The sequence below is a fragment of the Macaca fascicularis genome, chromosome 16 (assembly GCF_037993035.2).
Source record: "Macaca fascicularis isolate 582-1 chromosome 16, T2T-MFA8v1.1".
Lineage (NCBI taxonomy): Eukaryota > Metazoa > Chordata > Mammalia > Primates > Cercopithecidae > Macaca > Macaca fascicularis.
Window position 1 is genome coordinate 60760245 of NC_088390.1, and position 254061 is coordinate 61014305.

General features: G+C 46.0%; 8 protein-coding genes and 2 long non-coding RNA genes across 38 annotated transcripts; 5 read left to right on the top strand and 5 right to left on the bottom strand.

Annotated features, from left to right (window-relative positions):
- The first annotated feature begins 1718 nt into the window (after positions 1–1718).
- Positions 1719–31436, top strand: ERBB2 (erb-b2 receptor tyrosine kinase 2). Of its 4 annotated transcripts, XM_015437900.4 has the most exons (28): positions 1719–1966; positions 7459–7643; positions 8615–8766; positions 9945–10158; positions 10916–11050; positions 11408–11476; positions 11687–11802; positions 11940–12081; positions 13862–13981; positions 14260–14386; positions 17576–17649; positions 17736–17826; positions 18043–18242; positions 18604–18736; positions 18819–18909; positions 19631–19791; positions 22647–22694; positions 26124–26262; positions 26343–26465; positions 26720–26818; positions 27601–27786; positions 27933–28088; positions 28204–28279; positions 28556–28702; positions 29415–29512; positions 29688–29876; positions 30163–30415; positions 30557–31436. In XM_015437900.4, the coding sequence occupies exons 3-28, from the start codon at positions 8632–8634 to the stop codon at positions 30910–30912; spliced, it is 3678 nt and encodes a 1225-aa protein (XP_015293386.2). In that variant the 5' UTR covers positions 1719–1966; positions 7459–7643; positions 8615–8631; the 3' UTR covers positions 30913–31436. The 4 variants fall into 4 exon arrangements, with proteins under 4 accessions (XP_015293386.2, XP_073875606.1, XP_005584091.4 ...); XM_074019505.1 differs by lacking the exon at positions 7459–7643 and having other exon boundaries at positions 8615–8829; XM_005584034.4 differs by lacking the exon at positions 7459–7643.
- On the bottom strand, positions 25921–33379 carry MIEN1 (migration and invasion enhancer 1). Of its 2 annotated transcripts, XR_006693228.3 has the most exons (5): positions 33254–33379; positions 33043–33140; positions 32548–32624; positions 31572–31704; positions 25921–26732 (listed from the first exon to the last, which is right to left on the bottom strand). XR_006693228.3 is itself a non-coding variant. In XM_045375992.1 (4 exons), exons 1-4 carry the CDS (start codon positions 33340–33342, stop codon positions 32378–32380), a joined length of 348 nt encoding a protein of 115 aa, XP_045231927.1. In that variant the 5' UTR covers positions 33343–33379; the 3' UTR covers positions 32011–32377. The 2 variants fall into 2 exon arrangements, 1 of the variants encoding a protein (XP_045231927.1); XM_045375992.1 differs by lacking the exons at positions 25921–26732; positions 31572–31704 and adding an exon at positions 32011–32461.
- Positions 33380–35399: 2020 nt separating this feature from the next.
- Positions 35400–49922, top strand: GRB7 (growth factor receptor bound protein 7). 14 transcript variants are annotated; one of them, XM_065531501.2, is made up of 16 exons: positions 35400–35419; positions 37285–37464; positions 44961–45120; positions 45230–45380; positions 45561–45717; positions 45843–45964; positions 46055–46132; positions 46706–46843; positions 47189–47299; positions 47523–47621; positions 47879–47959; positions 48058–48174; positions 48360–48420; positions 48545–48632; positions 48739–48832; positions 49389–49922. In XM_065531501.2, exons 3-16 carry the CDS (start codon positions 44966–44968, stop codon positions 49533–49535), a joined length of 1599 nt encoding a protein of 532 aa, XP_065387573.1. In that variant the 5' UTR covers positions 35400–35419; positions 37285–37464; positions 44961–44965; the 3' UTR covers positions 49536–49922. The 14 variants fall into 14 exon arrangements, with proteins under 14 accessions (XP_065387573.1, XP_005584096.2, XP_005584095.2 ...); XM_005584039.4 differs by lacking the exons at positions 35400–35419; positions 37285–37464 and adding exons at positions 40625–40818; positions 41257–41607; XM_005584038.5 differs by lacking the exons at positions 35400–35419; positions 37285–37464 and adding an exon at positions 40625–41077.
- Positions 37425–40910, bottom strand: LOC141408812 (uncharacterized). The gene is made up of 3 exons (XR_012425795.1): positions 40709–40910; positions 40138–40503; positions 37425–37613 (listed from the first exon to the last, which is right to left on the bottom strand). It is a non-coding gene; the product is annotated as an uncharacterized lncRNA (long non-coding RNA).
- Positions 49923–66825: 16903 nt separating the features above from the next.
- IKZF3 (IKAROS family zinc finger 3) lies at positions 66826–163302 on the bottom strand. Of its 2 annotated transcripts, XM_005584044.5 has the most exons (8): positions 163060–163302; positions 135032–135085; positions 132322–132423; positions 96047–96307; positions 94800–94967; positions 91831–91947; positions 80889–81005; positions 66826–69721 (listed from the first exon to the last, which is right to left on the bottom strand). In XM_005584044.5, exons 1-8 carry the CDS (start codon positions 163064–163066, stop codon positions 69018–69020), a joined length of 1530 nt encoding a protein of 509 aa, XP_005584101.1. In that variant the 5' UTR covers positions 163067–163302; the 3' UTR covers positions 66826–69017. The 2 variants fall into 2 exon arrangements, with proteins under 2 accessions (XP_005584101.1, XP_065387576.1); XM_065531504.2 differs by lacking the exons at positions 91831–91947; positions 94800–94967; positions 96047–96307; ... (1 more) ...; positions 135032–135085; positions 163060–163302 and adding an exon at positions 81123–81360.
- On the top strand, positions 71978–72495 carry LOC135967697 (uncharacterized). Its single transcript, XR_010581867.2, has 2 exons — positions 71978–72168; positions 72284–72495. It is a non-coding gene; the product is annotated as an uncharacterized lncRNA (long non-coding RNA).
- Positions 163303–166984: 3682 nt separating the features above from the next.
- ZPBP2 (zona pellucida binding protein 2) lies at positions 166985–176303 on the top strand. The gene is made up of 8 exons (XM_045374871.2): positions 166985–167361; positions 167514–167579; positions 169482–169607; positions 170252–170413; positions 171064–171282; positions 171840–171922; positions 174405–174585; positions 175843–176303. The coding sequence occupies exons 1-8, from the start codon at positions 167313–167315 to the stop codon at positions 175935–175937; spliced, it is 981 nt and encodes a 326-aa protein (XP_045230806.2). The 5' UTR covers positions 166985–167312; the 3' UTR covers positions 175938–176303.
- Positions 176304–204111: 27808 nt separating this feature from the next.
- On the bottom strand, positions 204112–220769 carry GSDMB (gasdermin B). Its single transcript, XM_065531507.1, is given in 10 exon segments — positions 204112–206265; positions 206727–206797; positions 207154–207292; positions 207418–207578; positions 208259–208283; positions 210219–210314; positions 211026–211194; positions 213899–214070; positions 218602–218676; positions 218679–220769. Coding segments are annotated over 10 exon segments (1218 nt in total). The 5' UTR covers positions 218836–220769; the 3' UTR covers positions 204112–206112.
- A 2400-nt stretch (positions 220770–223169) lies between these two features.
- ORMDL3 (ORMDL sphingolipid biosynthesis regulator 3) lies at positions 223170–229680 on the bottom strand. Of its 7 annotated transcripts, none has more exons than XM_005584054.4 (4): positions 229563–229680; positions 226126–226316; positions 225236–225387; positions 223170–224809 (listed from the first exon to the last, which is right to left on the bottom strand). In XM_005584054.4, exons 2-4 carry the CDS (start codon positions 226297–226299, stop codon positions 224674–224676), a joined length of 462 nt encoding a protein of 153 aa, XP_005584111.1. In that variant the 5' UTR covers positions 226300–226316; positions 229563–229680; the 3' UTR covers positions 223170–224673. The 7 variants fall into 7 exon arrangements, with proteins under 7 accessions (XP_005584111.1, XP_005584110.1, XP_045230805.1 ...); XM_005584053.4 differs by having other exon boundaries at positions 226126–226321; XM_045374870.2 differs by having other exon boundaries at positions 229508–229680.
- A 143-nt stretch (positions 229681–229823) lies between these two features.
- On the top strand, positions 229824–248568 carry LRRC3C (leucine rich repeat containing 3C). Of its 5 annotated transcripts, none has more exons than XR_010581872.2 (3): positions 229824–229977; positions 230886–230956; positions 231174–232420. XR_010581872.2 is itself a non-coding variant. In XM_065531505.2 (3 exons), the coding sequence occupies exon 3, from the start codon at positions 247352–247354 to the stop codon at positions 248120–248122; it is 771 nt and encodes a 256-aa protein (XP_065387577.1). In that variant the 5' UTR covers positions 229824–229890; positions 238112–238204; positions 247321–247351; the 3' UTR covers positions 248123–248568. The 5 variants fall into 5 exon arrangements, 1 of the variants encoding a protein (XP_065387577.1); XR_006693020.3 differs by having other exon boundaries at positions 229824–229890; XM_065531505.2 differs by lacking the exons at positions 230886–230956; positions 231174–232420 and adding exons at positions 238112–238204; positions 247321–248568 and having other exon boundaries at positions 229824–229890.
- Positions 248569–254061: the final 5493 nt, after the last annotated feature.

The following is a 254061-nucleotide window of genomic DNA, read 5'->3' on the forward strand; positions in this document are numbered from 1 at the left end:
CACGCCATTCTCCTGCCTCGGCCTCCCAAGTAGCTGGGACTACAGGCGCCCGCCACCACGCCCGGCTAATTTTTTGTATTTTTAGTTGAGACGGGGTTTCACCGTGTTAGCCAGGATGGTCACGATCTCCTGACCTTGTTATCCACCCACCTCGGCCTCCCGAAGTGCTGGGATTACAGGCATGAGTCACCGTGCCCGGCCAGATTCAAGATTTGAACCCAGGTCCTCTTGGTCCCAGAGGCCCCTGTTTCTCAACCCCCTAGGATGGCATAGCAACCTGTCCCACAAGAGGTGCCTGCCTATAAGTGTGCTCAGCTCATGGAAGCAAGTTTAGAAATGCAAGTATATACCTTTAAAGAGGTGTGGGGGATAGGGGGGAGGGAAGAGAGAAAGAGATGCTACTGTCCTTCATTCTCCAGTCCCTGATAGGTGCCTTTGATCCCTTCTTGACCAGTATAGCTGCATTCTTGGCTGGGGCATTCCAACTAGAACTGCCAGATTTAGCACATAAAAATAAGGAGGCCCAGTTAAATTTGAATTTCAGATAAACAATGAATAATTTGTTAGTATAAATATGTCCCATGCAATATCTTTGTTGAAATTTAAAAAAAAAAGTCTTCCTTCCATCCCCACCCCTACCACTAGGCCTAAGGAATAGGGCCAGGGACTCCAAGTAGAATGTGGTTGGGAAGTGGAATTAAGCAGGCTAATAGAAGGCAAGGGGCAAAGAAGAAACCTTGAATGCATTGGGTGCTGGGTGCCTCTTTAAATAAGCAAGAAGGATGCACTTTGAAGGATTGAGATAGAAGTCCTTTCAGGCTGGGTGCAGTGGCTCATGCCTGTAAGCCTGTAATCCCAGCACTTTGGGAGGCTGAGGTGGGAGGATTACCTGAGGTCAGGAGTTCGAGACCAGCCTGACGAATGTGGAGAAACCCCGTGTCCACTAAAAATACCAAAAATTAGCTGGTCGTGGTGGCACATGCCTGTAATCCCAGCTGCTCGGGAGGCTGAGGCAGGAGAATCGCTTGAACCAGGGAGGCAGAGGTTGCGGTGAGCAGAGATTGTGCCATTGCTCTCCAGCCTGGGCAACAACAGCAAAACTTCATCTCAAAAAAAAAAAAAAAAAAAAAAAGTCCTTTCGATGTGACCATCTCCTCCCAAATTTGTAGACCCTTAAGATCATGCTTTCAGATACTTAAAAGATTCCAGAAGATATGCCCTGGGGTCCTGGAAGCCACAAGGCAAACACAACACATCCCCCTCCTTGACTATCAATTTTACTAGAGGATGTGGTGGGAAAACCATTATTTGATATTAAATCAAATAGGCTTGGGATGGAGTAGGATGCAAGCTCCCCAGAAAAGTTTAAGATAAAACCTGAGACTTAAAAAAGTGTTAAGAGTGGCAGCCTAGGGAATTTGTCCCGGACTCCGGGGGGAGATGGCAGAATCACCAGCCTCTGCATTTAGGGATTCTCTGAGGAAAAGTGTGAGAACGGCTGCAGGCAACCCAGGCGTCCCGGAGCTGGGAGGGACGCACCCAGGCCTGCGCGAAGAGAGGGAGAAAGTGAAGCTGGGAGTTGCCACTCCCAGACTTGTTGGAATGCAGTTGGAGGGGGCGAGCTGGGAGCGCGCTTGCTCCCAATCACAGGAGGAGGAGGAGGTGGAGGAGGAGGGCTGCTTGAGGAAGTATAAGAATGAAGTTGTGGAACTGAGATTCCCCTCCATTGGGACCGGAGAAACCAGGGGAGCCCCCTGGGCAGCTGTGCGCCCCTTCCCACGGGGCTCTTTCCGGCGCCGCGCGCCCGGCCCCCACCCCTCGCCGCACCCCGCGCCCCACGCCCTCCCAGCCGGGTCCAGCCGGAGCCATGGGGCCGGAGCCGCAGTGAGCACCATGGAGCTGGCGGCCTGGTACCGCTGGGGGCTCCTCCTCGCCCTCTTGCCCCCCGGAGCTACGGGCACCCAAGGTGGGTCTGGTGTTGGGAGGGGACGGAGCAGCGGCGGGACCCTGCCCCCTGGATCCCCCGCCGAGGTCCCCCGGCCGGCGGGGCCAGAAGGGCCTGGACGAGCTCTCCCATCCCGAAGTTGCGGACAGTCCAGACGCTCAGGGCAGCCGGGCCCTCAGGCCGGAGGGGCAGTTACACAGCAGCGGCTCGAGATGGCCCGTCCAAGAGACTGGCGCTTTCCAGGCTCCGAGGGGCTCCGGAAACTTGTCAAAGAAGTTCTCTGAAACTGTTCAGAAAGTTTTCCCGCAAAGGGTATATTGCGTAGAGCGCGCGCGCGCGCGTTTCCCCCCTTCTTGAGCCCCCTCAAGCTTTCTCAAAGCCTTTCCAGTTGGCAGCCTCCGCCTCCGGACTGGCCTGGGCTGGATTCCTTGGGGGGGGTCCTCTGCCCTGCCCCTCCTCCAGCCCCTCCCTGCTCCCCTTCAGACGATTTTGGTTTGGTTGCTCCTGCTTCTGGCGGGGTCGGGTGTGTGTGTGTGGTGGGGTGGAGGGTGGCATGGCAACCTGTCCCAACCAGAGCCGGGGAGGAAAGGGTGGCCCAGAGGGTGGCCTCTTGCCGGGGTCTGGGTTGGGGGCGGGGGAGATGTTTGCTTTGAACAGATTCTTGGGGCCAGCTTAGGGACTGTACTCTGTGACTTTTAGAGCGCGTGGACCATGGAGGGGTGGTGGTGGGTTTCTTGGGGTGTAAAGTGGGAGAGTTCCCAGGGAAGGAAGTTAAGAAATAAGGCCAGATGGGGGCCTAGGGAAGGCTGCGTTGTTCTGCTGCCTTTTCCTTGGTGCTGTGCGTGGGGAAGGGTGAGTGGGGGCAGTGTGTATCCTGACCCATCTGTCCACCTGTGTGTATTAATCATAAAAGCTAACATATAGCCTGGGCCAGGTATACTCTGCCAGGAACTGTTTGTAGTGTTTTGCATGCATTCTCCTTTAATCCTAGAACACCCCTATAGTGGAAGTTCTGCCAGCATTCTGGACTCAAAGAGATTGAGTAGCAGCTAGTAAGTGGTAGGGGCAAGATGGGACCCCAGGCAGTGCGACCCCCAACCATGCGTTCGAAATTGCTGTATGAATGAGTAATGAGGGGGAGCAATGAGGGACGCTGCTCCCTGAGTCACTGGGCTGTAGGGGAGACAAAATGAAAGTGTTCTGGGAGTTGTGGGTGGTCTCCATAGGTCAGGGGGTCTGGGGAGGGGGTGGGTGTCATCCTGTCGGTGTGTTGCCCGAGGGGCCCTCTGTGAGTGAGTGCATGGCCATGTTATCTCTGCATGTCTATGCCAGGGTGTTCCTCAGTTGTGTGGTCTTTGTGTTTGTGTGTCTGGGCTTTGTGTTGCCAAACAGCAGTCTCTCTGCTGACTCGGGGACACAGGCTGAACTCTGTCCCCTCCAGGAACTCCCTCAAGGTGCTGGGCCAGATCTGCCATAAACAGAGGGAGGTAGCCTTCTGTGGCCACGCCTTCTTGCTGAGGAAGAAGGTTCCTCTCTTCCAGGGAGTACATCGTTGCCCTCCCTGTTTCCCAGGCAGGCATCTTCACCTCTCACCTTCTGATGAGAAGGGTGAGGCCATACTGAGCTGTCAGGCTGAGCTGCTGCCCTTCCTCACCTTGGCTGGGAGTTGATCAGGGAATGGCAGAGCTGGATTTGAGGGCTGGGTTCTCTGGATGGGGCCTCCTTATGTCCTCACCCCTTCAACCTGCACTATTGATTGTGTTGTGCAGGAGTTGGTTAAAAAGTCATTGCACAGCCTGGGCAACAAGGCAAAACTCTGTCTGTACAAAAAATACAAAAATTAGTTGGATGTGGTGACACGTGCCTGTAGTCCCAGCTACTCCGGAGGCTGAGGCAGGAGGATCACCTGAGCCCAGGAAGTTGAGGCTGCAGTGAGCCGTGATCGCAAATGCTCTCCAGCCTGGGTGACAGAATGAGACCCCGTTTCAGAAAAATAGTGCACCACCCAGCTGCCTCCAGCACCCAGATTTTACCCAAGGGCTGAGGGCTGGGGCAGGAATGTGGGGGAAGGGGAAGCCTAGGGGGAGCCCCAGAGGGGTCAGGATTTTGCTGAGATCCTTTCTTAGAGGTATGGGTTTTACAAATTGCAGCAAATACATTCTTTTAATCTTGCAGAACTCCTTCATATTTTAATTCCAGGATGATTCTTCCAACAGCCTCCTGTCTTTACTATACTTGGGGAAAGTACTCATTTTGTTTGTCAAGAAAAAACAATTGAAAAGATAGGGATCAAACGTAAAAAGAAAAAAAGGGCTTTCCAAAGTCAAACACAAAGCATGTTTAATTTTCTTGTGGTTTGGGATTACCCATATTCCTGCTGTATGAACCTGTCTTGTCTTAACTTTTAAGAAACGTACGGTGTACTTCCTATATGCTAGGTTTTTATCCATGGTTTCATTTAATCTCTGCAACAGTCCTGTGAAGTAGGTGCACAGATGAGAAAATGGAAGTTCAGAGAAATGAAACACCTTATCCAAGGCTCCCAGCTACCCAGTAATGTCCAGGGCATTTTTGGACTCTGATGAGGAGGCATTAAGAGGTGGTTAGAGTCTTATTCCAGCCAACAGTAATGGGTTGAACAAAACCTTAGGGGCAGGCAGATGGCCAGTTGGGAGGAGAAGCGCTCCTCTTGTTCAGGCGAATGGCCTTTCCATCCACTTCTCTAGGCTGTAGAAAGTGGGGCTGAGCTGGGGGGCCCTGAGGTCCCCTCCTGACTTCAGAGTCCTCTGCCTTCCTGTCCAGCCAATGCCTGTCTTCCTTATGGGCCCTGCCAGCATGACAGAGGGCTGCGGGCAGGAGGGGACAGAGGCCACGTTGACACACAGGGCTGTGGGCGAGAGAGACAGCTGAAGTGTCAGTGTGAGGGGCCAGTGTGGGGCTGTGGTTGGGAGGGCTGGGGTGGGGCTCGGGGTAGTTGTGCCTGTCCTTGGGTGATGGAATGATCTGGAAAGAGATTCCCTTCCCTACCCTCCACCTGTGAGAAGCCCCTCTAGAGTGGCACTTCCATCTTTTGTTTGGCCACCCATCCTCCCACTGGGAAGAGAGCCGAGGTGGGGTAAGGGATGTGTATTCTTTCAAGGAGTGGGAGAATTTTCTAGCGAATGTTTGTGTTGTCCCAGTTCTGTTTACAAAGCCTCGTCATGTTTACAGATGGCTGCGCAATTCATTACCTCATTGAACTCTCATATACCTCCTCTGAGGGAGTAAGAGCTGTTACAGCCAAGTTTAGGTCAGTAAATATGCACTGAGTTGCAGGTACTGCAGGGCATAGAGATGAATCCAATTTAGCTTCTGCCCTGGAGGTCTGGGGACTTGCTCAAGATCACTCAGTGAGTAGCCGAGCTAGGGTTCTCATCTAAAGACTCTGGGCCCAGGCCCTGGTCTGATGTCAGGCCTTATACACCAGGTGTTTGTGGTTGGGGAATCCCAGTGTCACTTGAATGGTCTGTGACATTGTGGGTCTGGGAGAGCTGAGCTTTGGGGACACAGGTCATTTTACTGTAGTGTTCATGGAAACCAAGGGAAGTGTTGGCTTTTCTGCTGTGAGCAAGAGGAGCAGCAGGGGCTGCAAGCTGGTGGGGAGGAGAGAATCCACCTGAGAGAAACCCCAGGGCTGGGGTCGAGTCCTGACCACCAGAGTCCGGAGAGACATGAAGGACTGTGACCAGCTCTGAGCAGAGAGATGGATACCATGACCTCAACCGGTCCCTTTTGTTTGGAGACTCTTCACTGGACTTCATTCACTCATTCATTCACTCAGCAGACACTCATCCAGCGGTGCCTGTGGCTGATCCTGCCTCATACTGTCTTTGCTCTGGGGAATTGGAAGTTGGGGTTCCTGAGGGGCAGGGTCCTGGAGACAAGGATGCTCCTGGGTAGAATTAGGACCTACCTCCCAGGAAATCAGTGGGGGCCGGGCGCCGTGGCTCACGCCTGTAATCCCAGCACTTTGGGAGGCTGAGACGGGTGGATCACAGGGTCAGCAGTTCGAGACCAGCCTGGCTAATATGGTGAAATCCCGTCTCAACTAAAAATACAAAAATTAGCCAGGTGTGGTGGCAAGTGCCTGTAATCCCAGCTACTCAGGAGGCTGAGGTAGGAGAATTGCTTGAACCTGGGAGGCAGAGGTTGCAGTGAGCCGAGATCGCACCACTGCACTCCAGCCTGAGCGACAGGGCGAGATTCTGTCTCAAAAAAAGAAAATCAATGGGACAGGGCAGATATGGGGACAGTGGTAAGGAGATGGGAGAGTGGGAGGGAGGTGTCAGGAAGGCCTTCTTGACTTCATGTAGGCTGGTGAGGGTGTCAGCCAGCAAGCCTGCAGTTCCCTGGGAGCCGTTCTCAGGGTACCAATTTTACCACCTGTCTGAAAACACTTTAAGATTCTTAATCAGGCTCAAATTGGCCACAAATCAGGTAAACAAACTTGCTAGTGGGGTGGGGCTACCACCGGTTCTGACCCTCCAGCCCAACCCAGCCCGGCTGCCCTGCCCTCCCTAGAGCCTGTGGTGTTTGTAGGTGGCATTGGGAGAATTAGCATGTGTTTACGTTGGCGTGGGGTGTGGGGTGGATTTGTGTGTGTGCAGTTAGGCCTAGTGGAAGGAATGCAGGATCTGAAGGCAGGCTGGCCTGAGTTCCAGTCCTGCCTGTTGCTCACAAGCTTTATGATGCGAGAGCTAACCCCTGCTAGCTGCAGTTGTCTTCTTTGCAAGATGGAGGTTGCAAACAGCCCTAGTTTCTGGAGTATGTTACGTGGATCCACCCAGAGTGCCTGCCAGGCACACAGTAGGTGCTCAGATCAGTTACTGTGGCAGCCCCCACTCCCACTTGTTGTTGTTTTCCTATTGCCTGGCAGCCACAGCTGGTGTCCCTTGAAAAGGGCTGCAGGGGGTGGAGTCGGCCCCTGCCCCAGCCCTGTGGGGACCCTGGGCTTGAGCCAGGGCCTGGGGTCTGGGCCTGCAGACAGCTGTGTCTGTAAAGCAGCTGAAGGGCTGAGGCCCGGGGAGGTCCTGGCAGCAGGGCGTTATTTTGGGCCTGGCCTGCCACCCCCAGCTCCTGTTTCTCTTGGGAGTCTGTGGGGAGAGGAGGAAGCGTGGGGAAGAGGAGGGGGTGCAAGTGGGTGAGGCATGGAGTGGGGAGGCCTCCCTCAGGGACATGGACCCTTGAGTTCTATTTCTGAGCCCTCCTGTTCCTCTCTCTTTGTGCATATATGCCTAGAGAGGTGGGAATAGAGGCCACTCTGGGTATCACTAGGAGACCACCAGTTTGTGGCCACTGGCCCGGGCAGGGAACCTGGGGACTCACCCTGCCAGCCTCTCCCAGCTCTCTGAAGGCAGGGGGTACCTCATATTACCCCCTAGGATTTGACCTTAGACTCCAACTTGCTGGGAGAGCAGTGCACCTGGTGTCAGACCCCAACCCAGCCCTTGTGTTGTCCCTGAATCTGCATGTAGCCTGCAGGAGGTGGAGCAGTGACCGGCAGGAATTCTGGGCAGCTCAGGCACCTGTGGGCCTGAGGGTGCCCTCTGCCCCCACCCTCCCGATCTCCTGGGCAAGACACGCCAGGTGATTCATCTCACCAGAGCAGAAAAACAAGTTCATCTGGGCACTTTCATCTCCCCCCGCTGGCAGGCCCGGGGTGAGCTGCTATCCCGGCGCCCCCTCACCAGGGTTGCTTTGCCCCCTCTAGTATTCCTGGCCTTAGTGGGCATTTCTGGTCTCAGGGATACCAGGCTGGGGTCCAGGTGGGCCAGGTATGGTAGTTCAGCTCCATGCCCCATGGCTGATGGCTGGCGCTGGGCAGGTATGCAGGGCTGACGTAGTGCCTTTGTGGCAGCAGTTTCGTGGCACAGATTCTGCCAGCTCTTTCTGGAGTCTTGCCCTGAGGAGGTGGCCAGGATGAGGGTGCTAGCACAGGAACCTTTGGCGCATGCTTCACCCTGGCCTGGGATTTGCAGCCTGGGTCCAGATGCCCACAACTGGAGTCTGATGCTCCTTTTCTCTTCATGGGAGACTCCCAGAGGTCTCTGCAATGACCAGGGCCCCGGTTGCCCGATGCCCCAGCTACAACTCCAGCTGACCCTCCTTCCCCACTCTCTGGGTGGCATTACGGGGGTGTGGATCCCTTGCCAAGAGGTTGGCACATGGGTGTGCTGGAATGGCATAGGGAGAATGCACCGAGTTTGTTTGCTTGGGAGAGGGGCAGGGGGCATCCAGAAGATTCAGGATTCGTCATCGCCTCTCTTGGGGGATTTTTACCCCTTGGCCCTGAGTTGTGCCTTTGGGACAAAGGAAGCCTTTCTTTGCCAGCCAACACCCTGTACTGGCGGGTGAGCTCCACAGGGCTGGCACGCTGGGGCAGCCTCTGGATGCACAGGGTGGGCCTAGTCAGAAGGCGCCTTTCCCCTGAAATCCCTCTACTTCCCAAGCACACAAGCTTTCTCCTGCTGTTAAACCTGCAGTGTGCAAGGGATGTCGGCGGAGGGGTCCTTCAGTCAGCCTTCTCCCTGTCTGAGATGAAATGACTCTGGGAGTGAGTTTGGGTGGGGAGGCCAGGTCCAAGAAGGTCCCCCGCCCGTGTCCTCTGACCCATCTGCTCCCTCCTGCCAGTGTGCACCGGCACAGACATGAAGCTGCGGCTCCCTGCCAGTCCCGAGACCCACCTGGACATGCTCCGCCACCTCTACCAGGGCTGCCAGGTGGTGCAGGGTAACCTGGAACTCACCTACCTGCCCACCAATGCCAGCCTCTCCTTCCTGCAGGTGAGGCCCGTGGGCAACCCAGCCAGGCCCTGCCTCCAGCTGGGCTGAGCCCTCTGTTTACAGGTGGGTGGCAGAAGAAGGTGCCCTGCCCTTTGTTTCCTCTTTTGTTGTGGTTTCTCAACCAGGAAGTCCTTTCTAACGTCTAACCCCCATTCATTTTACTGCAGAATCAGTTGACTCTCTCTCTAATGTGGCTGGCCGAGGTCATCTCTGGATGGGATGCGTCTGTGTTTCCGCTAAATCTTGTGCTCTCTTGCCAGCATGATCATGTCCCCCGTCCACCTGCCCCAGCCACTATCCTTCTCCCATCTACAGCAGCAGAAAGGGCTGGTGAGAAAGGTGGATTACAGGCCCAGTTCTGCCACTGATGAGCCCTATGAATGTGGCCTACACCCCCTTAGCTTCACGGGGTCTCAGTTTCCCTATCTGTATATTGGGAGCAATTGTGAAGCTCAAAAGAGAAATGTCTATGAAAAGATTATGAGCAGGAGAGAGTGGAAACCAACCTGCTGGGTTGTGTCCATGGACCCTGGAGTGGGGCCATGTGCTTGGTTTGTCAAATTGCAGACGCCGGCTGAGCATGGTGGCTCACGCCTGTAATCCCAGCACTTTGGGAGGCTGAGGTGGACAGATCACCTGAGGTCGGGAGTTCGAGACCAGCCTGACCAACATGGAGCAACCCCGTCTCTAATAAAAATATAAAATTAGCTGGGAGTGGTAGCACATGCCTATAATTCCAGCTACTTGGGAAGGCTGAGGCAGGAGAATCGCTTGAACCTGGGAGGCGGAGGTTGCAGTGAGCCGAGATCATGCCATTGTACTCCAGCCTGGGCAACAAGAGCGAAACTCCGTCTCAAAAAAAAAAAAAAAATTGCAGACGCCATCCCATCCAGGCCTTTGCTTTCACTGATGAAGAAACTGAGATGCAGAGAGGGCGGGGTACCTGTTCAGAGTTTACGAAGTGCCCCCCCACCATTATCTTTCTTGATCGTGTAAGAATCTGGTGAGGCAAGGTGGGGCGTGATCTTTATCTCCATTTTATCGTTTTATATAAGAGGGAACAGGACTGCTCAGTGGCTGGGGGCCTTGCCCAAGATCTCCAAGTACTGGGGAACCTCAGGGAGGCCCTGGGGGTGGCAGTGTCCCTGTTTCAGCCCCACCCTGCTTCCCCCTTCCAGGATATCCAGGAGGTGCAGGGCTACGTGCTCATCGCTCACAACCAAGTGAGGCAGGTCCCACTGCAGAGGCTGCGGATTGTGCGAGGCACCCAGCTCTTTGAGGACAACTATGCCCTGGCCGTGCTAGACAATGGAGACCCGCTGAACAATACCACCCCTGTCACAGGGGCCTCCCCAGGAGGCCTGCGGGAGCTGCAGCTTCGAAGCCTCACAGGTGGCCTTCGCCGTCATTGAAACCTTCTCTTGGTTATTCAGAGCTGACCAGGGCCACTGCTAACCATGGGGAGGCTTTGTGTGCATTAGAAATGGTGTCCCTTCTGGGCAGACGCAGGCAGAGCCTGGGAAGACACCCTGAGAAGACTGGAAAAAATTCCCCTTCTTCCTAGGAAGCTGCAGCTTACGTCAGCGCACAGAATTCAATCATGAGAATGCAGGCTGGGTTTTTGCCCCCACTTGGCTGAGTGAAGTGTACAGTGAACAGCCTATGTAACTGTTTGCTGGCCCTGGAGCTGACTCTGCCCCAGAGTCTGGGTGCCAGGTGCTTTGCCCGCATGGCCCATTTCAGTCACACTGCAGTCCTGTCAGGAAAGAATCAGTGTTATTCTCATTTTACGTATGAGAAAACTGAGGCTTGCAGAGATGTGAGTGATGGGGCTGGGTTTCAGACTCCACGGTCTCTTAACCACCAAGCAACATGTCCGGAGTAGAGGTGAGAGGGAAGGAGAAAGCTGCGGTCCACGTGAGCATCTGGACGTAGCATGGACAACTCACTCCTCCCTGGCTCTCGCTTTGTTCATGTTGCGGGGGTGGTGGTGGTGGGCTCAAAGACGGTGACGATATCTTTCTCTCCTCCCTGGGGAATCTGGGGTTGTATAAAAGGCCTGCTCCTCTTTTAGAAGGCAGGAGGGCCCCAAGGGAAGCAGAAGGTGACAGAAGGGGAAAGGGTCCCCTGATCATTGCTCACCCCACAGAGATCTTGAAAGGAGGGGTCTTGATCCAGCGGAACCCCCAGCTCTGCTACCAGGACACGATTTTGTGGAAGGACATCTTCCATAAGAACAACCAGCTGGCTCTCACACTGATCGACACCAACCGCTCTCGGGCCTGTAAGCCATGCCCCTCCCTGCTGCCTCTTCTCTCAGACAGCCTGACCCCAGCCCCAGACTCCCGACTTACAACCCAGTGCCTGCCCGCCACTGCCCCAGCCGCCTACACCCATTTCCTCCCTCTCTGTCCCTCCTGCCATCTCTCTGGGCCTCTTCATCTCTGGGGTTCTCTGTCCTGTCTTCCTCTGCTTCTAGGCTGTGCCTGTGGTTTGGGGGCCTCTCAGCCTGTCTGGGTCCCTCCTTCACTGTGCAGTTGGCCTCGTGGCCTCTGCTGCTGTTTGTGTCTCTCTCCGTTATTAACCCGTCCTCTCACTGTTAGACATCTCTCTCACTGCCTCTCCCTGGTTCTGTCCTCAGGCCACCCCTGTTCTCCAGTGTGTAAGGGCTCCCGCTGCTGGGGAGAGAGTTCTGAGGATTGTCAGAGCCGTGAGTCTCAGGGAGGCCTGGAGTCAGGGAAGGGGAGGGCCAGGACCGGGGCTGGGTGGAATGCAGGTGTCATACGGGTGACATGGGAGGGGTGGGATAACAGGCTTGGGATGTCTTCCCTGGGGCAGGTAGTCTCCCTAGAAGGTGATGCTGATGAGGGTCTGGTGCTCAGGGTGCCACTCAGCCTTCATCCTGCCCTTTGCCCAACAGTGACGCGCACTGTCTGTGCCGGTGGCTGTGCCCGCTGCAAGGGGCCACTGCCCACTGACTGCTGCCATGAGCAGTGTGCTGCCGGCTGCACGGGCCCCAAGCACTCTGACTGCCTGGTATGTGCCTCTGCTGTGTGCCCAATGTGCCCTATCCCCCAGGATGCAAGGGGTGGGCACCCTGCCTGGTACTGCCCTATTGCCCCAGCACAGCAGGGCAAAACAGAACAGTGACAACCAGCTACCTGTCCTCCCAGGCCTGCCTCCACTTCAACCACAGCGGCATCTGTGAACTGCACTGCCCAGCCCTGGTCACCTACAACACAGACACCTTTGAGTCCATGCCCAACCCCGAGGGCCGGTATACATTCGGCGCCAGCTGTGTGACCGCCTGTCCCTGTGAGTGCCAGGGAGAAACACAGTCTTCATCGTTTTGGTGGGGAGGTTTGTTTCTGTAAACGGGAGCATATGGGGAGCACTGTCTGCACCTTGCTTTGAGAGCCGGTCATGACAGTTCCTGCCGAACTGCCTCGTTCTTTCAACAGCTGTGGAGCAGGTGGCAGTAAGGAGAGGCAGCTAAGAGCCCAGACGTGGGAGCCAGCCTGCCTGGGTTTGAAACCCGGCTCTATCAGTTAGTAGGCACGTGACCCTCTTGCTGTGCCTCAGTTTCCTCATCAGTAAAATGGGGGAAAGAATAGTCCCAACTTCATAAGGTAGTTATAACATTTGAAAGAGTTATATTTGTAAAGCTCTTAGAACAGTGCCTGGTATGTACTAAGCGCTCCTAAATGTTAGCTTTTATTCTATAGTCTGGCTAGATCAGTTTTACCTTTTGTTTTGTCTTGTTTTTGAGACTGAGTTTAGCTCTATCACAGTGGCACAATCTCGGCTCACTACAACCTCCGCCTCCCAGGTTCATGCTATTCTTGTGTCTCAGCCTCTTGAGTACCTGGGATTACAGGTGCCCACCACCACGCCTGGCTAATTTTTGTATTTTTAGTAAGGACAGGGTTTCACCACATTGACCAGGGTGGTCTCGAACTCCTGACTTCAGGCGATCCACCTGCCTCGGCCTCCGGAAATGCTGGGATTACAGGCATGAGCCACCGCCCCCGGACTTTGTTTTTTTTTTTTTTTTTTTGGCAGAATCTCACTCTGTTGCCCAGGCTGGAGTGCAGTGGTGCAATCTCGGCTCACTGCAACCTCTGCCTCCCGCATTCAAACGATTCTTGTGCCTCAGACTCTTGAGTAGCTGGGACTACAGGCATGCACGACCATGGCTGGGTACTTTTTTTTTTTTTTTTTTTTTTTTTTTTTGAGACGGAGTCTCGCTCTGTCGCCCAGACTGGAGTGCAGTGGCCAGATCTCAGCTCACTGCAAGCTCCGCCTCCCGGGTTCCCGCCATTCTCCTGCCTCAGCCTCCCGAGTAGCTGGGACCACAGGCGCCGCCACCTCGCCCGGCTAATTTTTTGTGTTTTTAGTAGAGACGGGGTTTCGCCGTGTTAGCCAGGATGGTCTCGATCTCCTGACCTTGTGATCTGCCCGTCTCGGCCTCCCAAAGTGCTGGGATTACAGGCTTGAGCCACCGCGCCCGGCCCATGGCTGGGTACTTTTTGTATTTTTAGTAGAAACGGAGTTTCACCATGTTGGCCAAGTTGGTCTCAAACTCCTGACCTCAAGTGATCCGCCCACCTTGGTCTCCCAGAGTGCTGGGATTACAGGCGTGAGCCATCGTGCCTGGCCTAGATCAGTTTTATTTAACAGATCACCTATTTACTGATGGGCATTTATGGACTGGGCTCAGACCTGGGGAACCTCTCTCCTCTTTTCACAGGAACAGGAGTGGACCTTCAGATCCTGGCTGACTGTGTTAGGGAGAGGACAAAATGTAGAGCCAGACCATTTGGGTTCAAATCCTCGCTCCTCCACTCAGTAGCACAATGACCTTGAATAATTTACAGAACTCTCTGCTTTGGTCTCCCTTTTTGCAAAATGGGAATCTCACAGTGCTGATCCCATCCAGTTCTTGTGAGGAGTAAATGGATGTCAGGTGCTGACACATGGTAGGGCATTTAAGTATTGGTTGATACTGTTCTTCTTGTGCCTGGGCACGGTGACACTGTTCATGGTGGTGCACGAAGGGCCAGGGAATGTGGCAACATGTTCCTGCTCTCCTTAGACAACTACCTTTCTACGGACGTGGGATCCTGCACCCTCGTCTGCCCCCTGCACAACCAAGAGGTGACAGCGGAGGACGGAACACAGCGATGTGAGAAGTGCAGCAAGCCCTGTGCCCGAGGTACCCACTCACTGCCCCCAAGGCCAGCTGCAGTTCCTGTCCCTCTGTGCATGAACCCTGGCCCAGCCCTCCCTGTCCTATCCTTCCTCAGACCCTCTTGGGACCCAGTCCTTGCCTTCTACTGTCTACCCCTGGCCCTCCTCAGCCCTACAAGCGTCCCTATGTCCTCTGTCAGTGTGGGGAGGGGCCTGGACCCTGATGCCCGTGTAGCTGTTAACCTGTCCCGGTGTGAAGGCTGAGACAGCCCCTTCCCCACCCACCCACCTCCACCCCCTCAGTGTGCTATGGTCTGGGCATGGAGCACTTGCGAGAGGTGAGGGCGGTCACCAGTGCCAATATCCAGGAGTTTGCTGGCTGCAAGAAGATCTTTGGGAGTTTGGCATTTCTGCCAGAGAGCTTTGATGGGTAAGAGTGGGCACAATGGCCTGAGACAGTGTCAGGGCAGACAGAGTCCTGAGGATCCAGATGTGGCAGCATCTCTCGGGGATGGCAGGAGACAGAAGTTGATGGGGGGGGAGGGCAAGAATGCAAAGAAAGCAGATGGGAGACCAGAGGGAGCACGGTCTTTGGGGTGGGAGGGGTTATTTTTGTAAATGACATGCTATCCGTGAACAAGGACTTGTATGGAGGTCAGACCACCTAGATAAAGTAAAATTCCCTTTGAGGCCGGGCGCGGTGGCTCAAGCCTGTAATCCCAGCACTTTGGGAGGCCGAGACGGGCGGATCACGAGGCCAGGAGATCGAGAGACGATCCCGGCTAACACGGTGAAACCCCGTCTCTACTAAAAAATACAAAAAAACTAGCCGGGCGAGGTGGCGGGCGCCTGTAGTCCCAGCTACTCGGGAGGCTGAGGCAGGAGAATGGCGTAAACCCGGGAGGTGGAGCCTGCAGTGAGCTGAGATCCGGCCACTGCACTCCAGCCTGGGTGACAGAGCAAGACTCCGTCTAAAAAAAAAAAAAAAAAAAAATTCCCTTTGAGTTCATAGCACCTTTATTCAAAATATCCCCAAATTGGAAATAACTCAAATGTGCATCACTCGGTGAAGGAATAAACAAGTATGAAGGAAAAGCAGTATGTCCATTTGGTGAAGTTCTACTTAGCAACTAAAGGAAACGAACTACTGATACAACATGAATGAATCTCAGAAACATTACATTGAGCAAAGGAAGCCAGAGACAAGATTCCATACTGTCTGATCCCCTTTATGTGAGGCTCTGAACAGACAAGACCACTCTGGTGGGAGAGATCAGAATGGTGGTTGCCCTAGGGTGGGGGGCCTCAAACGGGAGGGACATGAGGACATTTCTGGGGTAATAGAAATGTTCTGTATATTGATTGGGGTATTGGATACATGAGTGAATCCATTTGTCAAAACTCATCAAACTGTATGCTAAGAGTCTACATTTTATTTATTTTAATTTTAATTTAATTTAATTTAATTTTTTGAGATGGAGTCTCGCTCTGTCGGCAGGCTGGAGTGCAGTCGTGCAATCTCGACTCACTGCAACCTCCGTCTCCTGGGTTCAAGCGATTCTCCTGCCTCAGCCTCCCGAGTAGCTGGTGCTACTGGTGTGTGCCACCACGCCCAGATAATTTTTGTATTTTTAGTAGAGATGGGGTTTCACCATGTTGGTCAGGATGGTTTCAATCTCTTGACCTCATGATCTGCCCGCCTCAGACTCCCAAACTGCTGGGATTACAGGCGTAAGCCACCATGCCCGGCGCATTTTATTGTATAAGTTATACTTCAATAAAAATATAAGTTATACTTCGATAAAAAATGAATTGGGGCCAGGCACGGTGGCTCACGCCTGTAATCCCAGCACTTTGGGAGGCTGAGGCAGGCAGATCACTTGAGGTCAGAAGTTCAAGATCATCCTGGCCAACATGGTGAAACCCCATCTCTACTAAAAATACAAAAAATTAGCCAGGCTTGGTGGCATGCGCCTGTAGTCCCAGCTACTTGGGAGGCTGAGGCAGAAGAATCGCATGAACTCGGGAGGTGGAGGTTGCAGTGAGCTGAGATAATTTTGCCACTGCACTCCAGTCTGGGCGACAGAGTGAGACCCTGTCTCAAAAAAAAAAAAAAAAAAAAGGGGGTCAGGTGTGGTGGTGCACACCTGTAATCCCAGCACTTTGGGAGGTTGAAGCAGGAAGATTGCCTGAGTCCAGGAGTTCAAGACCAGCATGGGCAACATAGTGAGATCCCATCTCTACAGAAAACACAAAAAATTTGCCAGGCATGGTGGTATGCACCTGTAGTCTCAGCTACCAGGGAGACTGAGGTGGGAGAATCACCTGAGCCTGGGAGGTGGAGGCTGCAGTGGGTTGAGATCATGCCACCATACTCCAGCCTGGGTGACAGAAAGATCCTGTCTCAAAAAAATAAAATAAAAATTATCTTTCACACTTCCTTTACCTCCACTCTCCTTTCCAGAGGTGACCATGGTTAGCAGTGCATGTGTTCACCTAGACTGTTTATGCATCTGTAGACACACACACAGTGAAGTGTGGTTTTCATCGTTTTGGTGGGGAGGTTTGTTTCTGTAAATGGGAGCATATGGGGAGCACTGTCTGAACCTTGCTTTGAGAGCCGGTCATGACAGTTCCTGCCGAACCGCCTCGTTCTTTCAACAGCTGCAGAGCAGACGGCAGCAAGGAGAGGCAGCTAAGAACCCAGACTTGGGAGCCAGACTGCCTGGGTTTGAAACCCGGCTCTACCACTTACTAGGCATGTGACTCTTGTGCTGTGCCTCAGTTTCTTCATCTGTAAAGTGGGGCAAAAACAGTCCCAACCTCGTAAGGTGGTTATACCACCACGCCTGGCCAGATGATTATAAAGTTTGAATGAGTTAGTATTTGTAAAGCTCTTAGAACAGTGCCTGGCAGATACTAAGTGCTCCTAAATGTTGGTTGTTATTATGTGGCTGGGTGGCTCAGGGTTTTATTTAACAGCTCCCCTATTTACTAACAGACATTTAGATCATGTTCCATTTTCATTCTTACAAACAGTTCCACCTTATATGTGGCTCTGGGCCAGTGTCTCCCTAGGCCACATTCCTAGAAATAAGATTTCTTTTTTTATTTTATTTTTTTGAGACGGAGTCTTGCTCCATCTCCAGGCTGGTGTGCAGTGGTGTGATCTCGGCTCACTGCAACCTCTGCCTCCCAGGTTCAAGCGATTCTCCTGCCTCAGCCTCTCGAGTAACTGGGACCATAGGCGAGCGGCAACACACCCAGCTAATTTTTGTATTTGTAGTAGAGATGGGGTTTCACCATGTTGGCCAGGATAGTCTCCATCTCTTGACCTGTGATCTGCCTGCCTCAGCCTCCCAAAGTGCTGGGATTATAGGTGTGAGCCACTGTGCCCGGGCAGAAATAAGATTTCTAGATCAAAGGATAGAAATACTGTTTTGATAGATGTTGCCAAACTAAGGCCTGGGCTTTGAAGCCCAGGATGGGAACAGCTGGGCTTGATGGGCAAAGGGTTTGAGTGAAGGCATTCACGGTGGGGAGTGGCTGGCACGGCCAGTGTTGGGAGTGATGTCCACTCTGTTCCTGGCCCTGCTGATTCCTCTCCTGATCCCTCCAGCGACCCAGCCTCCAACACCGCCCCGCTTCAGCCGGAGCAGCTCCGAGTGTTTGAGACTCTGGAAGAGATCACAGGTGGGCTCTGTCTCTGCATCCTGCTCTGCCGGGGCTGGGAGTCCGTGTCCTGTCCCCACTCCCCTAATCTCACCCTCTGCCTGCAGGTTACCTATACATCTCAGCATGGCCAGACAGCCTGCCTGACCTTAGCGTCCTCCAGAACCTGCAAGTAATCCGGGGACGAATTCTGCACAAGTGAGTACTGGGAAAGAAGGGGCCTGATGGAGAGGAGTCCCAGGGAGGAGTCCCTGTGGGAAGCTTTGGGCCTGAGGGAGTATTCCTGTTCCCCTGGGACATAGCAGTAACCTTTCCATGAAAGTCTGCAGAGTGTGCTGGGGATGGAGGAAGATGAGAGTAGCCTTTGCTGTCCGGGAAGGGGACCATGGTAAGGTGCCCTCCTTTCTCCCATAGTGGCGCCTACTCACTGACCCTGCAAGGGCTGGGCATCAGCTGGCTGGGGCTGCGCTCGCTGAGGGAACTGGGCAGTGGACTGGCCCTCATCCACCATAACACCCGCCTCTGCTTTGTGCACACGGTGCCCTGGGACCAGCTCTTCCGGAACCCGCACCAAGCCCTGCTCCACACTGCCAACCGGCCAGAGGACGAGTGTGGTAAGACAGGGAGCCCAGTGTGTGTGCTCCCCATCTGCCAGCACACAAGAGTGCCCACGGGGTCCTGGCACCAGCGTTCTTGGACTTGTGCAGACTGCCTGTCCCTGTGCACCCTTCTTGACTCAGTGCAGCTCTGGCTGGCTTGGCCTCTTGGCATGGCTTCTCTAGCTGGGTCCCACCTGCCTTGGCATCCTTCCCTCCCCCTCTGTTTCTGAAATCTCAGAACTCTTCCTCTCCCTACATCGGCCCCACCTGTTCCCACCCCTCCAGCCCAGAGCCATGCCCACAGCCAGTTCCCTGGTTCACTTGGACCTGGGGCCTCCCCTAAAAGTCCCCTGCGGTCCCTTCCTCCTCACTGCAGTGGGCGAGGGCCTGGCCTGCCACCAGCTGTGCGCCCGAGGGCACTGCTGGGGTCCAGGGCCCACCCAGTGTGTCAACTGCAGCCAGTTCCTTCGGGGCCAGGAGTGCGTGGAGGAATGCCGAGTACTGCAGGGGTATGAGGGGCAGAGGAGAGGGGTGGCTGGAGGGGTGCATGGGGCTCCTCTCAGACCCGCTCACCACTGTCCTTTCTCTCAGGCTCCCCAGGGAGTATGTGAATGCCAGACACTGTTTGCCGTGCCACCCTGAGTGTCAGCCCCAGAATGGCTCAGTGACATGTTTTGGACCGGTGAGCTGCTGGCGGGCTCAGAGCTGGGTGGAGGGGTGCAGCGAGGGGGATTGCCAGGGACTTGGCAGGATGGCGAGACGCGGCAGGGTGTGCCGTCTGGTAAAATATCCCTGGAGAGGGCTCAGCACTCAGACCCGAACAGCAGCAGAGTGGCAGGAAAGGGGGCCCGGGGGACCCTGGGGCCCTTCAGACTATGAAAAGGTTCTAAGGAGGTCTGCGTTTGCGGCTGTGGCTGTGGCTGTGGCTGTGCTAGGGTGGTTAGCCCTGCGGGCTCAGGTGTCAGACTACCTGGATTCAGACCCAGGTCCTGCTTCCAACCTTGGTGTTTTATTCCTAAAATGGGTATTGTAATAGTACCTACCTTGCTGGGGTGTGGCGAGAATGAAATTAAACAGGGCTTGGCACAGTGAAGCCCGGGAAAGGCTTTCTATGCAGCAGTGACTGTTGTTACTCGCTGTTACACCTTAGGTAATGCGTTTTCTTCTCTGGGTGCCTCCCATTCTCTGGCTCAAGTCCCCGCCCAGGATCAAGCTTGGAGGAGGGCCCCGAGGGAGGGTCCACAGAGATTGGGTGAAGAGCAGAGGTGTTTGTCCCAGGAGCATGGTGAAAATTGCTGCTGGGTGGCCTTGGGAAGCACAAAGGGGACCCAACTAAGGGCCTGATCCTACTGCCCTGGGGGTGTCAGTGCCAGCCCCCTACAAACCTTTTCTGCCCCTCCCAGGAGGCTGACCAGTGTGTGGCCTGTGCCCACTATAAGGACCCTCCCTTCTGCGTGGCCCGCTGCCCCAGCGGTGTGAAACCTGACCTCTCCTACATGCCCATCTGGAAGTTTCCAGATGAGGAGGGCACGTGCCAGTCTTGCCCCATCAACTGCACCCACTCGTGAGTCCGAGGGTCTTTTCTGCAGAAAGGAGGACTTTCCTTTCAGGGGTCTCTCTGGGGCTCTTACTATAAAAGGGGACCAACTCTCCCTTTATCATATCTTATTTCTGATGGCAAAAATAACACATTGTTGGGGCCGGGCACGGTGGCTCACGCCCATAATCCCAGCACTGTGGGAGGCCGAGGCGGACAGATGACCTGAGGTCAGGAGTTTGAGACCAGCCTGGCTAACACGGTGAAACCCCATCTCTACTAAATAATATAAAAAATTAGCCGGGTGTGGTGGTGGGCGCCTGTAATCCCAGCTACTCGGCAGGCTGAGGCAGGAGAATGGCATGAACTCAGGAAGCGGAGCTTGTAGGGAGCTGAGACTGCGCCACTGCACTCCAGCCTAGGCAACAGAACGAGACTCCATCTCAAAAAAAATAAAAATAAAAATAACACATTGTTAAAATGGTAAAATTAAAACATGAAATATAAATTAATGCCCTAGCAGTTCTATCCCCACTGTTAATAATTTGAAATATTTTTCCTCTAGTTATTTTTGTCTGTGCACATTCTAATATGTATATATAAGTTAACATACATTAATATTATTCTCCAGTTATTTTTATCTGTGCACGTTCTAACACACACACACACACACACACATATATATATATATATTTAGATGGAGTCTCACTCTGTCACCCAGGCTGGAGTGCAGTGGTGCAATCTTGGCTCACTGCAGCCTCTACCTCCTGGGTTCAAGCAATTCTCCTGCCTTGGCCTCCTGAGTAGCTGGGATTACAGGAACATGCTACCTTGCCTAGTTAATTTTTGTATTTTCAGTAGATGGGGTTTCACCATGTTGGCCAGGCTGGTCTTGAACCCCTGACCTCAGGTGATCTGCCAGCCTCGGCCTCCCAAAGTGTTGGGATTACAGGGGTGAGCCACCATGCCTAGTCATATATTTCTTTTTACCAAATAGAATCATAGTTCATACATATTGTTTGCAAATTGCTTTTTCTCACTTTCCAGGACCTTGAAATGTTTTTCCATGTTCTAACATGCTGATCTACCTTATTCTTTTAATTTTTCTTATTTAGTTGTCTTTACACATGAAACACATGAATACATCCTTGTGATAAACATTTTCAGTTACATAAAAGTATAAATGTTACAAAACCACTCAACTCCCTGTCCACCCAGTCTCTCCTGTGGGCTGGGAGAACCACCGCATTGACTTGTGTGTTCATCCTTCTGGGCTCTTTTCTGCACACTTATATAGACACACTACATTTATATTAGGTTGAGTCAAATAAGATTGCTGTTTGTGTAAACCAAAAATGGGCACGCGGTGACTCACACCTGTAATTCCAGCACTTTGGGAGTCTGAGGCAGGCGGATCACTTGAGATCAGGAGTTCGAGATCAATCTGGCCAACATAGCGACACCCTGTCTCTACTAAAAATACAAAAATTAGCCGGGTATGGTGATGCACACCTGAAATCCCAGCTACTCCGGAGGCTGAGGTAGGAGAAAACCCATGAGGCGGAGGTTTCAATGAGCCTAGATTGTGCCACTGCACTCCAGCCTGGATGACAGAACAAGACTCTTGTCTCAAAAAAAAAAAAAAAAGGTCAAGAAACAGCAATTTCATATAGTTCCACTTGTCATCAGATTTGTGTGCGTGTACATTTTGTAATGTAAATGGGATCATTCTCTTCATACTATTCTGCAGTTTACTTTCCCTCCGACTTGAGGTATCCTTTCTTGTGAGTACAGACAGATCTACCATCTTTATTCTTTTTAATTATTCAACCTATAACATGGATGTAATTTCACTTTGTTTTTGAGGGATATTGAGCTTGTTTCCCTGTTTTCGCAGTTTATTGCAATTGAGCTCCATACACAAGTGAGCATTCTTCTGTATGCCCCCTAGTGTCCACACATTGGCATTTTTAGGGTATATAGTGCTGGCAATGTTTATCACAAGGATGTATTCATGCGTTTCAATTTAAAGACAACTAAATGAGAAAAATTAAAAGAATATGGGTCCGGGCTGGGTGCAGTGGCTCACGCCTGTAATCCCAGCACTTTGGGAGGCCGAGGCAGGCAGATCACCAGAGGTCAGGAGTTCAAGACCAGCCTGGCCAACATGGCAAAACCCCGTCTCTACTAAAAATACAAAAATTAGCCGGGCGTGGTGGTGGGCACCTGTAATCCCAGCTATTTGAGAAGCTGAGACAGGAGAATTGCTTGAACCTGGGCGGCGGAGGTTGCGGTGAGCCGAGATTGTACCAGTGCACTCCAACCTGGGCAACAGAGCGAAACTCCATCTCGAGAAAAAAAAGAAAAGAAAAAAAAAAGAGAATATGGGTCCAGATCCATATGGATCCTAGATCCAGATCACGGTATTAGAACATGGAAAAACATTGCAAGATTCTGTTAAGTGACAAAAGCATTTGCAAGCAATATGTACGGTCTGTATTCAGAGGAGAATTTGCTGCATCATAGATAATATTTCGTAGGTGTTGCCAAACCGTTCTCTGGAGAAGTCGTATCAGTTTACCCTGAGATTCTTCTATGGAGGGAATAGTTGAGCTCCCTTACTTGCCTTTCTGGGTGCCCTCCCTGCTTCCTACCCACCACAAGGGGCTGCAGGGGAGAGGGGCATGCGGGTTCCTTGGCTGGAGAAGGAGTCTCCTTGTGGGGTGGTAGAAGGAGCACTGATGGCCTTGAGCCCAGTTTCTACCTTTGTCAAATGGGGATAATGACCCAGCCACACCCCTCCCAGGTTTGTTGTGAGACTGGAACGGTGGTTCCCAAGAGGGTGGTTCCCAGAATTGTTGATGAGACTCTTTCTCCTGCAGCTGTGTGGACCTGGATGACAAGGGCTGCCCCGCCGAGCAGAGAGCCAGGTTGGCTTGGACCCCAGGATGTACCCCTCGTTGCCCTTCACTCCCCCACTGGATGCTGGGTGGTCACTGCTGTAGGGAGGGGACCCCCTGACATATGTCCCTTCCCACTCACTCTTCCACTGTGGAACCTCCTGTCATTTTCCACTTCAACAAGTGACAGAGGACCTGCTCCGAAACTGAGGGGAGGGGACCGCAGGGAACGATGGCTAGAAAACCCAGTCCCTCCCCAGCCTGGAGTAACTTGATGTCCTGTGAGGGACACGGGCAAAGTGCAATTCCGTGGAAGTCAAGAGAGGCAGAGAAGAGTGCAGCCGCTGAAGGAGCGATGAATTCTTAACTGGGGATGGTGGGAGGCTTCAAGGAGGAGGTGGAATTTGAGCCAGGCTTTGAGAGAGGAGCAGGAATTGCACTTGCATTTAGGTAGAAAGCACTGGGGTGCAAGGTGACACTGGAGGGGGAGGCATCAGGAAATCCAGGATGTCTTCCAAGTTCTGGTGTCGGGGGCTGTTGAGTAAGCACAGGAGTAAGGGGGTCATTAGAGTCAGGGTGGGGTCTGACCTGGAGGCCAGAGGCCCTGAACCCAAGCCACAGGGTGGGACTTGACTGTCTGGGCAGTGGGGACCTTTGGGAAGGACTTTGGGTAGAAAAACAGACTGAAGTCTTTGTCTTAGGCAATCATCTGTCCGTGAAATAAGTATGTGTTACAGGCTTGGTATGGGCCAGACCCTGTGCTAAGCAAGGGGGTGCGGAGAGGACAGGATGACAAGAATATTGGATCAACATCCAGGAGCTCCATCTATCCCAGGATGCACTATCTTTTTTTTTTTTTTTTGAGATGGAGTCTCACTCTGTCGGCAGGCTGGAGTACAGTGGCGCCATCTCATTTCACTGCAACCTCTGCCTCCTGGCCTGAGGCTCCCGAGTAGCTGGGATTACAGGCATGCGCCACCACACCCAGCTAATTTTTGTATTTTTAGTAGAGACGGGGTTTCACCTTGTTGGCCAGGATTGTCTCCATCTCTTGACCTTGAGATCCGCCCACCTCGGCCTGCCAAAGTGCTGGGATTACAGATGTTAGCCACCGTACCCAGCCAGATACGCTATCTTTTTATTGAGTGATTGAGACAGGGTCTTGCTCTGTTGTCCAGTCTTGAATGTGGTGGTGCAATCACAGGCGCACTGCAGCCTTGGCCTCCTGGGCTCAAGTGACCCTGCTGCGGCAGCTGGGACTATGGGAGCATGCCACCACACCTGGCTAATTAAAAAATTTTTTTTGTATAGACAGGATCTCACTGGGTTGCCCAAGCTGGTCTCAAACTCGTGGGCTTAAGTGATCCTCCTGTTTTGGCCTCCCAAAGTGTTGGGATTACAGGCATGAGCCACCACTCCTGGCAATGAGCCAAGTCTCTTTTTTTTTTTTTTTTTAGATGGAGTCTTGCTCTGTTGCCCAGGCCCGAGTGCAATGGTACGATCTTGGCTCACTGCAACCTCTACCTCCCAGGTTCAAGCAATCCTCCTGTCTAAGCCCCTGTAGTAGCTGGGATTACAGGCATGTGCCATCATGCCCGGCTAATTTTTGTATTGTTAGTAGAGACAGGGTTTCGCCATGTTGGCCAGGCTGGTCTTGAACTGCTGACCTCAGGTGATCCACCTGCCTTGGCCTCCCAAAGTGCTGGGATTACAGGCATGAGCCACACCTGGCCAAGCCAAGTCTTAAAAGATGACCCTGTGGAGAAATGGTGGTCCAGGCTGAAGGGACAGCCTATGCAAACACCGGGAGGTGTGGAAAATCATTCAGTAAGAACTGTACCTTGAATACCCATACAGCCATTCTGTTTTTCACTTTTTTTTTTTTTTTTTTTTTTTTTTTTTTTGAGACGTTTCCCTGTTGTTGCCCAGGCTGGAATACAATGGCACAATCTTGGCTCACCGCAACCTCCACCTCCCAGGTTCAAGTGATTCTCCTCCTCAGCCTCCAGAGTAGCTGGGATTACAGGCATGCACCACCATGCCTGGCTAATTTTGTATTTTTAGTGGAGATGGGGTTTCTCCATGTTAGTCAGACTGGTCTCGAACTCTCGACCTCAGGTGATCCGCCCACCTCAACCTCAAGCCACTGTGCCCAGCCCTACTTTCAATATTCAATAAATTACATAGCCAGGCACAGTAGCTCACACCTGTAATCCCAGCACTTTAGGAGGCCAAGGTGGGAGGATCCTTTGAGGTTAGAAGCTCGAGACCGGCCTGGGCAACACAGTGAGACCCCATTTCTACAAAAAAATAAAAAAACTAGCCAAATGTGGTGTTGTGTGTCTGTAGTCCCAGCTACTTGGGCAGCTGAGGTGGAAGGATTGCTTGAGCCCGGAGGTCAAGGCTGCAGTGGGCCATGATCCCACCACTGCACTCAGCCTGGGCAACACAGGAAGGCCCTGTCTCAAAATTAAATAAATAAATAACACAAACTATTTAACAGTTTATTATAAAATAGGCTTTGTGTCAGATGATTCTGCCCAACTGTAAGCTGCTGGCAGTGTAAATGTTCTGAGCACGTGTGAGCCAGGCTAGGTGTCTTTTTTGTCTTTTTTTTTTTTTTTTCCTTTTTGTGGAGAACGGGGTCTCGCTATATTACCCAGGCAGGTCTCAAACTCCTGGGCTCAAGTTATCCTCCCGCCTCTGCCTCCCTGAGAGCTGGGATTACAGGCGTGAGCCACCGCACCCGGCCAGGCTAGGTGTCTTAAATGCATTTTCAGTTTCAACTTACAATTGGTTTATCAGGATGTGGCCCCATGGTGTTGAGGGACATGTGTATTAACAGTCTCCTTAGTGATTTTTTTTTTTTTTGAGATGGAGTCTCTTACTGTTGCCCAGGCTGTAGTGCAGTGGCGCAATCTCGGCTCACTGCAACCTCCGTCTCCTGGGTTCAAGTGATTCTCCTGCCTCAGTCTCCCAAGCAGCTGGGATTACAGGCACTCACACCATGCCCAGCTCATTTTTTTGTGTGTATTTTTAGTAGAGACGGGATTTCACTATGTTGGCCAGGCCGGTCTCGAACTCCTGACCTTGTGATCCACCCGCCTCAGCCTCCCAAAGTGCTGGGATTCCAGGCGTGAGCCACTGTGCCCAGCATCCTTAGTGATTTTTACACCATAAAGTGTTGGAGCTCTAAGGCAGAGCCAAGGCTAGAGAACCAAGTATAGAGAATCTGGAGATATGGAGAGGGCTCTGATTGCCTACAAGGAGTTTGGACTTTATTGTGGAGGCAGTGCGGAGCCAAGGCAGGTTTAGAGTAGGAGAGGGTCCAAGCCTGTGGGTCACCCTTCCGACTTCCCTTTCTGAATGCCAAACACCTTCTTCATGTCCCCCGTGGGCCCCCTTTGTCCCTCCTACCCCAAACTAGCCCTCAATCCCTGACCCTGGCTCCGCCCCCAGCCCTCTGACGTCCATCATCTCTGCTGTGGTGGGCATTCTGCTGGTCGTGGTCTTGGGGGTGGTCTTTGGAATCCTCATCAAGCGACGGCAGCAGAAGATCCGGAAGTACACGATGCGGAGGCTGCTGCAGGAAACGGAGGTAAGGCGGGGTGAAGGCCTGCCAGCCCGCGTGGGGTCTCCACTGGCTCCCGGCACTGACCCACCACCCCCTCACCCCAGCTGGTGGAGCCACTGACACCGAGTGGAGCGATGCCCAACCAGGCGCAGATGCGGATCCTGAAAGAGACGGAGCTGAGGAAGGTGAAGGTGCTTGGATCTGGAGCTTTTGGCACAGTCTACAAGGTCAGAGCCAGGTCCTGGGGTGGGCGGCCCCAGAAGGTGGGGGCGGTGCCTGGAGGGGTGTGGTCGGCAGTTCCGATGGGAGGGGCAAGAGCCGGAGGCAGTATTTGGGGGAGGGCAGTTACAGCGGAGCAGAAGGGAACGGGAGCAAGCCCCAGGGTGGGGAAGGATGTTTGGAGCACAAGTAATGATCTCCTGGAAGGCAGGTAGGATCCAGCCCACGCTCTTCTCACTCACATCCTCTTCTTTCTGCCCAGGGCATCTGGATCCCTGATGGGGAGAATGTGAAAATTCCAGTGGCCATCAAAGTGTTGAGGGAAAACACATCCCCCAAAGCCAACAAAGAAATCTTAGACGTAAGCCCCTCTACCCTCTTCTGCTGACAGGAAGGACCCCATGGCTGCAGGTCTGGGCTCTGGTCTCTTCATTGGGGTTTGGGGAGATATGACTCCCGCAAACCTAGACTATTTTTTTGGAGACGGAGCCTTGCTCTGTCACCCAGGCTGGAGTGCAGTGGCGTGATCTCAGCTCACTGCAACCTCCACCTCCTGGGCTCAAGCGATTTTCATGCCTTAGGCTCCTGAGTAGCTGGAATTACAAGCACCTGCCTGTTTTTTTTTTTTTTTTGAGACAGAGTCTCGCTCTGTCACCCAGGCTGGAGTGAAATGGCGTGGTCTTGGCTCGGCCTCCCAGGTTAAAGCAATTCTCCTCCCTCAGTCTCCTGAGTAACTGAGATTATAGGTGTGAGCCATCACGCCCGGCTAATTTTTGTATTTTTAGTAGAGATGGGGTTTCACCATGTTGGCCAAGCTGGTCTCAAACTCCTGACCTCGTGATCCGCCTGCCTCGGCCTCCCAAAGTGCTGGGATTACAGGCGTGAGCCACCGTGCCCGGCCTAATTTTTGTATTTTTAGTAGAGACGGGGTTTCACCATGTTGGCCAGGCTGGTACTTTGGGCATTCACAGGCCGTGAGCCGCGGCTGTGGTTTGTGATGGTCGGGAGGCTGTGTGGTGGTTGCGAGGCTGTGTGGTGTTTGGGGGTGTGTGGTGGTTGGGAGGCTGTGTGATGGTTGGGAGACTGTGTGGTGTTTGGGGGTGTGAGGTCTCCCATACCCTCTCAGTGTACCCTTGTCCCCAGGAAGCATACGTGATGGCTGGTGTGGGCTCCCCATATGTCTCCCGCCTCCTGGGCATCTGCCTGACATCCACGGTGCAGCTGGTGACACAGCTTATGCCCTATGGCTGCCTCTTAGACCATGTCCGAGAAAACCGTGGACGCCTGGGCTCCCAGGACCTGCTGAACTGGTGTATGCAGATTGCCAAGGTATGCACTTAGGGCACCTGGGCTCTTTGCGGGTCCCTTTGGAGCAAGCCCCTATGTCCACAAGGGGCTAGGATGGGGACTCTTCCTGGGCATATGACCAGGGCCAGGCCCTCCCAGAAGGTCTACCTGGGTGCTTCCCATTCCAGGGGATGAGCTACCTGGAGGATGTGCGGCTCGTACACAGGGACTTGGCTGCTCGGAACGTGCTGGTCAAGAGTCCCAACCATGTCAAAATTACAGACTTTGGGCTGGCTCGGCTGCTGGACATTGACGAGACAGAGTACCATGCAGATGGGGGCAAGGTTAGGTGAAGGAGCAGAGGAAGTCGGGTGGAGTGGGGTCTGGCCCCTGGGAGAACTCTGAGTGGCCACCTCCCCACCACACACAGTTGGAGGACTTCCTCTTCTGCCCTCCCAGGTGCCCATCAAGTGGATGGCGCTGGAGTCCATTCTCCGACGGCGGTTCACCCACCAGAGTGATGTGTGGAGTTATGGTGTGTGGTGGGGAGTGTTGGGAGGGGTGGGTGAGGAGTCATGGCTGGAGGGAGGATGAGAGCTGGGATGGGGAGAATTATGGGGCCACCTCAGCATGTGGAGGGAGGGAAGGGGCTGCCTGTGCCCCACCTTGCAGGGTCTGTGCACTTCCCAGGATTAGGGAAAGACTGGGTAGATTCTGTCTCCTGGCATCACATCTCCCCCCTGCTGCCATGATGCCAGACTCCTGGGCAGAACCTCTGGCCCTCCCACTCCTGACCCTGTCTCTGCCTTAGGTGTGACTGTGTGGGAGCTGATGACTTTTGGGGCCAAACCTTACGATGGGATCCCAGCCCGGGAGATCCCTGACCTGCTGGAAAAGGGGGAGCGGCTGCCCCAGCCCCCCATCTGCACCATTGATGTCTACATGATCATGGTCAAATGTGCGTGGCTGAGCTGTGCGGGCTGCCTGGAGGAGGGTGGGAGGTCCTGGGTCGAGAAGCCCACAAAGGGCATGAAAGGGGACCAGGATGTATGTAGACCCAGGAACCCTGGTATATTAGGAGCCTCAAAACCTTCTCATATCCCTTTTACAGTCAAAGTCCAAAGCCACTCTTGAGGAACAACTAGAGAACCTTATGTACAATATTAAGCTGGGCACAGTGGCTCATGCCTGTAATCCCAGTACTTTGGGAGGCTGAGGTGGGAAGATCCCTTGAAGCCAGGAGTTCAAGACCAGACTGGGCAACACAGTGAGACCCTATCTCTACAAAAAATAAAAAAATTCGCTGGGTGTGGTGGTGTGTGCCTGTAGTCCCAGCTACTCGGGAGAGGCTGAGGCAGGAAGATCACTTGAGCCCAGTTGAAGGTGGCAGTAAGCTATGATTGCGCCACTGAAATCCAGCCTGGGCGACAGAGTGAAACCTCATCTCAAAAAAACAAAAAAGCAAACAAAAAGAAAAAATATTAAAAGGGAAACTAGTAGAGATGCCCGAAGGTTCTGGCTGAAGCCCCCAGAGTCTGGTACTACTTCTCTACCACCAAGGGCTTTGGGCTGTCCCTTGGGACTGTCTAGACCAGACTGCAGTGGGAGTGGGAGGGGAGGCAGCAGGCACACAGGGCCGGGGCTAGATGCTGGCCTCCCTCCTGCCCCAGGTTGGATGATTGACTCTGAATGTCGGCCGAGATTCCGGGAGTTGGTGTCGGAATTCTCCCGCATGGCCAGGGACCCCCAGCGCTTTGTGGTCATCCAGGTACTGGGCCTCTGTGCCCCATCCCTGCCTGTGGCTAAGAGCACCCTCCTGCAGAGGGTGGGAAGGAGAGATGAGTCCGGTGTGTCAGGCCCCTCACCTGCTATGAGCCTTCTTCATGGAAGGCTGCATGCTGAGCTGGGGAGGGGCCACCATCCCACCTCTCCTTCCTCCGCAGAATGAGGACTTGGGCCCAGCCAGTCCCTTGGACAGCACCTTCTACCGCTCACTGCTGGAGGACGATGACATGGGGGACCTGGTGGATGCTGAGGAGTATCTGGTACCCCAGCAGGGCTTCTTCTGTCCAGACCCTGCCCCGGGCACTGGGGGCATGGTCCACCACAGGCACCGCAGCTCATCTACCAGGGTCAGTGCCTTCGGTCACACTGTGTGGCTGCTTACCTCCTCCATCCCTGGTGGACTAGGGTCCCTTTCTCTGATGTTCCCTCAACTGTCACCTCTCAAGGAGACCCCATTATCCCTACAAAAAATTCTTACTGCCTTCCAACCTCTGTGACCCCATTCTCTCCACGGTGATTGTGTCGTACCCCAAAGGTGACCTGTTTTTCTCCTGTGACCCTGTCACCTCCCATGGAGTCCCCATCCCAGATCCATTAAGTGACTCCCATCATGACTTACTTTCTTGTCCCCAGAGTGGCGGTGGGGACCTGACGCTAGGGCTGGAGCCCTCTGAAGAGGAGGCCCCCAGGTCTCCACGGGCACCCTCCGAAGGGACTGGCTCTGATGTATTTGATGGTGACCTAGGAATGGGGGCAGCCAAGGGGCTGCAAAGCCTCCCCGCACATGACCCCAGCCCTCTACAGCGGTACAGTGAGGACCCCACGGTACCCCTGCCCTCTGAGACTGACGGCTACGTTGCCCCCCTGACCTGCAGTCCCCAGCCCGGTATGGAGTCCAGTCTAAGCGGAGAGACTGATGGGCGGGGTAGGGGGGACCCTCAGCCCAGGGTCCACTGTGGGGGCAGAGGGAGTGGCAGCGACACCGGGGTTCCTTCCCCTAATAGGTCATCTTCTCTTGGCCTTTCAGAATATGTGAACCAGCCAGATGTTCGGCCACAGCCCCCTTTGCCCCAAGAGGGCCCTCTGTCTCCTGCCCGACCTACTGGTGCCACTCTGGAAAGGCCCAAGACTCTCTCCCCAGGGAAGAATGGGGTTGTCAAAGACGTTTTTGCCTTTGGGGGTGCTGTGGAGAACCCCGAGTACTTGGCACCCCGGGGAGGAGCTGCCCCTCAGCCCCACCTTCCTCCTGCCTTCAGCCCAGCCTTCGACAACCTCTATTACTGGGACCAGGACCCATCAGAGCGGGGGGCTCCACCTAGCACCTTCAAAGGGACACCTACGGCAGAGAACCCAGAGTACCTGGGTCTGGACGTGCCAGTGTGAACCAGAAGGCCAAGTCCGCAGAAGCCCCGATGTGTCCTCAGGGAGCAGGGAAGGCCTGACTTCCACTGGCATCAAGAGGCGGGCGGGCCCTCCGACCACTTCCAGAGGAATCTGCCATGCCCAGAACCTGTCCTAAGGAAACTTCCTGCTTGAGTTCCCAGATGGCTGGAAGGGGTCCAGCCTAGTTGGAAGAGGAACAGCACTGGGGAGTCTTGGTGGATTCTGGGGCCCTGCCCAATGAGACTCTAGGGTCCAGTGGATGCCACAGCCCAGCCTGGCCCTTTCCTTCCAGATCCTGCATACTGAAAGCCTTAGGGAAGCTGGCCTGAGAGGGGAAGTGGCCCTAAGGGAGTGTCTAAGAACAAGAGCGACCCATTCAGAGATTGTCCCTGAGACCTAGTACTACCCCCCATGAGGAAGGAGCAGCAATGGTGTCAGTATCCAGGCCTTGTACAGAGTGCTTTTCTGTTTAGTTTTTACTTTGTTTTGTTTTTTAAAGATGAAATAAAGACCCAGGGGGAGAATGGGTGTTGTATGGGGAGGCAGATCTGGGGGGTCCTTCTCCACACCCACTTTCTCCATTTGCAAATATATTTTGGAGAACAGTTAGGCACCGGCCTATGTCTGGGGGTAGCTCTGCACCATCCCTTCCTGCTCACCTTACACTCAACTCCTCTTTTCCTGGAGGGAGTGACCAGGAATCTTCAGAAAGCTTGGATGAGGAGCCTGACATCCAGTTCTCTAGCTTCAGGGTTGGGGGGGATCGGGAAGCTGGATTCGGATCCGAGAGCCCTTTAACAACCAGATCATTCTTTCTTAGAACGAATTCCTAAGGCCACTCACCAGAATGGGGTTATTTCCTCCTTGTGAGTCAGGAGAGTGGCGGTTGAGTGGGCGAAAGACGAGGCAGGGTCTACTGTGGGACTCATTTTCCTTGCCTTGGCTATGCCAGAGGAGCTCACTGACCTAAGGAGTAGCTGTCCAGAAAGCCCACCCAAGCCAGCACAGCCACCCTGGCGGTACAAAGGCTGGGCCGGCCGGACTTCTGTGCCCCCCACATTCCCAGATTGGACATATAAAAACACACACTAGTTAGCATTAGTGTTTGTAGTGCCACTTTACTGCCAATGGCTGACATTGCCCTGGGTTGGGGAAAATAAATAAAATCTACTGTGGCATCAGACAGGTATTACCGAGGTGAAGAGTGGACCAGGCTTTTGTGGGCACTTATCCTGGGAAGGGGGTATAAGGTGGCTGGGGAAGTGTCCGTGGAGAGTGTCTCTCTCCTGCCCCCAAGGCCATGGAATCTTATTCCTTCCTCGTACCCAAAAGGGCAAAGTGGAGGCCAGGGTCTCTTTGCTAAGGAGCTAAGTAAGGGAAAGAGGCAGGGGGAGCTCCCAGCAGGACCAAAGGGAGACCAAGGCTTGGACCCCAGAACAGAGCAGGAACCCAGAATCCTGTGCAGTCACAGGATGACGCAGGGAGGACGGCTGTTGGTGATCTTTTCTAGGGGTTCTCCTTTACTGGCTCTTCGGATGGCCTCAATGAGCTAGAGGACAGAGATGTGGAATGACAGGATGATGCACTGTTGGGGTAGGATGACCCAGAGGTCCTCCCAACACTGCAAATACTCACATCTTTCTCATAGGGAAAGCCCCCATTCTCCAGCTTGGAGAACACCAGCTGTCCATTTATCTCTATCTCAAAGGCACCTGGTAAGAAATCAACAGATAAATAAATGGTACACTGAGAACATAGGCAGAAATCAGGAGTTCCTTCAAAGGGGTCCCCCACCACTCCCACTGGAGACCCATTTGTAGCTCCTTAAGCCATTCCCCAACCCTGGGTCAACTCCAGGGAACCTGAGGGAGGCCCCGCCTGTGTGCCCCTGGCAACAATGAAAGACTCCCTCCCCTCCAACCCTACACGATTGCAGTCTAATAGGTTTTTTCCCCCGCAGGCCTCTGTGAACCCCCTGACATATGGAAGGGAACTCATGTTGGCTGGACATTTTACCATGTGCCAGGCACTGCAGGCACTTTACATAAAGCAGCCAATGTCAGAACTAGAAAGCGGGAGAGCTGGGATTTAGAGTACAGACTGACTCAGCAGGTGTTCCATGAGCCTCACCTGTGCCCCCCAAGCGCGACTCGATCTCGATGCCCGGATACTGCTCCTTCACAGCACTGGCCAGCTCCAGGTAGGTCGCCTCGAAGCCGCAGGGTTCACTGGGGAGAAGAAATGGGGCTGGGCTGGGGACTCGGGGGTGGGGCCTCCCGTGGACCCACCTCCGTCCGGCCCACGGGACCAGGGTAGGGGTCCTCCAGCCGGGACCGCTCACCAGTACTCCACCATGATGCGGACCCCACTCCCCGGCTCCACCTCCTCGGGAGGGGACGCTACGGACGTCTGCCCCGGCTCCCCGCTCATAGCTGCCTGCTCCGCTCGGGCCCCTGCTTCCGGGTGTGACGCGCTCAGCGGGCACGTGACGGGGCGGGGCCTCTGGAGCGTGGCGGGGCCGAGCGTGGCGTTGGGGCGGGGCCGAGCGTGGCGTCCGGGCGCCCCCTGTAGGCCTCCGCCATTGCTACGTTTTGACCTCGTACGGCAGCTCCGGAGCTCGCGCCCCGGGCAGAGTCTGGGAGAACCGGTACAGACCCTCCTTCCCCGGCCCGGTCTCCCGGAATGCCGGGCTTCCCCCACTCCCGATGTCCGCCGGACTTCACGGCTTCATTTACTCTAATGGACTATCTTAGACTGCAGAGCGCTTTTCAGTTTACAAAAGAAAGAGAAAGCGGTGGGGCAACCATCCTGGAGATGGGAGTGGGTGTGGCTGATGTATGAAATAGTTGACATTTTCTCGCTCACATGCTGATGGCATTTGTTGTTTTTTTTCACTCTTGTTGCCCAGGCTGGAGTGCAATGGCGCGATCTCGGCTCACTGCAACCTCCGCCTCCGGAGTTCAAACGATTCTTCTGCCTCAGCCTCCCAAGTAGTTGGGACTACAGGCGCGTGCCACCGCACCCGGCTAATTTTGTGTTCTTAGTAGAGACAGGGTTTCACCATGTTAGTCAGGCTGGTCTCGAACTCTTGACCTCAGGTGATCCACCCTCCTCGGCCTGCTTAAAGTGCTGGAATTACAGACATGAGTCACCGCGCCCGGCCCAGTTTTTTGTTCGTTTGTTTGTTTTAGGAGAGACAGGGTTTCACCATGTTGGCCAGGCTGGTCTCGAACTCCTGACCTCAAATGATCTGCCCGCCTTGGCCTCCCAAAGTGCTGGGATTACAGGCGTGAGGCACCACGCCCGGCGCTGATGCCATTTGGAACCGCCCTATAGTTACATACCCAAGTGTTTCTGATCCCAAAGCTCTAAACTGCTTTTTCCAGTCTTTTGTAACTGCCTCTTGCCTGCACTGGAGAACCGTAGACACTCTTCAGGCTGTGTGCCCCCAACAGTTCCTGCACATCCCCTTCTTATCCAGCCTCTCACTGGGGGACTGGTGTCATTATTCCCATTTTGCAACTCTGGAAATGGAGGCTGCTCAGGTCCTCGCTGCCTTTTCCCTGCCTGCAGTACCGCTATGGTATCCTAGCACGCCACTCACTCTAGTGTCTCTTTAGGCTATTTTTCTTTTTCTTTTTCTTTTTTTTTTTTTTTTTTGAGACGGAGTCCTGCTCTGTCACCCAAACTTGAGTGCAATGGTGCCATCTCGGCTCACTGCAACCTCCGCCTCCTGGGTTCAAGCGATTCTCCTGCCTCAGCCTCCCTAGTAGCTGAGATTACAGGTGCTAGCCACCACACCCAGCTAAGTTTTGTATTTTTTTTTTTTTTTTTTGAATCGGAGTCTTTCTCTGTTGCCCAGGTTGGAGTGCAATGGCGCGATCTCAGCTCACTGCAACCTCTACCTCCCGGCCTAAGTGAGTCTCCTGTCTCAGCCTCCTGAGCAGCTGGGATTACAGGCGCCAGCCACCCCGCTGGCTAATTTTTCTATTTTTAGTGGAGATGGGGTTTCACCATGTTGACCAGGCTGGTCTCAAACTCCTGACCTTGTGATCTGTCCACCTCGGCCTCTGAAAGTGCTGGGATTACCGCTGCACCTGGGCTTTTATATATATATATATAAACAGTCAGGGCATGGTGGCTCACACCTGTAATCCCAGCATTTTGGGAGGTCAAGGTGGGCGGATCACTTGAGGCCAGGAGTTCAAGACCAGCCTGGCCAACTCAGCAAAACCCTGTCTCTACTAAAAATACAAAAATTAGCTGGGTGTGGTGGCGCACACCTGTAATCCCAGCTACTCCAGAGGTTGAGGCAGGAGAATCGCTTGAACCTGGGAGGTGGAGGTTTCAGTGAGCTGAGATACCACTGCACTCCAGCCTGGACGACTGGACGACAGAGTGAGACTGTGTTAAAAAAAAAAAAAAAAGAAAAGAAAGAAAATGCTGTCATTTGTACAGTTGCCTAACCATCACCACAATCCAGTTACAGAATGTTTCCGTCAACCTGGTAAGTCCTTCCCACCTGTTTCTGGTCAATTCAGCTCCCAATTCCAGTCCTATGCAACCACTGATCTGCTTTCTGTCTCTAACTTTGCCTTTTCTGGATGTTTCATATAAACAGAATAATATGCTATGTGGTCTTTTGCTTACGGCTTCTTTCACTCAGTATGTTTTTTGAGATGCATTCATGCTGTAGCGTCTAGAGTAGTTTGTTCCTTTTCATTGCTGAGTCGTATTCCACGTGTGGTTTTGCCACATTTTGTTTCTTAATTCACCAGTTGATGGATATTTAAGGTTCCAGTGTTTTTTGTCTATTTTGAAGAATGCTGCCACAGATGTTTTGGTGTCTTTGCATAGGTGTGTGTTTTCATTTCTCTTGGGTAGATTCCTAAGAGTAGAACTGCTGGGTCATGTGTTAAGTTTATGATTAACTTTTTTTTTGAAACAGAGTCTCGCTCTGTTGCCCAGGCTGGAATACAGCAGTGCAAACACTGCTCACTGCAGCCTCAACCTGCTGAACTCAAGCTATTCTCTTGCCTCAGCCTCCTGAATAGCTGGGACGACAGACACGCACCAGCATGCCCAGCTAATTTTTTTGTATTTTTTGTAGAGACAAGGTTTTGCCATTTTGCCCAGGCTAGCGTTTAACTTTTTAAGAAACGGCTAGACTGTTTTTCAAAGTTTTCCCACCAGCAATATATGAGGATTCGTCGCTCCATATCCTCACCAATACTTGTTTTCTGTCTCTTTGATTATAACCATCCTAGTGGACATGACATGATATATAATTGTGGTTTTAATTTTCATTTATCTAATGACTGTTGTGTATCTTTCATGTAGTTATTAGTCATTCATATACATATTTGAAGAAATATCTATTCAAGTCTTTTGCCCATTTTTATTAGGATTGTTTGTCTCTTTATTATTGATTTGTAAAAATTCTTTATATATTTTGGATATCAACCAAAATATATACAACCATATATACAACCATATATAGTTGTATATGATTTGCAACTATTTTCTCCCAGTCTTTGGCTAATTTTTTTTCTTTTTTCTTTTTTTTTTTTCTTTCTTTCTTTTTTTGAGACAGGGTCTCACTGTGTCACCCAGGCTGGAGTGCAGTGGCACAATCTCGGCTCACTGCAACCTCCACTTCCCAGGTTCAAGCAATTCTTGTGCCTCAGCCTCCCAAGTAGCTGGGATTACAGGCATGTGCCACCATGGCCCAGATAATTTTCTGTATTTTTAGTAGCAATGGTCAGGCTGTTTTTGCTATATTGGCCAGGCTGGTCTGGATCTCTGGCCTCAAGTGATCTGCCTGCCTCTGCCTCCCAAAGTGCTGGGATCACAGGCATGAGCCACTTCACCTGGCTTCATTTTTTCTTTCTTTTTTTGAGACAGTGTCTTGCTCTGTGACCCAGACTGGAGCGCAGTAGCACAATCACAGCTCACTGCAGCCTCAACTTCTTAGGCTCAAGCGATTGTCACACCTCAGCCCCACCAAGTAGCCAGGACTATAGGCCCGCACCACCATGCCTGGATAAATTTTATATTTTTTGTAGAGATGAGGTCTTGCCAGGTTGTCTCGGCTGGTCTCAAACTCCTGGGCTCAAGCAATTAACCTGCCTCGGCCTCCCAGAGTGCTGGGATTACAGGTATGAGCCACCATGCCTGGCCTCTTCTTCTTTTTTTTTTTTTTTGAGATGGAATTTTGCTCTTCTTGCCCAGGCTGGAGTGCAATGGCACCATCTTGGCTCACCACAGCCTCTGCCTCCTTGGTTTAAGCGATTCCCCTGCCTCAGACTCCTCAGTAGCTGGGATTACAGGTATGCGCCACCATGCCTGGCTAATTTTTTTTTTTTTTTTTAGTAGAGATGGGGTTTCTCCATGTTGGCCAGGCTGGTCTTGAACTCCCGCTTCAGGTGATCCATCCACCTCGGCCTCCCAAAGTGCTGGGATTACAGATGTGAGCCACCGCGCCCGGCCTCCACGAAGACTATCTCCCATGGTTTCTTCTAGAAGTTTTATGGTTTTAGCTCTCACATTCAGGTATATGATCTATATCGAGTTTTTTTTTTTTTTAATGCATTCTGTGAGCAAAAGATCTAAATTCACCTTTTGGCATGTGGCTATTCAATTGATCACAGTACCATTTATTGAAAAGCCTATCCTTTCCTCCATCAAATTGTCTTGGCACCCTGTAAAATCAATTGAGAAATGTAAAAGGGTTTCTACTTGGACTCTGGATTCTGTTCCATTGACCTATAAACTCATTCTTATTTATTAGTATTACTATTTTTCCCCCGAGATGGAGTCTTGCTCTGTCGCCCCAGCTGGAGTGCAGTGGCACCATCTTGGCTCCTTGCAACCTCTGCCTCCCGGGTTCAAGCAATTCTCCTGCTTCAGCCTCCCGAGTAGCTGGAATTACAGGTGCACACCACCACGCCCAGCTAATTTTTATATTTTTAGCAGAGACGGGGTTTCACCATGTTGGCCAGGCTAGTCTCAAACTCCTGACCTCGTGATCCACCTGCCTCGGCCTCTCAAAGTGTTGGGATTACAGGCGTGAGCCACCATGCCCGGCCTTGTTGTTGTTGTTTTAAAATTCAGATACAACTTATACACAGTGAAATTCATCCTCTTGAGTGTACCTTTCTTTTTTTCTCTCTTTTTTTTGAGATAGTCTCACTCTTGTTGCCCAGCCTGGAGCGCAATGGCTCACACTCAGCACACTGCAACCTCTGTCTCCTGAGTTCAAGAGATTCTCCTGCCTCAGCCTCCTGAGTAGCTGGGATTTTAGGTGCATGCCACCACGCCTGGCTAATTTTTGTATTTTTAGTAGAGAAAGGGTTTTGCCATGTCGGGCAGGCTGGTCTTGAACTCCTGACCTCATGATCCGCCCACTTCATCCTCCCAAAGTCTTGGGATTACAGGTGTGAGCCACCGCGCCCGGCCTTGAGTGTACCTTTCTATGAGTCCTAAGAAACACACACAGCTGTGCATCCAACCCCACAACCAAGATACAGAATGGTCCCATCACCTCCCACAAGTCCCTGTGCCCCCTACTGTGGACCCCTCTCCCTCCTCCCCAACCCCAGACCTGCTTTTTGTTCACACAGTTCCACCCCCTCCAGAAAGCCATATAAGTTGATTCCTACAGCACTCAGCCCTCTGACCGTGGCTTCGTTTCCATCCCATCCTTCACCATCCAGGATGATCTTTCTAAAATGTAAATGTGCCCTCTCCTCTGTGCTTCTACTTAAGTCTAAATACAACTTGAAGGGTCTGGTCTTTGACCGCTACTCCTGCCCATCTGGACAAACAGGATGGATGGCTCTCAAACCTGGCTTGCGGAACAGCCACCTGAGGGCTTGTCAATACCACACCTTCCTGTGTCTTAGCCCCACAGACTGAGATTCAATTGCTGGAGAGGATCCCAAGGATCTGTTTTCCACACAAGGTTAGGGAGGTCTGGAGGCCACATTTGCAGAAGCATAGCCGCCTCTCTCCACACCTTCCACACCTGTCCAGGTTCACCCACGTGGCCTCTGCTTCCTCCTTTCTCCTCCAACCCCACTCTCTGTCTCCGCATGCTGCATCCCCTCCTCTCCAGAGCTCTGGCAGTGGTTTCCTCACTTGGGAAGGTGGCCTCCTTCCCCAGTTCCCATCCACTGATTCCAACCCCCTTCCCATGTCAGCCACCTTCTCCTCTGCTCAGCTGTCACCTCCACAGAGAAGTCTTTCCTGACTCCCTATGTGAGTCATTCTCCCAGCATAGTTGTCTCCTGTCATTTCTTATTTGTGTGATTCTTTGATTAACATCAATCTTCCTGATTGGCTGTGTGAGGATAGGGTGGGGTCTGTTTTTGTTGCTTACCCCAGTATCCCCAGCACCAAACATGGGGCTGGCATATGGTAGGTACTGAACAGAGAGTTGAATAAATTAATGAGTGAATTGTCTACTCTGCCTTTGCACAAGCTGCTCCATCACCCAAGAGACCTTGCCTCCTCCCCCACTTCTTTGCTGGGCACGTTCATACCGGTTTTCCTAGGAAAACTCTGGAGAAAATTGAGGCAGGAGTCACTCCTCTGTGCCCCCCCATGGTGGACCTCTTATCACCCTAAGGATTGTTTGTTTTCCTGTCACCCGCATCAAGCTGGGTGGTGGCCACAGCCTTTGATTTCTGCCTCCCAACCCTTCTCCCAAGTACCCTGTTTGCCCAGTGCTGAACTAGAGAGCTAAAGTGATCCCTGAGAGAACTAAATCGATCCCTCAGGCCGGGTGCGGTGGCACACACCTGTAATCCTAACACTTTGGGAGGCCGAGGTGGGCAGATTACACGAGGTCAGGAGTTCGAGACCAACGTGGCCAACGTGGAGAAACCCCGATTTACTAAAAATACAAAAATTAGCTGGGTGTGTGGCCTGTAATCCCAGCTACTCGGGAGGCCGAGGCAGGAGAATCTTTTGAACCCAGGAGGCGGAGTTTGCAGTAAGCCGAGATGGCGCCACTGCACTCCAGCTTGGGTGACAGAGCAGGACTCTGTCTCAAAAAAATAAAGTGATCCCTCTAAGAGGAATCTCCAGGGGCCCAGGCCAGAGCTTTCTCTGGGTCACCATGGCTTCTCCCACTGTGCCACCCAGCCTAAGCCCCTCGATTTTAAAGGGGAAGCCAAGACTCTAGACTTTGCTCAGAAGGTGGGGGGCGGGAGAGGGGCTTACCCTGGGTGCCTCTGAGGGGCCAGGGCACAGCCACCATGGTATGGGTGCCTGCAGATCGACGGGCAGGCCATGTTGCTGGACACCCCCGTGGCTGGCGTCCCTCCTTGGCAGGGTGCTCTTTGCTCCATGGGGTGGGATCCAGAGCTGCAGAAGTGCCCCCTGGCTTGGCCAATGAACAGACCAGGTTCAGGGAGGATGTTTGGGAGGAGTGGACCGGTGGTTCCCTTTACCTTGCAGCCCTCAGACCCTCCCCCCGCCCTCCCAGGTGGTCGGGACTCTTGATCTTCGCTGTTGGTGCTGTCTGTTCGGCTGTCTTCCCCGCCTCTTCCTAGGCACCTGCACCCTCTCTTGGCACCTGCTGCCAGGCTAGGAAGGGCAAAAACAATCCCAGTTGGCGTAGAGTGTCAGGGAGTCCCCACCCTCCTCCCAGGCTTCCTCCTCCCAGGCGCCTCCCCTGGACACGCCCCCATCTGCCCAAGATAATTTTAGTTTCCTTGGGCTTGGAATCTGGACACACAGGGCTCCCCCGGCCCTGACTTCTCTGTCCGAAGTCGGGACACCCTCCTACCACCTGTAGAGAAGCGGGAGTGGATCTGAAATAAAATCCAGGAATCTGGGGTTTCCTAGACGGAGCCAGACTTCGGAACGGGTGTCCTGCTACTCCTGCTGGGGCTCCTCCAGGTAAGGGGACAGAGATCGGTCTCAGACAACAGTCTGCCAGGCAACCCCCAGCCGCACCAGGGCCCCAGGCTGTGCCCGTCTCCGGCCGAACTGGCCGTCGGCCCAGGTGGGCGGATTGGAGCCACCTGGCTCTCCCCCTCCCCCGCTCGGTGATGTCAGGCCCGGGGCGGGGGCTGGAGGGGGACAGGTACTTAAGGGCCTGGCGTCTCCCTCCCTGAAGACGTGGTCCCAGCCGGGTGTCCTGATGTTCGGGGTTCAGGTAAGAACCCAAGCGGGCATTCATCCTTTGGGGGCAGGCACGGCCGGTCTGGGGGCCGGTAGGGAAAGGCTGGGTCTCCTGCTGGGTTGCTCGGCCTCCCACTTTTCTCTTTTCCTCCCATCTCCCACCCCGCCCCCTCCTCCCCACCCGCCCTCTTTCGTCCCCATCCTGGTTTCCAGCCCTCCTTGTTCCCTCCCGGTACACCTCCCCGAAGCCAGCAGCGAGAATGGGAAGGAAGACCTGATTCTCTCCTCCGACTTGGCTTTCCCGCTGAAACTGGCCCCTCCCCGCACACCCTGGGAGAGCCGCCCTCACTCCCTGGCTCGCCCAGTTTACCCCAGTTTGGGTTTCCCCAAGTCTCTAAGACAGACGTCTCCGCGGGCTGCGGGGAGATGTGGGGAGGGCCCCCTCCACTTTGGAGGACGGTGAAGGAGAGGGATCCTCTAAATTGTTGAGGCTCCATCTCTCCAGACTGTATGCCCTGCTCAGCAACATCGCCTCCGGCCCTCGGGTGGGAAAGTGGAGGCCGGGTGAGCCGGGGTCCCTCCTGGCTTCAGCATGAAGTGGCCAGGAAGGCTAGAGGGGTGGGTGAGTGGCTCTGCAGTGCGGTGGGGCCTGGGGAGAGTGGGGTAGGGGATGGCAGATGGTTTCCTCTGCTTGATGAGGCTAAGGAGAGACCCAGGTACCCGGTCTGGGTCTCCCTGGCAGATTGAGGACAGGGAATGCACCTGCCGGCAAGGTGGAACCCCCCCTCGCCGCCCCGCTCCAGCCTCACTGCCCACCAGGAATGCTCCCTTTTGGTCCGCCGGTCTTGGACTCTGCTCTCTCCTGATATCCTGCTGTGTGCGGGGTGGGGGGACCTCATGGAAGCAGGCAGCCTGTAATGATTAACCGCACAGACACTCCAGCATTCTTCCCGAATTAAACTTTAAAAGAGCTGCCCCGCCTTCTCTCATTGGGTATTTTTCCTGAGTGAGAGTGGGCGGGGCCTCAGAGTCCTGGGTCCTCCCTTCTACTAGGAGTCATCCAGGGGTTTCTCACCTTCTCACCTGGGCCCTGCACCCTAAAAGGTTATAAGCCTGTCCCGTGGGGGCGGGGCGTGGAGTACTGGGCGGACAGGGACGCTCCCGCCACATCCAGGCCCCTGGCCCAGGCCTCAGTCCCGCAAGCCCTTCCCCCTACTCTGGGAAGTAGAGTTGTTTTCTGTTGGCCCTGAACACCGGGCCCCGCCACCCGCCCTTAGGGCCAGCCAGGTGGGGCGTGATTCAGGAAGTAAACAAGGAGGTTGGGAGGACGGGAACGCGGGTGGGGCTGGAGCCACTGGGGGAGGAGGCAGCTGGGAAGACACCGCCGGAGTTACCTCGTTGAGGGGACAAACTGATTTTGGAGGTCGGTTTTTCCAACCGAAACTTTCCCGGTGCCTCAGTTTCAAAACTCCAGATCTCTAAGCTGCCAGGCCTACAGCCAGGAGCCCTTCCCCTCCCTGCTCGCCTCTTTGGTCTTGAGGATTCCACCCGCCTCCAGCCTTAGAAGGGGCTGAAGGGCCCGGGTGGGGGGATCTGAAGGCAAACCCCAGCCTTAGGCTGGCCCTCTCTGATCTCTGAGGCCAGGCTGTAATGTGATTCGAATCCACTTCTAACCCCTTCCAAGCGCTGCCCGCCTGAATTCTCTGCTCCTCTCCCCATCCCACTGTTGGCCCCCTGCAACCTGGAATGAAGTCACCAGGGCTGTTTGGAGACCGGGGCTGTTTGGAGGGTAGACTGGGGTGGGAGTGGGGGATCGTGTTCTGATATTGAGGTGCTGGTGTCTCTTGCTAGCGGGTGGCGGGTATATCTTGCCCCTCCTGGCCAGACCCTGGGCCCCCTCCCTGGCCCTTCATCCTGTCTGTCTTTTTGAGTGTTTTCCCTTTCTGCTCCTGCTCCTGTGGTACCCCTCTGGCCGGGACACCCAGGAGAATGTGTCGGGAGGAACCTCATCCACACGGGGCGGGGGCTCTGAGCGATGCTTTGGGTGGGGAGGGGCACCGCTGGGACGCTGGCTTCTCTCCAAATGGGCCTCTGAATCCAGGCCGGGCATTGCCTCTCTCTTTCCCAGGTGAGGGACTCCCTGGCAAGGCGGTGGTTTGGCACTGGGGGTGAGAGCAGATCACAGGTCCCACCTGGCCTGGAGCAAGGCCGAGGGTGGGGAGGAGGAGGTGATGTCAGAGGAGCCTCAGGCCCCACATGTTCCTCCCCCATCCTGTTCCCAGCCCCATGCCTCCCCCATTCGGCTGTGGCTACCATTGGATTGGGGAGTTGGGGGGAGGGTAGAGGCAGGGCTGTTTTTGTTTCTCCTAAGCCAGGAAGTTGTGTGGATGAGTCAAGGTTGAATGGAGAGCCCTAGGCAGTGTTGTCCCGCCTGCCCTGACTCACCTGTCCCCCAAATCCCCTGATGCCCTCACTGAGGGGTCAGGTGCCTGCGCCCTCCTGAGGGGTCAATCCCAGGTGCCCCAGGTGGCCTCATAGTACTGGCCCAGTGTTCGGAGAACAGGCTAGGGGCTGGGATTGCAGGTTCTCCCAGGTCTCAGTCCAGCCAAAGGGGTCTGCCTGGTTCCTGAGGAGGAGGGGCCAGCCCCACCTCCACCTCTAGTGCCGGCTCTCCTGTCTTTACTTGTCCTGAGTGTCTGTGCAGCCCCTGTAAGTGATAAGACATGGGTGAGATTGGCCTTGCCTGGGGGTACCGGGTGCCCTTGGACAAATGAGTGGATAGGACAGGTGCGCAGTAATGGATGATGTAGCCCCTGCACAGTGCTGAGAGGGAGTCGTTCACTCAGAATGTGGAAAGCCAGGAAGGCTTCTCAGAGGAAGTGGCTCTAGCATTGGAGCCTCAGGAAAGAGTTGGGCAGGAGGATGGCCTGGGGAGGGTACGCAAGGTTTAGGGGCTGCTGTGGCCAGGACGCCTACCCCAGGTCTCCTCTCCCCCTTGCACTGAAGCGGAGCCGGCTCTCCTGACTTTCTGGCTCCCATCCTTCCCCACCTCCTTCTCCCCCCTGCATCACTCATCACTTGGGCAGGCCAAACTTCACCAAGTACGAACAGGCTCTGGCAACTGGGTCTGGCAACACAGTGCTGGAAAAACCCGGGCAGTGCCTGGAGCAGTGAGTGCCCCACGCGTGGAGGCAAAGGAGTGGACCTTTGCCCTGACCCTGAGGGCTGAGCCTGAGAGTGTGTGGGTTGTGAAATCTGTTGTGACCACCAGGCTTGTGGTGGGTGGACCCTCAGCTCTTCCTGTGAGCAACTTTGTGCTAAAGAAAGAGCACTGGAGCTGGGCGCAGTGGCTCACGCCTGTAATCCCAGCACTTTGGGAGGCCAAGGCGGACGGATCAGGAGTTCGAGACCAGCCTGGCCAACGTGGTGAAACCCTATCTCTACTAAAAATACAAAAATTAGCTGGGCATGGTGGCATGCACCTATAATCCCAGTTACTCGGGAGGTTAAGGCAAGAGAATCGCTTGAACCCAGGAGGCAGAGGTTGCAGTGAAAAAAAAAAACAAAAAAAAAAAACCAGAAAGAGCACTGGACTTGGAGTCTAAACACCAGGTTCTACTCCTGACTCACCTGTGACTCAGGGCACCAGGTTCTACTCCCCGACTCACCTGTGACTGAGGGTAAGAATGCTTCCTTCTCAGAGACTCAGTGTCCCCTTTTATAAAATGAGGCTCATTCTGTCTTTCCCCAAGGGCTTCAGGGAAACTCCAGTTAGAGCAGTGAGGTGCTAGGTAAACTCTGAGGGGCACCCTAACCACCGTGTGAGGTCAGGAGGTCTGATTTCTCTAGTCCCCTCTCCCCAGGACAAGGGCACACAACTGACACAACTGGTTCCATTCTGCCCCTCTCTCCCTCAGATGCCATGGAGCTGGATCTGTCTCCACCTCATCTTGGCAGCTCTCCGGAAGACCTTTGCCCAGCCCCCGGGACCCCTCCTGGGACTCCCCGGCCCCCTGATACCTCTCTGCCTGAGGAGGTAAAGAGGTCCCAGCCTCTCCTCATCCCAACCACCGGCAGGTACGACGGGATGTGGGGCTTGGGGGAGGTCAGTGCTGGATAATACACAGCGGCTTGCAGGCCACTGCTCCTTTCCCCACACCTCTCTCCCTTTTTCTTCTTGCCACAGGAAACTTCGAGAGGAGGAGCGGCGTGCCACCTCCCTCCCCTCCATCCCCAACCCCTTCCCTGAGCTCTGCAGTCCTCCCTCACAGAGCCCCATTCTTGGGGGCCCCTCTAGTGCAAGAGGGCTGCTCCCCCGCGATGCCAGCCGCCCCCATGTGAGTTGTCCCTCAGAAGGGAAGGGAGGGATGCAGGGTTCTGGATCTGTGGGAGATACACAGCCATTTCCATGGAGGCGGGGGATCTTGGTTAGGAGTCCCTGAGGGTCTAGCAGGTGTGGAAAGGGAAGGAATCACCCTTTGCCTCCCCTCAAGTCATCTGCAATTCCTGGGGCACAGGTAGTAAAGGTGTACAGTGAGGACGGGGCCTGCAGGTCTGTGGAGGTGGCGGCAGGTGCCACAGCTCGCCATGTGTGTGAAATGCTGGTGCAGCGAGCTCACGCTTTGAGCGACGAGACCTGGGGGCTGGTGGAGTGCCACCCCCACCTAGCACTGGGTAAGTCGGGTGCATGGAACTACCCAGGCTGGGAGGTGATGTCTCGCATCTTGGGCTAGGCATGTGACTCATCTGGGAGATCTGGTTGATCTCCAATAACCCCTGCTTTTTGCCCTTGACCCCAGAGCGGGGTTTGGAGGACCACGAGTCCGTGGTGGAAGTGCAGGCTGCCTGGCCCGTGGGCGGAGATAGCCGCTTCGTCTTCCGGAAAAACTTCGCCAAGTACGAACTGTTCAAGAGCTCCCCAGTGAGTGTGTGAGGGCTGTCTGGGCGCTGGGATGCCCTGAGCCTGAACCGGACACTGGAGCCCTGACCCCTGACACTTTTCTACCCTCAGCACTCCCTGTTCCCAGAAAAAATGGTCTCCAGCTGTCTCGATGCACACACTGGTATATCCCATGAAGACCTCATCCAGGTGGGGAGACCCCCCCCATTTCACGACTCCCCAGAACTGACCAGTGCTTCTCTGCCCTTAGGTCCTGTGCCTCCCCTCTATGTGGTAGAAAGAGCCAAACCACAGTCCTGTGTGACTGGGGACAACTCACTTTCCCTACCTGAGCATCAGTTTCTTCTGTTAAATGGGGGCGAGAAATGCATGTGGAGCATTTCCTTGTAAAAACCTGAGGGTGGGCTGGGTGTGGTGGCTCATGCCTGTAATCCCAGCACTTTGGGAGGTTGAGGCAGGAGGATTACTTGAGCCCAGAAGTTTGAGACCACCCTGGGCAACATAGTGAGACCTTGTCTCTCCAAAAAAAAAAAAAAAAAAAAAAAGGAAAAGGCCAGGAATGGTGGCATGAGCCTGGTCTCAGGTGCTTGGGAGGCTGAGGTGGGAGGATCACTTGAGCTCGGGAGGTCGAGGTTGCAGTGAGCTGTGATCGTGCCACTGCACTAGCATAAGACCCCATCTCAAAAAGAAAAAGAAGACATCTGGTGGTAGAGGGGAAGGGAGGAGGCCAGACCTCCCACTCTCTTCTCTTCTCTGGCTCAGAACTTCCTGAATGCTGGCAGCTTCCCTGAGATCCAGGGCTTTCTGCAGCTGCGGGGTTCAGGACGGAAGCTTTGGAAACGCTTTTTCTGCTTCTTGCGCCGATCTGGCCTCTATTACTCCACCAAGGGCACCTCTAAGGTGAGGTCTTGAGAGTGCCAGCTCCAGCCTCTGCAGTCCCTGGTCCTTTTAGAAGTTGCCCCTTCTCTGCTGGAACCCCTGAGCCCTTCTCCCCCCGTGCCCCCCAGGCCAACCACCTCCAGTTTACCATCTCTCCCTACATCCTTGCCCAGCTCACCTGCCCAGGGAGGTAGCAGGAGAAAAGATGACCTGAGTTTAAGTCCTGGCTCTACTTCTATTTGCTCTGTGACCCTGGGCACTCCCCTGCCCCTCTCTGGTCCTGAAATCTCCCCACCTGGCTTGTGGGGGGAGGTAATAGCGGGTGGGGTCCACCTGTACCAAGTCCTGCTCACTCGTGCTGCTCAGGATCCGAGGCACCTGCAATACGTGGCAGATGTGAACGAGTCCAACGTGTACGTGGTGACGCAAGGCCGCAAGCTCTACGGGATGCCCACCGACTTTGGCTTCTGTGTCAAGGTGAAGACCTGGCCAGGCCTGGCCCCTGGCCTGCGGAAGCAGGAACTGCTCAGGCCCCTGGATCCTGCCTAGGGCTTCTGAGTCCCAATCCAGATGCCCAGGCTCCTCTCCCTGCACCCTGGCCTGCTGGAAACTCCCTGGATCCTGCTCTGCTCTGTGGAGCAGGGACAGACATGTAGTCCCAAAGGCAGATACGGGACCAGCCAGTTTCCTCTCTCCGCAGCCCAACAAGCTTCGAAATGGCCACAAGGGGCTTCGGATCTTCTGCAGTGAAGATGAGCAGAGCCGCACCTGCTGGCTGGCTGCCTTCCGCCTCTTCAAGGTGAGACCCTGGGAGTGGCATGGGGGGCTGATCTGGCCAGAGGGATTCCCAGCTCTGCCCCCAGGAAGTCTCAGGAATGAGGAGGGCATCACAGCCTTGCTCTCTGATAACGCTCAGTCCAAGCCTGAAGTTACAGGAAGCGCCCATTGAAGGCAGAAACACAGCCCTAGTCTGGGCAAGTCCTGGTTTGAAGGGGGGTCACAGCCACGCCCCCAGGACCTCTCGACCTCAAGCGCTCTTTCTCTCCCCACCCCCAGTACGGGGTGCAGCTGTACAGGAATTACCAGCAGGCACAGTCTCGCCATCTGCGTCCGCCTTGTTTGGGTTCCCCACCCTTGGTGAGTGCGCACAAGGGGATGGAAGGGTGGGCACGCAGGCCCTGTCTTAGGGGTACCTGGGCCCTGTTCTGACCTCTCCCCTCTCCTTCCATCTCCAGAGAAGTGTCTCAGATAATACCCTGGTGGCCATGGACTTCTCTGGCCATGCCGGGCGCGTCATTGAGAACCCCCGGGAGGCTCTGAGTGTGGCCCTGGAGGAGGCCCACGCCTGGAGGGTGAGGCCTGCTGCCTGTGTGTTGGTGCTGGGGACCCACTCTCTGGGTGGGATCCCTGAAATAGGAGGGAGGAAGAGGGGCAGGGGGAGGCCCCCTGGCTGGGGAGAAGTGCTCTACCTTCCTGAGGTGCTGGGTAATGCCCGCAAGCACACCCCGACTCTCCCATATCTCCCACTGCTCCACAGAAGAAGACAAACCACCGCCTCAGCCTGCCTACGCCGGCCTCCGGCACGAGCCTCAGTGCAGGTGTGTGATGGCCCTGAGTCCTGGGGCAGGGGCTGCCTCGACTTCTCTTTGCATTCTCAGTGGGGAGCAGATGGTATAGGGGTCCCCTCCCCAAAGTGACTGCCCATGTCCTTCCCCACCGCAGCCATCCACCGCACCCAACTCTGGTTCCACGGGCGCATTTCCCGTGAGGAGAGCCAGCGGCTTATTGGACAGCAGGGCTTGGTAGACGGGTAAGGGGCAGGGCCGGGCAACAGACCCAGGGATAAGAGAGACCGGGGTCCAGGTGGCAGCCATGGGTCCTCGGGTAATGCTGCCCTATCTCCTGTCTTCTGGCAGCCTGTTCCTGGTCCGGGAGAGTCAGCGGAACCCCCAGGGCTTTGTCCTCTCTTTGTGCCACCTGCAGAAAGTGAAGCATTATCTCATCCTGCCGGTGAGCTTCTCTGCGTCCCCGGAGTCCTGCAATGAGACACAGGACTCCCAGCAACCTGTCCTCCTCACCAGGCCCCTCCAGAGGCTCCCTGGCCCCTAGTGCGTCTCCCTTTTCCCTGCCCAAGAAGTGGGAGGCTGAGTGCGGTGGCTCACACCTGTAATCCCAGCACTTGGGAAGGCCAAGGTGGGAGAATGGTTTGAGCCCAGGAGTTCGAGACCAGCCTGGGCAACACAGGGAGACCCCATCTCTACAAATAATTTAAAAATGAGCCAGGCATGGTGGTGCACACCTGTAGTCCCAGCTACTCAGGAGGCTGAGGTGGGAGCATTGCTTGAGCCCAGAGGGTCAAGGCTGCAGTGAGCCATGGTGGCACCACCACACTCCAGCCTGGATGACAGAGTGAGAAAACCCTGTCTCCAAAAAAAAAAAAGAAAAAAGAAAAGAAAGAAAAGAAAAGAAAAAAGAAGAAAATGAAATGGGTGGGGCCCTGGCCCAGGAGGGAGCTCCCTAAGCCTCGGGCCCCTCCCTGACCTTCCCCCCCTCTACTGTACCCCAGAGCGAGGAGGAGGGCCGCCTGTACTTCAGCATGGATGATGGCCAGACCCGCTTCACTGACCTGCTGCAGCTCGTGGAGTTCCACCAGCTGAACCGCGGCATCCTGCCATGCTTGCTGCGCCACTGCTGCACGCGGGTGGCCCTCTGACCAGGCCATGGACTGGCTCATGCCTCAGCCCGCCTTCAGGCTGCCCACCGCCTCTCCACCCATCCAGTGGACTCTGGGACGTGGCAGCGGGGAACGGGATGAGGAGCGGAAGGGTTCCCCCACTCCAGTTTTCTCCTCTGCTTCTTTGCCTCCCTCAGGTAGAAACCAGCCCCTGCTCCAGTTCACTCCTGACCCCTCTCCTCAAGGGAAGGCCTGGGGTGGCCCCTCCCCTTCTCCTAGCTCCGGAGTTGCTGCTCTAGGGCAGGGCATTATGGGAGAATTGGGGGCAGCCCAGGCAGTCTCATGCCCCACACTCTGTACAGACTGAGAGGCCAGTTGATCTGCTCTGTTTTATACCAGTGACAATAAAGATTATTTTTTGATATACCTATGAGTTCTGTCTAGCAAGGCCTGGCTGGCTGAAGTCAAGAAGGGAACCAGAGCTGGGTGTGGTGGCTCACGCCTATAATCCCAGCACCTTGGGAGGCCAAGGTAGGAGGATCACTTGAGTCCAGGAATTTGAGACCAGCCTGGGCAACATGGCAAGACCCTATCCCAACAAAAAATAAAAAAATGAGCCGGGCGTGGTGGTGGGCACCTGTAGTCCCAGCTACTCAGGAGGCTGAGGTGGGAGGATCCCTTGTCCCTTGAGCCTGGGATATCAAGGCTGCAGTGAACTGAGATTGCACCACTGCACTCAGCCTGGGTGACAGAGTGAGACCCTGTCTGGAAAAAAAAAAAAAAAAAAGGCGTGGGGGGGAGACCCAGAGAGGTGGGCACCTGTGGAAGCCTTGGTGAAAGTGTCAAATGGATCGAGGCCATGTCCCTGCCTGCCTGGGTGTTCCTCAAGGGCAGGAGTGGTCATGGTTATCTGAGAGTCTCCAGTGCCCACCATGCAGCCTGACACATAGTGGGCGCCCAGTCATTGCTAAGTGAATGGACAAGAGACCATCATCCCAGAGAGATTTCCTGACAGTCTAAGCCTCGAGGGGTAACTAACAGGGCCTGGGAGTTGCAGATGAGTCCAACAGCATGCTTGTCCTCCGCTGGTCCTGGACTAGCTGGTGGGACAGTTGGCCCCAGCATGTACACAGTTATGCATCCAGCCCCACCACCAAGACACAGAACGGCCCCATTGCCCCCCACAAGTCCCTGTGTCCCCTACTACCAACCCTGCTCCCTCCTCCCCAACCTGAAACCTTTCTGTCCTAGTTCTGCCCCTTCCAGAAAGCCATATAAATGGAACCTGCTAGCATTCAGCCCTCTGCATCTGGCTTCGCTCTCCAACACATCCTTCAGCACCCAGAGCGATCTTTCCCAAATCTAAATCCACCACTCCTGGCCGGGCGCGGTGGCTCACAGCTGTGATCCCAGCACTTTGGGAGGCTGAGGCAGGCGGATCCCAGCACTTTGGGAGGCTGAGGTCAGGAATTCGAGACCAGCCTGGCCAACATGGCAAAACCCCATCTCTACTAAAAATACACAAATTAGCTGGGGCATGGTGGCGGGCGCCTGTAATCCCAGCTACTAGGGAGGCTGAGGCAGGAGAACCGCTTGAACCCAGGAGGCGGAGGTTGCAGTGAGCCGAGATCATGCCACTGCACTCCAGCCTGGACAACAAGAGCAAGACTCAGTCTCAAAAGTAAGTAAGTAAGTAAGTAAGTAAATAAATAAATAAATCCACCACTCTCCTGTGCCTCCAATTAAGCCTAGATAATATTCTATTGTTAGCCTCTCTGTCAATCAGCTCATTGGAGACTGTGAGACAGATCTCTGGCCTCTGCCCACTGCTCACACCAGTCTATGTTTTTGTCTAAGAGGTTTTTTTATTTTGTTTTTTGAGATGGAGTCTCACTTTACTGCACAAGCTAGAATGCAGTGGCACGGTCTCAGCTCACTACAACCTCCACCTCCTGGGTTCAAGCAATTCTCCTGCCTCATCCTCCCAAGTAACTGGGATTACAGGCGCTTGCCACCATGCCTGGCTAATTTTTTGTATTTGTGGTAGAGACGGGGTTTCACCATATTGGCCAGGCTGGCCTTGAACTCCTGACCTCAAGTGATCCACCCACCTTGTCCTCACAAAGTGCTGGGATTACAGACACAAGCCACCGTGCCCAGCCTTGTCTAAGAGTTTTTTAGTTTGAGCTTTTACCTGATGGGAGCTCGTTAATAAATGTATCAGATTCACTGCACCTGAACTTGCTGCTCAACTCAGGAGACAGACCCTCCTGCAGACATGTGAACCCCAACTAGTCATTGTTTTTGTCAAAACACCAAACTTGAATCTGATTCCTTGGATTCAACAACTAGTTTACAGGAAATACAAGGGAAACAATGACAAATATCCAGATTGGGAAATTCTACAGAACAGACAACCCAGTTTCTTCTTCAACAGCAACAAAATTACAAGAAAAGATGGGCAATCTCTAGATTTCAAGAAATTTAGACATTTATCAACCAAATGATGTGTTGACCTTTGATTCAAATCCAGACTGACTGTAAAAAGCATTTATGAGCAACTGGGGGAAATTTGAATTCTGATCAGACATTTGATGATACTGAGGGATTATGGCTAACTTTTTAAAGTGTAATAATGGTATTGCAGTTATGGTTTTTCTAAGCCTTTATCTTTCAGAAATTCATTACGAAGTACTTAAAGGTGAGATCATATGATGTCTCAGCTTTGTTTTTATTCTTTTTCTTTTTTCTTTTTCAACTTTTATTTTAGATTCAGGGAGTACATGTGCAGGTTTATTACCTGGGTACACTGAGTAATGCTGAAGCTTTGTTTTTAAAATAACCCAGAGGTGGCCAGACACAGTGGATCATGCCTGTAATCCCAGCACTTTGGGATGCTGAGGTGGGAGGAGTTTGAGACCAGCCTGGGCAACACAGTGAGGCCCTCTGTCTACAAAAATAAAAAATAAAAAAATTAGCCAGGTGTGGTGACATGCATCTGTGGTCCCAGCTACCTGGGAGGCTGGGGTGGGAGGATGGTTTGAGCCCAGGAGGTCGAGGCTGGTGTGAACCATGATTACATCACTGCACTCCAGCTTGGGCCACAGAACATGACCTTGTCTCAAAAAATAAAAATAAAAACATAAAATCCAGAGGTTAAAGGAGAGGGTGTGGGCATAGTCATGGTATGGCCATGAGTTGACACTGGCTGTTGATATTGGTTGAAGCTTGGTGACAGGTACTAGGTATGTGGGGATTTGTTAAATTATCCTCTCCACCTTTGTATATGCTTGGATATTCTATTAGATACTGATATGTTTTCATGGAGAGCCCCTCCTCAAATCTTTGGGACTGCCTGGACAGGAGGTGGTGAGACGCCGTTTTGTAGGTGAGGACACTGATGGCCCGGGGGGCAGCCTGGCCCCAGATCACAGTGGGAGAGCCAAGATTCCAATCCAGGTCTGAGGACCAGGTCTGGGCATGTTCTGCTTCCCCTGTCTGGCTGACGTCCAGGTGGCATTCCTCAGCCACAGTGACAGCAATAGTGGCCTACGGGGGTCCTCCCTGAGAGAGCCCCTCCCTGTCCTGCAGCCATGGTCTCTGGCCTGGAGGGTTGTCCTGAGCTGACCTTGAGACTGTGCAGCCTCTACAGTGAACCCCTGAGCGGGGCTTGGCAGCCCTGGCAGCCACTCCTGACCAAGGCACCCCCATCCTTGGCTAACCCCAGGCTGGGAAGCTGGGACCAGGCCTGGCAGACAGAGGTGGGCAGAGAGGTCTCATGCACACCCCGGCCTGGGACCTCCTAGGAATCTGCTGGAAGAACTTACTGCAGCCCAACGGCAGGAAGCGTGGCAGATTCTGCTTCTTTTTAGCAGGTCTGGAGGCAGGACCCAGTGCAACTTGCTGCCTGCCACCCGCCACGGTTCCCAGAGCCATCCCCACCACAGGCTGCGGCTCGAGCACTGAACAGGGTGGTGTCAGCTCTGTGGCTGGCCATGGGTGCCCAGGGCCACCTCTGAGGTGTGGGTGCCAGGGTTCCAGGCTGGAGTGAGAGAAAGGGGTCAAGGTGAGTCGCCTCTTCAGCATGTCCAGGGGTTTAGACTGCACAAAAAGAGGACCCAGTGTCCCTTCACAGCCTGAGGCACTGGGCAGGGATAAAGCCTCTCTGTTAATCGGCTAATTGGAGACTGTGAGACAGATGTCCTTCCCACTTTACAAATTGGAAACTGAGGTTCAGACAAAGACAGGGACTCACCTGGCGTCACAGAGGGAGTTCGGGACAGAGGCCAGACTCAGCCCAGTGGCAGGTGGTGAAATGCAGCCCTGCTCTGCTCTAGCCTTTGTTCTCTGCCCCCTCCCTTCTCAGTGCTGGCCACTGTGAGGGACTAGGCTGCTGGGAGCCCTTAGAGGGGGCAGCACTTGGCCCTGATCGGGTTACCTGAGACCAGCAGCAGCCCATTCTTGGTGAGTGTCTAAGATTTCTGGCTTTTTGGAGATATAGCTGCTAAGAGTTTGGGGGGACAGGGACCCTCTCAGGGCCAGCTCACAGTGGGACCCCCGGGTAAGATCCCCCAGCTCTGAGGATGTGGGAAGGCTGCTGCTCTACCTCAGAGACTGCAGCATGACCTACATTGGTCAGACAGCAGAAAGGACTGCCAAGGACAGCTACAGGGCTAGATCGGGGAAGCCTGTGGTTCTGAGAAAATCCAGGCTGGTGAGAGGGGAAGCAGGGGCTTCTCTGGGGGAGAGGAAGGGGGCTGGGACCTCAGATACTGTCTTTTCAAAATTGATTTATTGGGTTTCATTGTAAAATTATATGTACTTATTAAAACCATTTCAGAAAAAATCTTGAGGGCAAAGGGGAAATTCCTCATCATCTTTCCATGCAGAGGAGGACCCAGTACTGACAGAGGCTGACAGAGCCCACATCTGGGGCGTTGACACGAAGTGCTGCCTGCCATGCATTACACATTCTGGCTTCCCGGGGCCAGCGTGGCTGGTGGGAGCCGGTGCCAGGGCACACCGCCATCCTTGGCAGCACTATGGGCCTTTAGGGTAGGGGTTCTGTGGAGGGTGTGGCTACAGTGTTGGCCTCCCTGCCTGCTCAAGTGTGGAGGGGAGGGAGGACTGCTGCCAACGCTCTGGACTTTGGGATGGGGATGGGCATGATTCTAGGGGAGCTCACCTCCATGGGCGGGGCATCCAGACAAAGCCCTGGCCAGTTCTGCAACATCCAAGTTCACGGGTGGTGGACAGGCCCGAGGGTTCAACATCAGGTCAGGGACCCTGTCTGGCTCCTTCCTTGGGCCCCAGTGCCAGGCACCCTGATGAGGGACGAAAAGAGGAAGGACAGGACACAGAGAGGGGAGCCCAAAGCCACTTGGAAGGATTCTTTTTCCAAACTATCCAATAAGCAGTTTTCGAACTGCTTCCCAGACCCAAGGGTTCTGGCAGGGGCGTGAGGGGCAGGTTGGGGTGGTGATGGGGGATGCACTGCCTTTCTATCTGGAACTTGAGCCTTATGGTATATTCAGGAAAAAGGCTTGAACCAGTGAAGTACTGATCTGGTGCAACAGACAGAAAGAGGGCCCAGAGAGGTCAGGGCTTGGTCCAACTCGCTCAGTGGTGGGGGTCTGCAGAGACTGCTTTCCTGTCCTGTGCTGTTGGCAGAACTTCAGCTTTGGGGCTTGAGGGGGAGTATGCAGTGGCAATTAGGACTCTGAGCTCTCAGTTGAGCTGGGGGAGACAGAAAAGAAGTTGGATCCTGGGGGAGTTAGTTGGATGTTGCAGACTGGACTGCAGAGCCTGGGGGTGTGGGCCATCCTGGGGTTTCGGGGGGAGAGCGCTGAGGCTGCTCCGCAAGGGTTCCCGAGGCTCTCCATACAGGAAGGGGCGGTGTTGGGAAATGGGGATGAGGCCTGAAATTCAATCCCATGTGGGTTGAGTTATGATGTCATCTGACACCCTCTCACAGGGCTGCATCTACCCCAAGGAAGGGGCAAGTTTTTCTATGATGGGCACCTGGGGGGCTGTTTAGCTGGCGCTGCGTTTTTGTTGTTGTTGTTGTTTGTTTCGCTTTTTTTGTTTTTGCGTTTTTTGAGACGGAGTTTCGCTCCGTTGCCCAGGTTGGAGTGCAATGGTGTGATCTTGGTTTACTGCAACCTCTGCCTCCTGGGTTCAAGCAGTTCTCCTGCCTCAGCCTCCCGAGTAGCTGGGATTACAGACATGAACCACCACGCCCAGCTAATTTTGTATTTTTAGTAGAGCCGGGGTTTATCCATGTTGGTCAAGCTCGTCTCTGGAACTCCCAACCTCAGGTGATCTGCCCACCTCAGCCTCCCAAAGTGCTGGATTACAGGTGGGAGCCACCGCACCCGGACTGGAGCTGTGTTTCTGTCGTAAGAACTTTGTTCTTACTTGGATTAGGTTTATCTTAGGGTGGTTTGGGGCAGACTGAGGGAGAATGGAAGGCAGAAACCACCCCCTCAGGACAACCACGTGGATCTCCTTAGGGTCTGGGTAGTGGAACTGGGCCCTCTGACCTTGGAGTTGGAGGGGAAGCTGTAAGCCACCCGCACCCTCACGCAGCTGTGACCAACAGGCACTGTCATCCGCATTCCCCTGCCCAACTCCCGTGCCCTGAGTCCTGTCCTCCAGGGCATTCCTACTGGCACTGCCCCAATCTCCCCAAAGATTCCAGGGATCTCTCTCTCTTTTTTTTTTTTTTTAAAGTCTTACTCTGTCGCCCAGGCTGGAGTGCACTGGCTGATCTCAGCTCACTGCAACCTCTGCCCCCTGGGTTCAAGCGATTCTCCTCCCTCAGCCTCCCGAGTAGCTTGGGATTACAGGCGTGCGCCACCACGCCCAGCTAATTGTTGTATTTTTAGTAGACGGTGTTTTGCCATGTTGGCCAGGCTGATCTCAAACTCCTGACCTCAAGTGATCCCCCCGCCTTGGCCTCCCAAAGCGCTGGGATTACAGGCCTGAGTCACCGCACCCATCCATCCAGGGAATCTCTTTGCCCGGCCTTGGCCCACCCTGGCTCTCTTCCACCTGTCAGTCCCGACACAGATTCCCCATCTTTGGGTTCCTTCCTCCCAGGCTAAGGCACCCTGCCCCACACGTCTACTGAAGGAGCTTAGTGTTGGGGCCAGTGGGTGACTGGGTAAGGCTGGATTGTCAGGGCAGGCTGGGGTAGGGGAGGATGCATGGGGGACCAGTCTCTCAGCCGCTCTGGGCCTGTGCCGGAGGCGATCTGCCCCGCTGCCCGCCCTTCCGCCACCACCCGGGTCGCACGCGCGTGCCGGGGCCGACAGGCGCCAGGCCTCACCAAGCTACCCGCGGTCGTGGCGGCCCCTCGTGTCTCTGCGGAGGCAAGGCCGCTGGCTTCGCCAGGGGGCGCGCGTCGGGCTCGCGGCTCTTTGAACTGGGCCCCGCGAGGTCGGGGGGAACGCGCCATCGGTCTCGTGGCTTGCGTGGCGCCGCAGCAACGAGCCGGTCGCTGCGGAACTCTGCTTAGTCCGGGCCTCGCTGCGAGTAGGTGGGCGGCGCGGGGGGTGCTCCCTTGGCCAGGCGGGTGGAGGGAGGTGTGGGCGCCGCATCCCAGCGTCGCGGGGCCTCCAGGCGCGGGCAGGCGAGACTGGCGTGCGGCGCGGCGGCCTAGTCCCGGCGTCCCAGCGTCTCCCACTCCCGCAGGCGCCGAGCCGGGTCAGCCGCGCGGCTGCAGTGACACCCAGCGGCCGTCGCGGGAAGTGCGGGCGCCGCAGCCTGGCCTCCCGGGCTTGGGTCTCTCCAGGTTCCCACCCCGGTTACGCGCGGGCACCCCCGAGGAGAGCAGCCGCGCGCTGCAGATGCCCGCGGGGCACTTCCCCTGCCCCTCCCCCATTTCCTCCCCGCAGGCGCCCGAGCGCCGGGAGATCCTGCGCCACGGCAGTGCCCGGAAGGGCGGGGCGGGGTGCAGTAGCGGCGCTGGGCTGTGACCCGGGCAGTTTCACTTCTGGATCCCCCTCGGGCTGCGATGGGACAGCGTGGGGGCGGCGGCGGGGGGACACGCGGGCATGCCGAGATCCGGCGCTCGGGACCCCGATGAGGGGAGGCCTTTTACTCCCGGGGTGTCACGCGACCCACACTTTCTTCCATGTCCACTCCCACCCCCCATGGGTTCCACTTTGCTGTCCCCCGAGCTGCCGCTCTTCCCCAGCAGCCACCGCCTCCGCCGGGGCTGCCGACCCCCGGAGAGGCCCCGAGCGGCGTGGGCGGCGGTAGGAGGGAGCTGTGAAGCCGCAGGCAGGGGGTTAGGCTGCCGGCTGCTGAGACGCCGAGCTGTTTCTCAGAAGTGCAGCTGCCCCTCCCCTCACACCCCCCTCACTCCCACCGCGCGCCGCACCCCTGCCCCCTCTCCGCCAGCCTCGCTTTCCTCTCCCAGGCACCCCAGCCGGGAATCTGGGGTCTGGGTCCACGCAGAATTAAGAGGAGAACCTGAGAAAGGGCAGGGACCAAGGGTTCAGACCCAGCCTCAGCGCGCATATTCCGAGCCTCCTACCATTCCACAGGTGAGGGGACCCTGTCCCCTACCCCTGGGGCCCAGGATTGGAATTTGATAGAGCAGTTAGGAAAATGGCCTCGAGAGAGAGAGAGTCACGGGCCGGGCCACTGTTACTCTAGCTCCAGCGCCCAGTGAGGAGAGGAGGGAGAGGGAAGACCTAGAGCCCGGCTGGTTCAGTGAGGTTGAGGCCAGTCTTAGGAGTACCAGCTGGAAGGCCCTTCAGAGATCCCTGACTCTGGGGAAAATCAACGCCCAGAAGGGAAAGTCAAGTGTCTGGGCTCATGCCGAGAGGGAGAGCGCTGGGATTGGAACCAGGACTCCAAATACTCGCGGGAGTCTGCGACTGTCTTTTGCTTGGGACTTCAGAGCTTTGCTGGATTCACTAACTCTGCCTGCTTTTCCCCAACACACACAAACACACACACACACACACACACGAGACATGTGCACGCACACACAGACACACAGGCAGACAGACACAAACACAGACAGACATGCAGAGAGAGAGACAGGCGCAGATGGAGACAGACACTCACAAGCAAAGAGACACACAGCTCCCCAGGAGTCTAGCGGGGCAGCTGAGGTCTGTGAGTGAGACATTCTCAGGGAGACACTGAGAATGCAATTCCAGTGGGGGTGGGATGGGGATTGGGCGGTGGAAGGACAAGCCTGGGGGAGGAGGTGGCATCGCCCCCCTAGTTCCCATCCACCACCACCCCCAGTGCTGTGGTTTATTTGCCTAGGCAGCTCTTCTGGGCCAGGGGGCCAGGGGACTGGGGTGGAGAGGCAAGGTGATGGGAAAAGCTGTTCTGGGGCTTCCTGCCCCCTCACTCCTGGGGAAGGGGGGCAGCTGCCATCACCCGCAGGCCTTTCCACTGCAGCCCTTTCCTTGGGTATGTGTGTGTTATTCTGGGGGAAGGTCTGTTATTTGGGGGGAAGGGAGGCAGCTGCCTACTTCACAGGTCAAGACAGAGTTAAAAACAAAACCACAGCAAATTCAACACCCCGTGTCCTTCAGGGACTTTCCATGACACCTTCCTTCCCCCCTCTCCCCCAAGCCAGGGAGCACCTCCCCAGAGGGCCTCCCCACCCCAGGTGCAGTGGCTTTTGGCTTTTATGCAAACAACCGTCTGATCCGGGAATGCTCCACAGCCCAAACTGTGGCCTGGGCCGAATGCACCCCTCCACCATCCCTTGGGCCAGTGTTTCTGGTCTTCCTGGAGCTGTCACCTCCACTCTTCCTCAGACCCTGGATTCTGAGGGACAGGATATGAGGGCAAGGAGCTAGGTCCTTTCCCCCTGCCTGCCCTCGGGTGGCAGTTGCCTGCAGGTGGAGGTTTGGGCACAGCAGCCTAAGTGAATGTTCCTGGGTTTTGAGTGATGGAGGAGGGGGAGGAGGGTGCAGGTGTGGGGTGGCCTCCACTGCCAGGTCCACCACCCTCTAGGGCATCGAATTACCTACCAAGAATCAGGAAGGAAAACTCTTCTCAGCCCGGGAGTCCATTCAACCCCAACGCCGGCTTGAGTCTCCAGTCACTGTTTGCTGGCAAAGGGGGTCAGGGTCTCCCTGTCTCCCTCTCTTCTGCCTGAGCTGCTTCTGCTTTGGGAAGGGATTGAGGATGGAGAAGGCCATATAATCTTCTCTCCAGGGCTGAAAACCAGCTACTGAGGGGCCGTTTTTGAATGTATTCAGTGCTAAAATGCAAAGGCAGGGTGCCATGCCATTCCTTTCTCCTCCTCAGCTTGAGCAAGACTCCAGTAGGAGACCCTCAACCAGTTCGGACATTTTGGGGTACTGATGGGAGGGAGATGGTGCTGAACTTGGAGCCAGAGGACGCTGGTGCCAGCCTGGCCCCACATTTGTTAGTCTTAAAACTTCAGACCATCTTCTTCATGCCTCTTCCACAGAAGAGGGAAAATGGAGGGTGCTTTAGATGAGGCTGAGCAAAGGCCAGACTCTCTCTCTACCTTCTCTAATGTTTTCTAAGAGAGAACACAATCACGATGGGCAGAAAGCAGCCCCATCCCTATGCCATTCTCTTAGGACTTTTCCCCCTAACACCTTCGGTTTGGGTCTCCAAGTATCTAAAAACTAGTTAAATATGGTGGAGTTTAAGGACTGCAACTCCAGTTTCCCAATGTGGATGTCAATGAGCCCCGACACATGAAAAAGTCAGAACTTGACTATATTTTAAGAAGAACCTCTGTTGAGGGAGGAAGGCAGAGCAGTGACTTGGAATAGGGGTGCACTGTGCTGAATGTGCTGATCGTGCTAAGTCCAGGTCCCCAACCTCCTCCAGTTTCCTTAGTGAACTAAGGACCAGTGGAACCAGGAACCCTATCATGTGAGTACAGGGGCCAGCAGCAGGATCACAGTGGTAGGCTCAGCAAGGCGTCAGGTGAGAACCTTGATTTCAGTGATAATTCATTTTTCTTGATAACTGGACTTTAAGAAATATAGGGGCGAAATTAAGAAAGTATTCCTTGGGGTGGGATGAAACCCTTCTACATCCTGACACTAGCAGCTACAAATGATAAGGATGCACAAGGACTAATTTCAAACATACCAGGATTTTTTTATTTTTCAGTGTAAAAATCAAACATGATAAACCTAGAAAACTATCAGCAGGGCTACTTCTTACAGGATTCTGGCAAGGGCTAGCATTGCTACATTTCAGAAGCTGACTTTCTTTAAACCGTCTTTACAGAGGAGTAGACTTCACAGTGCCACACATGGCTGGGCTCTGGGTAGAACTCCATAGGAGTGACGAGGGAAAGTCACCACTGGGCAGGGAGGGCATTTCTGAGAAATGCAGATGAGAGGAGAGGCTGTGAGCACAGGCTGTGTCAAAACCCAGGGCAAGGGTTCCCTCCCGCCTTCCCTCCCAGTGGGAAGGCCACCCTGAGCCCCAAACCACATTCTGTTCCTTCCTCGTCATTCTGCAGACAATGGTCATCCACAGACCACATGTGTGGTGGCTTTGGCAACCAGAAATTTAAAATAAGCTATGTTTTTTCCAGAAGCCAAAATGATCCTGCACCAAAGCTCATAGACTGAGAACCTGAGCATGCAAAACCACAGTCTGGGTGAAGGGATGTCTGCTTTGTAAATGACCTGCTAATTCTTTGCAACCCACAGTAATTTGGTTTCTGTGAACCCACAGAAGCAGGCCCACCGAAAAGGGCCTTGTCTGCTAGCCTGGAGTGTACATGAGTCACTGGTGGTGGGATCAGTCATTTTTAAGGCTGCGCCATTTTCCTAACATGTTAAAATGTGTGTTCTCAGTCTTTTCAAGGGAGGAAGAAGCAAAGCAGCAGTTACAGAGCGTGAGATAGACTCACAGATGTGTGGCAAGGGCTTGGGGAAGCTGGGTGGCATCTTGGGTCTCGTCTCCAGGCTTTCTGGAGTAGGGTCCATGGAGAGATGAACAGTGAGAAGCATTTGAAGAAACTCATGAAGTGGCAGGGGGTGGGGTACTAATGGTTGAGGACTCATAGACAGTGAGGGAGCAAAGCGCTTTGACTTTCCTGGGTGCGACACCATGAAGTGTCTACAGCACGTAGTTAGCTTAGGTTGGTTCCAAGGGTCAGTAGATCCTCTGCCCTTGTGCATTAAAACAACATGAAGGAAACTGTGTTAGAGATCAGTTACCTCCATAATTCATTTGTAAAGGAATTACTATTATGATCTAGTATGGTCTTGGGATATTGTTCATGTCTTTACATTTATGACACAGTACATTTTCCACTGAAAATGTACAACCATCCAACATAATCCACACCACCCCTCAATGGTAACATTAGCTCATATACAAAATTATGGAAAACCTCACAACATCCTTGGAAGGTAGATATTGTTATATCCTTACAAAAATTTAATACACCCATCAACATTCCTATTTCAAATAGCTCAATCGATATCCACACATAAGACAGCCCACTATTGTGATACAGTATTAAGAAGAAATTCAGGCCGGCCGCGGTGCCTCACGCCTGTAACCCCAACACTTTGGGAGGCTGAGGTGGGCAGATTACTTGAGCCCAGGAGTTCAGGACCAGCCTGGGCAACATGGTGAGACTCTGTCTCTACAAAAAGTCCAAAAATTAGCTGGGTGTGGTGGCCCATGCCTGTAGTCTCAGCTAGTTGGGAGGCTGAGACGGGAGGATCGCTCTGCTTGTTGCTTGAGCCCAAGAGGTTGAGGCTGCAAGTGAGCCATGATTGCACCACTGCACTCAGCCTGGGGAAACAGAGCGAGACTTCGTCTCAAAAGGAAAAAAAAAAGAGGAAACTTGTGTCCAATTTATTCAAAGTGCAAAAACCTGTGTATCTTCATGACCATGGTGGGGCAAAGACTATCTACAGCTGGAGCAAGGGAGAGGCACAGTCTTGTGTTACTTTATAAACCTCAGAAGTTTTAAGCCCACAACTCTCCTTCAGGCTCTTCTGTGTCCATGGTCCTAAAGGGTCAGGAGTCCCGAACCCTGGGCTCATTCTCAGAACCACTCAGTTGTGCTGCCTTGGAGAACAGTCCTTTTCCTGAGGTGGCCCAGGTCCCGCTGCTGGTTTCAGATCAAAATTGTCCTCCTTTATTGGCACTTATATCTCAAATCATTCTCCTTGTCTGAACTCTGGATATAGAGGTTTTTTGAACATACTTTCTGTGTGAACACAAAAATAGCTTCCAATTCTCTAAAAGATGAGGTATCGCTATATATCGCTTTTTTTTTCTTCTGTTCCTGGTGCTAACTTTTAGGACAAAGTTTCACCGCTCCTTTTTCTTTTCTTGAGCTCACAAGTCCCAAAGCTGAGTCTTTGAGTCCTCAGATAGTCAAGCTCTTTCACAAATCTTGAGTGTCCCAGAGTTTCCAAACCTCTGCTAGAGTCCAACATACCTCCTCTCAGTGGGGTACACTTTAAAGTGAGGGCTTAAAAGAAACATTTCCATTGTGGTCTTATCACTTGGGATTATATGTAACAGTACTGCTTTTTTTTTTTTTTTTTTTTTTTGAGATGGAGTCTCACTCTGTTGTCCAGGCTGGAGTGCAATGGTGCAATCTCGTCTCACTGCAACCTGTGCCTCCCAGGTTCAAGCAATTCTCCTGCCTCAGCCTCCCGAGTAGCTGGGATTACAGGTGTGCACCACCACACCCAGCTAATTTTTGTATTTTTTTTCCGAGATGGAGTCTCGCTCTGTCACCCAGGCTGGAGTGCAATGGTGCAATCTCGGCTCACCACAACCTCTGCCTCCCGGGTTCAAGTGATTCTCCTGCCTCAGCCTCCTAAGTAGCTGGGATTACAGGCATGCACCACCACGCCCGGCTAATTTTGTATTTTTTAGTAGAGACGGGGTTTCTCCATGTTGGTCAGGCTGGTCTCGAACTCCCAAACTCAGGTGATCCGCCTGCTTTGGCCTCCCAAAGTGCTGGGATTACAGGCGTGAGCCACCGCACCCGGCCCTCCTTAAAACATTCTAAACCTCACGTTCAGTAAGGGTTGGGGAGGTGGGGGTGGGGCAGGAAATAGGAGAGTACTAGTGATACAGATGCTACCTGGAAAAACTTTATGTTCTATCTGTTTCCCACAAAACAAAGCCAAAAAGAAAAACTTTATGTGGATATGAGATTTGATAGTAACACAGTGTTTCAATTGAGCAAGGTTTTGTGTTTTTAAACATTTCTGTTTGCCGAAGAAATCTGAGGTTGTGGCTGGGCGCAGTGGCTCTTGCCTGTAATCCCAGTACTTTGGGAGGCTGAGGTGGGCAGATTGCTTGAGCCCAGGATTTTGAGACTAGCCTGGGCAGTATGGCGAAAGCCATCTCTCCAAAAAAAAAAAAAAAAAAAAAAAACACAAAAAAATTAGCTGTGCATGGTGGTGTGCCTATAGTCCCAGCTACTTGGGAGGCTGAGGTGGGAGGATTGTTTGAGCCTAGGAGGTCAAAATCTGAGGCCATTTTATATCTGGACCATTTTGAGTATGGGCCTCACAAAATGTTAAGCACTGCATTTAAAAGGTGAGAAATTTGGTCACTGACAAAGTCAGAAGCTGTGTCAGGAACAGCTCAGAATGGGTCACAAAGCATAAGATTAGCTGGCTAGGCTGGGCGCGGGGGCTCCCGCCTGTAATCCCAGCACTGTGGGAGGCCAAGACGGGTGGATCACAAAGTCAGGAGATCGAGACCATCTGGCTAACACGGTGAAACCCCGTCTCTACTAAATATACAAAAAAATTAGCTGGGCGTGGTGGCGGGTGCCTGTAGTCCCAGCTACTCGGGAGGCTGAGGCAGGAGAATGGCGTGAACCCGGGAGGCGGAGCTTGCAGTGAGCCGAGATCGCGCCACTGCACTCCAGCCTGGATGACAGAGCGAGACTCTGTCTCAAAAAAAAAAAAAAAAAGATTAGCTGGCTTATCTGTGCCAGGGCGAATGTCTTTTTGGGAGAATAACTTGAGGAAACTAAAGACTGATGAGTTCATTTTTCTTTTTTTTTTTTTTTTTTTCTGGTGGTCGTGGTGGGGACTCACGGGAGAGACATTTCTATTTAGTTGTCTCTCCGTAGGAAGTACCGATGCAACACTTCAGGTAGTGGCAGAAAACATTTGGAGAGCTGGGCACTGTTTGTGCATGCCTGTAATCCCAGCTACTTGGGAGGCTGAGGCAGGAGGATTGCTTGAGCACAGGAGTTTGAGTCTGGCCTAGGCAACATAGTGAGACCCTGGTCCTCTAAGAATATATATATACACAAAATATAAAAATAGATTTAAAAACTCTTGGAGCACTGGTTCTGTTTCTTTTCCACCGTCAGCCCAGTTCTGTCACGTTGGCTGCAAGGAAAGTTTGCATGGGTTTTTGTTTGTTTGTTTTTGTTTTAGACAGAGTTTCACTCTTGTTGCCCAGGCTGGAGTGCAGTGGTGCCATCTTGACTCACTGCAACCTCCACCTCCCCAGTTCAAGCGATTCTCCTGCCTCAACCTCCCGAGTAGCTAGGATTACAGGCATGCGCCACCACACCTGGCTAATTTTGTATTTTTAGTAGAGATGGGGTTTCTCCATGTTGGTAAGGCTGGTCTCGAACTCTCAACCTCAGGTGATCTGCCTGCCTCAGCCTCCCAAAGTGCTGGGATTAACAGGCGTGAGCCACCACGCCTGGCCCTTTGCATGGGTTTGGTTGTTCCTCAGACCATGGCCTCCTGGGTGTATGGTGGAAGGCCTGCCTGATAAGAGGCTGGTGGGAAATGAAGGAGAGGGGCCTACAAGGCTTGTGTTCAGCGGGAGTCTGCATGAGAAAGTACAGGTACTGCCTGAAGCTGGTCCAGGGCTTCAGTGCCCAGCAGTGGCAGATGCAATTCCTGACTCTGCCCTTCTGCTAAGATTCTCCTTCACCCTCACTCCCCCAGCCCCGGCAAGGGGTTGGTTAATTAGTACAGCATAAGGGGTATGTACAGAAGGAAGCGTTTATCTGTGTGATGATAACCACTGCATATCTGGTTCAACTTCAAGGCTTAAGGATGCAGAGTTTCCACACATAGATTTTTTTCTGGAATTGATGGGCCCCAATCTAGGCTCAGAATGCCACAAAAAAAGTGCCTTTGTGAGTGGTCACCTTACTCAGAAAACTAAACTCAGAAGAACAGAAATCATGCAGCAAATTAATTAGTCACAGGAAAAAGGAGGATCATATCTATAAAAAGAGTCCCCAGGCTGGTGGAATGGGCCTCGGTTTCACAATCTTGAGATGCAAAAGGTGGTCTCAGGCTGGGCACGATGGCTCACGCCTGTAATCCCAGCACTTTGGGAGGCCGAGGCGAGCAGATCACCTGAGGTCAGGAGTTCGAGACTGGCCTGGCCAACATGGTGAAACTCCGTCTCTACTAAAAATACAAAAATTAGCCGGACATGGTGGTGGGCACCTGTAATCCTAGCTACTTGGGATGCTGAGGCAGGAGAATTGCTTGAACCTGGGAGGCAGAGGTTGCAGTGAGCCGAGATGGTGTCACTGCACTCCAGCCTGGATAAGAGTGAGACTCTGTCTCAAAACAAAACAAAAAAAGTTGGTCTCCTCTGCAAAGACTTGAACAGTAATCTAGTGGAAAAGCTTCCTTTCCCTTGTTTTCTCTTCTACTAATCCCTGCTTCCAAATTCTCTTTCTCTTGTCCCTTGAAGAACCAACACGATGTGTGATATTTCAAGAACATAATGAGCAACTTCTCTTTCACAAAGGGAATAAGCAATCTGGCATAGCTTGGAGTCTAGTATTACGGAAATACGGTGATATACTGAAGACTACACACCAAAATACATCCATTCCTTTAGCTGAAGTCTCAAACATGTTGGGACTGTTGCCATGGAATTTCATAAAACCTTTTTTCCTGAGACAGACGCCATGCCACAAAGAAGGATAAGCCATTTGTGCAGTCTGAGGTGGAACATTTTAATTACTGGCAGCACATAGATGAGTTGAGTTGGAGCCGAATGCATAAGCCCTTTAGAAATAAAACGCTAATCTACCAGGAATTTGGGATTCTTGGCTCTGGTAGAAATGTTCACAAAGCTGACTCTTAATTTGTAAATAGGCTCCATGAAGTTGTCCCTGGAAGCAGAATTTATTTTCCCTAACATAATTTCTTAAAAAGGAAAAAAAAAAAAAAAGGCTTTGGCAAACAGCTGCATGTGCCAATTTGTGTGTACGCTTTGGGGCAAGATCAAAATACCTTTCTGTTTTTTGTTCCTCTCCACCACCTTCTTCACATTCACAACTCAGTAGTTAAAGGAAAAACTTAACACACCATTTTCATACCAAAGGAATGTGAAACGTGTATTCATATAAATACTCCTCTGCTTAATATCCATACATTAGGAGGTTTAAAAAATAACTTGTGGTTACTGCATAATCACATCAGAATTAAAGCTAGAAGGGACCTAAGAGAACGTTTAAGTCCAATTCCTATTTTATGGATGAAGAAACTGAGGTTTTTTTGGTCTCTGTTTGTTTTGTTTTGTTTTGTTTTGTTTTGTTTGAGACATGGTCTCACTGTGTCGCCCAGGCTGGAGTGCAGTTGTGCGATCTCTGCTCACCGCAACCTCCGCCTCCCAGGCTCAAGCGATTCTCCTGCGTCAGCCTCCCGAGTAGCTGGGATTACAGGCATGTGCCATTACTGCCCAGCTAATTTTTGTATTTTTAGTAGAGGCAGGGTTTCACCACGTGGGCCAGGCTGCTCTCGAACTCCTGACCTCAAATGATGCGCCTGCCTCGGTCTCCCAAAGTGTTGGGATTACAGGTGTGAGCCACCGAGCCCAGCCAGAAACTGAGTTTTAAGAGTTAAATGAGGACGGGTGTGGTGGTTCACACCTGTAATCCCAGCACTTTAGGAGGCTGAGGTGGGCTGATTGCTTGAGCCCAGGAGTTCAAGACCAGCATGGGCAACATAGTGAGATCCTGTCTCTACAAAAAGAACAACATTTAGCCAGACATGGTGGTGTGCACCTGTTTTCCCAGTACTCAGGAGGCTGAGGTGGGAGGATCACCTGAGCCTGGGGAGGTTGAGGCTGCAGTGAGCCATGATTGCACCACTGTACTCCAGCCTGGGTAACAGAGTGAGATCCTGTCTCAAAAAAAAAAAAAAAAAAAAAAAAAGTTAAATGATTTACTCAAAGTCACATAGCTAATTAGCAAACAGATTTTGTGACCTCCTATTCCAATGCTAATTTTACAATGATAACAGCACTCCTCCTGATAGTATGTACACATTATGAGTGACAAGGATGACTTATACATCTGCAGAACCGTGATCAGACTTTCAGGAATTTTCATGGAATACAGCAATTCCATTATAAATGGGAAAAAAAGGGCCGAAGCCTGTCTGATCAAGGAGATGATCATGGAGTTCATGGAGAATTGGTGATGCCAGTAGAGGTATACCTCCTCACCCCATCTCGGAGCTCAGCTCCAATCTAAACACACGTGGCATCTATCTCCAATTCCTCTCCTGTGGGGAGGGGGAGGCTAAGCCATACTTTTTGGATTTTTTGTGTGTGTGTGTGGAAAAAAATCATTGGCAAATTTGTTTTGGGTCTGCATCACCAATTCTCCATGAACTCTTTGAAGAAGTTTTAGGTAGCTGTTTTTTGGTTGGTTGTTTTCTGTTAGTGCTGCCAAACCATTTCCCCCTTTATAACCTTGCTCTGCCAACCTTGACCAAAGGAAAGCGATGTCATCATCCACAGTGGACAAATTTCTGGAGTTTCGGTGATGGTCTATATTTAAAACCATCAGTTCTTCTGGCATAGATTTTCTCCTATAGACAATTGGTTTGGCCCAAAGCAGCTCAGCTTTTCACTGGATATGGGAGGGTAAAGGATAGAAGCAGAAGTGCCATCAGATGACATTTTAAAACAATGTTGTGATAGGAAATGGATCTGATGCTTGGAGAATGGGGTCTTCAGTTACTCCTAACAGATACTTATTTTATGGCTGTTCTTTTACTTACTCTTAGACTGTCATTTGGATTAGGGAGATTAGATCATAACCCTTCAGCCTGTGAAGTGCAGAAGGGTGAAGCTTCCCAGCAAGGTCAGCTGGTCAGCTCTTCCTCTTTGTGGATTTGCACGTATGACCGAAAGGCTTTTCCACATATGGTTGATATATCTCAGAAAGAATGTCTCATGTAGCACATCTCCAGGACCACTCATTCCATTGCTGTAGAAGATAATGATTACCAAATACCTTTTTGGCTTTTAAATTCCATAAAATTCAAGTCCTTGATGGGAAAACAAAGGTTTCACAAAAGTAATAATATGCTAGATCTGCGAATAATTTCTGAAGGAAGACAGTGTTTCTCTGGCTACCCGTGTGAACACAGCTAAAAATGGTATGAAAACAAGTTTGGAACTGAGTATGTTTTGAGAGCAATCTGTTAGGCGAGGTCATTGGTTTTTAGAAACGATGCTGAATACTTAGGGGCAATCCCTGAGACCAGATAATCACTTCAGCAGGGCTCTGTGTTCTCCTCTGGCTATGTGAGACGAGAACTCATACCGATCATGGCTTCGATATCCACACATATTACACTCGAAAGGGTCACGGAAGCCGTGGCAGCCCATGTGAATTGTGAACATCACATAGTCCAGGAAGAGGACGCGGCAGTGGTCACACCGATACACATCCATCACCTCCCCTTCCTTGTTGATCACTTTGATGGAGTCTCTTGGGCAGACGGGCGGGGGCTTGAGGAGTTCGTAAGAGCGGGGAACCTCCTTCAGAAGTGGCATCCCATTGCGGGCCCGAGGCAGGACCATGTGATTTTGCTGATATATGTGATTCTGGCGTTCTTCATGGTTGCTGTCAGTGTCCGTAGAGTCGTGGCCACTATTGTTGGGAGAGAGGCCTCTCTCAGAAGGCACGCTCTTCTCTGGAAGGTGGATGCTTTTCTTTTCCAGCTCCTGAGGGGCACCGTTTGGCATCTCAGCCCGGGTGAGGGCTATGGGATACATGCTGCTGATAACTGGAACCATCTCCGAGGTGGGAGCGGGCGGTGTCTGGACCAAGGGGCGCAGGGCTTCAGCGCCGAGATAGCTGATGGCATTATTGATGGCTTGGTCCATCATGCGGGTCTGTATGAGCTCACTCTCTTTCTCATACATGTAACTCGAATTATAGTTGACATCAAAGCAGTGGCGCTTCTCACCTGGAACAAGTGACAGAAAGGGTTACAAAGGGAACACTGTCAAGGCAGAGAGTTTGTAAATATTTTCTAGAGACCTCAGAAAGGGAGAAAAGTTAAGCTGCCTGCTGCTCAAGAAGACCAAGTCTGGCAGAATGGTTTCCCATTGTGCTATCTCAGGGGACGCTGGTTGGCAGCAACGTGTTTGGATGGTTAAAATAAAGCCAGCAGGCAGAAGGGAGGGGCAGAGATGTGGTTCAGTGAAGGCCACATGGTAAGGTATGCCCACTGTGCATGTCAGAGGGGAGCCCTCAAGAAAGGAGGGAAAGAAGCAGGACGCTAGGATGGGGCTAGAGGGACAAGGGAGCTACCAGCCCATGGGAGCCTGGGGCTTCTGCTATAGTTCACGATCTCTTAAGACACAGTCAACTCCCAACTCTTATTTTGCTTTTGCTTGTTATTTTCTGCCAGGAATATTAGGTAGCCAGGGGGACGGAAGTGCTGCAAAGAGTGGGGACACTCGGTCCCTCACCTTGGCAGCTTTTTAAATAGCTACAGAGATAGAGAAAATAGCTCCCCAGACTCCAGCTGGCTACTCCCCAAACTCACCAGTCCTGGCTGACTGAGACTGAAGTGAAAGAGCTTCAAATGTAGAAAGTTTGAGAAAAGTTTTCTTGAGAAGAGATCATGGTCTTTGTCCCTTTCCTAAAGTGTGTTTCTCTTCCTTTGCTTGGCAAGTATATCTCTGATACACATGTGATCATTAGGGCCTATCTCACACTTAACTGAAAAAATATACTTGTGGTCACCCTCTCCTATTTCTCATGTCAAACTGCTGAGAAGTTTTGAAAACAGAGTTTAGCCACCTTTGGGGTGTGTGGGTGTTGTGTGTTAGAAAACAGAGGCTCTCTGGTCACAGGGAAGGCAGGGATGGGGGCTGCAGTGAGGGCAGATGTGCTCAGTGGTAAGTGGTGGGGAGAGGGGACAGAAAGCAAGGAAGGAGAGCCGAGTGCTGGAGGTGAGGCTGAGGTCACTGTTGAGCCTCTCCATTCTGTTAGCTTGGATTCTGGAGAGATTTGCTAAACCATATCCTTCTGTAATGTTTCCTAGGCATGTTGAGATTCCAAAATGTGTCACTGCCATATGGTAAAGGATTCAGCAATGAAAATAAAGACGAAGAAGAATAAAAAAAGAAGAAAAAAAAAAAAACAGGAGAAAACAAAAGGATTGGAAGAACCAGTTCCTATTCTTGAGGTATCTCTAACCTAGTGGATAAAAGATAAGACCTATACATATGGGACTGGAGAAAAAATATAAGTTAAAAGTTGGCCGGGTGCGGTGGCTCAGGCCTGTAATCCTAGTACTTTGGGAGGCCAGGGAGGGAGGATGACTTGAGCCCAGGAGTTTGAGACCAGCCCGGGCAACATGGAGAAACCCCGTCTCTACAAAAAAGTACAAAAATTAGCCAAGCACCTGTAGTCCCAGCTACTCAGGAGGCTGAGGTGGGAGGATCACCTGAGCCTGGGAGGTGGAGGTTGCAATGAGCCGAGATCATGCCATTGCTCTCCAGCCTGGGTGGCAGGGTGAGATCTTGTCTCAAAAAAAAAAAAAAAAAAAAAAAAAGTTGTAAAAGGACTGCTTTGCTCTATGGAGGTCTTTTTATTCTAAATGTTCACATTTGAGGCATTTAGGCAGGGAAGTAACATGTGTTCTGTAAAAAGAATAATAAGGTAACATACAGGCACAGGCAAGACAATTTGGTATAAATTGTATTTAGGCATTAAGGGAATGCAGAAACTTCAGAAGTACTTGGGGAAGGGAAAACATTCTTGGAAAATCTAAATTTTGAGAAGGGTCTTGATGAACTGGAAGAATTTAGATTTTCAGAGAAGGGGGAGAGGGCATCCTAGTTGAGGGGGAGTGCAGGAATGAAGGCAGAGAGGTGGGACTACACAGGACGTGCAGTAAGCGAGTCTGGCTGAAATGTGATCAAGAAGTATGAAGTACAGTATTTCTCAGGCTTCGCTCTTCCTTCACATTCTGCAATATCCACACACCAGGGCAGTGTGGTGGTTGAGAGAACAAACTCTGCTGTCAGATGGGCTGGGTTTGATGCTGGCTCCATTGGTCACCAGTTGTGTGACCCTGGGCAAATCACTTAACCTGTCTGTGTTCCATGTCCTCATGTAAAGTGAAGATAATCGTATGTACCTCACAGGGTCACTGGAAAGCACTTAGAACAGGGTCTGCCACATGGAAAACACTTGGTAAATGCCTGGGTTTTTTTCTTTGTTTGATTTGGCTCACATTTTCTTTCTTTTTTTTTTTCTAAAATAAATGTGGTTTTTAAGGAAACTTTATATCACTAACATAAACGGAAAACCAGAATCACTTTCCACAAGTAGAAGATAACTATGAAAAATGAAGACAATGAAAGACAGCATTTCATTAAATTTTGATCGGATACTACTGTGAGTACTTGGAGACTAAGATCCCTTCCCCCTTTGTTAGAAACAGAGATTACCAAGTGTGAGATTAGTGTTAAAGACAACTGGCATCAAATTAAGTCTAAATTTTTCTCCTTAGTATACTGTGAGACTGAAAGACAACTGGAAAGAAAATAATTGTCCTGCTGTGTGGACCCAGGTTTTAAGCGCCCCGTGTGCCTGCTGGCAATTTGTATCCTACATTTGGGGAAACACTGAAAATGGGGAAACACTGAAAAAAGATAATGCACGGTAAGACCGAATGGTGGGCATTCTGAATGGCCCACTGCAGGGTGTGAATCTGAACAAAAAGCCAAGGCTACCTGCCCTTGAGAAAGGCAGGCTGTGGTTAACGTAACAGCAATGTGTAAGACGGACCAGAACAGTGAGAAATTGGAGCCAAAAGAACCAGCTAAAAGATCTATTCCCATGAGATGAATTTGTCTTTGCATCCCCGAAAGCAGCTGACCTTAAGGCCAACCTGATAGTTTCCAGATAAATACCTGAGAGCAAAAAAAATTATGCAAAGAAAAACACCCTGTCTTGGAAACTCAATGAGAAGCAACAGCAGAGTAGACCTTGGCCAAAGCAATCAATGGTTTTTATTTTCAGTTTCCAGATTGGATATATCTTTGGTCAAGGCCATCTGGAAGACTGAGAACATGAAAGCCAGCTAAGGTCACAGACATTCCTTCCCTAGAATGTGACACAGAAATGATGAACTTCGGTTTCTTGGCCTTTTTAAGTTTATTGGTTATTTTCCAGTGTGGCCGTCTCTATTCAACTCCCTAAATACCAGGGGTCCTTGAGAAACTTCTTCTCTTTTCACCTAACAGGCTCCAGAAGGTTTCTGGGTGGGGTAGGCCTATCGCAAACTCTGATTTTATCCTTTCTCCCAAGGGTTTGCTTTATTTAACGAGGCCTGCAATTTCATAATCTATACCACCTGCAGCATATGTCCGAAAACAGCTGAGTGCTAAAATTGTAAAAGGCAAAACATTAAGAGGAAAATAAACCCCTGGATGAGTGGAAATACGTGACTAAATTCTGTAGTTAACACAGACCATTGTTCATTGTTAAGGAGACGGGGCAGCCTCAGATGTTCACGTGCATGCAACTTGCAATCATCAGATCCCCTCGTCTCCGAGTTACGGTAACTTGAGCAGTGCAGATGATTATCAGTCACCTGTAGACACGATGACTCAATGTGTATGAAACTCAGAAAGGGTAAACTACAGTAATTGAAAAGCCAACAGCTCACGTTTCTTTAGTAACACACTCATAAAAAAGGTTAGTCAAACCACAAAAGTGTAACTGCTTCCAAACCTGCACAGAGCATCTGGTCCAGCTTCTAGTCAAAATCACACCACGCCTTTGAATGATTCATGATACCAGCTTCAGGCTGAATTAGAGGTCTTCTTCCAACAAAAATACACACGGCAACAGCAAGTCCTAAGTTTAGAAACTAAGGTTGCCTGGGTGGGCCATTCCCTACCTGTGGTTCCTTTTAAGGGTGTCAGTCTCTCATATCTTGGCTTTATTAACTCTAAACTAAGAAACCACCTGACCCGAACTGATGCAATGTGGTGAGGACATATGGTTGTTGGCTTCTAAGTGCCAACTTGGAAGTACAGAATCACAGGCTAGAGCTAAAGGGGCCCTTAACTGAACAAGTGGATTCAGAACGCTGTCTGCAGGGTTGAGGGGGAAGACCCACCACCCTAATATGTTTACTTCCGGTCTTTATATTTCACAGTACCTTGCACTATGCCTTATATACAATAATCCCAATAATGATAAGTACTATTTATTGAGCCCTTGCTGTATCTACCTTGCCATCCTAGATACTTTGCATACTGTCTCATTTTACCAGCCTGTTAGGGGTTGATACCTTTTTTTTTTTTTTTTTGAGACAGGGTCTTGCTCTGTCACCCAGGCTGGAGTGCAATGGTGCAATCTCGACTCACTGCAACCTCTGTCTCCCGGGTTCAAGTGATTCTCCTGCCTCAGCCTCCCAAGTAGCTGCGACTACAGGCATGTGCCTGGCTAATTTTTGTATGATACCTTTTAAGGTACGAATTATCATCTCTTAGATGAAGAACATAAGCACAAACAGGCTGATTCACTTTCCAAGATTGCTCAGTTGGTGAACAGAGAACCAGGATGTAATCCAAGAGCCCACATATCCCAGTATATGTTTGAGTGTTAACTGCTGTTAACATGGCTGCTACCTTGCCCGTGGCTGCACAGCCCCACCAGCAGCAGTGACTTTAAGTTTTCTGCTGCAACGGTTCCCATAGCAGAGAGAAATGGGGCTTAGTGGCAGCAACTGCTTTTTTCCACATGAACCAGCACATGCATTCAAGAAGTATGTGCTGCGCAGAGTTGTTATGATGTCTATAAGGTGTTTAACAGTGCCAGGCATGTGTGAGCACTCTATTCTCATTATTTGCTTAGCACCATGTTGGGTGATTTGAGGAATACAACAAAATTGCAATCCAACAGAGGAGATGCAGCATTTACACCATTTCATGACAAATCAGTATCCTTAATGCTACGTGCTAGAACAAAACATAGAGTAGCCAAGAGAGTGGAAAGAGAAAACTGAACTACTTCTCAAATATGCCACACTTAATATGGGGCAAAGATTCATCTATTCTTTAAAGTCTCCTTGAAATCAGAGGTGGTGGTAGTGACGGTGGTGGAGACAGTCATATCTATAAGAAGAAGCAGACTAGTAAACTTTACTGGAGTGCAGAGGGAGGATGGAGCAGAGAGAGAACACAGGGGTATGGGAATGTGGACAATGTGTGCTTTTTTTTTTTTTTTTTGAGACAGGGTCTCACTCTGTTGCCCAGGTGGGATTGCAGTGGCGTGATCACAGCTCACTGCAGCCTCAACCTCCTGAGCTCAAGCGATACTCCCACCTCAGCCCACCAAGTAGCTGGGACCACAGGCCCATGCCACCATGCCTGGCTAATTTTTTGATTTTTTTTTTTTTTTTTTCAGAGACAGAGTTTCACTATGTTACTTGGGCTGGTCTCAAACTCCTGAGCTCAAGTGATCCTCCCGCCTTAGTCTCCTAAAGTTCTGGGATTACAGCCATGAGCCACTGTGCCTGGCCTACAATGTGTATTTTAAGGGCAGACATGAGGGAGGGCATTCAGACAGGAGTGAGATATTACACAGAAGAGGGAGGAGGAGTTCACTGTGGCTGAAGCAAAGGACTGGTGGACTGAAATGATAAAATTAGAAGAGGTAAGTTGGAGACGGATTGTGGAGGGCTCAGAAGGCCTGACTGAATGGTTTGGATTTGATTCCATTGGCAGCCATTGAAAGGTTTTTTGAAGAGGTGGGCAAAATGATCGAACCTTTAGAAAAATAACAGAAATCCAGTATTTATAATCACCATGATGCGGTAAGGTGAAAGATTCAGGCTTTAAGTCTTAAAGTTCTTCAGGTCACTTAAATGTGTTTGCTGCTGCGTCATATAATTTCCCACAAGTGTTCTCCCTCACTCTTACTATCAGCACACATCCAAAAGCAAATGAACAAAAAGGGCAGGAAAATGGAATATCCAATCATCATCATGGCTCTGATCTCAACCTAAGTGAAACTAACACTTCTTGCAGGAGGTGGAAAACAGAGGGGAGCCAGAGAACAAGAAGAAACAGGAAGGAGGAAAGAACAGAGAGAGCTGTGGGGGTGGCGCTGGGGAAAGCTGAGCTGGAGACCACATTTGGTCGCTGCAGAAGTCTTGTCCTCTGTGAGACACTGGGAAGTGCTGTGTGGATGTCATCTGTTCTCATGGAGTCACCAGGGAAGACTGTTCTTTTCTAAAGAGGATCACCCTTGAGGGAGAACAATGGCCCTTCTTCAAGGGGTTTTTTCTATCAATTTTTTTTTTTTTGTTTTTGAAACAGAGTCTTGCTCTGTTGCCCAGGCTGATGCGATCTTAGCTTACTGCAACTTCTGCCTCCTGGGTTCAAGCGATTCTTGTGCCTCAGCTTCCCAAACAGCTGGGATTATAGGCACCTACCACCACACCTGGCTAATTTATGTATTTTTAGTAGAGACAGGGTTTTACCATATTGGCCAGGCTGGTCTTGAACTCCTGACCTCAAGTGATCCACCTGCTTTGGCCTCCCAAAGTGGGGAATTACAGGTGTAAGCCACTGCACCTGGCCTCTCCCACCAACTTTCAATGACCAGACTCCTCGCTGTCCAAAGCCCCCCACATGACATGCACTGCTCTTGGTCACCTCCTGGGGAAGGAAGGGCCTGGACTGCAGTGCCTTATAGGCCGAGGTCTGGCGCTACTCTGTCACCTGCAGCTGTGTCACTCCACCTCTCTGATCCTCCTTCCTTCCATGGAAGAGCCTCACTGGTGGTTCCTAATATCCCTAAAATACTATGACGTTATAATGCTTACAGGATTATGGACATCAGGCCTTTGGGAAGGGGTTGGAAAAATACTTTTTTTTCTCTTAGAAACAGGTATTAAAACTGCTTCCTGTTGCTGTTAACCAAAGCAGGCAATTTCTCATTAGTTACTTCACAGGGAGATCCGATGGTTTGTTGAAGTGTCAAAACCTCATTAACATGTTTACCACAGGTGAGTGAGATCTTTTTTTCATGTTTTCGATATGAAAACTTCCTTTAATAAAGTAATACATAAAACTTTTAAAATAAGGAGATGCTATGGTAACCACTTTGGTCTGAATAACATCTGTTTTTTTGGGAAAGAATAAAAATCAGGAGAAATATGCAGAAATGTAGTCATTTTTCTTCTCCATCCAAGAGAGAAATCCATTTTGAGCCAAGTATTTGAGGATGGCCTAGTTTGAAGTGTAGTCAAACAAGTTTATAACAGGAGAACAAGATTCAGAGAAAGGAAATCCCCTAAAGGACAGTATGTGCAAAGGAATGTCTTCTTGTCCTTTGAAAACAACAACTTAAACATAATTATTCTGACAGTGTAAAGATGGTGATTCCTGATGGACGTGTGTCCACTTTTTTTCCCATTTGAAACAAAGCCATACAAAATTTCTTGGATAATTAGAAAAAAAAATTATTTTTCTCTGACTTGAGAGCATGTTTGTGTCTCAAAATACATTTAGACTTGATCCAATCTGTCCCTCTTCCCCAGTTCATCTCTAATGGATGCAAAGTGTTCTCTACTGGTAATTATCTCCAGCCTGCCTGAGATAGAAGCGGGCTGACCTGATGGTCTAATTTCACCTTTACCCTCACAGTTCAAGAGGTCAGGGAAGTCAAGGCTGGTCTGAGTGCTGTGCAACTGTCAGCAAGGATTAAAGGGAATGACTCATTCTTCCTTCACACCTTACCCATTGCCATTACTCTGGCAGCTGAATCTTCAAAAAACAGTGCCTTGGAGAGGAAATATAGGAGAAAGGAGAGAAGAGGAGGAGAGGAGGAGAGTAGGGAAGAGGAGGGGAGGGAAGGAGAGGGAAGAGGACAGGAGAGGAGAGGTGAGGCGAGGCAAGGGGAGATGGAGAGAAAACAGTAGCCCCACGTTTTACATCACTTCATCTAATACACTGCACAGTGTCACAGATAATGTTCATTTTTCCCTCCGCTGACATTACTATTTTCTATCACAAAGGTTTATTCAGTTAAATAATTTAAGGGGTTTATTTTTATTTTTAAAAAACCTTTCAAACAAAAGTTTAGGATACAAGTTAATGCAAGAAGATTAGAACAGTGCCCAAGAACAAGAATACCATATATACGACAGGAACTCTTAACCTTCTGTATGATGAATGAATGGACGAAAGAGTGAATGAACAAGTAGTACTGCCCTAAGTAAAACAGATGAATGTCGGGCTAATGCAACTGTGTTTTAGATTCTCAGATTTATACCATCTTCCTAAAAAAAAACAAAAAAAGACCCTAAAAACCTAGGATATGGTGTATAGCATATACACCATATCTGTATTGCCTTGAGAAAAAGGTTATCTGAAGTTACACACATGGGCTTTCTAAACACACAGTGGTATCAATAGTTGCTGCCTTTTATTTTTCTAATTAATCTCACAGACTTGTACATGGGAGTAACCTTCCTGGTCACTTCATCACCTATTCAGTCTCCTCATTTCACAGATGAGTAAAGAGAGCCCCAGAAAGGTTACGTGATTTGTCTAAACACACAGTTAAGAAATGACAGAGCTAGGATCAGAACCTGGGTCTTTTAGCTTCTAATCCAGTACTCTCCTTATTGCACTACACCACAATTTACAAAAAAAAAAAAAAAAAAATTCCCCCGGTTATTCTGGGCCCTGAAGCCCCGAAGTTGCTACTTCAGCTCAATCAAGAGCTAACTCTCCTAGGTTTCTGACTCCAGCACAGAGAGAATGCGATGGTTCAGAAGATGAGAGAAATCAGCACCTACAAGATCAGCATCTCTCACAAGTCTGGAAGTGGTGAAGTGAAAATCCTCTGGGTTGCAATAGTAGCAAACAAACGAAACAGATCCCCGAGGCAGCAGGAAAAATGGCATGAATTTGCACATAGGAAGCATGCTGTATTTTTGAACCCATGAAATACCAAAGCAACTTGGATTATGTTAAGTAGGGCTTTAGTTAAACTATAGGTTTGGGGCAACTGTAAATATTAGGGACTGTCTCTCAAACTTAGTTCTCTTAGACCAAAATGCATTGACCACAACTGGATTGAAATTAAGTCGTGGCCAGGAGCGGTGACTCATGCCTGTAATCCCAGCACTTTGGGAGGCGGAGGTGGGCGGATCACCTGATGTCAGGAGTTCAAGACCAGCCTGAACAACATGGAGAAACCCCGTCTCTACTAAAAATACAAAATTAGCTGGGCATGGTGGTGCATGCCTGTAATCCCAGCTACTTGGGAGGCTGAGGCAGGAAAATCACTTGAACTCAGGAGGCAGAGGTTGCCGTGAGCCAAGATTGTGCCATTGTACTCTAGCCTGGGCAACAAGAGTGAAACTCTGTCACAACAACAACAACAACAACAACAAAAAAAGAAATTAAGTTGCTTTACATTTTTTTCTTGCCCAGCTCTCCCTGTGATGTCCCTCCTCATGTCGGCTTCAGTCATTTCTAGAGTCAAAACTTACTCCAGACCAGCCTGGGTAACATAAAGAGACTCCATCTCCACAAAAAGTTTAAAAATTAGCTGAGCCTGGTGGTGCGTGCCCATAGTTCCAGCTACTTGGGAGGCTGGGGTGGGAGGATTTCTTGAGCCCAGGGGTTCGAGGCTATGATTGCACCACTGTACACCAGCCTAGGCCGAAGAGTGAGACCCCATCTCAAAACAAACAAACAAAACCCACAACTTTCTCCAAATTCAAATACACTCAGAATAATGAGGCAAGCTTTTTTTGTACTCCAGTCAGAACCTCTTCACATAAGTAAAGCCCAAAAGATACATGGGCAATGTTTTAGATAATGTCTTAAACTCACCATTTGTTTACTGTGCCTAAACTCTAAATGGAAGTCACTACATGCTCCCCTGACATCTTTCACCAAGGGGAGGGAGGACAGCAAGGAGGAGGGGATCTCCCTCAACTGCAATACACCAACTTTACTCTGACACAATTTATTCTTAAAGTGACTAAAAGTGCACAAAAACCTTTCAGCTAGTCAAAATAAAATAAATAGGCAGAAATACCAAATTAGGTAATTTTGAAATATTTGTGTTCTTTCAATATACCTCTATAATTCACATAGAATGTTTGCTTGTAAAAACATTATCTATACCAGAATCAAATTTAGTCAGATTAGGCAAGCAACTTACTATCTGTAAGAGCTATTGAGAAGAATAAATACAAAAGGACTGAAATAAAAAATCAACAGCTACAAGCAGCTTTGGAAAAAGAGACTGAGACAGGTTTCTAAAATATTACTGATGTTGAGGGAGGTCTATTTTCATGTGGTAACTATTTTTGTTCAATATCACCAACTTTCAATTTATAGCAAAACGGATATATTCAATTTCAGTCGTCTACTTCACAAATACAAATCTATTTTAAATATCATGGTCACATTTATGTAAACATCTGGGAGAGTTCAGCAAAATATCTCTGCCATTTGGAGGTCCTAACACTTCATGAACATAATTATTTCGTAGCCATCTCATCCTGCTGTATTTTTTGACAATGTGAAAACCAATGGCATAAAAATTAACTCCAGTAAGACAAATGATTAAATCAAACCTTGTTATATAAATCTATGTTTGCCCAACCACTTTCCCTGAAAGCCAATTCTCAATCAAATTCAAGAAAATATGGCAATATGTTTTAGAGCATGAAAAAAGTTTGAGCATGCTAACGAACCAACTTGTAAAATATAATTACAAAAGATTACAAAAATGCTATCTTGAACATCTTACTGGTATAAATTACATAAACTCTCTCATGCAACATATGTCATTCAGAGTAAAGAGGAAGGAACAGGATTTTAAACATCACGTCCATTTAGGAAATTATATATCAAATACTCTGGTCTTCTGTCATGATGATGCTTTAGTTAATATCTTTTATTCCATTTTCTAGAGCTATCAAAATGAACCACGAAGAATAAAAGTACGCAATGAAAAACTAATTATTTTAACAGAGGTTAAGTTAGGAAGGGACTTGTGTAGCAAGCATCCTATGTTATTTCATTCAAACTATCTGCTAACAGCAGCAGGAAAAAGGTTTGTATTCTTACCAATGAATTTCTGAGGCATTGAGCTTTTTCGTTTTGCCACATTGCTTGCTAATCTGTCCAGTACGAGAGCTCTTTCACTTCCCATCTCTGCTTTGATGTGTCTTGCCTCCGCACTTGCTGGTTTGGAAAAATATAAAAAGAAGAGAGAAAAGAACACATTGGTACATGCGGGGAAAAGGAAATAAACTGGAAGGAGAAGTGTCCGAAGTTGGATGCACACTCTATTGTTGTTACCTGTTATAACTGCTCAGATTCTTGCCTGGGGTACCTGCTGTGGTCAGTGAAGCCGACACCAGGGCACATTCAAATCTTGCAGTCTTATGCCGAGATGGGAAAGCTCGACCCATCCCCAACCAGTACCTTCATTAGCAAGAGGAAGTATTAAATAAACAGCCTGGACGTGGTTGGTTGCAAAAAGATAGATAGATGGAGATCTTCTAACCCCCGATCAGCCTTCTTTCTGATTCTGAGTAACTGCGTGTGACACCTGCAGACTGATATAATTCTTCTTAACAACTTTGAAAAAAAAAAGCATGGTGCCCCAGATTTACTGCTCTGTTTATGTTAACAGCACTTTTGAAAACAGATACACTCACACAGATAGCAAGACATCTACTCAGTGATTTGTGTATTGAAATTCTGAGTGGTTTCTTTCTTTTTCTTTTTCTTTTTTTTTTTTCAGCACGCTCCTCTCAGTTCCTATCTTTCATATTCTGTTTCTCTGTGCTCTGTATTATCTGTTTCATATGCTCTTCCCATTTGAAAATAGTCTCAGTTAAAATTTCCCTAAGCAACACTTCTGCCTTGAAATTAAAGAACAATTTGTATAACGCATCTCTATTGAATTTCTAATAAAAATGTGAATAAAAACTGCCTATGGGCCGGGCGCAGTGGCTCATGCCTGTAATCCCAGCACTTTGGGAGGCGGAGGTGGGTGGATCACCTGAGGTCGGAGTTCGAGACCAGCCTCACCAACCTGGAGAAACCCTGTCTCTACTAAAAATACAAAATTAGCCTGGCATGGTGGTGCATGCCTGTAATCCCAGCTACTCAGGAGGCTGAGGCAGGAGAATGGCTTGAATCTGGGAGGCGGAGGTTGCAGTGAGCCGAGATGGCACCATTGCACTCCAGCCTGGGCAACAAGGGCGAAACTCCGTCTCAAAAAACAAAGAAACAAACGAACGAAACACAAAAAATCCTGCCTATGAATATGGGCTAATTGCCCATCCACAAATAGACCTGTGAGTGGTGAACCAAACATATTGTGATGGTTCTCAGACCTGGCTGCACATTAGAATCACCTGAATAGCATGTAAGAAATACCTATGCCCAGGCCCCCCTTCAGATCAATTACATCAGGATTTCTGGTACAGGGGCCTAGGCAAGAATATTTTAAAGCTCCCCAGGTGATTTTAAAATGCAGCCAGAAGTGAGAACTACTAGAAGAGTATATAAATAGTGGCAATATCTAATAGACTAAAATAGTAAACTGTAATCAATATAATTTACCTCAATTCAGCAGGCAGTGCCCAAATTTATGTCTAAAGTTCAAAGAGGGCCGGGCGCAGTGGCTCACACCTGTAATCCCAGCACGTTGGGAGGCCGAGGCAGGCAGATCACCTGAGGTCAGGAGTTCGTGACCAGCCTGACCAACATGGAGAAACCCCATCTCTACTAAAAATACAAATAATTAGCCGGGTGTGGCGACGAATGCCTGTAATCCCAGTTCTCAGGAGGCTGAGGCAGGAGAATTGCTTGAACCCAAGAGGCGGAGGTTGCAGTGAGCTGAGATTGCACCATTGCACTCCAGCCTGGGCAACAAGAGCAAAACTCTATCTCCAAAAAATAAATAAATAAATAAAATAAAGTTCAAAGAGATACCAGCTGCTCTAAATACAAGGCTTGACATTTTAACACATGATGCTAGCCTGAGCCAGGGATCAGCAAACTTTTTCTATAAAGGGCCAGACAGTAAATTTCAAAAATTTGTCAGACACATATAGTCTCTATGTTATATTCTTTGTTTTTGTTTTGTTTTTCTGTTCCACAGCCTTTTAAAAACATAAAAACCCCTGTACACAAACAGGTCACTGGCTGTCTTTGCCTAGAGTGCCACAGTTTGCCCACATCTGCCCTGGGCAAACATATTGTGATGCTGTAAATATTTGTCTCTGTTTTCTCAAAAACACCTCAGGAGATCCAAACTAAAATGAATTATCCATACATTTTTATTATGTCTAAGGAAGAATAAATTGAAATTAGTTTAAGGGATTAGAGTAAAAAGCAAGTAGTGGCTGGCACAGTGGCTCACCCCTGTAATCCCAGTGCTTTGGGAGACTGAGGCAGGAGGATTGCTTGAGGCCAGGAGTCGAGACCAGCCTGGGCAATATAGCAAGATCCTGTTTCTACAAAAAGTAATTTTAAAAAATTACCCGGGCATGTTGGCATGCACCTGTAGTCCTAGCTACTTGGGAGACTGAGGTGGGAGGGTTCCTTGAGCCCAGGGGTTTGAGGTTACAGTGAACCATTAAAGGTAACTGCCAAGACCGCAATTACTTTTGCATCAACCTAATAGTGCCACTGCACTCCAGCCTGAGTGACAGAGTGAGACTCTGTCTAAAAAGAAAACAAGCCCCAAAGTATTAAATATTTCTAGTTTTATTAGTGGCATTAAAAAACTATATGTTAGTCATTATACAATACATTATAAAGCTCAGTTTTCATTAGTTAATTTATTTACTTGTTTTTGAAACAGGGTCTCAACTCTGTCACCCAGGGTGGAGTGCAGTGGCAAGATCACAGCTCACTGCAGGCTAAACCTCCTGGGCTCAAGTAATCCTTCTACCTCAGCTTCCAAAGTAGCTGCAACTACAGTCTAAAGCCACCATGCCTGGCTAATTAAAAAAAAAAAATTATTAATCTCAATATATTGCTCAGGCTGGTCTCCAACTCTTGGCCTCGGGCAGTCCTCCCACTTCAGCCTCCCAAAGTGTTGGGATTACAGGCGTGAGCCACTGCACCCAGCCAAAGCTCAGCATTTTTTTTTTTTTCCGGAATAAAATAAAATCTGCCTCTGCCAGGTGTGATGGCACTAGCCCATAGTCCCAGCTACTCAGGAAGCTGAGGTGAGAGCATGGCTTAAGCCTAGGAGTTCAAGTTCAGCTTGGGCAACACAGTGAGATCCCATCTCTTAAAAAGAAAAAGAAATCCAGCTTCAAAAAATGAGAAAGAGAAGAAGACGATAATAGTGTGATAATAATGACAATATTTACTAGACAGTGAGTTTCTTGTCAAAAATAATTCTAGGCTCTAAAGAAATAAATCATAGCCTTCAGTGAAGCGATTAACAACTGTTTGTGTAAATGAAAACAGTAAGGGTCAGAATAGGGGGCCTGAGTGGCTTTCGGGCTAGTGCGAAAGTACTCAATTGACTCCGGCCGACCAGCAGTTGTAAATAACGGGCACTTCAGTCACAAGACACTGCTATTGAGTGAAGTGGGTCAAATTCTGTCCAGCACAGGGATAGGTTTAAATGACCAAACAGGAAATTATTTATATATATTATTTCCTTTCACACAAAACCACCACCAGATGTGGCACTACCCAGAGCCCCAAGAGTAGAGAGATGAAAGACAAAGCTTGGAATTTGCAGTAAGTTCCTGGGGCTGTTAGAAGGAGACTTTTTTCTTAGAATCAGGGGAGAGGTAGCTAAGTTTGTGCTTTGACTAGGAACATTCATCCTGGTTCCAGCAATTTTGAGAAGGTTAAATCTAAGTAAGCCTCCCCTCAACGCTGTAGTTATCAACAAAAAGATTTATAGTGAAAAAAGAATGAAAAACAGTATTCTGGGAATGTTCACCTTTTATGCCCATTTTACCATTGTTCTTATTACTGTCTTGTGGTCCCTCCTCTCACTGCCAAATCATTACCCGGGAATTACCCCAAGCATGGTGCTACCCATCTAGTTTTCCCATTTGTTTCCCAACAGTTGCTGTCTACATTTTACCGAAGTCAATGTCAATTACAACAAACAGCCTTCTGAGGACACGTAATCAACATCCTCTATTTGGGAGGATGCTGAAGTGTGGACACATTGACCTAAATAACTGTAATTAGGGCAGGTCACTAAATGGCAGACTTTTGAGATAACATCACCTTTTATTCCTCGTTACCCACCAAACTGGTCTTGAGAGTCATTTCCAGATAAACATTACTCTGTAAATCAGTGACCAAATGCCTGACATTTAAAAACATAAAATTCTGCAGCGTTCATGGATGGGCATATTTGAGGCATGGGTGGAGACTTTCCCATTTCTACAACTCCGATGAGATTGAAAGAAATCCTCTGAAACGAATCTAGAGGACTCCTGTTCACCCACACCCTCTTTCTGGGTCATTCACTCGACATCTTAACTACAAGAGCTCCACCTTCATTGTACATGTGAACACACTCTAGTGATTCCGTTGATCTTCACTGAATTAACCTTGTTTTCTAGTTGATAAGTTAGGCAAAGGCTAGTTCTCAATTGAAGATGGCAGTCTCATTTTCTTTCCTAAACTGTTAGTCTTTTGCCTCACACTCGTTGAAGAGCTGATGTACGATACTATAAAATGAGCGCCCTTTGAAACACAGAGAGCCAGGTGCCATGGCTTGTGCCTGTAATCCAGCACTTTGGGAGGCCGAGGCGGGGGGATTGCTTGAGCCCAGGGAGCTATGATCTTGCCACTGCACTCCAGTGTGAGGAACAGAGTGAGCCCTGTCTCTAAACAACAACAACAATAACAACAACACACACACACACATCACACATACACAAAGAAATGCTTTGTAACTGGACAAGCTCTTTGGGATTACTGAGTGGTTTAGGCAGTGCACTGAAAATAAAACAAAAGAGGACTATTAGCTTTTGGTCCTTTTCTCCAACTTTAGGACCCAACTATCTATTTATACAAACAGTCTAGACTTGTTATCTTGCTACATCATGTCTCAGAAATGTAAGTGGAGGGAAACCAGTTTGGCAAGATAGTAAGGGAACAAGATAATGTGTTTAAATGACGAAATAGGAAATCCGTCCCTGGGTGGTGTTTGGCGGTTTAATGCTGCAAGGGGTGGGTGTGGGGAATATGGAATGGTGGCAAGGAACAATTTGCACATTTGGTTCACGAGTGAGAACAGAATGAGTAAGACTGTCATTGTGGATCAAATTCCCTTCACATCGCTTGCCTACTAAATAGTAGATATACTAATTTTCATTAGAAAAGTTATTTTAAAGACGTGCTGAAAAAATAATAAAATGTAGTACAAAGTCACAATTACAGAATAAGTTACTACCTTTATTCCCTGTATAAGTCTTAATATTTGGTTTTAGTTAACCGTTTCCATGATACAATTTCTATCTGAAAGTCATTGGAGGTTTAACTGTGTAATTGTGCTGTGCTTTTGTTTTTGTTCAAAATCCTTCATTAGATCTTGAAGCGTTAAGTGGAGCTTAAACAAGAGGTATTGCTTCCTGTCTCTTCTATGGTGTGGTCAGTCAGTAGCTAATGGAGAGTGAAACAAAGTGGTGTTATTACGCAATAGGAATTGTCTAACAAGAGATTGGTATCAAAGACAGAGGCAGGTTCTAACAAAAAAGTTTCATAAAACTGTTGCCTTTTTGAACAAGTAAAATGAATACTACCTGTGAGATAGTATTTTTTATTTTTTATTTTTTGAGACGGAGTCTCGCTCTGTTGCCTAGGCTGGAGTGCAGTGGCATGATCTCGGCTCACCACAACCTCTGCCTCCCGGGTTCAAGCAATTCTCCTGACTCAGCCTCCCAAGTAGCTGGGACTACAGGCACATGCCACCATGCTCGGCTAATTTTTGTACAGACAGGGTTTCACTATTTTGGCCAGGCTGCTCTCGAACTCCTGACCTCGGGATCCGCCCGCCTCAGCATCCCAAAGTGCTGGGATTACAGGTATGAGCCACCGTGCCCAGCCAGTATTGATTTTTAAAAAGAATAGATTTGGCCAAGTGCAGTGGCTTACACCCGTAATCCCAACAATTTGGGAGGCCAAGGTGGCGGATCACCTGAGGTCAGGGGTTTGAGACTAGCCTGGCCAACATGGTGAAACCCCCGTCTCTACTAAAAACACAAAAATTAGCTGGATGTGGTGGCGGGTGCCTGTAATCCCAGCTGCTCGGTAGGCTGAGGTAGAAGAATTGCTTGAACCCAGAAGGCAGAGGTTGCAGTGAGCCGAGATCGTGCCACTGCACTCCAGCCTCGGTGACAAACCGAGACTCTCTCTCAAAAAAAAAAAAAAAAAAAAAAGAAAAAAGAAAAAAAAGAATAGGTTGGGAAAGCAAACTTAAAATCTTTTTTTTTTTTTTTGAAACGGAGTCTCGCTCTGTGGCCCAGGCTGGAGTACAGTGGCGCAATCTTGGCTCACTGCAAACTCTGCCTCCCGGGTTCACGCCATTCTCCTGCCTCAGTCTCCCGAGTAGCTGAGACTACAGGCGCCCGCCACAACGCCTGGCTAATTTTTTTTATATGTTGAGTAGAGATAGGGTTTCACCGTGTTAGCCAGGATGGTCTCGATCTCTTGACCTCGTGATCCACCCGCCTCGGCCTCCCAAAGTGCTGGGAAGCAAACTTAAAAATTTTTAAACATTTTCTTTGGTCTGCTACGTTGGTAAAAATATCAGGTTATTCTGAAGCCCTCATGCTTGTATTAGCTTGAAGAGCTATCGAAGATGAAAGGTTTGGAGTCCTAGATTCATAAATAGATGTGATTATTCAATTACTTAAAAATATTACTATTGCTAGAACTCATTGTTACACAACAATATTTCCTGCTCCAAGTGTTCATAATTTGTGTGAAATGAGGCTAAATGAATCTCTATACCAGCTGTTAGTCTCTTTCTGAAATAATAATCAAGCTAATGAGAAAATGCAGTCCATGGTCTTCTGTATTTTTCCTTCTTTTCATATATACTCCATTAAGACAGAATTGGAATATTTTGATGGTGTCACTTGTGATGCCTGGTGTAGAAACTTGGACTAAATATCACTTGTGACTTTTTTTTTTAAATTTTGATTTTAATTTTTTTTTTTTTTTTTTTTGAGACGGAGTCTTGCTCTGTTGCCAGGCTGGAGTACAGTGGCACGATCTCAGCTCACTGCAACCTCCACCCCCCGAATTCAAGCGATTCTCCTGCCTCAGCCTCCTGAGTAGCTAGGACTACAGGTGAGTACCACCACACCCAGCTAATTTTTGTATTTTTAGTGGAGACAGGGTTTCACCACATTGGCCAGGCTGGTCTCCATCTCTTGACCTTGTGATCCGCCCACCTCGGCCTCTCAAAGTGTTAGGATTACAGGAGTGAGCCACCGTGCCCAGCCAGGATTGTAAATCCTTAAAGTGGGCTTTAAGGGGCTTAACCTTAACTCATCTTTACAAACGGCTTTGATACGGAGCCTGGCACATAGAGAACTCAAGTGCTATCTGGATAAAAGAAATGATTAGCAAGGCCAGAAGTCCTGTTGCCCAATACCTGCATTTTTTTGCAGGCAGGTCTTCACTCCAAGGCCTTTTTATTCATCTGCTTGCTTCCAGAAAGTCCTGCTTCCCCTTGAGGGCAGGTTTGTCCACAGGCTTGGCTCCCACACCAGGCTGCACTTCAATTTACAATAAGCACTTGAAGAATGAGTGCTGCAGGCACAACAGCAACGAAGCATCATCTCTTTACAAGTGAGGGATGAGGCATAAGATGTGCTATACTGCTCAGGCCCAGAATGGAACCCCATGTCCACAATGGACTCCCAATTCTAAGAAGGAAACAGAAATGGAAACCATACATAGAAGGGTGCAAAATAGTTAAAGAGTTGGCTTATGTTGGATTAAATATTCTGTAAATTTTGGCCTCAGGAAAAATTATAGGAACTATTTGAAATATAAAAGAATAATGTATGAACTGAGATGCAGCAACTTGATTAAGCTGTGAATTTACACATTTATAACCTGAAACCACCATTACAACATATTTGTTTGAAAAAAAAATCAAAACTTGCTGACTTAGTTAACCCTTTATCTTTTTTTGCTGAGACTTAAAGTATGGTGCACATATCCACCAAACCACCCTATGAAATGCAAATTAACTCAACCTCTGTATTTCAGCATTTCCTGAATCACCTAATATCACTGAGAATAGCTAAAATATTACTTTTGATACTTTTCCTTATTTGGAATTCCTAAAAAAGATTGTGAGAATGGGAAGTAAGGTGGTGACCTTACTTCAAAATCAATAATTTTGAACTTACTGTTTATAGAGTGTAGTTTTCTGATTTTCCCCCCTCCTTCCAGGAGAATCAGGACACACATATATGCATATATGTGTGTGTCTATTAGTATGTGTGTTACTATATTTCTTTTGCAAACCAGATAATATATAACCTTTAAGAAATATAGCTAATCAAGCCAAAAAGTGGAAAAGGTGTAAAAGACCCAAATGTCCATTAGCTGATGAATGGATAAATGGAAAGTGCCAAATCCAAACAATGGAATATTATCCAGCCATAAAAAGGAATGAAGTACTGATAAATGCCTCAGCATATATAAATGCCTCAAAAATATTATGCTAAGTAAAAGAAGCCGACACAAAAGGCCACATATTGTATGATTCCATTTATGTGAAATGTCCAGAACAGACAAATCCATAGAGACAGAAAGTAGATTGGTGACTGCCAGGAGCTAGAGGGAGGGGGAATACGGAGTGACTGCTAATGGGCACAGCACTGCTTTTGCGGATGGTGATAATATTCTGAAATTAGATAGTGGTGATGGTTGTACAACTTTGTGAATATACTAAAATTATTGAAATGTGCACTTTAAAAAGGTAAATTTTATAGTATGTGAGTTATATCTCAAATTTTTGAAAATTAAAAAATATGACTAATCACAAAAACAACTAAAGTTCTGGTGAATTTTAAGTAGGTCACTGAATTTTGGCTGAGTCTCAGTCTTGTCATCTCTAAAATGAAGAATTAGGGTCAGATGCTCTCTTTCATTCTAGCTTTAAATATTAGTGATTCTACTTGGAATATGATAGATTTTCATAGCTTGGGAACCTCTTACAGTAGGAGCTTTGCCTATTGTCTGAAATACAGAACTGCAAGTAGAGATGCCTACATTCCGTCCTTGAGCAAGTACTGCCTGACTGCCATGAAGCATGTCACTTAAGATGTCGAAACCTTTCCTAGCAAGCAGACTCAGATAAAAGCAAAACAAAACAAAGAGAAGAAGATGTCAAAACCCAAATGTTAGGTTTTTCTTTTTATTTTATTATTATTATTTTTAGAGATGGTGTCTTGCTTTGTTGCCTAGGCTGGGCTTGAGCTCCTAGCCTCAACCAATCCTCTTGCCTCAGTCTCCTTAGTAGCTAGGACTACAGGTACGTGCCATTGTGTCTGACCTGTTTTTTTTTATAAGGGAGTAAACATTTCTTTTTATTTGGATAAGCTTTATCCAAATAAGTTGGATTTCCTTTATCAAGTTAGAAATCCGACTCCTTGATAAAACCAAAGATGCCACTAGGATAAAAAGCAGAAGCACTGCAAGCCAACAGAATTCAGTTGGCCAGCTCCTAACATTATACAATAGGTTTTATCCAAAACAAAAGTTTCCTCTTACTCAAAATGAGGGCAGTTTAAGTAGTCATTTCTACTCCATTTTTCCTGAGTTTCATGTTATTTCTGTGATATTTTTGTAATATTTCTGTTTTAGGCTATTCAAACTACTCAACTGCAACAATTGCTGTCAAACACTAAATCCCATGAGGGTTTGTACCTATTCTAAATAAGTAATTGGTTCAAGTTATCAAATAAAAATGTCAGACAACCCAAGCTGCAGAACCAGGCTGACAGCCAACTCAATGGGACAAAGGACAGCAGCAGAGATGTGACACAAAAAAGTTTCAGGCTGTTTCAACTAAAGAATGAAAAGGAAATAAAACCACAATTGAGATATAGAAGAACATCTAGTGTTTGAACCAATTGCCAGTAGGTATCTAATTCAAATCACTGAATAAAACAAGCAATCCCCAAAGCCAAATAGAAGCATCACAATAAATCATATGAGTAGACAAGGATATAAATTGGGCCCTGTGCAAAGAAAATCCTTGTAGTTTTAATTGACTCTTCCCTAGCCACTCCCCAACCTCCTCTACCCTCAATTTTTGCCATTTTTTGACAACTCCATTCTTTATCAATCTGTTAGGAAATCTTGTTGATTCTACCTTTAAATATACAGAGAATCAGAATATTTCTCACCACCTCTACCACTAACAACACATAATTTTTTCTTGCTTGAATTATTGCAATGGCCTCCTAACTGGATCCCCCAATTTTCAACCTTGCCCCAAATACAATCTCTTCTCAAAAGCAAGTAGAGTGATTCTTTCAAATGAGAAGGCCAATGATGTCACCTCTTCGTACAAAACCCTCTAAATATTTTCAATTTCACTCAGAGTAAAAGCCAAAGCCTTTACAATAGCCTGCAAGGCCTGATAAGATCTGGTTTCCCATTTCCTCTCTGGCTTCAGGTCCCATTACTGGCACACACAGGACTATGTACACTTCTTCAAATTTGTGCCCCAGGGCCTTTGCTCTTGCTGTTCCCTAGTTATCTGCAGGGCTTGCTCACCTTGTTAAGAAGCCTGTTAAAATGTCACCTCATCAAAGCCTACCCTGATTCTCACCCTCGCTCCTCAGTAACTGCTTCATTTTTCTCAATAGCACTTACCAGCCTCTAATCTCTCAACTTACAGTTTGCTCATTTACTTTCTTTATAATCTGTCTGCCCCCAGTAAAATATAAATTCCATGAGTCTTTTTACTTACTATTGTATCTCACCACCTAGGACAGCAGATGCTTGCTAAATGTGTGTTGTGTGAACTCACCAGTGTCTCCCGGGTCAGTGCTCTGAAGAAATGTACGGCAGCGCTCCTTGTGCTCCTCAAGGGAACTTCTCTGCTTGTAACTCCTTCCACAAAACTCACATTTGTAGGGTTTCTCCACTAGAAGGAGAACATAAGGCACACGCAGTGACCCTCAGGGGTTCCATACAGGTCAGGTATTGGGGCTCTGTGACAACTGTTCACTAGAAATGAGACTGCTGAGTGAAGCCAGAGTATTTGGATACTTTTGAATCTATATTTTAAATTTGGTAAGCTTAAATAAGGTTATGGTCTATGATTAATCATTATGTCAGAGTATTCTTTGAAAGGGTCGCCTCCTATCACAAATGGAAGAATTCGGATTTAGTGATTACCATTTAGCATAGTGTTTTGGCTCCAGGTCAAATCTTGTTTTCTTTGGGGGGAAAAAATAGGGCCCTTTTATTCTTCAAGGAGGTTAATGTGGTATAAGCAATGAAACAGGACAGGATTCCTTAGTTTGGACATCCATCTGGCTGTAAGTAGAGATTGCTGTAGTTTGTGGGAGTTAGAGAAACTGATGGCCTTTGCATAACATTGACATATTTGGATAAATTTAGTTCATCCTTGCCACGTGGCTATAGCAAAGTCTAGGCTAAAACAATAAAAACTGAGCTAATTAAGGATTTTTTTGGTTTTTTGTTTTTGAGACAGGGTCTCACTCCATCACCCAGGCTGGGGTGCAGTGGCTCAATCACAGCTCGCTACAGACCCAACTTCACAGGCTCAGGTGAAGCCTTGGCCTCCCAAAGGCCACTCTGGCCTCCCAAAGTGAGAGGATTACAGGTGTGAGCCATTGCACCCAGCCAGGATATCTTTGAATAATATAAATAAAAATAGGCCAGGCGCAGTGGCTCACACCTGTAATCCCAGCACTTTGGGAGATCAAAGTGGGTGGATCACCTGAGGTCAGGGGTTCGAGACCAGCCTGCCCAACATGGCAAAACCCCATCTCTTCTACAAATACAAAAATTAGCCAGGCACAGTGGCTCATGCCTGTAATCCCAGCACTTTTGGAGGCCAAGGCAGGTGGATCACGAGGTCAGGAGTTCGAGACCAACCTGGCCAATGTGGCGAATCCCCATCTCTACTAAAAATACAAAACTTAGCTGGGCGTGATGGCGCGCACCTGTAGTCCCAGCCACTCAGGAGGCTGAGGCAGAAGAATCACTTGAACCTGGGAGGCGGAGGTTGCAGTGAGCTGAGATCATGCCACTGCACTCCAGCCTGGGCGACAGAGCGAGACTCTGTCTCAAACAAACAAAATTAGCTGGGCATCGTGGTAGGCATATATAATCCCAGCTACTAGGGAGGCTGAGGCAGGAGAATTGCTTGAACCTGAGAGGCAGAGGTTGCAGTGAGCCAAGATCACACCACTGCACTCCAGCCTGGGCAACAGAGCAAGACTATGTCTCAAAAAAAAAAAAAAAGAAAGAAAAAGAAAAAGAAATAAAAATGAATTGTGAAAATGACTTCATCTAAATGTCTAAGATGAAGGAAAACTTTCATCCATACAATTCATGCAACCTTTATTCTGCAAACTCCCCAAATGCTTTATTGCTTGAAATATGTAAGTAATAACTTCAACTATCTGTGCAAGGCTGGTCTTTCTGATTGCTGATAAAATATACTCAATGCATTTGTCAGTTTTAGGGGCTAAAATTTTTATTTTCTAACTCCTCTTGCTCTGTTTAAAACAGAGGCTTTGGGATTTAAAGCACTAAAAGATCCTTATGGAATCCTAAATTAAAACAAATGCAGGTTTGCTAGGGCTAAAAATGTTACGTTTCTGCATAAATTGGGTTCTCTGGAATCTGTCTTTAAAAAGCCTACTATTGTTTCTTACTTGAAAAAGGCAACAGTAGAGAACTATTCTAATTTTTTCAAACCAAACTCATCCTTAATTCATTACTTTGAAAAATGAGTTGTAAAAGAGAGAAACCCTTCATTTGCCAGTTACGATCTCTCATGGTGGGTTTTGTTGGGGCTGACTTCTTTAATCCTAGTGGCTGAATTATAACAAGTTTCGAGTTTGGGGCTAGGTTTTAATCAAAGCAGTAGATATGAACTGACATGAAAACAAACCTTTTCTTCCAATTAAAATTTGCCAGATAACATCAAGAACATGAGGTCCCAAATTTGAAAATAAACTCAGTCTTATTTTTCTAGGAAGGAAATTCTAAATCTTGAAAAAAAAAAAAGTATTATCTTGGTCAAAATAAGGAGTAAAAACATCAAGACAGCACATAGCTTTTTCCAAATCCTTACTGTTGTTCATCTTTTAGAGATTTAAAATAAGTAGGCTGGCTGGGTATGATGGCTCATGCCTGTAATCCCAGCACTTCGGGAGGTCAAAGTGGGAGGAATGCCCAAGCTCAGAAGTTTGAGACCAGCCTGAGAAACATAGTGAGACCTCATGTTGATTTAAAAAGTGGGCTGATCAAGAGGAAAGTTGGATTTAAGAAATTTATCCCGAATGGCCAAAAAGTAGCCACCAAACAATGATTTATATCCAAATTACAGTTTTTCATAATTTACAAACTGTACATCATTTGCTTGTCTCGTCTTTTGAATGGAAAGAGTATGTGTGTTAGGAAAACAATCTAATAAAGTTTACCAGAAGAAAATACTCATGGCTATAATTTTCTCACAGAAATTAAGAAGACATTTTTTATAGGGTGGGCTCTTCCTATCTGACTGTGTTGTTCTCCAGGGGTGCGAGGATGGCGAGGAGATGATCATCTCCACTGAGGCAGACGGAGAGCAATTAATGTCTTAATGGCAGTGTAATTAGCCCTAGAGGTCTCTGCTGTTGTAACCCTTCAGAAGAAGAATGACAGATTGAAACCTTCCTACTTAACTCTTTCTAGTTTCCACATTGGGCTCTGAGGAATGCAGTTCCTAGACATGGAGTGCTCATTTCTCTCACTTACCAGAATGTGTCCTAAGATGCCCTGTGAGCGCATCTCTTCTTTGGCATGCATAGTTGCAGAGGTGACACTTAAAAGGTTTTTCCCCTGTGTGCAGTTTAATGTGGCGGAGGAGGTTACCTTTCTGAGTAAAAGATGCCCCACACTGATTACACTGGAATGGGCGTTCACCTTTAAAAAGGACAAAAAAGGAGATTTCTGATCACAGGCAAGTGGAGAAACATATGCACAGATTAGATGCCTAGGGCAAAAGCTCATCTTTTAGACAGTTACTGTTCACATTGGGATCAGTTTGGAGCTGCATTTCAAGGCAAGCCTAAGACTTACTTATGAAATCTCCTCTTTAGAAGAGAAAAAGCACCCACTAGCAAGGCTATTTTAGGTATCATATTGAATCAGAGCAAAGAAACAAGAGTAGCTCTAGAAGTGCTTTCTAGATCTAAGTTTTTATATTACTTGGTATTCCTTTTTTCTTTTTTTTTTTTTTTTGAGACAGGGTCTTCTTGCTCTGTTGCTCAGGCTGGAGTGCAATGGTCCCATCATGGCTCACTGAAGCCTTGACCTCCTGGGTTCAAGTGAGCCTGTTACCTCAGCCTTTAGAATAGCTGGGACTACAACTGCTTGCCATCATGCCTGGCTAATTTTTTAGTATTCCTTTTAAATTTAATCTCTTTTGAAAAAAGAGCCAGAAACTAAAGTCCTTACAAGGTGCTGAGGGCTAGAAATTCTCCTTTTTAAAGTCTTCATATGAGATGCGGAATGGAATCGACTGGCTCAAGTGCAGTGGTTGTGTTTGTATGCATTTCTACAGACTGCCTGTTTATTGTCTGAAGATACATTATTTTAAACTGGAAATAAAAACTATGTCCTTTCATTTACCAAATTTGAACCCAATACAATAAGATTTGCTCTTATTAAAAATGTTATGCAAAAATATATGAAAGATGGCTAAGAAGCAAATCACACAATTCAACTCCTACTTAGAAACTGAAGAAAAAGTATTTGGCTGACCTAGAACACTGTGCTCTCTACAGTCTTTTTTTATTCATAGCATTTGCAATATGTTTGCCAGATGCATGGTGAGGCAGGAATAAAAAGCACTGAGTAAATGGCAATGCAGAGAGAGAGACACATCAGCATTATAGCAAAAATCAATGAAAGTAACCGAAAGTTCCAAATTCCACCACTTCATTTCTCACATGGCTGCATTAGGATAGTTTTCAGAAGAATGAAAAAAGCAGACTATTTACCAGTATGGCTTCGCTTATGAACCATTAAGACATTGAAGCTGATGCAGGATAATCCACACACATCACAGTTCATCTTTCCACTGGTTGGCCTGCTACTATCAAATGAGACAACATGTCTCTCCAACTTAATGTTTTCATATTCATTATATTCTCTTGAATAGCTGTAAGGGATTTCAGGCTCTTCTGCATTTCCCATGGGCTCTGGCTTTAAAATATTTTCATCTCTTTCACTGTATTCATCTTTCACTTTCATTGAATCATCTGCAGGGAAGAAAATGCAAGAAATGAACAATGACTGTACTTGAAGCTATCAAAGCAGCTCAAACAGCAGAGACCCACAACTGACAATTAAATACCAAATGAAGCTAACAAAACACTGTACATCTACAAAACAAGAAGGCACCATTAGCATGACCGCACGTTATTTAAATTCAGAACCACAGTCAGAGGAAAACACACATACTTACACATAAAAACAGACGATAGTGTTTTAGGCTATCCAGAAAATTACAGATAATAGATTTTAGCTAAGTTTGCTCAAAGTGGCCAAGAAACAAACATTGAGCAACTCTTCTCCAGTACTAGGGGAGAGGAAGGGTTCTCAGATCTAGTACTGTTTTTGGTGGCTGCAGTTAAAAAGGCAAGGTGATGTACTCTTAGGTTTCAAGGAGAAAATATTGTTTGACTCCTTCAAATGCGTGCAATGTAAGCCATTCAGATTAAGAGTTGAATAGTTAATGTAGTTTTTCTAATTTTAAGCCATGCTCTGCCTCTTCCCCTTCCACGTATATGAATTGCTAAAACACATCTTATCTCTGTCTCTCTTGGAGCTGATAAAGGCACAACATTGACTGTAGAGGAAGCTGTCAGTACTAATGAAATAGTGTTGAGAAAGACAAAAGGAAAAGTTATTCTTTCATATAACCTAAGGAGTTACTTTCATTGACACAGGTAAATGGGGCTCAATCTAAATAAGGGGAAGGACCCTTAGGTCCCAAGTTAGGGAGGACTAAAGTCAAGGACTCAAGGATTGTGTAATAGGACTGGATAGGAGAGGAGGGACTGGCTCAAGTGAGTTGGCTGACCAAGTACTGTCTTAAGAGCTGCAATGTAAATAAATGAAATTTAAAAGAACAGCTATCATACTCTTCATGAAGAGTCTAAGAACATATGAAGAACGTGGGAAAAATATGAAGAACATAATAAAGAAGCAAATTTATGTACTTGCATTGACACTAGTAAAACCTAAAAATTTGCCTGATGTAAGAATAATAAACATTTGTAAGGGAGTTGTCATACATAAAATATGCTACATAAATGCTTACTTTTTCAAACATTGGTCCCTAGAAATCGAAAGTTGTCCCTCCCCATGAGGAATCACAAATCAATGGAGTGGAGGACTGGAAGGGAATTTAAATGTCATCTAATCCAACCCTCTCGTTTCTCAGATGAGGAAATCTGGGAGCAGAGACGTTTTCAGTCATTCGTCGAAGGTTACATGTCCAGTTACTGGCAGAGGTGTGATTAGAACACAAAACCTAACCTTGAACTATGAATTACTTGGATTTGACCTCACGCACTAGACATATAAGGCCTAAGTGGATTCTTACCAACTATATTCCACACCCTCCCATCAGTGGTGTAAATGTTAAAACCCAAAACACTCTGAAAAAAAGATATTTTAAAAAACTACATCCCTTCCAAAAAACATCAGTAAGTGTTGCTCCTCTTGCCACATAGGAGGAAGTACAACTGCAGCTGTGCCTGGCTTGCTACCTTGAACCCAAGTTTCAATTTTCACTTCTATCAAGGTTACCTTTCATCTATATTAACTGTGTTTGCTTAATAGAGCAAGACAGGGCCTAACCACCATCAGAGGAGCCAGGGCTGCCACACCGTTCCACTGCTTCCTACCACAGTTCATGGTTCACAACGTTTCACTCTTTGACTAGCAAAGATGTAGGACTGTAGGATAAGTCCAACATGTTTCAAATTTGGCCACCCTATGGATCTGGGTTATATAAGAAATGATATCTGTTTCCTACTTGGAAAGAGGTTCACTTCCTTCTTTCTCTGGATAGGTCTTCCCTGCTTTCAAATGGAATTTGTTTACTTAAGTGTTTTTTTTTTTTAATTTTTTTTAAGAGAAGGATGCACCTGAGGCTTGTACCCGCCTCCCTTCCTCCATCACTCCAGCTGTGGGTAATATCCCACCAAAGCTTGAGTGCGCTTCAGTTTGCATGTAGGCGTTTAAAAGAACCTCAACGGAAAATTTCAGCTACTGAAAACCAAAAACAGCAGATAGAAAAGGCCAGCAGAAAAGGATTCTTTCCATTTTGGTTAGAAAATGTGAACATGACCAGACTCAGGCCACACTCCATGGTCACTGAACTTTAAAATGTAGTAAGATCAATGTGTTGGGTCTTTCTGAAAACAGAGGACAAAAGAGAGCTGCTCCTTTCCCTCAGGATTTTGGCTTTAGTTGGTCTGACCTGGAACTCAATACTACACCATCCTGGCTCAAGAGTAGATCTTAGCTTTAGTCCTTTAGGAGCCAGCTGTAGAGCAAGGAAGACAGTATTTGAGACCCAGGGACATAAGGACACAGGGACAGGGTATTAGAGAAGTCCTCTGGGCTTACATAGTTGCTGGTTTGCCTTTGGAGTCTTACCAGTTTTAGATGAATGACTTCAATGACCTCTCTGCTTGGTTACTGGAGATCAGCAATTTATTTTTATTTTATTCTATTTTATTTTTTGAGACATAGTCTTGCTCCATTGCCCAGGCTGGAGTGCAGTGGCACGATCGGCTCACTGCAATCTCTGCTTCCCAGGTTCAAGTGATTCTCCTGCCTCAGCCACCCAAGTAGCTGGGATTACAGGCACGTGCCACCATGCCCAGCTGATTTTTGCATTTTTAGTGGAGACCGGGTTTCGCCATGTTGGCCAGGCTGGTCTCGAACTCCTGACCTCAACTGATCCACCCGCCTCGGCCTCCCAAAGTGCTGGGATTACAGGCCTGAGCCACCGCGGCCAACCAGATTCTAATTTATTCTAATATTCAACTCTGTTACCTTCTCAAGGTAAGTCATAATAAATTGTTGGCCAGGTGTGGTGGCTCACGCCTGTAATCCTAGCACTTTGGGAAGCCAAGGCGGGTGGATCACCTGAGTTCAGGAGTTTGAGACCAGCCTGGTCAAGAGGGCGAAACCCCATCTCCACTAAAACAAAAAATTAGCTGGGCATGGTGGCTTCTAGCTACTGGGGAGGCTGAGGCAGGAGAATCGCTTCAACCTGGGAGGTGGAGGTTGCAGTGACCCAATACTGCACCACTGCACTCCAGCCTGGGCGACAGAGTAAGACGCCAGCTCAAAAAAGATAAAATAAAATAAATTAGAATCTAAGGTATGAATGAGATTCCTGAGAGATATTAGGCTCAGTACTTAGCCTCCAAATACAGTCCACCAAAACCAGGAAAGGCACAAGCCTGCTCTAATGAAGGGATTCATCCCATTCCGAAAGACTTATTGGAGCAGAGAAAAGGGGCGTTCTACTTAGAAAATTCTATTAGAAAATACTAATGAATGTGTCTAAAGTCAAACTTGTCATCATTGAACCCAAACTTGCTTCTAATTTATGACTTATTTTTGTTGACAAATGGCATCACCCTTCTTCCAGTCTCCAAGTCGTGAAATTGTGGAACCTTTTCTCTTTCAATCTCCACATCAAATTGATCTCCAAGATCTATCAACTGTATGTCTTCAGGCTCTCTAGGTGCCAACTCCTCTTTTCCTTTCCTTTTGCAATTTGGTTTCACCTTTCATCACATCATACCTAAATTCATCCTCTCTCAACATTCCTTTCTTTTTTTTTTTTTTGAGACAGAGTCTCACTCTGTCGCCCAGGCTGGAGTGCAGTGGTATGATCTCGGCTCACTGCAAGCTCTGCCTCCCGGGTTCAAGCGATTCTCCTGCCTCAGGCTCCTGAGTAGCTGGGATTACAGGTGCCCACCACCATGCCTGGCTTTTTTTTTTTTTTTTTTAGTAGAGACGAGATTTCACCATCTTGACCAGGCTGGTCTCGAACTCCTAACCTCGTGATCCACCCACCTTGGCCTCCCAAAGTGCTGGGATTACAGGCGTGAGCCACCGCACCTGGCCTCAACAATCCTTTCTAGACAGATTTAAGACACAGGTGGGCTAGGCGCGGTGGCTCACACCTGTAATCCCAGCACTCTGGGAGGCCCAGGTGGGCGGATCACGTCCGGAGGTGGAGACTATCCTGGCAAACACGGTGAAACCCCATCTCTACTGAAAATACAAAAAATTAGCTGGGCATGGTGGTGCACGCCTATAGTCCCAGCTACTTGGGAGGCTGAGGCAGGAGAATCGCTTGAACCTGGGAGACGGAGGTTGCAGTGAGCCGAGATCGCACCGCTGCACTCCAGCCTGGGCGACAGAGCAAGACTCAGTCTCAAAAAAAAAGACACAGGTAAGCTATGCTTACTGCCTCTACAGCCTCAAAAAGGCCTCAGAATTCTCCATAATATGGCTTCTGCCTCCACAATTCACTGAATCTGCTCCGTTGAATATCACCAACCATAATCTTCTGATTCCTAGATTCAATGCCTTTTTGTATGCCACTCTCCCCAACTTCTTTGTAGTCCTCAACACTACTGACCTCTCACCATTCCTTGTTCTTCTGCATTCCTATTTCTTTTCTTTTCTCTTTTTTTTTTTTTTTTTTTTTTTTTGAGATGGAGTCTCACTCTGTTGCCCAGGCTGGAGTACAGTGGTGTGATCTTGGCTCACTGCAACTTCTGCCTCCTAGGTCCAAGCGATTCTCCTGCCTCAGCCTCCCGAGTAGCTGGGATTACAGGCAGGTGCCACCACACCTGGCTAATTTTTGTATTTTTAGTAGAGAGGGTTTCACCATGTTGGCCAGGCTGGTCTCGAACTCCTGACTTCAGGTGATCCACCTGTCTTGGCCTCCCAAAGTGTTGGGATTACAGGTGTGAGCCACTGTGCCCGGCCCCTGCACTCCTATTTCTTCAATGAAACTGTACCTTCTTTCCTTGCCTTTCTGATTGCTTCCTTCTTGCCCCTTTTCTTCCCTCTGCATCCTAAATACCGTCCTTAACCTTCTTTTTTCTTCCCTCTATACCCCTCTTGCATGGCAATTTCATTCATTCTTAAGGCTTCAACTAACATCTTATATGATTAATTCTTATATATATAACTCTAGGTGTAATGTCTCTCCCTTTCTTTAGTCCTCTGTTTCTGAAGGCTTCCTAGGTATCTTCCCAGTTACTCAGGCTAGAATCCTTACGGTCATCTTTCCTTTCTCCTGATTGGGCCCCACATTCAATCAATCAGTGGTTCTGTCTGTCTGTCCAATCTCTAATCTGTTTCTCCACTCTAGTATTTTGCATGCCCATTACCTAATTCTCAGACCCTATGACTTTCCCATGATCTACTTACTACTATAGCACCCGCACTGTTCTCCTTGCCTCCCTTCTTTCTCCTTTCCAGCTCATCTTGTTCATTGCTACAAGATTGTTCTTCCTAAATTCTAGCTCTGGTCATATTATAGCCCTGTCACAATTCTTCAATATTTTCCACTGCCAACAAAATAAATTCCAAACTCAGAAACAAAGAATTTAAAAGGACTTTTGGGATCTGGCCCCAACCTATCTTTGGCATATTAATTTTGACTACTTAGATCTTTAACTAAAGAACTTCTAAGTGGTCTTGGTTTTGTCCAAATTTATTTCCACTGCCTAAAAGATCTTTCCCCAACATGGCCACAGGTCCAAGTCCTACATATCTTTTTTTTTTTTTTTTTTTTTGAGATGGAGTCTTGCTCTGTCGCCTGGGCTGCAGTACAGTGGCGCAATCTCAGCTCACTGCAACCTCTGCCTCCGGGGTTCATGCCATTCTCCTGACTCAGCCTCCCAAGTAGCTGGGACTACAGGCGCCCACCACCATGCCCAGCTAATTTTTTGTATTTTTAGTAGAGACAGGGTTCCACCATGTTAGCCAGGATGGTCTCGATCTCCTGACCTCGTGATCCTCCCACCTCAGCCTCCCGAAGTGCTGGGATTAGAGGTGTAAGCCACTGCGCCTGGCCACTGTCCTACACATCTTTTAAGGTCAAACTAATATGCTATCTCCCAGCTACTAAGCCTTCCCTGATCCCCCCAGCTGGAAAATAGCCTGCTTCTTCTTCCTGGGTTACTTATAAACTCACCTCCCCTAGTCTCCCCCATAAATATGTAAGCTAGCTGAGGGCAGAAGCTATACAGATTGTGTGTGTGTGTAACTCAGCATTCCCTATGACACTGCTTAACCTGTGTCTGTAAGACCAGAGGTTATGTGGTTTTAAAATAGAAATTTTTGGGCTCCTACCATAGATCTACTAATCTGGGGGTGGAGACGGGAAATGTGCATTTAAAAACACGCTCTCCACATAAACCTTACGTACAATGCAGTTTGACAGCCACTGCTTGGAGTTAGACACAGTGCCCTACATAAAGTAGACATCCAATAAATTTCTGGTATATGAATATATCATTGCATTAGCCTCCTAACTGGCCCATGGTACATGTGACCTCTGTTATATTGCATCCTATTGCCAGAATAATCATGCTGTAGAATGAAACTCTTGTTTAAAACTTTCAATGATTTAATTTGCTTATAGAATACAGTTCAAACTCCTTAATGAGGCATTCAAGCACCTGTCCAGAACTTGCCCCAGGACTACTTAATCATCTCATTTCTCAGTCTTCTTGAATCACCTTTCTCTCTGTATTAGAACTTTACTATTCAAAGTGAGGTCCTTGGATAAGCGGTTCTGCAACCCCCTGGGAGCTTGTTAGAAATACAGGTGCTCAGGCCTCAACCTAGACCTACTGGACCAGAATTTGCATTTTAACAAGATCCTCAAAGATTCTTATGCACATTAAAGTCTGAGAAGCACAGCAGCACCCTGACTAATCACAGTTCTCCAAGCCTCTTCTCCAGCCTTTCCCACACCTAAAATATCCTTCTACCATTTCAACAGTGTATTCAAACTTCCACATGCAGTTTAAATGACACTTCTTCCATGCAGTCTTCCTTGATACCCTTAACTAGAAAAAAAACTATGTTTCTTTGTTCTCATACACCCATCTTATTCTGCTTTATATTCAGTATGATATTATTACACTGCTACAGATCTGCTTTTATGTAGTTGATGTGTTCATAAACTGTTTCATGCAAAACCAATAACACTGTCCCGCTGATTAACATTCTACATTCAGAAATGTTGATTTTTCCCTGACTTCAGTTGTCAGTGACTGGCAACACCCATTCATTTAATAAAGGCAGAAAATCTTAAAGACCTGGCAACAAATACTTGAATATATTTAGGGAACTGCCTGATAGTATCCTGAACTCTTTTGTAAAGTGAATAAACCTTTTACGGTATGAATAATCTCATGTTTTGGTTTTGTAAATTCTAATCTTCTTATAATATATATCAGGTTTCTTAGACATACATCTTAAGTTGACACTTAGAAAACTATGAAGAAGCCTCATAGACACTGGTGGAAGTTTATTTCTTAAGTCAGGTGGTGGGTGTATGGATGGTTTCTTATTAGTCTTTAATCTACACATGTAATTATACTTGCCTTTTTGCATATATGATCTATTTTATAATAAAAAAGTTAAAGGCTTCCTGAATACATTTTTTAATAACTGAACTTGTGGAGAAAAGAATATACCAAAGCACAAATTGCTGATAAAGGCAATTGCTATACATTCCCAGAGGTGGGGAAAAGATGTCTAAATTGAATCTAACCCATAGGAAATTAGATTAAACTAAACTTCTTTCTACAGGAGCTACTCTAGGGCACAATTGTTCCCATCTTTGTCTATGTTTTGGAGGCCTCTTAGGAAGATGACACACACGAACACACACACACCCCAGAGAGAATTTTGTAGGCTGAAGAGAACAAAGGTTGGCTCACTGGAGCTGATGCACATGGTTTCATTTCCTGGGGTGATGGTTATCACATGAAAGGCTTGTACTCCAGAGTAGACATTTTTGGTTTCACCTGAGACACTGCAAAAACAATAGGTCCTGGAAAGGATCCAACATCTGAATCCTTCAGGGGCAATAGCAGTCTCAGCCAACTGTGTCTCAGTTTGTTTTTACAGGCACATAAAATGCTCAGTTGGAGAGAAGAACCTGTCAAAGATGGCAAACAGAACAGGCAACTTGGGTATCTTGGAGAGCATGTTGGTACTAGGAATTTCCCAGTGCAAAAAAGAGATTCTGAATTTCCACCTTAAACTATAAGATCTCAGAATCCAACTCTAAGAAGGACAAAGTTGGAAGTAATATCCTCAGGTTTGCCAGAGATATTGTGAGAAGGGACAAAATGAGGTAGAGGCTGTTAGGGAAGGCACAAAAGGGTGATGCTATTTAAGTGTTTTACAAGGATCGGGGGTCATAACCATGAAATCTTCAGCACATGCAAAAGTCAACTGGATAACAAAGAAGCTTAATCATCTTAATGTGGCATTTTAATGATGCCACTGATTTGCTATGCCAATTCAGAGATAATGAGGCCCTAATGCTACAGATGTTCAGCCAGGCTAAAAGAAAGGGGGGGTGGGCTTTTCTAGCATGCCATTTTCTAACTATCCAATTAAACAAATTGTGAGAGCATCTAAATAGTTTACCAGGTTTTGACAGCTGTTAATAGGATTTAGAAGCTTGAAGCACTAAAGAGCAAAATGGGAAATATATGTATTGTAGGTATTCAGTCTAAAAAGTTTGTTACTGTCACCCAATCTAGCGCAAACAGATGAACTAGAACAGTTTTCCTTATAAAATTAATGTCTATACTTCTCTCCCACAGTGACCTCTTTGTATTAGGAAGAAGAACACTGAAACGACGGGTCATCTTCGTTTTCTAATTTACATTTTTGTATGTAAAGTAATGAGACAGAGAAACCGATGATATTTTTAGAACTAAAGAGTAAGGAAAGTTTTAATATTTGCTAACCAGTAAAATTATAAAGCTTCAATGCAAACTAAACTTTTGACATTCATACAATTTGTTATGTTTTCTTTTTTCCTCTTAAAATTTAAAATAATGAACGTCTGTTATTCTTGAAAATGCCTATTCTTAAATTAGGAAAAAACTGGAAAAGGTGAATCAGGCTAACAAGAGATGAAATACTGATATCTCAGTACAGGTTTGGATACAATTCTATAGGTTTAAGTTCTCATTGAAATACAGTCTTGGCCAGGTGCAGTAGCTCACATCTGTAACTCCAGCACTTCAGGAGGCAGAAGTGGGAGGATCGCTTGAGCCCAGTAGTTTGAGACCAGCCTAGGCAACAAAGTAAGACTGTCTCTACAAAAAATAAAAAACTTAGCCTGGTGTGGTAGTGTGTGCCTGTTGTCCCAGCTACATAGGAGGCTAAGGCAGGAGATTCCCTTGAACTCAGAAGGTCAAGTGTGCAGTGAGCTGTGTTCATGCCACTGTACTCTAGCCTGGGAGACAGAGCGAGATCATCTCAAAAAAAAAAAAAGAAAAGAAAAAATTAAAGTCATCAGAAAATAGCCAGGTATGGTAGAATACCTGGGAATAGCTGGGAATACAGCATGCCTGTAGTTGCAGCTACTCAAGAGGCTGAGAAGGGAGGATCATCTGAGCCTGGGGAAGTCCAGGCTGCAGTGAGCTGTAATCATGCTACTGCACTCCAGCCAGCCTGGGCAACAGAGTAAGACCAGTCTCAAAAAAAAAAAAAAAAAAAAAAAGAATCTAAACTGGCCATCAGTAAATCACATAACTTCAAATGCAAGAGCATTAGCATGTAAAAAGCTTCATTTGCAAAGGAACCACCCTCAGTTTTACTAATAACATTAATCTTTGCCTTATCTGACTATCAAATAGCTCATTCATGGGCATAATAATAAAAATAATTTTGTTTAATAATTTCATTGCAATCCGTTGCTTCCCCATTAGAACAAGAGGAGATTTACTACTTTTACAACAGAAATACACTACACATCAGCAGTAGGTAAGGTTCCAGCTGCTCAGCTGGGCTAAGCTCTTCAAATGTCATGGGGCCAGGTATAATTCTTTAGAATTGTGAGGACTGAAGGCCATGATGTATGAAATGTCTTTCTAAACTACAAAGAGTCTACAAGTATATTGTTTCTATTGATTATTTTCATCTACATATTAAACTCTTTTGTATTTATATTTTTGAGAAATAACTGCTACCCATCAAAAAATAATGGATGAAAATACATTTAAAGAGGTTGAAGTTTTAGATGGTGCTTAAACAAGCATAGACGAAAGTAGGCACCTGGTAGAAACTTCATTTATAAATCCAAAAGAAAAAAAAAACTTCCTTTTTCATTCAAAATTCCCTTGCATAGAATATTCACTCTATCTTTTTTTAAAACAGGAATGAAAAAGTTTAAAACATATTAAAATACAATTCTTAGTAAAATTCAAAAACTGTCATCCAAATACAATTAAATTGGCTAAAAAACATTCTGACTGTTACAATATCAAACTCAGGGTCACAGGTAAAGGAAGGAATGAAAAAGTCTTCTATGTCCAGAGCATAAGTAGTTCTTGGTGTATACAGCATGTTTTGTGTTATATCACAATTAGTGTATCTATTTCCCATATAGACTAGGAGTATTTTCAAGGTGGGGACCAGGTTTAAATAATATTCGTGTCCCCAGAACCTAACAAGGGCCTAGTTACTTTAGAAATTGAATGAATGGGCCAGGTGCTGTGGCTCATGCCTGTAATCCCAGCACTCCAGCACTTTGGGAGGCCAAGGCGGGTAGATCACTTGAGTCCAGGAGTTCGATACCAGCCTGGCTGACATGGTGAATCCCCGTCTCTACTAAAAATATCCAAACAATAGCTGGGCATGGTGGCATGCACCTGTAGTCCCAGCTACTCAGGAGGCTAAGGCAGGAAAATCGCTTGAACCCGGGAGGCAGAGGTTGCAATGAGCCGAGATAGCTCCACTGCACTCCAGCCTGGGTGATGAGATTCCGTCTCCAAAAAAAAAAAAAAAAAAAAGAAATTGAATGAATGAATGCATGAACTCCTTGGGCAGCCTGAACCAATTTAGTGATAATAACCAGGCCAGGCAGAGAAGAAGTAGTAAATCACAGTATACCCCTAACTTGTCTACAAGATTCTGATGCTGTCATGCAGTATGTAGTTTCTCTTGATGCATCAGAATAAGGCCCATGCCCCACAGTGCTAGCCAGTCCTCTAGTTGACTTCTTTGCCCACTGTGATCTGGCTTCTGCCCATCCTACTCCACCATTTTGCAATAGGTTGCCACTGGCCAGTCCCTGCTTTTTAAACCTCTTTCCTTAGCTTATTCTTTGCTGGTTCCACTCCTACCTCACTTGTTTATTTATATCCTGTTTATTCCTCTTTCTCTGTCTCCTAGATGTGAATTATTTCCTGGGGCCTATTTCTTGAAACTTTTGCCTTTTCACTTTACATACTCTGTCTTCTGATCCAAGTTTTCATTGCTGTTGACTCTCAAATTTGTATTTCCAGTAGACCTGGAAAGCCGCAGACATATACTTCCTGACATATACAACACTTATCTCACACTCAACAAGTTGCAAACAAGCTCATTATCTCTCCCATTTCTTCTCTCTTTCCAAATCTGCTCTTCCTATAATATTCCCCATTGTCCTCTCTCCATAGTGACTGTTTGATGTCAATGTCTGTATATTATGCTGCTTCTATCAACATTTAGCACGTGCCTGATACAGAGCTCAGTGACTACTTACCAAACAAACAAGGAAGTAAGGAAGGAAAGAATATAAGGAGGAAGAAAGGAAAGCATGAACAACTATACTATTGTTTCATTCAAGTACAAAATTAGGGTTGACAGTGTTTTTAAAAATTGTACAGATTGCAATTTTGCCTAAAGCTAGCATATTGGCCCAGGATAGAGGGAAACAATAAATTGTATTTCTAACTTAAGATATAACGATCAGACCCAAAGGGTATAAAGGATTCTTGGAGGAGAAGGAAATGAGTATAAGGATTAAGAATTAGAAGATTCTTGTGCTTTTTAGCATTACATTAAAATACAAAACATTAAAAAAATTAACATTTCCCATCTGTAACATATTATTTAGACTTTTACCCTTCTCTGGTTCTTCCCTTCCTTCTTCCCTGGTTCTCAAATAATGGAATTACAGCACTGAGAAATAATAGAAGAAACTCAGCACTGACTTCTCCTGGGTGAATGTACAACATTAAAGGCACACAAGGGAATAAGCTATCTTGTCACTGGAACATGTTTATCCCTGGGGGTGAAGTGTAACAACTGCTTAACAGCTGCCCAGTAACATACTTCAAGGCTGCAAGCAAAGATGCATCCTAGCTCTGCCGGAAACTGCAGAGGGAATATTGTCTGGCAGAACAAAACTAGAATGGAATCTGGCCAACAAACTGGAATCTATGTCCTTTCTATTTCAAACAGCAACTTCTAATGATCACAGAGAGGTTTCTACTAACAATATTCAAGTAATATTGGATGGGTATTGGTAATTACAGGGAAGGAACAATATAGTATGTAACTTACTTTTTCCACTGAAAATAGAGTTGAATGCCTTTTTTTTTTTTTTTTTTTTTTTTTTGAGATGGAGTCTCGCTCTGTTACCTAGGCTGGAGTGCAGTGACTCAATCTTGGCTCACTGCAACCTCCACCTCCCTGCTTCAAGCAATTCCCCTGCCTCAGCCTCCTGAGTAGCTGGGATTACAGGCGCACGCCACCATACCCGGCTAACTTTTTTGTATTTTTTTTTTAGTAGAGATGGGGTTTCACCATGTTGGCCAGGCTGGTCTCAAACTCCTGTGCTCAGGCAATCCACCCACCTCAGCCTCCCAAAGTGCTGGGATTACGGGCATGAGCCACTGTGCCTGGCCTTTTTTTTTTTTTTTTTTTTTTTTTTTTTTAAGTTTCTGATAAAAGAGCATGGGCTTTGGTGTAAGACAGAACCCAGGTTCAAGTTGTACTAACTAGCTGTGTGACCGCAGCAAGTAATCTGACTTCTGTGAATTTTCTCATTTGTGTTGCAGTAATGATAATATCTATACCTAATAGGGCTATTACAGGAATGAAATCAAGCAAAATAATGTATATACAGGCATAGCATAGTAGCTGGCACATAACATGTTCATGACCTTGAGATAGGCAAAGATTTCTTAGATATAACACTGAAAACATGACTCATAAATGAAAATATCCTACAACTCAATAATAAGACAAATAATCCAATTTTAAAATGCACAACAGCAGTCTTTAGCTTTTCTAAGGTAATAAATAAAATTTTTTAAATGCACAAAAGATGTGAATTAACATTTCACCAAGGAAATTATATGAATGGATGACAGACCAATGAAAAGATGCTCATCATCATCAGTCATTAGAGAACTGTGAACTAAACCCATAATGAGATGCCACTTCACACCTGCTAGAATGGCTACTATAAGAAAGACATGATAAAGAGCGTTGGCAAGGATGTAAAGAAAATGGAACCCTCGGCCGGGCGCGGTGGCTCACGCCTGTAATCCCAGCACTTTGGGAGGCCGAGGCGGGCGGATCACAAGGTCAGGAGATCGAGACCACGGTGAAACCCCGTCTCTACTAAAAATACAAAAAATTAGCCGGGCGCGGTTGTGGGCGCCTGTAGTCCCAGCTACTCGGGAGGCTGAGGCAGGAGAATGGCGTGAACCCGGGAGGCAGAGCTTGCAGTGAGCCGAGATCGCGCCACTGCACTCCAGCCTGGGCGACAGAGCGAGACTCTGTCTCAAAAAAAAAAAAAAAAAAAAAAAAAAAAAAAGAAAATGGAACCCTCATCCGTTGCTGGTGGGAGTGTAAAATGATACAGTCATTTGGAAAACAGTTTTGCAGTATGGTGGGCAGCCTTCTAAAACAGCTCCTAGCATTCACACCCTTGTGTAATACTCCCCTCCAGTGTGGTTTGGACCTAGGTGACTGCTTCTAATGAAAAAAACATGGAAAAGTGATGGAAGGTGTCCCTTTTGGGTTTAGGTTATAAAAGACTGTGACTTCCATCGTTCTCTCTCTTTCTCTCTCTGGTGCTTCTCGCAAGCTTCTCAGATGAAATAAGCTGGAGAGCAAGGAACTGAAGGTAGCATCTGGCCAACCTCCAGTGAAGAAATGAGGCCTTCAGTCTAACAGCCTTCAGGAACTGAATCCTGACAACAACCACATGAGTGAGCTTGGAAGCTGATCCTTCCCCATTCAAGTCTTCAGATGAGACCACAGTTCAGGTCAATATCTTGTTAGCAGCCTTGGGAGAGACTGAAGCAGAGAACCTGGATATGCTGTGCCTGTATTCCTGAAATAATATGTTTTAAGTTGCTATGGTTTGGGGTCATTTGTCACACAGCAATCAGTAACTAATATAGGGGCAAGTTTCTTATAAAATTAAACTTAAATTTACCATACAAGCCAACAATTCTAGGTATCTGCTCAAAAGCAGTGAAAACCTATGTCCACATAAAGACTTGTACATAAATGTTCATAGAAGGTAAAAAATGCAAACAGTTGAATGTCCATCAAACAGTGAATTGATAATCAAAATGTACTACATGAATACAATGGCATTCTTTTTTTTTTCTTTTCTTGACAGAGTCTCACTGTTGCCCAGGCTGGAGTGCAGTGGCATGATCATGGCTCACTAGGCAGCTTTGACCTCCTGGGCTCAAGCAATCCTCCCACCTCAGCCTCCTGAGTAGCTGGGACTAAAACTCTTTTTTTTTTTGTAGAGATGGGGCCTCTCTATGTTTCCAGCTACTCAGGAGGCTGAGGTGGGAGGATCACTTGAGCTCAGGAGTTGGAGACCAGCCTAGGCAACGTAGTGAGATCCCATATCAAAAATTTTAAGAAAAAAGAAATAAACAAACTACTGATACATGCAGCAACACAGATGAACTTCAAAAACATTGTGTTAAGTAAAAGAAGCCAGAAACAAAATATTACATATTGTATTATTCCATTTATATGAAATACCCAGAAACAGTAAATCTTTAGAGACAGAAATAATATTAGTGGTTGCCTGAGGCTGCAGGCAGGAATGGGGTTCAACTACAAACAAGTATAAAGGGTTTTTTAGGGTGATGGAAATGTTCTAAAACATGGTGGTAGCTGTACAGCTCTGTAAATTTACTAGAAAAGTCATTGAATTGAACACTTAAAGTATGTACATTATAACCACATTAAAGCTATTTTAAAAATAAGTCTATACAGATAAACAAAACAAAATAAAATTGATAGCTCTGATACTGACTCTGATACTGACTCTGTCTCAAAATGGCAATCTTTAGCTATCCATTCACCAACGATTACAAGAAGCATCATGATAAGTATAGTTTCTGAGCTATGATTACTTCCATATGACAAATGCTCAGAAGACTATTTTTAACTATTTAACTATTTTTAACTCCTTTTGTGCCTGTGCAACTGATTTCATTCCCTTTCAACAAAATTAACAAGAATTAGCTTGTTGAAAAACACAAGGGCACCTGCTACTTGACAGTAGGAAAGGAGGGTTAAAAAATCAAGTATAAAAGAGTTGGCCTGATTGGACATTTCCCACACTTAGTTATTTTATTATCAGTTTAAGACAAATACCTAACTACTGATTTTTGCTCTTTCTAAATCGGGCTAAAATCCCTAAGGATCCAGATACATGAGGATATATTACTTCTTTGTCATATTTTGTGCTTTTATGGACCATACTGTCTCACTTTCTATTGTTAATAATTTAGTGTGTTTTACTAGGCTATGGTTATCGATCAGTTAATCCGCACTATCTTTGGACTGCAAAGCAGCAGTGGTATAAATGCACTTGGGGAAGTTCACTGAGGGTTCATTCAGGAATGTGAGTTCTCTCATGAGACAAAATAAGAAAATAAAGAATTATCTTTTCTATACAGTCTCAGAGAGAGAGAGAACTAGTACAACCTGAAGGACTAGAACCAGAAAATCAAGCTGATGGTAAGTAAGGAATAGGTCATATAAAAATGCCAGAGAGCATTCTGGGCTCCAAGTACTGAAGAGAGTAATAATGGACCATTAAGCAGTGTTTGTTCAAATGCTGGTGGATGGGAGGTATGACCACAGCCTAGGCTGACTTAACAGAAGTTAACAAAGAGCCTTTCCTATTTTCTCAAGGGCTGCTATGAAATTACTTGAGGAGTAAGAAAGGATAACAAAGGCCCTGGCTGAGATTTCTGCTTCTGTAGACGCAGGTGCAGAAAAGCCTGGTTCTAACACATCTTGTCAATGTCTTTAATGCCACCAGACTGATGAATATAGTGAAATATCTATCATGATCCCATTTTTACTTATTCAGTTGACATAATTAGCAAATCTATTAAGGGTAAGGTCACAAATTATTTTTAATTATTAAACCATAGGTCTCCATATGTTACTGTTTAGACAGCATCACCCAGTGCAGAATGTAGTTTTCAAGACTGTCATTCCTGCAACCTCAAATCTAGATCCAAATGCAGTCAGTTAAAGCAGATTTCAACCAGGCAGCTAAATAAGAAAACATCTGGACCTACCAGTCAAAATGAGAAAGGTCACATGTTAAATCCAGATAATCTTGTTTATTGGTGTTTGAAGGTTATACACCAAGGGCTGGATTACCAGGGTCCTCCTTTAGGCCTGGCTCTGACATCTTCATTCACCTGCTGTGTGTGTGTGACACTTTAAAATCCAAAGCTTTGAAAGTACTGTGTTATTAGTCACTTCCAAATGTAGTTTTCCTAATTCTAAGCCTGAATACTACGTCAACCTATTGCTAGACTGCTGATTAGATCCTGGAAGAAACCACAGAACAGAACTGTCAGGGCAGATGATGTTTATTCTTTTAAAAACTGTTTTCCACATTTCCATTTAGCATTTTTCTATGGATGAAGCACCTGTAATTTTCTCCATCAAAATTAAGAAAAAGAAAAGGCCTCTGAATAAGCAAAGAATAAAATTAACAGATTGACATAGGATAGATTTCAGGATGATGATGAAGGAAGCAGGATTTAATCTATTTCATTATTTTTCATAATTAGTATTATTTTATATACAAACAACTGAACCAAAATTGTTTATGTTGGAAGCAATTCCACATGCCAGTGCATATGAAATTATTATGAAAACAGCAAAGTCAAGTGTCTTAAGACTTTACATGCTTTGGTCAGATCTTTTTAATCTTTTCTAGGTTGTGAACATCTTTGAGAACTGTACTCTTTGCCCAGAAAAAGGTACACATGCCCATAAACACAAAATTTCACATACTATTGATTGATTTCTCAAACCCTGAGATCTCTGCTGTAGGCCTTCAAACAGGCTCAGGCTTAAAGACACCTCTGTGCTGTATTTTGTAGACTTCATATAATAGTGGTTGGCATTTTTCAAATTTTTTGCTCAAGCACCCTCAAAAGAATTTTGAAAAATTATATATCTCTCTTATACATAGTGGACGTTAAGTACACACTAAGTTGATATCTATAACTTTTCATCATGAGTTTAACTATTTTTAAACAAAAGAATACAGTTTGTATATTGTAAATAATGATAGTTTAAGCTGTTACCACACCCTTTCAAATGTATCTACTTAGGAATATATACATATTTGTTATTTAATTTACTCCATCATAAATTTAAAAATATATAAATAAGCTTTTCAAGAAAATCAGGAAATTTCTCTTTGAACTTCTATTTCCATTTCACTCCCCCCATGGAATTTTATCCTAATGTAGTACTCTTGTATGCTTGAGTCATCTATTGTTCATCCCATTATATGTATCTGCACCAAAAAAAAAACAACAACCAATAAAATATAGTTATTTTTGTGAACATGACATGTTATGTGTCAAAATGTGTTTTCTTCTGGATTGAATTAGCGTTACAATTATTAACATACAATTGAGTAAAACAATATAGGTATATTATGATTTTTGATCAATAATTACCAAATACAAAAAGTAAAATTTATTGGGAATGTATCTCCTAATGAGAAGGATAGAGAGGAAATAATTTATGAAAATTTGATAGAAGAAATTATCTAATTGATCCTTTGTTTGGCATCTTGGAAGTACTTACACCTTAGAGGTGGGTGAGAAATGTTCTTTTCTTTTATAAAGTGAAGAAGGAAGCTCAGGCATGGCGGCTCATGCCTGTAATCTCAGCAATTTGGGAGACCAAGGCGAGAAGATCACTTGAGCCCAGGAGTTCAAGACCAGCCTGGGAAACACAGTGAGACCCCTCTACAAAAAGTTAAAAAATTAGCAAGGCATGATGGTGCATGCCTGTAGTCCTAGTTACTCAGGAGGCTGAGGTGGAAGTATTGCTTGAGCCCAAGAGGTCAAGGCTACAGTGAACCATGATGACACCACTGCACTCCAGCCTGGACAACAGAGCAAGACCCAGAAAGAAAGAAAGGAAAGAAAGAAAGAGAGAAAGAGAGAAAGAGAGAGAGAAAGAGAGAAAGAGAGGAAGAGAGGAAGAAAGGAAGAAAGGGAGAGAGAGAGAGAGAGAGAGAAAGAGAAAGAGAAAGAGAAAGAGAAAGAGACAGAAGAGTACATGAGCTCCCTCCACAACACAGTAGATGGGATCCTGAAATTTTATCTTGTAAAATATGGGGGTCACATTATTGCAAGAAAATAAAATATAGTAGGTGGGGTTTTTGTTTTTTTAAATATACTGTTACAAAAAGCACAAAGCAATGACAGCGAAGCTTAAACTGTACACAGTTGACCATACATTAAACCTTAAAAGACCCAAATGATCATGAGGCAGTTACTTCCTATCCATTACGGTAAGAACTTTGGCTTGCTCTTGTCTAAGAAGTGGGCAAGGGTAGACAACTGGAGGCAATCAGCAATCCTGTTACATCCAATTGTACACATTGTATTGTGGCAGGGTGTTATTGTACTTGATTGTGTCCCAAAGACATGGCAAGGACAGTCTTTTATAGTTGTATTCTTTTATGCCAAAGTTCTGGGAATATAGTAAATGCTTAGTGTTTATCCATTTTTCTTTCTGCCTTTCCATCCAACCATCCATTCATCCATTTATCTTCTGCAGTGTTCACAAGTGCTCACTAAATAAAATTATTGGTTCATTAACTAAAGTGAAGAACAGCATGTGAGTACATTTTGGCATTGGGGTCTTTTACTTTAGTAGTGTTCTTCAAATTCTGTGAAAACTTTCCAAGGATTGAATGGGAGTAGATAATTTTAAAAGAATCAATTTCCAGGTCTCTCTCTCTCTTTCTCTCTTTCTCTTTCTTTCCCTTCCTCCCTCTCTCCCTCTTTTTCTTTCTCTCCCTCCTTTTCTCTTTCTCTCTCTCTTTCTCTCTTTCTCTTTCTTTCCCTTCCTCCCTCTCTCCCTCTTTTTCTTTCTCTCCCTGCCTTTTCTCCTTTATTCCTGAAAATTTAAATCTAACAAGCTAATGCACTGGCAAATATTTACCTCCCACAGTGTGGTCTCAGAGCTGAATTTTTAATATAGTTATTTTTGTGAACATGAAGTGGGGGGAGCTCACGTACTCTTCTGTCTCTAACACTATTCTCTTTCATGCAAACTACAACACAATAACAAAACAGAACACCCAAAACCCAAAATCCCTTTGGGCTGACAAATTACAAAAAAATTGATAGTTCTCATGAGCCAGGACAGGATTTTGTTGTCTTCAGTCCAGTGGTGTGCTGGTAATTGCTTAACAGCCAGCTCAGGACGGGGGAAGGGCTTATTTGTGGCATTTGCTGATTTCAGTGGTATAAATACTCCACCATGGCCAATTTCAAGCTACTGACATGGAGTCAGCCAGCATACAAAATTCCTGAAAATTTAACAAGCAGCTATGAGCTGATTTTGGCACACCACTGGGACTCCTCATTTATCCCCCAGCAGGGTACCTTCCTGTAGCTATCAAACGGCACCAAGGTACACAATGGCTTGGGTCACCGTGCCTGGTGCCAAAGTTTATTTGAGAAGCAGAACTCACTTGGCAAGAAAATCTGCTATGAAAGTCAGCAGGCACATAAGGGTGTTCCATGCGTTCTCTTAACCCAGCTGGAAGGAGGCACCAACACTACTGCTTGATGGACAAAGAATGCAAAAAGAGGCCGGGTGCAGTGGCTTCACGCCTGAAATCTCAGCACTTTGGGAGGCTAAGGAGGGTGAAACACGAGGTCAGGAGATCAAGACCATCTTGGCCAACACGGTGAAACCCCGTGTCTACTAAAATTACAAAAACAGAATTAGCCGGGCGTGGTGGAGGGCGCCTGTAGTCCCAGCTACTCTGGGGGCTGAGGTGGGAGAATGGCGTGAGCCCAGGGAGTGGAGCTTGCAGTGAGTCGAGTTCACACCACTGCACTCCAGCCTGGGTGACAGAGTGAGACCCCATCTCAAAAAAAAAAAAAAAGCAAAAAGAAGGGAGAAAACTCTCCAGAGGATCCACTAAGGACATTGGGCAGCCCATTTTTCTGTGAACCACTGCAATTGTCTATGGCTCTTTTGCAGATGTCAAATGTCTTCCTACACATTCCTTTTAGTTTGCTGTGATACGCAGCTTAGTTATATATATATATAAAAAATCCAGAGATGTTTTCTGTTAAAAAGTTTCAAGGGCCAGGCACAGTGGCTCACGCTTGTAATCCCAGCACTTTGGGAAGCCAAGGCAGGAGGATGGATTGAATCCAAAAGTTTGAGACCAGCCTGGGCAACATAGCGAGACTCTGTATCTACAGAAAAAAAAAAAATTAGTCATGCGTGGTGGCATGCAGCTGTAGTCACAGCTACTCTGGAGGCTGGGGTGAGAAGATCACTTGAGCCTGGGAGGTTGGGGGTGCAGTGAGCCGAGATCATGCCACTGCACTCCAGCCTGGGTGACAGCATGATTAAAAAAAAAAAAAAAAAGATTCAGGGAGAGATGTCTTGGTTTTATCACCAACAGAACTTACCCGTTTGACACAGTACAAGCTGTAAAGCTCGGCCCATGGTAAGCACTTACAGAAATCCCCTGTGAGTGAACTTCTGCAACAGAGCACTGCTGATTTTGTAAGATAACCCCTGCATCCCATGAGTGACAGGTCTTGATCTGGGCTTGAGAGATGTAATATTTTGATAAAAAATGGCACTTCCTTTTGAAGCATATATTTGCGTGTGCTGAGCAGTACCGCGGGAGCCTCAGCGAGTGCCTAAGCGAGGCTGACGCGGTCTCTCCCAGCTCGCTCCAGCCACCTTTCTTCACACATCTAAATGTGGCGGTAATTAACATCCATAAACCACACATGTGGCTTAGTTTTTTTTTTTTTTTTCACCTTTCAGAAGCATCAAAGTAGTTTGTACTTCTTACAAGTACCAAAGAGTTGTACACCTAAAAAGGGACTGAGACTATGCCATGGAAAGCTACTGAAGATGGGAGCTATGTCTCCTAAGGGGGAGAAGAATTATTTTTTTCAGCAAACTTTCTAATTAAAGTTCTTATCTTTGATCTAACCATCTACACTGCACAAGATGTCACAATAGAGAAAATGTAAGGCCTTTCAAAAATGATCAAATTCAACTTTTCACATGGAATCAGGCAAGACCCATAGCTCGTACAGGACAGAAGTAATTAAATACATACACCGATTGATCACCACTGTACAATTAACTAAAAAAGAAATCGATTTCATGATGGGTATCTGGTCTATTTGATATTTAGTTGTAGAGCCAGGAGATGAAGGGTGTACTGTGTTGAATAGTGTCCCTCCTAAATTCATGTCCTCCTGGAACCTCAGAATGTGACTTTATTTGGAAATATTATCAAAGTAGATGTAATTAGTTAGGATGAGGTCACACTGGATTAGGGTAGGCCCTAAATCCAATGACTAGTCTACCTAAAGGAGGAGAGAAACAAGATGCTCACAGAGAAGAAGCCCACGTGACAACGGAGGCAGAGATTACAGTTATGCTGCCACTACCAAGGAACATCAGGCATTGTTGGAAGCCACCAGAAGCCAGAAAGAGGCAAAAAAGAATTCTTCCCTAGGCCCTTTCCATGGTCCTGCTGACACCTTAATTTTGAACTTCTACCCTCAAGAACAGTGAGATAAAAAATTTCTGTTGTTTTGTGACAAACTGGTGTTTTGTCACCCAGTTTGTGGTAATTTATTATGAGAGCCCTGGAAAACTAAGACAAGGGGTCAATGTACAGCTCAGGCAGGGAAACAGCTAGAGTTGATGAGTATCAAAGTATATTGTGTACTTTTTACCCCTACAGCAGCTCCAGAACAAATGGCTTGTGTAAATAGAGATAGTGGCTAATGGGAGCTGCTGAAAACTGGGGGGACAGTGGAGTGTTAAATACAGGGGCTCAGTAGCCCAACTTTTATTCCTCAACTATTCAAAGAGGAAAAAATACTATTGGCAAATGCATCATACCCTCATAACATACATGCTCATGAGAGAATCTTTCCTTTCATTTTCTTTTTTTTTTGAGACAGAGTCTTACTTTGTCGTCCAGGCTGGAGTGCAGTGGCGTGATGTCCGCTCACTGCAAGCTCCGCTCCCCTGGGTTCATGCCATTTTGCCTCAGCCTCCCGAGTAGCTGGGACTACAGGCGCCCACCACCACGCCCGGCTAATTTTTTTGTATTTTTAGTAGAGACGGGTTTTCACCGTGTTTGCCAGGATGGTCTCGATCTCCTGACCTAGTGATCTGCCCGCCTCGGCCTCCCAAAGTGCTGGGATTACAGGCGTGAGCCACCGCGCCCGGCTACTTCCATTTTCTAAGTGGAAAATGGCAAAGACAGGAATCCAATCTCAGAGGAAGAAGGACTGAAACAAAAAGCCGCAAGAGTTCTATTTCAGTCATTCAGGCCTTAAGGCCGTGTCTTTTCCACTAATTGAAGCACCTAATTACATTCTATCTGAAATTGTTTGTGCATGACAATCGCCTTGCTGGGATGACATTCCACCATCTCGAGTTTTTTTTTTTTTTTTTTTTTTTTTGAGACGGAGTCTAGCTCTGTCGCCCAGACTGGAGTGCAGTGGCGCGATCTCGGCTCACTGCAAGCTCCGCCTCTCGGGTTCACGCCATTCTCCTGCCTCAGCCTCCGGAGTAGCTGGGACTACAGGCGCCCGCCACCACGCCCGGCTAATTTCTTTTTGTATTTTTAGTAGAGACGGGGTTTCACCGTGTTAGCCAGGATGGTCTCGATCTCCTGACCTCGTGATCCGCCCGCCTCGGCCTCCCAAAGTGCTGGGATTACAGGCTTGAGCCACCGCGCCCGGCCCCGAGTTTTATCTCTACCTAGTTAATATCCCTCAGTACACTAGCATGAAACACACCTTCCTTCTAGCCTTGATACTCAGAGGTTTTTATTTTATTGTTAGTTGCTTGTGATCACAGGCCAAGATATAAGCAACAAGAATATTCTTTCTCATGATACGTTAGAAAATTGTTTTAACTCTTGCTTTTGACATCACAGTATCTCGCTGACATTTTAGATCCAAGTAGAAGGTCCCAAATCTTTTGTATTTAGTAAAGTGCCTGTGATATCCCAGCACTCACTGGATGCTAAACAAAAATAAAGACTTGGGGATCTCTGGGTTATTTCCTATGGCTCAAGATTAGTCTGAAGATAGTTACGGTTGGTCACTAAGAGGAAGAGAAATAATAATTGTTCATAAGAGTGAATGAGCCAGTTAGAAAAAGAACTCTGAATTTCTTCATTTCTTGTGCTTTCCAGTCTGGTTGGATTATACCACTTCATAGGTAAGTATGCTTAGAAAGATGTAAATATAGGCCAGGTGTGGTGGTTCACGCCTGTAATCCCAGCACTTTGGATCTCAGCTCATTGCTGGAACCTTGGCCTCCCAGGCTCAGAAGATTCTCCCGCCTCAGCCTCCCGAGTAGTTGGGATTACAGACATGCGCCACCATGCCCAGCTAATTTTTGTGTTTTTAGTAGAGATGGGGTTTCACCATGTTGGCCAGGCTGGTCTTGAACTCCTGACCTCAGGCGATCTGCCTGCCTGGGCCTCCCAAAGTGCTGGGATTACAGACGTGTGCCACTGTGCCCGGCCACTGTTAACATTTTTTAAAAGTTTTTTCCAAGTATTTTTGTTTTGTTTTCCAAACAACTCTAGTTGGGTAAAAACTTTTCCCCTAGAAATTAGTCTGTCTTTCCACAAGAGAAAAAATAAAGTGAGTGTTTCTGTCAGGGTGTGAAATTTTCTATAAAACAATTTTCTAAGAGCTGGAAACTTATAAAGATGCACATGATATTTCATTTTTTAAACATATAAATTAAACATGACTGCAATTATTCTGAATTTTAAACACTCCAGACAAGTCTTTGGTTCCTAAAATCTTTCAAATGACATTAAAAAATAAATGCTTCCATTAAACTTAAACATAATAGAATTCTCTAAAGCACGTTTTTAAATAGTTATTACATTATAGCTAAGTTCCCCTAATTACCTTTAAAAGTATAATTCTAATTCTAGTCTTTTCTTTTTTTATAGATGGAGTCTTGCTATATTGCCCAGGCTGGAGTGCAGTGGCTATTCATAGGTGCGATCATGACACACTCCAGCCTCAACCTCCTGGGATCAAGTGCTCCTCTTGCCTCAGCCTCCTGAGTAGCTGGGACTACAGGCTTGTGTCACAGCACCGGGCCTAACTCTAGTCTTAATGTTTTCCTGTGCTGCATATGGCAGTGGTACCTTATTATACAATAGGTATAACTTCTATTGGGCAATGCTGTTTTTACATTCTATTACTTTTATAATTTAGTATGTATAATTTATACATACTGATCATATTATATATTTTATAAAAGCAGGGTCCTGGTAACCACCTTTCCCAAATATATATGACCCAGATTAAGTGCCAGTGTTAATAGTACAGTAGAGTAGTCCCCCCTTATTCACAGAGGATACTTTCCAAGACCCCCAGTGGATGTCTGAAATTGCAGATAGTACCAAACCCTATATACAGTCACATGCTCCTTAACGATGGGATGCATTCTAAGAAATGGATCATTAGGTGATTTCATCATTATGCAAACATTATAGAGCACACTTTATTTATAGAAACCTAAACAGTATGGCCTACTACAAACCTCAAGTATATGGTACAGCCTACTGCTCTTAGACTGTACAGCATGTTACTGTACTGAATACTGTAGGCAACTGTAACACAATGGTAAGTATTCATATATCTAAACATAGAAAAGATACAGTAAAAATAGGTCTTAACTTATAAGACCACCACTGTTTTTGCAGTCTATCATTGACCAAAACGTTATGTGGTATATGACTGAATACTGTGTTTTTTCCTATACATACACACCTATGATAAAGTTTTAATTTATAAATCTGGCACAGTAAGAGATTAGTAATAATAACAATAAAATAGAACAATTATAACACTATACTATAATAAAAGGTATGTGATTGTTGACTGTCTCTCAAAATATTTTATTGTACTGAACTCACCTATTTTGGGATCATGGTTGACCATGGAACTGAAACTGCAGAAAGTGAAACCGCAGAGAAGGGGGACTACTATAATCTGTTTGCAGATTAATCACAAAATAATGGAATGATCTTTCAACATTATAATTAACCTATTCAGGCAGGAGTGGTGTAATCCTAGAACTTTGGGAGGCCAAGGCGGGCGGATCACTTGAGGTCACGAGTTCGAGACCAGTCTGGCCATCCAGTAGAGATAGTAAAACCCCGTCTCTCCTAAAAATATAAAAATTAGCCAGGCATGATGGCACATGCCTGTAGTCCCAGCTACTCAGGAGGCTGAGGCACGAGAGGTCACTTGAAATTAGGAGGCAGAGGTTGCAGTGAGCTGAGATCGTACCACTGCACTCCAGCCTGGGCAACAAAGCAACAACTAAAACAACAACAATGACAAAATTAGCTTATTCATTTCTTTCTGAATGAAGCTTAAAGTAAATAACTGTTTCTTTTCTCTTTCCCAAATTATTTAGAGGGATTGATCATATCTTCTATTCTCTATCAAGAACTGCATGATACTCCTAGACCCTGAGCAACTGAGAAAAATAATTTCTCTACACAGACATCCTATTAACCCATTGACATGTAGTTGGAGGTAAGGTGATACTATTGTATGGGTTCCTAACAAGGTGCTTCACCACTTGGGTTTTTACAATATTTGTTTTAAATTCCTATTATTGAATGGAAATTATTGGTTTCTTGTTTATGTTTCAGTATTTAATCTGTTTTTTTTTATCCCAAACTACCTGAAAATATAAAACTCATAGGCTACTCCTGAACCCAAAATAAATTTGTAACATAAATTATAAATTCCCAAACCAACAGTGGCATAGGGATCACTATTTCAACTACAGACTTAATGGTATTACCTACCAGAACTCAGAAACCATAACTCAGAAAAAAAACAAGCCACAAGCACAGCTATCATTTGCCTCATTCTGAGTGAGACTCCATGGATGTCACCTTCAAGAAGTTGCATGAAGCTGATACATCATATGCCTTTCCTCAGCACAAATGACCACATCCTGTGCCAGGCAGCATTTTTCTGTCTCTGTGGTTAAAAACTGGTACAAATTAATGTATAGTTCGGCACAGCTGGAATGTTAGTTGAAGCTGTGATTTGAATCTCGGAAGTTTTAGACAAATAACTCCATTTCCTGATCTCTTAAGACATTTAAGGCAAAAGAAGAAGACTCTGAGCAATGATTTTCTTTTCTTGAGAAGGGGTCTCACTCTACTGTCCAGGCTGGAGTGCACAGAGTGATCTTGGCTCACTGCAACCTCTGCCTCCTGGCTCAAGTGATCCTCCCACTTCAGCCTCCTAAGTAGCTGGGACTACAGGCACACACACGACTAATTTAAAAAAAAATTTTTTTTTCTGTAGAGATGGGGTTTTGCCATATTGCCCAGGCTGGTCTCGAACTCTTGACCTCAAGTAATCCACCCACCTTGGCCTCCCAAAGTATTAGGATCACAAGCATGAGCCAAGCCACTGCACCCGGCCTATTTTCTTTTCTTCCTTTAAGAAACTCATACACACACACATATAACTAACCTAGGGCTTTCATTTAGTTACTTACTCAACAAAATTTATTGCACACCTACCACAGTAGGTCCAGGTACTGTTCTAGGTGCTGTAAATATCTAGCAAGGAAAAAAATAGCCCAAGATCCAGGTTAATGAAGGCTGGAAGGAGAGTAGACACTAAACAAAACTCCAAAGTTATCTGTGTTCAGTGTCGTGTGATGAATTAAAATAGGACTGTGTTAAAATAGTGACTGAATTGCCAGGAAAAGCTTTTCTGAAGAAATGACATTTAAGATGAGATCTGAGTAACAGAGTAATATTCATAAAGTAAAAGTGATTAGATTTATCAACATAAATGTTACCATAAAATGTGAGCAATATTAATATAAATATAATGCTCAAAACTCACAAAAAAGCCTGGAAGTAAGTACTCTGTAATGCTATTAGAGACTATCTTTGGGTGGTAGGATAGAGGTGGGGTTTTCTTTCCTCTTTCTATTTCAATGAACTTTCCAAACTGTGGTATAATACAAAAACATATTTGGTCTTTGTTCCTGCTCCCAGGATCAGGCACAGAACTTTTAGAGCCCTTGGAATTTCCTAAGTGATAGAAGTGTTTTTTTGTGTTTTTTGCTTTGTTTTGCTTTGTTTTTCTCACTAGATCCTCCTGCCTCAGCTTCCAAGTAGCAGGGACAGGAGTGTCTTAGGTATTCATAAAGAGCCCCTTTCAACAGCACCTTAGATTATGCTAATGAGGTAGCTGAGGCATGGGCCACTAGACAGCCTCAGGATAGAGCTATTCACCAGAAGGACCTGGTAATTAGAGAGCTGGACCTTTCAGCCCCACCCAGTGACCTCAGGGAAGAAGAAGGAGGAAAGGGGGCTGGAGATTGAGTCCTGTAAACGTCCTTGAACAAGATTCAGACAGCTTCCAGGTTGGTGAATACAGAGAGGAGCTGGGGGTATGGCATGCCCAGAGAAAGTGTGGAAGCTTCATGTCACCCCTTCCTTGCTCTGTGCCTCCCTACCATTTGGCTGTTCCTGAGTTGTATCTTTTATAATAAACTGGTAATGATAAGTAAAGACATTTTTTGAGCTCTGTGGGTCATTCCAGAAAATTATCAAACCTGAGGAAGGATGTGGGAACACTCAAATTTGCCCAAGTTGGAAGAAGTGTGGGTCACCTGAGGGCCTGGTATTTGAGACTGGTGTCTGAAGTAGGGGCAGTCTGTGGGACTGAGCCCTTAACCTGTGTGGTCTGTACTAATTCTCAGAGTTAGTATCAGAATTGAATTGAATTGTTGGACACCCAACAAATGAATTGCCTAGAGACTTGGTTGTGGATGGAAAACACCCCAGAATTGGTGTCAGGCGTAGGATTTGCTAGATCAGCCCTGGCTCACAGAAACATGTGGTTTGGAAGGATAAAAATAAAAGGGTAGGGAATGAGGAAATTTTGATTCCTGAGTGGCCATATAGTCACCTATGGAGCAGCAACTGGGCTGTGATCAGTTACTAAAGGTAAAAGTTACCAGTGAAATTTAAAGATGAACCCAACTCCTGGGGAGTTGGTTCACTGAATACTTAAGGAAATGCAAACTAATAAGAAAAAAGCGAAATACACAATCCAATGGTTATTGTTATCTGTAACAGCTAAAATGAAAGTTAAAAAGAGTGTTGGGTTGGTGAAATGAAAGTTAAAAAGATGTTGAACCACGCTCAGATTCCGGTGGGCCTGAACTTTGGATGCTAGACTCAAAGCTGCCTCTAATGGGAAAAAATATGTAAGAAAAGCAGAAAATATCTCTAAGATCTCTGGTCACCAAACAGAGAGTCCAGGTAGGGGAGGGAAAAACCAAGAAACTACTGAAACCAGGGGGTAGAGTGTAAAAGAGTTACTTTATTTTGTAGGTCAGTACCATCAGCTTCCTAAAGAATTTTGACTAAAATGAATTGCAAGAATAAATAATTTAGGGGCAGTATATTGGCATTTAAATGCTTCAGAGCGGAAGAGCATGTTTGGGTTGATACAGGATCCACAGCTCACTATGGAACAATCACAGATGGCTACACATGATCCAGACACACAGCAGGTCATTCCTAAGGGAACAGCTGACCTGGTGGACCAGATAAGAGCCATTATAAGGTCTATTTACCTTGACAAGGGGAACTATCTGACTTCCCCTTTCAATGCCAACCCCAGATGAAGCAGCTGATATGCTTCATATGCAAGCCATGTGGAACTGGCTTTGTGATAATCAGGATTCACACACTAAATATGCCCATTACCCAGGTGATATGGCTTGGCTGTGTCCCCACCCAAATCTCATCTTGAACTGTAAGCCCCATAATCCCATGTCATGGGAGGGAACCAGTGGGAGGTAACTGAATCATGAGAGTGGTTTCCCCCATGCTGTTCTCGTGATAGTGAGTGAGTTCTCACAAGATCTGATGGTTTTATAAGCATCCGATATTTCCCCTGCTGGCACTCACTCTCTCTTCTGCCATCCTGTGAAGAGGTACCTTCTGCCATGATTGTAAGTTTCCTGAGGCCTCCCCAGCCATGCAGAACTGTGAGTCAATTAAACATCTTTTCTTTATAAATTACCCAGTCTTGGGTATGTCTTCATAGCAGTGTGAGAGTGGACTAATACAGTAAATTGGTACCAGAGAGAGTGGGGTACTGCTACAAAGATACCAAAAAATGTGGAAGCAACTTTGGATCTGGGTAAAAGACAGAGGCTGGAACAGCTTGGAGGGCTCAGAAGAAGACAGAAAAATGTGGGAAAGTTTGGAACTTCCTAGAGACTTGGAGGGCTCAGAAGACAGGAAGATGTGGGAAAGCTTGGAACTTCCTAGAGACTTATTGAATGGTTTTGACCAAAATGCTGACAGTGATATGGACAATGAAGTCCAGGCTGAGGTGGTCTCAGATGGAGATGAGGAACTTCTTGGGAACTGGAGCAAAGGTAACGTTTGCTATGCTTCAGTAAAGAGACTGGCAGTATTTTGCCCCTGCCCTAGAGATCTGTGGAACTTTGAACTTGAGAGAGATGATTTAAGGTATCTGGTGGAAGAAATTTCTAAGCAGCAAAGCGTTCAAGAGGAAGCAGAGCATAAAAGTTTGGAAAATTTGCAGCCTGAAAATGTGATAGAAAAGAAAAACCCATTTTGAGGAGAAATTCAAACCAGCTGCAGAAATTTGCATAAGTAACGAGGTGCCTAATGTTAATTACAAAGACAATGGGGAAAATGTCTCCAGGGCATATCAGAGACCTTCACAGCAGCTCCTCCCATCCCAGGCCCAGAGGTCTAGGAGGAAAAAATGGTTTCCTGGGCTGGGTCCAGGGTCCCCCTGTTCTGTGCAGGCTCAGGACATGGTGCCCTGTGTCCCAGCTGCTCCAGCTGTGGCTAAAAGGGGCAAAGGTACAGCTCAGGCTGTTGCTTCAGAGAATACAAGCCCCAAGCCTTGGCATCTTCCATGTGATGTTGAGCCTATGGTTTCATAGAATTCAAGAATTGAGGTTTGGGAACCTCTGCCTAGATTTCAGAGGATGTATGAAAACATCTGGATGTCCAGGCAGAAGTTTGCTACAGGGGTGGAGCCCTCATGCAGGACTTCATGCAGAAGGGAAATGTGGGGTCAGAGCCCCCACACAGAGTCTCCACTGGGGCACTCTCTAGTGGAGCTGTGAGAAGAGGGCCACCGTATTCCAGACCCCAGAATGGTAGATCCATTGATGGCTTGTGTCGTGCACCTGGGAAAGCCACAGACACTCAACGCCAGCCTGTGAAAGCAGCTGGGAAGGGGGCTATACCCTGCAAAGCCACAGGGGCAGAGCTGCCCAAGGCCATGGGAGCCCACCTCTTGCATCAGCATGATGTGGATATGAGACATGGAGTCAAAGGGGATCATTTTGGAACTTCAAGGTTTAATGACTGCCCTATTGGATTTCGGACTTACACGGGGCCCGTATCCCCTTTGCTTTGGCCAATATCTCCCATTTGGAACCAGTATATTTACCCAGTGCCTGTACCCCCATTGTATCTGGGAAGTAACTACCTTGCTTTTGATTTTACAGACTTATAAGCAGAAGGGGTTTGCCTTGTCTCAGACTTGGACTTTTGGGTTAATGTTTGGGTTAATGTTGAAGTGAGTTAAGACTTGGAGGACTGTTGGGAAGGCATGATTGTGTTTTGAAATGTGAGGAAATGCAATTTGGGCGGGAGCTAGGGCAGAATGATATGGTTTAACTATGTCCCTACCCAAATCTCATCTTGAATTGTAACCCCCATTATCCCTATATGCTGTGAGAGGGACCCGGTGGGATTGAATCATGGGGTAATTGAATTATGGAGGTGGTTTCCACCATGTTGGTCTCATGATAGTGAGTTCTCACAAGATCTGATGGTTTGGTTTTGTTTTGCTTTTCCCTTTTGAGACGGAGTCTTGCTCTGTCACCCAGGCTGGAGTGCAGTGGCGTGATCTCGGCTCACTGAAAGCTCCGCCTCCAGGGTTCAAGCCATTCTCCTGCCTCAGCCTCCCAAGTAGCTGGGACTACAGGCACCTGCCACCACCCCCAGCTAATTTTTTGTATTTTTAGTAGAGATGGGATTTCACCATGTTAGCCAGGATGGTCTCAATCTCCTGATTTTGTGATCCTCCCACCTCAGCCTCCCAAAGTGCTGGGATTACAGGCATGAGCCACTGTGCCCGACCAAGATCTGATGGTTTTATAAGTGTCTGGCATTTCCCCTGCTGGCACTCATTATCTCCTGCTGCCCTGTGAAGAGATGCCTTCTGCTATGATTGTAAGTTTTCTGAGGCCTCTCCATCTATGTGGAACTGTGAGTCAATTAAACCTCTTTTCTTTATAAATTGCCCAGTCTTGGGTATTTCTTCATAGCAGCATGAGAACAGACTAATACACCAGGTCATGGTAAATGCCTCGGTTAAGTGATGTCTAAGAATGTACATGTCAGATATGATAGGGTAAAGTCAGTATGGACACAAAGGAAATAAGAACAAGGCCTGGAAAGAAGTTTGTCACATTTACAGGTCCCAGAGAGATGGTTATTATGTGCTATACAAGGTCACAGGAGAAAGCACCAGTGTTGGTCAGGAGACAGAAAAGAGGAATGAGGAAAAAGCTTAGGTCAGAGCCTTAATTGGGGTTTCTGTGGAGAAGGCAAGGCAGGGCTGGGTAAACAGTTTAGGATTGGCTAGTCTGAATAATTCTGGTGGGCTTTAGGGCATAGGGATGGTCTCTGGTTGACTGGTATCTGGCCCTGGGATGACTTAGGGTAGGGGAAATTTAGGCTTGGTGTGTGAGAGTTGGATAATGACTTATGGCAAAAACTTGTGAGTGCTTCCCAGCGATGGCAACAATTGGATTTTGGACCAGAGAATTTCCATTTAAGGGGCAATTATTAGCCTGCTCTTGGACATTAATTGAAATTGTCCTTATGATTAAAGGACAAAAAATAATTTTAAAACCTAAAATATGAATGAAGTCTTGGGTGATGTCAGAGAAGTGTTCTAATGGGGAGGGCAGTGCCCAGAAGAGTTCTATAGTAACATAGAAATAGTTTATAGAGAATCATGCTACCTGGGGAATGAAAAGATGATATACTCGGGAGTAGGGATCCTCTTTTCTTCTACAACTGACTTTGGAACTATATGAGGAGCTACTGGATTCTATCATCACTTAAACAGTGCCCTGTAAAGTAGTCTTTGACCAACAGAGAGATGCTTGATTTGTGGATGGAGGTTTTTTTGTTTGCTTTTTGAGACAGGGTCTTATTCTATCATCTAGCCTAGAGTGCAGTGACACGATCAGGGCTCACTGCAGCCTCAACCTCCCAGGCTCAAAAGATCCTCCCACCCCAGTCCCCCAAGTAGCTGGGACCACAGGCATGTGCCACCATGCCTAGCTAATTTTTAAGTGTTTTGTAGAGACAAGGTCTCACTATATTGCCCAGGCTGGTCTTGAGCTCCTGAGCTCAAGCAATCCTCCTGCCTTGGCCTCCCAAAGTGTTAGGATTACAGGCATGAGCCACCATGCCTGGCTGTGGATGGTAGTTTTAAGGTAAATGGACAACATCCTGTTTGGAACACCACAACTGTAATTAAAGAAGGTAAAAACAAATCAGCTCGGTGAGCTGAATAATCTGTTGTTTTCCTAGAAGTGATGGAAGAACTGAGCAGTGATACATGCCCATATGTTTCAGTTTCTGATTCATGGGCAATGGCCAACAGCTTGTCCATGTGGTAAGGCAAGAGTGCAACGGAAACTTGGCATATTAAAGGGACTCTCATATGGGACAAAGCCCTATGGAAATCACTATAGGAATTTGAGGGGTGCATTAAAGTAGGACATATCAATGCTCAGCAAAAGACCCCCCTTCCAGATTTGGAAGCTGATCAGAACCAATTAATAAGTATCATAGTGTGCTTGTTTGAGGTTAGCATGTGGGTCCATGAAATGAGTAGACAGGTTGCAGGGTGCTACAGCCACTGTAGAAGATGGGTTGAATCTGGACATATTTCTCTAGGACCCCCTGAGGCACAAAATAGCAACAAACTATTCTGTCTGCCAATAAGAGAGACAGCTACTGTAGATGACTATGGGGAAGATTCCCCAGAGGAAAGACCCCACACATAGCTGGCAAGTGGATTACATTGAAGAGCCAATGCTGGTAGTCCCAAAGGCTACAAATCATTTTTGTTTTTGTTCTTTTTCTGAAATGGAGTCTCACTGTGTCGCCCAAGCTGGAGCGCACTGGTGCAATCTCAGCTCACTGCAACTTCCACCTCCCAGGTTCAAGCAATTCTCCTGCCTCAGCCTCCCCAGTAGCTGGGATTACAGGTGAGTACCACCACACCTGGCTAATTTTTGTATTTTTATCAGAGACGAGGTTTCACCAGTTGGTCAGACTGGTCTCGAACTCCCAACCTCAAACGATCCACTCACCTCAGCCTCCCAAAGTGCTGGGATTACAGGTGTGAGTCACTATGGCCTGCCTGTTGTTGTTCTTTTGAGACAGGATCTCATTCTATTGCCCAGGCTGGAGTGCAGTGGCGGGATCACAGCTCACTGCAGCCTCAACCTCCCAGGCTCAAGTGATCCTCCAGCCTTAGTCTCCCAAGTAGCTGGAACTATAGGTACACACCACCACCCCTGGCTAATTTATTTGTATTATTATTATAATTATTTTTTTTTTAATAGAGATGGGGCTTCACCATGTTGCCCAGGCTGGGCCGAATTCCTGAGCTCAAGAGATCCTCCTGCTTCAGTCTCTCAAAGTGCTGGGATTACAGGTGTGAGCCACTGCACCCATCCTACAGATTGGTTTTGACAGGGATAAACACTGACTCTGGATGGGGCTTTGCTTATCTGGTGGTAGACACAAATGGTCAGTACCATCAAAGAACCAGAACAGAAGATATTGCACCAATTTGAACGGCTGGGCCACATTTCTTCATACTTAGCAGCACTCTACTTACAGCCCATAATGTCAAACAATGGGCAAAGAGCTATCCTCCTCAAAGTAATAGTTTGATAGAGAATTGGACCAATTGAAACACTGTCTAAAATAGGGTGAGGCATAGGCATGAAGGGTTGGTTTATGCATTTGCACAAGTGTGAGGTCACTCTCACATGAGCTAAGGGAGTGTTCCCACTAGGTAGATTCCTCTGTTTTTCTGGTAGATTGGGAAGAGGAGGTGGGGGAGGATGCTGATATGACTATACAATTCTTGCCAAAGAGGAGGATATTGGTGTGATGACTATTCTTTTTTCCTTCCCTACGTCGTCACATCAGCTTTCTCTTTCCTATCAGAGGCAGTGGTTGCAAGACCAGCACTGTAACCTACAAGTGCCAGAAACAGAGATGATTCCCAAAGCAAGAAGCTGTAACCATAGCTTTAAACCTTTATGTCAGAATTCCTAAGGGCCTGATGAGGCAGGCTGTGCCTTTACCCCATCTGGCAAAATTGGGGTTAATATTGAATGCAGATATATTGGCCAGTGGTAGAAATAGCCCACTAGTTCTGTACCTTTGTAACCCTACCCTGTATGTATGGGAGTTGACTGAGGGAGAGGTACTTGCTAGACTAGTATTGCTGCCTATGATCTAGACCAGTGCAGTGGCTAAACCTAATGTTCCTCCCAAAGGTGGGAAAGTTTGGGCATAGACAGTAAGAAGGAGGAAGAGTAGCTGAGAGTAAACGAATGAATAAATGAGTTATGTAACAAGTCCTGTGAGTCATCCTAGCAAATTATTAAACATGTGGAGGGGAGTCCCCGATTTTGTAGCTAAGCCAGACAGAAGTGCAGGTAATCTGGGGACCTGGTACTTGAGACTGGTGTCTGAAGTGGAGAGAGTACTGTGCAGTATTGTGGAACTGAGCCTGTAACCTGTGGGGTCTACGCAAACATCAGGAATTAGAATCAGAATTGAATTGAATTGGGCTGGGCATGGTGGTTCATGCCTATAATCCCAGTACTTTGGAAGGCTAAGTTTGGTGATCACTTGAGGTCAGGAGCTCCTGGCCAGCCTGGCCAACATGGTAAAACCCTGTCTCTATTAAAAAAATTCAAAAATTAGCTGGGCATGGTGGTGGGTGCCTGTAATCTCAGCTATTTGGGAGGCTGAGGCAGGAGACTCACTAAAACGTGGGAGGCGGAGGTTGCAGTGAGCAGAGATTGCGCCACCGCACTCTGGCCTGGGTGACAGTGAGACTCCATCTCAAAAAAAAAAAAATTGAATTGAATTGTTGGACACCAAGTCATTGTCTGGAGAACTGGAAAATTGGTTTATTGGTGTCAGAAAACACCCCAAACTTTCTACAATAAACATGTATTACTTTAATAATGGAAAATAGTAAAATAAACATTATATTTTAAGTAAAGTTAATATAATTGGAACTCTGGATAAGCACCTTAAATTCTCAAAATTTGCTGATAACGTACAACTATGAAATGCAAATATTTGCGAAATTAGCAAAACAGAATCACTCCTAACCAAACCCACAAATGCAAGTTTTCCCTGGAGAGCTGATTTCCTCTCCACACTAAGCCTTAGCAATATCTATAGCCATCAGTATTTACTCTGCACACTACGGCTCACCTCCTATGTCTTCGTCTTCATTGGCTGGGCCTTCTCCACTGTCCACATTTTCCATTTCATGAGATTTGGTTAAACTGTAGTCATTCAAAACTGCTGGACTTTCTAAAAGATAAAAGGAGTTTTAAGTATGTGGTTCAATGTTAAAGGATTTTTATAAATATGTATTAAGTAGACCTCCAATTAACTTTCAGCTTCACACAATCCTTTAGTGACAGTACCCCCTCACACATACCCAAAAGGGATATATACATGAAAACTCTTGAGGTTTAGAAATATGCCCAGGGTTCACAGTGGCTCACACCTGTAATCCCAGCACTTTGGGAGGCCGAGGTGGGCAGATCACCTGAGGTCAGGAGTTTGAGACCAGCCTGGCCAACATGGTGAAACCCCATCTCTACTAAAAATACAAAAATTAGTCGGGCATGGAGTTGTGTGCCTGTAATCCCAGCTACTCGGGAGGCTGAGGCAGGAGAATCACTTGAACTTGGGAGGTGGAGGTTGCAGAGAGCCAAGATAGCGCCACTGCACTCCAGCCTGGATGACAGAGTAAGACTTTGTCTCAAAAAAAAAAAAAAGAAAAGAAAAAGAAATATGCCCAGGGTTCATGTACCCTCTGAATACACACAACTTTCTTGAATATTTCTTTCATCTGAGTTAAAGGGCACTCAGGTTCCTTCTGGAGAAAAATTCTCTCTCCACTGGTATATCTCACGATATTCAGTAGGATGCCATTGCTATTTATGACAAAGCAGTGACCAGAAATACTAAGCCTACAAACACTGGTATAACCTAATTTGGGAAAGATGCTTTCCTAGGAGGAAGATCTGTAAGCTTTCTGTATGCCAAATTCTGTTTTTCCCTTCTGTTCACATTATAAATGTGATTCTGTGGAAATTATATTGGACCCCAAGTTTCTTTATTTGTTTGAACATTTACTAAATGTTGACAAGGCTACAGATATGAATAAGTCATTATGTCTTCAAGGAGCTCATACTTTGAAATAAAGATAAGAGAAGTCCACAACTCTAATGCACAGTAGGCTCAGACAAGGGATTAAATAAAGGAAATACAAAGTGTTATGAAAGTTCATAAGTGAAAGGGAGCAGACATAATAAAAGCATGCTTAAATAAATAGCAAACTTGTTACAAAATAAGTTTAACAGAAATGTATAATAAATATTGATAATACTAGAAGAAAAAGGAACGATATAACTGGAATTAGTTTCACATACAAACATAGTAGCTTAACAAAGAGGATAGCAGAAGAAATGAACTAAAAAGTTACCCTCTTTTTATCTAACTCCTTCCCAATCTTCAACAAAATATTTGCTGAGTTCCCATTAACACAAAAAATAGTCAAAGACACTGACTCCCGTGGCACTGAGGCTGGGTTGAAATAAGGAGGTAACTAGAAGCTTTGCAGTGATACTCCTTTCTGCAGAGCCACGACCAAACAGGCGGGAGCGAAAGAGAAACACGTTTCACAAAACCCATCACTAAGAGCCCCTGAAAATGTGATCACCATGGACTCAGTGTTTGATTTATGAATATCTAAAGTTTCTAATTTCTGCATATTATAATGTATACTCTGTGAACTCTAAGACACCATTCTAAACAATGGTTCACTTTTCTCGAGCCTGAAATGACTAAAATATAGTGGACACCTAAACAATTAATATGAGGTTTAGGTTCAATTAAAAGATGTGATTGGCCGGGCGCAATGGCTCATGCCTATATTCCCAGCACTTTGGGAGGCCAAGGCGGGTGGATCACCTGAGGTTGGGGGTTCGAGACCAGCCTGACCAACACAGTGAAACCCAGTCTCTACTAAAAATACAAAAGTAGCCAGGCATGGTGGCGCATGCCTGTAATCTCAGCTACTTGGGAGGCTAAGGCAGGAGAATCGCTTGAACCCAGAAGGCGGAGGTTGTGGTGAGCCACGATCACACCATTGCACTACAGCCTAGGCAACAAGAGTGAAATTCCATCTCAAAAAAAAAAAAAAAAACACATGTGATTACAACTTACAGTAACACAAAAAGCCATTTCAGTGATAAATTAAATTTTGTAATATAATGTAAGCTTTGATTCACACAGTGAGTTCATCAATGAGGGAACGCAGAAGTTGTTTTCAGGAAATAAATTATTATAAATGTTTATAATTTATTCTAGAGCAGGGATCAGTAAACTATGGCCTGAGACACAAGTCTGACCATAGCCTGCTTCTGTGTGAGCCCAGGAGGTAGAAATGGTTGTTCCATTTTTTAAGAGTTGTAAGACATACAAAAAATAATATGTGACAGAGACCATATGTGGCCTGAAAAGTCTAAATATTTACTATCTGGCCCTTTACAAAAAAGTTTGCAGACTACTCTTCTAGAGTAAAAATCGCAAGTCATTCAAATACAAGCTACTATGTTATTCAACAAAAACTGTCTTCAGAGCAATCAGCTGAAAAATTAAAAACAAACAAACAAACAGTGATCAACATTAGGTAGCGTATGTTTGGCCTTAAGATGCTAAAGAACTTACATGATCTAAACGGATGAGTTATTTTTTCATCAGCAAGAGACAACCATATTAAAAACACACACACACACACACACACACATTTCCATAGCATTTTTACTGTAACCAGAATAAGCATGATCTTCTTACTTTGGTATTTTTAGCAAAGGCATATTTCCAGAGAGAAAAGACCTGATGTTACCTGTGGGCACAGACTGCTCCTGAGTGCTTTTGAGTTCCACATTTGTTTGTATATCTGAAAAGAAGGAGGTTATAAATATTAGCTACTTAGGACACATTTCTATAGGTTTGAGCATTTCAAATTTAATAAGGGATACCATTTCAGAAAACTTAGCAGCAGAATCCCTCTTTCAGAGCAAGACTGCTCTTTCTCTATACTCTGCCTAAAAGCCTTTCAAGGAGAATGAAAAAAAAATATTGATGCAGCAACGTTACTCTAAAAACCTTCTGCCAGAGATCTACTTACACCAAGAACAATATGCAAAAAGTGGGTCCCATTAGAAATAATTTCATATATTCTTTATTCTTCCCCCAATATTTTATTATGAACACTGTTGGACACATAGAAAAAAAACAGTTAAAAGTGGTAAATATATATAAAATGAAATACTAATCAGTCATTAAAAAGAATAAAATCATGTCATTTGCAGCAATATCACATATCTTTCCACCCATTCACCACTCAATCCATTCATCGATCCAGCTTTTTTGATGCATTTCAAAATAAGTTGCAGATATCAGTCTACCTCAGTCCTAACATTTCAGCATGATTATTATTAACTAAAATTCAATATCTGTTTACAAGATTTTAAAAGGTAAATTTTACATACAGTGATAAGCACAGATCTTAGGTGTAACATTCTATAAGTTTTTAAAAATGCATATCCTCATGCATCCTCATGCATCCTCATACATTTTCCTCATGCATCAAGATACAGAACATTACCATCATCCCAGAAAAGCTCCCTCAAATCTCTTACTAGTCAATTCCCACCCACATACTCCAGAGACAACTACTGTTTTGACTTTTTCCACCATAGATTAGTTTAGCCTATTTTAGAACTTCATAAAAACAGAATCACACAGACATATGGTATACATTATTTTGCCTGAGGCTTCTTTCACTCAACATAATGTTTTGAGATACATCCATTCTGTGGTGTTTATCAGTAGTTCATTCTTTTTTATTACTAAGTAGTATTCCATATGAATATCCCAGTTTGTTTATCCATTCTCCTGTTGATGGACACCTAGACTGTTTCCAGTTTGGGCTATTTATAAGTCAAACTACTATGATATTCTTTTTTAAAATAATAAACTTTTAAATTTTAGAGTAGTTTTAAATTTATGGAAAAATTGCAAAGATAGCACAGAGAGTTCCCATATACCCCACACCCAATTTCCCCTATTATTAACATCTTATATTAGTATGGTACATCTGTTATAATTAATGAACATATATTCATACATTATTACTATCTAAGTATTCAGATTTCCTTAGTTTTCATCTAATGTCCTTTTTCTGTTGCAAGATCCCTTCCAGGATCCCATGTTACATTTAGTCATCTTGTCTCCTTAGGCTCCTCTTGGTTGGGACAGTTTCTCAGGCTTTCCTTGTTTTGATGATCTTGACAGTTTTAAGTACTGGTCAGGTATTTTGTAGAATGTCCCTCAACTGGGATGTGTTTGTTTTTCTCATGATTAGACTGCAGTATGATCATCCTTGCACAAGTATTTCTGTGGTCATGTGCTTTCATGTCTCTTGAATCCATACCTAGGTATGGAATTACTGGGTTATAGGGTAGGAGGCAGACATCTAGTTTCAACACAGTGAAACTAGAACTTGTTCAAAAGTGCTTCTTCCTTCTACTTTGGGCTTAACTTGCTCTGTTTCTGCCCTCTTAAGGTGAAATTTTAGTGACTGACTTTATTCCTTTCTTCTTTTCTAATTATAAACATTTAAAGCTATAAGTTTTCCTGCAAGCATTGCTTTAGCTGCATCTCGTAAATGCTGATGTTTTATTTTAATTATAATTCAGTTATAATTTCCCTCGTGACTTCTTTGATCCACTGGTGATTTATAAGTGTTTAATTTCCAGATATTTGGGGGAATTCAGGAATTCTTTAGCTAACTTGTTATTGAAGTCAAATTCCATTGCACTTCAGTCAGTCAGAGAACACAGTCTGTATGACTGTAATCCCTTTAAAAGGATTAAGATTTGTGTCCTCGGTGAATGTGCCATGTGTAGTTGAGATGTATGTGTGTTGTTTTTTGTTGGTTTTGTTTGTTTTGTTTTGTTTTGCAGATCTAGCTCAGGCTTTATTTAGGAGGAAGAAAAAGTGATTAATTGTTTTGTAACTGGAGTCATGGGCAAGGGAGTTACTTGCCAGGCAGTAAACTCCCCATGCACTGAGGGTTAGGGCTGAGCCTTAGGTGGGTCTCCTGTTCCCTATACTCCCCTGCACAGCGGCCTCCTCCACAGGCTCTGGGGCAGCCACAGGAGGGGGTAGGCTGGGTGGGGCTGCTGTGGCCATTCACCTGGGCAGGACTTCAGAGGACTGGGACACCAGCTTCCCATCGCGATCTCGATCTTCTTCACAACCACGGCCCTGAAGAAGTGGGTGCAGCTGAAGGAGCTGGAGCCCCTGCCATAGCCAAAGCTGGATCCCAAGCTGTAGCTGAGGCCAGGGCTTGTAAGGCCCCTGTAGGCTGAGCTTAGACCACCCTGGTGGTCTTCATATGGATACTCATGCTCTGCATCCCAGACTTCAGCTGGCTCTTCTCACCCTCCAGCAGCTTCCTGTAGGAGGTGATCTCAATGTCCAGGGTCAATGTCCTGATACTTGCGCAGCTGACGCGCCACGTCCTGTTTGGCCCGCTGCAGGGCAGCCTCCAGCTTGGACCCCTTGACATTGGCATCCTTAATGGACCGCTCCCCACACATCCACAATGGCGGCCTCCAGGGAAGCCCTGTGGCCTTTGAGGCCCTCAGTCTCAGACTGGAGCCGGCTGATGTTCCAGTTTATCTTAGAGATCTCTGTCTTTGTACAACGCAGGTCATCCTGGTGCTTCCCAGCCAGGGTCTGCAGCTCCTCATATTTGATCTGGTGCATGCTGTCAGCCTGGGCCCAGCTGCGGTTGGTGATCTCCTCATACCAGGCCTCGACCTCAGCAATGATGCCATCCGTGTCCAGGGAGTGGGTGTTGTCCATGGACAGTCCCACAGATGTGTCCGAGATCTGGGACTGCAGCTCCTGGATCTCCTCTTCATACAGCTGCCTGAGGAAGCTGATCTTACCAGCTTGCCATCCAGGTGAGACTCCAGCTCTACCCTGTTCATGTAGGCCTCATCCACATCCTTCTTGATAAGGACAATTTTATTCTCCATCTCTGTACGCTTACTGAACTCATCCTCGTACTTGTTCTTGAAATCCTCTACCAGCCCCTGCATGTTGCCAAGATCTGCCTCCAGCTGCAGCTTCTCCTGGCCCAGAGTGTCTGGCTGCCACGAAAGGTTGTTGATGTAGCTCTTGGACATGTTGTCCTTGCTGCTCCAAGTCATCTTCTGTTGCTGCAGGAGGCTCTATCTGGTCCCCAGCATCTTGTTCTGCTGCTTCAGGAACCGCGATGAAGGAGGCAAACTTGTTGAGGGTCTTGATCTGCTCCTTCTCCTGAGTGCACACAGCCTGGATGTTGGGGTCCAACTCCAGCTTAAGGGGGCTCAGCAGGCTCTGGTTGACCATGATGGCTGTGATGCCTCCTACAACCACCATCTCAGCCATAGCCTCCACCCAGACCCACGTTGGCACCCAGGACACCCTGGACACTGATGCTACTGCCTACTTGGGAGAAGCTCACAAGCTTGAGGAACTGATGCAGACACTGGGCCTACTCACATAGGAGTGGCTGCTGAAGGTCCCGGGGCCAGAGGTGGACACCCTGTAGAACTTCTGGGTCACCCTGATGGACGTGGTGGAGGCAGGAGTGAAGGCAGGTGAGCAGAACCAGGGGGAGATTCAATAAGGAGTGGAAAAGCTGCTTCTAGGTATTCTGCAGTTCTCAAGTGTACTGTTTAATAAATGTTAATTAAATCAAGGTAGTTGACAATGTCATTCAGATCTATGGATATACTAATTTTTGACTAGTTGTTTAGTTGCTGAAAAAGGAATATTAAAATCTCCAAATATGACTGTTGATTTGTCTATTTCTCCCTGTTCTAGGGACTATAAAATACATCTTTAATTTTCCAGTCTTCTTAGAGTTAAAATCATACATTTCACATAAAATGTAGAAAGCCTGCAACCATTTAGGCCCATTTCCTACCCTCCAAGCTTTATACTATAGTTGTCATATGTATCACATCTGCATATACTTTAAACCTTGCAATACAATGCTAATTCTTGCTTTGAATAGTCATATTGTATTTTAAAGTTAAGATGAAAAAATAGTAGTTTCTATTTACCCATATATTTAACATTTCTGGTGCCTTTTTTCTTTTTTTCAGATAGGATCTCACTGTGTTGCCCAGGCTGGAGTGCAGTGGCACAATCATGGTTCACTGCAGCCTCAACCTCCTGGGCTCAAGCAATCCTCCTACCTCAGCCTCCCAAGTAGCTGGGACTATAGAAGCACCACCATGCCTGGCTAATTAAAAAAAAAATTTTTTTTGTAGGGATGGGGTCTCACTATGTTGCCCAAGTTGGTCTCAAACTCCTGGGCTATAGTGATCCTCCTACCCTGGCCTCCCAAAGTGTTAGGATTACAGGTGTGAGCCACTGTGCCTGGCCTGGTGCTTTTCATTTTTTCATAAACATTTGAGTTCTGATCTGGTATCATTTCCCTACAGTCTAAAGAACTTTAGCATTTTTAGTAGTGCAATTATCTGAGGGACTTTTCCTAGTTTTCATTTATTTGAAAATGTCTTTACTTTGTCTTCAATCTTACAGGATATTTTTACTAGATATAGAATTCTGGGTTTACAGGGTTTTTTTCTTAATTTTTTTTTTTTTTTCTAGAGACAGGGACTTGCTTTGATGACAAGGCTGATCTTGAACTCCTGGCCTCAAGCCATCCTCTCATCTCAGCCTCCCAAAATGGTATTAGAGGCATGAACCACCATACCTGGCCCAGTTTTTTTTTTTCTTCCAGCTCTTTGAAGATGGCATTCCACTGTCTTCTGTCTTCTATTGTTTCTGATGAGAAATCAGTGATATCTTGCACTGTTGCTTTCCTATAGGTAATGTGTTCCTTTTCTCTAAGTGCTTTCAAGATTTTTCTCTTTACTTTTGGCTTTCAGCAGTTTGACCATAATATTCCTAGCTGTAATTTTATTTGCATATATCCCACTTGGGTTCATGGAACTTCTTAAATCTGTAAAGTTATGTTTTTCACCAAACTTAAGAAATTTTCAGCCATTATTTCTTCAAATATTTTTTCTGTTCCTTTCCCCCCACTTTTCCTTCTATAACTTCAATTATATGTGTTAGATCTTTTCACATTTTCCCACAGTTCCCTGAGACATTGTTGCTTTATCTCCCAAAAATGCCATTTTTCCTCTGATATTCAGAATGAATAATTTCTATTTTCATATTTTCAAGTTCATTTACTCTTTCTTCTGTCATCTTAATTTGCTGTTAAGCCTATCTAATGAGTTTTCTTTTTCAGATATTGTAACTTTTAGTTCTAGAATTTCCATTTAGTTCATTTTAATTCATCTGCTGAGGTTTTCTATTTGTTAATTAAAAGCATATTTTCCTTTACATCCTTTTCATTTTTCTCTAAATGCTTTCAAATATTTTTTCTGTTCCATTCTCCCACCCTTTTCCTTCTATAACTTCAATTATAGAAGTGTAATTATTATGGTTTATAAAAATTCTTATCTGCCAGTTCCATTATGTATGCCATTTTGAGGTCAGTTACCATTGATTTCCTTTTCTCTTGAGTATGGGTCACATTTTCCTGCTTCTTCATATGACCACATAATTTTGGATTGTATGCTGGACATTGTGAATGATATATTACATAAATTCTGAATTCTATGTGTTCCTCTGAAGCATGTAGGAATTTTTCTTTGCTTGTTTTACTTTTTTTTTTAAGAGATAGGATTTTGCTCTGTTGCCCAGGCTTGAGAGCAGTGGCATGATCACAGCTCACTGTAACCTTAAACTCCTGGGCTCAAGCAGTCCTCCTGCCTGAGTCTACTGAGTACCTAGGACTACAGGTGTGTGCCACCACATCTGGCACTTAAAGTTTTTTGTAGTGACAGAGTCTCACTATGTTGCCCAGGCTTGTCTTGAACTCCTGGCCTCAAGGGATCCTCTTGCCTTAGCTTCCCAAAGGGCTGGGATTATACACACGAGCCACCATGCCCAGCCCTTTTTGTTTTAATTTTCTTTCTTTTTTTTTTTTTCGTATTTTTTGAAATGAAAGGTCTTATACAAGAACAATAGTTCTGGTTGTATTACATAATGGAGGACTGGTCAAATAAGTAAACATAATAAGGATAATGAGAGCCAGGTTTTTCTGTCAGAGAAGGGAGTTACAAATATGGAAGCCTGTGGTACTGTATTGGAAGTGGATGTACCGGCATGAACTCATGGCTTCTATATATAAAAAGATAGGCCAGGCAAGGTGGCTTATGCCTGTAATCCCAGCACTTTGGGAGGCCAAGGCTTGGCCTCCCAAGCCTTGCTTGACACCAGGAGTTTAAGACTAGCCTGGGCAACATAGTGAGACCCTGTCTCTACAAAAAAATATTAAAATTAGAAGGGTGTGGTGAAGTGCACCTGTAGTCCTAGCTACTCAGGAGGCTGAAGCAGGAGAATCACTTGAACTCACAAGTTCGAGGCTGCAGTGAGCTATGATGGTGCCACTGCACTCCAGCCTGGATGACAACAAAGCAAAAAAAAAAAAGATACAAAATATAGATGTAAATGTGTGTACATGGGTATACATAAATACAGTCCCTTTCCCTGTTCACTGAGAGCATCTAGGAACAGTGAAACTACAATAGCTTCAAGATATTAACTTCTAAATATTATTCTTCATTTAAAGGAATGAGGCTCCCTGAGGAAATGGTTTACTCCAAGCTGGGCATAGTGGCTCACTCCTATAATCCCAGCATTTTGGGTGGCTCATTTGAGGCCCGCCTCAGCCTCAAGTGTTTGAGAAAAGACTGGCCAATGTGGCGAAACCCCATCTCTACTAGAAATACAAAAATTAGCTAGGTATGGTGGCGCATACCTTAGTATCAGCTACTGGGGTGGCTAAGACATGAGAATTGAAAACATGAGTCTGGAACATTTTGCTGTGCCAGAAAACAAGGAAGTGCTCACAGAATGAAGAGGATATCTTAAAAGGATAGAGCAGTCATCTTGAAGGGGTTTCCATTGGCCAAATCTGGGACAAGGGAGCATAAAGATAATAATAGTATTAGATTATAACCCATTAAAAAAACCAGAAATTCACGAGTACATTCTGATATTAATAAATGAATAAATTAAAAGTCTGATGACAAATGGGATATTTATATAGTTTCAAAGTACTTCTCTCCAAAAATACTTATTAATTACAAGGTTGAAAGAAAAGAGCACCTATATAATGGAAAAGCCTGTTTGATATCACTGTAACTGAGCAAAGTTACATGTGATCATCATCAGTAATGGGACAAACAAAAATTATGTGCCTTGGGATAGTGAGTAGAACACAGCATCACTTCTGTGATATTCCTGCCAAATATGCAAAACACGAATCAAATCATAAAGAAACAACCAAACTCAAATTTGCAGGGATAGTTTACAAAGCAGCTGGCTTATAATCCTCAAAAGTTTCAAGGTCATGAAAGACTGAGGAACTGTTCCAGACTGAAGGAGAGGAAAGAGACATGACACGACAAGCAATGTGTGATTCTGAACCGAAATCTCTTGTGGTAACGAACATCATAGAAGCAATTGGAGAAACCTGAATGGGGTCTGAGGATTGAATGGTAGTAATGTATCAATGTTGATTTCCTGGTTTTGATGATTTTATTGTGAGGGCAGGGCACATACACTAAAGCATAGGGGAGGGATAGAACACCGTGTCAGCAACATTACTTTCAAAACTTGCAGGAAAAAAAAGCTTTTTTGTGCTGTATTGCAACTTTTCTGTAAGTTTGATAGTGTTTTTTAAAAACGCTAACTATGAAACTTTCAACTGCCTGCTGAAAGGATTCTTAACGGAGGGGAAAAAAAGAAAGACCGAAAACTAGCTCAAAGCTTTTGCATGAGCAACCTTCGTGTGGGAACATCTTTTAGTCACTACACAGAAAGATGGCTTTTGATTTGGTGAACTAAAGGCAAAAGGTCTTGGTCCCCTGAACATTTTAAACCCTCTGACATTTAAATAGCTCTCAATGTTTTTAAAGTGTCCTTTGTGTACTGTAAATAACACCAGAAGTAACTGAGTGTAGTTTCTAAGAGAAAAATGAGATTCTAACTACCTTAGCATTCATAACTTAAAAGAGATAGGAAAACGGTCTATGATCGGGCCACATGAATGTTCTTCTTAACTACTAAATTAAAACACAACAACAAGATAGATTGAAGTACATTTCCCTTCCTAAACTTCAAGCTATTTATAGGGGCATGAAGCCCATTCAAAGACAGGAGTGGACAGATGGTGAAGGAACTCCCAGTTGAAGACCAGAAAGTTGTTAAATATTTCTAAATGCAGCAAAAACATCTTAGTTTTTAATTGATCATTTTGTAACTTCTTTACACTTCAGTCCCCCCTAACAAACCCACAAAAAGTTTCCATTTGATGGGGTCTACTGTGGTCTTTTTAATGTGTAGGCAGTCAACATAGCTTTGAAATATTTTCCAAAAGAATGCTCTACAAAGTTAAGTAGGAAGAGTCCCTATGTTGCTTTTGATAGAAATATAGTTTCCTGTACTGATGTTTATACATAGCTGGTGCAAATGATGGAAGAATCCTGGAGTGGGTTAATTTTGTTGAAATATAAATCTCATCAATTGTCTACATTTCTCCTGTTATTTGAACAGGGAAAGCATGCTCCTGCCACAAGGCCTTCGCATTTACCCTTCCCCCTGACTATAATGCTTTCCTCCTAGAAGCCACTTGGCTCAATTTCTCTTTTCGTTCAGGTATCTGCTTAAAAGTCACCTTTTCAAACAAGGTTTACCTATTACCCTATGTAAAATGTCATCCTCCATTGTCATTTTCTTTCCTCTTACCTTGCTTTATTTTTCTTTATAAAATTTCTTCCTAATCACCATCATTCATTTTTTTTTGAGACGGAGTGTTTTGTTTTTTTTTTTTTTTGCTCTTGTTGTCCAGGCTACAGTGCAATGGCATGATCTCAGCTCACCGCAACCTCCGCCTCCCCAGTTCAAGCGATTCTCCTGCCTCAGCCTCCTGAGTAGCTGGGATTACAGGCATGCGCCACCAAGCTCAGCTAATTTTGTATTTTTAGTAGAGACGGGGTTTCTCCATGTTGGTCAGGCTGGTCTCGAACTCCTGACCTCAGGTGATCCACCCGCCTCGGCCTCCCAGATCATCATCACTCATTTTTTAAAATCTATCTTTCCCCACAAGAATGTAAGCTCCATGAGAACAGGGATGTTGTCTGTTTTGTATTGCTGTATCTTCAGCCCCCACACTAGTGTCAGGTCATGATGGACACTGAATAAATATTTGCTGAATGAACAAGTGAAGTTTTATATCTCTATTGTTGATCCCTACAAACATACTAAATCAAGGTTTTTGCAAACTATGGCTCACTGCCAGTTAGTGTACTGCCTGTGAGCTAAGAATGGTTTTTACATTTTTAAGTGGTTTTTAAAAATCAGAAGAATACACTTGAACATTTTTATAAAATTCAAATTGCAGTGTTCATCAATAAAGTTTTATCGGAGGCCAGGTGCAGTGGCTCACACCTGTAATCCCAGCACTTTGGGAGGCCAAGGCAGGTGATCACTTGAGGTCAGGAGTTTGAGACCAGCCTGGCCAACATGGGGAAACCCCGTCTTTACTAAAAATACAAAAAATTTAGCCAGGCTTGGTGGCAGGTGCCTATAATCCCAACTACTCAGGAAGGGGAGGCAGGAGAATCGCTTGAACCTGACAGGCAGAAGTTTCAATGAGCTGAGATTGCCCCATTGCATTCCAGCCTTGGGCAACAGGCTGAGACTCTGTCTCCAAAAAAAAAAAAAAAAAGGTTTTATTGGAACACAGCTAAACCCATTCATTTGTATATTGTCTGTGGCTGCTTTTGTACTCCACCAGTCCAACTAAGTAGTGTGACAGAGACCATATGACCCACAAAGCCTAAAACATTTGCTATCTGGTCCTTTACAGAAACAGTGTATGGAGCCCTGTTCTAGGTCTATTACTAATACTTCTATGGTTACTTTCAAAACCCTGCAATTGGAATTTGAAGAGAAAGTTGTGGTTTTCATTGATGCAGTAATCAAAGAAATAAAACATTTAGACAGCACCTTTCATACAAAGCACTTTACAAATGTCAGTGATTGAAAAATTAATGTGACTTTTCAGAGGGTAAAAATATCCACTTCAGGATGCCAAATATCCAGATAAAATATTTTAAAATGAACATACATGTATGTATACAAATATACACTTAGCATCATGTTTTCATCAGGATTTTTTGGTATCATTAGATAAAACCATTTTCTTATCTCATTTAAAAGCCAGAGTTGTAATCTAGCAGAAAACTCTAGTTAATACCTATTTCATTTGTCTTTTTGCTCTTTCCACAACTAAATAACCAATCTCCTGATATGTTTTAAGGTTTAATTAAAACATAAGTGTTTTCCATTAACACCTTATCTCTTAAATAACACATCTTCTAACGGACACAACTATTCTATTACTGAGATACTGACATATATATTGGACTGTAAAAGTTAAAGCTTATTTCTTTTGCAGTGTTCCACAGCACTCTCCCATTCATAGCTCTTCATAGCCATTCTAGCAATCTCAAATTGTTTTCTGCCAGTATAGAAAATGAGACTTCATCATAGCTTACTGAGGGATGACAATTTCAAATTTGTTTTTAGTCTTTTAGATTCTCTTTTCATTGACAATGATACTATATAAATCTTTTCACCAGTTAGTTTTTTTAAGATACCAAGGTTCTTTTTTTTTTTTTTCAGAGTTTCTAACATTTCATGTGCTATAAAATGAAAAGGGGCAGATTATAAACAAAATTTAAACTTGGAAATGGCAGGAGTCTAGTTAACTGAGATTTCATGGAAGTTCACATATGAATGCGTTACCTATTAGTTCAAATATAAATTATCTATGAACAAAACCAAATAATTACCTTTGCAACAAAAATGTGCAATCATGTTTTTGATTCTAATGGTTATAAACTTGCCTTTATTTCTAATACTGTACTATTAAATAATTACCATTCAATTAAGAATATTAGCTAATAAAATTTTCCTCTTAATTTCAGAGATTATATTTCTACTCCATGGTCTGTTTTCCCAGTAGGAAGTATAAGCACTAAAGGAAAGCAAAATGTCAAATCTCAGAAAGAAGCCTGTATTGAGTTTGCCAGCTGCCAGGCACCTCTGGTGCCTGACAGCTGCCAGAAAGCTGTCTCTGAATGTTGATATTCCATTCCTTCTTTATAATAGTAAGTGGAGTCCTTTATACCCATACCTCTTTTTAAAAAAGAAAAAGTTTATCTTATCTAAAATGTTCACTTTTACTTTTTAAGTAAAAGTTTCAGAAATTGAGGCACTGATTACTAGAATGTTTTCACAATTGCAACATTAACACCTGGGTCCATAAATGTGGCAGAGAAGTGTTAGTTGTCATTTCTGCAAAATCCTTTACCAGTTCGCCCTATCACCATCATATATAATCATTCCTCAAATTCCATCAGTACAAGAACAGTTCTGTAGGATGAAAAATGATCCCTATCACTGATGAAATTAGCATATTAGAATTGAAATTATTATCGTAACTAGCTTACCTCTCCTTCCCCTGCCATCTGATGTTTGAATGTCCCCTAATATCCCCCTACTTGGGTTATACAGCTTCTGCTTGAATCCTTAGAATAATACAGAAGTTATTCCTTTCCATTTCAGAAAAACTCTAGTAGTTAAAAGTATTCTTTCTTAAATGTAGCTGAACTCAAATTTCCGAAATGTCTATTTCAGGTCCTAGTTCAGCTTTCTGGGAACATACAGGATAAGTATAACATACAGTGTAAGTATAACAGGATAGCTCAGATGCTACCACTCAGTTTCTTGACCATGGTGAGAGCTGTCTTCTGAACCCGTTTTTGTTTGCCTGTGGCTCTCCAAAAACGTGGCATCAAGCACTCAGCTTAATAGTGCAATGAGATTTCTTTTTTTCTCATAACATTTTTGGAAGATAAATAGGGGCAATGGCATTTATTATTTTCCCCATTTTACAGACAAAATCCAAGATACAAATAATGCCAAAAAACATAAAGGCCAGTAATTGCCCAAGGGCACAAAGTCAGTGACACATTAAGAAGAGAAGCAGGATTTGTCTCTTGAGTTTTACTGTTGCTTCAGAGAATTTAAATCGTGTTTTAAATGCCTTCCTATACAGATTATAGATTTTAGAAGGCCAGAACTAGAAGAGATTTTGGATCCAGTTAATTTCAAACACCTCAACTGACTGTGCACTATTGCTGACTGGGGGGAAAGGAAGATAACAAAAACAAAGACATGCGTTAAAGTGAGAGTAATCCCTCCAATCATGAAATACTTCCTTCCCTATTTCCTTGAGCTAAGGTAAATGTTAAGAAACATCAAGACTGCTTGTTTAAAAACACCAGATCAAATATAACCACGTAACTATTTCAGTTCTTCCTACCCTCCCCCTTTAAAAAAAATAATGCATTTCATTTTTTCTACTAGATTATGTGTTTAATAAGGAAATCGTAGACCGTGGGGCGCAGAGGAATTGCTGACAACTGTAGTTAAAACAACAAAGTCAGTGTCTAGTGTTATTTTCCTGAAAAGGTCAGTTACCCTTAAGTTGTAGACAAAAACGTATATTCCAATTTTACCTTGTATATCACATGCTACCAAATGAACATGCAGAGAGAAAAGGAAAAATGGGCATTTCATGTCATTGCTACTTTATTTATTTATTTATTTATTTTAGAGACAGAGTCTCGCTGTGTGGCCCAGACTGGAGTGCAGTGGCGCGATCTCGGCTCACTGCAAGCTCCACCTCCCGGGTTCACGCCATTCTCCTGCCTCAGCCTCCCGAGTAGCTGGGACTACAGGCGCCCGCCACCACGCCTGGCTAATTTTTTGTATTTTTAGTAGAAATGGGGTTTCACCGTGTTAGCCAGGATGGTCTCGATCTCCTGACCTTGTGATCCACCCGTCTCGGCTTCCCAAAGTGCTGGGATTACAGGCGTGAGCCACCGCGCCAGGCCAGTCATTACTACTTTAAAAAGATGTTTCTGGTAAAATGATTGAATCCAACATATTGAAATGAAGCCTAGTTTTATAACTGTAAAAAAGCTGGAGCCAAAAATAAAATCATTAATTTGAAGTGGGTAACAGAGCTAAATATGAAAGTTGAAACAATCAAACTTCTAGAGGAAAACAGAATATTTTCATGACCCTGGAGTAGGTAAAGATTTTTCTTTTTTTCTTAGAGACAGGGTCTCACTCTGTTGCACAGGCTGGAATGCAGTGACATGACGTAGCTCACTGCAGCCCCGAACTCCTGGGCTTAAGCAATCTGCCCACCTCAGCTTCCTGAGTAGCTGGGACTACAGGTGTGCATCACCATCCTCAGCTAATGTTTTAAAAAATGTTTGGAGAGATGGGGTCTCGTTATGTTGCCCAGGCTGGTCTTAAACTCTTGGCCTTGAATGATCCTCCCACCTCACCCTCCCAAAGTGCTAGGATTACAGGCGGGAGCCAATGTGCCCCACAAAGAATTCTTTAGCAAGATATAAGCAGCACTTAGTCACAAAAAAGAAACTGATCAATTAATCTTCATTAAAATTATGAATTCTGTTCATCAAATAGATTAAGAAAAATAAACAAGTTAAAGACTGGGAGAAAGTCTTTATATTACACATTTGACAAAGTACACATTCCTGGCTGGGTGCAGTGGCTCATGCCTGTAATCCCAGCACTTTGGGAGGCCAAGGCAGGCGGATCACCTGAGGTCAGCAGTTTGAGACCAGCCTGGCCAATATGGTGAAACCCCATCTCTACTAAAAATACAAAATTTAGCCAGGCATGGTGGTGGGCACCTGTAATCCCAGCTACTCACTCAGGAGGCTGAGGCAGGAGAATCGCTGGGAGGTGAAGGCTGCCGTAAATCAAGATTGTGCCACTGAACTCCAGCCTGGGCGACAGAGGGAGACTCCGTCTCAAGAGAAAAAAAAAAGAAAAAAAAAAAAAACCTAAATGACCAGAAGACCTTAGACACTTCAGGAAAGAGGATCCAAATGGCCGATAAATATAAGAAAAGACATTCAATGTAATTACTCATCAGGAAAATGCAAATTAAAACCACAATGAAATACCACTCCCTACACACCCATAAGAATGGCAAAAATTAAAAAGACTGATAATAGCAAGTGTTAACAAAAAGATGTGGAACAAGTGTAACTCTCAGACATTGCTAGTGGGAGGGTAAACTGATCCAACCACTTTGGAAACTCTTTGGCAATATGTATCAAAGCTAAACATACACCTACATTAGAACCCAGAAATGGTAGTCCTGGGGTGTGTGTGTGTGTGTGTGTGTGTGTGTGTGTGTGTGTGTGTGTATTTTATATATATTATATATATATATATTTTTATATATATATATTTATATATAGAGAGAGAGTTGCTCTGTCACTCAGGCTGGAGTAGTGTGATCATGGCTCATTGCAGCCTTGACCTCCCAGTATTGGGACTACAGGCGCACACCACTAGGCCTGGCTAATTTTTGTACTTTTTCTTGTAGAGACAGGATTTCACCATGTTGCTCAGGGTGGTGTTGAACTCCTGGGCTCAAGTGATCTGCCCACCTCGGTCTCCCAAAGTGGGGGAATTACAGGCGTGAGCCACTGTGCCTGGCCACCTAGGTATATATTCAAGAGACATGAATATATATATGTCCACCAAAAGACATGCAAAAGAATGTTTGTAATACAGCCAAACACTGGAAACAATCAATTGTCCATCAACAGCAGAAGGTATAAATTGTGATATATCCATACTACTCAATAATAAAAGAGAGTGAACTACTAATAAATATAATGACTTGGATGGATCTCAAAAATCTACTGAGGAAAAGAAGCTAGACCCCAGAAAAGCATATACTGTACAATTAATTTATATGAAATTCAACAACAGGAAAACTACCTATGAGGATAGAAGTCTGAATAGTGATTAATTTCGGGCAAAGGGAGAAATTAACAATAAATGGACACAAGGAAACCTTCTGAGATGATGCAAATGTTCCATATGTTGATCTGCAAGGTTGTATATAGATGAAAAATAATCAAACTACATACAAAAGATATGTGCACTTTAATTGTATGTTATTCCTTGATTTAAAGAAAATCCATTGAACACCGACACATCTCCAAATATCTAAATCCTAAACCTAAGAAATGCAATTATAACAGTATCTTCTTGCTTTTGGAAAAAACTTTGAATTTCAAGAGTTTCTCATGATTCTGCTACAGAATTTTTATAAGTTGCATCTACACCAACCACTCACTGAATGGGTTCCATATATAGCTTAAAAATCAAATTGATTTACATGTCATGCATAAACTAAATATGAAGATGTTTTCAGTGATCACTAATTCCCCAAACTTCCCTGCAAATTGGGATTTCAAATGTTTCAATATCGGTATTTTTCTTTCAATAAACTTAAGCTACAGATAGTGTAAATGTCACTTATCTTTGAAAAACAAAAACAAACAAAAACCTCTCTTAATCCACATTTCCCTCCAGCAACATCCCACTGATTTCTCTTCTTCACCCTCATAGCTAAACTTCTGGAAAAAAATGGTTTGTAATCAACGTTTCTACTTCCTCTATTCCCATTCCCGCTTTAACCACTTCAATTTGGTTTCCATCCCCACCACTCCACAGAAACCACTTTTGTCAAGGTCACTAGCAAGTGTTATGTTGCCAAAACCAACCACACTCTTTGTCCTTATCTTGCTTGATTTCTCAGCCACATTCAACATAGCTGACCACCCACTCCTTCATGAAATACTCTCCTTTCTTGAATTCCGTTACACCACACTCTGATGGTTTTCTTCCTGTCTCACTGGCTGCTCTTTCTCTTTTGCTGGCTTCTCCTCTACCTGACCAAATGAGGTATGTCTCCAGGCACTATCCTGAGAGCACTTCTCTCAATATATTCTCTGTTTAGGTGATCCCATTCATTCCCTTGGCTTTAAATATCATTGACTGGGCGCGGTGGCTCACGCCCATAATCCCCAGCACTTTGGGAGGCCGGGGGCAGGCGGATCAAGAGGTCAGGAGTTCTAGACCAACCTGACCATCAAGGTGAAACCCTGTTCTCTACTAAAAATACAAAAACTAGCCGGGCGTGGTGGTGCACCTGTAATCCTAGCTACTCAGGAGGCTGAGGCAGGAGAATTGCTTGAACCCCTGAGGCGGAGGTTGCAGTTAGCCAAGATTGTGCCACTGCACTCCAGCCTCGGTGACAAGAGTGAGACCCCATCTCACAAAAAAAAAAAAAAAAAAAAAAAAAAATCATCTATTTGCTGAAGAAGACAGCCAAAGCCAAATTCCTATCACTAGCCAGACCTCTTCTTTAGAGGAGAGGTTCCTGAGCCTGCCTCCTACCATTACTCTCCATATTAGCATTCTTTTTATTTCCTTCATAGCACTTAGCATAAATTTAATTATTTCAATTGTTATTACTTGTTCTTTGGTCTGTAAGGGCCAAAGCTTTGCCTGCCTTGTTCACCACTGTATTGCCAGTATTTGCATATGTGGCACAAAACAGGTATTCAATAAATAGTTTTAGAATGAAGAATGAAGATTTCTGACTTTTGAATTATATTGTATAATAAATGTTGTATTACAAGATTCCTCAAAATTAAATGTTATAAAACTGTCGTTCTTCAACTATCTTTTAAAATCTTTTAAACAATAAAAAACATATGTTAAGTACATATGTGAAGACGACCCACCACTGATGCAATGTATGCTATCAGAGTGATGATAGGTTTTGCTGATACTGTTTAAACTGTAAGCAATGCTGGTCAAAATTTTTTTTATTTAAAAAAAATAACAGGCCAGGAGCGGTGGCTCACACCTGTAATTCCAGCACTTTGGGAAGCCAAGGCAGGTGGATCACCTGAGGTCAGGAGTTCGAGGCTAGCCTGACCAACATGGAGAAACCCTGTCTCTACTAAAAATACAAATTAGCCGGGTGTGGTGGCGCATGCCTGTAATCCCAGCTACTCGGGAGGCTGGGGCAGAAGAACTGCTTGAACCTGGGAGGTGAAGGTTGCAGTGAGCTGAGATCGTGCCATTCCCCTCCATCCTGGGCAACAAGAGCGAAACTCCGTCAAAAAAAAAGTAGGCCGAGCATGGTGGTTCACACTTGTAATCCCAGAACTTTGCGGAGGCCGAGGCAGGTGGATCACGAGGTCTGGAGTTCGAGACCAGCCTGGCCAATATGGTGAAACCCTGTCTCTACTAAAAATACAAAATTAGCTGGGCGTGGTGGCGCATGCCTGTAATCCCAGCTACTCAGGAGGCTGAGGCAGGAGAATCGCTTGAACCCGAGAGGCGGAGGTTGCAGCGAGCCTAGATCACGTCACAGCATTCCAGCCTGGGTGACAGAGCAAGACTCTGTCTCAAACAAAAAAAACAAAAACCAGAAAAACAAAGTCCCAATTGTAATATAAAGGTGAAATAAGTGAGAGTAAATAATACTCTATATTTCAAAATGCAAATGCACCAGCACAATTATTCCAGAAGACAGAATAAGGTAGATAGACATATTTATAGAATCACCATGAATGCCATAGCTAAATGCAGAAGGATGCATGCTGCATCAATTTCAAAAAAAAAAAAAAAAAAAACAAGGAAATAAAATTTTAAAAACAAGGAAATAAAACCATGGATTAAATAAAAAACAATAATAAAACGGTAAAAGAGGCTAAGCTCTAAACGAAACAAAAAAAATCCTCCCTCAATGTACATGGTAATTGCAATCCTAGACAAATTACAGTGTACTAAAACCATGCAAAAATGCGTCATGTTTGAACATAAAACAGAGTTAGAGCCTTGAAGTCATTAGATAGCACAAAATGTCACTATGTTTCAGAAAAGGGAGGATTCCTCTTAGAATGAGGGATGGCTTCCTAAAGGAGACGGCATTTGGAATAGACCATAATGGATGAGTGAGGATTTCAGTTGGCATGATTGTGGTGCTATTCACAGTGCTGGGAAGTCAGAAGAAGTTGGTTTGTAATGGAGAGAAAATTAGTTCATTTTTGGACTTGTTGAGTTGGAAGAACAGCATTAGAAAAATGGGGAGTGAGGGAAAGCAATGCCTGAACAGGGAATACTAAGCAGTCCAGAGTCACATTAGAGGACAGAAGATACCGCTGGAAAGGTACTGAAGCTACGTTGTGGAGTATCTTAAATGTCCAACTAAAAAATATTTTAAATGGTGTTTGAGTAGGAGGATAACTTTATATTTTAGGAAGATCATTCTGGCAGCAATCCTCAAAACAGATTAAAAGAAGCAAGTCTAGATACAGGGTTACTAGTAGGAAAAACATGTGACGGTCTAAATCAGTCATTTTCAAAATGTGTTTTATGGAATCCAGGGTTGCAGAGGGCTGCCACAGGTGCTGATCTATGGCAAGAGGAAGATGGGCTTAACAGTGGTCTCTTGCTCCTTCTCCAATCTCTCATTTGGAACATTACACTTGCATCTGATCCCACATAAGATTTTGGTATAAACCGTGTTCTGTTGCAAAAAAAACAAGTTTTTGTCTTGTTTTTGTGTCTAATCCTAATTCTTGTTGAAATGTGAGACTAATGGTGAAACACCTCAAGGTCATCATATAATCATCAAGTATCACCGTGTAGAGTTACAGTAGTTATAAAATCTATAAGCACTACATGAATTCCTAATATCGACTTGTTCAATCATTATCTGTCCTATTATATAGATTGGATCTCCCTCCCCAAATTGGATTATGTGTAAACATGTTCTAGTTGTTTAGGTCTGGGGCAACTAAGTCCATGCTAGGTCATTGATGTTTGTAATGGATATCTGTAGAGTCCTTTGAGAATCTCCAAATTCCTTTTATTGAGAATTGTGCTATTGAGAAGCTATTGAGAAGTGTGCTATTGACTTGGCACACTTAGAAGCTATGTACTTGCTTGTGCATTCTGGTCTCCTAGCCCTACTAATTCAAATCTGAAAAATTAGTCTGGCAGTATTGGCACACGCCTGTAACCCCAGCTACTCAGGAGGCTGAGGCAGGAGTGCTTCACCTTATTATTTCAGAACAGTTTTTAATTAAACTATTCCCAGAAACTTGAGAAAGGATGTAAGTAAGCTTTGCTTCAAAGTTGAATCGCAAAAATATTTAACATTCATTTTATTTAATTCTGAACATAAAAATCAAACAAGAATTGCCCTAACCTTATTATAAGCATTTAAGATTTATAGTATACAATGATGATGTAACATGTATTCTAATATACAATATATATTGTATATGTACAATATAACATGTATATTATAAATCTTTTAAATGCTTGTAAGGTTACATGTTACATGTCCTTGTTAGTGAGTAGTTGATTACTATACTGTGACAGAAACATGCCCCAAGCACCTGAGCCTTAGCCTTTACAAGCACTTAATGAAGTACAGGGAATAAGACAGTTAGTAATATTCTTTTTAATTAATTAATTAATTAATTTTTTGAGACGGAGTCTGGCTCTGTCACCCAGGCTGGAGTGCAGTGGTGCAATCTCCACTCACTGCAACCTAGGCCTCACGGGTTCAAGCAATTCTCCTGACTCAGCCTCCCAAGTAGCTGGGATTACAGGCACGTGCCACCACACCCAGCTAATTTTTGTATTTTTAGTAGATTTCACTGTGGTTTCACCATGTTGGCCAGGCTGGTCACAAACTGTTAATAATATTCTTACTTAAATAACTTACAGCACGGTGGCTCACGCCTGTAATCCCAACACTTTGGAATGCCAAGAAGGGCGGATCATCTGAGATCAGGAGTTCAAGACCAGCCTGGCCATCATGGTGACATACTGTCTCTACTAAAAGTACAAAAATTAGCCGGGCACGGTAGCGGGCACCTGTAATCCCAGCTACTCGGGAGACTGAGGCCGGAGAATTGCTTGAACCTGGCAGGCGGAGGTTGCACTGAGCTGAGATCGTACCACTACATTCCAGCCTGGGCAACAAGAGCCAGACTCTGTCTCAAAATAATAATAATAATAATAATAATAATAATAATAATAATTTTACATGTGAAAATATGCACAGGAGAAAAAAGACCAGCAGCACCATGATTTTACTCATCACATTTATAAAATTTTAATATTTGGAAAAAAAAAGTCTCATTCTGAGGTCAGAGGATAAATTTATACACTGATCATCTTCAATACTTTAAAGTCTGGAATTTTATGTGAAATTCAAATGAAATTTAAATCAAGTTGGCCCGTGAAGCACATGTGTGGAACTGCCTACACAGTATGCAAGCATATAAATCAACTATTAGTGATTCTTAGCAGTCTAGGTTAAGGGATTTCTTAACTCAGAAATAGAGGTAGGGCCAGGCGCGGTGGCTCAAGCCTGTAATCCCAGCACTTTGGGAGGCCGAGACGGGCGGATCACCAGGTCAGGAGATCGAGACCATCCTGGCTAACACGGTGAAACCCCGTCTCTACTAAAAAATAGAAAAAACTAGCCAGGCGAGGTGGCGGGTGCCTGTAGTCCCAGCTACTGGGGAGGCTGAGGCAGGAGAATGGCATGAACCCGGGAGGCGGAGCTTGCAGTGAGCTGAGATCACGCCACTGCACTCCAGCCTGGGCGACAGAGCGAGACTCCGTCTCAAAAAAAAAAAAAAAAAAAAAAAGAAATAGAGGTAGATGACAGCAAAAATGATTAGTTGTTAAATAAATAAAATTAGTTACTTCCAGTTTTCATACTGGACAATATTTTCCATCAGTTATGATGTAATTCTATATCCATAAAAATGTTATAGGTTTGTGAGAGTGATCTTTTTCTCATACCCACAGACTCCTCTAGGAAACAGGAAATTGTTCTGATGTGCCAAACATTCTGGCAAATTAATAGTCTCTCTAATAGACAGTACTTCTTAAATGAACTGATGTTGCTGTGATAGAGTATTCAAATTAAGTGAAGTTATGTTCAACAATTTTAAGAATCAAAACATCTATTGTGAAGAAATGGTTTATTGTGGAAACTGCAGTGCTTCACTGAAATAAAAAATGTACCAAAATTATTAAATAAAGCCAAAAGTTAGAAGGCATTGTATTTTGTGGGGGGTGTGGATTAGAAAAATGGCAGTATTCACATATTGGATTTAGCCAATACTTCAATCTCTTCTACTAAACCTTTAACAGTACCTTTAAAAATTAGCCAGCAAAATTTACCAGTTTGAATGTCTCTATTTTCCTTCCTCCCTTTTACTATAAAAGCTGGGCAAGTAAAGAGTCAAGTGACCAAACACACAGGCAACTCATTCATTAATTTATTAAACAAATATGACTACAGGCCTACTATGTGCTGGGGACTGGGTTGGGTACTAGTTACCATCAGTTATGAAAAGGTCCCTAGTTACGCATGGTGGCACATGCCTCTAGTCCCAGCTACTCAAGAGGATGAGGTGGGAGGATTGCTTGAGCCCAGGAGTTTGAGACCAACCTACAATGTAGAGAGATCCCATCTCAAAAATTAAAAAAAAAAAAAAGAGAGACCCCTAAACTTTGGAAATTAATAGTCTAGAAGGGGCTATAGGTGTATTAATCAACAAAATAAACAAGAAACCTAGTTGAATAATCCGTAGATAATTCAGAGTAGAAAAATAATAGCTTTGTACTGTTTCACGAGTGACAGTATTGAAATGTTTTCCATTTCTTATTTTAAAAGTTTCCTTCATTGGCTGGGCATTGGTGGCTCACACCTGTAATCCTAGCACTTTGGGAGGCCAAGGCAGGAGAATCTTTTGTGCTCAGGAGTTCAAGACCAGCCTGGGTAACACAGCAAGACCTTGTCTCTATTTAAAGAAAAAAGAAAGAAAGAAAACTTTCCTTTGTAAACCCACAATAACCTAATGTGCCAAAAATTTCATCTGTAAGAATACTACTAAGTACAATTTGTGACATATTGCCAATTCCACTGTTACAAAAAATCACGCAGTAAGCTGATTTTAAGTACTGACAATAAGCAAAGAGTAATGTACTTTGTTTCATATCCATTATCAAGCACCTAGTTTGTTTGTTTGTTTGCTTTTTTGTTTTTTTGTTTGTTTGTTTGTTTTTGAGATGGAGTCACGCTCTGTCGCCCAGGCTGGAGTGCAGTGGCGCGATCCTGGCTCACCAAAATCTCCGCCTCCTGGGTTCAACCAATTATCCTGTCTCAGCCACCCAAGTAACTGGACTACAGGCGCCTGCAACCATCAAGTACCTAGCTATTAACTATCTCCTGGATTGGACAAATATCTAACATAATATTGTCATATGGCATTGGTATCTAATATAATATGGTAATTCCATATTATTTTCATTTACTCTATACCACTTTGGACTTAAATTTTTTGTTGTTGTTGAGACAGGTTCTCACTCTGTTGCCCATGCTGGAATGCAGTGGTGTCATTACAGCTAACTGAAGCCTCAAACTCCCAGGTCAAGCCATCCTCCCACCTCAGCCTCCCAAGTAGCTGGGACTACAGGTGCACACCACCACACCAGGCCAATTTATTTTTATTTTATTATTATTTTTTATGAAATAGGGCCTCACCATGTTGCCCAGGCTGGTCTCAAATTCCTGGCCTCAAGAAATCCTCCCACCTTTGCCTCCCAAAGTTCTGGGATTACAGGTGTGAGCCACTGTGCCCATTCCTTAAATTTTTTAAATAACTTTTTAACTAAAAAAAAAAACTTTTAATTTCGGATGCAAAAACCAGATTTCAATTAGGCTGAAAAAATAATCCCATTCAGAATCACTAGGGATAAAAGTATTTTGATGAGTTATATAGTAATATTAATTAATATTAATTAATATAGTAATATTAATAAATAATATTAATTAATATAGTAATATTAATAAACAGATTACTTTTCAATCTACATATGTTATAAATAAATTATAAGTATTGTTTCATTATTGAATCTTTTTTTAGTGATCCAAAAGGCCTTGGTGTCATCCTTATGATTTTTTTTTTTTTTTGAAACAGGGTCTTGCTCTGTTGCCCAGGCTGGAGTGCAGGGGCACGCTCATGGCTCACGGTAGCCTCAACCTCCCAGGCTCAAGCCATCTTCCTACCTCAGCCTCCCAAGTAGCTGTTACTATAGGCATGTGCTACCACTCCTGGCTAATTTTTGTAGTTTTTGTAGAGTCAGGGTTTTATCACATTACCCAGGATGGTCTTGAAGTCCCAGGCTCAAGCAATCTGCCCGCCTCAGCCTCCCAAAGTGCTAGGATTACAGGCGTGAGCCACCACTCCTGGCCTCATCCTTATGATTTCTAATTATCATAAATGTACCAGTTAATATGGAGCTAAATTTAATAAAGGCTAAATAGCAGAGTACATTCTATGGCCTTGTGATGTGTAGGGTCTCTTTTCAAATTAATTAATGAATCCTTAGGACAAAAAACATTTATTGAGCACCTACTACAGGCAAGTTTCTGTGTTAATCACTCAGTTCTTCTCATACATGTTCTGGAACTATAGCTTGACATATGAGCCAGTTATCGTCAGACATCTATCTAGGCCAGGTGCAGTGGCTCACTCCTGTAATCCCAGCACTTAGGAAGGTTGAGGCGGAAGGATCACTTGTGGCTAGGAGTTCAAGACCAACCTGAGCAACATAACGAGACCCCCATTTCTACAAAAAATAAAAGATACTAAATTAGCAGGTCATGGTGGTTTGTACAATAAATCAGCAGGTTATGGTGGTGCATGCCTGTAGTCCTAGCTACTCAGAAGGCTGAGGCAGGAGGATCGTCTGAGCCTAGGAGTTTGTGGTAGCCTGGGCAACAGAGCGAGGCCTGTCTCTAAAACAAAAAACAAAAAACAAAAAAACTGGATGTCTGATAAAAGATCTACCAACAATCTTTTAGTCCTAAAAAACTGTAAGTACATACATTTATATGAATGAAAAGTTTATAACAATATATTTTAAAAGTATCATTTGAAAATGTATGCTAATTTTATGGCATCATCTATATCTTACTAACTGAGAAAACAAATTTCTACTCATATTCAATGGATATTTTAAAAGACTAATTGTGATCCTGAAATCTGCTTATGTAAATTTAACAGTTAAAATTTGACTTTACACAAAAAAGAATGAAATCATATCCTTTGCAACAACATGGATGCAGCTGGAGGCCATTATTATTAGTGAATTAACACAGAAACAGAAAACCAAATACCGCATGTCCTCACTTACGAGTGGGAGCTAAATACTAGGTACACATAGACTGTTATGAGTTAATGTGACCCCCAAATTAGACACTGGGAACCCTAAAATGGGGAAGGGTGGGAGGAGGGCAAGGGCTGAAAAACTACCTATAGGATACTATGGTTGTTATTTGGGTGACAGGATCAATAGAAGCCCAAACCTCAGCATCACATAATATACTTATGTAAGAAACCTGCACATGTACCCCCTAAATCTAATTTTGTTAAAATTGGCTTTAAGTGACAGTGTAGCAAAAAATATCCAATAACATTTTTGTTTTCCAAGCTTTCTTTTTCAATTATACAGCTTAAGTGTTAAAAAATTACTGAGTTTTATCAAATAATTACTAGCCCCAATCTCCTACTTTAAAAATTTATTTAAATAAAATGCATCACAATAAACATAATAAAAAGTACTTTTTCAGCACTATTTTAATTGAATGCAACAAATTCTGAGGGCCTTCTATGAACCGGAAACTGTCCTTGGCACTCAGTGTACAAAAACAAGACACAGTCTCTGCTCTCCAGAAGCTTAAAGACCAGAGGCGCAATAAACACCTAAATCAATAAATAATTTCAACACAATGTGGTAGAAGTATACACAGAAAGGAGAGGCCCTTGGCCAAGGTGAAGGAACATGAGAGAGTGGGTAGGGGTGATCACCAGAAGGCACTAGGAGGAGGTCATCAGAAGAAGGTCATCGTAGAGCCTTCATGGCGATGATGCCTGAACAGAGTCTTGAAAGATGAGCAGGCATAACCAAGTAGAGAATGGGTGAACATAATAGTAAAGACATGGAAGCGTGAAATAGCATACTGGATTATAGGAAGCACAAACAGGAATTTTGAAAAAATATGTTCTACCAGGACGCCATGGCCTTTCTCTGGCTTTTGTTTCTTAAAACCTTTGTATTTCGTCCTCCATAGGCTCACAACTGAGGACAAACAGATTCCATCAACTACAGGCTTTATGTCCGTTAATCTCAGCCATCCAGAACATGGAAAGGGACCTGAAACAAAAAACTACTACCAAACAATCTATGTGGTAAGAAATATAAGCTAACATCAAGAAGGAGACAAAAATTGTACAATATCCTGGGTATATTTGGTGTAGGGCATTCAGCTTTACATCACTCAAAACCCCTGTGAGAATATATTATGGAATAATACATGATCTGATGGTCAGAACAGTAACTCAGAGTTGCAGAGATAAACTTATCTCTTGTGTACCTTGCTTATAAAGCAGGGGGCTGTGTAATAAATATACTTAGAAAAATTTTTACTCAATATTGTTAAAAATAAAAATGTTTTACATTAAATAAGAAGTCTGCCATTACCTGTGAAATTCATGTTTGTGAACCGCCTCATTTCCTGACCATAACAGACAGAAGAGATGTTATAGTACAAATAATAAAATTTAGTGATTCATAAAGAGTCTTTGGGTAGAAAATATTTAAGGTCACAGATTGTGAGAAAATTAAAAAGCTATAGCTTCTGATTTAGTATATGCATTAAATCTTCATTTCTACAAGATTTCTATTTCAAAAGTTTATTCATCTGACATCTTCATACACAGAAAGTCTCAATACATTAATTAAAAGATAAATGAATTTGCTAAATGACTTTATATGTTGAATGAATTATATTCAGTATTGCATTGTAAAATAAACTGTTATGAATCAATGTGACCCCCAAATTGGGCAGAAAATAAAAGCATTCCATGAAGTATTCTACTTTCTTACATTGCCAAGAGAGGTATACACTACAGACCAAATCTCTATTCTAGACTTAAATCAAAACCACAAGATGATATAAAAATATTTTAAATATCAAAAACATGGGACAGATTAGTCAATTTTGGGTAGCCATAATGAACTAGGTATTTTACCACATCAAACACTCTATCCTCAAGGACCTGACATTAATATAGCCAAATTCACATAATTAACCTCTTTTTAAAATTTAAATGTTAAAGTTTTTGCATTAAGCATAATCTACACTCTCTCCATGGACCTATAAATTTAATCTAATCATGTAAACACAACTTTTAAAAATTATTGATCTATATTCTCTTTCCATTTATAGTCTACACATTGTAAATTAAATTCTACACAAGTTTTCATTCTTTTCTTCTTAAGCGAGTCTTCATCCAGGCTTATTAAATATCTGTGTTAGTACACCAATAACCTAAGATATGTTTCTTTATTCTATATAATAAGATTAGTTTCTTAATTTTACATTAAATAAATGAATTTGGAAGTATTAACATTTATAGAGAAATACTCCAGTTTCTATGGATTTACATGATTCTGTACATTATCCTTGATATGTGGTATGGTTAAGGCTAGGAAAAATAGTGTCGGAGTACTGATTTATAATTTCATAAAAACAAATTAATCATTTGTAATAATTAAAGCATAAGAGCTTTTTAAAAATTATTTTTCCCATAGTATACAACAGCCCGACTTTTTTTCCTTGCTATTGGCCAATAAAACCTTTGTTAAAAAGTACACTTCAATAGACCATTATTTAAATGTTAAAAATGCAAAATTTTTTAAGTTTTCAATCCCTAATTTAAAAAATTAAAAGCATAAATTTTTGATATTTTAATAACTTAATATACTCTAGAAATAAAGCTGCCAAAGATCAGTTCATTGTTAATTAGAGATCCTCCCATTATTATGAAGAAAATATTCACAATCTTCATATTTATCAAAGTAACATTTTAGTTAGGTGTCAATATCTCATTTTTAATAGAATGAAATTCTGAATTTCATAATTCCACCATCCCCCCAGTTGAGATGCATTTGCCATTTTCAAGGTTTTAGAAACACTTGTTGAAAAGACCACTGAAGAGTTTACAGTAGCAGTGTGAAATTTTAGGTATCCCAAGGAAGTATAGAATGAAAAATGTTTGAGAAGCGAGGATAGCGTTACGACTTTCAAAATTAATTAACATGAAACTCCTAAAGTAAACCTGATTTTTGCGTTGGGTAAAGAAGACTCTTAGAAGATCGAATCCCAAGGGAACTGCAAGTGCCAACCGCTTTAAAATGTACCTTTCCCAGATGACACCATTTACCCTTGTAAGAAAACAAGTTACTCAGATTAGCGTAATTCCAATGAACACTGAGGCCACGAAGGAAAAAATATCCAAAAGTGTTGGTTATTCCACCCCCAGATTTGCAGCCGTTTCAGGGACACCCCTTAAGTGCTCTTCCTCTGCAGATGTAGGGTAGACCCCCCATGTCTGACAACCCTTTAGAAATAAAATTGCAAAGAAGTTATCACTTTCCAAAGGGCGGGGGAAGGACAAGTGAGAGACGTACGAGAACCGACGCACTTTGTCCTCTGAAATACCTCATATTTACTTTTGACAAAAGAAATAAATAGAAGCAAAACCGAGATTCATAAGAAACTCTTTCTGCTGCTTGCACAGGCCAAGCTTCTCAAAGACCCCGGAGAAAAGAAGCGCGCTGGAGGCTCACCTTCCATGTCGCTGCCCGGCCCGGCTGGAGCTGCCGCTGTGGCTACCCGGCCTCTCCACGTGCTCCTGCCGTCGCCTGGACTCAGCGCGCAGCTGGCGGGAGATTCCCGGCACGGGGAGTCCCCGGGATCCGGCCGCCGCGTCGGCGCAGACTGAAAGGGGCAGGAGCCGGCGACCTGCCGGTGCGCGGGGTTACAGCGGCGCTGGCTGGCGGCTGCTTTAAAGGCCGCTGGCCGTGGAGTGCGGCGGGTTCCGCACCTCCAGCCCCCTTTTGAATGTCAAACCCAAGGAACCCCGACAGGATGGAAATGGCGCATCACTAAATTGTCTCAAAATGTCTATTTTAGAAGGATAATGGATGAGAAAAGTAATATCACACGGAGGGTGGGGGGTCAGCCTCGCTTTCTTGGCAAGCTCAAGTTCAAAGACGTTTATCTTAAATTGAGGGAGATCTGGAACTTTTTGTCTAGATTCTGTGATAACAGCCGTGGAAAGTATCAATGAGAACTCCCTTCTTTCAAAGTATTTTTTTTTTCCTTCCTCACTTTTTCATTTCACATGGTAAAAGTTTTTTATCCAAGTTTTCAGAAAGACAGTTGGATTTTGGCACTTTTATCAATTCAACTTTTTAATTTTTGGAAGCAATTATCTCACTTTTATTTTCCCTCTGGGAACTGCTTGGTTTATTTGCCACCACTCACACAATACTACCCACTCTATATAAATAGAGTGAGTGTTTTATAGAGTGTGTTGATTTTCTCCCAGCCTGCCTTCTTCCAAATAGACACCTTACAAAAATACGTACAGGATGTACCAGAAAATTAATCAAAGAAAGTAGAGCTAAGGGTTGAAGGTGGGGGCAGTAAGATAGTAAAATTAACTTAAAGATGTTAGTATACAGATATGTATCAGTCAACATCTTCTCCCAACATCCTCCCTACTGTCCAGAGGTAAAGCACACATTTGACTGCAGAGAGAGGAAAGGGGAAGTGACCACAAAACTGTTTTTCAAAGCAGAACTTTTCTTCACATTGAGGTTTAAGTGACATTGTTCAGGTGAGCCCTTCTAAAGATGCCCAGAGTGTTGGACAATATACGAATGAGTCTCAAAAGGCCACCATCTCCGCTATTAGAAAATTATATGAGTGTATACAAATATATTTGAAACTTAAGGTTGAGGGTTTGTGCATCAGCTGACCATATCAGAAGAAACCCACACTTACAAGTTAAAGTATAAATGCTGTAATTTTATGAATTGTAGTTTTAAACAAGAGTACGTCGTTGGTATAGGCAGTCTATGTGATGTCTGTATATATAAATATATTTAAGTGGGTGAAAAACTACACTGGCTTTAAGCACCACAGTAGCATCTCTATAACTGCATGAGTTGGGAGTTCTGCAGGATATCAATTTTGGAGAAATACTCTAAACACTAGGTCTAATTTTAGTACTGAAAGGGGAAATTTGTTGTTTGTTAGTTTCTAGAAGCAAAAATAGCACATCAAAAGTAGCAGAAGAGGAACTGTAAAATTTCACAAGGATGGTATGAGGATGAAAACTTATTTGGTTATTAAAAAGCTGTGGGCCAGGCGCAGTGGCTCACACCTATAATCCCAGCACTTTGGGAGGCCAAGGCAGGTGGATCACGAGGTCAGGAGTTCGAGACCAGCCTGGCCAACATAGCGAAATACTGTCTCTACTAAAAACACAAAAATTAGCTGGCTGTGGTGGCGCACGCCTGTAATCCCAGCTACTCAGGAGGCTGAGGCAGGAGAATCGCTTGAACCCTGCAAGCGAAGGTTGAAGGGAGCCAAGATCATAACACTGCACCCCAGCCTGGGCAACAGAGTGAGACTTCATCTCAAAAAAAAAAAAAAAAGTTGTAAGGAAACTTTATGATTTTCCATTACGATGTTCTCTGTATATTTGACAGTAGAATGTGTTAGTACTCTGTAAATAGTTCAATACTGAGTATTTCAGACTCCTGAGAGTGATACCTAAGTGGATTGAAAGTGGATTGGTAAAATAATTTATGTAGCTACTCCATCTTCAAGGAGATGTAGCATAAATCCCCACTGTTTAAGTGTGGGTGCACAAAGTGACTTCATTCCGAAGAGTATAGTATGAAAGCGGGGGAATAAACTGACAGTGGAGAAACCTAACAAACAGTACCTCAGCCAGCAGACCAAGGTTAACATCAAGTGATAAGGCATGTTGATAGTATGTCTCCTTGATATGATGTGATGAGAATGTCATTTTATCTCTGTAATCTTCATCCTAAGAACCCATAGTTCCAGTCTAATATGCAGAAAGACAAAATTCCAGTAGAGAGGCATTCTACAAAATACCTCACCAGTTAAAGCCAGGTCAAGACCTTCAAAAACAAGAGAAGTCTGACCCAGCCAAGGGGAATCTAAGGAGATACAATGACTATAGGTAATGTGGGATCCCGCATGAGATCCTGGAGCAAAAACAAACAAACAAACAAACAAAAAGAAACGAGGTGGAGAGGTCATTGAATAAAAAAGTAAGGAAATCTGAATAAAGTTTGGACTTCAGTTAATAGTAATGTATCAATATTGGTTCATTAATTGTAAGAAATGTACCATACCAATGTAAGATGTCAGTAATAGGGAAAATCGGGAGGGAGTATGTAAAAACTCCCTGTACTGTTTTTGCAATTTTTCTGTAAATATAAAACTCTTCTAAAATAAAAAGTTTATATAAAAAGAGTGGATGGGTACTTCTGACAGACAACTATTACTCATTTGGTTAAGTCTCCTCTCATAGGATTTAGTTTATCACATAGGATTTACAAGGATCAATTACTTACCAAAAACCGAGAAGCCAATAAAACACACTGTGGATTTATAATGTACTTTGACAAAAACTGGAATGACGAACTTGTAGGGAATCAAGATAATGCCTAAATCTGTCTTCATTATCATTACCTTAAGAAGAGAGCAGTTGAGACCAGACCATGAATCCAGACATGGTAACTGACAATGGGTGGATCTGACTCACTGAGTCACATTTCATGGCTTATGCTATATAGGTAAAATTAACAGTGACTAAAAATGAAATTACTGACAAAGGTTGCTCCTGGACCATATGAGATAGTCCAAGTACTGACTCGGCTCAAAGGAAATAAAACCGAAAACTCTTGATCTCACCCAAAATAACCATTCTGCACCCTGTCTGAACCTTGGGCTCTCTCTACTAACCAGCCTACTCAAAACCACTACTGAGGGTGGTGTCCCGCTGCTAAGAAACAGACAACGCACAGGGCCTTTCGGGTCACCAAACTAGTAGCCAAGAAGGAACCATCAAAGACGAGGGCATGATCCCCTTTGGAGCTCCCTGATCTTGACTAATCATTCATCCCTACAGAAAAAGCCAATCTGGCTCTTGCCTTACAACTGGGCCCATTTTTAAAGCAAGGTCACTTCATCAACCTAGATACCTTTGCACTGGGGGAGGTCTCTCACATCGCCTCATACTTGAAGTGAAAATGAAGATTCAACGTTCCTCTCGAGTGGGAAGGCCCAGAGGCGCCTTCTTGGCTCAGTAGTGGCTCTTCTGGGTCTTGGTCTTGCGGGTAAAGAATGCAATTAGGTAAAAATCGCGTGTCAGTTTGAAAGAGATTGGACACACAGTTTCAGTGTTCATGAGAAGACAGGCGCAGGAAATCCCCACACGGGCCTCTCTGCTTCACGTGAGGGGGAAATTGTCACAAGTCTCTGCCTTCCTCAGGTCCCCTTCCTAGGGGATTCCTCATCGCATCCCCTAGCCGCCCAACCCCACCACGGTCCTTGTGACTCGCGGTGTTCTCTCCTTGATCCCTTCAGCCCCTAGTCTGGGGAATCCCCGGAACGCGACGCTGTGGCTTCTTTTCCTTTACTCTCTTCCTCCCTTCCGCTCCACTCAGAGAACAAGGGGCCAGGAGCGCGAGAAAATGGCGCCGGAAGCGAGGCGCGAAGATTCGCAGGCCTGCTGCCCTGTGGGCGCGAGGGGAACTAGCGTTCGCCTCGCCTCCCTCGCCGTCGCCCAGCCCCAGCGCGCGAGAATCGAAGCACGCACGCGCTCTCCTGCGCGTCCGCTCCCGCGGTGGCGACGGACGGGTAGGGGAGGCGACCCCGGCGTTCTGCTCCGCACTGTGTAGGAGGTGGGGCGGTGCGGAGGTGTTGGGCCGGGGCTGAGGTAGGAAGGGGTCTGTCCCTCGACGCCTCCTGCAAGGCCAGCCCCTGAACTGTGATGCGAACGTGGGTCCTACTCTCCGCGGTGCTCTGGTGCCTCACAGGAGGTGGGGCTCCCTCTGCCCGGTGCCCAGTCCTCTCCCTCTGCCCGAGCTTCCCGGTCCTGCCTCCTTCGCCCTGCCCTGCCCTGCCCTGCCCTGCCCGACTCTGAACCCCGCTCCTCTTCTAAGTAAAAGTCAGTGGTTTCTTTCCTCCGCAGTCCGATGCCCGCGTTCTACGTTATTCAATACGAAGGGCTTCATTTATGGCAAGACAGGACAGCCAGGTAATAAGGACCTCTACACACGCGGGCCCATTGGAGGGGCCGGAACTGCGAAGCTCTTCCCGGAAGAGCTTTCCTTACCTGGAGGGAAGGGGAACGAGCCAGCCTTTATTGAGCATCTATTATACCAAGCATCTGCTTGGCAGTTCACGACGGTCGCATCTTTTCATCCTTACAGCGACCCCTATTGTGTCGCCTTGCTCTAAAGCCTTGCAGCTCACAAGGGGCTGGGATTTATTCCAGAGCTCTTTCTCTGATGCCATCTCACTTCCAGGTGTCTCTGCTGCTTTGCAACGCGGGAAAGCCACGCAGAGGAGTGATTTCCAAGGCCTTCTGTTTGGAATATCTTTAATCCTCTCCTTATTAACTGGAAAACTCACACGCATCCTTCAGGGCTCAGCTCAAATGTCCTTTATCTCTGCAGTGAAACTTTCCCAAGGAAAATTAGTTACATAGCTAATTTTAGATAAATTGAGCCAGTTGATAGCACGTGTCATGTTTAGACTCCTTGTATGTTTGGGTTCTCTCCCTGACCCCCAACCAAATTGTAGGACTTTGTCTTTATGTGCTCAGAGCCTGGCTGGCATTCAGTAGGCTTTAAAATTAATATCTTTCCGGGTTGCAGTGATTCCAAGCATACCATCGTTCTGTCCACCCAACCAGAAACAAGGAGTAATCGCACATCTTCCTATATGCCCCAGATAGGCTTAATTATTGTTCCTAATGGAGAAAATCTGCAGTTAGAGATGGGGTTTCACCATGTTGGTCAGGCTGGTATTGAACTTCTGACCTCAGGTGATCCGCACGCCTCAGCCTCCCAAAATGCTGGGATTACAGGCATGAGCCACAGCACCCAGCATATATATATGTGTGTATATGTGTGTATGTGTGTACATATATATATATATATATATATATATATATTTTTTTTTTTTTTTTTTTTTTTTTTTTTTTTAAGACAGGGTCTCTCTCCATCACCCAGGCTGGAGTGCAGTGGTGTGATCTCGGCTCACTGCAACCTCCGCCTCCTGGATTCAAGCAATTCTTCTGCCTCAGCCTCCCAAGTAGCTGGGATTACAGGCGCCCACCACCATGCCCAGCAAATTTTTGTGTATTTTTAGTAGAGACGGGGTTTCACCATGTTGGCCAAGCTGGTCTTGAACTCCTGACCTAGGTGATCTTCCCAAAGTGCTGGGATTACAGGCGTGAGCCACCACTCCCGGCTAATCATCTTTAAAATAGTGTTGCTGAAGTGTTTTTCTGAACTTTTTTTGAGAGGGAGTCTCGCTCTGTTGCCCAGGCGGGAGTGCAGTGGTGCAGTCTCGGCTCACTGCAGCCTCTGCCTCCCGGGTTCAAGCGAGTGTCCTCCATCAGCCTCCCGGGTAGCTGGGATTATAGGCCTGCATCAGCACACCAAGCTAAATTTTGTATTTTTAGTAGATACGGGGTTTTGCCATTTTCCTCAGGCTGGTCTCAAACTCCTGGACTCAAGCAATCCGCTGCCTTGGCCTTCCAAAATGCTGGGATTACAGCCATGAGCCACCGTGCCCAGGCCTTTTCTGAACTTTGAATTGCTTCCACCAACCCTCCAAAAAATTATGATTTGAGTGAGTTCTAAATCTGTACATTAAAATGAACTTTAAATGTATAATGCATATTTTTATAAACAAAACTGTAATATGGAAAAATGTCATGACTCATGACTAATAGTGTAGAGTTTTAAAAAGCTTACTATGAGAAGCAAAAAGGACTTCAGACTAGTGTTCTAAATGTTATATATTGATTTTTAAAATAGTGAAATCCAGCAAGAACTAATTCATGTCTTCAGGACAAAATGGTAGGAGTATATTTCTTAATTTAATTTTGCTATATAATGTAGTTATACATTATTTTATTTCATCACAGGCAAAATATATGTAAAGTTACATCAAAATAGCCCAGTCCTTATCTGTATGGATTTTAAGCTTTCTAAAAAAGAAATAGTGGACCCCACCTACTTATGGATTGGGCCTAATGAAAAGACGTTAACAGGTAAATTTGATTTTAATATGTACTTTTTTAATGATGTGAACATATTTTTAGAAAATCACTATTGCTTATTGGAAAGAACAAATTGAAATTTAATTTTAATGGCAGTTTCTCTTGCTCCCTACTTAGAAAAATCATGTTATATTTTGGCCACTTCCTTATTTTCTCCTTATGCAAAAACTGAAGCGGTAATTTTTGTGCCCTACTTCTCAGAGCTGTATTAATTCAAAGATCTTTATAAAACCTAAAATTTATCATTGTAGCACCAGTAATAGGAGATGAAATATCTAATATATAATTTTTCATGATGTTAAGAGTGCCTTGGAACATAAATATTATTAATTAGTTTCCAACTTGTCTGAAGAAATTGTATAGTACTACAGAGCAATGTAATCTCTTTTTCTGAATTACTGGTATGAGCCAATCGAAACTAGATGCCAAGAAACAAAGAAAACCAAAATATATTTCAAAAGTGTACTTATGTAGTCTTCCATAGAGTAATATGACAGAATTAAGATTTTGTGGGATTCTTAAAGTTGAGATAGTTCATTAATTTTTAAAAATTTTGTATCTATTTGTAACTCCAAGTGTACTAAATAATGCTTGATATGTTATATGTTAAATAAGTAATTTACTATTCTGTTTAGGAAATAATAGAATAAATATAACTAAAACTGGACAGCTGATGGTGAAAGATTTTTTGGAGCCTTTGTCTGGACTTTACACATGTACTCTTTCTTATAAGACTGTTAAAGCAGAAACCCAAGAAGAAAAGACAGTCAAAAAGAGATATGACTTTATGGTCTTTGGTAAGAATTTAGGCACCTTTTAACTTGTACATTTAGTTCAGATCATAATTAAGTGTATGGTTTCTCCGTTTAATGAAAAAGAGTCTGTAATAGGTGACTATCACCAATTACGACTTACAAAATATTTCGGGATGTATTTGACTAAGCAAACTCTTAAGTTGACATCAAGATAGTTTATCCTAAATAATCTTCTTTCAACTCCCTACTTGCCTCTGTCTAGATATGCAAGCACATCTACTTTATCACAATTTAGCAGGTAATTTTAAAACTGATCTTTAATTCTATAAAAGCAAGTTAATGATCCTTTCACTGGGCTGTGCTGACAGCAATAATAATTTCTGTGAATTAAGGCCCTCCCCAAAAAGTCTTTCTTTTTCTTGATACTGTTATCTATATAGCCAACCCACAGAAGCCATTTCTCTTGATGTACCAAGTAGATAATATATCAGATGAAAACAACATTTCTCATTAAAGTTAACAGTTTTGTGTATTTTTGTGAGGACTAACTGATAAAACATGTTATTAGATAAGTTTCTATGCTGATTGCAAGATTGGTGGGATTGAGTATTACATAGTGTTTGAAAATTGTTTGGTAGAGGAAATTAATGCTAGGCACCATTGCTTTTACTCTCATCCTTCTGTTTTTAAAGCCTATCGGGAACCTGATTATTCATATCAGATGGCTGTACGTTTTACCACAAAGTCTTGCATAGGGAGATACAATGATGTGTTCTTTAGAGTGCTGAAGAAAATCTTGGATAATCTAATGTCTGATTTGTCATGCCATGTCATAGAGCCATCATATAAATGCCATTCTGTTGAAATTCCAGAACATGGCCTCATACATGAGCTATTTATAGCATTTCAAGGTAAAATTTTAAAAATTTATTTAATTTTGAATTTAGTCCTGAACCACAATAGATTGCAAAATTAATTACCGTATTAATATAAGATATTTTTAAAGTAATAGGTCTTAAATGTTTGTTAAGCACTAAAGTATGTAGTTGACCTTAGCCTGTTGATGGTTTTAAAACTTAACACACCAAGTAATTACTTTCAAATGACATATTGTTGCTTCTTTAAAATCAATATTTTATTAATACAGCCTTTAGGCAGCTAATATTTCACTTATAACTTCTTATAGAATTTTAAATTGCATTTTTGAAAACTTAGTAAAAGTGAATAACCAAACCACATTTATTTCTATTCATTTTAAAGCCTTGTAGTTACTTACATTAGCCCCCAGATGGAGTGAAACCATCAAGTATAAATTATTCAAATTGTACACCTTGTTTTATTACTAGGATTAGATAGCTGGACTAAACACATGCCTGCATGCACAAGGAATTCAGCACTTGGACCTTTATTGAAATGTTCGGAACTTTTCAGAATCCGTTTGTGAATCTATTGGTTTTTTTCTCTTCAGTTAATCCTTTTGCACCAGGGTGGAAAGGTGCTTGCAATGGATCTGTTGACTGTGAAGATATCACTAATCGTAATATCCTCCAGGTGAGAATTTCATGGTAAGGAAGAAGTATTTGTCTTTTTCTTCTTTTAGAGACAGGGTGTCACCCAGGCTGGAGTGTAGTGGTGCGACCATAGCTCACTGCAGACTCAAACTCCTGGGCTCAAGTGATCTTCCTGCCTCAGCCAAGGAAGAAGTATTTGAAAATCAATAAAGCTATTTTAAAATTTTTTGTAAATACTTTGTTATATTGAAACATTTCTTTAAAAACCTATTTCTCCATCTTGTGAATATTTATCAATAATAAAAACATTTCAAAGGAGGAAATAAATTATTTAAAAAAAAAAAACAAATATAGGCCGGGCGCGGTGGCTCAAGCCTGTAATCCCAGCACTTTGGGAGGCCAAGACGGGCGGATCACGAGGTCAGGAGATCAAGACCATGCTGGCTAACCTGGTGAAACCCCGTCTCTAGTAAAAAAATACAAAAAAATAGCCGGGCGAGGTGGCGGGTGCCTGTAGTCCCAGCTACTCGGGAGGCTGAGGCAGGAGAATGGCATAAACCCGGGAGGCGGAGCTTGCAGTGAGCCGAGATCCGGCCACTGCACTCCAGTCTCGGCGACAGAGCAAGACTCCGTCTCAAAAAAAAAAAAAAAAAATATATATATATATATATATATATAAAAAGTATTAATAATACTGATTTTTCAAGTATCGATTTTTGGTTTCAGTTTTTTAAACTGAGATTATGAGATTCTTAGTTATTTCAAGATGCGATTTTTTTTTCTTTATCAAAAGAGAGCTGGAGTATCAAGATGTGTTATTCTGGAGTAGCACATCTGTAATATCAGTTCCCAAGGTTAGTATTATGTATTTTATCTATTACAGAAGGATAGATCCCTGGTCTTTGTTCCCCAAGTGATGATTAAATAGTAACTTAAAGAACAATTTCACAAACATGTCACCCTACGTTAAGCCAATGGTGCTTCCAAAATTATATCTACATTGGTCATAATAGTTGCTCTCCCCTCTACCATCCTCAGAGGCTAAGGACATAGTCTTAAAAATCCCTTCACTCTCTGGTCTAGTTCCTGAGCTCATACCCTTAATTGATACTGTGCATGGCTTATGAGAAGTACTTAGTTAAAATTAGTTATTATTAAATTCTGTGCTCAAAAACCCAAAATTTACATCATCAGTTTATAATGCTGATTAAAGAAAAGTCTTTTTTTCTTTTCTTTTCTTTTTTTTTTTTTTTTTTTTTGAGACACAGTCTTGCTCTGTTGCCCAGGCTGGAGTGCAGTGGCGGCCATCTCAGCTCACTGCAACCTCCATCTCCCAGGTTCAAGCAATTCTCCTGCCTCAGCCTCCCAAATAGCTGGGACTAAAGGTGTGCACCACCACACCCAGCTAATTTTTTGTACTTTTATCAGAGACGGGGTTTCACCATGTTGGCTAGGCTGGTCTCACTCCTGACCTCCAGAGATCTGCCCACCTCAGCCTCCGAAAGTGCTGGGATCACAGGTGTGAGCCACCGCACCTGGCCAAGAAAAGTCTTACTTTCCGTTTTGCTTGACTCTTTTTCTTTGATGATCATGGAAATTAGATATAATGAACACCCAATTATCTACATATGGGATAGACATTGCAAATAATTCAAAACAAGTTTTTTGTCTTAATTTTTCTTTTCATTTTGTTTTGTTTTGTTTTTGAGATGGAGTCTCATTCTGTCACCCAAGCTGCAGTGCAGTGGCACAGTCTCGGCTCACTGCAGCCTCTGCCTCTGGATTCAAGTGATTCTTGTGCCTCAGCTTCCCGAGTAGCTGGGATTACAGGTGCCTGCCACTACACCTGGCTAAGTTTTGTATTTTTTAGTAGAGACGAGGTTTCACCATGTTGGCCAGGCTGGTCTCGAACTCGTGGCCTCAAGTGATTCGCCCACCTCTGCCTCCCAAAGTGCTGAGATCACAGGCATAAGCCACCGCACCCAGCCTAATCTTAATTTTAATTTTAATTTTTATTTATTTTGTGTTTTTTTTTTGAGATGGCGTCTCGCATTGTCACCCAGGCTGGAGTGCAGTGGCATGATCTCGGCTCACTGCAACCTCTGCCTCCTGGGTTCAAGGGATTCTCCTGCCTCAGCCTCCTGAGTACCTGGGACTACAGACACATAACACCACGCCCAGCTAATTTTTGAATTTTTAATAGAGACGGGGTTTCACCATGTTGGCCAGGATGGTCTCGATCTCTTGATCTCTTGATGTGCCCGCCTTGGTCTCCCAAAGTGCTGGGTTTACAGGCATGAGACACCGCGCCCAGCCAATTTTTCTTAACCATTGCACATATTAATTAACAACAATTGATAAGGTCAAGGCTAGACTAATTTTGGTGTTAGCACACACCTTTTCAGGAATTTCTCTATGTAAAGTATGGCATGCTTACAGTACATTATTGCCTGTGATACTGGAGGATAAATTTGGTTCATGGTTTAGTAATTGTACCTTTCTCTGGTATTTTTCAACCTTAGGCAAGAGATCGAATAGAAGAATTTTTTTGGAGCCAAGCATATATTTTCTACCATAACTTTAATAAAACTCTACCAGCAATGCATTTTGTGGACCACAGTTTGCAAGTAGTACGTCTGGATAGCTGTCGACCAGGCTTTGGAAAAGATGAAAGTCTACACAGCAATTGCGCTAGCTGTTGTGGTAACTATAAAATATAAATATCTAAATATTTAGGTTATAGAGTCAGAAGAATATATAAGTAATTCACTTGGCATAACTGAATAGAATCTTTACAGTGATTCTTTTACCAAAAATATATATATATATGTGTATATATATATGTGTGTATATATATATGTGTGTGTATATATATATATTTAGCTAAAGGGAAGTAAAAATTCAGAGCCCCAATATATACATATATATTTTTTTTGAGATAGAGTCTCACTCTGTCACCCAGGCTGGAGTGCAGTGGCGCGATCTCAGCTCACCACAACCTCTGTCTCCTGGGTTCAAGTTATTCTTCTGCCTCAGCCTCCCCAGTAGCTACCACAGCTGGCTAATTTTTGTAAAAAGTAGGGACAGAGTTTCACCATGTTGACCAGGCTGGTCTCGATTGAACTCCTGACCTCAAATGATCCGTCTGCCTTGGCTTCCCAAAGTGCTGGGATTACAGGTGTGGGCTACCATGCTTGGCCCTTTTTTTTTTTTTTTTTTTTTTTTGAGACGGAGTCTGGCTCTGTCACCCACGCTGCAGTGCAGTGTGGCGCAGTCTCAGCTTACGGCAACTCTGCCTCCCAGGCTCAAGCCATCCTTCAACCTCAGCTTCCCGAGTAGCCAGGATTACAGGTGTGCATAAACATTTTTGTATTTTTAGTAGAGACAGAGTTTCTCCCTGTTGCCCCAACTGGTCTTGAATTCCTGAGCTCAAGCAATCTGCCCGCCTTGGCCTCCCAAAGTGCTGGGATTACAGGCATGAGTCACTGCGCCCAGCCAAAGCCCAAATTTCTTAAATATAGCTATTTTAATGTATATTAATTCTTCCTGATGTACTCTCTTGTATTATAAACATTTCTATAATGTTCTGTCTTAAGCTACTGTACAATGAAGGAAAACAGAATTGTCCTGCCTAGAAAGCAGAGAACTAGGAAATAGGAACTAGAAAACTAGAAATACGAACTCATAAATGGGGCACTGCAGAAGATACTGTAAAATGCTGATAGTAAAAGAAAAAATAGGATTCTCCCTTTCTCCTATTAAGATCATCAAATTATAAAGTTTGAAACTCGTAAATAATCTTCCACAACTTAAATGAGCTGAACATTACTTGGTATAATATAGGCACTGAAATGGTGTGATATTAAAGGCAGATTTACATTGTTGGCATAAAATACCTCCAAGTGGTAGAGGCATAAAATACCTCTAAATTATAATTACTCCCTGTGTTTTCCTCTGCAGTGGTTTGTAGTCCTGCGACTTTTAGTCCTGATGTTGATGTAACTTGTCAGACCTGCGTTTCTGTCCTTATCTACGGAGCTAAATCTTGCCCATAAACTTCAAACAAAAATCAGCCACATGAAGATTAGAGGTGGAAGCATTGTTACTTACTTGTGGAAGTGAGGGACACAAGATGATTTTCACATCCCAGAGCATCACAGATAATTCCATCAAGTAAAATCGCTAAGACCAAACCACCGGAAAACATGCATTTGAGAAACTTTAAAATAAATGGTTAACATGGCATTTCTAAGAAGGCATTTAATCCAATATCTCCAGTGTACAAAGGAAACTTGAAGTATTAATGGATGATTTTTAATGAAATGTTTTATTGTTTACAAACAGTATGTTGCTTTGTACCTAGGAGTATAGTAAGGTCAAGAAGGGTATCAAAGTATAATAAAATAAAATTTTATACTCTCCATATATTTATTTGTTTGGAATCGCTCTTGTATGATATAAAGGCGTGTATATTATCTTTGTATTAGAACCAAAAAAGTTATTTATTTTGGTCCCTATGATTTTATTTTTAAGATAAATTAATATACTATATTTTTTAAAGTATAGGTTTAGGTTATAGAATAATAGAGCAGATAATACATAGAGTTCCATACACCCACCGTACCCCATACCCTCATTCCTCCTTACACAATTTCTCCTATTATTAAGATCTTGCATTAGTGTGGCACATTTGTTATGAATGATGAACCAATATTAATTTATTATTAATTATAGTCCATAATTCACATTAAGGTTCATTCTTTGTGTTGTAAGTTTATGTGGGTTTTGACAAATTCATAATGGCATGTGTGCACCATTGCAGTTTCATACAGAATAGTTTCACCACCCTAAAAATCCTCTCTGCTTCACTTATTTATCCCTTCCCCTGAGCCCTGGTAACCATTGATCTTTTTACTGTCTCTACAGTTTTGCTTTTTCCAAAATGTCATGTAGCTGATTGGAATTATACAGTATGTAGACTTTTTAGACTGGCTTCTTTCACTTAGCAATATGCATTTAAGCTTCCTCCATGTCTTTTTGTGACTTGATAGCTCATTTTTTATTGCTGAATAATGTTCATTGTATGGATATAGCACAGTGTGTTTATCCATTTGCCCATTAAAGGAAATCTTGGTTGCTTCCAGTTTTTGGTGATTAAGAATAAAGCCGCTATAAACATCTGTGTGCAGGTTTTTGTATGAACATAAGTTTTCAACCCAATTGTGTAGATAACCTAAGAGTGTGACTGCTGGAGTGTGACTGTGTAGTTTCATGAGAAACTGCCATACTGTCTCCCAAAGTGGCTTACCATTTTGCATTACCACCAGCAATGAAAAAGTATTCCTGTTATCCTTATCCTTCCCTGCATTTGGTATTGTCAGTTTTTTTTATTTTGACCATTCTAATAGGTGTATGGTGGTATTTTATTGTTTTAATTTGCAATTTCCTAATGACATCTGATGTTGAACATCTTTTCATATGGTTATTTGCCATATGTGTTTTTTTTATTGAAGTGATTTCTATTGAAGTGACTCAAGGAACTCTTTGCATATATATATATATGCAAAGAACTCTTAAGAATATATATATATATAAAATACACAATTTTTTTGTTTTTTGAGACAGAGTCTTGCTCCATCACCCAGGCTGGACTTTGTATATTTTGGATACAAATTCTTTTTAATAAATCTTCCAATTTATTTTCTTAGTAACTTTAAAAGACATTAAGTTTATTAACACAATAAATTAAATACTATATTAACAGATTGCAACATATATGCATGTAATATATATGACAATAAAATTACAAAAGACAAGAAAGAAAGCGAAGCAATGTTGAAGGCAAGGTTTTGTATTTTACTAGAATTAAGTTTACGTATTAATCTGAAGTAGACTGTGATAGGATAATATGCATATTGCAATCACTGGCGCTACCACTAAGAAAACAACTGAAATAATACAACTCGAAAACAGAAACACTAAAAATCTACACTGGAAAATATTATTTAAGAAAAAAGAGACCAATTAAAGATGAAAGAAAGAACAACAACAACAACAGAAAGACAGGAGAAATACAGAAAACAATTAGCAAAATGGTAAATTTAAGTACAACCATATCAATCATTGTATTAAATGTTATAGTTCTAATAATGCAATCAAAAAGCAAAAATTGTCAGACAGACTGAGTAAAAAGAAAAATTCAATCATCACTAACTGCAAAAGACATACATTAGATTCAAAGACACAAATAGTCCCAAAGTAAAAATAAAAAATATAGACACTGTACAAGCAGTAACCATAATATAGCTCAAGTGAATATATTGGTATCAGGCAAAATCGATGTTAAAACACATACTACTCAGCATGAAAGGGGTATTTCATAATGAATACAGGTTAAATACATCAAGGAGAAATAATGTAACTGCACCTAACAACAGAGCTTCAAAATATTCAAGTCAAAATGTAAAGAATTAAAAAAAGGAAAATAGATAACTTGATAACAATAATTGAATATTTCAATAATTTACTTTCAATAATTGATAGAGCAGCTGGTACAAAAGCCATAAAGGATGTAGAAGACATAGACAACATTATCAACCCTCTCGAGCTGACTGACATCTGACAAGGTGATAGAGGTGGCATCTTTTTTTCTTTTTTCCCAAATTTTTAATTAAATACACTTTTGCAAAGATCTTTTCACGTTCTTTGTGAAAATTTGCAAAAGACATTCTTTCTCTTTATTCCTTCAGCTTTTCACTCCTTCAATAATGCCTTTCACAGAGAAGGTTTTTAATTTTAATAAAGTCCAACTTAATAATTTTTCTTTCATGGGTCATGCTTTTGTTGTCATATCTGAAAACTCATTGCCAAACCTAAGGTAACTAGATATTCTTGTTATCTTCTAGAAGTTATATAGTTTTATGTTTTATATGTAATTCTAAGATCCATTTGGAGTTAATTTTTATGAAAAGTATAAATTGTATGTCTAGATTCATTTTTTTGCATATTGATATCCAATTGTTCCAGCACCATTTGCTGAACAGACTGTTCTTCCTCCATTGAATAACATTTGCTCCTTTTCTCCTTTGTCAAAGATTAGTTGACTATATTTATAAGGGTCTATGTGTGGGCTCTTTATTCTGCTCCATTATCATTTTGTCTATTATTTTGTCAATACCACACTCCCTCGATTACCATATAGTAAGTCTTACATTTGAGTAGCATCGGTCCTCTGACTTTGTTCTTTAGTTTGGTGTTATTCTGAGTCTTTTGCTGCTGCATGTAAACCATAGAATCATTTTGTTGATAACCACAAAATAACTTGCTGGGAGCTTGTTTGGGATTACAGTGAATCTATAGGTCAAGTTGGGGAGAATTAACATGTTAACAATATTAAGTCTTCCGATCTATGAATAGAATCTCTCTCCATTTATTTAGATATTCTTTGATTTCTTTTATTGGAGTTTTGTCGTTTTCCTCATATAGATCCTGTACATATATTATTGTATTTATGCCTTAATATTTAATTTTTTCATGCTAATATAAATGATATTGTGCTTTTAATTTCAAAGTCCAAATGTTCATTGCTGGTATATAGAAAGGCAATTGACTTTTGTATATTAACCTTATATCCTGTGACTTTACTGTAATTACTTAGTTCCAGGAATTTTTTGCCTATTCTTTGGGATTTTCTACATTGACAATCATATCATCTGTGAACAAAGACAGTTTTATTTCTTCCTTTCCAATCTGTATACCTTTTATTTTCCTTCTTTTCTTATCGCATCAGCTAGGACTTTGAGTATAATGTTGAATAAGAGTGGTGAGAGGGGATATCCTTGCCTCATGCCCAGTCTAAAAGAAAGAGAAAACACCTAGTTTTTTGCCATTAAGTGTGATATTAGTTATAGACTTTTTGTAGACTTTCTTTGCTAAGTTAAAAAATCCCCTCTATTCCTAGTTTGCTGAGAATTTTTATCACAAATTGGTAGTAGACTTTGTCAAATGCATTTTCTGCATTTATTGATATGATCATATGATTTTTCTTTAACCTGTTAATGTTATGGATTACATTAATTAATTTTTAAATGTTGGACCAGCATTGCATATTTGGAATAAATCCTTCTTGGCTATGTGAATAAATATTTTTATACATTGTTGGATTTAATTTGCTAATATTCTGTTAGGGATTTTTGCATTTATGTTCATGAGATATATTAGTCTGGAGTTTTACTTTTTGTAATATCTTTATCTGGTTTTAGTATTAGAGTATGCTGGCCTCATAGGATGTGAGTTAGGAAGTGTTCCCTTTGCTTCAGTTTTTATGGAAGAGACTATAGAGAATATCATTTCTTTCTTAAATGTTTGGTGGAATTCACCAGTAAAGCTGTCTGGGCCTCTAACAAATACTGGAATGTACTTAAAAATCATAGTGAAGGGGCTGGGATAGTGTAGTAGGCAGAATAAAGGCCCCTCAAGGATGTCCACATCTTCATCCACAAAACCTGTGAATATGTTAAATTACATGTAAAGGTGAATTAAATAAAGTTACAGCAGAATTAAGGTGGCTAAACATTAAAATAGGGAGATTATACTTGATTATCTTGGTGGGCCCAATGTAAACACAAGGGTCTCTATGAAAGAGGAAGAAGGAAACAAATGAGAAAGAGAAAGAGATGGGGATGACAGAAGCAGAGTCAAAGAGATGTTATGTTGTTGGCTTTGAACACAGAGGAAGACAGCCATGAGCCAAGGAGTGCGGGTGGCCTCTAGAAGCTGGAAAAGACAAGGAAATGGTTTCTGTAGAACCTCCAAAAAGGAACAAAGTCCCGCAAACACCTTGTGTTTAGCCCAGTGAGACTCATATTGGATTTCTGGCCTCCACAATGTTAAGATAGCAAAATTTTGTGATTTTGTTTTGTTTTGTTTTTTAGAGACAGGGTCTCACTATATTGCCCAGGCTGATCTTGAACTCCTGGGGAGTTTGTGTTGTTTTAAGCCACTAAAAAGCAAAACAACAACAACAAAAAACTATCTGGGCCTGATGCTTTCTGTCTTGGAAGGTTATTAATTATAGATTCAATTTCTGGCTGGACATGGTGGCTCACACCTGTAATCCCAGCACTTCGGGAGGCTGAGGCCAGCAGATCACTTGAGCTCAGTTGTTGGAGACCAGCCTGGCCAACATGGTGAAACCCTGTCTCTACTAAAAATACAAAAATTAGCCATGCATGGTGGCATGCACCTGTAATCCCAGCCACTTGGGAGGCTGAGGCATGAGAATTGCTTGAACCCAGGAGGCAGAGGTTGCAGTGAGCCAAGATCATGCCACTGCACTCCAGCCTGGGCAACAGAGCAAGACTCTGTCTCAAAAATAATAAATAAAAATAAAAAATAAAAAATTCAATTTCTTTAATAGATCTGAACCTATTCAGAGTATCTATTTCTTCTGGTGTACATTTTGGTAGGTTTTGTCCTTTAAGTGATTTGTTCATTTCATCTCAATGATCAAATTATAGGATTATTTCTAATATTCCTTTATTATCCTTTTAATGTCATTAATGACATTAATGTTTAGTAGTGATAATCTCTCTTTTATTTCTGATATTAGCAATTTGTGTCTTCCCCTTTTTTTTCTTGGTTAGCCTGGCCAGAGTTTTATCAATTTTATTGATGTTTTCTAAGAACCAGCTTTTGGTTTCCTTGATTCTCTCTGTTGATTCCCTGCTTTCAATTTAATTGATCGTTGCTCTAATTCTAATTAGTTCTTTTTTTCTGCCTGCTTTAGATTTATGTTGCTCTTCGTCCTCTAGTTTCCAGAAACTTGTACCTCTAATCTAAGGCACATGCTTAGATTGTTGATTTTGTATTTTCCTTATTTTCTGATGTATGCATTCAATGCTGTAACTTTCCCTCTAAACATTTGCTGAATCCCACAAGTTTTTATAAGTTGTATTTTCATTTTTGTTTAGTTTAAAATATTTTAAAATATCTTTTGAGACTTCTTTGACCCATGTGTTATTTAGACGCCTGTTGTTTAACCTCCAAATATTTTTTAATTTTCCAGCTATCTTTCTGTTATTGATTTTTAGTCTAATTCCATTGTGGTCTGCAGGCATACTGTGTATGGCTTTTTTTTTTTTTTTTTTTGAGACGGAGTCTCACTCTGTCACCCAGGCTGGAGTGCAGTGGTGCCATCTCAGCTCACTGCAACCTCTGCTTCCCAGGTTCGAGTGATTCTCCTGCCTCAGCCTCCCAAGTAGCTCGGACAATAGGCCCCTGCCACCATGCCTGGCTAATATTTTTATGTATTTTTAGTAGAGATGGGGTTTCACCATACTGGCCAGGCTGGTCTTGAACTCCTGACATTGTGATCTGCCCGCCTCAGCCTCCCAAAGTGCTGGGATTACAGGCGTGAGCCACCAGGCCTGGCTTACTTTTATTGTTTTAAATGTGACCAGTACTCAGGAGGCTGAGGTAGGAGGATTGCTTAAGGCCAGGAGTTTGAGACCAGCCTGGGCAACATAAGCCCCTCTTAAAAATGTTTTGCTCAGGTGCTCTGTTACGTCCAGAATGTTGTTTATCCTGGTGAATGTTTCATGTGAGCTTTAGGAGAATGTATATTCTGCTATTGGATGGAGATTCTGTAAATGTCAATTAGATCCAGTTGATTGATGATGCTATAGTTCAACTGTATCTTTACTGATTTTCCACCTGCTGCATTTGTCTATCACTGATAGAAGAGTGTTGATGTTTCCAAGAATAATAATGGATTTGTCTGCTTCTTTTGCAGTTCTGTTAGTTTTTGCCTCACCTATTTTGACGCTCTGTTGTTAGGCACCTATAAAGGACTGTTATGTCTTCCTGGAGAATTGACCCCTTTATCATTATGTAATACTATTCTTCATCCCTGATAATTTTCCTTGCTCAGAAGTCTACTTTGTCTTTATAATTAATATAGCTACTCGAGCTTTCCTTTGATTAGTGTTAGCATGGTATACTTTTTTCTTTTCCTTTAACCTAATGATAACCAGTTGCTAATAGATCAGCTATTCTGAAATGAGGACTTTCTGTCAAGATAGTGATGTTTTATTTTCACTGTCAGTTGTCTTTGTTTCCTGCATAACTATAACAGATTGCTAATTAACATTGATAAATATATCTGATTACTTTTTCCAATCACCATACAGGTTGAGTATCCCTTATTCAAAATACTTGGGGCCAAGCATGGTGGCTAACATCTGTAGTACCAGCATTTTGGGAGGCTGAAGCAGGAGGATCATTTGAGGCCAGGAGTTTGAGACCTGCCTGAGCAACATAGTGAGACCCCGTCTCTACAAAAAAATATTTTAAATAGCTAGGTATGGTCGCATGTACCTGTAGTCCTAGATACTCAGGAGGCTGAGCCATGATTATTCCCTTTCACTTCAGCCTGAGTGACACAGGAAGACCCTCTTTAAAAAAAAAAAAAAAAAAACTTGGGACCAGCAGTGTTTCAGATTTCAGATTTTGGAATATTTGCATTATATTTACTGGTTGAGCATCCCTAATGCAAAAATAAAAAATGCATCCCTAATCCAAAATCGAAAGTGCTCCAATGAGTATTTCCTTTGAACATCATGTCGACACTTAGAAAAGTTTCAAATTTTAGATTTTCAAATTAGGAATACTCAACCTGTGGCTTTCCAAAAGAAAACAGTTCTAATTCCACCACATATTGGGGGTTAAATTTTACCTGTACTGCTTATGTATCCTGCCATGGTTTTCTAAGTGTGTTACATATTTACAGTTTTGTCTCTTGAAATAGACAATTTTACTCTGGCATAGAGCTATTTATTACTTCTGATGACATGTTGATGCTACTTTTAGGCATTATTTTATTTTAATTTTATTTCAATAAGTTTAGGGGTACAAGTGGTTTTGGTTTCATGGTTGAATTGTATAGTGGTGAAGTCTGAAATTTCAGTGCACCCTTCACCCAAGTAGTGTACATTGTACCCAATATATAGTTTTTTTATCCCTCATCCCCCTTCCACTTTCCTCTCTTCTGAGTCTCCAATACTGATACTCATTATACCATTCTGTATGCCTTTGCATACTCATAACTTAGCTCATACTTATGAGAACATATGGTGTTTTGTTTTGTTTTAAGACAGGGTCTTGCTCTGTTACCTAGGCCAGAGTGCAGTGGTAAGATCTCGGCTCACTGCAGCCTTCACCTCCTAGGCTCAAGTAATCCTCTTACCTCAGCCTCCTGAGTAGCTGAGACCACAGGCATGCACCATCACACCCAGCTAATTTTTTTTTTCTTTGATAGAGCCAGATTTTGCCATGTTGCCCAAGCTGGTCTCGAACTTCTGAGCTCAAGTGATCTGCCTACATTGGGCTCCCAGAGTGCTGGGATTACAGGTGTGAGCCACCACACTCAGCCAGTATTTGGGGGGGGGGGGGGTGGGTGTTTGTTTTTTTTTTTTTTTTTGAGACAGAGTCTCACTTGCCCAGGCTGGAGTGCCGTAGTGCAGTCTCGGCTCACTGCAACCTCTGCCTCTCTGGTTCAAGTGATTCTCGTGCCTCAGCCTCCGAAGTAGCTGGGATTACAGGCACGCACCACCATGCCCAGCTAATTTTTGTATTTTTAGTAGAGACAGTGTTTTGCCATGTTGGCCAGGCTGGTCTCAAACTCCTGACCTCAAGTGATCCGCTTGCCTTGGCCTCCCAAAGTGCTGGGATTACAACCGTGAGCCACTGTGTCCAGCCTGGTTTTTCACTTCTGAGATACTTCACTTAGAATAGTGACCTCCAATCCCATCCAAGTTACTGCAAAATACATTATTTTGTTCTTTTCTATGGCTGAGTAGTATTCTATGCTGTATACAAGCCACATTTTATTTATTTACTTGTCAGTTGAGGGGCACTTATGTTGGTTCCATATCTTCACAATTGTGAATTGCGCTGCAATAAACATATGCATGTTGGCCGGATGCAGTGGCTCACCCCTGTAATCCCAGCACTTTGGGAGACCAAGGCTGGTGGATTGCTTGAGCTTAGGAGTTCAAGACCAGCCTGGGCAATGTGGCAAACCCCTGTCTCTACCAAAAATACAAAAAATTATCCAGGCTTGTTGGCTTACACCTGTAGTCCCAGTTCCTTCAAGGGGGCTGAGGTGGGAGGATCACTTGAGCCTGGGAGGCAGAGGCTGAAGTGAGCCACTGTGGTGCCACTGTACTCCAGTCTGGATGACAGAATGAGACCTCATCTCAAAACAAACAAACAAACAAACATATGCATGCAGGTGTCTTTTTGATATGATGACTTCTTTTCCTTTGGGTAGATACCCAGTAGTGGGATTGCTGGACTGAATGGTAGGTCTACTTTTAGTTGTTTGAGAAATCTGCTATTGTTTTCTATTGAGGTTGTACTAATTTACATTCCCACCAGCGGTGTGTAAGTGTTCCCTTTTCAACACATCCACACTAACATCTATTGTCTTTTGACTTTTTAATCATGACCATTCTGGCTGGGGTAAGGTGTTATCTCAGTGTGGTTTTAATTTGCATTTCCCTGATGATTAGTAACGTTGAGCATTTTTTCATATGTTTGTGGCTCTTCAAAGGGTCACACGCGGCTGGACACAATGGCTCACACCTGTAATCCCAGCACTTTGGGAGGCTAAGGCGGGTGGATCACCTGAGATCAGGAGTTTGAGACTAGCCTGGCCAACATGGTGAAACCCTGTCTCTACTAAAAATACAAAAACTAGCTGGGCATGGTGGCACACACCTGTAATCCCAGCTACTCGGGAGGCTGAGGCAGGAGAGTCTCGGCAGGTGGAGGTTGCAGTGAGCCGAGATTGTGCCACTGCACTCCAGCCTGGGCAACAGGGAGACTGTCACACACACATAAAAAGGATCACATGTTATATAAGCAGATGCACAGTTAATCTGTGGTATTAAAATTTCATGGGAAGGCAGTTGTAGGGGAAAGTCTTTTTTGTTTTGTTTTGTTTTGTTTTGTTTTGAGACGGAGTCTCGCTCTGTCGCCCAGGCTGGAGTGCAGTGGCCAGATCTCAGCTCACTGCAAGCTCCGCCTCCCGGGTTCACGCCATTCTCCTGCCTCAGCCTCCCCAGTAGCTGGGACTACAGGCACCCGCCACCTTGCCCGGCTAGTTTTTTGTATTTTTTTAGTAGAGATGGGGTTTCACCGTGTCAGCCAGGATGGTCTCCATATCCTGACCTCATGATCCGCCCACCTCGGCCTCCCAAAGTGCTGGGATTACAGGTTTGAGCCACCGCACCCGGCCAGGGGAAAGTCTTAAAAAAAAAAAAAGCTTCCTAAAGGAGGGCAATAAAGGAGGGGAAAAGCGGCTGGCAACCCCTGCCATAAAAGATTAAACCCAAAATTGGCTTCCAAAGCCTTCTATGGTCTGGTTTCCATTGACCTTTCCACCTTGATTCCTGTTATTTCTACACTGGGGGACAGATTGGACTAAATCTCTTAAGCTCTCTTCCAGCTCTAAGAATGTAAAGGCCTTTTCAGTTTGAACCCTTTTCTGTAACCACTCATCTTGCTTTCTCCTAGACAGACTATACTCATTCCTCATATGTAGAATGCCCTCCCATCTTTGTTTCCACGTTATTTACAACACTTCTACCCACACTGATCAATTTCTTTTTTTTTTTTTTTTTTTTTTTTGAGACGGAGTCTCACGCTGTTGCCCAGGCTGGAGTGCAGTGGCGCGATCTCGGCTCACTGCAAGCTCCGCCTCCCGGGTTCCCGCCATTCTCCTGCCTCAGCCTCCTAAGTAGCTGGGACTACAGGCGCCCGCCACCGCGCCCGGCTAATTTTTTGTATTTTTAGTAGAGACGGGGTTTCACTGTGGTCTCGATCTCCTGACCTTGTGATCCGCCCGCCTCGGCCTCCCAAAGTGCTGGGATTACAGGCTTGAGCCACCGCGCCCGGCCTCACGCTGATCAATTTCTTCCATTAATGTATTGTCTGCTACTGCTAATGTTAGCAAATCACATTTTTGTTATAATTTATTTTCTCTCTTTTTTTTTTTAGAGAGACAGGATCTTGTTCTCTGGAGTGCAGTGGTATGCTCACAGTCCATTGCAGCCTTGACCTCCTGGGCTCAAGCAATCCACCTGCCTCAGCCTCTGGAGTAGCTGGGACTACAGGCATGTGCCACTACACCTGGCTAATTTTAAAAATTTTTTGTAGAGATGAGGCATCACTATGTTGCCCAGGCTGGTTATTTAACATTTTTAAGCCTCTTTCCTTATTTGTAAAATGAAAGGATTATATTAAATCCATGATGTATCTTCCAGCACTGAATCTAGGTTTAATGTCTTTTCTATCTTCTGTATCCTTTTCCCCACCATCCCCTACTAGATAATAAACTCCTATGAGCAGGAATTTCCTCATACTAACCTTTGAATGCCCCCCACATTTCTACACATAAAATAGCTGTAATAATTAATTGAACTGATTAAATTGAGTCTGCATTCAGAGGTAAACTTGTGGTTATATCCTACTTGCTACTTACTTTGAACCTTGAGAATACTTGCAGCCAGGCATGGTGGCTCATGCTTGTAATCCCAGCACTTTTGGAGGCTGAGGCGGGCAGATGGTTTGAACCCAGGAGTTCAGGACCAGCCTGGGCAACATGGTAAAACCGTGTCTCTACAAAAAAATTCAAAAATTAGCTGGGTGTGGTGCCACACACCTGTAGTCCCAGCTGCTCATGAGGCTAAGGTAGGAGGATCGCTTGGGTACCAGGAGGCGGAGGTTGCAATGAGCCAAGCCAAGATCACACCACTGCACTCCAACCTGGGCGACAAAGTACAACCCTGTCTCAAAAAAAAAAAAAAAAAGGCCAGGTGTGGTGGCTTACGCTTGTAATCTTAGCACTTTGGGAGGCTAAGGTGGGCTGATCACATGAGGCCAGGAGTTTGAGACCAGCCTAGCCAACATTGCGAAGCCCCAGCTCTACTAAAAAAAAAAAAAAAAAAAAAAAAAATTAGCTAGATGTGGTGGCACACACCTGTAATCCCAGCTACTTGGGAGGCTGTCATGAGAATTGCTTGAACCCTAGAGGCTGAGGTTGCAGTGAACCGAGATCACACCACTGCACTCCAGCCTGGGTGACAAAGTGAAACTCTGTCTCAAAACAAAGAAAAAGAGAGAGGTAATATTTGCCTCTTGATATATTGATTCACACTATTTTTCCATCCCCTAACCCCGATCCATAGTAAACTATTTAAATATTATAACACAGCAGAATTAAAAGTATGTGTTGAATTAATATTTTGCAAATATTAACCCATTAATAACAAAATTAAATGAATGTAATATTCTTTATCTCATTAGCAGATAAAGCCCTAAAATGGCAACAAAGTTATTACATCTTCTGACTTATTCAATGGAAACAGAAGTTGTAACAGCATTCCTACAATTTGCTGCTGAAAAAAATCCCACCCTCTCCCTTTTTTTTTTTTTTTTGAGATGGAGTCTCTGTCTGTTGCCCAGGCTGGAGTGCAGTGGCATGATCTCAGCTCACTGCAACCTCCACCTCCCGGGTTCAAGTGATTCTCCTGTCTCATCCTCCCGAGTAGCCTGGGGTTACAGGTGCACGCCACCATGCCTGGCTAATTTTTTGTATTTTAGTAGAGATGGGGTTTCACCGTGTTGCCCAAGCTGGTCTCAAACTCCTGGGCTCAGGCAATCCACCCACCTCAGCTTCCTAAAGTGCTGGAATTATAGTCATGAGCCACTGCACCTGGCCTCCCTCTTTTTCATCTTCAGTCTATATGTGTACATTTGTAGTACTTAGAAGTCACATTTCACAGGATTGTACCTACCAAAATAATCAGTACTGAGAATTTTGTATTTTGTACTTCTGCAAGAGTATTTTCCAACATTAATGTATTATTAACAATAAACTAATGAACATTTGGTTTTCATTTGCTTGTTTCAACAACCATTTTGGCATGTATGTGGTGTTAATAGCTTAATGCTTTGAACTGCAAGTGCCATATCTTCATGTATTGTAAATGTTTCTTCCTGAAGCAGTTAGAAAAACTAACGGATCTACTTAGTTCAGATTTAGTAAAATTTTCTGGTCATATGTGAAACATTAATTTATTGAAGTATAAGAAAATCACTGATTACAAACTTTCAAGAACACAAACATTTAGCCTCTATGGACTTATTAGCTAGGCTATCTGAGGTATTATTGGGGAACAAAAGACTAACAGTTTATGTATCTTTCTAATCAATGATTAATAAAGTCTCCTGTAAGAGCCTGTGTGTTGTCACTGGACATTTTTATCTTACCTTAGGCTTTCTTATCAACTACAAAGCAGACTATCCTTAAATTCTTACCAACATATGTGCTCTTAGGTTACCTGTGTATTAACCTGCTCAGAATATCCAGAAAAGATGTTCAAATGTAATCTAGGCTGACCTTTGCCTGCCAAATTGCTTCAGTGGCAGATTATGGACTCTTGCGTTTCATTTTCATTATATTCTTACAGTTTTTTGTTTACTTCAGACCTTTAAAAACAAAACATTACAGGTTCATTTAAAGCCTCTTTATACTTTTCTTCTACCACTATTTTTCTTATTCCCCCCAATAATTAATCACTACTCTGAAGTTGGTAGGTATCCCTCCCATCTAAGTTTTTTTCTGGGGTCGGGGGGTTGTTTTTGTTTTTGTTTTTTCTGAGACTGAGTTTTGCTCTTGTCGCCCAGGCTGGAGTGCAGTGGTGCGATTTCAGCTTACTGCAGCCTCCGCCTCCCAGGTTCAAGCAATTCTCCCGCCTCAGCCTCCTGAGTAGCTGGAATTACAGGGGCGCACCACCACGCCCAGCTAATTTTTGTATTTTTACTAGGAACAGGGTTTCACCATATTGCCCAGGCTGCTCTCGAACTCCTGACCTCAGGTGATCTGCCACTTCAGCCTCTCAAAGTGCTGGGATTATAGGCATGAGCCACCATGCCTGGCCTTAAGTTTTTTAATCATTTAATTTTTACATCAAAGGTGTAATGTGTATGCTTTGCAACTTTCTTTACCCATATTTTAAAACATTCTGTTAACACGTGAAGATTTGATTCCATTCCTCCTCTATTCCACTACATTAATATGGCAATAAGTATTATTTTCCACCTATTAACAGTGTATGTGCATCAGTCAGGGTCCAATCTCGAGACAGAAAATACACAGTAATTTGATTAGAGGAAGTTTAATATGAGGAATTATTAAATATAACAGGGGACTGGAATACTAAGGAATTGGCTAGTAAGATGTAAAGAGAACTCTAAAGAATAGAGGAATAGCAGATATACATATATTTTTAAGGCAATACCACTAGGACTGAGAGTGTCTAAGACAATCCACCATCCCCTAGGGGTGAGGTCCAGCTTGTTAAAATGAGCATAGCCATGGGTCACCAGATGGAAGAAAAGTCACTGTAGTGCTAAAAATGCACTCTCTAGAACTTGCCAGAGACCCACCCTCTGGGGTGCCAGGAAAAGCTGTACATAGTGAAGTTTCTCACTAGAGACACTCTGGGGTAAAACCACAGAAGGAGGCCAGGCGTGGTGGCTCATGCCGGTTATCCTAGCACTTTGGGAGGCCAAAGCAGGCAGATCACTTGAGGTCAGGAGTTCGAGACCAGACTGGCCAACATAGTGAAACCCTGTCTCTATTAAAAATACAAAAATTAGCTGGGTGCGGTGGTGGGTGCCTGTAATCCCAGCTACTTGGGAGGCTGAGGCAGGAGAATTGCTTGAACCCAGGAGGTGGAGATGGCAGTGAGCTAGAGTATGCCTCTGCACTCCAGGGCAACAGTGAGACATCGTCTCTAAATAAATAAATAAATCCACAGAAGGAGGAGGAGTTGTCAATGATGCTGCTGTCCACCAGGCACTGCAGGGTATGAACAATGGAGCAGTTGAACATGCTACCATAGCCTGCCAAAGCAAGAACTCAGACCCTACAGTGTCTCTCCAGCACCCCTTTCTGACAGTTCATTGTTGTGCCAGCTGGCAAAGGAAAAATATTTTCAAAGCCCAGATTCATTTTCGTAGAGCAGGCAAAAAGGATGAATTTGGAGCTGAGAGACAATAAGTTGCTAACTGTCACAGTCTAACCTTTTGGCTATTCAGTTTTCACATGCACCTTTCTATACACATTTGAACTCTTGTTCATGGGCAAAACAATTTTTATTTTTTGAGACAAGGTCTCTGTCACTCAGGCTAAAGTGCAGTGGCACGATCATAGCTCACTGCAGCCTTTGAACTCCTGGGTTCAAGCGATCCTCCTGCCTCAGCCTCACAAGTATATGGGACTACAGTCATGTGCCACCACACCCAGCTAATTTTTAAAATGTTTTTGTGGAGACAAGTTCTCTCTCTAGAGCTCAGGCTGCTCTCAAACTCCTGGGCTCAAGTGATCCTCCCGCCTCAACCTCCGAAAGTGCTGGGATTACAGGCGTGAGCCACCTCACCTGGCCACAATTTTATATTCTGTCTAAGAAGATACATCTATCCGGCCAGGCTTGGTGGCTCACACCTGTAATCCCAGCACTTTGGGAGGCCGAGGCAGGCAGATCACGAGGTCAGGAGATTGAGACCATCATGGCTAACATGGTGAAACCCCGTCTCTACTAAAAATAGAAAAAACTAGCTGGGTGTGGTGGCGAGCGCCTGTAGTCCCAGCTATTTGGGAGGCTGAGGCAGGAGTATGGCGTGAACTTGGGAGGTGGAGCTTGCAGTGAGCCAAGATCACGCCACTGCACTCCAGGCTGGGCAACACAGCAAGACTCCATCTTAAAAAAAAAAAAAAGATACATCTATCCATCTTAAAGGTACTTGCTGTTTCCCCAAAATGTAAAGATGCATAGTCCCAACAGTCATTGTTTCTATTGCTGGCTATTTTAAATACTTCTCAAATTCAGTCATAGTTCCACTGAATATTCTTACCTAAAGACTAAACTGTAAAATTATCTTCCAACCATTTGTATATTAAAAAATGGAAAGGAGAGAGAAGAAGGATAGCATATTAAAATAAAGGCATTGACTGGGTGCAGTGGCTCACACCTGTAATCCCAGCACTTCGGGAGGCGGTGGTGGTGGATCATCTGAGGTCAGGAGTAAGAGACCAGCCCGGGCAACATGGCGAAATCCTGTCACTGCTGAGAATACAAAAATTAGCCAGGTGTGGTGGCGCACGCCTGTAATCCCAGATACTCAGGAGGCCGAGGCAGAAGAATTGCTTGAGCCTAGGAGGCAGCGGTTGCAGTGTGCTGAGATCGTGCCACTGTGCTCTAGCCTGGGCGACAGAGCAAGACTTTGTCTCAAAATAAATAAACAAATAAATAAATAAAGATATGAATACAACAAGCAAAGAGAAAATATGCAAAGCTACTTTGTTTCTGTAATTGGTCATTAAGGTTGTAGTTTATACCTATGACTTCCTTCTGCAGGAAGCTAACTCCATATTATCCTTGCCCTACGTCAGAACTTCAGTTGCTGTGGGTTCTTTATGTGGTGGAATGACTGACATTTTATTGCCAAAGTGTCTGAATCTTCATTGTTCTTACCCCTTCTCCCCGCACCTGTTTTTTGGTTGCTATGTAGTTTTCCATTAACCTTTACTATTGGAGATGGAAGAACTAGAGGTACCTCAGAGAATCTGGGTTCCAGACATAGTCCTCCTTTCTACCCTTGTGTAGCAACTCAGTTTCCCCTTGGTCATCAGGATCATTCTCTCCAGCCAGTAGATTAACTCTCCTTCCCACCTCATCCCCTTTTTTCCCTGCTTAGTTCAACAGCATATGGAACCCAAAATGTCCAGGTGACAGTCTCATCTTCCAAACCAGGGAAGAACCATTGTGGTGTCTCCTTGTGGAAGCATCCCCCTCTTGGGAACAAAGATCTCCAAATCATCAGAGCTCAAAGTTGCCAGGATAGGAAGCGAACATTCTACAAGTGGGTTATTGGGTGGAATAGTGAGAGAAGCCACTCCCACACCCACCCTTTGATTCCTGGACTATCCTGGCTATGAGGGAGACAGCACTAGATAGTGACCTCTGATTCAAAACCTAAACTGCATCCTGTAAACCAGAACCCATTTCTTTCAGGGTGTTGTCTACCAACCGACACTGTAACAGATTTTAGTGAGCCATTTCACCTTTCCATTAGGCCAATTGCTTCTAGGTGATGGGGAGTGGAGTAAGACCAGCGAATTCCACGGCTGTGAGCCCACTGCTTCACTTCCTTTGCAGTGAAGCGAGTCCCCTGATCAGACACAACGCAGTGTGGAATGCCGTGATGGTGAATAAGGCATTCTGTGAGTCCACGGGGTGCAGCGCCGGCTGAAGCATTATGAGCAGGGAAGGCAAACCCACATCCAAAATATGTGTCTATTCCAGTGAGGATGAATCTCTGTGGTTCGGATAGTTTTATTCTGTCAGCATAAAAAAAAAAAAAAATGGGCAGGTTAATGACTAGGTTATCCTTAAATAGGTTAATGCATTATTTTTTTGATAATAACATGTCTCATTTTGAAACAGCAGAACTTTGTAAAAGTGAGAGAGCATGAACATTTTAATGGTAAGATTCTAAAGTGATTCTGTCCCCTTAACAAGGAAATGTTTCCTTCTTGAAGGTAGAACTACCACCCCAACCATCCTAAAGAGACAGATGCCCGGCCAGGCGCAGTGGTTCACGCCTGTAATCCCAGCACTTTGGGAGGCTGAGGCGGGTGGATCATCTGAGGTTAGGAGTTGGACACCAGCCTAGCTAACATGGTGAAACCCTGTTTCTACTAAAAATACAAAAAAAAAAAAAAAAAAAAAAAGCTGGGTCTGGTGGCAGGCACCTGTAATCCTAGCTACTCAAGAGGCTGAGGCAAGAGAATCACTTGAACCTGGGAGATGGAGATTGCAGCGAGCTGAGATCACTCATTGAACTTGGGCAACAAGAGTGAAACTCCGTCTCAAAAAAAAAAAGAGACGTGCCTACAGAGTTCAAAAGGAAAAGCTGCATGTACTCTCACATTATAACAAACACACGTACATATAGTACTACACGCCAGGAACTTCACAGAGTGTTTCTGATGTATTCAGTAGTCCTCACGTTCATCATAGGAGGCAGATACTCTTATTATTCACATGTGATACACATCAAAACGGAGGCATAATAGGGAAGTAATTTGCCCAAAGTCACACAGCTGGTATGTGGTAGACCTGTCATTGGATATCTCCAGTACCTAGGCTGTCTTCATTACTAACTATTCTGTCTTTCATGGTAAGTTTTATCTTAAACACCAGTAATTATTTCTAACATTTCACATGAGCTCCTGAAACAAAGCAGTTTAATGGGAAGTGGCTGTTAGGTAAATAAGATACAACCAAATACAAAATTTAACCAACCCTTGAGGGAAAACTTATAGTGTAGGTCAAAGGGTGAACTACTGATGGTGTTGCATTCCGAGAGATTGCCACCTGCTCCTGTCTGATGTTATTCTTTTTATTTTTTATTTTTTTTTAAGATGGAGTCTCGCTCTGTCATCCAGGCTGGAGTACTGTGGCGTGATCTCGGCTCACTGCAACCTCCGCCTCCCGGGTTCAAGTGATTCTCCTGCCTCAGCCTCCCAAGTAACTGGGATTACAGGTGCCCGCCCCCACATATGGCTATATTTTGTATTTTTAATAGAGATGGGATTTCGCCGTGTTGGCCAGGCTGGTCTCAAACCCCTGACCTTAGGTGATCTGCCCACCTTGGCCTCCCAAAGTGCTGGGATTACAGGCGTGAGCCACACCGCGCCTAGCCTCTGTCTGATGTTATTCTGCTTTGACTTTTCTTCCCCTCTCCTTAGAAAATCCCACAGAATGTAGGCACTGCTGTCGAGTTCATGAATTTCTCTTTTTCCTAAACCAGGAAGCTGTTTTCTCCTTCTATCTTTTGTTTTTCATCCTCCAGTTTCCTTTTACTCTTTAAATTGCTGCTTTATTTGCATCTGAGCTGTGTTCCCCTTCGGCAAGCTTTCCTTACCCCACAACCCATACCCATGCATCTGATAAATGTGCTTCGGGGTCCCTCCTGCCTCCTTCCTCCTTTTGTGTTTCATAAGCTTCTTCAGTCCCTTAGAAGGAAGAGCATAGATAAACTGTCAGATTAGTGTGATTACCTTTAGCTCTGTGAGTGGAAAGCTTGACAGTCAAAACCAAAACCTGATCTCAAGAAAAAAATATTTTTAACGTTATAAATGGGGGAAAACGTTTATATCACTGCCAGGTTTGTGCAGATGTCAGTGGCCTAGAGTGGAAATTCTGGGTCTCACTGTAGCAAGCTGCTTATTTCACCAGTCATCCATTACTCAGAATTGAACACTAAATAGTCAAAGAAAGAACACTTGTGTTTCTCCTTAAGTCAGAGAATTGTAGCTGCCAGGAGGTAATATAGCTTTAGACAGCTATGGCACAAGAAGGAGTTTTGTAGGTCTGAAGGCCCTGCAGTTGTAGGAACATGGTTGATGTAAAAGTAAAGTTCCAGGCCGCGCATGGTGGCTCATGCCTACAATCCCAGCACTTTGGGAGGCTGAGGTGGATGGAGCATTTGAGGTTAGGAGTTCAAGACCAGCCTGGCCAACAAGATGAAACCCCGCCTCTACTAAAAACCAAAAATTAAAAAATAATAAAAAAAATTTAAAAGATAGCCAGGCATGGTGGCAGGAGCTTGTAATCCCAGCTACTCGGGAGGTTGAGGCAGGAGAATCGCTTGAACCCAGGAGGCGAAGGTTGCAGTGAGCCCAGATTGCACTGTAGCAGGACGAGCTGCAGATAAAACTCCTCAGACACCGGAATAAAGAAGGAAGGGGTTTATTTGGCCGGGGGCATCAGCAAGACTTCCGTCTCAAGAGCCGAGCTCCCGGAGTAAGCAATTCCTGTCCCTTTTTTTTTTTTTTTTTTTTTTTTTTTTGAGACGGAGTCTCGCTCTGTCGCCCAGGCTGGAGTGCAGTGGCCGGATCTCAGCTCACTGCAAGCTCCGCCTCCCGGGTTCACGCCATTCTCCTGCCTCAGCCTCCCGAGTAGCTGGGACTATAGGCGCCCGCCACCTCGCCCGGCTAGTTTTTTGTATTTTTTAGTAGAGACGGGGTTTCACCGTGTTAGCCAGGATGGTCTCGATCTCCTGACCTCGTGATCCGCCCGTCTCGGCCTCCCAAAGTGCTGGGATTACAGGCGTGAGCCACCGTGCCCGGCCCCCTGTCCCTTTTAAGGGCTCACAACTCTAAGGGGGTGCATGTGAGAGGGTCCTGATTGATTGAGCAAGCAGGGGGTACGTGACTGGGGGCTGTGTGCACTGGTAATTAGATCGGAACAAAACAAGATAGGGATTTTCACAGTGTATTTCTATACGATGTCTGTGATCTATAGAAAACAGAACCAACTAGGTCAGGGGTCGATCTTTACCAGGCCCAGGGTGCGGCACCAGGCTGTCTGCCTTTTAGTTTTTACTTCTTCTTTCTTTGGAGGCAGAAATTGGGCATAAAACGATATGAGGGGTGGTCTCCTCCCTTAGTGCCACTACACTCCAGCCTGGGTGACAGAGTAAGACTCCATCTCAAAAAAATAAAATAAAATAATAAAAAGAAGAAAGTACAGTTCCAGAGTGATCTCATGTTACAAAGACTGCTTGCAATGGGGTCAGCTGTGAGGTGGAGTTTGATAAACAGATGCTATGCTATCACTTTGGATCATCCCAGGGTAATGACACATTGATATCTGGTATCAGAATCTAGAAGCAAATAAAGAGCAATGAAGCTGTTTGGAAAACAAGATAAGGAAACAGGAAGCAACAAATTAAAAAAATTTAAAAGTAGCTTTTTTTTTTTTTTTGAGATGGAATCTCTCTTTGTCACCAAGCTGGAGTGCAGTGACACGATCTCGGTTCACTGCAACCTCCGACTCCCTAATTCAAGTGATTCTCCTGGCTCAGCCTCCCGAGTCGCTGGGATTATAGGCACTAGCCACCACGCCCAGCTAATTTTTTAGAATATTTTTAGTAGAGACAGATTTTTGTTTTGTTTAATTTAATTTAATTTAGGAGAGCTAAATAATTAAACACGAGGCCAAAGTACATAAGAAAGTGGCAGTATTTTATTGCAAATATGCACACACTCTTGGGCGAGATTCTCTGGTCCTCAGGTGTGTGGGGCCAGGGAAGTCGCGCCGGCGCTCTCGGGTGAGGTTCCCTGGTCCACGAATGCGGGGGCCGAAGAAGTCACGCTGGCTCCTGCCAGTGGCAGACTTTTATGCATTGGTACTGGAAGGGGGAGGGCAGTGGGCGGGATAAGGGCGTGATAGGGGCGTCTCCATAGGCGTCGCCGGGTAAGTTTCGATCTCTTCGGACTGACATCACCTGGCGCATGCTCGGTTGATCTGCATCTTCCCGGGACAGGCTGCATTTTCCCGCGCACGGGAAAGTTGGTGAGGAAGAACCCGGAAGCAACATGGATTATGCCCTCTTGTTCACCTTCCTCCATCTTGTCCCTTCTCCCTCACCCAAACAATTTTCACCATGTTAGCCAGGATGGTCTCAATCTCCTGACCTCTTGATTGCCCATCTCGGCTTCCCAAAGTGCTGGGATTACAGGCATGAGCCACCGCGGCCAGCCAAAAGTAGGTTTTTAACACCAACCATTGAGGTTTTGCATGCAGTGCAGAGAGCAGAGGAAGCACACTTCAGTCCAAATGAGCTTGAAGTCCTTTTTCTGCAGATGTAGTTCGCACAGCTTTGACTGAACAGCTCCAATTTAGATTCCTGGACCCTACCTTATTTCTGGGGTTTCCTGGAGTGTGGCTCACTTAGAAGGAAGTCAACCAAATTTTAAATGGAGAGGAAAGACTAAATTGAAGCTGGAGATATGTACATGTGCCTCCCTTTTCTTTCCTTATGGCCCAGCTTTGTTTGAGCCTACTATCCAATGTTTTAGTTTAGTTTAGTTTTGTTTTGTTTTTGAAATGGAGTCTCGCTCTGTCGCCAGGCTGGAGTGCTGTGGCGCGATCTCGGCTCACTGCAATATCTGACTCCCTGGTTCAAGCAATGCTCCTGCCTCAGCCTCCCAAACAGCTGGGATTACAGGTGCACACCACCACGCCCAGTTACTTTTTGTATTTGTAGTAGAGATGGGGTTTCACCGTGTTGGCCAGGCTGGCCTCAATCTCCTGACCTCAAGATCTGCCTGCCTCGGCCTCCCAAAGTGCTGGGATTACAGGCATGAGCCACCACGCCTGGCCCCAGTGGTTTTTAAAGCATCTCCCAAAGCATGTCTACCCTGGGTGACAGAAAGCAAGAGAGGAAGACATCTGTAACATAAATGGAAGGACCCTGACTTTCCGATTCTGGTCCTGGCTCCATCATTTTCTTTCTTTCTTTTTTTTTTTTTTTTTTTTTTTTGGAGACAGGGTCTTGCTCTATCACTCAGGCAGAGTGCAGTGGCGTGATCTCGGTTCCCTGCAGCCTCCATCCCCCCGGTTCAAGCGATTCTCCTGCCTTAGCCTCCTGCCTCTGAGAAGCTAGGACTACAGGTGTGCACCACCACACCTGGCTAAGTCTTGTGTTTTTAGTAGAGATGGGGTTTCATCATGTCATCATGTTGCCCAGGCTGGTCTTGAACTCCTGGCCTGAAGTGATCCACCTGCCTCAGCCTCCCAAAGAGCTGGGATTACAGGCATGAGCCACCATGCCGGGCCCTGGCTCTATTATTTTCTAGTACAGTACATCTTTGGCAAAGACCATTTTCTCATCCCTTTTGTCAGTACAGCACAGTACTGTACTGTTTCATTAGATGCCACTGTAACCTAGATGGCAGCTTAGGACTCTGTCCCTTGGAGATATGGGTGATAGACTTGAGAAAAGATTTCAGAAAGCAGATGGAGAAGGGGTTTACACTGCCACAACACACACAAAAACTTCAAAGAGAACAGTAAGCATCACCATTCTCTTGTTTTTTCACCTTTTATATTGTGAAGTACATCATGGATACAGAAAAGTATATTTAACATAAAACTGTAGCTTAATGAATAATTATCAAATAAACTCCTGAGCTACCTGCCACCCAGGTGAAGAAATAAAATATTGTTAGCATTCTTGAAACTCACCCCTTTCACATGCTCCACCCCTTTCAGATATGATTCTCCTAATCATATCACTTTTCCACCAAAAAGGATGATTTCATAATAGTTATTTCCTTACCTTTCTTGGAATTTTACCACCAAAGTGTAGATCCCTAAACAATATGGTTACTTTTTTGAATGTTATGTGGAGATAATAATATTGAATATATTCTTTTGTACTTTCTTTCCAAAGATTAATCTTGTGTAGCTTTAGTTCGTTTATATCAATTTCTGTATAGTATTCCATTGTATGAATATACCTTAGTTTGTTTATCCATATTCTATTGTTGATGAATATTCAAGTTGTTTCCAGTTTTTGGCTGTTAACGACATTCTACTAAAGAACTTTCTTATGAGTGTATCCCACTGATCGACACGTGCATACGTTTCTCTAGGGTCTATACCTCAACGTTGAATTTCTGGATCACAGGGTAGGCAAATCTTTGATTTGTAATGCCAAACTGTTATTCAAAGTGGCTGTACTAGTTTACCTTCCTAGAAGTAGTGTATGAAAGTTCCCATTTGTCCAGGTGCTCAACAACACTTGATATTGTCAGATTTTAGATGTTACCAATCTGGTGAGGGAATAATGTTATTGCATAGTGGTTTTAATTTGTATTTCCCTGATTAGTAATGGGGTCAAGCATCAGTTTATACATTTGTTAGCCATTTGGCTTTTCCTTTATGGAAAGCGCCATTCAAATATTTTGTCTATTTTTCTTTTTCTTTTTTTTTTTTTTTTTTTTTGAGACGGAGTCTCGCTCTGTTGCCCGGGCTGGAATGCAGTGGCCGGATCTCAGCTCACTGCAAGCTCCGCCTCCCGGGTTCCCGCCATTCTCCTGCCTCAGCCTCCCAAGTAGCTGGGACTACAGGCACCCGCCACCTCGCCCGGCTAGTTTTTTTTTGTATTTTTTAGTAGAGACGGGGTTTCACCATGTTCGCCAGGATGGTCTCAATCTCCTGACCTCGTGATCCGGCCGTCTCGGCCTCCCAAAGTGCTAGGATTACAGGCTTGAGCCACCGCGCCCGGCCATATTTTGTCTATTTTTCTAATGGGTCATCTTTTTATTATTGATTTGTATTAGTTCCTTGTACATTCTGGATACTAGCCCTTTGTAAGTTGCATGTGTTTTAAATATCTTCTCCCACTCCGTGGGCTTTTTACCCTCTTTATGATATATCTTGATGAACAGAAGTTTTTAATGTTAATATAATTATCATTTTACCTTTCACATTTAGATCTGTAACCCATCTGGAATTTAATTTTTATGTATACTGTGTAATAGGGATCCTTTTCTTTTGAGATGGAGCCTCGACCTGTCACCCAGGCTGGAGTGCAATGGCATGATCTTGGCTCACTGCAACCTTCACCTCCCAGGTTCAAGCGATTCTCCTGCCTCAGCCTCCTGAGTAGCCAGGATTACAGGCGCCTGCCACCACACCCAGCTAATTTTTGTATTTTTAGTAGAGACGGAGTTTCACCACGTTAGCCAGGCTGGTTTCGAACTCCTGACCTCAGGTGATCTGCCCACCCCGACCTCCCAAAGTATTGGGATTACAGGCGTGAGCCACCACAGCTGACTCATTTTTTTTTTTTTTTTCCTTTTAGAGACAGAGTTTCACTCTGTCACCCAGGCTGGAGTGCAGTAGCACAACCACAGCTCACTGTAACCTCAAACTTCTGGCTCAAATTAACCTCCTACTTCAGCCTCCCAAAATGCTGGAATTACAGGTGTGAGCCACCATGCCCAGCCAAATTTCATTTTTTATCTACATGTTTATCCAGTTGTCTTGGCGCCGTTTATTGAAAAGTCTAGCCTTTCTTCACTAATCTTCAGTGACACTTTTCTCATATATCAAATGTCCATTTTTACATGGGGATCTATTTCTGAGATCTCTCTTTCATTCTGCTTTTGTCTATCCCTGTTCCAGTGCCACACTGAAATATTACAGCTTTCATAATCAGTCTTGGATCTGGTAGAACAAGTCTTTCCACCTTATTCTTCTTCAAGAGCCTCATAGCTGTTTTTGCCCTTTTGCATTTTAGAATCAGCTTATTAAATTACACACCTACATAAACACACACAAACAAACACACTCATTTACTTAACTGTTGGGATTTTTATTGGGATTGTACTGAATCCATAAATCAATCTGAGAAGAATTAACATTTTTACAATATTGTGTCTCCTAATCCTTCAATGTAGTATCTCTTCTTTTGTTTAAGTCTTTTCTAAGTTCTCTTAGTAAGTTTTTTTTTTTTTTTTGAAACAGAGTCTCGATCTGTCACCAGGCTAGAGTGCAATGGCGTGATCTGGGCTCACCACAACCTCTGCCTCCCGGGTTCAAGTGATTCTCCTGCCTCAGCCTCTGGAGTAGCTGAGATTACAGGTGTGCGCCACCACGCCCAGCTAATTCTGTATTTTTAGTATAGACAGGGTTTCTCCATGTTGGTCAGGCTGGTCTTGAACTCCCAACCTCAAGTGATCTGCCCACCTCAGCCTCCCAAAGTGTTGGGATTACAGGTGTGAGCCACCACGCCCAGCCTCAGTAAGATTTTATAACAATGTATTTCAACTCTTTCAGAACTTCAGTTCAACATTTTCCTAAATATTTCATATTTTTGGTGCTACTACCATTGTATTTTTCAAATTTCATTTTGTATTTGTTAGTGGTATATATAGAATTACGATTGGTCCACATATTGATTTTAGAAAATTGTTAAATTATTAATTTCATAATTTATCTGTAAATCTTCTGGATTTTCAATGTATATATTAGATCATCTGTAAGTAATGCAATATTTTACAATTCTTACATATTTTGTTGCTTTTTCTTGTTTAACTGCATTTGCTAGATCTTCTGTACAATGTCAAATAGACAGTGATAGTGAATATCCTTGTCTTATTTCTGATTTCAGAGAGAAAGCTTATAACACTTTACTATTAAATATGATATTTACTATATATATTTTGTACATACTCTTATCAGATTAAAGAAATTTCATCCTGTTCCTAGTTTTCTTTTTTCTTTTTTTTTTTCGAGATGGAGTCTGGCTCTGTCCCCTAGGCTGGAGTGCAATGGCATGATCTTGGCTCACTGCAACCTCCACCTCCCGGGTTCAAACAATTCCCCCACCTCAGCCTCCCAAGTAGCTGGGATTACAGGAACCCGCCACCAAGACCAGCTAATTTTTGTATTTTTGTAGAGATGGGGTTTCACCATGTTGGCCGGGCTGATTTTGAACCCCTGATGTCAAGTGATCCGCCCATCTTGGCCTCCCAAAGTGCTGGGATTACAGGTGTGAGCCACTGCACCTGGCCCTGTTCCTAGTTTTCTAGGAATTTTAATCATGAATGGATATTGAATTTTGTCAGATGCGTTTTTGTCTTTATTGAAATGATCCTGTCATTTTTCTTCTTAAATTGTGTGATAAATTAATTTTTCAATGTTAAACCAACCTTGAAATCCCAGATAAATCCAGTTTATATTATTCTGTTTCTAAGGTGATTTGGTTTGCTGATTTGTTTTGCTGTTTTTTCATCTAAGCTCATAAATGAGACTGGTCTGCATCTTCCTTTCTCTTATTGTTCTTGGTAAGTTTTGCTAGTGTTATGGATGAATTGGAAAATGTCTCTGAAAAAGTTTGTGTGAAATTAGAATTACTTATTCTTAAATACTTAATTGTATAACTGAAGAAACCATCTGGGCTTGGAATTTTCTTTGTGGGAATATTTTGTTTGTTTTTGAGAAAGAGTCTCACTCTGTCGCCCAGGCTGGAGTGCAGTGTCATGATCTCGGCTCACTGCAACCTCTGTCTCCCGGATTCAAGCAATTCTCATGCCCCAGCCTCCTAAGTAGCTGGGATTACAGGCATACGCCATCATGCCCAGTTAATTTTTGCATTTTTAGTAGACACGGGCTTCACCATGTTGCCCAGATTGGTCTCGAATTCCTGACCTCAAGTGATCCACCCACCTCAGTCTCCCAAAGTGCTAGGATTACAGGTGTGAGTCACCATGCTTGGCCAATATTTTGTTCTTGATAGAGTATTCTTTGTTCTTAGAGGATTATTCATGTTTTCTATTTTTTTCCTGAGTCAATTTTGGGAAATTTTATTTTTTTAGGATAACACCCATTTCACCTAAAATTTCAAATTTATTGGCATAAAGTCATTTCTAATATCCTCTTGTCTTTTAAATGCCTGTAGCATCTTTAGAACTGTTCCCTTTTCACTCCTAAAACTGATGATATTTGCTCCCTCTCTCTTTTTATCACTCTTGTCAAGCTGGGCGCAGTGGCTCACACCTGTAATCCCAGCACTTTGGGAGGCCGAGGTGGGCGGATTACCTGAAGTCAGGAGTTCAAGACCAGCCTGGCCAACATGGCGAAACTCTGTCTCTACTAAAAAATACAAAAATTAACCAGGCGTGGTGGTGTGCACCTGTAGTCCCAGCTACTCAAGAGGCTGAGGCAAGAGAATTGTTTGAACCCAGGCAGTGAAGGTTGCAGTGAGCCGAGATCGCACCACTGCACTCCAGCCTGGGAGACAGAGACTCCGTCTCAAAAACAAAATAAATAAACAAGCAAACAAACAAACAAATAAATAAATAAAATATTACTCTTGTCAGAGATTTGTGAGTCATTTCAAAGGTCCAATGTCTGTCTTTATTGATCCTCTTCATGTTTTTGTTTCTTATCAATTCGTGTGCTTTTTCTTCTCTTTTTCCTGGATATATTTTGCTGGGGCTTTTTTGGAGGGGAAAGGAGGGGCTTGTTGTTGGGTTTGTTTTGGAGTTTTCTTTGGTAGCTTTTTGACATGAATACTTAGCTCTTCGATTTTTTTAGCTTTTTTTTTTTTTGCTAACACAAACAATTAAGGTGATACATATATTTTCTCTTAAAAAAAGTCTTTAGCTTAATTCCACAAGTTTGATATATATATTTTTATTATCATTAAGCAGAAAAAAAATCTTAGAACTTCCATTAGGATTTCTCCCTTGACTTTTGAGTTACTTGAAAGTGTGTGCCTTAAGCCGGCATAGTGGCTTATTCCCATAATTCCAACACTTCGGGAGGCTGAGGAGGGAGGATCAGTTGAGCCTGAGAGTTCAACACCAGCCCTGGCAACATAGTAAGGCCCTGGCAACATGGTGAGACCCCATCTCTACAAAAAATAAAAAATTAGATGGGGCATGGTGGTGCGTACTTATGGTCCCAGCTACTCAGGGGGCTGAGGTGGGAGGATCACTTGAGCCCAGGAGGTAGAGGCTGTAGTGAGCCATGATTGCACCTCTGCACTCTAGCCTGGGCAACAGAGCAATACCACATCTCTCAAAAGGAAAACGTATGTGCCTTAGCCAACCAAGCACAGTGACTTACACCTGTAATCCCAACACTTTGGGAGGCCAAAGCAGGAGGATCACTTGAACCCAGAAATTCAAGACCAGCCTGGGCAACACAGGGAGACGCCATCTCTACAAAAAAAAAAAATTTAAAAATTAGCCAGGCATGGTGGTGCACACCTGTAGTCCCAGCTACTCAAGAGGCTGAGGAGGGAGCCTGGGAAGTGGAGGCTGTAGTAAGCTGTGATTGCTCCACTGCACTCCAACCTGGGTGACACAGCATGACCATGTCTCAAATATATATATTTGTGGGAGATTAATTCCTCCAGAGATAATTTGTGTTTGGTTTTGACAGGCATCTGGGGGTCCATTCAATCCAAGACCCCCAAAAACCAAGTTCACAATTTGAGATTCTCTGGAATTCTCAGAGGATACAAATAGAAGCTAAGTTCTGAGAAAAGACTGGGCTGTGGTTTTCACAGAATTTTTTTTCCTTTCCTTTTGCTAACCTTTTCCTCACTCAGTATCAAGAAAGTCTTCCCCGCAGTCCCCTGGGGGTGCAGTAAGAACAGTAAGTTTACTGCTAATTCACCCTAACCCTTACAGTGTAGCCGTTTGAGATTAGTCTAATACGGTAGGGAAGGTTTCCTTTTACTAGACTCCCAAATGTGGATAGGCCCTTGGCCTTGGCTTCTGGAGCCATCAGTCCAGGAGGCTAGCCAAACCCAAACTTACTTTGCCTGGATTTGCCAATTATCAATCCCCCTCACCTGGGGCAAAATTACTTTAATGTTCTGATATTTCACTTACCTCTCTGGGTCTCTACAAAGAAAGGGTAGGTCACAGAGTAACTTCACCTGCTCATTTATATTTGGGAAATGTTTGAATGGTTTATAACAAGCATATATTTCTTTAACTTTTAATTACAGTTTCTTTAAAAATATCAAATAGAACTAAAAGGCTGGCCAAGTGCGGTGGCTCACAGCTGTAATCCCACCACTTTGGGAGGCCAATGGGGGCAGATCACTGGAGCTCAGGAGTTCGAGACCAGCCTGGCCAACAAGGGTGAAACACCATCTCTACTAAAAATACAAAAATTAGCCGGGCATGGTGGCGGGCACCTGTAATCCCAGCTATTCTGGAGACTGAGGCAGAAGAATCGCTTGAACCCAGGAGGCAGAGGTTGTAGTGAGCCGAGATCACGCCATTGTACTCCAGCCTGGGCAACAAGAGCAAAACTCTGTCTCAAAAATAATAAATAAATAAATAAATAAATAAATAAATAAATAAATAAAAGGCTGATGATAAAAACAGCAATCTCCTGTCTACTCCCAGTCCTACATCTCCCAGCCTGCACTCCTTTCATTGCTTTCTAGCTTCCAAAGATGTGTTAAAGTTTCTTATCTGCTGCTGCATTCTTTTCATCCTTGTAGGTTTATACAAAGCTTTTCTATTGCTTTACTGTCATTTAGTGAGGCTTCAAGAGACAAAATTAACATGCACAACCTGCCACTTTTAATTAGAAGCATAAAATCCAGGCTGATTTTGGACGTTAACACGGAGTGAATGGGATACATCAAAGAATGGTTGGCTGCTTGTTTTAAAGAGGTCCCACTGGTAACAGGATGGTAGTGACGATGGCGGTGAGGACAGACCGGTGAAGGGAGAACCCAGAGGCTTGTGGGGAGAAAGGGTTTTTGTGGTTAGGAAGAGACGGAGGTAGGCCGCTCAGCCAGCTCCAGCAGGACAGAGACAACAACATATAGCGCACAGGGAATTCGTGCCTCAGGGTCACAGTCCATGTCATGAGGACTGCTGGCCAGCTCATCCCAGTTCTGCTCCATGATAGGTTTCACCTGCAAGGAAACCCACCAGATTGTAAAAGCTAGGAATAACGATATACCAGAAATGGCAAATATTTGGTCACACTCCTTACTGCTGAGCCGACAGGCAGACGTAATAATCCATCATGGCACTCTTTCCTGCAGAGCCCGGGGAGCTTCATACTCTCTCAACATAGTGGCAGGCTCTGCTAGTCAATCTGCACTGGAACTCAAGATCACACCAGCTGCTATCCTGAGACTAACCAATTTACACCCCTCTCTTGCCCATAGATAAACAACAGAGCCTAAAGAACCCATTACAAATTGTCCTGGCAACTCTGTGTCCAGGGAATTGTTACAAACCAGCTGCATGGATGTAAGCTGGCAGAAAACCATGGAATAAGAAGGGGCTGTACCCTGGGACTTCTGGGTCCCTTGAGCATATGGGCATTCCCTTCCACTATGACCCTGGCCCTCAGCCCAGGCTGTCTCACCTGGTCCTTCAACAGAGGAAGAGTCCCCTTCTCCAGGGCCTCAGCCACAAGATGCTGCTCCTCAGACAGCTCTGGGGGTAAAGAAAGAGAGTGGTTGGCAAAAAGGAGAGATACATGGTGGGACAGGGCCTCAGTGGCTGATCACACCCAGAACATGCATCATCAAAAGGTTCCAGAGAGCCCCTGGGAGTGCTAGATGAGAGTTGCTCCAAACAGGCCTCTGCTGCGACTCCTGCTTCCCTCTCGGCCTGCAGGAGGTCATAGACGAGGAACCAGCCTCTCAATGCCTGGCCTGAGGGACATGAAGGGGTACCCCACTGTGAACTGTGAAGAGCAACGTGCAGCCCCTCCTCCCAAGATGTGACTTCCCACAGGCCTCTCTGCTCACACTTCCTCCACCCCAGCCTACAGCGAGACCCTTCCTCACCTAACAAGGCATCCAGGAAGTCCAGAATGGCCTCTGCGCGTGCTCCTACCAAGATCCCAGCAGCATTAAAAAGGCTGCTTAAGAGAGGATTGACTGGGTCCTCCATCTGCAGCTCCCCGAAAATCAGGACCTCAGATATCTAGGGCCAGGAGTTGTGGGAGATGAGCACCAGTCTCACCAGAGCAGACCATCCTCACTGTGCCAACTGCCCTCCCCTCTGGCTCCTCTCTCTCTCTGCCCCAGTGCTTTCTTAGGGGCTCTTACTTTTTGCTCTGGATCCTGCCAAAGCTCCTCCCTGCCGAGGCACTTAGTGAGGAAGTTTAGCACATCTTTCCTCTTGTCCTCCGTCAGTTCCTGGAGGACACTTTCCATGTTCTCCAACTTCTCCTTCATGTTTCTGGAATCCTCCGAACCCAAAGACTTTCCTGTAGAGGCAGCAGTTGAGAACCTGGGCCACCCAGCCCAAAAGGCTTTATTTCTGAGGCTCTGTTATTTGTCTGCCTGGCTTCTGGAGACCACCTCTTTGTATCTTCCCTTCTTCCAATCTTTCCGTGTTAAAATTAAGCATCCTTCTTCCGAGATACCTACCATCATTGCCTCCCACTGACCCCACGTCCATCTTCCATCTCCCCAGCTCACCCCCAGTCTAGTCCCAATCCCAAATTCTTCTCCACCTCCCGGAAAAAACAAAAACTTGGTTATTTGGTCCTTGCCATTCCAAGTGCAGTCCTCAGGCCACACTGGAAGTAATTAGGATTTGGAGAAAGTTGAAGCAGTGGTTCTCAACCTTGACTGCATGAGAATCACCCGAGGAGTTACTCCGAATCCTGAGGTCCAGGCCATACCCCCACAATTAAGTCAGAGTTTCTGGAGATGGGACTCAGTCGCCACTAGTTTTAAAGTTCCCCCGTGTGATTTCAGGGTATAACCAATGAGAACCACTGCGTTTAGAGGAGACAGACTCAGCCTCCAGACTAAAGTTGAAACCTGCTAGGCAGTGCCCCTCCTTCATACCTACTCCGCTGACGCCACCTGAGCAGCAGTCTTGAGCCACTCAGGGTGGGTTGGTGCAGCCACCCTGAACACACTTGGCTATCACCCTTACCTAAACAGGATGAAGCACCATCCTTCTCTGCAGAGAGAGGAAGAGTTATTTCAGAATCTTTAGATCACCTCCAGTCCCCTGCAGACTTCTCTTCCCAGTGATGGAAGTTTTCACGCTTGCAATCTGAGCCCTCACAGGTGACGGCTGGTACCAGGGAGCCTGCATCCTCATCAGTGTGTGTCAATGGGAAAGCACTGTATTTGCAGGCCCCTCCCATATCCTCAAAAACAGGCAGTCATAGGACCGTGCCTAGATGACTGAGGAAGAAGCCAAGGCCCAGAAAGGGGGCAGCATACACTCAGTCGCTCTGCAAATTTGGGTCAGACTTCTCTATCCCTTTCCAACCTCTCTTAGGCAGTACAACCCTGCTGGCATCAAGGGGAAAACCTAGAAATTCCAGAGGAAGCCACACAATTCAGAATCACAGGGACCTTCTAGTCTCACTCCTTTATTTCAAAGTCAGGAAAGGGCAGGCACGGTGGCTCACGCATGTAATCCCAGCACTTTGGGAGGCCGCAGTGGGTGGATCACTTGAGGTCAGGAGTTTGAGATCAGCCTGGCCAACATATAGTGAAACACTGTCTTTACTAAAAATAAAAATAAAATTAAAAAAAAACTTAGCTGGGCATGGTGGTGGGCACCTGTAATCCCAGCTACTTGGGAGGCTGAGGCAGGAGAATTGCTTGAACCCAGGAGGTAGAGGTTGCAGTGAGCCGAGATCACACCACTGCACTCTAGCCTGGGTGACAGAGCAAGACTCTGTCTCAAAAAATTAAATTAAACTAAAATAAAGTCAGGAAAACTGTGACTTGAGAGGCTGTAGAGCTAGTGAGTGGCAGGATGGGACTAGACCCTGAGACTGCCTGACTCCAGTCCAGGACCCTTTTCACAGCCAGTGCTGTCATGCTGGAACTGGCCAAGTCATTTAATTGTGCTTCCTAGGCCAAAAAGCCTTCAGGGAGGGCTGTAAGCTCAGGATCCAGCTGACTGCCAGCACAAAGTTGTCCTAGGAGCAGCCTGGAAACCCTAGTCCAACGTACAATCCAGACTCTTCTCCAACAGGCTAATTTTTCTCCTGCGTTTGCCATGGTTCCCACCTGTGGGTGCATCCTATCACATCCTTGGACCTAACCACTCTATAATTTCATTTTTAAAAATAGTGTTCTTGCCCATTCTGAAATGATGAACAGGAAACCCAGCAGCTCACTCACCTTCTGGAAAGGATTTTGTTTTGTCCCTCAAACAAATATTGAAACAAGCACCAAAAAGGGAAGGAAAAAACAAGTTATTGGAGAGACCAGTTCTCACTCTGTAAGTTCCCTTTCTCCAGTCCTTCTCAATCCCCACACCAGCCTCCAATAAAAAAAAAAAAAAAAGACAACTGTTCTTTTTTTTTTTTTTTTTTTTTTGAGATAGAGTTTTGCTCTTGTTGCCTAGGCTGAAGTGCAATGGTGAGATCACGGCTCACTGCAACCTCTGCCTCCCAGGTTCAAGCAATTCTCCTGCCTCAGCCTCCCAAGTAGCTGGGATTACAGGCACACGCCACCACACCTGGCTAATATTTATATATTTCATAGAGACAGGGTTTCACCACTTTGGCCAGGTTGGTCTCAAACTCCTGACCTCAGGTGATCCGCCCACCTTGGCCTCCCAAAGTGCTGGGATTACAGGCGTGAGCCACCGCACCCAGCCAAAAAAGACAATTATTCTCTTTAGAGACTGGGAGAGGAGTTAACGACTCTTATGTCATGTTCAGGCAAACCCTGAGTCAGCGGGTCCAGGTCCCCAGGCCACAGCATGGAGCCTCAGTCCTTCCTAGTGCTGAATCCACCCTTCTCCCTGGACCCCTCCACAACCTCCAAGCTCACCAGCCACCCACCCTAGGCTGACAGAGTCTGGTTGAATCCCACCCCCCACCTCACTGGTGTGTTTAGGTTTCCCCATCCTGTTCCCCATCAGCCTTTGCTTATTCATCGTCTCCTTTGTTGGGGAAGACAAGCTGCTTTACTCGATAGCTCAGGACCCGATTTGGGAGGATGGTCACTTCCCTTTGGCCCTAGGAAAAAGGAGCTCACATTGACAGATCCCCAGGTGCATTATCTTGCCTGATTTCCCAAACAATCCTGTGAGCCAGTCATTTGTATCCCCATTTTATAGACGAGAAAACTGAGGCTCTGAGGGGTCAGCAGGTGAGTCCGTCTCACAGCTAAAAACAGTGGCAGAGCTGAAATTTGAACCCACGTCTGATGCCAAAACTCATCCTGTTGCCACTGTTCATTCAACAAATGTTTACTGAGGAGTTGCTTTGTTCTAGGCACCATGGCTCCTGTCCTCCTGCCTCCTAGAGAGGAGACAGACAAACAAGCAAAAATACACTTGTGTAATGATGAACCATGGGAAATGTACAACGAAAATGAAGGCTGGGCGCAGGGCTCACACCTGTAATCCCAGCACTTTGGGAGGCCAAGGTGGGTGGATTGCTTGAGCCCAGGAGTTTGAGACAGCCTGGACAACATAGCAAGACCTCATGTCTATTTAAAAAAAAAAAAAAAGAAAGAAAGAAAATGAAAATGAAAAGAGGGCATCGCTAGAGAGTAACAAGGGAGGGACTGGGCAATGCCACTCACCCTTTCTTGGGGCAATGTGGCCAAGAGCAGCAGGGCTGCTAGGAGAGGAGTGAAGGAAGAGTCTAGGGCTGGCATTGCCTTGACCTGCGGTGCGTGGGCCAACGCTGACCGTCACAGTTCCTGCCTCCCAGGATCCTAACCTTGTGTTCATAGCTGAGATGACTCTGAAAAATTTCGTTTCCAAATTTATATTGCCGGTTGCTTTTCAGGGTTTCTTTCTTTACCATCTCCAGAGTTTCTGTCACCAGATACAGGTTTTCTCTCCTATTAATTGATCGGAATGAAAAGGGTAGTTCCCTCTTCAGCTTCCTGGAGACAGTAGAGAGAGATCAGAGTTGAGGATCTCAGGGTCTTACCTCCCACTGACTCTTCTCCCTCTCCGTGAGCCAGCTCCCATTTAAGATTAATCGCTTCTGAGACTGGAAAACCAAGGAACACAGCACTCCATCGCAGTTCACTTTACCCACCTTGGGGTGGAGGTAAGGGTGGGGTACAAAGTAGGGCGAGAGGCCGGGTATGGCGGCTCTCGCCTGTAATCCCAGCATTTTGGGAGGCTGAGGTGAGTGGATCACCAGGCACACATCTGTAATCCCAGCTACTCAGGAGGCTGAGACAGGAGAATCACTTGAACCCGGGAGGCAGAGGTTGCAATGAGCCAAGGCTGCACCGTTGCACTGCAGGCTGGGCAACAAAGAAAGACTCCATCTCAAAATAAATAAGTAAATAAATAAATACAAACAAAGTGGGGCAAGTATTCACTAGCATTTATGGAGGATTACAATGTGCCAGCTGTGAGACACACTTTTCCACTTAACCTTCACAATCCTGTGACGGTAGGCAGAATTACATCCACTTTCCACATAAAGATACTGAGGCTTAGTGACAGGTTGTGAATGGTCCAAGGCCACACAGATAGTGAGTGTAGAGCTGGGATTCAAACCCTGGTCAGTGTAAATCCAAAGGGAGTGCCCTTCCCATGACACTGAGATAGGCATCTGTGAAGCCCAAGACACCCTCTTCTCTGAAGAGGGCCTCCAGTTCCTTGCACCAGTCCCTGGAGCCAGCTGCACCACCTGCCCTTAGGCTCATGAAGCATCTGATTCCATTCCCGCTGGAGGAAACTCATGTTATGACCTAAAATGTCTGATGGAGTTTCTATTTGCAATCAAAAGGCCCTCGAGGAAGACATAGGTCCCTGCCTCCAATGACCTTCCCCTACCTATCCAGTGCCCCCACCCCACATATAGATACCAATACCCTCACCTGACAAACAAGCATTCTATAATAGAAAACACTGAGGCCGGTTGCAGTGGCTCAAGCCTGTAATCCCAGGACTTTGGGAGGCCGAGATGGGCGGATCACGAGGTCAGGAGATCGAGACCATCCTGGCTAATACGGTGAAACCCCATCTCTACTAAAAAAATACAAAAAACTAGCCGGGTGAGGTGGTGGGCGCCGGTAGTCCCAGCTACTCGGGAGGCTGAGGCAGGAGAATGGCGTAAACCCAGGAAGCGGAGCTTGCAGTGAGCTGAGATCCGGCCACTGCACTCCAGCCTGGGCGACACAGTGAGACTCCGTCTCAAAAAAAAAAAAAAGAAAAGAAAAGAAAACACTGAGCTCTCTCAGAAAAATTCCGAGGGCCCTCCCTACTGTGGTAGGGAGGGGTAATTCAAAGGACCAGTAAAGTTTTATTGTAAGCCTTTGTTTTTAATTTATTAATAAAAAAAGAGGGGGCCTGGGCGGAGTGGCTCACACCTGTAATCCCAGCACTTTGGGAGGCCAAGGCAGGTGGATCACCTGAGGTCAGGAGCTCGAGACCAGCCTGGCCAACATGGTGAATGAAACCCTGTCCCTACTAAAAACACAAAAATTAGCCAGGCATGGTGGCGGACACCTGTAGTCCCAGCTCCTCGGGAGGTTGAGGCAGAAGAATCTCTTGAATCCAGGAGGCAAAGGTTGCAGTGAGCCAAAAATGGGCCATTGCACTCCAGCCTGGGCAACAAAAGTGAAACTCCATCTCAAAAAAAAAAAAAAAGAAAAGAAAAGGAAAAGGAAAAAGGCACCTGCTCCCACTCCACTCAAGGAGAGCAAGGCCAGGAAAACTGCGGGGCACCTTCCCCTGAGCTACTCCTCAATCTCCAACAATCCCAGCTGAGGAAAACAACCACAGAACTATTGTTGAGGGCATGGCTAGTGATGTCCTCTTGAATTGGAAGCACCTGCCCACCAGCTACCAGCACCTCTGTGGCATTTGATTGGTGCCACCCTGCTGGGGTGGGGTGGCTGCACTCCATGCAGGAAATGTCCTCCAAGGGTTGCTTTGCTTTCATTGTGCTTCACTTCAGCTCTCTTTCACTCAGTACCTGCTATGTGCTTGGAGTCAATACAGAAAGGTTAGTCAAGTCAGTCCCTTGTCACAAGTTGCTTCCAGTCCAGTGGGAAAGACGAACATGGAAGCCACTGGCTTGCCCACAAGGCAGAGGCAAACAAGCACAAAATACTGATGTGGTCAGCTCAGTGCAGGAAAGCAGAGGAGAGCAAAGGAGAGTGCCTCTTAAACCACCAGGTTTGGAGGCGGAGGTTGCAGTGAGCCGAGATCGCACCACTGCACTCTAGCCTGGTCGACAGAGCGAGACTCCGTCTCAAAAAAAAAAAAAAAAAAAAAAAACACCAGGTTTGTCCAAGTCGGAGGAATTAACCATCCTGGGGAACAGCAGGGATATGAGTGAACTGGGGGCATCAGAAGGCTTCCTGGAGGCTGCTCCTGGGTAAATGAGAAGGTTTTCTGGAGGCAGAGAAGAGGAAGGCATGCTTGTGTAAAGGGCAGGCTGGAGTAATCCTGGAAGTAGAGAGTGAGAGGCTGCCCTAGAGAGCCAGTCCCCCACAAAGCTAATGAAAAGCAGGGAAAATAAAAATAAAAATAAATAAAAGAGCAGGTCCGCCACCCTTGAATCCCTTGGTGCCCGAGATGGGCTTCTTCCCCTCCTTCCCTGCTGCCCAACTCCAACCTCACCTGTTCTCAAGGGTATCCAGATACTGCTGGGATATCCAGTTCTCAGATATCTCGATTTTCTGATCATGGGAGCCCTAGAAGCTGCCTGAAATTGTTATTTTTTGGGGCAATTTCACTATCAACTTTCCCTTTGAGTCTACATTATCCAGAATTTGAAACTCAGCCTTTTGACCTGGAAAGAGAATGGTAAAGGTCACTCTGGCGCGGACCCCCAAAAGATCTCTCTTCAAAAAACCCTCCTTGGGGCAGCCCCATCCTGGGCTCCATGCCACCACCCCCCTCCCTTCTGAGGGAGCACTCCAGCTGTGGCTGTCCAGGAAATGCTGTTCTCACCAGAAGCTCAGTTACCTGGGGTCACAGGATCCCAGAATGGAGCCCACTCCTCCACCTTCTTACCACACGACCTTGGGTAAGTCACTTAACCTCTTTGTTTCTTCATCTACAGTAGGAGAATATTACTAATGTTTATTTCCTATATTTAGGGAAATTAAGGCCAGGCGCAGTGGCTCACGCCTGTAAACCCAGAACTTTGAGAGGCTGTGGCAGGCAGATCACTTGAGGTCAGGAGTTTGAGACTAACCTGGCTGATATGGTGAAACCCCGTCTCTACTAAAAAATACAAAAATTAGGGCCAGGCGCGGTGGCTCATGCCTGTAATCCCAGCACTTTGAGGTCAGGAGTTCAAGACCAACCTGGCCAACATGGTGAAACTCCATCTCTACCAAATTAGTCAGGGGTGGTGGCACGTGCCTGTAATTCTAGCTACTTGGGAGGCCGAGGCAGGAGAATCGCTTGAACCTGGGAGGCGGAGGCGAAGGTTGCAGTGAGCCAAGATCAAGTCACTACACTCCAGCCTGGGCGACAGCCAGACTCCATCTCAAAAAAAAAAAAAAAAAGCAGTTATGTTGCTGTTGTTTGTATGAACCACACAAGTATAAAGTGAGGCAACCCTGGAAAGTCACCCACATGCATGGACTCTGCCCTGATTGATCAGGCACTAATAAGGGCCTTGGTTCTGAGTCAGTTGCCGCCCCAGGGTTCGTGGATGATATGTGGGCATGCTGAAGGGGCTGCGTGCCTTTGTCTCCAACCTCCCAGATGGGAACTTACAGGGGAGGAAGAGCTCCCATTGCTAGGTTTTGGAGGCAGGACTGGATTTCCAAAGACAAATCAATCCATTTTGGAACTGGTGGAAATGTGACAGAATTGGAAACAGTGCCTGAAATCACTATTTGTGTGTACACGAGACACAAATGTCTTAGGGACCATTTGCGTCTTGAGCAGTGTAAAAGAAAAGAAAAATATCAGAGAGAAAAAGAAAAAGAAAAACGATGTGCACAAAGAGTACTATATGAAGAAGAGGAAAAAGAGTAACTTCTGGTAGAGAAACCTGACAAACATTACCTCAGCCAGGTGATCAAGGTCAACATCAACAGTGATAGGTCATGTTGATAGTACATACCCCTGATGTGATGTAATAGGAATGGTACTTTACCTCTGTGGTCTTCCTCCCTGAGACCCAGAACCCAGTCTAACCATGAAAAAAACATCAAATTCCAACAGAGGGACATTCTACACTATCCCTGACCAGTACTGCTCAAAACTGCCAAGATTATCCCAAACAGGCAAAGTCTGAGAAACTGTCACAGCCAAGAGGAGCCTAAGGAGACATGACAACTAAATGTAATGTGGGATCCTGGATGGGATTCTGCAATAGAAAAAGGACACTAGGTCAAAACTAAGATAACATGGGCTGGGTGCGGTGGCTCATGCCTATAATCCCAGCACTTTGGGAGGCCAAGGCGGGCGGATCACCTGAGGTCAGGAGTTCAAGACCAGCCTGGCCACATGGCGAAACGCTGTCTCTACTAAAAATACAAAAAATTAGCCGGGTGTGGTGGCGTGCGCCTGTAATCCCAGCTACTCAGGAGGCTGAGGCAGAAGAACCACTTGAACCTAGAGGCAGAGGTTGCAGTGAGCCGAGATTGCGCCACTGCACTGCAGCCTAGGCAACAGAGCGACACTCCATCTCAAAAAAAAAAAAAAAAAAAAGTTAATATGAATAAAGTATGGACTTTAACAACAAACAAAAAATCCTATGGACTTTAGTAACAAACAAAAAATTCTATGCACACTTTTTTTTCTTTTTGAGACGGAGTTTCTTGCTTTGTCGCCAGGCTGGAGTGCAGTGGCATAATCATGGCTCACTGCAACCTCCGCCTCCCAGGTTCAAGCAATTCTCCTGCCTCAGCCTCCCGAGTAGCTGGAATTACAGGCATGCGACACCACACCCAGCTAATTTTTGTATTTTTAGTAAAGACAGCATTTTGCCATGTTGGCCAGGCTGGTCTCAAACTCCTGACATCAAGTGATCTGCCCACCTCGACCTCCCAAAGTGCTGGGATTACAGGCATGTGCCATTGTGCCCAGCTAATTTTTGTATTTTTAGTAGAGACAGGGTTTCGCCATGTTGGCCAGGCTGGACTTGAACTCCTGACCTCAAGTGATCCACCTGCCTCGGTCTCCCACAGTGCTGGAATTACAGGCGTGAGCCACGTGCCCAGCCCTATGCACACTTTAACTGCACCATCAGCATTACATAGTTACAAAATAACCCATTTAAATAGGGAGCAGACCAAGCTAAAAAATCAATTCAAATTACCAATTCCCATTATTTTAAGGATTTTCTTTTTTAAGTTTGGTTTCACCTCTGCCTCCGAATTTTGTATGCACACAGATGAGCTTTTCCTTAAAGGAAGTTGACTGACTTAGTCAATTTTTTTTTCCAGACTTACACTTTGCCCTGTCCCTGAGGAGTAATATTATTGTGGCAAAACATCCTAGTTCTGGGTTAGAGTATTTTTCCATTTTCAGTGAATTGATCATTTGGCAAAGTGATTTTTTTTTTTTTTTTTTTTTTTTTTTTTTTTTGAGAGCTGGCTTTTAGCAAATTGGCTCTTGGCAGTTTACTTTTCAGAGCATTGACTCAGTCTTTGAAAAATGCGAATCTGGGCCGGGCGCGGTGGCTCAAGCCTGTAATCCCAGCACTTTGGGAGGCCGAGACGGGCGGATCACAAGGTCAGGAGATCGAGACCACAGTGAAACCCCGTCTCTACTAAAAATACAAAAAAAAATTAGCCGGGCGCGGTGGCGGGCGCCTGTAGTCCCAGCCACTCAGGAGGCTGAGGCAGGAGAATGGCGGGAACCCGGGAGGCGGAGCTTGCAGTGAGCCGAGATCGCGCCACTGCACTCCAGCCTGGGCAACAGCGTGAGACTCCGTCTCAAAAAGAAAAATGCGAATCTGAAATTTCTCCAAAAGTCCCTTGCTTGCTCAACGAAACTCCACTTGTGGAAAGGCCCACCACCTCCAAGTAATCTGGGTACAGCTCTCGGTCACTTAAAGTACTTCCTGGCACATTGTAATACTCTAAAACTGCTCAGGGCTGTTAGAGCTCATCTCTTGGCATGAGACCTCATAAAAAGAAACAGACTGTATCAGAGAGGTCTGAGCTATGAACTCCTTGCCATTTTTCATATTATGAAATATTTTTTCACATTGTGAAATATAATGAACTCCTCACCATATTCCAGCGTGGGCTCCAAGTGAGAGTTTGACACTTAAACCCAGGGGCTTCTGAAACCCAAGTACCCCAGGAATAACTGAGATCAGAGGCAGGGGGATGGAATAATTGACTCTTCCATAAATTCCCCCAATATCTTAGGGATTTCTGCTCATCAGCAACTCCCCTTTCAGTCTTGACAGCCAGGGAACATGAAAGGATAGTAAGAATCACCACCATGACCACCAGATGATGGGAGCCAACTTTTATTAAGTGCTCCTTTTGTGGCAGACTGTGATAAATGATTCACATAATTTGTTCTAATTTGATGCTTTTTTTTTTTTTTTTTTTTTTTGAGACAGAGTCTTGCTCTGTCGCCCAGGCTGGAGTGCAGTGGCATGATCTCGGTTCACTGCAACCTGAGCCTCCTGAGTTCAAGCAATTCTCCTGCCTCAGCCTCCTGAGTAGCTGGGACTACAGGCACGTGCCACCATGCCTGGCTAATTTTTTATATATATTTTTTAGTAGAAATGGGGTTTCACCGTGTTAGACAGGATGGTCTTGATCTTCTGACCTCATGATCCGCCCACCTCGGCCTCCCAAAGTGCTGGGATTACAGGAGTGAGCCACCGTGCCCGGCCCTCATTTGATTCTTACAACAGTCCTCTAGAGTTGACACATGAGGAAACTGAAACTTAGAGCAATACAACAACTTGTCCAAAGGTCACCCAGCTGATAAGAGGCAGAGCCAGGCTTTGAAACCAGGTGCTTCCAGCCCTAAAGCCTGCATCCTTTCTTAACCAGTAAGCAAACTGCCCTCACTTACTTATCCACTTCAATGATAAACACACGAGAAGAGCTCTGCTAAATTAAAAGCAGATTGTTTTACAAGGGAAAAATGGGAAAGAAAGACCATTTAGGAATGGTTTCCAATGGAAATAAATCTCCACTTCTCCCACTCTCCTCCCACCATGCAGCTCTTCCGTGCATTTCTTAAATTAAGGTGTGTGGATGTGTACAAACAAATTCCACAGTTTCGTTGATTGGTTGATTTGGTTGATAACAATGGTGAATTGAGAAAGAGAAGGAATACAAATGGTCAAGGCCTCCTGGCTGGCCACCTGTCATCTACCTTATACTGACCTTGGAGCCCAGAATCCAGTTCATCTAACCGCTTGTCCCCATCTGTGTCCAGAATGTCCATCAGGGTGAGGCCATCGTGTAGTGCCGGCATCCAAAGACAGTTCTCTTCTCCTCCACCAGATGGAAGCAGTGGAATCTATCAGCATCAATGAGGCTTCTAACAGCAATCATATCCCCTCCAGCATCCATCTCCTTAACTACAATTCTTGTGATTTCCTCAAATATGCTGAACATTGCACCTGGACTGACTCGGGAATAGAAGCCAATTTCAGTTTTTGGAAGGAGGGTATTGGTTCAAGTATTTAAATCTTCCACATTTGGCAGCCTGAGGTGTCAGGCCTCTGAGCCCAAGCCAAGCCATCATATTCCCTGTGACCTGCACATATACATCCAGACGGCCTGAAGCAACTGTGTTGTAACCAAGAGAGTTGTAGAGAAATGCCACACTACGAGACTCATTCAGGAGTCCTTTATTGCCGGCGACCGAGAGACGGCTAGCACTCAAAATTTTCTCGGCCCCGAAGAAGGGGCTAGATTTTCTTTTATCCTTTGGTGTAGAAAGGGGAGGGGGAGCCTCACTGAAGCAATCTTACAGAAGTAAAACAGGCAAAAAAAGTTTAAAAAGACAAATGGTTATGGAAAAACAAACAGTTGCAGGTGCAGGGGCTTTAAATCTATCACAAGGTGATAGACATGAGGGCTTTGGGTACCATCAACCGGACACAAATGTGGGGGCTTAGGGTACTATCAACCAGATGAATTCCTGGGAACTGCGGATATAGCTTGCCACGGTATCTTATCAGTTAACTGCATTCTTGGATGTGCTGGGAGTCAGCTTGCACAAGTTAAGTCCTTGAGGAAGGGGGGTGGGTAAGGGGCAGCAAGTGAAAGAGCCAAAATGGAGTTTGTCTGGCTCTCTCAGCTAAGGGAGAGTCAATTCAGGTTAAAACAAGGTAGGGTATCACAACTGAAGATCCACAAAAGAAGTGAAAATAGCCTTAACTGATGATACTCCACCATTGTGATTTGTTCTTGCCCCACCCTGATATGATATAGTCTCCCCTGCCCTTAAGAAGGTACTTTGTAATATTCTCCTGCCCTTAAGAAGGTACTTTGTAATATTCTCCTGCCCTTAAGAAGGTACTTTGTAATATTCTCCTGCCCTTAAGAAGGTACTTTGTAATATTCTCCTGCCCTTGAGAATGTACTTTGTAAGCCTATCCCAAGCCAGTAAGAACTAATGATAATCCCACCACCCTTTGCTGACTCCTTTTTCGGACTCAGAGCACCTGCACCCAGGCGAAATAAACAGCCTGGTTGCTCACACAAAGCCTGTTTGGTGGACTTTCTTCACACAGACACACATGACATGAGGTCAGGGAAGAACCAAAGGTTTCAGGACAACCACTACCTGGAATGATTTGCCTGCCTTACTTCTAGAAGGTGAGGCAGCCATGACTCAGTAAAGAGGGCTAAACATCACAGATCCCAGATTCTCCTCTGCCCCTCATGAAACCCATCTGGAGGAAAAAAGTAGCAGCTACTGTCCCAAACAGGGAAAGTGAGACCCATTTTCTACATCTCCCTCTGCAGAGTTGCCCCCTTGTTCCAAGGAGCCTGAGGGATGGAAAGGCAGGCCCACCACGCCCCAGCCAGATTAGCGCCAACGTTGACGAACAGAGGAACCAGAGACGGATGAGGGGCACGATTGCCAGACTTCACATTACTAACCTCAACTGGTCGTTTCTTCCCTTGGCTCTGATTCTTGAGCTCCCTGCCTGCTGTATTCTGCAAGGCAGTTGGATGGGTGCCTCCCTACCAACAATTTCCCAATGAGGTGGTGGTAAGTTGGCCTCAGAAGAAGCAAAAGCTTCCTGGGATCCACTTCCCCATCCTACCTTTGGTCACCTTCCCCTACATCCCTTCTGCCTGTTCCAGGCACTTATCCACTCACTGCTTCCTTCTCTGTCTCTGCCCCCATCATGGTGGTTGACTCTCAATTCACCACCACCCTGGGAATTCCAGGTGTCTGGAAAGACAGTGCCCGGGAACCACAGGCCCATCTCAAGTGGTACCCACCTCCTCTCTGACCTCAGCTGTTCACCAGAAATGGAAGTTGTGAGAATCCCCGCTGCAGATCTCTGTACAGTTCCTGGCCTCTGAATCTCAGGAAGCTAAAATAATGAAATTGAAAGTTGTCCAGGTGTGGAACTTCCTGGACGGGTGGGTAGGGCTGGGTGCCTCACCTCCCAAGCCTTTAGATAAGCCATGTTATAACTAAGCTGGAGGCAGATAAGGTCAGAACCTCTTCTTCTTGGACCCAAGCAGTGCATAGGAGATCCTGATATGTATTCTAGGTGAGTCTGGGCCAGACAATGGTGCACACCACGGCGCCCTGGGCCATGCAATTCAGTGTGTTTGGAATAGAGAAATGGAACATCAGTAGGTATCAAGCGCCAGCAGGCAATGGCTATGTCTGTGCCAGGGACATGAGGACTGTAACCCAGCAGAACCAGCTGCCCAAATGCCATGCGATGGTCAACACTGAAGACCCGGGACAATAGCAGCTAACACCTGGAGTGAACAGGGTGGGCCTGTAAGGAGCACTCAGCCTCCCTCCCCATCCGTGCTCCTGTGTACACTCTCAAGGAGATGCTGCTCTTCCTTATCTGGATGCCACCCAGCTTCTCCACCTACCTCCTTCTCCAGGGAGAGGCCTCTGGCCTCACCCGTGTCCTCTCTCAGAGATAACCACCCTGGGCCGGGCGCGGTGGCTCAAGCCTGTAATCCCAGCACTTTGGGAGGCCGAGACGGGCGGATCACTAGGTCAGGAGATCGAGACCATCCTGGCTAACACGGTGAAACCCCGTCTCTACTAAAAAATACAAAAAACTAGCCGGGCACGGTGGCGGGCGCCTGTAGTCCCAGCTACTCAGGAGGCTGAGACAGGAGAATGGCCCGAACCCGGGAGGCGGAGCTTGCAGTGAGCTGAGATCCGGCCACTGCACTCCAGCCTGGGCGACAGAGCGAGACTCCGTCTCAAAAAAAAAAAAAAAAGAGATAACCACCCTGGTGAGCCCAGCCTGTCTTCCGGCCTCTGCATGCCTCAGTTCTGAAAGAACATTTGAAGGGATGACAGAGGCCAGGCATGGTGGCTCACACCTGTAATCCCAACACTTTGGGAGGCTGAGGCAGGCAGATCACTTGAGGCCAGGAGTTCAAGACCAGCCTGGCAACATGGCGAAACTCCGTCTCTACCAAAAAAAAAAAAAAAAAATTAGCCGGTTGTTGTGGCACACACCTGTAATCCCAGCTACTCAGGAGGCTAAGGCAGGAGAATCACTTGAACCTGGGAAGTGGAGGTTGCAGTGAGCTAAGATGGTGCCACTGCACTCCAGTCTAGGTGACAGAGCAAGACTTAGTCTCAAAAAAATAAATAAATAGAGATGACAGTGGTGATAGTAACAATTATAATAATAATAATATGGCTACCATATATTATTTACTATATGCCAGGCACAGTACTAATGCTCACAACAGCCCTAGGAGGCATTATCCTTACACAACAGTGGAAGAAACTGAAGCTCAGAGAAGTTGACACAGCAACATGGCTAACAAGTGGCAAAGCTGGGATTCGAACCTAGATCGTTATTGATGTTCCCCAGCACCTCACCCTGACTGTACTCTTGCAGGCTGGTGAAAGCAACCAGGGCACCCCTATTCCCAGGAATGAGAGCAGTGGCTATATTTCTCTTTCCAATAATGTGTGGGCTCTACTGGGAGAGGGCCGGTGGCTGGACTTGAGCAAATATCCCACATCCCTGACACTCACTCCAAGGGTGCTGTGATGGTAGACCAGGGCCAGAGACCCCAGGCTGCTGGGGGCAGCCCCTCCCTTCTATCTGGGACTTTGTGCCTCTCCTGAGAATAGCAGCTCATACTGCGCAGAACACACTGGAAGGTCAGTGCCCTCGTGAGATAAGGATTCCTTGCTATAGGACTCCTCTCTCCTAGCCATGGTGGCCTCAGAAAGTCCCCAGAACCTCTTCCCCTGCCACTCAGGCTTATGGTGGGAGCAGGAAGTATGAAAAGTCCCCTCCACTGAAAGGCCAGAAGGAAACACAGCACTCCCAGGGGAGAGGTGACTGGGGAAAGGCCTTGGGGAGAGAAGTGAGAAACTGGAGAAGGGCTGGGGATTTACTGGGAAGGACTGGGCACTGCTTGGGACCCTGGTTCCATGTGTAAACCATTGCCGGACTGCCCCCCTCCCTGGCCACGGCACAGGTCACCCCAGCCTGTGGGGTCAAGGCGCAAGACCAGTCGGAGAACAGCCAGGCAAAAGCACAGAGAATTTTGCTCTCTGACTACTGCTGCCGTCGCTGCCAGTTCCCTCACAGCCCCCTTGGGGGATTTCCCTGCTGAAGCCAGCAGAAAGCCCAGCAGTCCCAGCGCCCCTCCCGCCACCGTCAGAGCTGCACTGATACCCCACCAGCACCTCAGCCGGAGCTGTGCCCACACCCCTGCCCCCTCCCCTCAGCCTTCCAGGAAGCAGAGACCAGACACAGGGAAACAGGAACATGTTGCCCTTTTATTTGCGTTTCTCAGAATACTGTACAAAGGGAGTAAAAATCCTATTCACACTTTGCTTAGAAAGATTTTAAGGTGAAAGTTCCCTATGATACATGGGGTGGGAGATGCAGGGCCAGGAGGCAGAAAACAGGCCCAGTGACCTCTCCTGCTCCCTCAGGCCCCTGGAAGAGGACACAGGGACCCACGCCTTTTCAAAATTAACACTGTCCCTAGTCGAACTGGGGAGGGAGGAGGCCCCGGCCCAGGCTCAGGCTCCCGGCCTCACTTTCTTCTCTGCAGGCTGAGACAGTGCCTACAGGCCACGCCTTGCTCCTTCCTCTGTGCTGCTTGAGCAGGGATCCTACAGGACTCTCACCACCGACCCCACGTGGGGTGGCCTCACAGCGCCACATGTGCCTGCCACATAAGAGGCCCTGCCCAGTGCCAGTCTGCATGAGGAAGCTAAGGGGTGAGGGCCTGCAGAGGACCACAGCATCCATTGTTTCTGTCACAGCTTCCCCGTACCCCTGCGGGAGTCAGGGCCAAGTTGGACCTGTGCTTACAATGACTCATGGGCCTTTTCCCCACCTGTCCACCCAACAGCCAACCCAGGAGTTAAGCCCACAGCAGCCTCCCTCCCCTATTACTATCACATTCTGTGGGTAAATCAACGCTCCAAGCCTGCTTCCCTCCCTGCCCACATCCCAAAGGAGACTGGGTCTAGCTCGTGTCCCTACCCCTCCCTCCCTTACACCAGTCCTCTGCTGCTATGTGGCCCCATTCTTCTAAGTCTCGACTCATTAACCCCCTACAGCTCCCCAACCTCCACCAGGCCAGGATGGCAGCAACCCTGGCCCCTCACCTCTGGGACCAAGCCATCCACACTCCACCCCATCTCCCCCCACCTGACCCTCCCCACTCCCACCCAGGGCCCCGGGTGCGCTGCAGGGAAGCTGCCAAAAGCCTGAGACTTGGATCAGACAGCTCTCTACCCAGAAGGGCAAGGCCCCATCCCACACTTGCTTCCATACACAAAAGCACACACTGCGTGTCATCGAAAAAACCTAGGAATCACAGTGACACAATCCAGAAGCCGTACCGCCCTCCGCTCCCTCCACAGGGGTTAAAGTGCTTTGGCTGCCTGAGGGCAAACAAGTGAGCAGGGGTTTTTCCCCTGGCCTCCTGTCCCAACTGCGTGGTCCATGTTCAGCCCAGGAGCCAAGCCCATTCCATGACCACCTCCATGGAGTCTCTATCCAAAAAGCAAAAGGAAAAGATCAAAAACTTCAGAAAAAGTCAGAGCCCGGGGGGCCTACCCCAACCCCACTACAAGCTACTCCAAGTTGGCTACTGGGGGAAGCCAGGGGGGAAACTAGGCCCAGAGGCTCAACCCCCATCTCTGGCAGTGTCCAGAGGCTTCTTCTTTCTGTCTTCAGTGTCGCAGCACATGCCTTTTACCCTACCCCTCCCCTGCCACCCTGGGCAGGGGAAGGGGCTGCACCCTCAGTACTTATTGATTCCAAAAATCCGGACTCCGTGGAGCTGGGGCAGCTTGGGGATGAGCACGCTCATCAGAGACACAGTGTTGAGGACGAAGTGGATCTGGTCGTACTTAGTGTAGAAGCTGGTGAGGAAGTACCTGGGAGGGGAAGGGTGAGGAGAGAGATAAAAGACTGTTGGGAGGACCCCTTCCTCCCTCACTTCCTGTGTAGGGAAAGGCAGAATCCTGACGGCTAAGGAGTTACAGAAGAGGTCCCCAGACCAGAGTAAGAAGCAAGAGCTCTCAGGCTAAAAAGGCCCCTCCCGGCCCAGCGGGGCCCCCACCTCCCAACTTCACCCCAAGCCTGTGGGCCTATCTCACTAGCAGGAAGAAAGCTCCAATGGAGGAAAGACGGGGCCAGGGAGGCCCAAAGCCTGAGCTCAGTCTAAGACCCAGGAATATTCCAACTTCCTCTGTTCATCCCTACACCAGGAGCCACAGCAGGGTTAATAAGCATGACTGGGCCCTGGGGTCCTCCAGGCCTTGCCCTGCCTGCTGGTGTCTTCCTGTAGCCCAGGCACTCACAACACGATGGGTGTGATGGTCAAGAACTTCCGAGAGGCCGTGAACTGGACCCCATAGTCCATCTGCTCCCAGTGGGTTAGCAGCCTCGCCTTGCCCTGGTCCGGGGTCTCAAAGGGTGTCCCCTTCACCGTGTGCAGGAAGATATACATGCCCTGGAGGACGAGGTCTTTGTTAGAGGATACAAAAGGGAAAAGGGCCCCCTGCCCAGTTCCTCCACCCAGTCACAGACAGAAGTAACTCCCAGTGATCTGGAGCCTCCCTCTGCTGGGCAGGGGGATGTGGGCTGGAGGTCAGGAAGAAGCTGGGAGCCTGGCAGGAGAAGAACAAGGGGACTCCCTGGGGGACAGGCTAGGCCTGGCACGAGAATGCGTAGCCACGAGACAGGCACCGAGATGCTGCCCCTCCAGGCCACTCATAGCCCCCTGTGCCTGCTGGGAGGAGGCAAGCAGATGGGACTAAACCCTGCTTACCCTCCAAAGAGGGCAAGGTAGCAAGTGGTGAGGGAGCAGAGAAGGGCAAGAGTAGAAGACGGTTCGAGAAGCTAACTTGAGAAAGGGGCATTTCTGTACCAGCCTAGGCACCAGGACTCCCGGGTCCTAGGAACTCTCTGGAGTCCTTTGTTTAGCTCTCAGGGGCACATCTTCCAGGCCCACAGCCACCCCACCTGAGAGATGTGGAAAAATCTGCAGATTTGATTCTTATCATGGTACACAGGGCAGGAACCCAGAAGGGGGAGCAAGGCAGAGAGATAAGGACTAGGCCTGGGCTCTGGAGGCAGACGTCAGTACGTCACCCTGACATCTGGGCCAGGCCCAACAGGCTCCTCCTATCCCTCAGCCCTGCCAAAGAGCAGCCCAGAGGGCAGGAGCAGGCAGCAGGCAGGCTCTCACCATGTTGTGGATGAGGTTGGTGAGGGTCCAGACGACAGGCACACTCACGAAGGGGATGCTCAGCAGCACAACGTGGAGGAGCCCGATGGCCAGCACGTAGGAGAGCCAGATGCCACGGCTGTTCATCACCCGCGTGTTGGGGTTCACCTCGCTGTGCGCTGTGCCCACATTCATCCTGCTGCCCCTCTCCACTGTTCTGCAAACAAGCAGCACAGGTCAGACAGGTCACACTGCTTTCCCTGCCCCCTCTCACCCTCGGATCCCACTGGGAGGCAGGCTCTTCCTTCCCTGAGAACTCCAGGCAGTTCCACTCTTTTGATTCTCAAGCATGGAAGGTGGAGAAAGTCCATGTGGACTTAGCTCTACTCATTTCCTGCTGCTGGGCTGGGATAAACAGCAGGCTGCCCCACGCATTATCCCATTGGGACAGGGCCCTGGCAGGGCATTGGAGGACAGGTCATCAAGAGGCATGCAGCCCAGAGCAGAGAAGTCAAGGCCCATCCCCCAGCCTCACCCCCTATGGCACTCCCATGAGGACCCTCTGCCGACAAAGCCCCAGAGACAGAATTCTCACTCAGCACAACCCCTGCTGGACTGTGTCTCACTGAGGGCCTGATGTGGGACATCCACTCTTAAGCCCTTCCCATCAGGAGGGAAAGAAGTGAGGCCTGTGGGTACAGGCAGCAGTGGACGAACTATTTTGAGGTCACTGCATCCACTCACCTCCTCTAATTTTTTCAATTCTGGATCTCCCCAAACCCCAACTTAGGAGGACTGATCAGGTACAAAGAGGGAAGTGGGGAGGGAGGAAGATAGAAGAAAACAACAGACTAGCGACAACCTTTGCCCGGACCTGGAAGGCACCCCTCCTGGGTGACACAAAATAACCCATCTGGATGTCTTCTCCATTTGGCAGCCACTCAGGCCAACCCTTGTGCTGCCACCCACTCCGCTGCCAAACCACCAGGGTCCTTTTCCCCACAAGAGAGGCGAGGATAGAGAATGTGGCCAACACCTATAACTCCCACAGAGCGCTGGAACCCACATCAACATATGTCTCCCAAGGGCACAGACTCGAACCTGTGGTCTTCCTCCTGGCCCCGTTCTTCTCTGTCCTGCCCATCCTCACCTCAGCCTCCCCTCTCAGCACCTGTTTCCAGGTGTACATTAGCACCATGCCTTCCCCTGCCCAGCACCAACGGTGGGAGTCCTGCAGCAGGAGGAGCCAGGAGGTGGCCGCAACCCACAGTGAGCAGAGGGAAGTAGAGAAGGAAGGGGTGGAATGATCTGCCCCTTGTCCAGAGCTTGGCTGTCCCCAGATCCCTGAGGGCCCTGTGACCAGGAGAAAGCGGAGACGGATGGCACCTGTGTACTGGCTCACCTCCCTATCTGAGGTAGGGTCCTGCTTGCTAAAGACCATAAGATCATCACCATGTTAACAGCCCCATCTTTCCTGGGAATGCAGAGAAGACTCCCAGATAGAGATATTCTAGAAGTACCCGGAAGGCCACCTGTCTCACGCCCCTGCAGCAACCCCCTCAGACCCACATGCTATCTACTTCTGACTAGGAACTAGCCAAACCTGCACAGGAGCCTGAATCCTCAGGGGCCAGTTCTTTACTTCCAGGATAAGAGGAGCAAGTTTCCTCTTCTCAGACAGCTCCAAGCTTAGAGACCTCAGGGCAAACGTGACCCACAACACACCATCCCAACAAGCAAACACCTGTGCGCCAGCCTGGGGCGCACTCTGATTGCAGTGATGCTCCTGGGACCCATCAGTGCAGCCCATGAGGCTGGATAATGGAGCCTAACAGAAATCCTAGCATCTAGAAAGCCAGAGCTGGCTCCCACTGTTTATCTTCCCAGGGCCTTGGGGCTTCAGCTACTCTAGCAGCCCCTGGGACAGCTACTACGCAAAAGCCTCCACCTGAGACGAGAGGGTGGCATGTGGCTGAGAAGTGAGGGCTCTGAAGGACTTACCTCTAAGGAGAGGGAAACAGCGTCCCAAGTCTGACCTGAAACCGCCACCCCATCACCTCTCTGTAACCCGCACCTACAGAGGTGCTGGTGTAGAAAGCCCACTAACCCTTCCTAGTAGTTGTCCAAGAGTGCCAAAAGCCTCGTGGAATCCCAGACCACAGGACCCCATACCCCTTTCTGGCTTTCACAGGGCAGCCAACAAAACTCGATGAGCCTAGGAAAAGACTAGACCTGGGTCCCAGCCGACACCCCCGAAAGCTTCTTCCTGAAGCCTAAACACTAGGTACCCTGAGAGCAGGAAACCACCAGACACCCCTGAAAAAGAAGAGATCAATAAACTAACAAAAAGACTGGCAGCCAGGAAACACTCTTGAGACTTTCGTGTGACTACAGGCACATATCACTTCCATTAGTAAACCAACCAACCGACCCCTCCCCTAGATGGGGAGAAACAGAGAGAAGAGGCTGGCACAGGTCGACTAGGTCTACAGGAGCTGAGCTAAAATCTTCTGCTGCCACAGCTGGCAGGTGGCTGCTTAGTGCCGGGCCCTGATGTGGTTTCATAACCTGCCTCAAACCAGAGCCTGCAGCAACTCTGTTCTGTTAACCACTTTTTTGCTGGTAGCTCTTTCCCCCTTCTTCCCTCCCCACCCGCTTGGCTCCACGCACAAATATTCGGGCCCAGCCAGTATGCCAGACACTCAAGCCAAGGCTGAGCACCACCAGGGCAGCCACCAGGTGAGCCCTTCCCATTCCCTCCCCCAGGAAAGAGCAGCCCTCACAACAGCAAACCCCCTGTCTTGGAAGAGGAGCACAAAACATCCGGGCCTGGATGGGGACCCCAAAGGGGAGTCCGCGGCAGCACGTCACGATGCCACTTCCATTCCGCCCACCCCCCAAGCTGCAGGACCACGGCTGATCACATCTCAACTTTGGCCCAGCCACCCCGACTGGGGGAGGGCGGTGGGAGCGGAAAGCGAGTGCCCAGGCGAACCCGCAGTAAGCAGAGGAGAGGAGGAGCGAAGAGGCGGAGTCCTCACTGTTGTTGGGGTTTTCTGAGTGAGACCTCGGGCGCGGGGCCGGGGGGAGGGGTCCCGCTCTGTTGCCCAGTCTGGGTCCTGGCACTCGGAACCCGGCCAGGTCCGGGACCCCACAGCCATCTCCACGCGTTCACCCAGCCCTGGAAGCAGCCAAACGTTTATCCCAGAAGCCCAGCCGCTCCCCGCCTCCCACCCCTAGCCGAGGCGCTCCTCCCGACGTTCCAACCCCGGCCTCCAGCTCGCACTTTATTCCTTGGCCACCTCCCCAGCCGCTGCACCCCCTCGGCTGATGCACTCCCTCCACCCCCCACTCTCTCTGCCCCCGTCTATCCAGCCCGGGGCGCCTCCCCAGCAGCTCCTACCTTCTCTCCCGCCCCTCCCCTAGCCCTGGGGCCTCCTGGTTCCGTCTGGGCTCACCGTGCGGGGCCGGATATCGAGGGCCCGGGAACGGTTCCCGGGAGCGGGGTCCGCTGCTGCTCCAGCAGCTGTAACAACCCGCGGCGGCAGCCTCCCCGCTGGCAGCTCCGGCCGAATCAGCGCTCCGCGCCGGCCCCCGCGACGTCACCGCCCCGCGCCGGCACGCCCGACGCCTCCTGGGAGTTGTAGTTTCCTCTGCTGGTTCCTGGCCGGCCCGCCCGACGCTCCTGGGAGTTGTAGTTTTTCCTGGGCTCCGTTCCCGGACTCTCCGGGGACGCGCGGTTGGAAGTTGCACCGTGACGTGGTCAGATCGGATGATAGAATTTTGGTGCGTAACAATTCCAACTTTTGCTCCTGTGCCCTTCAAGTGTATTTTATCTGTGCCCCAGTTTTGCAGATGAGGAGACTCGGACTTGTAAGTAACTTGCTGTAGGTCTTTGCTGGGTCCCAGACTGGATCGAAACCCAGATATTCTGACCCCAAGTACAGGGTTTTTCCACTGCACCTGGCTGCCTCCGCCCCGGCCCCAGATTGGCTCCTCCAGAAACAGACTAGCCTGGCCCTTTGCCCTGCTGGGCCCTCCTGGGAGCGCGTTTTTCACAACATTGGCTGGGGTGAGGGTCTGGAGGGCCCAGAACGGAGCCTGCCTTCTCCTTCTCAGTCACTCTTGGCCCAGGCTGCCCCGGACCGGGCCACTTCCTTGGCCTCCCTGCACCTGACGTGAGAAGAAGCCACGTATCATAGATTCCTTGATCAGTAGTAAGGAGCCTGAGTTTCTGTCTCAGGTCAGCTTGTGTGGCTTTGAATGAGAGGTTCTGGTCTACAGTTTTCACATCTGCATCGTCTAAAGGCAAGGGCACAGACTTTACTGCCTGGTAGACATAGGGCAGGCCCTCCTTTATTGGCAATGTGACCTTGGGCAAATTACTTGTCTTAATCTCCAATTCCACACCTGCGAAACCCCACCTCCAATGTTGTGGGAACCCAAAAAAATGTATGTAAAGCACCTGTTGCATTGTATGAATCTACTTAATATTACTTTAGGAGGTTGCTCTTGAGGTCTCCTCGGTGACTCCCATTCTCCATGTCACCAAGAGGCCTTGTCTGAGTAGTTTCAACTCCCTACCCAGCTTCTTTCTAAGTCCACTCTGTGCAGGGCAGGGCTGGAATATCAAGATCAGATGATGTCATGGCATGCCAACCTGACTCTGAATGGCAGTTCATGGCACCCTGAACTGAAAGTGAGGGAACATGAAGGAAAAGGCTAGCCCAGGGAAACTGGGGAGCACTTCACTCGGACTCCACCTACCCTTCCTTCCCCAGGGAGCTGCCGGGAAACAGTTGTCACACAGCTGGAGTGGGACCCCCAGAGACACTTGGTGGTCACCAGGCAGGTGGGTATTTGAACCACCCAGAGCAGAACAGGCAGCTTCTTGAATATTTCCAGGGCCAATGGCCCCAAAAGGGCTCATCCCAAGATCGAAATAATCACCCGAGTCTGACATAGCTCTGCCTGTGTCCTGTGGAAGTTTCTCCTGGTTTGTGGAGGTGCCTTTCCTTATAGGCATCTTTCTGCAGACATAAGCAAACCCAGTGTTGTTCTTTCCACAGAAACCTCCCCCGCATTAAGGCAAGAAAGGTGCCTGTTTTTTCCGAAGTGAGCCTGCTTGACTCCTTTGATTTTTCTCTGGGATTCTTCATCCTCCATCAAGTTGATCGAGCCCTCTGGGTCTTGGTCAGTTTCCTGACATCTCTATGAAGTTCAGTGACCCAGACTGAGTCCACGTCTCCAATGAGGTTCTGACTAATGCAGAGTCTAACAGAAAGATTACTGGACATGTCATGCACTATTAATAACCCCTGTTATCAAGGATTTTTTTTTTTTCACAATAGGAATGAACAGAGTTCTGACTCATTCTAGGTTTGTGGTAAATTGCAGATCACTTTCTGCTTTATTTAGCCGGAGTCCCTGTCATCATCTTTCTCCTTCTCTAAATCTGCCCTCATAATTACCATGTCTTCCCCAAACGTTCTTCAACTGTGAATAGCCCTAAGCACTACTCAGAGTGGGTGACAGCTCTCTTATTTGGTGCTGGGGGACACACAAACCCTTGGACAAACAATTGTCACTGTGTGCCAAGAAGCTGAAAAATTCTCCATGCCTCACAGCCATAATTACACTTCTGGTAGCATATTCTAAGGAAGTCATCCCATGTACAGGAAAAGCTGCAATGTGTCAGGATGTTCATTCCAGCAATATTTATAGTAGTGAAAAACTGAAAGCAACCAAATGCCCAAGAAAAAAATTACAGTATATCCACTGGATGGAATAGTATGAAGCCATTTAGGACAGATTATGAAAACCCTGTGGCAGTATGGGGAAATGTTTGCTAAGTTATATGAAAAAATAAGGACACAAAATAACATAAGATACATTCCCCAGGGATATAGTCAGCAAAGTCTAGAATGAAGAAAATTAGGACAAACACTCAATTCCCTTAACAAATAAAATTGGGGCCAGGTATGATGACTCACGCCTGTAATCCCAGTACTTTGGGAGGCCAAGGCTTGAGTCCAGGAGTTCGAGACCATCCTAGACAACATGGTAAAACCCCATGTCTACAAAAAATACAAAAATTAGCTGGGCATGGTGGTGTGTCTATAGTTGCAGCTACTCAGGAGGCTGAGGTGGGAGGATCAGTTGAGCCCGGGAGGTCAAGGCTGCAGTGACCTGTGATTGTGCCACTGCATTCTAGTCTGGGCAGCAGAGTGAGACCCTGTCTCAAAAAAAAAAAAAAAAGAAGGAATAAAAAAGAGGGAGAGAGACTTACAGATTAAAATAAATTAAGTGATATCAACTAAAAGTTTTATTTGGATCCTGATTCAAGCAAACTGACTTAAAAAAAAAAAAAAAAAAAAAAAGGCCGGGCATGGTGGCACATGCCTGTAACCCCAGCACTTTGGGAGGCCAAGGCAGGCGGATCACCTGAGGTCAGGAGTTCGAGACCAGCCTGGCCAACGTGGTGAAACTCCGTCTCTACTAAAACTACAAAAATTAGCTGGATGTGGTGGTGGGCGCCTGTAATCCCAGCTACTCGGGAGGCTGAAGCAAGAGAATCGCTTGAACCTGAGAGGCAGAGTTTTTAGTGAGCCGAGATTGCACCATTGGCACTCCAGCCTGGGCGACAGAGCAAGGCTCTGTCTCAAAAAAAAAAAAGATTTTATTAAGTTATCAGGCAAATTTGAATACTGACAAGGTATTCAATGATATTAAAGAATTCTAAATATTTAGGCATGATATGGAATTGTGGTAAGATTGTTCTCTTAATTTAAAAAAGTCCTCCATGGCCTGGTGCGGTGGCTCACGCCTGTAATCCCAACACTTTGGGAGGCTGAGCCAGGTGGATCACCTGAGGTCAGGAGTTCGAGACCAGCCTGGCCAACATGGCGAAACCCCGCCTTTACTAAAAATACAAAAATTAGCCAGGCGTGGTGGCAGGCACCTGTAATCCCAGCTACTTAGGAGGCTGAGGCAGGAGAATCGTTTGAACCTGGGAGGCGGAGGTGGCAGTGAACCGAGATCATGCCATTGCATTCCAGCCTGGGGGACAAGAGCGAGACTTCGTCTCAAAAAAAAAAAAAAAAAAAAAAAGAAAGAAATCTTCCTTGGCCCACACCTGTCATCCCAGCACTTTGGGAGGTGAGGCAGGCGGCTCACAAGGTCAGGAGTTTGAGACCAGCCTGGCCAGCATGGTAAAACCGCATCTCTACTAAAAATACAAAAAATTAGTCAGGCATGGTGGCACATGCCTGTAGCCCCAGCTACTCAGGAGGCTGAGGCAGGAGAATTGCTTGAACCTGGGAGGCAGAGGTTGCAGTGAGCCGAGATTATGCCACTGCACTCTGCCTGGGTGACAGAGTGAGACTTTGTCTCAAAAAAAAAAAAAAAAAAAAGACCTTCTTTCAGACATACATACTAAAATATCTGTGAATGAAAGATATGGTGATTGCATTTGCTTCAAAATAATCTGGACTGGGAACATTAGGGAAATAATAAGATGGGCCATGAGGTGATAATTATTGAAGCTGTGTGATGAGGACATGAAGTTCCTTATATTATTTTCTCTACTTTTTTTTTAGACAGAGTCCCACTCTGTCACCCAAGCTGGAGCACAGTGGCACAATCTCAGTGGCTCACTGCAACCTCCGCCTCCCCGGGTGAAGAGATTCTCCTGCCTCAGCCTCCCAAGTAGCTGGGATTACAGGTGCACGCCACTACATCACGGTAATTTTTGTATTTTTAGTTGAGACGGGATTTCACCATGTTTGCCAGGCTGGTTTTGAACTCCTGACCTCAAGTGATCTTCCCACCTTGGCCTCCCAAAGTGCTGGGATTACAGGCATGAGCCACCGTGCCTGGGCTATTTTCTCTACTTTTTTATTTTTAAAACTGTTCATAATAAAAAGTCTAAACCTGGCCGGGCGCGGTGGCTCAAGCCTGTAATCCCAGCACTTTGGGAGGCCGAGATGGGCGGATCACGAGGTCAGGAGATCGAGACCATCCTGGCTAACATGGTGAAACCCCGTCTCTACTAAAAAATACAAAAAATTAGCCGGGCGAGGCGGCGGGCGCCTGTGGTCCCAGCTACTCGGGAGGCTGAGGCAGGAGAATGGCGTGAACCCGGGAGGCGGAGCTTGCAGTGAGCTGAGATCCGGCCACTGCACTCCAGCCTGGGCGACAGAGCGAGACTCCGTCTCAAAAAAAAAAAAAAAAAAAAAAAAAAAAAAAAGTCTAAACCTGCATATACATTAATGATTACGATAAGCCAAAATAGAGCAACACTAGTAATGTCCTGTGGCACCAGACTGCCAGGGTTCAACTCGCAGCTCCTCTAGTTACCAGCTGTGTAACCTTAAGCAAGTTACTGAACCTCTCTGTGCTTCAGCTACCTTGTTGCTAAATAAATTGGCAAGTGACACTGGTGTTTGGAAAAAATAAAGTAAATGAAGATGGTGATGATCATGATAATACCCACCTCATGTTGTGGATATTAAATGGGTCAGTAAATGTGAAATGAAACACTTGAAACAATTCCTGGCACATAATTAAGTGCTCAGTATGTGTTGCCTTTTATTAATTCATTCCATGTTTGAATGATATTTGAGCATCTACTTTACTAGGGTTATGGAAATTCAACAAAATAAAAACAGACCTTGGGCTGGGCACTGTGACTCAAGCCTGTAATCCCAGCATTTTGGGAAGCTGAGGCGGGAGGATAGCTTGAGGCCAGGAGTTCAAGACCAGTCTGGGCAACATAATGAGACCCCCCCCCACCACCACCACCATCTCTATAAAAAATAAAAATAAATTAGCCGGGCATGGTGGTGCGTTCCTATAGTCCCAGCTACTCAGGAGGCTAAGGCAGGAGGATCGTGTAAGCCCAAGGAGTTCAAGGCTGCAGTGAGCTATGATCTCGCTATTTCACTCCAGCCTGGGCGATACAGCAAGCCCTGTCTCCTAAAACAACAACAGCTGGGCCCGGTGACTCATGCCTGTAATCCCAGCACTTTGGAAGGCCGAGGTAGGTGGATCATCTGAGGTTAGGAGTTCGAGACCAGCCTGGCCAACGTGGTGAAACCCCGTCTCTACTAAAAATGCAAAAATTAGCTGGGCACAGTGGCGTGCCCCTGTAATCCCAGTTACTGGGAAGACTGAGGCGGGAGAATTGCTTGAACCCAGGAGGCGGAGGCTGCAGTGAGCAGAGATCATGCCATTGCACTCCAGCCTGGGCAACAAGAGCAGAACTTTGTCTCAAAAAAAGAAAGAAAGAAAGAGAGAGAGAGAGAGAGAGAGAGAGAGAGAGAGAGAGACAACAATAAAAAAATAACCTTGAATCAGGATGAAGGGATTCAGGGTGATCTTTTTCATTCTCTAGTTTCAAACTTTGCATAATGTGATATTACTTTTAAATTTTTTATGAAAAGTGTTTTAAAACAAAATGAGCCTCTGTCACAGGCTCTCCCTGCCCTCTGGAGCTCCTTAGGCTGCTGAGGTAGACACGTTCCCCAGCCTCAGTGTGCTTTCATCTGGTGATCTGGGAGTGGTGATTGGGCCTCTGCTTGTGAGAGATACACCGTCTAGCGGGGACCGAACGTGTTCCCGGGATGCTGCTGGCCGTGTTTAGAAGCTGAGAGGAGGGGTGTCAGGAACAGAGCCCCCGGCCAGGCGCCATGGCTCACACCTGTAATCCCAGCACTTTGGGAGGCCAAGGCGGGCAGATCACGAGGTCAGGAGATCAAGACCATCCTGGCTAATACGGTGAAACCCTGTCTCTACCGAAAATACAAAAATTAGCCGGGCGTGGTGGCGGGCATCTATAGTCCCAGCTACTCAGGAGGCTGAGGCAGGAGAGTGGCGTGAACCCGGGAGGCGGAGCTTGCAGATCTCACCACGGCACTCCAGCATGGGCGACAGAGCGAGACTCCAGCTCAAAAAAAAAAAAAAAAAAAAGAAACAGAGCCCCTTCCCCTGGGGGAAAGAATGCCACCTCTCCACTCCTACCCCTCCCCTCCTCCCCAGCCTGCTTCCTGAAGGTCGGGTGGTGAGGTCATGTCCAGAGCAAGTGCAAGGAAGGAAAGAACTGCTTATTTCATTGACAGTTGTGTTTTTATTTTTGTTTGGGTGGGGGATATCCCAGGCACGTGGTGGGAAGAAGGAGGGGGAGGGGAGGGCAGATGTTAAGCAGACAAAAGAGCAGCGAGTGACCCTCCAGAAAACTACTGAGCCAGTCAGAAGCCAGGAGCGGGTGCGAGACTGGCAGCATCGCCCGCGGGCACTCTGTTCTGCCTCCCTCACCCAGTCCTGTGGTTGGCTACTTTGGGCTGTGCAGAGAAAGGGCTGAACCGGTCAGGGCCACTGGGCCCCCATCCTCCAGTCTGTGCCTGGGAACAAGAACCTCCCCGGGGAACCAAGTGCAGGGAGGTACCTTAGGAACCCCTCAACCTGCATATTCTTTGATATGGACAACTGACACTCTCCCATGAACAAAAGCAGTTAGAAAACTGGAAGTATTTCAGATCAAAAGGACAATGGATATAAACACAGTAGGTTCAAGACAAGACCCCCTAGCTCCCTACCAACTGAGTTCCTCCTACTCCTAGCCTCCTATCCTCACCTGTCTAGAAATCTCAGTGGCCACTGTTCCCAGATCACCTTCTCCTGCCTAAGGCCAGCTCCTCCTTCAGTAACAATCACAGCAAACATTATTGTTTGCTATGTTGCAGGCACTGGGCAGAGGGCTTTATTTGTCTGGTACAGAACTGCCTCCCCCTAGGCTGCTAGGCTCGCTCCCTGTCTCACGTTTGCATTTCCTGAACAGGGTGAATTCTCAATAAATGTTAACTGAACTATGTAACAGAACTGTTACCAGAAAGGGGTCCCAATCCAGACCCCAAGAGAGGGTTCTTGGATCTCACACAAGAAAGAATTCAGGGCGAGTCCACAGTGCGAAGTAAAAGCAAGTTTATTAAGGAAGTAAAGGAACAAAAGAATAGCTACTCAGCCCCGAGGGCTGCTGGTTGCCCATTTTTATGGTTATTTCTTGATGATACACTAAACAAGGGGTGGGTTATTCATGCTCCCCTCTTTAGGCCATTTAAGGTAACTTCCTGACGTTGCCATGGTGTTTGTAAACTGTCATGGCGCTGCTGAAAGTGTAGCAGTGAGGACAACCAGAGGTCACTGTGGTTGCTGTTTTGGTTTTGATGGGTTTTGGCCAGCTCCTTTACTGCAACCTGTTTTATCAGCAAGGTCTTTATGACCTGTATTTTATGCTGACCTCCTATCTCATCCTGTGACTTAGAATGCCTTAGCCGTAGGGTTCAGCTTCATTTTACCCAGCTTCTATTTAAGATGGAGTTGCTCTGGTTCACACGCCTCTGACAGAACTGCATATCCCCGACCACAGCCACACAGCTCTCCCTTGTTCTTGTCTCAGCCTCCTACCCTTTTCCATCTGATGGACTCCTATACATCCCTCAAGGCCTACCTCACCTGTCACCTTCTCGGTGCAGCCTTCCCCAATGTCCAAGCTTCATCCTCCAGGCTCCTGTGACCCTGGCAGATGCCTCAGTCCAAGCCCACCCCTAGGTGATCAGATGGCTGTATTTGTGCACACACCAGTCTTCCCTCATTCGTTGGGGGACATTTAATGTTCTCAGACAGGCGCAGGTGGCTCTACACAAAAATACAAAAGTTAGCTGGGCGTGGTGGTGCACGCCTGTAGTCACAGCTACTTGGGAGGGTGAGGTGGGAAGATGGCTTGAGCCCAGGAGGTTGAGGCTACAAGTGAGCTGTGATCATGCCACTGCGGTCCAGCCTGGATGACAGAACGAGACCTGTCTCAAAAAACACACACAACTCTGAATCCCCAGTGCCTAAGAGGCCCTGGTACACAGTACGTGCTCAGATATGTGTTAAGTAAATGAGAGAGTACCTCCAAGCATGGCAGCATGAAGTATATGTGTACACCCCTTGCTCTTTTCCGCAGGGAAGAAGAATAGCAGAGGCCTTTGTTGTCCTCCCCCCGAAACTGCCCAGTAGCCTGGCATTCGATGGGTCCCTGGCTGACCTGATACAGAAGGTAGCCCTTCTTTATCTTCTCTATCATCTATCTATCTATTTATCTATGTATCTATCTATCTATCTTCCTTTCAGTTATCCCCCTATCCAGGCTGGACCTGGGGGTCTCCAACATCAGGGAGGGAAGGGGATGGAGGCCTGCTGAACTTCTTTCCCCCAGGGTCACATGTTGGGGATATAGAGTTACCACCCTTAGAGGGAGGAGCTGTGACTCAGACTGCCTGCGGTGGGAGGCTCAGAGGCTCCCTTTCCTGGGCCCTGAACTTGGGAGCCAGGGCCCTGCCATGCCTCAGCCTCTTCCCTGCCTGCCATTCTAGACATGTGGAGCATCAGGCTAGACGGGATCTCAGAGACTGTGAGGGTCCAGAAAACAGAAAGGATTTGCCCCGTGGCATAAACATCTGCTGGTCTCGGGTCTAGCCCAAGAATTTCCCCAGGCACTGCACAGGCCAAGACAGAGCGTGGGACTCCCCAGTGATGGCTCTTCCAGTTCCATGCCATGTGTCCCCTCAGGTCTTTATCATCTCACACCTAGACCTTTGCCATAACTTGTTTTCCTGCCACCAATACATCCCAACACAACCAACATAGTGATCCAAATATCAAATCTAATTTTAAAACCTTTCAATCTGACCAGATGCGGTGGCTCATGCTTGTAATCCCAACACTTTGGGAAACTGAGGTGGACGGATCACTTGAACCCAGGAGTTTGAAACCAGCCTGTGCAATATGACCAAACCTCATCTCTACACAAAAATACAAAAAAAAAAAAAAAAAAAAAATTAGCTGGGCATGGTGGCATGCACCTCTGGTTCTAGCCCCTTGGGAGGCTGAGGTGGAAGGATCTCCTGAGCCTGTGGAGGTTGAGGTTACAGTGGGCTGTGATGCCACCACTGCACTACAGGCTGGGAGACAGAGTGGGACCCTGTCTCGAAAAAAATAAAAATAAAAACTTGGTTTTTCTAAAGTACTGTGAATATATTATCAGATAAGTCTTCCCCAACACACTTTTGTCCCTTCTTCCTTGTAACTTCCACTCCCCTTCTCCACCCGAACATTCAAAATGACAGGAAAAATTAAATCACAAGAGGCTAAGATTACTTCTGCATAAAGGGATAAAGGGACACAGAGGGCAAGGACTAAGGGTGGGGAGGAAAGAGGGCATGGTGAGGAGCAAGGTGGAGGTTTTCAATTTTTTTTTTTTTTTTTTTTTTTTTTTTTTTTGAGACGGAGTCTCGCTCTGTAGCCCAGGCTGGAGTGCAGTGGCCGGATCTCAGCTCACTGCAAGCTCCGCCTCCCGGGTTCACGCCATTCTCCAGCCTCAGCCTCCCGAGTAGCTGGGACTACAGGCGCTGCCACCTCGCCCGGCTATTTTTTGTATTTCTTAGTAGAGACGGGGTTTCACCGTGTTAGCCAGGATGGTCTCGATCTCCTGACCTCGTGATCCGCCCATCTCGGCCTCCCAAAGTGCTGGGATTACAGGCTTGAGCCACCGCGCCCGGCCTCAATTTTTTAATTTAAAGATATTTTGGAGGGCCGGGCGCGGTGGCTCACGCCTGTAATCCCAGCACTTTGGGAGGCTGAGGCAGGCGGATCACAAGGTCAGGAGATCGAGACCACGGTGAAACCCCGTCTCTACTAAAAATACAAAAAATTAGCCGGGCGCGGTTGTGGGCGCCTGTAGTCCCAGCTACTCGGGAGGCTGAGGCAGGAGAATGGCGTGAACCCGGGAGGCGGAGCTTGCAGTGAGCCGAGATCGCGCCACTGCACTCCAGTCTGGGCGACAGAGCGAGACTCCATCTCAAAAAAAAAAAAAAAAAAAAAAAGATATTTTGGGCCATGGATGTATGTAATGGAACATTGGAGTCGGGGGCAGGGGAAAGAATACTCAAAAATTTCGTTTTTGTTATGATGCCCCTCCTCTTCATCCCTGTTGTGTAAGCCCCTCCTCTTCATCCCTGAGAAACTTTCAATAAATTTCGACTGTTCTTTAATGAAAAAAAATAATAATAAAAAAATAAAAATAAAAAATAAAAAAAATAAAAACTTGGCCGAGCACAATGACTCACGCCTGTAATCCCAACACTTTGGGAGGCCGAGGTCGAAGGATCACTTGAGGTCAGGAGTTCAAGACCAGCCTGGCCAACATGGTAAAACCCCGTCTCTACTAAAAAAATAAATAAATAACAAGAATAAAAAGAAAAATTGGCCGGGCATGGTGGTGCACACCTGTAATCCTAGCTACTCGGGAGGCTGAGGCACGAGAATCGCTTGAACCTGGGAGGCAGAGATTGCAGTGAGCCGAGATCAAGCCACTGCACTCCAGCCTGGGTGACAGAGGGAGACTCCATCTCAAAAAAACTAAATAAATAGGCCGGGCGCAGTGGCTCACGCCTGTAATCCCAGCACTTTGGGAGGCCAAGGCAGGCAGATCAGCTGAGGTCAGAAGAAACCCCGTCTCTACTGAAAATACAAAAATTAGCCAGGCGTCGTGGCGGGTGCCTGTAATCCCAGCTACTCTGCAGACTGAGGCAGGAGAATCGCTTGAACCTGGGAGGCAGAGGTTTCAGTGAGCTGAGATCATGCCATTGCACTCCAGCCTGGGCAACAAGAGTGAAACTCCGTCTCAAAAAACTAAATAAATAAAATAATAAAAACTAAATAACACCTTTTTAATCAATAAGCCACAGAATCAAGTCCCAATGCATTCATGGTATGCAAGCCACAAGGATCTGCTCCCTTTTTACTTCTTTACCCCTGGCCTTTGCCACCACCCCCTCCATCCACGCAGTGATCTGGAAGCCAAGCCCTTTCATGCTCCCTTGCTTTTGCACGCTCTGCTTCACCACCTGAGTAACTCACCCTTTAAAGCTCAGCTCAAATGTCACTCCTTGGTGAAGTCTTCCTTGATTGTACCCTGGAAAAGCTAGTGTACCAGTTAAGGATGCTCTCAGCGGAAAGCAACAGAAAACCCAAATAATGATTCTTACCCTAGATTGCCATTAGAATCACCTGAGGAGCTTTTGAAAATTCCCATCACCTGGCCAGGCACGGTGGCTCACGCCTGTGATCCCAGGACTTTGGGAGGCTGAGGCAGGTGGATCACCTGAGGTCAGGAGTTCGAGACCAGCCTGGCCAACATGGAGAAAACCCATCTCTACTAAAAATACAAAAATTAGCTGGGCATAGTGGCGTGTGCCTGTAATCCCAGCTACTTGGGAGGCTGAGGCAGGAGAATCTCTTGAACCCAGGAGGTAGAGGCTACAGTGAGCCGAGATGGTGCCACTGTAGTCTAGCCTGGGTGACAGAGTGAGACTCTGTCTCAAAAAGAAAAAAGATCTCCATCACCAGACACATGCCAGATTAACTCAATCAAAATCTCCGTGGGTGTACCCAGGCATGAGGAGTTTTCAAAACTGCCTGTATTCCAGTATGCAGCCAAATTGAGAAGCACTGAAATTAGGGGGTTCTCTTTCTCACGTATTGAGTCTAGAGGTGGCGGTTGCTGGTGTTGGTTGAGTAGCTCAGTGATTTCCAGGCCAACATCTCAATAATATTCAACCTTCCCTTTATGCTTTGTTGTCTCATGGCCACGAGATGGCCTGAGTTGACCCTTTCATGTTCAAAGTAGGGGCCGGGCATGGTGGCTCATGCCTGTAATCACCAGCACTTTTGTGGGGGCTGAGGCAGGAACCCTAGGAGTTTGAGACCAGCCTGGGCAACAAAGTGACACCCTCATCTCTACAAAAACAAAAACAAAAACAAAAATTGTCTCATTGTGGTGGCACATGTCTGTGGTCCCAGCTACATAGGAGGCTGAGGCAGGAGGATTGATTGAGTTTGGTGGGGGTCAAGGCTGCAGTGAGCTGTGTCTGTACCATTGCACTCCAGCCTGGGCAACACAGTGATACCCTCTGTCAAGAAAAAAAAAAGGCCAGTGCAGTGGCTCATGCCTGTAATCCCACACTTTGGGAGGCCATGGAAGGTAGATCACTGGAGGTTAGGAGTTCAAGACCAGCCTGGCCAACATGGCGAAACCTCATCTCTTCTAAAAATACAAAAATTACCTAGGTGTGGTGGTGCAGGCCTGTAATCCCAGCTATTCAGGAGGCTGAGGCAGGAGAATTGCTTGAATCCGGGAAGTGAAGGTTGTAGTGAACCGAGATCGCACTATTGCACTCCAGCCTGGGTGACAGAGACTCCATTTCAAAAAAAAAAAAAAAAGTACGGAGAAGAGCAGAGCCCCAGCCCCATCCTCTCTTACCAGCAAATCAAAGACTGTCCCACAAACCTATTCTGCAAACTTCTGCTTAGATGCCATTGACCAGAATTGGGCCGCCCTCAGCTGCAAAGGAGATTGGAGAAGTAGGCAACAGGATTTCTGATGGCTGAGAAGATCAATCAGGTTGAATTGTCAAGGACTGAGTGCATTGCCACTCCCAAAGCCATGTGTGTTATCTGGTAGTAGGAGGGAAGGGATAGTTCTGCCATGTTATTAATACTTATTCTCTCTATGCTTCACAGCTCCTTGTACAAACATCAATTAATGCAGGCATCACATCAAAGCATTGTGGAGACATGTCTGTGTCTCCCTCCAGACCAACAATTCTCAACCCAGGCTGCACGTTAGACATATCTGGGGAGCTTTTGAAAGAAACCAGTGCCTAGACCCCATGCACAGAGATTTTAATGTAATTGGTCCAGATGTTAACCCCAGCATAACTAATTTGTAAAAGCTCCCCAAGTGATTTGAACGTGCAGGGTGTTTTGAGAACCCTGACATAGACCCAGCACCTTAAGAACCCTGTCTATGTTTCCTTCGACTAGCATACAAGGCTCACAGGAAATTCTCACTGAATGAATAAACAAATAAATGAATGGCAGAGAATTTCTGCTCCAACTCTGCAGTCCCTAGTCTGCAGTGTGCACTGTCCTAAGTGTGGTTCCTCCCTCGCCTCAGATCTCCCTCCTTCACTGAGTCTGCACTCAGCCTTCCTTAATTAGCCACATCCACAGCTCCGGCTGGGCTCCTGCTTCTCCCACAGCTGCTGTGCTGGACACCCTAGTCCCACTGTTTTCCCGGAAGCTGCCCTAGTCTTAGAAGGAAATAACCCTCCATCAACAGCCAGGCTCAATTCTCGTGCCTCAGTTAAAGCCCCTGCCCAGTGTGAGAGAGGAACAGGGGGAAAGGGAGGATTGATCAGCTTTCTGTCCCACATTCAGCGACAGTCCCAAAATGGACACCCAAGTAGCCAGCAGCAGAGTGTCTGGCCTTATTGACAAGTAACCCTCAGAGAAAAGGATTGCTTGTTGCTTCTCCTGCCTAAGTGTAGAAAGTTATCTGATTCCTTAGACAAATGTGAGTCTGCAAAATGCCCCTGTTGATATCACAGAAATGAGTCTGTGGTGAGTACATCCTCAGAGATGATATCATCTGGTATCCTACCATCCGATCTAGTCCCCATCATGCTTCTGCAACTGCTTGTTCAAAGGTAACCTGCAGGGCCAGCCTCACAGGCATGCAGCCGACGAGGTCCCACAAGACCTCATGCTCTGTGCTCAGAAGAGCCCTGCAACTTGGTTTTACACTGTGCTGCTGTCGTCATCTTGAAATTCTTTTTTATTTTTATTTTTTAGAGACAGAGTCGCACACTGTCACCCAGGCTACAGTGCAGTGGTGCAATCACAGCTCACTGCAGCCTCCACTTCCCAGGCTCAAGCCATCCTCCCACCTCAGCCTCCCGAGTAGCCAGGAATACAAATATGTGCCTATGTGCCACCATGGTCCGTTGATTTATTTTTTCTTTTTGTAGAAACTGTATTTGGACAATTTTTTGTTTGTTTGTTTGTTTGTTTTGGTAGAGACAAGGTTTTACTATGTTGCACAGGCCAGTCTCAAACTCGTGAGGCTCCTTGATCCTTGGCCACCCAAAGTGCTAAGATTATAGGCATGAGCCACTGCACCCAGCCTTGAAAATCTTTTTTTTTTTTTTGAGACAGGGCCTTGATGCGTCACCTAGGCTGTAGTGAAGAGGCGCAATCTTAGCTCAATGAAACCTCTGCCTCCTGGGTTCAAGTGATTCTCATGCCTCAGCCTCCCAAATAGCTGGGATTACAGGTGTGCACCACCACAGGCCAGTTAATTTTTTGTATTTTTAGTAGAGATGGTGTTTCGCCATGTTGGTCAGGCTGGTCTCAAACTCTTGGCCTCAAGTGATCCACCCACCTTGGCCTCCCAAAGAGCTAGGATTACAGGCGTGAGCCACCACACCTGGCAAGGCCTTGAAATTCTTAACAGCTTTCGCCTGGGCATGGTGGCTCACACCTGTAATCCCAGCACTTTTCGAGGCCAAGGTGGGTGGATCACTTGAGGTCAGGAGTTTGAGACCAGCCTGGCCAATATGGTGAATCCCTGTCTCTACTAAAAATACAAAAATTAGCTGGGTATGGTGGCAGGCACCTATAGTCTCAGCTACTTGGGAGCCTAAAGCAGGAGAATCGTTTTAACCTGGGAGGCAGAGGTTGCAGTGAGCCGAGGTTACAGCACTGCACTCCAGCCTGGGCCACAGAGTGAGACTCTATCTTAAAAAAAAAAAAAAAAAAAAAAAAGGAAGAAATTCTTAACAGGTTTTTGAAACAAGGGACCCCCCCACACACGCCCCATTTTTATTTTGCACTGAGCTATACAATTCCATGTCCAGTCCTGGTCACCCATAGTCTTGCAAAATCCAGCAAGAAAAATCCTTCTCAGAAAGATCTCCAATGCGTGTGACTTCATCTTCCTTTGCGTAAGTATATCCTTCCTAGTCTTTGTGACACCCCACTCTCCCGTTCTTTTCCACCTCTTTCACCTGGCAGGAGGGCTTCCAGGTTCCATACAATACAATACCGTGGGTACCATCAGGCTCAACATGCAAGGATGTAGGGTATTGGTAAGCGTGGCACAGAGGTAACAGCTGCTAGCAGGCAATGAAAAGTGGTTGGACAAGGAGTCAGAAAACTGGGCTCTGGTCTTTGGCCACTGACACTGTGTAACTCGGGTCACATTCTGGGCCTCAGTTTACCTGTCTGCAAACTAAGGAGGGTTCAACTGGCTGGTCCCTTCCTTTGAGCTCTATCAATCATTGAGGCTCTGAATCCCAGCACCGAACTGGAGATACTGTAGGTAGGATGGTGCCACAGGAGGCGTCATGTGGTTGGACTTGAGGGTCAAGGGAGTTGCAGGGGATAAGCCACCATGGGCTAAGAAATGAGATGGGTCATCCACATGGATCACATCTATGACCCCTTGTCATCCCTGCCCCTGCACAGCATACGAGAGGAAGTGGAGGGGAAAAGCCTGGCGTGGGTAATGAAATCATGGAGGAAGACCATGATGCATTCTGGAAGTCAGTAATCCTAACAACTAGCCTTTGCACAGCACTTCACAAAGTACCTTCACATCGATTCAACCCTGGCGGGTCCTCCCAACCCTACGGTCACACATGAATCTCATCTTCTGCCTTGAAATCCTTCTTTCCCACTACCCAGTGAACATCAGGAGAGGGTGGTATCGAGGAGTGGCATGGCCTGCAAATGATGCCTGGGGTAGGGACGCCCTAGAGGAACAAGTCATCCAAGCCTTCTTTGGTGCCCAGGCCTGAGGGAGAATTCAAAGTGCCAACCTGAGAGTCCGGGGCTCCAGCAAACAGAGAGAACCTGAGTCAGTTCTCATCCAGATCATAAAATCAGCAGGAAAACTCAGAGACAACCACATCAGTCTTCAGGTGCCTTAAAGAACTTCCAACTCCTAGAGAGGCAATCAATCCACCACACAGAGAACAAACTAAAGTTGAACTACAGCACTCCTGGCAGGCAAGAGGGCTGGGCACAGTGAGGAGCCAGGAGATGAGGAACCCCAGACAGACATGTTTTCCAAGGAAAGGCTAGGGGAAGTTTGCTCACCATGGAAGAAGGGGCCACTGAGCGTGGAAGAAGGGCAGAAGGGGATAGGGGGAGGAATGGAGTTGGAGGGATACTGGTTGCTGGAGACAGTGGATGTGAGATGGGGCCCACCCAGTTCTGCCTGCCAGGTCTGCCACGAAGGGATCCTTCTGCCCAGCCAGGTTCTGGGTAAGGAAGAAGGGTTCTGGGAAGCAGAGTTTCAGCCTTGAGGAGTGATGGAAGATGGCAGCATCAAGACCTTGGGAGGGGAGCCTGGTGCAGGGAATGGAACTGGGGCCTGGTCTCCCCACGACAGAGGTCATCAGGGTCCAGGATCTGCCCTCTCTTGGCATTGCCTGGCCACACCATGGCTCAGGTATCCGACACCTGGGCCCGGAGTCACATGCCAGGAAACCCAACACTCTTGGGTCCCAGCCCCCAACTTTCAGCAGCTGCGAGCAAACAGGGCTTCTGGAGGAGGAAGCGGGTCTCCAGAGCCCAGCAGCAGGGAGCCTCCATCCAGGGAGAGGGCACCTGCACTCCAGAAGGCTCTGCCACCAACAGGGGTGAGAAGAATGGAGGAGGATGGGGAGGAGGAGGGAGAAAGTGCAGAGCAGAGAGGACAGAGCTGGGGCAGGCAGAGGGGTGGATGCTCCCAGAAAAGGGGTAGAAGGGCATAGAAGGTGGGGTCAGAGGTCCATTTTACCTCGTCACCTGGCCTAGCTGGACGCCCTGACACCCTATCGCTCATCTGTCCCCCTTGTCTCCATCACACGAGTGCCAACTAGACCTTCTGGTGCCTACCTAGCCCACTTGGCAGCCTCCCAGGTAGGTAGGGGAAGAAGACTTTATTCCGATGACAGGAATCAATACATAGACAGAGGCAGAAACTTAGAAACCCGAAGACCCAGAATGGCCAACAAGGCCTCATAGATTAACCTTCTAGAATCAACAGAACCTAAAAGAGTTTCAAGCGCAAAAGACCCTTTACCCAAAAGGCCCTATTGAGGAGCCTTAAATCAAGAGAGACCCCAAGAAGGAAGTGAAAAAGTCACCCAGGCTTGAGAGAAGCCCCCAGAGAAGAGGCCCCGGCCCAAAGACACTCCCCAGAGGGACCTCAGGAGGAGAAAGCTGGCGGTGGGGCATGCGATTCTCTTGACTCACTCTTCTTTTATGTGGCCTCTTCTTCCCCAGATCCTACTCCACTCCAGGACTATGCCAATTTATGGCCATGCTCCCAACAGCAGGTCACCTCCTGTCCCTCCTGCTGATGATAGGCACAGGGGGTACTGTGCCCAGCCCCCTGGTGCCTCCCCGGGGCTGCTATGTGGCAAAGGAAGCAGGTGAACAGACATTCCGCTGCAGCCAGGCAGGTCTGAGGACTGTGCCCTCTGGCATCCCCAACAACACCCGCAAGCTCTACCTCGATGCCAACCAGCTGGCATCTGTGCCTGCTGGTGCCTTCCAGAACCTGCCTGTCCTGGAGGAGCTGGATCTGTCCCATAATGCCCTTGCCCACCTCTCAGGGGCGGCTTTCCAGGGCCTGGAGGGCACGCTGCGCCACCTCGACCTCTCTGCCAACCAGCTGGCCTCGGTGCCCGTGGAGGCCTTTGTGGGACTACAGATCCAAGTGAACCTATCCGCCAACCCATGGCACTGCGACTGCGCCCTCCAGGAAGTGCTCCAGCAGGTGAGGCTGGCGCCAGGCACTGGGACAGGCATCGTGTGTGGCCCAGGAGCCCGACCGGACCTCGTGGGGCAGGAGTTCCTGCTGCTGGCAGGGGAGGAAGAGCTGTGTGGGGCAGGGCGGGGCGGGGCCCGGAGGAGCACCGATGTGGCCCTGCTGGTCACCATGGGGGGCTGGCTGACACTTGTGGTGGCTTATCTGGTGCGTTACGTGTGGCAGAACCGAGATGAGACCCGGCGCTCCCTCAAGCGGGCCCCAGTGCTGCCCGTGCGTTCTGAGGATTCCTCCATCCTCAGCACAGTGGTCTGATGACCCAGGATGCTCCTCCAGCCACACCCCACGCTCCTACCCCTATGCCCTCTCCTCTGACCCCCTCTGCCTCCTGTGCAGCTTCACCCCTGCCCCCAAGCCCATCCCACCCCTCCCTCCTTTATTCCCCCTAAATACCTGCGCTGGCTCTCTCTCTCTCTCTCTGTGTCATCTTAACCAACACCATCTTTGGTGCCTGGAGTTTTTTGGTGCCTACTCTGTGCCTGGATTGTGCTAGACTCAGAAAACCCACAACAGAGAATGACAGCAGGTGGGGTGGGAGCAAGAGAGGAGGGGCTGTGGGGGGCAGGTTGAGGAGGGAGCCTGCACCTGGCCCCGGGCAATTTCAAAGGCTTCGCTGTAGGATGTTTGAACTGATTCTTTTTTTCTCTTTCTTTTTTTCTTTGAGATGGAGTCTTGCTGTGTCGCCAGACTGGAGTGCAGTGGTAGGATCTCGGCTCACTGCAACCTCTGCCTCCCAGGTTCAAGTGATTCTCCGCCTCAGCCTCCCCAGTAGCTGGGACTACAGGCGTGCGCCACCACACCGAGCTAATTTTTGTATTTTTTAGTAGAATTGAGGTTTCACCATGTTGGCCAGGATGGTCTCGATCTCTTGACCTCGTGATCTGCCCGCCTTGGCCTCCCAAAGTGCTGGGATTACAGGCGTGAGACACCGTGCCCGGCCTGAACTGACTCAGGTGGGTGGATCACCCAAGGCAGCATGCAACATGAACCCCTCGGATCATTACAGACCTACACAGCCCTTCTGCCACCAGCTTCTTCCTGCCCTACAGAGCAGAGGCCTAGAGAGGGAGAGAAAGCCAAGGGTACCCTGAGGGAGCCCCCAGCTGAGGGGGAGTGAAGCCCCACCCCTTCCTGAACTGGACTCACAAACAGAGGCTTCAAAAGCACAATCCTAAAACTGAGGTCTCCTACAGAGTGAGGGGCATCAAAGCCAGAGGCATCCCAGGGAGCTTATTCCAAAGAGAGGGACTGCCTCCCCCATTGGACTAAAGGGAGTTCAAACTGCTAGAAATGATTTTGCCTTAGCTCTCTAAGAATCTGACATCATCAACCTCTCTCACCTCCAAGGAACCCGTCTCTACTAAAAATACAAAAAATTAGCCGGGCGTGGTGGCAGGCATCTGTAACCCCAGCTACTCATGAGGCTGAGGCAGGAGAATCACTTGATCCCAGGAGGTGGAGGCTGCAGTGAGCCAAGATCATGCCACTGCACTCCAGCCTGGGCCACAGATCAAGACCTTCTCTAAAAAAAAAAAAAAAAACAAAAAAAATTGGGAGAGTTTTGGACAGAAAAGAGAGAGGAGAGAGGGTCCCTAGATGAAAGGTGTGAACAAGGTAAGGAAGATGTGAAATAACTCAGAATGTCTGGGCAGCAGCAAGACTCACCCTGGGGCTGGAAGAGAGGGTGCAAAGAGGGGCAAGGGAAGGGTGGGTGGGACCAAACTGGAGGGGAGGTCAAAAGCCAGGCTGTGGCCAGATTTAAAATGACACTGTGGGCCGGGTGTGGTGGTTCACACCTGTAATCCCAGCACTTTGGGAGGCCAAGGCAGGCAGATCACAAGGTCAGAAGATCGAGACCATCCCAGCTAACATGGTGAAACCCTGTCTCTACTAAAAATACAAAAAATTGGCCAGGCGTGGTGGCGGGTGCCTGTAGTCCAAGCTACTTGGGAGACTGAGGCAGGAGAATGGCGTGAACCCGGGAGGCGGAGCTTGCAGTGAGCCGAGATTGCACCACTGCACTCCAGCCTGCGCGACAGAGCGAGACTCCGTCTCAAAAAAAAAAAAGACACTGTGGGCTCCTCCTCTCTTCTCCCTCTGCCTCTACTGAGAGCGTCCACTGAGAACCTCCCCTGGCTTCTTGCTTCTCTTGTCCCCAGGCTCCTCCTGTTCCTGTGCCCTCTATTGGGGATCCCCTCCTCCGGCTCAGGGTCCCTATCCAGAGAGTCCCAATCTCTCTCCGTCTTCTCCTTTATACACTGATGAGTTTCCTGAGCTCCTTCTCGTGGGGGAAAGGTGATCTGTACGACTGAGCTGGGGACAGGTGACTGGAGAGCTGGGCGGGGGAAGTGAGGAGACCCCAGAACATCCCTGGACAACTCAATAAAGTCACTTTTATCAATGCTCTGGTCTCTGATTGCTCGTTTTCCTGGGCACCTGTGGTCTGTTGGTGACGAGAACGGGTGCTGAGCTTGTCTTCAGCCCTCCACCACCCCTTTGGTGGGGGTGCTCCTGCTGGGCTGGAGGCCAGCTTCCCCTCTCCCCTTCTGCTCCCCAGCCCCTGCCACCGGAGTCCATCTGCTAGACTGGCCAGGGCTGTGCCGACACACTCAGAGAGGCTCCTGCCCGGAACGACTGCCCCAGAATCCCGGGCTGCTCCCTCAGCGTCCTGACCCCGGGCTTGTGCTTGTCCACTGGGCAGGCAGGAGGGGGTGGCGTAACTGGCTTCACTCCCATCCTCACCTCTGCCATGGACCAGGGATCATAAGACCCCGGGTTCTGAGAAACCACAGAAGCCTGGTGAGGCAGCTGGACAGCCTCAGTGACGTTACCCGCTTCTGCCCTTCTGCCTGGGACAGAGGGAGAGAAAAGGCACACTCTTCTGGGAGACACACTATGTCAGTCCCAAACTCTCCCACCAGGAAATGCTGGAGTCTGGCTCAGGAACCAAGACAGCCCAGCCTACTGCCGGCCCAGGCCTGAGGCAAGAATCACTGGGGCCTGGACCCAGGTCCCAGCTTGTCACCACATGCAGCATCAGGGAGCCAGTGGGCTGTGATGGGAGGAGAGGGAGAGGCCTAAAACTGCCTTTGCAAAATGATGACTGAGACAGTGAAAGAGATTTAACTTAACTGACTCCATCTTGCTTTTAACCTCCAAGCTGTCCCCGCTCATTCCTATGCTCATTAGGCACAGGCTGAACTAACTTTGGGAAAAACTTAGTTTATAGTTAAACCAAGATAGTAACAGCCCTTTCCCACAGCAGACCTCATTCTTGCCTGGGGAATAGATTGCCTTTGTAGAACTAACATTAGCCACAAGATTAGAAATTGTAGTTTAGGATCCCTGCCACTGGAGGCTCCCCAAACTGCTCCTAAGATCAGTGCTTGAGATATTTTGCAGACCCTGCACTTGATGGATCAGCTGGCCCCACCCAGATCGATTAACTGGCTCATCTGATCTTGGGGCCCCCACTCAGGAACTGACTGAGCGCAAGAGGACAGCTTCGACTCCCTATGATTTCATCCCTGACCAATCAGCACTCCTGGCTCACTGACTTCCCCCCACCCACCAAGTTGTCCTTAAAAACTCTGATCCCCACATGCTCAGAGAGACTAATTTGAGTAATAATAAAGCTCTGGTCTTCCACACAGCCAGCTCTGCATGAATTACTCTTTCTCTATTGCAATTCCCATCTTGATAAATCGGCTCTGTCTAGGCAGCACACAACGTGAACCCCATGGACGATTACAGGCCCACACAGCCCTTCTGCCACCAGCTTCTTCCTGCCCTACGGAGCGGAGGCCTGGAGAGGGAGAGAAAGCCAAGGGTACCCTGAGGGAGCCCCCAGCTGAGGGGGAGTGAAGCCCCACCCCTTCCTGAATTGGGCTCACAAACAGAGGCTTTGAGAGCGCAACCCTAAGACTGAGGTCTCCTCCAGAATGAGTGGCATCGAAGCCAGAGGCATCCCGGGGAGCTTATTCCAAAGGGAGGGACTGCCTCCCCCATTGGACTAAAGGGAGTTCAAACTGCTAGAAATAGTTTCGCCTTAGCTCTCTGAGAATCTGCCATCATCAACCTCTCTTATCTCCAAGGAACAGTCACCCCAAACCAGGAAGGCAAAGGGAAAGTAGAACAAGGCCCCCAAGCTGCCAAATGGATGCCACCACAAGCCCACCCCTTCATTTGATAAGCATCTGTTGGTCGGGCGCAGTGGCTAGAGCCTGTAATCCCAGCACTTTGGGAGACCAAGGTGGGCCCTGAGCTCAGGAGTTCGAGACCAACCTGGCCAAGATGGTGAAACCCCATCTCTACTAAAAATACAAACATTAGCTGGGTGTGGTGGCACGGGCCTGTAATCCTACCCACTCAAGAGGCTGAGGCAGGAGGATCGCTTGAACCCAGGAGGCAGAGGTTGCAGTGAGCCAAGACGACGCCACTACATTCCAGCCTGGGTGACAGAACGAGACTCTGTCTCAAAACAAACAAACAAACACCATCTGTTGAGTTCCTACCGCATGGCAGACGCTGCAGCTACAAAGATCAGGAAGTTGTGCCCGACCCTGGGGACCTGACAGGCTAGTGTATCAGTGATGACAATCCAGGAAGACAGGGCTGTGCACAGGGGCCATGTGAACCCATAAGGGGACATCTCAATCAAACACCGACAAAGGGTCATGCACTTTGCTCACAGGAACCCTCGCTCAGAACTCATTTATTCTTAGTTTATGAGAGTACTAATTTCAGAACTGTGGCTTCCTGCTTATAACAAGTTAGAAACAGTATTTTTGAGGTAGCAAAAATTATATTACAGAGGGGCAGAATAACAGCAGTGAGAAAGTACAGCCTAACGGCAGGGAGGGACATGATTAAAAGTCTAAGAACTCAAAAGGCATTGTAGTAGGGCATTTCAGTGTCTCTTAAACGGCCCTGTGTGGAAAACTGACTCCCCCTGCCTCAAAGGGGCCTATGGGCATTGGCAAAATGCACGAGATCAGTCACATTGACTTTGAGTTACCTGCAGAAAAGGTCAAATTTTGAAGTGTCCATTCTCAGAAGCAGGGAGCGGGTGATGCACTTGAGAAAGAATTTCCATCTTATCAGGACTGAAGTAAATAAGGCAGAATGACTATTGGAAAATGCTACTTCAACCTCAACTACTTCCTTGTTCCTTCTTCCCACTGGTTGAAGATCTGCCCCTGGGGCCATGAAAAACAAACCAGCCTAAAAGCCCAATCTTTTTTTTTTCTTTCTTTCTTTCTTTTTCTTTAAATTTAGAGACAGGGTCTTACTCTTTCTCCCAGGCTGGAGTGCACTGGCGCCAACACAGCTTTTATGTCCCGCTACCACCACACACGCACATGCGTGCACACATACATGCCTGCCTCGGGCCCCTGGAATCCAGTTGATCTTCCCCAATCATAATATACATTTTGGCCAGGCCCGGTGGCTCATGCCTGTAATCTCAGCACTTTGGGAGGCCGAGGCGGGTGGATCACCTGAGGTCAGGAGTTCTAGACCAGCCTGGCCAACCTGGTGAAACCCTATTTCTACCAAAAATACAAAAATTAGCTGGATATGGTGGCAGGCGCCTGTAACCCCAGCTACTCAGGAGGCTGAAGCAGAGGTTCACTTGAACCTGGGAGGCAGAGGTTGCAGTGAGCAGAGATCACGCTGTTGCACTCCAGCCTAGGGGACAGAGTGAGACTCCGTCCCAAAAAAAATAAATTAATTAATTTAAAATATATATATATATATGTTTCTACACTTACGACAATTGCCATCTTCCTCTTTTAGAACACCAAACAAAACTTAAGCCCCCACACTAATACTAATGTCTAAGGTCAGTCCTCAATTCTCATTCACTTTTGGGGCCAAGGCAATTTATCAGGCAATGCTTCCGGCAGAGGGTGTGTGGGAACAAGCACAGGGCACGTCTGTCCTGTAGAACTAAGAAAAGACGATCACCAAGACTGCAGTCACAGGTGTCCTGATGAATGCCTCTGTCACTGTCGAGGGCAAATGTCAGAACTCCAAACCAAACATCCAAAACCTCAGTCATCATCGTGAATGATCTGGAAAACCTGAGGAAGAGGTGAGCTTGCAGAGCGGGGTGAGGAGGCAGGTTGAGGATTCCAGGCCAGATGCTAGGGGCTGACGCAGAGGAGCAGGACCCACCCAGAACTGCACGGACT

Excerpts from the sequence above, each read along its gene's own strand:
- ERBB2 (XM_005584034.4), top strand. The coding sequence starts at position 1,894 with ATGGAGCTGGCGGCCTGGTACCGCTGGGGGCTCCTCCTCGCCCTCTTG. Across the intron at positions 1,967-8,614 it reads CGGAGCTACGGGCACCCAAG|TGTGCACCGGCACAGACATG; the intron begins GTGGGTCTGGTG and ends CCCTCCTGCCAG. Across the intron at positions 26,466-26,719 it reads CTTTTGGCACAGTCTACAAG|GGCATCTGGATCCCTGATGG; the intron begins GTCAGAGCCAGG and ends CTTTCTGCCCAG.
- MIEN1 (XM_045375992.1), bottom strand. The coding sequence starts at position 33,342 with ATGAGCGGGGAGCCGGGGCAGACGTCCGTAGCGTCCCCTCCCGAGGAG. Across the intron at positions 33,141-33,253 it reads CGCATCATGGTGGAGTACTG|TGAACCCTGCGGCTTCGAGG; the intron begins GTGAGCGGTCCC and ends TCTTCTCCCCAG. Across the intron at positions 32,625-33,042 it reads GTCGCGCTTGGGGGGCACAG|GTGCCTTTGAGATAGAGATA; the intron begins GTGAGGCTCATG and ends ATTTCTTACCAG.
- GRB7 (XM_065531501.2), top strand. The coding sequence starts at position 44,966 with ATGGAGCTGGATCTGTCTCCACCTCATCTTGGCAGCTCTCCGGAAGAC. Across the intron at positions 48,633-48,738 it reads CAGCAGGGCTTGGTAGACGG|CCTGTTCCTGGTCCGGGAGA; the intron begins GTAAGGGGCAGG and ends GTCTTCTGGCAG. Across the intron at positions 48,833-49,388 it reads AGCATTATCTCATCCTGCCG|AGCGAGGAGGAGGGCCGCCT; the intron begins GTGAGCTTCTCT and ends ACTGTACCCCAG.
- IKZF3 (XM_005584044.5), bottom strand. Across the intron at positions 94,968-96,046 it reads TCATAAGCGAAGCCATACTG|GTGAACGCCCATTCCAGTGT; the intron begins GTAAATAGTCTG and ends TCCTTTTTAAAG. Across the intron at positions 91,948-94,799 it reads GCATCTTAGGACACATTCTG|TGGAGAAACCCTACAAATGT; the intron begins GTAAGTGAGAGA and ends TTCTCCTTCTAG.
- ZPBP2 (XM_045374871.2), top strand. The coding sequence starts at position 167,313 with ATGCGAACGTGGGTCCTACTCTCCGCGGTGCTCTGGTGCCTCACAGGA. Across the intron at positions 169,608-170,251 it reads TAATGAAAAGACGTTAACAG|GAAATAATAGAATAAATATA; the intron begins GTAAATTTGATT and ends TATTCTGTTTAG. Across the intron at positions 171,283-171,839 it reads GCTATTTATAGCATTTCAAG|TTAATCCTTTTGCACCAGGG; the intron begins GTAAAATTTTAA and ends TTTTCTCTTCAG.
- ORMDL3 (XM_045374867.3), bottom strand. The coding sequence starts at position 229,265 with ATGGCTGTGGGGTCCCGGACCTGGCCGGGTTCCGAGTGCCAGGACCCA. Across the intron at positions 226,317-229,099 it reads CTCTCCTCTGCTTACTGCGG|TGGAGAGGGGCAGCAGGATG; the intron begins GTTCGCCTGGGC and ends TTTGCAGAACAG. Across the intron at positions 224,810-225,235 it reads ACCATCACACCCATCGTGTT|GTACTTCCTCACCAGCTTCT; the intron begins GTGAGTGCCTGG and ends TTCCCCTCCCAG.
- LRRC3C (XM_065531505.2), top strand. The coding sequence starts at position 247,352 with ATGGCCATGCTCCCAACAGCAGGTCACCTCCTGTCCCTCCTGCTGATG.